We start from the raw sequence: 288,358 nt of genomic DNA on the forward strand, positions 1-288,358 counted from the left end.
GCGTTAGGCCTGGGCAGGGGTGGAGCCTGCAACCGCAGGGAGCTGGGGGTCCCCTGTCCAGGCCTGACACCTCTGCCGGAGGCCTCAGGCCTGGTCAAGGGGCCGATCCAGTGATTGGTGATTGGAGGGTGATGAGGGTCAACTCCTCTGGCTGAGGCATCAGGCCTGGGCAGGGGCCAGAGCCAGTGATCGGGGGGAGATGGGGGTCCCCTGTCCAAGCCTGACACCTCTGGCGGAGGCGTCAGGCCTGGGCAAGGGGCCGATCAGGCGATCGGAGGGTGATGGGGGTCTACGCCTCTGGCGGAGGCGTCAGGCTTGGGCAAGGGGCAGAGCGAGCAATCGGAGGGGTCTGGGGGTCCCCTGCCCAGGCCTGACGCCTGGGCCAGAGGCATCAGGCCTGGGCTGGGGGCAGAACCAGTGATGGGGGGAAATGAGGGTCCCCTGCCCAGGCCTGACGCCTCTGGCCCAGGCATCAGGCTGGGGAAGGGGCTGATCCTGCGATTGGAAGGTGATGGGGGTCAACGCCTGAGGGCTCCCAGTATGTGAGAGGGGGCAGGCTGGGCTGAGGGACACTCCCCCCCCCACACACACCCAGTGCACGAATTTCGTGCACCGGGCCCCTAGTATAAAATAAAAAGCACTTAGCAGAATACAGCTAATTAAGAAAAAAAACTTTTAAAGGAAAAGGAAACATCAGTAATAACAATTTTAGCACATTTCAGCAGAGATATCAGATTTTGTGTTTGTTAGAGTGAAGTGATATTATTTGTACATTAATCCTCCTAGGTTATTAGGCCTAAATACTAGGTAATCCTTTTAGCCATTTGTTGCAAAGAGGGTTGTGTTTTGTTGTTTGCTTATCTATGTGGTTTGTTTTATTAAGGAGTTCTGTTTGTAAAGTAGGTCAGAACATCGGATAGATAAAATGCGTAATTGGTGTCTTTTATACGAGTTTTACTAGAGGCCTGGTACACAAAATTCTGCATGGGTAGGGTCCCTAGGCCTGGCTGGTGATCAGGGCCAACTTGTGGGGCAGTTAGGGGGCCCCTGCTGGCACCCGCCTTGGCTGGCCTGGGCCCTGCGGGCTGGGGGCAGCTCCTGCATTGAGTGTCTGCCCCCTGGTGGTCAGTGCGCATCATAGTGACCGGTCATTCTGCCGGTCGTTCAGCTGTTTGGTCGATTTGCATATTAGGCTTCTATTATATAGGATTGGTGAGCCTGGGACTGAATCTTATCTCTAGAACCAGGCCTACTGCCTGACCCCTAATATATTGTCAGGCACTGAATGAGTTAACCTCAACCCCTGCATGCTGTGAAAATAATCACTTCCTTATTTTTTTTCCATAAGTTTGTATGCCAGCATAGGAGGTTTTATTTAAATGGCATAACATACAGTATATAATAATTAACAGTACATGATGAGAAAGAAGAAGTGAGGAAAAGAAGGAAGTAGGTAGATCATTGAGAAGAAACTACGAGAAATTAGGGTAATAAGAACAGCTGCTAGTCAGGAACTGGTTTAACCCAGAGCAGGGGCTGGCAACCTGTGGATCATTGGTCAAATCTGGCCCAATGCTTGTTTCTGTACCACCCATGAACCAACAGTGGTTTTTATATTTTTAAATGGTTGGGGGAAAAGTATTTTGTGACATGTGAAAATTATAATAAATTCAAATGTCAGCGTCCGTAAATAAAGTTTAATTGGAACACAACTGCCCCATTTGTTTGAGCATTGTCTGTGGGTGCTTCCAGACTGTCAGGCCAAACTGAGCAGTTGTGGCAGAGATCATATCACGTGGTATGATATTTGCTAGCTGGTCTTTTACAACAAAAGGTTGTCAACCCCTGGACTAGACTTCTGAGTTTAAGTTTTGATACTTCTTTCTTGTCCTTGCCTACAGCCCCCTATTCTGTGCACATCTTGGTGAGCCCCGATCTGATCTCAGAGGTGGCATCTGGTTAAAAGGGAGGGTCTTGGTTTATACCTAAGTCTGCAGTAGAAGAGGCCCAGAAAGAGCAGAGAACTTAATAGAAGGCAAACCTGGGTTTAGGTTCTGGCTCTGTTGTTTGTGTATCTTAACTTAACGAGCATTTGTGTTGCCGTTTATAACATAGGGGTAATACTTCCGAGATGTGTACTGTGTAGTCTAAAAAAGTTGAGTATGCATTCATGGATAATAAAGACCATTATAAACTTATGAACAAAAATAGATACAGAGGCAGAGCTGCCTCGAACAGACTGTCAAACTGCAGTGGGAAGGCCGGGGAGGGTAGGGGGGCAGAAGCGGGAGGTAAGAGATCAACTTGTATGCATGCATATAAGCATAACCAATGGACACAAGACACTGGGGGGTTGGAGAGACCAGGGGATTGTTAAGGGCGGGGTAAAAAAGGAGACATATGTAATACCCTTTGTAATACTTTAAGCAATAAAAAAAAAGTTGAGTATGTATAGTGCCTGATATATATACTATCTTTTTCTCTGTACTGCCTTTCCAATTCCCTAAGGAACAATGCTCTAAGCTTGTGGTTGTTCCCCTAAATTCATAGAGATGGTTTTGGGGACGAAGAACTTCTTCCATGGAGTAGTTACTTTCTTAGGGTCCTCTCTGATGGGGTGACTTCCTGGGCTTAAGTGGACTTCCTCTCTAGACTACATCAGGACACCTTCACCCTGGGGTCTGAGGAGGTCTGCTTTGCACAAGTAATACTGTGGCTAACCTAAAGGATCTGTGCTTACATGTGATTTTTCATAGTTTCATTGACGTTTATCAACTGTGCTTTCATTTCCATTTTGTGTTCTCTCTCTCTTTTATAAAAAGTACTAGAGGCCTGGTGCACAAAAATTTGTGCACTCAGGGGGAAAGGGGGGGTCCCTCAGCCTGGCCTGTGCCCTCTTGCAGTCTGGGACTCCTCGGGAGATAACGCCCTGCTGGCTTAGGCCTGCTCCCGGGTGGCAGAAGGCAGGCCCAATCCCTAGGTGCAGCCCCTGGTCGGGCTCAGAGCAGGGCCGATTGGGGAGTTGGGGCGCCGCCCCCTGTCATGCACAGAGCAGGGCGGATCGGGAAGTTGCGATGCCACCCTCAGTCACGCTCAGGGTAGGGCCAATTGGGGGGTTGGGGCAGCGCCCCCTGTCACACTCAAGGCAGGGTAGATGGGGAGGTTGTGGCGCCACCCCCTGTCAAGCACAGAGCAGGGCCCATCAGGGGGGTTGGGGCTCTGTACCCTGTCACGCATAGAGCAGGGTCGATCAGGGGGTTGGGGAGCTCCCCCCGTCATTCACAGAGTAGAGCCGATAGGGGAGTTGGGGCACCGCCCCCTGTCACACACAGAGCAGGGTGGATCAGGGGGTTGGGGCGCCGCCCTCTATCACCCACAGAGCAGGGCCGATAAGGAGGTTATGGCTCTACCCTGTCACACACAGAGCAGGGCCCGTGGGGGGGGGGGGGGTTGGGGCGCTGCACCCTGTCACACACAGAGCCGCAGGGCGATCAGGGGGTTGGGGAGCTCCCCCGTATCAGGCACAGAGCAGGGCTGATCAGGAGGTTGGGGCGCCTTCCCCTGTCACAAACAGAGCAGGGTGGATAGGGAGGTTGTGGCCCCGCGCCCTGTCACACACAGAGCCGCAGGGCGATCAGGGGGTTTGCGCGCTGCCCCCTGTCACGCTGATCCTGGTTCGGGGAGGCCTCGCAGCTCCACTGATCCCAGTGCTGGGAGGCATATTACCCTTTTACTATATAGGATAGAGGCCTGGTGCATGGGTGGGGCTGGCTGGTTTGCCCTGAAGGGTGTCCTGGATCAGGGTGGGGGTCCCCACTGGGGTGCCTGGTCAGCCTGGGTGAGAGGATGATGGCTGTTTGCAGCTGGTCACACACCCTTCAGGGTGGGGGTCCCCACTGGTGTGCCTGGCCAGTCTGAGTGAGGGGCTGAGGGCTGAAGCTCCCAACTGCTCCTTTTTTTCTTTTTTCTTTTTAAATTCTGGGCCAGCTTTAGCTCTGGCTCCAGCTCTGAGGCCTCTGCTGCTGAAAGCAGGTATCTGGTTTGTTTGGGTTCTATAATCGAAACAATGTATAACTCCAGCTCTGAGATCCCGGCTCACTGAAAGCAGGTTTCTGGGGCTTTGTTTAGCTTCTATATTTGTTACATGTTTCAAACTGCAGGCTCAGAGGCCGGCAAGGCAGGCAGGGAAGGTTGGAGTCCTCCGTCACTGAAGCAAGCAAGCCTCATGTTAGTTTCAAGCTGCCTGGCTGCCGGCCGCCATCTTGGCTGGCAGTTAATTTGCATATCGCCCTGATTAGCCAATGGGAAGGGTAGCGGTTGTACGCTAATTACCATGTTTCTCTTTTATTAGATAGGATATGTCCGGATTTACACTTGACATGATTCTCATTATCCTATAATATTTCTTCCCCTTTAGAGATTCCCAAAACAACTAGATCCTGGCCAATTTCTACATATTTTAATTTTTTTTTTTTTTTACCAAAATGCTCTTAAATTCTTTCATCATATGCTCTTAAACATATACTACAAGCTGTGCTTTCGAATGTTACTTATTTTTCTATACAAAATATAGATATTCATTAAAGTTCTCACACTTAAAATACTTACATGATTATTATTACATCTCAACTTTGCTTTTGGTCTGGATGGAAGCCCCAGTGATGACTCAGTTCATTCTATAAACCTGAAGTCTAATTTCCTAAAATAGACAATAGCTGAGCTATGTTTATGTCATAAATTAGTGAACCAATAGTATATAAAATTATAAATGTGGCTCCTGTTTTGTTTTATTTATTTATTTATTTATTTATTTATTTATTTATTTACTTACTTATTTATGAGAGAAAGAGAAAGGAGGAGGGGGAAGGGAGGGTGTGAGAGAGAGAGAGAGGAGAGAGAAATTGTTGTTCCCCTTAGTTATGCATTCACTGGTTGCTTCCTGTATGTGCCCTGATGGAGGATTGAACCCACAACATGGCATATTAGGATAAGGCTTTTATCCTGAGCTACCTGGTGAGGGCTCTGGTTCTTGTTGTGAGAAAGAAATTCATCCTATCTAATAAAAGAGAAACATGGTAATTAGCCATACATCCACTACCCTTCCCATTGGCTAATCAGGGCAATATGCAAATTAACTGCCAGCCAAGATGGCGGCCGGCAGCCAGGCTACTGACACGAACAGGAGGCTTGCTTGCTTCAGTGACGGAGGACTCCAACGTTCCCCGCCTGCTGCTGCTGGGCTCTGAGCTGCTAAGAAACATTGTTACAAATATAGAAGCTAAACAAAACCCCAGAAACCTGTTTTCAGCCGGGATCTCAGAGCTGGAGTTGCAACAAAGTTTCAAATACAGAAAGTAAACAAAGCCAGAAACCTGCTTTCAGCAGCCAGGTCTCACAGCTAAAGCCGGCTCTCAGCTCCAGTGACAGCCATAAATCCAAGAATAAAAAAAAAAAAAAAAAGGAAAAAAGGAGCGGTTGGGAGCTTCAGTCACCCGCCAGCCTGAAAACAGCCCTCAGCCCCTCACCCAGACTGGCCAGGCACCCCAGTGGGGACCCCCACCCTGAAGGGGTTGTGACCAGATGCAAACAGCCATCATCGCCTCATCCAGGCTGGCCAGGCACCCAAGCAGGACCCCCACCCTGATCCAGGACACCCTTCAGGGCAAACCAGCTGGCCCCCACCCGTGCACCAGGCCTCTATCCTATATAGTAAAAGGGTAATATGCCTCCCAGCACCGGGATCAGCGGAGCCGAGAGGCCTCCCAGCACCGGGATCATTGTGATGGGGCAGCGCGCAAACCCCCTGATCGCCCTGCGGCTCTGTGTGTGACAGGGGGCGGGGCCACAACCTCCCTATCCGCCCTGCTCTGTTCGTGACAGGGGAAGGCGCCCCAACCCCCTGATCGGCCCTGCTCTGTGCCTGATAGGGGGAGCTCCCCAACCCCCTGATCGGCCCTGCTCTGTGTGTGACAGGGTGGAGCCGCAACCTCCCCATCGGCCCTGCCCTGAGTGTGACAGAGGGGAGTGCCCCAACCCCCTGATTGGCCCTGCTCTGTGGGTGACAGGGTACGGAGCCCCAACCCCCCTGATGGGCCCTGCTCTGTGCATGACAGGGGCTGGCACCCCAACTCCCCAATCGGCCCTGCTCTGAGCCCAGCCAGGGGCTGCGGGGTAGGCACCTAGGGTTTGGGCCTGCCTTCTGCCACCCGGGAGTGGGCCTAAGCCAGTAGGTCGTTATCTCCCAAGGGGTCCCAGACTGTGAGAGGGCACAAGTGGGGCTGAGGGACCACCCCGCGCCCCCCCCCCCCGCCAGTGCACAAATTTTTGTGCACCAGGCCTCTAGTTTAAATATAATTGCCTTTGTATTTATCTGAAGCATGCACTGTATGCTTTTTATGCGTTTTTTTTCCTACTTGATCTCTCTAGAGGTAAATGTTAAGTTTTGTCTTATGGATGACTGATAAAACTTTTGGTCCTAAAGTGAAAAATATTTAAAAAAAAATTAATCTGGTGTGTTGTAACATGAGTTATGTCATCCATCCCTACCCCTGTTCCTGTGCACATCCTTCAACTAATTGTCCTTTCTCAGGGCCCTACATGTTCAGCTTCATTATAGGTTTCCATAGTCTGGAAAGCCTACTTCTCACGCCCTTGCTACTCCCATTGCTTCAATGGTTTATTTCGATTTTCAGTTTTACTAACTGCTTCAGGAGTGATGTTTGGAAACATGAACAAAAATCATCAATGATATTTTACTTGACTTATTTTGCATTGCTTAAAATGACTTGTAATTCTTAGATATACATTGGGGATAGAAGAGGAAGTGGTAGAAAGTGAGAGAGGAGTACATGGCTTTAGGAGAGAAGCTTATATGAACAGTTGAACATCATTTGCCAATTGTGAGGCCTTGGGCAAGGTACATAACCTCTCTGTGCCTTAATTTCCCCATCTGTAAAATAGTAATATTATTATTTTCATATTATGATTATTGTCAATTTCCTAGCATTCTTATAAGTTAATATATGTAAGATGTAATTTTAAAAGGTAATGTAAAAAAGCATTTCTAAAATGGAATAATTTTAGGAGAAATAGTGATTTTGTTTGACTTGTTTTACTAAAAATTATTTGTGCAAGTTGGTTATGTAGCCATGGCATCAACTGGGTTTCTGTGGTTACAAAAAAATAATTACTCTTCTACATCTTTGCAACAGAGAAGTGTCCTGGTCAGTGTGACTCGGCTGGAGCATTGTCTTATGAACCAAAGGGTTGCGAGTTCGATTCCAGGTCAGGGTACATACCCAGGTTGCAGGTTCAAACAGCCAATTGATGTTTCTCACATCAATGTATGTCTCTCTCTCTCTTTCCCTTCCTCTCTCTCTAAAAATCAATTTAAAAATGCTTTAAAAATGCTTAGAACAGGGCTTATCATAGATTAGCATTCAAGATAGTTTTTTTAAAAAATGTTGAAGAAAATGACAAATTAGGTTGGAATTAATCTTTACATCCGTTAACTAAATTGAACATCAAGAGTTTGTAAGGGAAAAAAAAAGAGTTTGTAAGGGGTTTTTCTGAATCACCCAAAGACTGTAGTTGAAATAAATTGTCAATGAGGTTGTATAGCTCTGTCTAGCATGTGGCCATGGACAGGGCATAGCATCTTTTGGTCTCTCAGTATCCTCATGAAAATAGGCTGGTATATCCAGAAACTTCAGTAGGAGAAATCAGAGGACAGAGTAGAGAACTATTATGACATGTGCTTGGTACTTATTAGAAAATTTCAAGCCCTGGCCAGGTGGCTCAGTCAGTTGGAGCATCATCCCTCTGTGGACTTGATTCCTGGTCAGGGCACATACCAAGGTTGCAGGTTCAATCCCCAGTTGTATGGGAGTCTCTCTCTCTCTCTTTCTCTCTCTCTCTCTCTCTCTCTCTCTCTCTCTCTCTCTCTCTCTCTCTCTTCCTCTTTCCCTTCTTCTCTCTCTAAAATAAATGGAACCATATCCTTGGGCAAGGAGTAAAAACACTTTCAAAAATAGCAGAAAAAAAGAAAATGTCAAAAAATCTAAGAAGTTTAGCTGGGCATGCAACACAGTGCCAAATCATCTAACTTTCCTCCACTGGCAACGAGAGAACACATTTCTAAAATGAAATGATTTTAGGAGGCATAGTGATTTGTTTGACTTGGTTTACTAAAAATTATTTATGCAAGTTGGTTATGTAGCCATGGCATCAGCTGGGTTTCTATGGTTACAAAAACAATTACTCTTCTATAATCTTTGCAACAGAGAAGTGTTTGATTATGTTCTTAAAGTTGTTTTGTAGTTCAAGGAATTTTATTTCAACCTAAAGAGCAAAACTGAATGTTTAACTCTTTTCCTGAACTGTTCCTAATTTAAAAGAATAAGAGGAGAAAGTTAGATTATGGAGATGTCAACTGCGTGCATTATGTTTTGCATTTAGAATTACACATTCAGGCAGGTCACTCTGCAGGGCCCACACACTGGCCCCAGCATCTGCTTATGTGTTCCAGGTCGCTCATTTTCCATTGCCTGTGACTATTACTTCCTCTATTACCCTGTCTTCTCCTCTCTCAGCAGACCGACAGAAAAAATAGAGTCCCTAACCTTTTATTTATTTTTTAAAATTTTCTCCTGATCTTATTTACATAGATAAAAGGGAAAAACACAAAGACCTCAATAAGAAAATTGCACAAGATGGAAAGAGAGAAGAAATATCAATGGTAAATAACTAATAGTAATGGTTTTGGTCAGAAGGTTCAGTCTCATTAGTTATCAACAAAATGTAGATTGAAATGACAGTAAGATGATCCTTCTTTTTTGCCTGTAAAATCAGCAAGACATTTTTTTAATGTATGTTTTTTTTTTTTCCCCAGCAAGGATTTTTAAAAGTAATAATACGCAGCATTGGTAAAAGTAATAACACTCATCTCCACAACAGGGTGAACTTACTCCTTCATGGGAAGACTGGAGGATCAACTTCAATTGATGTGAAAATTAGCGCCTTCAAAACATGCATGCTCTTTGACCCAGTAATTCCACTCAGAGTAAGTTCTATACAGGTAAAACAATAGGAGAATGAGTGCAAGTATTTTTTTAAATTAGTTTTAAAAAATCTTAAAAAATTAAAAAAGATGTTTTTATTGATTTTATAGAGAGAGACAGTGAGAAAGAGAAAGACATTGATCAGCTGCCTCCTGCACTCCCCCTACTGGGGATCAAGCCTGCAAACCAGACATGTACCCTGACTGGGAATCCAACCGGTGACCTCTTGGGTGCATGGGATGACACTCAACCAACTGAGCCACACTGGGCAACATTTATTTTAAATACTTGACTATGAGCTAAGCACAGATCTGATATCTTTGCATGTATTTTGTCATTTAATCCTCATCAGAACTCTATGAGGCAATACTATTACTCCCTGATTACAAAGGGGGAAACTGAGGTACAGAGAAGCTAAGTAACTTACTGGCTCAAGGGCACACAGGCAGGAAGTGGCTCCAACTTCAGAGCCAGGCCCTGAACCACTCTGCTCCACTGCCTAGTTCTGAAAAAGAGTTAAGGCAGCAGGCAGAGCAATATAAAACAAGATAATTTCAAGAATTCTGCAGAAGAAAAAAAAAGCAATGGTGGGACATAAAACAGGGCTAGGAATGATACAGGTGACACGGTGGGTCATTATCATCCCTGCTTCTCTGCCTGGTTGGATTCATGGTGGTTGCAAGTTTCAAGTATTCTCGCTCTCTTTCTTCCCTCCTCCATATCTCTCATTCACTTATCAGAGAATATTATGTTGCAATAGTCAGCATCTGGAAGGAAGCTTTCTTATTTGTTTCAGAGGCACTGAAATCACATCCAGAGAGCCTATTAGTCAAGGTTTTGTAAGGGCACGGTCATTTGCTTCTCTTTCCACACCATCAGCAACTGTCTTTTTAAAAATTTTTATCATGTACACAATGATGGGAGAGTTGAGTCCTGCTTTCTAAGTGAGAAAGCTTGTGTGTGTGTGTGTGTGTGTGTGTGTGTGTGTGTGTGTGTTGAACAACTCCTGGCCACTGAGAAAAAGTTGACCTATTGATCCCACAGCCTCCTGGTTACACAGAAATTGCTTTTTCCCCACTTCAATCTCTTCTTTCCTCTCGGTAGTTCTCCATCCTCGACTCTTCTTTATTCTCTTTCACTCTGACTTTGCCTTCACCTCCTTTTGTGACTCTTCATCATTGCTTTTCATATTGATTAAAGTGGCCGTTTTAAGAGCATATAATATTTAATTATGGAAGCCAACATAATGATCCAGTTCAGGGCTTTGGAGTTATGGTTCAATTTTTGGCTTCATCACTTAAGAGTTGCCTGACTTTGGGAAATCATTCCACTTTTTCTTTCACCATCTGTAAATTGGGGGTAATGGTTCCTACCTCAAAGAGTTGCTGTTAGGATGGGAGAGAATGCATGTGCCATACTCAGAAGATTGCTTGGCACGTGGTCTCAGTAACGATTAGCTCGTATTATTTGAAAATGTTTATTGTAGGGGATTGTTGATACTGTACTTAGGAAACTTCATGCAACTTTCCTTTATTGAAGAATCCAGAGAACTCCTGGGGCAAGAAATAATGGCACTTAGAGGCTTCCTGGGTGCAGGCACCATAGGGACTTTTTTCTTTTCTCCTTTTCTGATAGTGATCTTGTGATAAGCTGGGCACAGAAAGCTTGGACAAGGGCAAGCATCTTTTGCAAAGACTTTCCTCGGGTGGAAATTACCTTGTTGAGTGTGAGGTGAACCAGGCCAAGGGAGGGAGGAGGGAGATGGGAGAAAGCAGGAAGTGGGGAGAAAGCAGGCGCCTTGGGGCACGTCTGATAGGCGTGGGATGCACAGCGTTGGGCCGGGGAAGAACCCCGAGAGCCCAGGCTGGAAAGATGCGCGAGCCCGGAGCGCATCAGTTACTGCTTGCTTTTCTTTGGGGCAGACGCTGAGTCCAGGCAGTTTGCAGAGCCGGGGCGCCCACGCCACTGTCGGGGGCTTGGATGTCCGCCGGGTAAAAAGCCCTGGAGGCTCTCCCGCCCGAGGCGAACCGGCTGGGCGGGCGGGGCGCAGGCTCCCGCCCCGCGTCCAGCAGCCGCCGCGCCTCCGCCTGCGTCCCGCGCGCCCCCCGGTGCAGTGGGTGGCGGCTGCGGCCTCGCGCGCCCCTGCGGGACGCGCCTCGGGACGTCGGGTCCTTCCCTCCCCCCCCCCCCCCCCGCCCGCGACTCCGTCCGCCTCCCGCCTCCCGCTGGGCACTGGGGCCAGGCGCGCAGGGAGGGGGTGGGCCCGGACTGCATCATTCCGCACCGGCTGCGGCGCGGCCAGAGGGAGCAGGTGGAGTGAGCGGCGGGCAGAGACCGGAGCGCGGGGTCGCGGCGACTGCAGTGACGCTGCCCGGGAGACATGGCGGCCCAGCGCCTCTGAATAAGCAGAATCCCGAGCCCGTGGCCGCCGGGCCGCCGCCGGGGCCATGCCGCTCGGCCGCTGAGCGCACGCAGGGGCCGGCCGGCCAGGAGGACGCTCGCGGCAGCCGCGGCCGCCTCGCCCCTGTCCTCGCCGCTGCATTCTCCATGTTGCGCTGCACGGCAGTGTCTCGGGCGGTGTAGCTACTGCTGCTGCCAGAGGAGCACACAGGACCCTGCTCTGCTCGTTCATCCAGCCACACTTTTCTTTTCCATTTTTTTAGCCCCTTCCCTCCCCATTTCCTTCTCCCTTGCTCCGCCTGCCTGGCATCCATCTCCCCCGCCCTGTGACCCCCTCCCGACTCCGCGCACCGGGGCTATGGCCGCAGAAGAGGTGTTGCAGACGGTGGACCATTATAAGACTGAGATAGAGAGGCTGACCAAGGAGCTCACGGAGACGACCCACGAGAAGATCCAGGCTGCTGAGTACGGGCTGGTGGTCCTGGAGGAGAAGCTGACCCTCAAGCAGCAATATGACGAGCTGGAGGCTGAGTACGACAGCCTCAAGCAGGAGCTGGAGCAGCTGAAAGAGGTGAGTCGCCTGTCACCCCTTCCTTCCTCGCCCCCCCCCCCCATCCCCAACCTCATCCCCACTCATTTATAACGAAGTCGGAAAGGATGCTATTGAAAGGATTGTTTCTTCATCTTAGAGCCCTTTGTTGATAAGAGAAATTGAAAGGGTCCATTGTTTTCCCCACAAGAGAAAAATTGCCCAGGAAATGAATGCATAAGCTGGAATTTGGGGGGTAGTGGCTGCGGGGGTGGGAGATTCATGAGCCTTGGAGTCCCAGCACTCTGAGGTGACATTCCACTGGGTCGGAACGTATACACCCAACTTCACAAAACTGCTGCTACTGCAAACCCAGGTTTCAGCGACAATCCCATAATCCACAAAGGCGATGAGTAGGGTTTGTGTTCAGGACCCACAATTTCAGGAGGTAGAATCGAGGGTACCTCCGCCTTCTGCTGAAGGTAACCACTTCTTGATGAGAGAGGGAACTGTTAGGAGAAGTCCCTGCCAATCCCATGTGACAGTCTTCCTTCTCCTGGGCTTGACTTATTCCTGTCATCTGGCTGAGGGAGAAAAACAACTCTGCTGGACGGTCCCACTGCCCTGCTTTCCCCTGAGTGAGGCCGGCTGGGCCATGCACAGGTCTTATGAGGTCACCCTGACCAGGGACAGTTTAACTCCCGCACCAATGGTCTGAAGAATGGTATAGATCAGATACGTGGGTAGACCTGCGCTTCACAGGAGGCTCTTGTGTTTGAAATGACTGTATTTATAACGCGAGACTGTCACAAATGGACACTTGTCCTCTTTAGTCTTTTGGAATTTGGCTTCTTTTAGAGACTGGCTAATGGATTGGAAGAAAAGAACACATATGCTTTGATTTCCTATCAACAACACTCATAGGAATATACATAGTATTGAAGGAACTCAGCCTGTTTCATCCCATTTCTGAGACACTATGGGTAGCAAGTAGCTGGTAAATACATTTAAATGTACACATTGCTTGGCAAGTCTTTATTTTTAGGTGCACATTGAAATGTTAATTCTGATTTTGTATATAATATAAAAAATGCGTTTCTTACAACACACTCAGTTTTTTGGGGGGCGAGGCGGGGGCATCTTATTTTGTGTTGTTACAGTTTACAACATTTATGGCATAACTAATCAGCTTGCCTTCTATTTGAGTATATAATATGGTAAGCATTTATACTTTCAGGTACCTCTTATTTTTATTCTGATGCCTAAATGCCCCCCAAATTAATATATGGTAAAAATTCTACCTGGAAATCAGATTTTTGTGTACCAGGCTGTAAATTTCTTGTTCATGTTTCTCTGACCATGTACATGTCTGTTCTAAAAACAGCTGGACTTACTGGTATTTTCCAGTTTAGATTGGGTCTTGGGCTGATGTGTTTAAACCCAGTCAGACTAAACCTTATGAAGTCAGGAAACAGGATGATGATTGTAATTCTCAGAGATATTTTGATGTTGCCTACATCTATCATCATGGCTTTGCCAAGACAAGGAAGTGCAAACCAGGCAGTGTTAGGCCATCACGTCCTTGATAAAGGAGGAAGACTTATTTTAGTGAAATGGAGTAGAACGGTTACCTGACCTTCCCGCTCGATTTAAATAACCCTTCCAGGTTTTTTTTGTGTTTTTTTTTTCTGTGTCATTGTACTGACCATGTAGAGTAAACCTTAATGCAATTGTTTTTTGCCTTTACTAGACCATGAGCTCTTAGGCAAGGAATCTGACTTAATTTACTTTGCCTCCAAAGTCTTTAACACAAAGCCTCTCATAGTGAGTGTGCAATAAGAATTTTAAGAAAGAATAAATGTATACTGGAAGACGATATCTTTATCAAGCATTCACTAGTCAATAATGATTAGTGTCAGAGAAAGACCAAGAAAATTAGGAGGTATGGAAAGGGACTAGTGTTAAGAAACTACCTGTATTGCTTTCTCAGCAATAGTGGGGAAAATGACAAAACAGTGTCTTGTAAGAATAGTATAACACTGGTTTCTTAACAGAGAATAATGCAAACACCATTTTTTTTTTTATGTAAGAAATTTGAGGCATGTTTTATTCTTTATAACAGGAGGGTAATAGAATTTATCAGGAGGATTTTTACCAAATGATACTTGTTTACATATGTGTTTTGGGTTGCATTTAGCATAAATGTAATTCAATTTTAGGTTCCTAATGACTGGCTTATACAACTATATAAAATATATTTTAGGGTAGCCCAGCCAGTGTGGCCCAGTGGTTGAGTGTTGACAAATGAGCCAGGAGGTCACTGTTCAATTCCCAGTCAGGGCACATGCTGGGGTTGTGGGCTTGATCCCCAGTAGTGGGTGTGCAGAAGGCAGCCAATAAGTGATGCTCTCTCAACATGGATGTTTCTATCTCTCTCCCTCTCCCTTCCCCTCTGAAATCAATACAAATATATTAAAAATACATATTAGGGTAATAAAATAATTATACTTGATCATTTGATAGTGAGACCTGTTATTTTTATTCTTTTACTACAATATATACTTTGGTTGGGAGTATTATTTAGCTTTTTAAAAGATATATATGATTTTAAAGAGAGAGAAAGGGAGAGCGAGAGAGAGAAACATCAATGTGACAGAGAAATGGCGATTGGCTACCTGCCACATGCAACCAGGGATTGAGCCCGCAACCTGGGCATGTGCCCTGATTGGGAATTGAGTAAGCAACCCTTCGGTGCAGGGGATGATGCTCAACCAACTGAGCCACACTGGCCAGAGCAGGAGCATTTTTAAATGAGTTAAATCAGTCTCAAAAATATTTCCTGTTTAAAAGTATATTCAAAATAATTGTGCAAACTAAAATACTCCAATGATGATAGCACATAGAAGTCATTTTTGAAAAACATGCTTTCTGAGTGCCCTGATTTTTCAAGAGGAAGTTTTGTTCATTTTCATGTATATACAACAAATAATATATATCTAGAACACTAAGTATAAAATACATCTTTGGCTTCTTTATTTTTTAAAAAAAATATTTTTTTATTGATTTCAGAGAGAAAAAGAGAGAAGGAGAGAGAGATAGAAACATCAATGATGAGAGAGACTCATTGGTTGGTTAGCTCCTGCACACCCCCTACTGGGGATTGAGCTCTGACTGGGAATCCAACCTTGACCTACTGGTTCATCATAAGTTGACATTCAACCACTGAGCCACACCAGCCAGGCATCCTTGGCTTGTTTCTAGGCTCTTGCAACAAATATGATTCATTACAAAATAATTGGAATGAGAATGTCAATAGAAAAATACTGTACTAAGTCCAAGTTGGACATTAGTAGTTTGCATTGTAGCAATTTGGCTCAGTCTTTATAGGTCATTTTGTTTTTGAGTCAGCATCCAGCAGTGCTGCTGCCTTCCTTCCCAGGCCAGGTACTGCCCTGACAGTAATGCGAGTGAGCAGTGTTGCCTGGAGATGTACAAATTAAGATGATGAAGTTATTACTTTTTTTTTAGCCATGTCTTTTCTCTGTTCAGATTGCTTTTTGGCCTGGGCTGATAACACTCAGGCCTCTACCCTGTGCCTACACGACTGCTGTAATTGTGTTCCCAAAAGAACACACTTCAAAGAAAAGTACTAAGGATCTGAAATGGGATGACGTCTGACATCACCATGGTCTCCTTTTCATTACACTTGGGCAGCTGGACAAAGCAGCATGTTCACTAGAATACTTGACCGTGCTTTGAGTTCACAGATAATGCTTGCTTTTCAGTGACCTGAGGGGCACCCATGCCCAATTATGCCCTGGCTGGTCTTATGTCTGGGATGTGTGTAAATCAACACGGTCTGTCCCCAGGCCAAAACAGTATTTGAAGAAGTCATGATTCTAAGATAACTTGAAAAACAAAAATATAAATGTATTTAAAAAACCCCCATAGACTTCAAATTTAAGGATTTCTTTTAAACTTAAAAAATATAGTTGAAATTTTAAATGTAGTAAAGTTTAAAAAGATCCCCTAAGAGAGGAATGATTCAGCATTTCTGGTATCATTTTAGAAAACATATCCGCATGACAGGACAACTTCAGAAAAGTTTCGCAGCTAGGTTACAATAGACTATGGACTAAGAATCTTCAACTCATTTTCTTCGTCTGTTTCTCAACCCTGATACCAAGGATAGACACCACCCGCTGAAGAAGCATTGTCTGGGCACTGGACATGGTGTTTTTTTTTCAGGGCCGTAGTGAAATCATTCAATAAATACATATTTAACTTACTTTTAGAAATTGTCACATTAGGGACCCAATGAAAGCCACTTAATTACCTGCCTTCATCTTTAAAGAACTAATTTCCCCCCTGCTTAAGAAAGATTGTTAGCTTATTTTATGCCTGTAAGTTCTAATCATGAAATCATTTTGAGGGGGAGGGTATAAAAAAAACACCAGATTTTTTTCCAATCTATGAATAAACATAGAGAAAGTTAATACTTTATTTGACTTAAGCTATTATTTTTCCCTTATTGCTTTTAAAGAAGAAATATTTACATTTATTATTCAGTTTATTATCAAATTAATCAAACATCTAAAATATATCAGCATAAGCTCTGGGAAACTGAACACCTTCAAAAACAATCATAACCTCTTTCAATCACATTTCTTTATTTTTTTTTTTTGACCCAATTGCTTTACCTTGCATCATCCCCTCTTTTTATTTCAATTCAACATTTCAGCAGTGGCAAAGTTATTTCTCAGATATAATTTCACGAGATTTTATACTCTTCCATCACATCTTTTTTTAAATTTTTTTATATGTATTTTATTGAGTTTTTACAGAGAGGAAGGGAGAGAGATAGAGAGTTAGAAACATCGATGAGAGAGAAACATCGATCAGCTGCCTCCTGCACATCTCCTACTGGGGATGTGCCCGCAACCCATGCCCTTGACTGGAATCGAACCTGGGACCTTTCAGTCCGCAGGCCGACGCTCTATCCACTGAGCCAAACCGGTTTCGGCTCTTCCATCACATTTACCATGTTTGCACGAACATGAACAGCGGCCATGGCTGGAAGATTTTTTTTTCAGAATTTCATGCTTACAGATATTCTTCCCTGTTGTCCCTTTAAATGCACTTGTACTTTATGGGTATTGATATTGTGTTCCAGGTTGACAATATATTTACTTGTATGTTGAAAAATACAGTAAAGGACTTTCTCACACATAAGGTTATACCTATAAATATGGCTTTGAAGGAGAGGAGGACATGAAGAGATGCATAGTCTTACCATTAAATCATTCATTATGGTAAAGAAAGGCATGTGCAGTCAGGCGGCAGGAGATGAAAGAGGGAAAGCGGTAGTGGCTACATTTGGTCTTGGGACTGCGGAACCATTAAAAGGAAGTGTTTGGTGCCTTACATCTTATTTAATTGTCCAAGTAACTTGGGGGCTTCTTGCCCATTTTTACAGGTAAGAAACACGTTGCGTGCCTTACTTTTATTTCTTATACTACCCGTTTACGAGGCATTACTTGAATTATACTTGAAAGGTGAGGAAAATACGCTGGGCTTAGAGAGGCTAAGGATTCTTCTCAGGCTCCAGGAGGTGAAACCTAGTTTGGGAAGAGCCCACTTTCTTGTCACTGCAAAGAGTGAAACACCTCAGTCACAGTGCAGTTTATTTATTTTAAAAAATATCTTTATTGATTTCAGAGAGGAAGGGAGGTAGAAATATCAATGATGAGAGAGAAAATCATTGATCAGCTGCCTCCTGCACACGCCACACCGAGGATCGAGCCCACAGCCCGGGCACATGGGCATGTGCCCTGACCAGGAATCGAACTGTGACCTCCTGGTTCATAGGTCAGTGTTCAACCCTGAGCCATGCCGGCTGGGCAGTCCCAGTGCAGCTTAGAAGGTCATGGTGTTGGTCACAGAGGGTGGGTTGAAGCTGTGCCAGGGCAGAAGGGATAGTGAGGAGGGGATGAACCTGGGAGGTGTAGGGCAGAGCTCAGTGTTGGATGTGACTGGAAGTAGTGAGTTGAGAGTCTCAGGATGGATAGATAGTTCCATTCACGAAGGAAGGTCCCATGGCCCGGAGCATTTTTAGAGAATGGAGTTGATGGCCAAAGATACATGAGTCCTTTTAATTCATGTTTTCTTTGAGAGGAGGCATGGGTTGCAAGAGGAATTCAAATACTCAACTTTCAATAAAACAAATGAATAATCCGTGTACTTGGTTGCCCAAACCTAATTTCCAGAATATGGAATATATGAACACTTTAACTACATTTTCACTAACTAATTCAGATTGTATTCTGAATTAGGAGATGTGCAGACTAGTAGACAGTGGGCAGAGAAGCTGGGTTGGCACAGTGAGGACTTCCAGGGCAGCCTCAGTGGAAAACTAGCTCTCGCTGACCTCTCTGGAGGGAGGAGTGGGAGCAGCAGCACCTCCCTCACTGACTGGTACTTGAAATTCCATTAGTGCTTTTAAGTGTTTAAAAAAATTTTTTATAAGAGGTTAGTTGCACTTTAAAACTTACAGTTGTATAATTATGACAGTTTCTGGCTATCATCCCAGCTAGATAAAATCACATACAAATTAATAAATTCCCCTTCCTCTCCTCTCAAATCTGTCTGTATTGCTACTACTATGGTGGGTATTCTCTTATACTTGTTTTAAATATGTTTAAACATACGAATTCATATGCAGGGTTTTTTGTTTGTTTGTTTGTTCTTGTTTTTATAAAAGTGAAATTGTGCCATACATACTACTCTGCAACCTGGCATTTTCCATTTACGAGTATGCACTTTTAAAATGCAGTGTTTTGTAGGACAGGACTGTATTTTAAAAAAATGTATTTTTATTGATGTCAGAGAGGAAGGGAGAGGGAGAGGGAAAGAGAGATAGAAACCTCAGTGATGAAAGAGAATCATTGATTGGCTGCATCCTGCACACCCCACACTAGGGACCAAGCTCACAACCCGGGCAAGTGCCCTGACTGAGAATTGAACTGTGTGACCTCCTGGTTCATAGGTCAACCCTCAACCATGAGCCACACTGGCCGGGCAGGACTGTATTTTTAAGGCACTGATGTTTAAAATGTGAAGAAAATGGAATGGATTCGGGAAGAAAAGCAGAAAGCCTCAGGGGGTGTGGGTGGTAGTGGGGGTGCAGATGGGTGGTTCGTGTTCTCCCCTGAGAATAGCTTGGGTGGTAAGTGACAGAGAACACAAGTGTAGGTGTGTTTTAAAGAAATGGATGGAATTTGTTTGGTTACCCCATAGCAATCAATACCAAGGAAAAAGGAGGTTTTGTGGGCGAATTAGCAGAGAATCTGATTTATTGTCTTTTTGGCGAGAGGGAGGTATGTGTATCAGCATAATGGGTGGCTGGTGTCCACGGCCAGCAGGAGCCGGTCCCGCAATGTGGCCACTTCCTGTCCACACAGGGTCTTGGTGAGAAGCCAGGATGATTCAGGCAGTTGGGGCTCATTACGTCATCCCCTCTTTGCCTGATGATACTTGAGTTTTGAGATGGCTGGTTAGGACCTTCTACAGCAGTGGTCGGCAAACTGCGGCTCGCAAGCCACATGTGGCTCTTTGGCCCCTTGAGTGTGGCTCTTCCTAAGCCTTAGGAGTACCCTAATTAAGTTAATAACAATGTACCTACCTATATAGTTTAAGTTTAAATAATTTGGCTCTCAAAAGAAATTTTAATCATTGTACTGTTGATATTTGGCTCTGTTGACTAATGAGTTTGCTGACCACTGTTCTACAGCATCTCTGATTCAGCATGTGAATACAGGCCATGGGGAGAAGAGGGTACAAGACAGGAAAATGTTCCACAAAACTGTTCTTCCTTGTGGCAATTGATACCTTTTCTTCCTGGGATTTAATTACTTTGTCTATAAAATTAAGGGTTTGGAATAGATAATCTCTATGATTTTTATTAGCTCTAAACTTCTACGACACTGTGTTTTAAAGTAATGTAGTCTGCTTATTTACCTACTTGTGCTTTGCTTTTCAAATTTATTCTACTTTTTTCCAAAGTACAGGTTACTCTTGCTTAGTTGCAGTAATTTTCACCTAGCCTTCAGGGATAGGCATCAACTCTTCTCTGTATTTTCCCTCCTTTCCATTTCCACTCTGGTTATTCAGCTGCAGCCAGGAAAATCCACCTGTTTTCATACTTGTACTGTACCCTTCCACAGGTTTTAAAAGATATATATTTTTATTGATTTCAGAGATGAAGTGTGGGTTGTGGGGAGAGAGAGAGAGAGAGAGAGAGAGAGAAAGAAACATCAATGATGAGAGTCATTGATTGGCTGCCTCCTGCACGGCCCACACTGGGGATCGAGCCTGCAACCCAGGCGTGTGCCCTGACTGGGAATTGAACTGTGACCTCCTGGTTCATAGGTTGACGCTCAAACACTGAGCCACGTTGGCCGGGCCACAGTTTAAGAAAAGAAAAAATTTTATAGTTCTCTTTTCCTTTGAATACCTGGCCCAAACTCATTTTCCTTCTGGATTCACTTTACTTCTCTAATCAGGCCTATGCTATTATGAAACTGATACATTGAGTTACTTTTCATTGACATTTTTGTACATGGCTTCAGAGAGCAGAACAGGGCTCAGTGGGTTCCTGGGAGCTAGATTTTGGATCAAAATGAAGAACTAACAGGTATAGCTTCCTGAGAATGGAACCAGGCAGCTTTCATTAGGAAATTGTGAGTTCCTGGTCACAAAAAATTTTAAGGAGATTCTAGCCAACCACATGCTGGGAATACCATCCTGGTGGGTTTATGCTGGGATAGGGGTTTATATAGAACAATCTCTAATGTGTCCTTTCTAGTCTGAATATTTTTTGACCTTATACCAGGTATTCCAAGTAATTTCATATGTTTCTGGATGTTATTGGTTTTTAAAAAAAATATTTTTATTGATTTGAGAGAGAGAGAGAGAGAGAGAGAGAGAGAGAGAGAGGTTTAGAGACAGAGAGAGAGAGAAACATCAAGGATGAGCGAGAATCATTGATTGGCTGCCTCCTGCACACTCCACAGTGGGGATGGAGCCTGCAGCCTGGACATATGCCCTGACCAGGAATGGAACTGTGACCTCCTGGTAAATAGATCAACACTCAATTGCCGAGCCATGCCGGCTGGACTGTTTCTGGTTTGTTTTTTTAAAATATATTTTATTGATTTTTTACAGAGAGGAAGGGAGAGTGATAGAGAGTTAGAAACATCAATGAGAGAGAAACATCGATCAGCTGCCTCCTGCACACCCCCTACTGGGGATGTGCCCGCAACCAAGGCACATGCTCTTGACTGGAATTGAACCTGGGACCTTTCAGTCTGCAGTCCGATGCTGTATCCACTGAGCCAAACCAGTTAGGGGCATGTTTCTGTTTTTTATAGTCCCTTCCCCACCACCAACCATATCACAGTGTTTCTAACATGGTTACATTTTTGTTTAGCATTTCATAGTTCCAGTATTTAGGACTTTTGAACATGTAGAATGTTTTCAAAGTGTATTAGAGGTTTGTCATTATTTTGATTTATGTTTTGCTTGATTTTCAGAAGAAAACTGATGTATAATAGAGAAATTTGAGATGACCACATCTGTAAATTTTGGGAAGTTTCAGTGAAACTATACATTTTTAAGCCACATGGTTGCTTCATTGTCAGCTCTTGATATGCCAATTGGAGTTTTTATTTTTCCTTAAATTGCCCATTACTTCTTGTTCTGTTTCATTTATTCATTCAAACGTGTGTCTTTTGAGGCTACTGTGTTGGGTACTATGCCACTTGCTGGAGGTACAATGTTGAACAAGAGAGACAGGAGGGAGCTGCCTGCATGGAGTTCATGTGTGAGACGGGGAGATAGTCAGCAAGCACACACGCGCTCTTCAGATGTGAGAATTGCCGAGAGTGAAGAGATGGAGCCTAGCTGGAGAAAGCGTGATCAGAAAAGTCTCTCCCAGGAGGTGACATTTGAGCTCAGGCCTGAATGATGAGAAGGAGTCACTCCTGTGGAGATTGGGGGAAGTCACTTTTAGGAAGAAGGACAAGTGCAAAGATTTTAGAACTCTGTAGTAGTGAGGGAACTGCTGGGCCACCATGTCCTGTAAAAATAACCATTCGTATTTGAAGAATGACCATCTATAAAATAGTATGTTGACTCTGGAGTTTTTGAATGAAATTTTGTGTCTCCACACTGGAAGTGTTTGAGCGGAGCCTCCATACCCCCTTGAGGGCTTCTGTTAGAAGAGGTGGATCAGAAACAGTGACTTGAAATACAGACTACTTATCAGGATCACCTGGGTGATTTCTAAAAATACTGCTGCCTGGCTCAGCCAGTGTTGCTAAGTGGTTGAGCATCGACCCATGAACCAGAAGATCACAGTTTGATTCCCGGTCATGACACATGCCGGGTTGCGGGCTCGATCCCCAGTGTGGGACGTACAGGAGGCAGCTGATCAATGATTCTCTCTCATTGGTCTTCCTTCCTTCCTTCCTTCCTTCCTTCCTTCCTTCCTTCCTTCCTTCCTTCCTTCCTTCCTTCCTTCTTTCCTTTTCTTTTCCTTTAAATCTTTATTGTTGAGATTATTACAGATGTCCCTTTTTTCCCTCCCATTGCTTTCCTCTACCCAGTTTCCGCCCCACCCCAGGCCTTCGCCACCCTGTTGTCTGTGTCCATAGATAATGCATATATACACATAAGATTTTTAAAAATATTTTTTCTTTTTTTTGCATATAAGATCTTTGTTAATCTCTTCCCACCTCCCCCACCCTCCTTCTCTCTGAGAATCATCAGGCTGTTCCATTTCCATGCCTCTGATTCTATTTTATTCACCAGTTTATTCTGTTCATTAAATTTCTTATTCATTTATTTTGATTTTTAAATTCAATTGCTGATAATATCTATTTTTTGCCATTTTGTTGTTCATATTTTTGATCTTTTCATTTTTCTTTTTCTTCCTCTTAAAGAATACCCTTCAACATTTCATGTAATACTGGTTTGGTGTGATGAATTCCTTTAGCTTTTTCTTGTCTGTGAAGCTTTTTATCTGACCTTCAACTCTAAATGATAGTTTTGCTGGGTAGAGTAATCTTGGTTGTATGTCTTTGCTATTCATCACTTTGAATATTTCTTGCCACTTCCTTCTGGCCTGCATAGTTTCTTTGGAGAAATCAGCTGACAGTCATATGGGCATTCCCTTGTATGTATGTACTTAAGTGCCTTTCTCTTGCGGCTTTTAAGATTCTCTCTTTGTCTTTTGCCCTTGGAATTTTAATTATGATATGTCTTGGTGTGGTCCTCTTTGGGTTCCTCTTGTTTGGGACTCTCTGTGCTTCCTGGACTTGTAAGTCTATTCCTTTCACCAGCTAGGGGAAGTTTTCTGTCATTATTTCTTCAAATAGGTTTTCAATAGCTTGCTCTCTCTCTTCTTCTGGGACCCTCATAATGCGAATGTTGGTATGCTTGAAGTTGTCCCAGAGGCTCCTTACACCATCTTCATATTTTTTGATTCTTTTTTCTTTTTGCTCTTCTGATTGGGTGTTTTTTTGCTTCCTCATATTTCAAATTGTTGATTTGATTCTCAAAATCCTCTACTCTACTGTTGAATCCCTGTATATTATTCTTTATTTCAGTTTGTGTATGCTTAATTTCTGACTGGTCCTTTTCCATGTATTTGGCATTCTCATTAAAATCCTTGAAAGTCTCACTAAGTCTCTTGGAGGTTTCTAGAAGATTCTTGAGTAACCTTATAACTGTGGTTTTGAACTCTAGATCCAGTAGATTGCTTTCTTGTATTTCTTTCATTTGTGACATGTTTCTTTGTCTCTGCATTTTGACTGTTTTCCTGTTTGTTTCTATGTATTGGATAGAGCTGCTATGTCTCCTTGAGTTGGTAGAGTGGCCTTGTGTAATAGGTGTCCTATAGGGCCCAGTGGCTCAGCCTCCCCAGTTACCTGAGCTGGGAGCTCTAGGTGCACCCTTTTGTGGGCTGTGGGCACAGTCTTGTTGTAGTTGAGACTTGATTGCTGTTGGTGTCACTGGGAGGAATTGAACTCCAGGGTATTTGGCTGTGAGGACCAGCCGTGCCTACAGTGGGAGAGCTGCTATGCAGGAGACACCTCTATGGAGTAGGACTTGCTTTGGTGCTCACTGAGTCTGCCCCTTGAGTGTGTCACTTATGGATGTGTAGAGTTGTAATCTGGTATGGTCTGACACTGATTACTGGGTACACTGACTCTTGGGTTTCCAGGGAGGTACAAAGTCTGCCACTGCCTAGAGCCACCCAGCAGGAGCTACAGAGAGATCTTCAGATTTCTCCTCTTTGTATCGGGTTTGGAAGTGCCCAGACGAGGCCTAGCTGTGAAGCAAGGCAGGCTGGTGCCGGTTTGGGGTGGGGGTGGGGGGTGAGGTAGGGTGGGGGGTGGTGTCTTGGGCCTTTTTTTGATAGATTTGGGGCTCCCTGACCCTGCTGCGGCTTGTTTGAGATTTTCAAGGACAGGCCATTCATATGCAAAAGCTGCTGCAGGCAGCTTGGTTGAGGTGGTAAATTGGATAAGGCGCGGTCCTAGGAAATCACCAGGGTGGAGCAAACAGAAATGGCTTCCAGTCAGCCCTGGGAGGTCCCAGCATAGGACAATGATCCCTGTGAGCACCTCCGTCTGGGAGAAAGCTGCCCTCAAGTTCCTTCCCTGATGTCAGATAGATGTGTCCCCCAGGGCCTCACCCTGGTGTGGAGCTCAGAGGAAGCAGGACCTTGTAAGTTCCAATTCATGGTGCCAGACTTTTAAGAGGACCAGCTGGGTCTCCAGCAGCCTCTGTGTCACCGAGCCTCAATCCACACTGGTTTTACAGCCCATAGTTCTTATTGCCTCTAGGGACTTCTTTTCCCAGCTCTGGGACCCTGGGCTGGGCATGTAGTGTGTGGCTGGGACCCCTTGCTCCTCCCAGTGGCCTCTGCAGAGATGATCTCCCTCCCAATTAAAAAAGCGGCACACGTGGGTGCCGGAGCAGCCCATTCCGCACCTCTGCATCTCCTACCAGCCTCAGTGCGCTTTCTTCGTTATTTCTCTAGTTGTAGGACTTCGATTCAGACAGCTTTCTGGCGATTCTGAATGATGGTCGTTCTGTATTTTAGTTGTAATTTTGATGTGGTTGTGGGAGGTGGTGAGTACAGGCATTTACCTACGCTGCCATCTTGGTTTCTCCTCAATGTTTCTATCTTACCCTCTCCCTTCCTCTCTGAAATCCATAAAAATCTATTAAAAAAAAAAGACTGCTGCCTGGACCCTACTCTGGGATAGTTCCATCAGAGTCCTTGGAGGTGGAGCTGGGGCTTCAGGGTGTTAACCCCCCTCTCGTAGGTGCAGCAGGGCTGATAACCTCTCTCCTAGAAACGCCAGCTCCAGGAGCAGATAACTCTGTAGGGATAGAAGTGTTTGGTAAGAAGAGCTGAGAAGTTATGAGCTCATATGTAAACATTGCACAATCTTTTTACTACTCTATTTTCTGGAAATGAAGACTCTCTAATGGCTTTCAGAAAACTATCAAACATCATCAAAACCTGCATTAGACAGTTAAGAGGTATGTTAAATGAGACTTTAATATTCTGTCCTCAGGGTTGGTTGCTAAAATTTCTTTTTAAAGTTATTCGTCTCTGTTATTGCATCCATTTTGTTTTTCTGTTCTGTTTCCAGTTGTTTATGCCAATTTTATAAGTTTAGAAATGGAATATTAAAAAAGAATTGCTTTGATAGATTGATCTTAAACTTCTGGAGTTCTTTCTTTCTTTCTTTTTTTTTTAAATCCTCATCTGAGGATATTTTTTCTGTTGATTTTAGAGAGAGAGGAAGAGAGAGGGAAAGACAGAGAGAAACATTGATGTGAGAGAAACACATCGATTGGCTGCCTCCTGCACATGCCCTGACCAGGGCCTGGGCCAGGGAGGAGCCTGCAATCGAGGTACGTGCCCTTGACTGAAATTGAACCCAGGACCCTTTGGTCCACAGGCTGACGCTCTATCCACTGAGCCAAACTGGCTAGGACCTGGGTTAATTTCCATTGTTGTTTCGGTTATATATGCTTACCATTTTCAAACATTTTATGGAGAAAAAGCACTACTCTAAAATGTAATATGTATCGGGTGTTTTCATCTTTAAATTTAGAATCAAGAGTAAGAAACCTGTTTACATTTATGGGAAATACACAATAACAGTAGCAATTTCCTTAAGAATGTTTTGTTGCAGTTTGGCGTGGGTCTGTAATAGAAGGTTCAGAATGATGGGTCTTTGTTTTCCTCTTGCATACTGCAGACTAATGTGGAATCAAATGCCACTGCTGAAGAGCCCTTAGCCATCAATTTTTGGAACTGAAAGAGGTTTATATTATAATGTGGATGTGCCTTGTTGATAAGCCTCACTGGTTACCATTTTATAGATGGTTTTAGGAGATTTTTCCAAGTTGACCTTGGTGTGAGGTAACTAGAAGGAGACAAGATAAGTTTAATCTTGTACACGACTTTTTTTTGTTGAGCTGAAGATACTATCATCTTGCAGATTCTCTCTTTGGTACCCCCCCCCCCCCCCCGCCCTGCTAAATCACAATCTGGCTTGCTTTCCGCTAATGCTGGCATGTGCACAGAGCCGTTAGGCTCAAAACCACAAGAAAATATAATTAGGAAGGAAAAGCAACAGTTAGAGAAAAAAGTCAATAATATAATGTATTTGAAAACCAATTAGAAATACCTTTTGAATTTTGAAAACCAATTGTAAATACCTTTCGACTCTTTGATGTTGTTGTTTTTAAAAAATTAATAAGGTTTTTAATTAGTGTTAGCAATTCAGAATTAACTGTGGTTTAATGATCTACATACTAAGATTCCCTTTTTGTTATTTTTTTTTTTTTTTTTGGTATGTATATGTTTATTATTGTTATACTAGTGGCCCAGTGCATGAAATTCATTCACGGGGGAGGGGGATGTTCCTCAGCTTGGCCTGCACCCTCTCCAATCTGGGACCGCTGGCTCCTAACCACTCACCTGCCTGCCTGCCTGATCACCCCTAACCGCTCTGCCTGCCGGCCTGATGGCCCCCAACTGCCCCCCCCACTGGCCTGCTCGCCCCCAACTACCAGCCCCTGCCAGCCTGATTGCCCCCAATTGCCCCCCCCCCCGCCAGCCTGGTCACCCCCAACTGCCCCCTCCCCCTCCTGGCCTGATTGCCCCTAACCACCTCTGCCTCGGCCCCACCGCCATGGCTTTGTCAGGAAGGACATCTGAGGGTCTCCCAGAAGGTCTCCTGGTCTAATTAGCATATTATCTTTTTGTTAGTATAGATTTTCTTGTTGAATTGATACTTTTACCAGTATATACTGTCCTTCTTTGTCTTTTGTAACAGTATTTGGCTTAAAGTTTATTTTGTCTGATATTAGTATAGCTATCCCAGCTCTCTTTTCGTTACTATTTGAATGGACTATCTTTTACTATCTTTTCACTTTCAACTTGTTTTGTCTTTGGATCTTTTTTTTTTTTTAATTAAATCTTTATTGTTCAGATTATTACATTTGTTCCTTTTTTTTTTACCCCCATAACTCCCCTCCTCCCAGTTCCCGCCCCACCCTCCGCCCTCACTCCCCACCCACGATTTTTGTCCAGTCTCTTCCCACATCTCCCACACCCCTTTCCCCCCCAAGAATAGTCAGTCCATTCCCTTTCTATGTCCCTGATTCTATTATAATCAACAGTTCATTCTGTTCATCAGATTATTTATTCACTTGATTCTTAGATTCACTTGTTGATAGATGCATATTTGTTGTTCATAATTTGTATCTTTACCTTTTTCTTCTTCTTCCTCTTCTTAAAGGATACCTTTCAGCATTTCATATAATCCTGGTTTGGTGGTGATGAACTCCTTTAGCTTTTCCTTATCTGTGAAGCTCTTTATCTGACCTTCAATTCTGAATGATAGCTTTGCTGGATAAAGTAATCTTGGTTGTAGTTTCTTGGTATTCATCACTTTGAATATTTCTTGCCACTCCCTTCTGGCCTGCAAAGTTTCTGTTGAGAAATCAGCTGACAGTCGTATGGGTATTCCCTTGTAGGTAACTGAGTTACTTTCTCTTGCTGTTTTTAAGATTCTCTCTTTATCTTTTGCTCTTGGCATTTTAATTATGATGTGTCTTGGTGTGGTCCTCTTTGGATTCCTTTTGTTTGGGGTTCTCCACGCTTCTTGGACCTGTAAGTCCATTTCTTTCACCAGGTGGGGGAAGTTTTCTGTCATTATTTCTTGAAATAGGTTTTCAATATCTTGCTCTCTCGCATCTTCTGGCACCCCTATAATTCTGATGTTGGTACGCTTGAAGCTGTCCCAGAGGCTCCTTACACTATCCTCGCATTTTTGGATTCTTTTTTCATTTTGCTTTTCCGGTTGGATGTTTTTTGCTTCCTCGAAATTCAAATCATTGACTTGATTCTTGCGCTCCTCTGGTCTGCTGTCGGGCGTCTGTTTAATATTCGTTATTTCAGACCGTGTGTGCTTAATTTCTAGTTGGTTCCCCAATATAAGATCGAGGGTCTTATTAGTTTTCGTGTAGATCTCATTAAGTCTATCGGCAGCTTCTAAACAGTTCTTGAGAGACCTTAAAAGTGTGGTTCTGAACTCTATTTCTTCCATTGACAATTTTGTCCTGTTTCTTTGTCTCCACATTTTGTTATGCTTCTTTGGTGCACCCCCTAGTGGTCTTTGTTCGCAGTCTTATAGATAAATCTTGATTGTTGTAGCTAATTCCAGGGAGGGTTTGACCTCCAGGCCAAGTGGCTATGAGAATCAGCTGTGTCAGCAGTGAGAGAACTTCTGTCCTCTAGGGAGGTGCTAATCTAGCCTTTGCCTGAGGCTATCCGGCAAAGGCCTCTGTGCAGGGCTTGGGCAGGGCGGGTCACACAGGATCAACAGGGTGGGCCGGAGAGAGCAGTTATGGCGGCTCTCAGTCCTGTCCCCAGGGGCTCTGCCTCTCTGAGTCCCAGCACCCGCTGCAAGGCTCGGAGAGAAAGCTGCACTCGCTCTGACCGAAGCCAGACAGTCCGCTTCTCCCGTTTGAGCCTGGGTCCCTAAAGACTCGCCTGTATCTGGAGCTCAGAGTCTGCGACTCCCTCCTGATTGAAAACAACAACCGCGCCCTCCGCCGCCAGCCCGCTCCGTGCACTCCGCACCTCAGAATTTGACTTCAGCACTGCGCCTCCTCTGAGTGTCGGTATGTGTTTCTCTTTCCTCCTAGTTGTAGGACTTCCACTCAGCCAGTGTTCCTGTGGTTCTGGGTGATGTCCGTTCCGTGTTTTAGTTTCACTTTTGAAGTAGTTGTTCAAAGCAGCAAACTCCGGCGTTAACCTATGCCGCCATCTTGGTTCTCCTTCCCTTTTTGTTATTTTTAAATTTTATTTTAATTCTCACCCAAGGATATGGTTTTATTAATTTTAGAGACAGAGAGAGAGAGAGAAAGAGGGAGAGGAAGAGAGAGGGAATGAATGAAAGAAATGTTAGAAACATGGGTTGGTTGCCTCCTGTAGGCACTCTAACTGGGGATTGAACCCGTGACCTTTCAGTGTACAGGACGATGCTGCAACCAACTGAGCCACATTGGCCAAGGCCTATAATGGTTGACAAAGAATCATCACAGATAATATTCTAAAAAAAAAAAAAAAAGCCCACAATAACAACAACAAAAAAACCCAGTTGTAAAATATACAAGGAGCAGGGTACTATTGGCTCTACATCCATGTCATTACTTTGTATTGTCAGACTTTAGAATTTTTGCCTCACTGGTAGATGGGAAAGGGTATCTTATTGTAACTTTAGTTTGCATTTTTGTGACTATGAATGCGGTTAAGCATCTTCTTAAATGTTTATTGGCATTGAAATGTATCTCTTCATTGAAATGGTTTCTTATTTCTCTTACCCATTTTTCTACTGGGATTGTTTATATATCTGTGTTTTGTACACTAAGCCTTCCCAGCTGTATATGTCAGAACTTTCTTTTTCTAGTTGTGGTTGTCTTTTCACTCTCTCTGGGGTGACCTTTGATGGAGAGAACTTCATAATTTTAATTTAGTTGATTTATCACTCTTAATGTTTATAAGGTTTTTAAGAATTCATATTTCAGAAATCTTTTCTCACTATGTCATAAAAATATTCACCTATATTACTTTTAGAATATCTTATAGTTTTCTATTTAAATCTTTAATTCTCCCTGGAATTGATTTTTGTGTTTGATGTGAGATAGATATCTAATTTAATTTTGTTTATAATTTTTCACCATAATTTTCTCCCCATAATATTGGATAGCCAGTTATCTAAACATAACCAGTTGTTGAACACTCTCTTTCCTCCACTAATCTTCAGTGACTACTTTATCATAAGTCTAGTTTTTATATAGGCATGGGTCTATTTCTGGATTGTTCTGTTTCATTGGTTTGTTGTCCCATTCCTATGTAAACACCATATTGTCTTATTGTTACAGCTGTTCAATAAGTATGGTCTTGCTGATGGGATATTTCTGCTTAGTGTTTTCTTCTGTAGAAGAATTTTTGTAAATTCTTCTGTAGAACATTTACAAAAAAGCCTTAAGTGACTAAAGGTAGATCATTGTTTATTTCCAGGTCTTCAATAAGCATGGTTGTCCTAGAGTTGTGTACGTCTTAAACAAAGAAGGCAAGCTCCAACAAAGGAACTCAGTTGTCTAATTAGATGTTAACTAGAAGCCTGAATGGGATCTCTGACCTAATTCTCCAGAAGTCACTTTGGAGAAATATATCGAGGGCTTTTCATAAAGTATTAAAAAACATAAGCTCCAATTCCTCAATTTCCCTTTTGTGGCTTTTGAGCAAGCATATGCATATTTCTAACTTAGGCACCTGAAATATCTTATTACCTCTAGCTCTCTAAAAATTCTTCCCTTGGTTATTATTTTTTTTTTAATCACAGTAATTGAAAAAATAAATTTCTACACTAATTCCCAAGTCTATTTTGGTATAAATAACATCATACTCCTTCAAAATTTAAAACTTGTCTGGAACAGACTCAGTGAAATATTACCTAAGTAGGTATTAATTTTTTTGAATCATTTTACCTGATACATTTCATTTGTAATATTTTGAAAATTGTAATTGTTTCTCTCCTTACAAAAAAATTCATTGTTATTTATTCATGATCAGAGAGGGTGTTTTTTTTTTTATGCAAGAAGCTTTATTGTTTCATTTGGTCCGATGCATGGGAGGGGGCTTCAGGGTGGTTAAAAGAGTGACTAGTAGTTTCGGGAAGAGGCTCAGATAAAAGCCAGACACCAAGGGAAGCGGAGGGGCCCCTCAAGGCCTCTGTGCTCCACAGGCTCCTAGTCGTGCTTGACGGTGAGCCTTTGGAAGAGATACTCGCCCAGCCCAGCCTGAGGGCCAGCCAGCCTTCGGAGGTGAGTCAGGTGTCTCCCATCTTCTTGATGAGTCTCACCACCTCACCCCGGAAGTTGTTCTGCAGGAGTCACAGGATGAGGGTCTGCGCGGGTAGAATCCAGAGCCTGCAGCTCCAAAAGGGCCTGGTGCAGGCTCCTCTCCAAGGCCAGGGAGGCTTCCATGGCCCTGAGTTTTGCCCACTCATCCTGGGAGGCCTCAGCACGTCCTGGAAGAGATGTGCTGGTTTTGCAACTTTAGGAGATGCTCAGTGCCCTCGCGCTTCTTCTCCACCAACTCGCGGAAGAAGCAGCCCACGCCCTCGAGAGCCACATTGTCGGGGTGGAAATAGAAGCCCAGAGAGAGGTAGGTGCGGGAGGCCCGCAGGTGCAGGCTGGCCAGGCGGGTGACCGCAGCCTCCACCTTGGTGGAATAATTCTGACGAATTTGGGAGCTCATGGTTGTTCGGCAATAAGGAGTTAAGGTAGGAAAAAAACCGGTGTGTTGGCTGGTCCGGAGGTGGTTCTGAGGTGGTGACTGGATAAGATGCAGAAGAGTGGCCAGAGGCTGGAAGAAGGGGCATCCCTGGGTCTGTTCTGTTCAAACACTGTTGGAGCAAGAGACAGATCCGGGATGGCCCAGGGCACCGCCCATGCTCAGATAGTTTTACACCCAAGTTTTTTTTCTTATGCTGATAGTTTGTATTTTCAAGTCAACATATTTGAACTTTTTTCTTTTATAGCATTGACAATATGAAGAAGAAAAGTTCAGCAATAAGGACTCACGTTTAAAATATTTAAAAGTAAGACCCTTCCAGCCCCTTTCCCCCCCTTATGTTTTTCTTATCTTCTTGTATCTCCTCAATCTTCATGATCTCTACACTAGAATAACAAGGATTTAATGGATCATTAAAGAATAAGCTCAAAGTAGGAGAAAATTCCTGAGAATGTTTATTAAACATCAGTGTGGAGGAAACCTTCCAAAGCAAGATATAAATCTTAGCATCGAAGGGCAGTACTGCCACATTTGTTACACAGAAATGTAAAATATAAGGTGATAGATAACACAAACAAAAGTCAAATACAAGCAACAGATTGGAAAAATAATGCTACATAGATGCCTCACAAAGATTATTGTTTCTTTTTTTTTTGAGCTTATAGATAAGCTAGTTATTATTATTACTAGGGGCCCAGTGCACGAATCTTCAGGGTGTATGTGTGTGTGTGTGTGGGGGGGTCCCTCAGCTCGACCAGCACCCTCTCCAATCTGGGAGCCCTCAGGGGAGCCCTCTCTAATTTGGGAGTCTCTGTCTGTCTTTGCAATCATATGAGCGAATTGTCTGAGACCCCCCAACCCAGTTTAGTTTATTGCTCACAGAATAATAGAGGCATTTTTTTTCTTTGCTCCATTGGTGGAGATTTCCTGGAAGTTTTAGGATATCTTCCCTTTAATTTTTCCTAGACTCTCTGATTTTACTTATGTCTCTCACCTTTGCTTTCCCTCTATCCCCCACTGCAACAGTAACTTGCTCCAGGTTCACTTTGCTCTAGTGTCTAGGACAGCCGTGGGCAAACTACGGCCCGCGGGCCACATCCGGCCCGTTCGGCTGTTCTATCCAGCCCGCGGAGCCGAAAGAGCAGAGGGTTCTCTTGCTCTCCCCTCCGCTCCTTCACCAGCAGCAGTGTTAACATGTATTAGTTCACACAAACACTCCATCCATGCCTTTGTTCCGGCCCTCCGGTCCAGTTTAAGAACCCATTGTGGCCCTTGAGTCAAAAAGTTTGCCCACCCCTGGTGTAGGAGAACTATGATTCCCAGCATTCCTGGCGCTCCCCGCACTCTGGGCTTCCACTTCCGGTCCTGGGGCTGCCGCCAAAACTACTATTCCCAGAATTCCTGGCGCTCCCCACACTCTGGGTTTTCCTTGACCGAGGGAGCCACATCCTCCCAAGCCTCCGGCTCTCCCACTCTGCTCTGTGTATGCAAAGTACCTGCCATCTTTGTCAGGTTAATTTGCATACTCACTCCTCATTGGCTGGTGGGCATGGGTGGTGGGTGTGGCTTGAGCATAGCAGAAGGATGGTTAATTTGCATGTTTCTCTTTTATTATATAGGGTTTTTAAAATTGTCTAAAGTTTTACATATGTCTCCTTTTTCCCCAATTGATTCCCCCCCCTCCCCCAGCCATTCCCACCCTGGGACAAAGATTATTATTTCTAATGTACAGCTCCTATAAGTCAACTGAAAACAATAATACAGTAGGGAAAAAAAGACAAAGACTGTAACTAGACCAACTGAAGAGTATGTGCAGATGATCAATAAACATTTTTTTAAATGCTCAATCTTAGTAGTCAGTGAATGCAGAGTAATAATATTGACTAGTTTTCACTTTAAAAAATAATTTACAAAAATTTTAAATATTGATCATACACAGTGTTTGTGGAAATGTGAGCATTCTCATGCATGGTCTGTGGGAGTGTGACTTACTATGAGCTTTGAGCATGTGATCTGTATTAAGATATAAAATGCACACCGTGCTTGGGCCCAACAATCTCACACAAACCATAGATAATTGTATACTGGTGCCCAAATGCCACCTGTCAAAGAAAAGCATTGCTTAGCATTTAATATCTAATCTAGACCTATCTAAGCATAGATCACATATATCTGGAACATAAAAAGAATTAGATTATACTCATTCTTCTTTAACATTTCTTACAGACTTCTATATACTTAAATAATGCTTTTGTACATTTAAATAAAATAATATTTAAAAATCTAACTGTGATCCTACACATCTCCACTTCTCCCTTCTCTCTGAGCCCATTTCTTAGACCTGGTTTAAACTTTTGATTTAGCACTCTCAAAATGTGACTAAAAACATATGTTTCATTATTTTTTTTAACTCTTTTTGGTTTTGGAAATATGTCTGTGAGCATTTTTTAAAAATTGATTTCAGAGAGGAAGGGAAAGGTAGAGAGAGATAGAAACATCAATGATGAGAGAGAGTCATCGATCAGCTGCCTTCTGCATGCCCCACACTTGGGATTGAGCATGCAACTCGGGCATGTGCCCTGACCTGGGATCAAACTGTGCTCCTGGTTCATAGGTTGACACTCAACCACCGAGCCATGCTGGCCTGGCTTGTGAGCATTTTGACAAAAGGTGATGCTCATCGTTCTGGCGGATTCAGGAGTTTGCTCCTCCCAAAGTAAAGGGACCACCATTATCCCGTGTGCTCATTGTTGCCCCCGAGGCAGTCCTCCCATTGCTCTACTGACCATATTGCCAGAGGAAAATGCATGTTTACGCACAGGTTTACAAATATACTGTCCTCATAAAAAAAAAAAGCGCCTCCTTCCACCCAGCCAGTGTGGCTCAGCTATTGAGCATCGACCCAGGAACCAAGAGGTCATTGGTTCAATTCTGGGACAGGGCACATGCCCGGGTTGTGGGCTTGATCCCTAGTATGGGGCATGCAGGAGGGAGCTGATCAATGATTCTCTCTCATTATTGATATTTCTGTCTCTCTCCCTCTCCCTCTCCCTTCCTCTCTGAAATCAATAAAAATATTAAATAAATATATGTCAGATCATTATCTTCTACTCCTAAAATGAGTACAATATTATATGTCTAAAAGATAGAAAAAACCCCACTCTCACATATTTCAAATAAACACTCCCTCCTCCCACAGAGGGTAATAGTACTCTCAACCAAGAAGCCCTGAAAGCTGGACCCAGTGAGGCGGGGGGGATGTTAGAGAGGAGGAAGGAGAGGTGGACAGTGACCCGGTCCTTGAGCCCAGATAAGAAGTCTGGATTTTATTTTAAGCATAACGGGCAGCCACTGAAGTGATGTGATCTGATAAATGTTTTAAAAAGATCACTCTGGCAGTTCCTTACAGACTGTGGGAGGAGTGAGCCAACTTAGGATGCTGTTGGCAGTAGTTCCAGAATTAGATGATGGTGCCTTGGACTGGGGAGAATCTAATAGAAGTGACAAATGATCTGATGCAGGATATACTGTAGTATGTTGAAGGATTTGCATTTAATTAATTGAATTTGAGAGTAAATGAAAGGGAGAAATCACGATGGCTCCTAGCTATGAAGAATATAAAGAAATCTTATGCTAAGGAGGTAAGAAAAAGGAGGAATAAAATATAATATTTCACAGTTAAATTTAGGAGATTAAATATTCCTATTTATTTGAATTTAATTCTATGGATCCCAAATTTGATGTTTTGTTTAGAGGGAATTAAAAAATGTGTCTGCCAAAAGCATTTAATATTTGGAAAGGATTCATGACTTTGACAGAAAAACAAGCATCATCCTATAGTTATGCTCTATGATGTAATTTACTGGACTTAAGTTGGCTACATTTCATGATACACATTGAGGTTATAGCCATATTTCTTAGTTTCCTATTACAAAGCTAAAATGTAAAGTCATTTTTTGTCTTATAAAATCAAACAAACTAATCATATATACTCTTAACATTCTGGGAAGCCAACCCCATCCAGTTACTAAAATGGATGTCAGTTAAAAAAAATTTTTTAATTGAATTCATTGGGGTGACATCCTATATAATAAGACAGGAATATGCTAATTAGCCATTATGCTCTGAGGCGTAATGACCAAGCATGTTATGACCAGATCACGGATCAGCAGGAGGGTGAGCCAGCGAGGTACAAGTGGGCTGCGAAGAGCTAGAGGAGGGGGAAGGGCAGCAAGCTATGAGAGGGGAGAGCGGGGAGGGGGGAGCTACAGGAGGGCGGGGCAGCAGGCGGAGGGTGGCAGTGACCTACTGGCACATGGATTCGTGTGCAGGGCTACTAGTTGGTTAATAAAATTATATAGCTTTCAAGTGTACAATTCTATAATACATCACTGTATATTGTATTCTGTGTTCACCACCTCAAGTCAAGTCTTCCGTCACCATTTATCCCCTTTTACCCTCTTCTACCTGCCCCTACCCCCTTCCCCTTTGGTAATCACCATGCTGTTGTCTGTGCCTATGATTTATTATTTTATTTTATTTTATCTTTGGCTTAATCCCTTCACCTTTTCACCCAGTCCCCAAACTCTTCTCTCCTCTGGCAACCATCAGTCTGTTCTCTGTATCTATGAGTCTGTTTCTATGTGTTAGTTTATTTTGTTCATTAGATTCCACAAATAATCAAAGCATAGGGTCTGTGTCTTTCTCTGATTGGCTTATTTCATTTAGCATAATACTTTCTAGATCCATCCATGCTGTCACAAAAGGTAAGATTTCCTTCTTTTTTTTAAGGCTGAGTAGTATTCCATTGTTTAAATGTACCACAGCTTTTTATCTACTCATCTCCTGATGGGCAGTTGAGCTGCTCTCAAATCTTGGCTATTGTAACAATGCTGGAATGAACATAGGGGTGCATATATTCTTTTGAAATACTGCTTTTGGTTTCTTTGGATATGTCCCCAGAAATGGAATTGCTGGGTTGTAAGGCAGTTCCATTTTTAATTTTTAAAAAAATACATTTTATTGATTTTTTACAGAGAGGAAGGGAGGGGGATAGAGAGTTAGAAACATCGATGAGAGAGAAACATTGGTCAGCTGCCCCCTGCACACTCCCTACTGGGTATGTGCCCGCAACCAAGGCACATGTCCTTGACTGGAATTGAACCTGGGACCCTTGAGTCGGCAGGCTGACGCTCTATCCACTGAGCCAAACCAGTTAGGGCCCATTTTTAATTTTTTGAGGTAACTCCATACTGCTTTTCACAGTGGCTGCATCAATCTGCATTCCCACCAACAGTGCATGAGGGTTTCCTTTTATCTACATTCTCGCCAATACTTGCTGTTTGTTGATTTATTGATGATAACCATTATGACAGGTGTGAGGTGATATATTATTGTGGTTGTAATTTGCATTTCTCTGATGATTAATGAGGTTGAGCATCTTTTCACATGTCCATTGGCCATCTATATGTCCTCTTTGGTCTATTTAGGTCCTTTGCTCATTTTTAAATTAGATTGTTTATTTTCTTTGGTGTTAAGTTATATAAGTTCTTTATAAATTTTGGATATTAACCCCTTATTGGTGAATTTGTTCACCCATTCAGTGGGTTGTCTTTTCATTTTGATGGTTTCCTTTGCTGTGTAAAAACTTTTTAGTTTGATGTAGCCCCATTTGTTTATTTTTTCTTTTGTTTCCCTTGCCTGAGGAAATAGGTCAGAAAAAAATATTGCCATGAGAAATGTCCAAGATTATACTGCTTATATTTTCTTCTAGGATTTTTATGGTTTCAAGTCTGACATTTAATTCTTTAACCCATTTTGAGTTTATTCTTGTGTATGGTATAATAAGGTGGTCTAGTTTTTCTTTTTTTAACAAAACTATCCAATTTTCCCAACACCATTTATTTTATTTTATTTTTTTAAAAAATATATTTTATTGATTTTTTACAGAGAGGAAGGGAGAGGGATAGAGAGTTGGAAACATCCATGAGAGAGACACATCAACCAGCCGCCTCCTGCACACTCCCCACTGGGGATATGCCCGCAACCAAGGTACATGCCCTTGACTGGAATCGAACCTGGGACCTTTCAGTCCGCAGGCCGACGCTCTATCCACTGAGCCAAACCGGTTACGGCCCAACACCATTTATTGAATAGACTATCTTTACCCCGTTGTATATTTTTGTCTCCTTTGCCAAATATTACTTGACTACAGAGGTGTGAGTTTATTTTTGAGCTCCCTATTTCTGAGCTCTCAAATTGAACATCCTTATAATCATTTTTTTTTTTTTTTACTCTATATCTGATAAATTGCTTGCCTCCATTTCATTTAGGTCTTTTTCTGGAGATTTCTCCAGTTCTTTCATTTGGAGCACATTTCTTTGTCTCCCCATTTTGGCTGTCTTTTTATGCTTGTTTCTATGTATTAGGAAGATCTGCTATTGCCGGGGTTCTTGTCCCAGCATCAAGAAGGGTTCAGGAATCTGGAAAAGGCTGTGTGTAGATGACATAGAAATCCAGAGACTAATAAAGAGTCCAGATATAATTTTGAAAGTCATTGGGGGTCAGAGAACCTTCAGCTAAAGGAACTGAAGACTCCCTCCTTGTCTAGGACCCTTGCTTTTATTAACACAATTTGTCCTAAGGCAACGTGGAGATAATACACTTCAAAGGGTAAGGTTTCAAAGGGTACAGAGCATTGTCAGTTTGGGGAATAGCCTACGGCTGTTCAGGTGTTTGGCCAGTAGAAGGCAATAACATGTAGATTAAGATGCCCTTTAACTGTCTGGCAGCCACAATCAGTTTCCTATTCAGATTTGGGGAAATGCCTTTAGCCATTCCCAACAGGTGACTACGTGTGTCTCAACCCTGTTGAGTCCCCAAGTTTCATCAACCTTTTGATGGAACTCTTGAAATTATGACATGCTGGAATTGGTTTACAGCATGTTATGACTCCCAGTCTTGGTAAAGTGGCCTTAAATAGTAGGTGTCCTGTGGAATCCATTGGCACAGTTCTCTTGATCACCTGATCTGGGTGCTCCAGGAATGTCCCTTATGTGGGCCCTCCTGTTTTTATTGAGCCTTGATTGCTATTGGCCCATTTGTGTGTGGGGTCGACCCTCATGCTAGCTGACTGTGAGGATTGACCCCAACCACAGTGTACGAGCTACTGTGCAGGTGCTGACCACACGAAACAGAATTCTCCTCAGCAGAGTGTGGTGCCTACTAAGATCTCCCTTTGGAAGCTAATTGGATCCTGCTCCAATGTTGTCTGAAGATGGCCATTGGGTATGCTGGCTCTGGGGCCTCTTGGAAGGGCCTCTGGTGTAGGCAATGTCAGATGCTGCCTGTGACTGGCCCTAACAACTTGTTTGGAGTTACAAAGCGATCCGCAGTTTGTGGCTGCTTCTATGTGCTCAGGAAGGACCACCCTGCACACTATAGCTGGCTTTTACCAGCAACGGGCCTAGGGGCAGGTCAGCTAAAGTCCCAAGGCACCCCGAGATGCCCTTCCGCCTGCCTCCAGGTGCTGGCTGCCTGTTAGGCTCAGTCACTGAAAGAGCCTCTGGCAGTACTTGAGTTGCATAAGGTAGAGTCTCAGTGAGTCACCAGGTAGGGGCAAGTGGTGTTCACCAGATACAGGATCAGACTTGGTGCCAGTGCTGGGTCTGAGGTCACCCAGCAAATGTCCTAGGGTACACAAGGTTAGCTGCCACTCACTGGGTGCTCACACACTTTTGTGGTGGGGCAGGACCTCAGGGAATTGTTCAGGTGAGGCCAGCAGTGTTTATGAGGCCCAGACAGACCTATTTGGTTGTGTGAAGGGAGGGCTCTGCAAGGGAAAAATGGCCCCCATTCTAGAGCCACACAACTCAGTCTGTCCCAGAGCCTGCCAGGAACTTAGTCTCAGCAGGGTGGGGTCACCTGGACTGGGGAGGAAGGGTCTAGTGCAGCGGTTCTCAACCTGTGGGTCGCGACCCCTTTGGGGGTTGAACGACCCTTTCACAGGGGTTGCCTAAGACCATCGGAAAACATATATATAGCTACATATTGTTTTTGTGATTAATCACTATGCTTTAATTATGTTCCATTTGTAACAATGAAAATACATCCTGCATATCGGATATTTACATTACGATTCATAACAGTAGCAAAATTACAGTTATGAAGTAGCAACGAAAATAATTTTATGGTTGGGGGTCACCACAACATGAGGAACTGTATTAAAGGGTCGTGGCATTAGGAAGGTTGAGAACTACTGGTCTAGTGGATCTCTTGTCAGGCTTGGGGGAAGGTGGAAGTAATGGCCCTTATCCCAGAGCCGCACAACTCAGTCTATCCCAGATTCTGCCCAGACGTTGGCAGGTTGGAGCCACCAGGAGTCAGGGGAGTGGGACTAACATATCTCCTGTGAGGGAGAGGAGCCAGTCTGGTTTGAGGGAAAGTGGGAAGAATGGCCCCCACACCAAAGCCACACAACTCAGCCTACTGACACCCCCTGAATCTGCCCAGACCGCTACACCCCAGCCCAGGCAGCTGACTCCTTAACTGGGCTCTGCAGGGTGGGGTGACAGGGAATCCAGAGTGTGGGCTGTTGCTTTCCCCCATACTGATGCCGTAAGGAGGGGAGTGCTGCACCCAAGAAAGATGGTGTCTGCAGCATGGGAGAGTGACTCAGCACAGGGATCCTGGTGGCTGTCTCCCCAGCTCTCTCTCCAGAGCCACAAACCCCAGACTCTCCTCAGGTGACTCTCATCCCTCCACCGTAGCCCAGGATGAGTGGCGACAAACAAGATTTTGTGTGTTGGCCCTTTAAGAGGGTGCCTGTGTCTCTAGCTGACTCCTGTGTCTCCCTGATGGACTGAATCCCCTCCAGTTCTCACAGCCAGATGTTATATGGGCACCTCTTCCTGGCTCTGGTGCTCTGGGCTGGGGAGCCTGGCATGGGGTTGAGACCCCATGCTTCTCAGGGGGAAACCCCACAGCTGAGATACCCCCAAATCTCAGCCACTGCCCCTGGGAGCGAGGCCATTCCTTTTTGCCTCTGTGCCCTTCCTACCATTCTCCCTGTGGCTTCTGTAAACCCTTGGTTATAAGACTTCTTTTCAGCCAGCCTTCAGTTGGTTATTCAGATTGATTATTCTGTATTTTAGTTATAAGTTCAGTTTGGTCTTGGGAGAAGGTGAGTGTAGTTTCCACCTACTCTGCTGCCATCTTGGATCCAATGTCAGTAATTTTTAAACCAGAGTTAAAATAATTACTTGTAGGAAGCAGTGTGTGTATTGTAGAGTAGAAAGATGGAGACTGGGCATAAATATATCCTTCCGCTCTAATTAAAGTAAAAAATGTGACTGGCACAAAGAACAGCTTTCTTTCCCCTCTACCGTGGACCTTTGTTGACTCGCTCACAGTGCCAGAGCCTGCTACAGTCCCCAAGGGTCGGGAGCCAAGTGAAGAAGACCCCAGAAGAAGGTGATGTGATCTTGGTCTGCATTAATAGATACACTGTCCAGAATGTGATGGTAAATTTCACCCATCCACTCCTGGAATATTGTTCTAGGTATAATGATCCAGAAACCAGTGGTGTCAGATACTAGGATACAGAGCTCAACTTACTATGAAGAAGGACCTTCCTTACAGAAGACTAAGAGCAGAGTGAGAAATAGGCAGCTTTCTGAGGAGAGACCCGCCTGTTGGCTAATGGAAATGTTTAAGTAGAAGCCAAAAAGCTACTTGGTAGGGATGTTGAGGAGTGAGTCAGGCACTTAATGAATTTGGACAGGATGTCTACACTGCTTCAGCACTGTGACTCTGTCATTAAGTGTACCTGACTTGTTCATACCTCAGAATTAAAATAAAGTCCTGATAACACCGGGTACACCAGTCCTGTGGTTTGCTTTGCAATGGCTGCTTAGTCATTAAACTCTACAGGTAGAGAAAAATCCCAGAGAGATTGGCCACCTCCCATCTGGAAGAGACATTGCAAACTGGTATCCCGTGAGCAGAATCCAGCCCAGCGATTTAGAAACATTTGATGTAGGGAGCTGCTTAAAAAAAAAAAGTAGTCATAAAAAAATCTGGGTTTCAGGTCATTCTCGAAAAATTGGAAGATTTCACAAAGTGCTCGGCCTGCGTTACTGTCTGACATCAGAGGGCTGGAGCTGAGTGAGTCTTTCTCTTTCAGAAGGGGCACAAGTCTCCAATTTGCCACAGCCCCCGCCATTCCATCTCATCTGCATCATCTTACTGTCCACTTCCCTCATTTACATCATCTGTCACTGCCTTGTTGACATTTGAGTGTCGACTTCTGGTCTAGATGCTGACACAGCCCTGTTAGGCTCAGTTGTGTTTGCTGCCTACCACAGAGTGGTTATTGTGCCACAGAGTTAATACATCTCACTTTGACACCCCCAATAGCCTTGAAGTACTAGTAGATGTTTTTATTATTACTTCCATTATATAGATGAAAATATTGAGTCAAATAGATTAGCACCTGTCTAGTTAGTGATGGAACTAAAATTTGGGACAGGCAGTGTGACTTCAAAACTTACATTTTAAAGTAATAACAACAATAATACTCCTGTACTGGTAGGAGTAATGACTTGGACTTTCATAGTGCTGGCTGTGTGTCAAGTGTTTTACATATATTAATCCATTCTACCTTAAAGGAGCTGTGCTTTCTTAGGTCAGAAGGTTATTATGAATATTAAACATGACTGTGTGTATACTTATATGTATGTATATACAACTGCTATGGAATTTATAAATTAACTCTAAATTCCTTAGGTGGCATTACTGTACATTCACACATGAGAATGAAGAATTTAGTGATTTTGATTAATTTATATTCCTTAAAGTGGACAGGATGGTAGAGTTTGCTGCATGCAGGAAAGCCACATGTATATTAATTTCACAAAACAGCACGACATTAATAGCTTGGTCCTTCTTTAGTAAGTTTGTAGTTCAGTTTCCATTTTCTTTAGAACTTTTTACAAAATAGAATTCACACAGTGCTATTATTTAGCAAATGTATTACAACTTCGTAATTGGAAGGGCTAACGACCTGTTTGGTGCCTAGGTGACTGTTGAACGGTATTCGTTTACTTTTGCTGCTGAATTAGGTTTCAGTACACCATGGACTCACTCTGTTTCTGTAAAATTGTTTGTGATCGATCATTTCTGACAATTTCTAAGGCAGTGGTTTTATGGCCTCTGCTGCACTTTTTCCTTTTGTGTCCATCCTGATGAAAAATCAAAACAGGATGGCAAGCTGCTTTAGACCTTTTTCTCTCCCTTATACTACTAGTATGTAGTCACAGCTCAGTAAATACTTGGGTTATTTTTAAAGTAGCATATGGTAGGTTTTTTTAAAATCTTGTAGTGAAAAACTTGTTGGCATGTATCCATTTTCAGATTTTTCTAGAAGGTCTCATACCAAATGAGAAGCAGCGGAGCCATCTGTCCCTGTCCGGAGAAGGGCTCTCAGCAGCCCTCTTGGGGTTGCCCTGTCTCTGTAGTGGCTCTCCTTGCTGCGCAGTAATTAAGTCAGCCGGTGGGAGTCCCTGTGAGGAAGGGGCCTCTCCCTGCTGGATAAGTACCGCTGCCTTGTGTCACATGCCATGTTATTGTGGAGCGGATAATTTTTCTTCCTGCATGGGTCTTGATTTAACAGCAGGATCTTCTGGGCTTCTTCCAAGAAGCAGCACGTTTCCCTGAAAATAAATGGTGGATGAATTCTTTCTTGAGATTATGAAAAACTATTTTAAATGAAAGCGTTTCTTTTTATCGTGTTCAAAACAATGCTAAATGTTTGTAATTATACTCCCAATGAGTTACTTGGTTCACTGGCTGCCTTCTTACTTTGGCAATATATATATTACATTGTTAATCCCACCCCAGGATATTTTTTCCATTGATTTTTAGAGAGAGTAGAAGGGAGGGAGGGAGGGAGGAAGGAAGGTAAGGTAAGGAGGGAGGAAGGAAAGGAGGGAGAGAGGGAGGAAGGAAGAGAGAGACACACACACAGACACAATGATTGATCTGTTGCCTCCTACACTTGCCCTGACTGGAATTGAACTCATGACCCTTTGGTGCACAGGCTGATGCTCTCTAACTATTGAGAAACACCGGCCAGGGTTGTAATGTTTTTAAAATGCTTGAAAGTCAAGAATAAAACATCTTTATAAACATCTCAATGTGGTCTACTGAAAGAAAAGGCATAAATGAGACTGTTAGAATTAGACTTGAATATCCTTTATTCATCTTTTTTATTTAATCTTAATTTCATAAAGCTTTGTGTTCCCTACTTCAACCAAAGCTCCAAAGCTCCCTCTGCTCATCCATTCTCTTATCCTCCCACCCATTCTACTTCTCTGTAACCCTTCTCCATGGTAAACAAACTTTCTTATAACCTAATCTCTTCCCAGAATATTCTTTCCATCTCCTGGACTCGGTTTACTTGTCTTCCCTGCAGCTCTTTGTAGAAGATACTGCTCATTTTCTCACACATCCTTCGAATTCAACAATTCAGAGACAGTGGTATATCCTCCCTGCCACCCCCCCCCCCACATTGCAACCATTATTATTCTCTAAAATAATACTTACAGAGAATGATATTTATTATTCCATCATTTCTTTATCATTGCCTCTGCTTTTGCTAGGCATTCTTGCCTTTTTCCTATTTTGACTGAAGAATTCACTGAAAAAGACTAGAACTCAAGGAAAAGAGCTAAGATGGAGTGATACAAGTATGTTATGGCATGATGCTTTCATATTTTTATGAAAACATGTAACTTCAGGACTGGCCCATGTGGTTAAGTGGATAGAGCATTGGCCTGTGCACCAGAGAGTTGATTCCTGGTCAAGGGCACATACCTGGGTTTCAAGTCCCATCCCTGCTCCCTATTGGGCAAGTGCAGGAGGCAACCAATCGACATGTCTGTCACATTGCTGTTTCTCTCTCACACTCTCAACCTCTCTCTCTTATGTCTCTTTCTCTCTCTCCTCCCTCTTCCCTCCCTCTCTCCCTCCTCCCCTCCATGCTCTATAGAAAATTAATGGAAAAAAATCCTCCCTCCTTGGATGAGGATTAAAAAAACACACAAAACGTATTACTTCATTCATAATCACTCAATTTGACTAAGTGGCTTAGTACAAAGCAGGTCCAAAAATGATAATATAAAATTTGGATATTTAATTTAAGGGCAGAAATAATATTCCATTGATGAGATGCACAGCTTCACCATGAAATGTCTAGTAAATCAAGTAAAAATGGTCTCAGTTTTCCAAGAAGCATTCCACGACTTTCATTTCTGGCTGGAGCTTTGAAATTCTGTTATTGCTCCAAGGATTTATTAATAGGAACAAACATATTAGAAGTGTAAATTATGAGAATTGCTGGAATTTACTTGTGCTCACAGGTGTTATTGAACTGTACACAGTGGAAATGGAAATCTGTTTTTCCCCCCCAAAATCCTTATTTGTTGGATAGGTAAAACATGGCATGCCATGCCATTTAGAATTTTTAAATTATTAATGAGGTTGAAAAAATTTTTTCATGTTATTGAACCACTTAAAATTCCTCTTCTGACAAATTGTTTTTGCTGTGTGTGGCCTTATCAAACTGCATGTCAACACCTTCGTTGAAAGAAGTGCCATGGTTTGAGAATATCTTTCTTTTCTAAGCAGTTTATTTATGTGATTAAACATTTATAAGAACTAGATCTACAAACAAAACCCAAATTGTTGGGGTTTAGTTTTTTTTTTTTGATGAATAAAAATTTACATATAGTTCCTCATTCCTATAGGATTGCATACTTAAGTGTGTGTAGCTTTGACATTTGAAGAAATAGAACTAAAAAAAAAGAAGATGTAACTATAACAGCATGGTGTATGCCAGAGGAAATGTGTTAACTTAAATTCAGTGATTGGGAACTTAGAACTTTTCAGTGTAATTGAAATCTTCCTAAGCATGTACATGTGTCCTTGACTCAGAAAGGAAAACACACGAGAGACATTTATACTAGTTTCCTTCTAATTCTGAAAACATCTCTCAAGTTCAGAGTCTTCTCTACCCTTTGAGGGGATAGAAGTTCAGAACCACGGTTCTCTGGTTTGCTTCTTTCCCTTTAGCCAAACGGTTACCTTCTCTGAGCCCTTGGCTCTCCTTCTGTGAACAGAAGGCGCTCCATCTGCCCTTTCGGAAGTGGGGATTCATAATTCCAACAAGACACGGTTTGATTTTATACTTCTGTCTTATACAATACCAACTTAAAATTAAGAAAATGGAATTATTCAAAAATCTGATTATCTCATGTATAGCTTATTCAGAATTCATGTTTCTGATTTTTTTTGGTCCTGATATCTGCTTTTGACCCATTTGATGTGTTTTGGTAAGCTAAAAATGTATGAAAAGATACCTCAGAACAAAATCCTTTATTTCTAATGCTCAGTGAGAAATTTGATGTAGAGGTCCCTTCATTAGACAGATTTTTGAATAGCACCTACCACAGTATGCTGTACATACTGGATTTCTTGCCTTTTTTTATTCTCTATTCTTTGTAAGCTTCATGAGACAGTGATCCTTGTCTTGTTTTTGTCTCTCCCCAGGGCCTATCACCTGGTAGGTGATCAACACATGTTGGTTGAATGTAGGAGCTAAATCATAGTCTAGTTTTTTTTTAAATGTATAAATCTCATCAATATTTTCCATTTTGCTGAACAAAAGAGGAGATAGTAGATTCCTTTTAATAGGGAAGAAACATTATAATGAAAAGCACAGAAGTCTCCCCACCTACTTCTACGTGATGGTCAACTCTTCAAACTCCACTGGGCAGGACCTGTGCTGTTGCGGGCAGGAGGGCACAGCTGAGACTGTGGAGGCCACTGGAGTGTTAGTATGAATCATATGGACTTGCCATTTTTGTCAGTCAAAGATGATAGAATATTGCAACTCCACATGGGTCAGCCTAATATATTAAATGGAAAGGTGTGTGAGGGGTTACAATTGAATCTATTTTGAGAACCTATAGTATCTGAGAACAACTGATAGAAGAAAAGTCAAAGCAAAATGAATTCACTTAAAAATGAGGACCAGCACTTCATAGTAAATAGTCAGGAAGACAAGGGGATTGATTGGAATTCTTTATAGACATAAATAAACATGTGAAAATATGTTGATAAAAATAATAAATCAAAGTGATCATACCAATTTATATATCTACCAGTAGTGTATGAGAATTCTCTATCCTCACCATCATGGATATTGTCAGATTTTAAAGTTTTGCTCTTCTGTTGGGTGTATAATAGTGTTATCCTATCATAGTTAAAGTTTGCATATCCCTGATTACTAGTGAAATTAAACAACTTTTCATGTTCATTTGAATTTCCTATCTTATGAAATGCCTAAGTCTTTAGCCATTTAAAATATTAGGTTATTTGTCTTTTAAAAAATGGCATATATGAGTTCTTTATATATATTCTTAATTTTGGTCTATTATCAATTGTATGTGTTATAAATATCTTCTACGCAGTGGTTTGTCTCTTCTCTCTTTTTGTGATGTCCTTCAATAAAATTCCTGATTTTAATGTAACTAATGTAATTGAATGTATCAATTTTTTCCTTTGTTGCTCATGTATTCTGTGTCTTCTTTTAGTCTTTTCTTTTTTTTAATATTTACTTTTAATTTTTTAAAAAATCTTTAAATTCTTTATTAGTTAAGGAATTACAAATGTGTCCTCATTCCCCCCCCCCCATTAACCCCCCCCCCCCCCACTCATGCTCTCATCCCCCTGTTTTCCATGTCCATTGGTTTGGCTTATATGCATGCATACAAGTCCTTTGGTTGATCTCTTCCCCTTACCCCCACCCTCCCCTACTTTCCCTCTGGGGATTAATAGTCTGATTGCTGTTTCTCTGTCTTTGGATCTGTCCCTGTTCATCAGTCTATGTTGTTCTCTATATTCCACAAATGAGTGAGATCATGTGGTATTTATCTTTCTCTGACTGGCTTATTTCACTTAGCATAATGCTCTCCAGTCCCATCCAAGCTGTTGCAAAAGGCAGGAGTTCCTTCTTTTTTACTGCAGCGTAGTATTCCATTGTGTAGATGTACCACAGTTTTTAATCCACTCATCTGCTGATGGGCACTTAGGCTGTTTCTAGATCTTAGCTATGGTGAATTGTGCTGCTATGAACATAGGGGTGCATATATCCTTTCTGATTGGTGTTTCTGTCTTCTTGGGATATATTCCTAGAAGTGGGATTACTGGGTCAAATGGGAGTTCCATTTTTAGTTTTTTGAGGAAACTCCATACTGTTTCCACAGTGGCTGTACCAGTCTGCATTCCCACCAGCAGTGCACGAGATTCTTTTAGTCTTCCACAATTTTTTTTAAAAAATATATTTTATTGATTTTTTACAGAGAGGAAGGGAGAGAGATAGAGAGTTAGAAACATCGATGATGAGAGAAACATCGATCAGCTGCCTCTTGCACATCTCCTACTGGGGATGCGCCCGCAACCCAGGTACATGCCCTTGACCGGAATCGAACCTGGGACCTTTCAGTCCGCAGGCCGACGCTCTATCCACTGAGCCAAACCGGTTTCGGCCCACAATTTTTTTTAATCCTCACCTCAGCATATGTGTTTTTTTTAAAAATTGATTTTAGAAAAAGAAGAAGGGAGAGAGAAAGAGAGAAACATTGATGTGAAAGAGAAACATCCATCAGTTGTCTCCTGTATGTGCCCCAACTGGGGATTGAACCCAAGGCCTAGGAATGTGCCCTGACTGGGAATCAAAACCACAAACTTTTGGTGTCTGGGATGACACCCCAACCAACTGAGCCACTCAGCCAGGGCCATAGTTCTTTTATCTGTAAGTGTAAATAAATCTTTAAACCCATGGTAGTTGAATTGCATATATAGAGGTTGAGTTCATAAATTATTCCTTCTAAGGTGAGTATTAGCATATCACAATAGGACAATGCCTCTTTTTGCTAGCAAAATCTAATACAGTATTTTTCCTTTCCCATTCATGAAAATGACTTTGCTAAAGTAGAAATGAATGTATGCAAGTATACATCTATAGTAGATATGAATGCCAAAGGTTACGGTTTAAAGTAGCCAAACATACCTTCTTAGATACAAAAACATTTTGTCAAATAGCATCTGGCTTCATCTGGGCCAAACAAATAATCACCAGGAGATGTTAAACAGTAAAATTAACCTATTTATGGTAACAGCATTTAACAACCACTTTCAGCCCTGGCTGGCATGGTTCAGTGGTTAGAGTGCCAGCTTGTGCACTGGAGGGTTATGGGTTTGATTCCCCATCAAGGGCATGTACTATCTGTGTTGCAGGTCCTATCCCTGCCCAAGTTAAGGCACGTGTGGGAGGCAATCAGTCAATGTGTCTCTGTCACATCAATGTTTCTTTCTCTCTCTCTCTCTGTCTTTCTGTCTCTCTCTCTTTCCTCCCTCCCCCCTTTCCTTCCACCCTCTAAAAATCAATGGGAAAAAATATCCTCACTCCTAGGGTGAGGATAAATATAATAATAATGATTGCTTTCATTAATCAAGGCAGGTTAATTTATTATCTGCCTGCATAACAATGTCGAAAAATCTGTTATCTACTGAAACCTTTTAAATAGTGAAGGGGACCAAATTTTGCCACCTCAAAATAGGCCCTTTGGGATATTAATGTTAAGCTGGTTATTAAGAAACAAAAGAATCAGAAAGAACCTCTGACTCTCCCCTTTCCTGCCTAAGGAAATTCCGATGGAAATACTGTTTCAGGAAGGGAACCTTAGCATTTTGAATTAAGTATGGTAGACTGGACAGATCCATGCAAAAACGTGTTCTGGATTTCCACCTGTGTCTCACTGTTTCTGGGTTGCCTAGCAGGAATTTGTTTGCCATGTGTTCACCATTTCCTCTACCTGTGAATTGCCTACTTCCCCTTCAAAATCCCAGACCCCTGCCCCCTTCTCTTTTGTCCAAAGTGACATATAATTCTCAACTGCCCAATGCTTCTTTGGGTCTCATAGTCTATGGACTGCTGAGTGTACATCTGTAAAATACACTTTGGACATTTTCTCCTGTTAATCTGTCTCATATGAATTTGATGATTAGCCCAGCTAGAAGAACATAGGAGTGGGAGGCAAAAAAAAATTTTTTTTGCACCCCCCACAATAGCAAGTTAAGGTCTTGTTTCCTTCATAAAGACGGATTCAAATATTAATCCAAACTGCTCTGAATCACTTTCTCTCCCTCCCCTCCCCTACAGGAAAGGCCAAATAGTATTATCAGTCATCATAGAGCTCAGGGCTTTCTCTTGTATCCACATACTAGGCCACTGATTTCCTTTAACGGAGATGCCAATGGTATCAGTGTGGGTGGGACAAGTGCCATTTCCCTTATCTAGGAAAAGAGATGGATGTCTCTTGATGGTTGAGTAGTTTACATAGACATAGAGGGAGACCTAAGTTTTCTTGAAAGCAGTATTTTAAATCAGTACCACTGTGCATACATTTTCTCTGCATATTTTAGCACCTCGTGTTGGATTCCTACATGTTAGGTCTTTGCTGCTGCTAAGGGACTGAGTGAATAAGACAGGAATGAGGAAGCAAAGGAGCCTTAATGACAAGTGCATCCTTGCAGTGCCCACAGCCACACATCATTGAAATCATGAGAAAGGCCCTCTGGCATGGATATAACAAAAAGTGGTAGAGGAAAGGGGCCAAGTAGGAGGGATGAAAGATTTCATTTTTGCTATTAAACTCCTATGGTTATATTTCCAAATCCCATTCTTCTTTCTTTTGACTATAATTTATTGAGTGCCAATTAAATTACCAGGTACTGTGGTAAGCCCAGTACGGGAGATCCCAAACATCTTTAAGTAGCTGTTGGTCTTAAAAGAGGGAAGGAGGGCCTGGCCAGTGTGGCTCACTGGTTGAGCATCGATCCATGAACCAGGAGGTCATGGTTCATTCCCCATCAGGGCACATGCCCAGTTTGTGGACTCAGTCCCCAGTAGGGTGTGTGCAGGAGGCAGCCAATCAATTATTCTCTCCATCATTGATGTTTCTCTCTCTCCACCTTCCTCTCTCAGAAATCAATAAAAAAAGAAAGAGGGAAGAAGGATGGAGATACTAACATAATTTATTATTACAATACATGATAATTTATAGGATGCATTGGGAACAAGAGAGACAGTAAAAAGAACAGAGAAAGCAGTTTTTGAGCTGGCTCTTAGAGGACCAAGTTGATAGAGTTAGGGAGAGGGAGTTTTTTGTTTGTTTTAAGGCTGGAGTGAATATTATTTCTATAAATGCAGGTGTTAGGGAGAAAGGCTTACTGTAGAACAAAGTTCCAGAAGACAGCTGATTTCTATTTTCTGTGTGTGTATATATCATGACAGTTTGTTCATAGACACAAACACTCATCCTTGTTCACAAATTATTCATACAATATTTACCTTCACCCAGTCTGAGTCGTCAGCTTTGGGTGTAGAGAATAAGGAGCCAGCTTCTCTTACAGTGGGTGTTTGGGTGGAATGCTTTCAAAGAAATTCCTTTCTCTTGGTTCATTTTCCCCCCCCAGTTCAAGGATCTTGATTAGAGCTCTCAGCTTGTCTTATACCTTCCTGATCAATTGACACCCAGGAAATTTGATATTAAGGACATTATTTAATCTTTGAAAGGGGGTTTTAAGATAATAAATGCCCCTGAAGGTCAGTTTAGTTTTGCTGATGTGAAAATTACTATCGTAATCAGGGTCTTTAGGAAATAGAGAAATTTCTGGTCAAATGATGAACCGAAGACTCAGCAGTTATGCCAGGGACGTTTTATTCATCCCACTAGGCACTTTGTAGTGGTATTAGACCGGTATTGCATACTGATTGGCATTCTGTAAATCCACTTTGATCTTGATAGACAAATCAAAGTAGAAATCAATTGTGTTTTTAGTCAACTAAGTACCCAGCAAGTATTTACTAAGTAACTACTATATGTAAAGCACTATCCTAGGTGCTAGCCATACAAAGATGAGAGTAAAACAGGTACATGTCCTGCCCTCATACTCGTAATTAGAATTGAGTGGGAAAATTGGAATTAACCAATTTTCCATACTTATAATTACAAATGACATAACATACAAATATAAAATTTATCTCATAGCCCATTCATTCTTTCCTTTTACTCTTCCTAATTATACCATCTGCACAAGTTAACAGTCATTTGTCAGGCTTATTTAGCAACCCGTTCTGCAGTTTTCTTTTACGCATTTTTGTTAACAACTACTGTTAGTCACTCTTACATATTGGCCAGTAGCACCTCAGATCCCTGATGGCTTCCAGGTTTTCATCTTGGGAAAGCAGGTGGATGGAGAGGCCATGAACTGAAATAGAGAACATAAGAGGGAAGGTTTGAGATTAAGAAAAAAAAAATAATGGTTTGAACCCACGCGTTTAAGGGAACTACAAGACATTGGAGTGGCGGTACTGAGCAGGCTGGTGCAGATACACTTCTGAATCTCAGGATGGACTCGTGAAAAAGCAAGAAAATGAACGGTGAGGAACCATGAACATGTGTCTTGCCCTGGTTATGCAGTATATGGTTTCGAATTATTGCACATAAGTCGTTCGTGAATTCAGGGGGGTGGAATGAGATGAAGCGAGAGGAAGATGGAAAAGAGCTGTGGGTGGAGTCCTGGAAGCACAGCCCTTCAGGGCAGAGCAGGAGGAAGTGGAAAGTGAGAGAGGAGGTGGGAGCTGGGAGGAGGTGGGAGGAGGACCAGAATGGGGCTCAGGGAAGCTAGCACTTGGAGAACAAGAGACCAAGGAAGAGCAGCACTGGCCAGCAGCTGGATTGGTTGCTTCCTGGGAACAAGAGGGGGCGGGGGGGGGGGGGGTGTCTGAATTCTGAAATCCTCAGCGCTCCTCTCACTAAAGGGGCAGGTGGGCGGTGGGGTTTTATTGCCCTGGGCCACCTTTGGGTATTTGATTATCAGGCGGCTAAACTTCTTACTTTTTGATAGTTAAGATTTATCAAGAACAATTTCTTTGTTATTTAAGGATAAATGATTTGTGACCAAAGCCATTCAATTCATTTTCACCTCACTGCTCATTCAATTTCTTCTTTTTTTTACAATGTGTACTTCAAGGTTACTCCCTTTATATTGTCTCTATGGTGACAGTTTTTAAAAAAGCTTTTTCAAGATTTCTAGAAATATGAATAACTACACAATAATTTAGTGAACGTGGGCAGTAAGTGCATGGGTGTGACGGCAAAGTGCCTGCTGTGATTTGGAAAGAAGGAATAAAATAAACAAGGGGCCAGAGCAGAGAAGGAAAAATCTCAGAGACAGAATGGCTCCAGGTCAGCAAGCTTTGACAACAATCTTAAGAAGAAACATTAATATCTATATCAAAACTGCTGCAATCAGAGGTAGGGATGTTTAAAAAGGGAAGCAGAGAACAAAGAGAACCTGAGAAGCAGAAGCTGGCTGTGGGCACTGAGCAGGGGGGGCACCCTGCCTGGCTCTTTAGTGGTCAGTTCCCAGACAGGCTGTGCGGTGGCGGCAGACGTACTGGGTTTCCAGGGCCTGATGCAGTTACATTCGAATCCGGCAGAGCTCATGGTCATCTGTTTCCGTGCTCCCCCACCTGGCGCCTGGTGAGCTGGGTGCTGGAGAGCTTGCCTCTGAGTGGAGAATGTGATTCTCCTTCTGATGTCCTTCTCTGACCTCCTGGCAGTTATATAATTTCTATTATAAATAAATGTGTAGCCCAGCCGGCGTGGCTCAGTGTTGAGCGTCGACCTATGAACCCGGAGGCCGTGCTTTGATTCCCAGTCAGGGCACATGCCTGGGTTGCGGGCTCGATCACGGTGTGGGGCATGCAGGAGGCAGCTGATCAATGAATGCTTCTCTCTCATCATTGATGTTTCTATTTATTTCTCTCCTTCCTCTCTGAAATAAACAAAAATGTATTAAAAAAATAAATGTCTGTTCTGGCTTCATGCAGCAGTCTCCTTCCTGTGGTCTCCATTCATGTGTGAGGGCATCTGGGGGCCTGAATGAGCCTGGAATGGGATGAACTTTCCTGGTCCATGGCTCATACCTGAACCATGTCAAGTTCACCAGGTTATGCTCCCTGTTAAGGTCTCCAAGTAGGCAGGCAGGTGGCGCTTTCCTGGTGAACTCCTCCGTGTCACCATAAGGCCTTCTACTGGGAACTTTTACAGGTTACTGTTACTTTTCTAACAATGATAAAATTTAATGTAGTTAGATTTAGTTCTGTAACTGTAAAGATGCAAAACATATCATCTAATGTGCAGTGAATGACTGGTCATTTGTAAGCATGTCATGACTGTCCCATATTCGTATGCTTGTGCTCAACTCCATGGGCCAGGCCACTTCTCTGTAGCCTGATTGTCTGCATAAGGAGCCATGATGCTCCTACGCATGTGTTAAATGCAGATCATGGATAATATCGGAGTCATCGATAAAGCTTGGTCATCGATAAAGATTTTCTCTCTGGTGATGAATGATAGTATTTATACAGCTATATATTCATGTGTGTTATATATATCTTAATGCATGTAACTTTTTAGTAAGTTATATAGGTCACACAATTTAATAACAATTTACCTATTATATGTTTCTATATGTTTTATAGGATAAATGATTTTTTTCTGAAATCAAGAAATATATATCATTTCATGTTGCTAAATTCATATGCTTTGTCAAAGAAGCATTGTCAGTAAATACTCTGAAATGTAGAACAATAAAATTAGGACTTTAAATGTTTTAAGTGAACCAAGAAAAAACAAACAAACTAGTGTCCGAGTTTAATAGATGCAAAATGAGAGTAGATGCAAAGGCAAAACATTGACCCGGTCAGACTTGGAATAATTCTGGTCATGTGATCCTAAGAAGAACAAGTGACCAGTTTGGGTTCCCTGGTAGTCTAGTAGATCATTTTTGACTATCTGATGGTATATCTAGGAAATAAGATAAAAAGCACATATTTTCTTTCTTCTTGACCTTGAGAATTTAGCCGGTTTTGCTCTGTACAAACGGGAAGATCCTAGGAGAGGCATGAGGATGAGGATAGTATTAGAAGAACTGGGCTTGGGGGCTGAGCAGAGAGAATGATGATCTGAAAATACACCCAGGTGAGATGCTTCTATTTAGCTGTATGAATTCTTTGCTTGTTAACATCTCAACTCAAGTCCTGGCTTTTCCATGCTGTAGACAGGTCCTTTCCAGTGCTGTTGTGTTGTACAGCTTTGGTGAGTAGTGGTGGGAATGGCACACCTGGCGTTCTGCAGTGCAGGTCTGCACAGCCTGACTCGGGGGCGTTGGGTTGGTCCACGACAGTGCTAAGTGTATGTGTGATACTCTGATACCCACTAGAGTAGGGTAGAGCTACTCCAGTATCTTAAGGAATAGATAAGAACATGCAGACTGTTGTTTAGAGATAATAATCTAAGAAAAAAACTCTTTCCATAGGTAAAGAGGCAGACAAGACTCATGGTAAATTCACTGACTCTCCTATCTGAGCATTTCCATGTCACTTTCATGATGGCCCTGCCTTGTAATCTTAATATAAACTGTATCAAGATTCTCAGCAATTCTGGTAAGTCTGTACTTCAGCAAATACTCCAAAAAATATAGAATCCATTGGTTTATGTGTAGGCATTGAAACAGATGGTGGTGGCATTGTTGGAAAGATGGTAGCAGACACGGTTTGCTTAAAGATATAAGATTTCCTTGATGTTTTAAAAAGAATACTGAGATTTACATGACTGGAAATTTCTGTGCAGAGCAGGAGACAGTGTAGCACATTCCAAAACAGAGGAAACAAGTCTAGCTCCTCCAGAGCCCATGCTACGGAAGTGCAGCTGCCACTCTTGGGACCTGCACAGTGTCCACCAGTGGGCATCTTCTTCTTAGGTGGTCTTTGTACCCTGACAGCCCTTCTGACTGTTCTGGAGCTGCTGGCTGTATGCCTTCCTGCTCACCAGCTGCAGCTCACTAATTACTTGTTGATTTTGGAGAGGAAGGGAGAGGGCGAGAGATAGAAACATCAATGATGAGAGCGAATCATTGACTGCCTCCTGCATGCCCCACACTGGGGATCGATCCTGGGCATGTACCCTGACCTGGAATTGAACCATGACCTCCTGGTTCATAGGTTGACGCTCAACCACTGAGCCATGCAGGCTGGGCACATTTGTCACTCTTACTAATTTGGAGACATGCCGGGAGCCGGTCCATCCTTGCTGTTTCAAGGGACCTGGCATATATGGCATACTTTTCTTAATATGTTTGCTCACCTTCTTGGCGCTGTGTTTTAACCAAAGTCACCTCTCCGAGAAAGGTTGAATCCCCAGGTAGGGATTTTCCCCTGAAGTTAGGGAGGGAATAAAACCCCTCAACTAAGTGCCAGGCGGGTAATTAATCCCTTTAACTACGAACAATCATGCTTAAACTACATAATCTTTTCTCCCTGGAATGGAGATAAGCAACGCCCTAACCTTTGTAATAGAGATTGATAGGATTGAATCAACTGGTATAAATACAGTTGTAACAAGACAGAAAGACTCAGAACTCAGGAGACAGAATTCAGAAGACAGAACCTACACGGAGCCTAGAGACAGAAGAACTTCGCTGGCGAGAGCATGCCAGAGGATCCTGGACCGGGACTGGCCTCGGAGCCTAGAGACAGAGCCTAGTGGGAGAACATGGCAAGGGATCCTGGACTGAACCTGACTACAGAGATTGGCAGGAGAACCTGACTGGAACCTGGACACTGAACCTGACTGGAGAGCCTGGACAGAACCTGGCTGGAGAACCTAGCGAGGGAACATGGCTACAGAACCTCGCTGGAGATCCGAAGCAGAACCTCTCTGGAGATCCGGGCTGGAGATCCTGGCTAGGCTGCTGATCAACTGAACGCTGTCTCCGTGACATTCCTTCTTCGCCGACTCCGTCCACACCTTTGGGGACCCCTGGACCCGCTGGGGCTGGACCCCGGCAGAGACATGTACATGCCAACTCAAGCATAAGTTGCACAGTATTCATTGCAAGACTGGATGAATTGAAGGTCATGTTCTCAGGCATCCTTAGGCTTATAGCTATACATTATGATTCTTTCCTGTGGGGTGATGACTAACCAAACTCGATCAGACCTCCCTCGGGAGCTTGTGAGAGACAAGGAGAAAGGAACGTGAGCAGCAGAGGCAGCAGAAGGAAGAGGAGCAGATGCCGAGAGCAACTGCGTCAAAGCACTCTGAGTCAGAGGGTGACGAGTACCTAAGTCAGTGGTTCTCAACCTGTGGGTCGCGACCCCTTTGGGGGTCGAACGGCCCTTTCACAGAGGTTGCCTAAGACCATTGGAAAACACATATATAATTACATATTGTTTTTGTGATCAATCACTATGCTTTAATTATGTTCAATTTGTAACAATGAAATTGGGGGTCTGTATTAAAGGGTCGCGGCATTAGGAAGGTTGAGAACCACTGACCTAAGTAGACTGAGGTTGGTGGGCTTCCCTGCCTCTGCCTGCACATCTGTGTCTTCCTTTCCTGACTCCGGTTTGCCTGTTCCTCCTTCCCTATGGCTACGGTGGAAGACGGACACTCCACAATTTCTGAGATTACGTCTTCAGTTTAAGCAGCCAGCTGAGACTAGTGTTTTTACATCCAAGTGCAGCTGACAGGCAGAGAGAAATTGATTGACCCGCCTGGGATCAGGTGTTCACAGCTGGTCTGTTCTGCTATAACCAGGGAGACAGATTTGTGTGTATAAACATGGCTGCTGGGGCCCAGCCCTGAGGAAACAGAGATATGAGCTACATGAGAGTAAGTTCTGTTTGAGGAGTTACTTTTGGAGGCATATGTTACAACCTTTTATTTATTTTTTCTTTTGAAGAAATCAAACCTTCTTCCTATAGTAATAATATAGCCAAAGAAATGGAAAGCCACATCTGGTTAGATTTGATTGCTCACCTGACACCTGGATCTGAGGGCTGTGCAGGTTACATTCCTGAAGCTTCAGTAGTAAAACTGCTCTTACTACGTGAGTCAGCAAGGCCCACCTAACAGAAGAAGTGAAAAAGCCCATAAATCAGTCCAGGTTGACCAGATTCCCAGTGCTTGAAGTCAGAGGGCAGACTCAAGACTCACCTAACTCTGCAATTTGTTGATGGACTTGTCCAAGTTCATTGTGGACCTTATTTTAAACAAAGTCAATATTTATTTTTCCCATGTTGAATATTCTGGACCTCACATTTTAAAATTACTTCCTCCTTCTTTGGGCTTCAGTGACTCTCTGTTTTCTTTAGTCTCCTCCTAAATCTTTTCCTCCAAAGTTCCCCAAATGTGCTTTATCTCCCCACTCTGTGAATAGGGGCTCAGGCTCAGTCCTTAAGCTCTCTGCTCTTCTTTTTCGCTCATTTTTCTAAGTTGTTCAAGTGTGTTCGTGCTGAGAAGGTGTTTCTAGCTCTGATCTCTCACATAACCACTTCTTCTTTTCTAAAACATAGTTTTATTGATTTCAGAGAGGATGGGAGAGGGAGATAGAAACATCAATGATGAGAGAGAATACAACCCAGGCATGTGCCCTAACTGGGAATCAAACCATGACCTTTTGGCTCATGGGTCGATGCTCAACCACTGAGCCACACTGGCTAGGGCTTAAAAACCTCTTAAAACCTTCCTTTTTCAGCAGCCTCCACACACACCTGTTAAGTCAAGGTCAAGCTCCTTAGTCTGGCATTCAGCACTCACTGTCCCTTTGTGCGACTCCTGAACTCTGAGCAGCTGGTGTTTCCTTTACTAGTATCTGCCACATTCACATTCTGTGACTTTACGGTCTCATTAAAGTAGGTCTTCCTTAACTCCCTAACCTTCTTCCCCAAGCTTCTCCAGTGGATCTAGCTCATGTTATTCTTTCTTGACCCCAATCCCCCTGGTCTTATCATCATCTGTATGGCTGATAACCTAGTACTTGATTATGTACTATCTTGGATATACGAACTCTTTTCTGTCAAAGAAGATTTTCAGTTTCCTAAGAGTAGGAAAGCTTTTGGTTATCTGTACACAGTCTAGCATAGCCAGGTACTTTAAATTAGCTTAACCATTCACTAAATAATGCCTGTTCTGATGGATTGTGGATAAACCTCCTCCTGCTTTATCCTGTATACCATTAAAATGATCCCATTTTAGGTTCTCCGCTAATTCAAGCAGTTTACCCCATATCATTTCTGCAATTAGGCAGAAAGATGAGCATCTGTCAAATTAACCTTTTTGCTGTCCTTACTTGAAATGCAATTTTAAAAAATGAGCTGTGGTTTTCTTACAATTCAGTATCTTGAGAGACACTTATTATTATTTTCAATCAACATTTTTTAATGTTTCTTTAATCCGCAGTGCAGACAGGGCCCTAAAAGCAAGTGTGGACTTTGCCCACAGCTGTACCCATCAGCCACTTACAGTCTGAATGCATTATTTCAAAGGCGCACAGCAATCATTTACACTCTTGATTACCCAGGGGCATTTCAAACTGTTACTGAAACGCATCCATCCCTGGAGTAACCATCTGTGAATGGTAGCACCATAAGGTAGAATGATGAGCGGCTAAATCTAATTGATATGCAAAAAAGCAGAATTTCAGCTGTCCAGCTATGGAGATTAAAATTCAACCTTTAGTTGGCTGAGCATTTCAGCTGAATTTCTTATTGTAGTATCTAGTTCAAGAACTCATTGTTTTAGGATTTGCAGAGAGAAAAACAGCCCTTTTCCCCACTAAGAACATCTGAAAGTATATTCTTTAATACATGTTTACTGCAAAAAAATAAAAAATAAGTAAAACTCTACAGAGAAAGGAAAGTCCTTGTAAAATGCCAGGGGGGTGCCACTGTTGTTATAGAATACCCTAAGAGCAATCCATTTCTCTGTTTATACATTTGCTTGCATTCCAAGATCCCTGAGAGATAAAAAGAATATGCTTTATTCTACCATTTCAACTGCATTAAAATAAAAGAAACTATTGGGAGCAATATTTTTTAAGATATTAAGGCATATTTGCTTATATTAAATGGGTATTATAACAATGCCTTAACATCTTCGAAAATGTCCTCCACCTTTATTATGACATGTAACCCTGAGAGAGTACTTAACTTCGCTGTCTGGCTAGATGTACAAAGCCCTCACAGCGATGCCAGCCCAATTGGAATTATCTAGGACTCCCACAGACCAGCGTATACTTCAGAAAAGATGCTCCATGGTGATTTATGTGTCTGTGTGGACAAATAATCCCTTTAAAATGGCGTGAGGTCTTGAAATAGCCCTGCTGTTGCAGCCCATTGAGAGATAACTATTCTCCTGAGGTTTGCCCCAGTGGGTGGCAGTAAAATAGCAGCTCCTGTCAGTCTGTGACAGGAGAGGATTATCAGACAGTTGTAAGGGGACAACAGCACATGCAGGCCTTTCTGCAATCAAATTGCACTTAAAAATGATGGCTCCTCCAAGGGTATTTGTTTGCATTGTTAAGGTGCACTGTGGTCCAGGCAGCAGGCAAGCAGCATTCTTTCAATGGTGGGACAGCATATCTCTCTGTGTGTGAAGTGCCTGCTTTTGTTCCTGTGTTTGCCAGGGAGGACACCGTGCCATCTTCTCTGCTGGGTCCCAGCTCCGGGACGAATTGATAAAGGGATATAGTCGAGGGCAGTTTCAGCTGGGGCTCAGGTTCCCAGCTATCATATTGCTGAAATCGAAAGACATGCTTAAAGTAATTGAAGGGAAGCACAGCAGGGTTCTGTTGGCTCCAGATGACAGCATTTTGAGTTATTTGGCACCGGAGACCTAGATCATTTGCCCTAAAATTTCAATATGTTTTTGGTGTTCTGGGCTCCAAATACTTACTGTTCTCTTCTCAAGAGCTGTGAATTCCCTGTCAAGTTGCAAGTTTACATTTTAAAATAGTTCAGTGATGACATTCCTAATCTTGTCTTGATATTACCACAAGCAGGGAACCTATGTATTTCAGAACACGGGTGTTTAGATCAACCAGAGAGCTTCGTGTGACACAGTCTTAGAAGCAGTCAAAGCTGCTTTTATACTCTTAGTAAATTATTTGAAAATTACTTGTATTTGAATTCTCCTCTCCAAACAGGGAAAAATCTGCAAAATTGTTATATATATGTGTGTGTGTGTGTGTATGTATATGTATCTATATATATAAAAAGCCAGTGAATGGAATTCCATAACAACTAGAACGACCCGTCTCTATGGCTCCCACTGCAGCCTCCGAACCAGCCCGATCAAAGGGGGGGGCCAGCTGGCCGACCTCCTGTGGCCCCTCCCCCCAGCTGGCCCTGCCCCCAACTCCCCCACCCCAATAGGGGGCATGGCCAGCCGGTCAACCTCCTGCAGCCCCTTCCCCCACCCAGCCCACCCCAGATTGGCCCCCCCACCCCAATCAGGGGCAGGGCCGGCCGGCCAACCACCCATGGCTCCTTCCCCAGGCTGCTGGCCCCCAATAAGCCCCAGCGGGGTGGGCTGGCCAGCCAACCTCCAGCCATCTCCTCCTCCCGACAGGCCTGGGCCTATCCACTGATTGGGGCCAGGCTGGCTAGACCCCACCCGTGCACGAAATTCATGCAAGAGTAGGCCTTCGCAGCCCCAGCAGCTGTCTTGATCCCTCCCTCGCAGCCGCGGCAGTTGCCTCGATCTTGCGGCTGCAGCCCTGGCTTCATCTGGAAGGACGTCCGGTCTAATTAGCATAGTATGCTTTTATTATTATAGATGTATATATCTGTATGCACATTTACACACATATCATACATTACATACACAACTCGTATGTTGTGAGACATTTTGTTTAGTCTTATGTAGTGTGTGATGCTGTGTTTTATGTGTGTGAGATGCTGTGTTTACTAATGTGTGTGTGCTTATATCTTTATATCTTAAGATTACTACCCATTTAACAGTATTGACACTATAACACTGACCTAGACTAAATCTCAGGAAACCCTCAAATTTTAACTCTCCAAACAATTTCTTTAACATGATGGTAATATTTTATGCTGAGTAATTGCTATTGACTATTATGATAACTGTAATGTTGACATTTATAAATCAACTAATACTTTTGTAGTCAAGCAGATTCTCCGACTCGCAGACTATTTTCACAGTCAGCACTGATCTATTGTACCATGTTGCCTTCCAAGAAAGAGAGTAGTGGACTCTAGTTTAGACTTTTAAATTATTTATTCCTTAAACAGTTTATGCTGCGTGGTGTAATTCAGTTTTGAAGAGCATGGTTTCCAGAGTAAATTCTGGATCTGTTACTTGCTAAGCTGTATAAACTTAATATCCCTATGCCCCAGTCTATTCATTTGTAGATAATGGTATCTACCTCTTAGGATTTTATGTATTTGTCTATCCATCTGTACATTTTTATGTATGCGTTAACACATCATATTTTTCTGTCCTCTTTTTCTCTAGAGGACACCTATATGTATATACACATACAGAATGAGCTAGTATATATCAGAGGTTTTTAACTGGAAGTAATTTTACCTTCCCCTCTTTCTCTGGGGACTTGATGTCTGGAGACATTTTTGGTTGTTCACAATTAGGAGTTCCTACCTGCATATATTGTGTAGAGGCCCAGATGCTGCTAAATGTCCTACAGTGCAGAAGACAGCCCCCCAAAACAAAGAATGATCTGACCCAAATGGCAATAGTGTCAAGGTTGATTATCTCTGGATTAGTGTAAATCAACTGTCATCAATCTGAATACATTTGTGTAGGGGGGAGGGAGAGAGAGAGAGAGAGAGAGAGAGAGAGAGAGAGAGAGAGAGAGAGGAAGACGAGTGAGCATATACCTATACTAAATGAGTTAGTAAATATAAAACACTTTGAACTGTTGCGTGGAATATAATTACTGGTAGGTATACATTATAATAATTTTTTTCTGAACTACAGTTCTGGTTTGCACAGGCTTAAGATATAGTAATGTTGGATGTCAATTAGCACATGTTTTGAAAATATTAGAGATCGACTCAGCAGATGAAATGTTTTAGAAATCACTCTGTTATAATTATTTTGAGTCTAGAGTCTTATTTGCAGAGACAAGTACTTGATCCCGGCCTGTGTGCGTCAATTTGAATTTCATTTTTTATGCTTACGCCTTTTTACAGTGCCCTTTGTGTAGGGATGCAAACATTAGTGAAGGACCCAGCCCGCTCCTATGGATGCTAGGAGTTTACTTTCTCTAGAGAGCATGAAGTGTTGGTAGGACAGACATTTTGCTGATGTGCAAATGTGGCTGCTTGGTTATTATTTTTGAATAGTTTGTATTAACAGATTTTCAGACCTACCCCTAAACATGTTGGAGACCTAGGACAAGAGGACAAATGGAAACCTGTACGTTCTGTGTCTAAATTTTAAGAGTGATAAATCAAGGGTGCGCCCCATCTTTTCTGCTTTAAAAATATTCCCATAAATGTGCTTAAAATAAAAATAACCACTCTTATTGAGGCTATCTGGGTAAAAAGAGCTGTCTGACTTAAAAATTAGCTTTAATTCTTATAATCTGGTATGAAAATCTGAATCATCTTAAAATACAGTGCTGCCACTTAAAACACATTGCATTTGTGTTTCCTATTCATTCACTCATTCATGTAACAAATTAGGGTTTGTTATGTACAAGATACTGAGATAGGTAGATATCCTATTAATGGTGAAACCTACATATTTTAAAATGTATCTTTATTGTTGAAAATAGTACAGATGTCCCCCTTCCTCCCCATTGACCCCTTCCTCCGCACCCCCCTTCTGTTCTCTTCCCAGGCCTTCACTGCACTATTGTCTGTGGGTTATGCGTATATTCATATAAAATCTTTAATGTCTTGGGGGGGACTTCCCTCTGAGATTTGTCAGTCTGTTGCATGCTTCCATGTCTCTGGATCTATTTTGGGTGAAACATATTTTTTGTATTAAGTTTTAGATATCACACACATATATACATTTTGTATTAATTTTTCTTTTCCCCCTTATATAATTAAAAGTTAAAACTTTTAAGGTAGATGTGTTTTTAAAATATTTTTTTTATTGGTTTCAGAGAGAGGAAGGGAGAGGGAGAGAGAGTTAGAAACATCAGTGATGAGAGAGAATCATCAATAGGCTGCCGCCTGCACACCCCCTACTGGGGATCAAGCCCCTAACTCAGGCATATGCCCTGATGGGGAATTGAATCTTGATACATGGGTTGACACTCAACCAACTGAGTCACACCAGCCGGGCAAGGTAGATAGATATTTTAACTGTACCTAAGCTCCATCTACATTTCTTGATTTTTAATAAGACTGTGATAAAGCCTTATAAATAGCTAATATATTTAAAAACAACACAAAACATTTTTATAGGATGGGTTAACTCTATGACTCCATAAGCAGTATCTTTATTATCTGTCTGAAACCCTTAACGATAAAATAATACCCAATACTGTCCATAATCTGTTCAGATCCAGAAAGAAAAATGTTTTGAATGTCATTATGTCTTCAGACTCACCCAAATCCAGTCTTTTACCTGACCTCCTGAGCCCCCCACGTGCATGGCAAAAGATCTGAGCCTGAAGACACCCGCTGCCAAATCATCACCCATCGGAATGCTCAGTGGTAACCCTTCCAGGTTGGAAGATGGCGTGCTGTGTAACAAATGAAAGGGAGCTGACACTGGAAAGAGCATTAGTGAAATCAATATTATTCAACCAGAGACACAGGCTCCATTAACGCTCTGTCAATATGACCAATTATTTTCCTCAGCACTGACATCCTGATTGTATTTTTTTTCTTTGTCTTTGGGAGAGAATAGTTTTGCTTACCGTAACCGTTAAATTGTAGCCATTTGCCAGAGGAAGGCCTTCTTGGAAGTTTGGCATTGTCATCGTTGCTGGCTTCAATTGGTCTTGATTTGATATCTACGTGTCATCGTTGCTGGCTTCAGTTGGTCTTGATTTGATATCTACGTGTCATCGTTGCTGGCTTCAGTTGGTCTTGATTTGATATCTACGTGTCATCGTTGCTGGCTTCAATTGGTCTTGATTTGATATCTACACTGATTGTAACTTTGCTTAGTTTAATGGTTAAGATCAGTAAACCGAACTAAACATTCAGTAAGTTGATAAGAATTCTAGAAATTCCTGATGGCATTCACTGCCCAGGGAATAAGATGAAAGGAAAGCAGGTATGACTTTAAGAGTAGTCAGAGTTTGTAAATAAATATTTATTTGTATAATTATTTTGTTTATTTCTGTTCCCTCAACTAGGCTGTAAGTTCCCTCAGGGCAGGGGTGTATATATTTTGCTTTTCCATTGAATTCTCGTCACCCAGTACAGTATAGTGTCTGGTAAATAGAAGGCTTTGGGTAAATATTTTTTTTTATTAAGGTATTACATATGTGTCCTTATCCCACCATAACCGCCCTCCACCCCCGACCTCCCCAACTCATGCTCTCACCCCCCTGTTGTCTGTGTCCATTAGTTAGGCTTGGGTAAATATTTTTTAATGCATATGTAACTGCATGAATTTTTTGTTCAGTTTTCTGACATTGCGAAGCTGCCAGCCTCTATACCAGGGGTGGGCAAACTTTTTGACTCGAGGGCCACAATGGGTTCTTAAACTGGACCGGAGGGCCGGAACAAAAGCATGGATGGAGTGTTTGTGTGAACTAATATAAATTCAAAGTAAACATCATTACATAAAAGGGTACGGTCTTTTTTTTTTTTTTTAGTTTTATTCATTTCAAACGGGCCGGATCCGGCCCGCGGGCCGTAGTTTGCCCACGGCTGCTCTATACTCTAGAATCTGACAGGCTCAAGAAACTGCACATACCATTGCTGGTTCCAGAACCAAGCCATGCCTGCTATACTGCGCACCAGCAAATGGATGCCCCTTCGGCCCATGAAGCAAGGGAATGGACACTGCAATCTCTGGTAGCACTGTCTCAGAGAAGGAAAATATCTTCATGATCAATCAGGCTTGAGAGCAGAAACAGCTGTAACCTCAGCCTCATTTCTATTGTCTAAATCCCCACATGAGTGTGTCTGTGGTGGACCCTAAATCACATTCAAAAACCTAGCTGCAAAAGAGTCTGGAAAATACACTCTTACATGAAAATCTATTACCCACTGAGCCAAACCGGTTAAGGCCATGAAAATCTATTATGATGGAAAATTTGTGTTTTTCTTTTTTTTCATCATAGAAATCTCTACTACCTATTAGTAAACAAATTTGATGAATAATGGTTAGAATTACAATGCGTAACATTTACTGTTCAGTTACCATTTTGAAGCAAGATTATACCCATTTACAGATTTGGAAAATGAGGCTCAAAGAGGGCAAAGAGAATTTGTCTTCAGATAGCAGGAAGTCTCTGGAGCCCATATGCTCAACCACTACCCTACACATGTCTATTATCTTTTGGCACTGAAAAATTTTCAACTACATAACATTCTTCCAAACATTGCTAATGGAATATAAATTGTGGAGAAGGTGGAATAGACACAGTAGGTTGGTGCTTAAGATCCATTCCAACTTCTTTCTAATGAGCCTCCTTTCTAACAGAGGCTGGAATATTAAAAGTTGCATTTTCACGGCACACAAACTAATTACTAAAATTCTGTGGCACACCAAAAAATATTTTTTTTCCGGTGTGACTAAAATCATAAGTATAATTTTGATTCTTTCACACCTGACAGCTATTGTTATACTGACTGTTGTTATTGTTTAATTTGACAATCTAAGGCAGTGGTTCTCAACCTTGGCTGCACATTAGAATCACCTGGGAATCTTTTTAAAATCCTGATTTCTGGGCCTCATCCTCCAGAAATTCTGTTTCTTTGTTACTAATGTTGTGGCCCCACCCCATAACAAAGAAACAGAATTTCTGGAGGATGAGGCCCGGAAATCAGGATTTTAAGAAGATTCCCAGGTGATTCTAATGTGCAGCCAAGGTTGAGAACCACTGGTCTAAGGGAAAAAAGGTATCCCTGACTAAGTAGGTATTGCATGATTTAAAAATGCTTGTGGCACACCGGTTGACAATCACTGTTTTAGACAATCATCTGTGAACAGAATTCACTAAGGGTCATACCAGGCCAAGGCAGTTAAGAGCCAGTGTGTTTCCTTTATCTCTTTCTTCCCCTGCTGAAATGAACTTGGAGGCGGTATATTCAGATGGCGTGGCTGGAAGAGGTCTGCCCAATCTACTTTTGACTTTACCTGAGTGAGAAATAAACATTTGTTGAGTTAAACCGTTGAGATTTACAGATCTGTCCATTGTAGCAGCTTCTGTTTATTATTCTGATAATTTATGTAATTTATCTTGTTTACCAATGGTTGTGATTTATTGTCATACTCCCCCCCCCCCCCCCAGTTCTAACAGCCAGGCTATTTATGCACCAATTCTCATTAGTGCGCTTAACACTCAGTTCTTTCCACCACGTAAACTGAAGATAAATCAGAGTATATGGTTCAAAAGTGAAAGACAAAAGAAAGCTTGCTATCATAAAATCTATTTTTGTCTCTTTTCTCTTTTTTTATTGACATCAAATCAGTCAATATTTTAGACTGCAACATTTTCACTGAGTGGAGGAAAATAAATGGATTGGGAAAGTCCCTGTTGCTAAATGAAACTTTATGGTATTTGTTTTAGAGGCAATTAAGGTAATTAGAAAGAGCCAAATATAACCTGTCTCTGTCTGCTCCTTAGTTTTGAGGGTCAAAGGGGGAAGTTGCAGCGTGCATTCAGAAATCCCTTTCAGTAGCGCATTTGATGGTTAAAGAAAAAGATTGTTCTTCAAGGGCCTCAAAGGACAAAAGTGAATCCATTAGCACTCTAACTGTTGCAGGGGGAAAATATCAAGAGGCAAAATGGATTTTAGAAGGTCACAGAAGCTAATTGTCAGTATTTATGCTCTTCATCAAAATTATTTTTAATGAGCTCCCTGATAGCTGTGCATCCTGACAGTGAAGGTGAAATGGCAAGTCTGGGGTCTTAGGGCTGTAATCAGCTCACACTGCCTGGCTTTTGCTGAACCAGCAGGAGATCTCCCGTTGAGAAAGATCCACATGGGACCATGATAAGTCGGACAAAGCATCCTTGAGAGCTTGCATTTCACATTAGAGGTCAGAGGAACTGCAATAAAGATGAATTGGGCTCATGAGTATAAAATAGAATATTATGAGAGGAAAGACTAGAATTACTGGAAGACATTTGGAAAAGACCCCAGGATTGACTGCTCAGATGTGTAGAACAGTATTTGAGGAGAGGTTCTGTCAAAATTTATTTGTCCAGAGGATTTGGCCGGTAGCCTCAAGCTCATTTATCACTTGACTGATTTGCAGAGTTGCAAGGATTGAACTATTCAAAAACAAAACACAATAAAGCAATGCAGAATTGTGGAGAAGTGCATGGGGACCTGGTCAGGAATCCTGAAGGGGCTCTTTATAAAGGGAAATTTGTAGATCGTCTTTATTGAATTGTTTCTATGAAAAAGGTCTGTCTCAGTTAACAGACTGTTAATCAGACTTTGAATTTCCAAAGACTATTACAGAATTTATTAAACTGTGATAGTTCTCAATTGGAGGCTATCTTGCCCTCCAACCCTAATTTCTGGTTGTCACATCTAGGGGAATGCTACTGGCATCTAGTGGGTAGAGGCCAGGGATGTTTTTAAACACCCAAACATTTTACATTGCACAGGGTAGTATGTACACACACACACACACACACACACACACACACACACACACCATTCAACTAACAATGTCATGCCTGCCAAGTTGAGAAACCTTGAGTTAAAGTAAACCAGATAACTTACATTTAAATGAACAGAGGGATAAAATTGGGAAATGAAAGCTAAGCACATCTGTTAAGCCTGTACCCAGCACAGTGCCTAAGGTGGGATTAATGATGGCGTACTTACCTCAGAGAGATCACAGGATCAGCAACCCCTGCAGTCCTAGGTTGGAACCATTGGCTGAGGGCACATTTCTAGACCCTCTAAGCTGCAGTTACTAAAAACATGGGAATAATAATAATAGTACTTGCCTTGAAATTTTCTTTTACAATTAAATGAGAAAACATAAGTGCTTGTCACAGTGTCCGACAATCTTTAAATGCCCAATAAGTGGTAGCTAGTATAGACATAGAGATAAAATTGAAAAGATATACACTATAATGTTTGCATTGGTTATCCCTGTGTCATGGGTTTTAAGTTTCTATTTCTTAGATTGTATTTAAATTTTTTTCTACCATAACATACATTTTTTATTATAAGAAAATAATAAACTCGTTATAAATCAACTGAAAAGGAAACTTAGGCTCCATACCATACAGTCTAAATATTCTGTTCTTTTTCCAGAGTCAAGTCTAGGTTATCTGGATTATAAAACAATCAGATATTTTCAGCTACTACCTAATTCACGAGTGTGTGGAAAACTGTGTTCCTGGAATGAAATGAAAATGAGAAATAAAATGGTTGCCAATATTCTGAGATAGCAAAGGCAATGATGTGTTTATGATAGATGGGAGAATGGGTTATAAGATTTTGTTTTGCTGAAATTATTCACATATATTCAAGTTTTGCTTAGACTTTAATATTATTTCTCCTTCTGTAGGCACATAGCAAAAACAAGGAAGTAGCTAAGAGTCATTCTTATTTGATGTGGATTTTCCTAATGTCGAGTCCAATGTGATGAAGGGAAACTCAGGAAGAGGCATGTAGTGGTTAAGAGCACAGACTCTGCAGCCTGGTCTCCTTGCATCAAATCCCCAGTCCTTCCACTAATTAGCTTCTTGATCCTGGGAAAATAACTTAGCTTTGTTGTGACTTAGTTTACAAACCTTTAAAAAGGTGTGTGTGTGTGTGTGTGTGTGTGTGTGTATGTGTGTATGTGTGTATTCCCTTTAAATATATATATTCTCTTTAGACAATGCCTGGCTCATAATAGGGACTATGTAAGTGCTTACTATTATTTTGGAAAATTGGACATATTTTTAATGTTTTTAACCTATTGAAAAGAAGACAAAACACTAATGTTGATAAAACAAGGTAATAGACGTTCATCAACATGTAAACAGGATAAACCAGACTGCTGCCTCTATGTTAATTAATTCTGCATTAATTAGTGTAGTAACATTGGAATGTGTTCTATGGCTCATTCATGCTGTTGGTTACATGAAGAATCATATTATTTAGAAGTAGCTATGAATGCATGACCGAAGCTTTTCCAGGTTGTAGTTCTTGATCAAACACTTTCCTCACCTCTTTCACTCTTTCTCAGAGAGGGCCTCCACTTTGTGTTTGAATCATGAGATAAAGTCTGAGAAAGCACACTTTGTGGAGTTCTGGGTGGGAGCGTGGAGGATTCAAAGTTCCCTTTCTCCTGGTGCAGCCTCTTGTTCCTTGTTTTCTCTTTACATGGTAAGACATGGTCTCTGTGGGCCTTCCGCTCAGTTCAGGACCGAGGAGCAAGGCCAGGTGAGGGGCCATGGGCAAGGAATGGAAGCCAACTGCTCTGGGGTGGTTTTATTCTGGGCCTTGAGACTGAGATGAGGACAACAGTTACCTGGCATTTGGCTGATAGAAGTGAAAAAGTCCTAACAGTGGTTGATCACTGGTAATGTTGATGCTGAGAAATGTTTAGGCTCAATCTGCCTAATTTGAAAGGGAGCCAAGTTTGGAAGGGAGCCAAGCACTTGGTAAGGTCCTGCGTGCATCCAAAATGGGTTCCTAAGAAGAATTCTGACTGTGTGCCTAGCTGTTGTGAGGAGATGGAACAGACTTGTACCTGGATGTGAAGTGTGGACTGGAGCCTGTACTAGTATTTCCATCATAGAAGTGGCTCAGTGATGAATCCTGATACATTTAAGGATCTGGGCTTCGTCAGCACTCTAGGCTCTAATGAAGAATTGTATCAGGGACTGTCAATTTTCTCATGAAAAAATTTTTAATTTTTTTATTTTTGTGGTGAAAAAATATTTTTAAGAAAAATAATATATAAAATAATATTTACAGTAATACTTAGCAGGAACACAATACATTGAATTCTTGAATGTATTCAAAGTATTTGAAATTTTAGTCTCTGTATTTTTGGCTTTTGAATTCCAAACAGAGCAGCTTCTAGAAAAAAAAATTAAAAAGCAGGAGGAGAGCCTAAGAGAACTCTGGGACAATGCTAAACGAAACAACATCCGAATAATAGGGGTGCCAGAAGGAGAGGAAACTGAGCAAGGAATAGAAAACCTGTTTGAAAAAATAGTAACAGAAAATTTCCCTGATATAGGGAGGAAAAAACTCACACAAATCCAAGAAGCTCACAGAGTCCCAAACAAAATGAACCCGAAAAGACCGACACCAAGGCACATAATAATTAAATTGGCAAACACCAACGACAAAGCAAGAATCTTAAAAGCAGCCAGAGAGAGACAGAAAGTTACCTACAAAGGATCCCCCATCAGACTAGCGACCGATTTCTCAACAGAAACACATCAGGCAAGAAGGGAATGGAATGAAATATACAAAGTCATGCAAAGGAAGGGTCTGAATCCAAGAATACTATACCCAGCGAGGCTATCAATCAAAATTGAGGGTCAAATCAGGAGCTTCACAGACAAAAACGGTCTACGGGAGTTTATTACAACCAAGCCAGCAATGCAAGAAATGCTAAAGGGTCTGCTGTAAATAGAAAAAACAGGCAACAAAGAAGGAACACAGCGGTAAAGAACAAAAATGGCGACTAACAAGTTTCTATCAATAATAACTTTAAATGTAAATGGATTAAATTCCCCAGTCAAAAGGCATAGGGTAAATGAGTGGATAAGAAAACATGACCCATATATCTGCTGTCTACAGGAAACCCACCTCAGAAAAAAAGACGCACACAGAGTGATGGTGAAGGGATGGAAAAAGGTTTTTCAGGCCAATGGAAGTGAAAAAAAAGCCGGGGTAGCAATACTTATATCTGACAAATTAGATCTCAAAGTGAAGGACATAAAAAGAGATCAAGAAGGCCACTTCATAATACTAAAGGGAGCAGTCCATCAAGAAGAAATAACTCTGGTAAATATATATGCACCCAATATAGGAGCACCCAAATACATAAGAAATCTTCTGGAGGAGATCAAGGGAGAGATTGACAGCAATACAATCATAGTAGGGGACCTTAACACCCCATTATCTCCACTGGACAAATCCTCTAAACAGAAACTCAGCAAAGAAACATCAATCCTAAATGACTCACTAGATCAGATGGAATTAATTGACATCTTCAGAACATTTCACCCCAAAGCCACAGAATATACATTCTCCTCAGGTGCACATTTGTCATCTTCAAAGATAGGCCATATATTGGGTCACAGACAAAGTCTCTTAAATTCAAGAAAATTGAAATCATATCAAGCATCTTCTCAGACCACAAAGGCATAAAACTGGAAATCAACTACAACAAAAACAATCCAAAAAAATCAAACACATGGAGACTAAATAGCATGCTATTAAACAATGAATGGGTTACCAATGAGATCAAAGAAGAAATAAAAAACATCATGGCAACAAATGACAATGAAAACACAACAATCCAAAACCTATGGGACACAGCAAAAGCAGTCTTGAGAGGGAAGTTCATAGCTCTACAAGCCTACTGCAAGAAACAAGAAACAATGAGAATAAATGACCTAACTCTACAACTTGAAGAGTTAGAAAGAGAGCAACAAAAAAGGCCCACTGTAAGCAGAAGGAAGGAAATAACAAAGATCAGAGCGGAGATAAACGACATAGAGACCAAAAAAACAATACAAAAGATCAACAAAACCAAGAGTTGGTTCTTTGAAAGGATAAACAAGATTGATACACCTCTAGCCAGGCTCACCAAGAAACAAAGAGAGAGGTCCCAAATAAACAAAATCAGAAATGAAAGAGGAGAAATAACAACAGACCCCATAGAAATACAAAGGGTTGTTAGAAAATACTATGAACAACTCTACTCAAACACACTAGACAACCTGGAGGAAATGGACATATTCCTAGATAAATACAACCTTCCAAAACTTAACCAGGAAGAATCTAAAAATCTCAATAGGCCAATAACTATGGAGGAAATCGAAGCAGTAATCAAAAAGCTTCCAGCAAACAAAAGCCCGGGGCCAGATGGCTTCACAGGGGAGTTTTACCAAACATTCAAGGAAGACCTAAAACCTATCCTCCTCAGACTATGTCAAAAGATCCAAGAGGAAGGAACACTTCCCAGCTCATTCTATGAAGCCAACATCACCCTAATCCCAAAACCAGATAAAGACAATACAATGAAAGAGAATTATAGACCAATATCCCTCATGAACATAGATGCCAAAATCCTCAACAAAATCCTAGCAAATCGGATTCAGCAGTACATCAAAAAGATCATACACCATGACCAAGTAGGATTTATCCCAGGGATGCAAGGATGGTACAATATCCGCAAATCAATAAACGTGATACATCACATAAACAAATTGAAAGAAAAAAACCACATAGTCATATCAATTGATGCGGAAAAAGCATTTGACAAAATCCAACACCCCTTCTTGATAAAAACTCTCAGCAAGATAGGAATTGAGGGATCATACCTCAACATAATAAAAGCCATATATGACAAACCCACAGCCAACATCATAATCAATGGGCAAAAACTAAAACCATTCCCCCTAAAAACAGGAACAAGACAGGGATGCCCCCTCTCACCACTCCTGTTCAACATAGTACTGGAAGTACTAGCCATTGCGATCAGACACGAAGAAGAAATAAAAGGCATCCAGATTGGAAACAAAGAAGTAAAACTGTCCTTATTTGCAGATGACATGATACTGTACATACAGAACCCTAAAGACTCCATCAAAAAATTATTAGACTTAATAAATGAATTCGGCAATGTAGCAGGATACAAAATTAATGCTAAGAAATCCATGGCATTTCTTTACACCAATAGTGAACTTACAGAAAGTGAAACTACAGAAGCAATCCCATTTACCATTGCACCAAAAAAATTAAAATACCTAGGAATAAACTTAACTAAGGAGGTAAAAGACTTATATGCTGAAAACTACAGGACACTGAAAAAAGAGATAGAGGAAGACATAAACAGATGGAAGAATATACCGTGTTCATGGATTGGTAGAATCAACATCATCAGAATGTCCATACTACCCAAAGCAATTTATAGATTCAATGCAATCCCCATTAAATTACCAACGGCATATTTCACAAATCTAGAACGAACGTTCCAAAAATTCATCTGGAATAAAAAAAAGACCCCGAATAGCTGCAGCAATCCTGAGAAAGAACAAAGTAGGTGGGATCTCAATACCAGATATCAAACTGTATTACAAAGCCACTGTTCTTAAAACAGCTTGGTACTGGCACAAGAACAGACATATAGATCAATGGAATAGAATAGAGACCCCAGAAATCGACCCAAACCACTATGCCCAATTAATATTCGACAAAGGAGGCAAGAGCATACAATGGAGTCAAGACAGTCTATTCAATAAATGGTGTTGGGAAAATTGGACAGATACATGCGAAAGGATGAAACTAGATCACCAACTCACACCATACACAAAAATAAACTCAAAATGGATAAAAGACTTAAACGTAAGACGGGAAACCATAAAAATACTAGAGGAATCCACAGGCAGCGAAATCGCAAACATATGCCGAAGAAATTTCTTCTCTGATAATGCTCCTAGGGCAATGGAAACTAAGGAGAAAATAAACAAATGGGACTACATCAAAATAAAAAGCTTTTGCACAGCAAAGGAAACCATCAACAAAACAACAAGAAGACCCACTACATGGGAGAACATATTTGCCAATGATACCACCGATAAGGGTTTAATTTCCAACATTTACAGGGATCTCATGAAACTTAACAAAAGGAAGATAAACAATCCAATAAAAAAATGGGCAATGGACCTAGATAGACACTTTTCGAAAGAGGACATACAGAAGGCCGAAAGACATATGAAAACCTGCTCAAAGTCACTAATTATACGAGAGATGCAAATCAAAACGACAATGCGTTATCATCTCACACCTGTCAGAATGGCTATCATCAACAAATCAACAAACAACAAGTGTTGGAGAGGATGTGGAGAAAAAGGAACCCTTCTGCACTGCTGGTGGGAATGCAGACTGGTGCAGCCACTGTGGAGAACAGTATGGAGCTACCTCAGAAGACTAAAAATGGAACTCCCATTTGACCCAGTGATCCCACTACTAGGAATATATCCCAAGAAACCAGAAACGCCAATCAGAAAGGATATATGTGCCAGGGTCCAGCCCCAGCAGGTCCAGGGATCCCCAAAGGTGTGGACGGAGTCGGCGAAGAAGGAATGTCACGGAGACAGCGTTCAGTTGATCAGCAGCCTAGCCAGGATCTCCAGCCAAGTTCTGGTCTCGATCTCCAGAGAGGTTCTGCTTAGGCTCTCCAGAGAGGTTCTGTCCAGGTACTCCAGTCAGGTTCAGTCACCAGGTTCTAGTCAGGTTCTCTTGCCAATTTCTGTAGTCACGTTCAGATGCTGGGGCCCATCTTCTGTCTCTAGAGAACGTTCTGTGTAGGTTCTGTGCCTAGGCTCTGTCTCTCTTGGTCCTGTCTTCCAAGCCCTGTGTTCTAAGTTCTGTGTCTTTCTGTCTTCTGAATTCTGTCTCTTGCTGTCTTGTTCTGAGTTCTGAGTTCTGTGTGTTTCTGTCTTGTTACAACTGTATTTATACCAGTTGATTCAGTCCTATCAATCTCTATTACAAAGGTTAGGGCGTTTCTTATCTCCATTCCAGGGAGAAAAGATTATGTAGTTTAAGCATGATTGTTCATAGTTAAAGGGATTAATTACCCCCCTGGCACTTAGTTGAGGGGTTTTATTCCCTCCCTAACTTCAGGGGAAAATCCCTACCTGGGGATTCAACCTTTCTAGGAGAGGTGACCTTGGTTAAAACACAGCGCCAAGAAGGTGAGCAAACATATAAAGAACATTATGCCATATATGCCAGGTCCCTTGAAACAGCAAGGATGGACCGGCTCCCGGCATATATGCACCCCTATGTTCATAGCAGCACAATTCACCATAGCTAAGATTTGGAAACAGCCTAGGTGCCCATCAGCAGATGAGTGGATTAGAAAACTGTGGTACATATACACAATGGAATACTATGCTGCAGTAAAAAAAAAAAAGGAACTCTTGCCTTTTGCAACAGCATGGATGGAACTGGAGAGCATTATGCTAAGTGAAATAAGCCAGTCAGAGAAAGATAAATACCACATGATCTCACTCATTTGTGGATTATAGAGAACAACATAGACTGATGAAAAGGGACAGACCCAAAGACTGAGAAACAGCGATCAGGCTATCAATCCCCGGAAGGAAAGTAGGGGAGGGCGGGGGTAAGGGGAAGAGATCAACCAAAGGACTTGTATACATGTATGTAAGCCAAACCAATGGACATGGACAACAGGGGGATGGGAGCATGAGTTTGTGTGTAGGGGGGAGGTTGGGGGTTAATGGGGGGGATGAGTACACATTTGTAATACCTTAACTAATTAAAAAAAAAGAAATAAAAAAGAAAAAGAAAAATAATATATAAAATAATATTTACAGTAATACTTAGCAGGAACACAATACATTGAATTGTTGAACGTATTCAAAGTATTTGAAATTTTAGTCTCTGTATTTTTGGCTTTTGAATTCTGCCATAAGAGCCTTTGAGGCTCCTGAGAAGGAGAGCATGTAAGGAAGGAAAGGTGTAGCTGTGTCTTGGTCCTTTATACACTAGACTTCTCTAGAAGGTTCTCTTTGAAGAAAAGGTTTCTCTGCTACCCACAGTTTGAAAACTTCTCTGTCTACAAATGACGTCTTACCCTTGGATCACCTAGGTCACTGGACAGCTATCAATTGAAGTCTACCCATGTTGCTTTAGCTCCTTCCCAGAGAAACACCTTCATCAAATTGTGTTTCAAAGTTATGCTTTTAAGTTATATTTAAGGTTCATATAAGAACTGGGTTTTTTCCCCTATGAAATTGTAGAATAAGGATTCAAACCCATATTCCCCACAAAAAACCCCACATGAATTGTATCTCTGAGTTTAATCCTAAGAAAAACCTTATTTATATAGAGAATGAGTACATTTTCTCTTCTCTGACAATGCAAATTCCGTAATTATTTCCAGCTTTTCCTCAGACATCCTGAAATTCTGACCTATATTTTATGTACAATCACAGAAATGATATTGACTTTTAAAAAGGGTTGGAATATTTGTTTCCTCTTTGTTCTTTACCCATTTCCCCTATTTTTATTACTTTCTTTCCATTTTATTATATATATATATATATCTTTGCAAGCTGCCTCAAATGCTTTTTGGAATGAGGCAGGATATAAATTCAATAAATAAAATATGTCCACTTATAAACGAAAGCTTCTTGGGGCAGAGCCTAAACATTACTTATAGAAAAAGATCTGGTTCCCCACCTTCTGCAAGAATATTGTTTGCTCATGCCCTATATTGTGCTGTACTCTTTGAAGGTTACAGAATTTTAGTTAGCATATCAGCATATGAGAAGGCTCAGGCATCTACATGCTGTGTTTCTAGCAGGTGAAGCCTTAGTTTCAAAGTGTCACTTTACAGAATATAGTTATTACGCTCTTGGAGTGGTATATTTTGTGTGCCCAAAATTTGGCAAAGTGTCTTACTGGTTTGGACAGAGATAATTAGAGCATTGAATTTTAGAATTTGAAGTGACAAGATTATCTAAGAGGGAAGGAAGGGAAAAGTGGATGGGAGGGAAGGATAGAGGGAGGAGAGAGAGAGAGAGAGAGAGAGAGAGAGAGAGAGAGAGAGAGAGAGAGAGAGAGAGAGAGAGAGAAAGAGAGAGAAACTACTGCTAGAGTCATGCTCACCTAGTTTTAAGTTCTTCAAGTTTTGCCTCTTCTCTTACAAATGTGGTAGCTCAGAGATAGATCAAACACCCTAAGACAACAATCTTTTCCTCCAAATCTAGTTCTCATCAACTCTTTAGAAATTATTAGCCACTTACTTTACTTTGGTTTTCCTCTCTGAAAAATTACTTAAACTTATATATAGTTACCAGATATATTCATTAAACACTTCTCTAAGAAACATGTATGTATTGGAGTCTAATAAATATTGATTGGATAAATGAATGTGAACTCTTAGGAATCACTTATTCCACAAATGATCTGTTACCAAGATCTCTAGAAGCTATTTTTGTATTAAAACAAAACAAAATGAAAATCTAGTCTGCTTCTTCCTACAGAGTTTTAAAACAGCTTTTGCATAACGATCTTGAACATATTTTAAACTTGTTTATGGTAGAAATAAAAAGGCATCATCACATTTTTCTTTGGGGTAGTTCATTCCCCCTCTCCCCCTCGTGACTTCGTAGGCGTTCTTTGTCTATTATGAATATAATATACTTTGTCTGTCTTGAAAATAGTTTTTCCTTTTGTACTGTTTCTCTGTTGAGTTTATTTATGTAACTTTTGCCCTACAAAAATGTAAGATGCCTACATAGTCAAATATATTTATTTTCTCCTTTTTTACCACATCCCTAGGTTTTAGAGATACTCATAAATTTCTTCTAAAATTTGAAAATTATATTTTCCAATTAAAGCTTAAATCCACTAGAATTATCCTGTATTTATTTTCTTCCAGTCAGATAACCAATTGTGTCAGCATAATTAGACTATACAGCTCTATGAAATGAATTGCCATATCTGTCTATAGTCATATCTTTTCCCAGATTTCTTGTTCTGTTCCACAAATCTTTCTTCCTATAATTAGGACAGTATACCCAACACTGAAAGCATTGTTAAATTTCTGTTAACAGAAATTTAAAAATAGTAGAGACTCCCTTCATTATTCTTTTTTAAAAATATATTTTTTTATTGATTGCAGAGAAAAAGGGAGAGAGAGAGATAGAAACATCAATGATGAGAGAGAATCATTGATTGGCTGCCTATTGGGGATCAAGCCCGCAACCCGGGCCTCAAACCGTGACCACCTGGTTCATATGTCAAGGCTCAACCACTGAGCCATGACAGTTGGGCTCCCTTCATTATTCTTGTTTTTCACAATTTTCTTGGTTATGTCCAGATTTTTCTTTTTTAATATATGTAATTATAAATCATTTAGTTCCATATAAACATGTAGCTTTTTTCCCCTACCCTTTATCCCAATAAAATAAAGATTCTTACAGTTTTTTTTTAAAAAGGACAGAATGTAGCTCTGGCCAATGTGGCTTGGTTTTTTGGAACTTCCTCCTGTACACCAAAAGGTGGTGGGTTTGATTCCCAGCAGGGAACATACCGAGGTTTCGGGTTTGATCCTCAGTCAGGGCACTATAGGAGGCAACTGATTGATATTTCTCTCATGTCAATGTTTGTCTCTATCTCTCCCCACCTCCCTTTCTAAATAAATAAATAAATAAATAAATAAATAAATAAATAAATAAATAAGGAATCTATTCTAACGAAATAAAATCACCAGGACTCAAATGTATGTATACAAAGATAACATATTATTTGCATAATGGCAAGAACTAGAAAAATCTGAAGTCTATCAATAGAGAAATGTTTGGATAAAATCCACATCATGCATTCATACTATGGAATTTATACAGGTAATAAAAACAATGAGTTAGATCTTCATCTATTGATCTGGAGGACTTTCTGGAATATTTTCAGTGAAATAAATTATTGAGAAATATGCATAGTATAATGCAAATTTTATAAGACAAGCAAAAATGTGTCTACTTGTTTACAATCTTATAGGCAAGGGAAAACATTCAGAAGATTTCTAATGGGATATTAACTGTGGTTTCCTGGCTGGAGTATTGGGAATGGCTAAGGAGAAGTGGAAGGAGTTGAGTTAAAAAGAAAAAAAGGAAACAAGAATCAAAATACATTATTTTGAAAGGAAATGATTTTTAGAAGAGTATAAATATTTTTGTAAAATACTATTGTGAAAACTTATAATGACAGTTTGGAAACAGAATAAATGGTTAATTTAGTGAAATTACTAGTATTTGCAGCTGTTAAAAATAATCATATACATGTGTTTAGAATGTGCATTAAATTAAAAGAAAAGAAAAGTCAGATTGCAGAAGACTGCATCTGATGACCCTTGCTACTTCGTTCTAATACAGCGGTTCTCAACCTGTGGGTCGCGACCCCTTTGGCGGTCGAACGACCCTTTCACAGGGGTCGCCTAAGACCATCCTGCATATCAGATATTTACATTACGATTCATGATAGGAGCAACATTACAGTTATGAAGTAGCAACAAAAATAATTTTATGGTTGGGTCACAACATGAGGAACTGTATTTAAAGGGCCAGAAGGTTGAGAACCACTGTAATATGATTATGTAATGATTTTTTTTTTTAACTTTAGAGGGGGAAAAGCAGGAGTTATTTCTGGAAGTATGTGTTACTAATGCACTTACAGTCTGTATTGCCTGAATTATACTCTTCCTGATAGAGCATAATATCATGAGATTTAGTCATGTCTTTAATTATATAGTAGGCTGATTGAGGTTAGGGTTCACTTCTTAAAATACTGTTTTGCCCTCAGAATTCAGAATAATTCTGATCCATGATATCAAGAGATCACCGTTGAACACAACCCATATGAGAGAATGACTCAGCATTAAACAGGTCAGAGCACGAGCCTTTCAGAAGAGCAGGCCGTGGTCAAGGTATTCTCCACTTGGCTGCAGTGCTGGGGCCTACCTGGTGCCACGACACAGGCTTGACCACAGTTCTTGCTGGGATGTAAGCTGTAGTTTCTAGGAAAAGGACAGTAAGGTGAGATAGGGTAGGACTTTGGTGAAAGGGGACTGACTGATCAATCCACTAAGTCAGCAAATTAGTTCCTGATTTACAGAACAAAAGTTAGGATTGGATTGGATCGGATTTGGTTAACTTTGGTTTTATGCAAACTGGAGCCTCTACTCCAGGACATCCTGCCTGGTGGGTGGACCATGGAAGTGAGAATCTCATGACTTAGCAACATTAAAAGTCAGGCAGGAGGTTGCTTGTTGGTTCTGAGCAGTCTCTAAATGTGTACAGAAGCCTGGCGATTGTCTGGGTGGCTCTCATGCTAATGTAGGGAGTTACTGTGTTTCTGCTGCTGTCTGTGCTGGCCCACTGCAGGCTGGCACTGGGGTCACTCAGTTCAGTGCCTTCCAGCTGTGGTGAAGGAGGCTTTTATATTACATTTTCATTTAAGGGGTTCACACTTCATATTAGGGAAATAGCTGTTTCTTAGTCAATAGAGTACTTCACTTTTAACAGAGAGCAGCCACTTTTCCACATGTGATAGGGATAGGTTTTGGAGCATGTAAAATATTAACCAAAAATAACATGATACATCTCACAGTTTTTGGTTGTTTTTTTTCTTCAATATGATAGACTAACAGTGGTAAAGGTTCACTGCTATTTTTTTCTTTTTCATCTATAAAAATTTTTTATTTTTTAATTTTTTTTATTGTTGATAGTATTATAGATATCTCTCATTTTTCCACCCTTTACCCTTCTCCTCCCAGCCCCTACCCACCCCCACAGGTCTTCACTACCCTATTGCCCATGGCCATGGACTGTGCATATAAGTATACTAGGGGCCCGGTGCACGAAATTCGTGCACTGGGTGTGTGTGTGGGGGGGAGTGTCCCTCAGCCTAGCCTGCCCCCTCTCACATACTGGGAAGCCCTCAGGCGTTGACCCCCATCATCCTCCAATCGCAGGACCGGCCCCTTGCCCAGGCCTGACGCCTCTGGCCTAGGCGTCCGGCCCGGGCAGCGGGGACCTGCAGTGGCAGCGGGGGGTGCCGTGATCGCGCGGGCTCCGCCCCTGCCCCTGCAGGAAGCCTCCAGCTGAGGCATCCGGCCTGGGCAGCGGGGACCCACAGCTGCAGCGGCCCCGCGATCGTGGGCTTCGCTTTAGGCCCAGGCAAGGGACCCCTAGCTCCTGGGACTGCCAGCTTCGACCGTGCCCAGCTCCCATCGCTGGCTCCACCCCTACTTCCTGCTATCACTGGCCAGGGCGGAAAAGGCACCTGATTCTCCGATCATGGCTGGGGGGCAGGGCAAAGGCAGCCCCAGGGCCGCCTTTGCCCTGCCCCCCAGCTCTTAGCTCCCCCCTGGGTTTCCGATCACTGTCAGTGGCAGGGGGCTTCTTCCTGCTTTCCCTTTTGCCTCCCTGCATTGTGCCTACATATGCAAATTAACGGCCATCTTGTTGGCAGTTAACTGCCAATCTTAGTTGGCAGTTAATTTGCATATAGCCCTGATTAGCCAATGAAAAGGGTATCGTCGTATGCCAATTACCATTTTTCTCTTTTATTAGTATGGATAAGTTCTTTGGTTTATCTCTTCTTGCCCCCCAGCCCCACATTGAGGTATGTTGGTCTGTTCCATGCCTCCATGCTTCGGGTTTTATTTTGTTGGCCAGTTCATTTTGTTCATTAGATTCGACAAATAAGCGAGATCATGTGATATTTTTCTTTCCCAGATTGGCTTATTTCACTTAGCATAATATTTTCCAGGTCCATCCATGTTGTCCCAAAGGGTAAGAGATCCCTCTTTTTTATAGCTGCATAATATTCCATAGTGTAAATGTCCCATTATTTCACAGTTCTTTAAAAAGCCCATTGAAATGGAAATAAAATTTCAAGGGGACATTCTTTAAGAGGGGTTATTCCCCATAGTGAAGGGACCCTGCTGTGCATTTCTCTGTGTAAAGTGATCTGTTTGTGCCTCTGTAGGAAGCAGTAGGCCACACCTTAAGTGACGAAGCAATTCTGTGGAGAAACCCATTTACACCAGATTCCGGATGCCGTTCCCACCAGATACTATTCCAAGAATGTACTCATATTTTAAATAAATGATACAATCAATTTCTAGATGAAGTATGCCTTACAAAGTAGATACTTTGTATTATCGGTATATTTATTAATCCATATTAGCTAAGGTGGAACCTGACAGAGAAATATTGATCCTTTCTCAAAAATAGAAAAAGCACATTTTGAGGTCAATAGTTTCTCTTCTTCTTTGTGCTAGCCAGTGCTTAAAATCTAATGACAGGACCGTGCAGGGGAGAGAAAAGTTTTCCTCCACCCTCCAGGGTCTCTGGCTGGGTCTGAAAAGTAAGCTGACAAAGGCAGGTTAGCAGGACAAAAGCATACAGACTTATTTAATACAAGTTTTATGTGATATGGGAGCCTTCGTTAGGAAATGAAGACTTGAAGAAACTGTTAAACCTGAGCATTTTATGCTAATTTTGGTGAAGAGTGGACAGTTGTAGAGAAGTATGATAGGTTGAGGAGTAACACTGAGCAAGACCTGTTCTCTCAGATTCTTCTCCGCATCCCTTTGTCTTTGGAGATAAGGATGCTCCTTTCCTCCATGCAGGAAGGACACAGGGCTTGTCTCACCTGAGGGCGTTATGATGTGTTTCAAGAGCGGAGGTGGCGGAGGGGGAATGGTCAGAGGGACCCTCCCTTTTGCCATTTTCTCAGACTCCTTCAGCTTAAAATATCCCTCATGCCAAGGCACCCTATTCTGGGTAGTGTATCCTGAGCCCCATCAATAGGTTGAGTAGTACATGAATCTAAATTTCTACTTTCTTGGTTCACAATGTGCTAATTTTACTCAAACTCTGGAAATAAGCAAGATAGTGTCATAGCTATAATGCTGGTTTTGTAAAATTTAGTGCAGATTGTGTATTAGACTGCGGTAACTTAGGTCTGTTTTCCCCCTTCCTCACGGTGGATGTCTTCTGGAAGAGTCTCAGCTGCACTTGGCCTTGGTCTAAAGGGGGACTCAGAGCCTTAAAACAGGCACCAGAACACATTCTACTTAGCATTCTGAGTTGGGCCTTTTTTTGATGTTTCCTGTGGTCAGATTTTTTTATTTCTTTACTTTATCAGATTTCTAAATATACACTCCCCTGGGTCTCTTCCTTCTCTCTGGGGAGGATTTCCTAGGCAAGGCTAACCTCATCCTGCTGGAAACACATGGCTCCCTTGAGGAAACTAAAATAATAATTCACCACCCTGGACTCAGCAGGTTACATTTTCCTCTTACCATTGGCTCCCCTAGCCTGGCTTGCTAATTCAGAATGTTATGGCGTCTTCCAAAAGTCATCCTTTGTAAATATTTTATTAATAATAAAAGCTCACATTTATTGGATACATATTTGGTAACATATAGTATTTCTATTTCATTTCATTCTTACAATGTTATTAATTAAGGAGCATTAGCTTTCTCAGGTCTGCCACATCCATGGCTCCTCATCTGTGTGTATCCCAGTTTTTATTTTTATCCCAGTTTTTAATAGTTTGTTGCTGTTGTTACCTATTATGTTCTCATGTATGTATGTATCTACCTATCCATCTATATACATATATATTTTTTAATGCATTCTGTAGCTTTAGAGGAGTTTTAGGAGGGAGTAAAAATAAATGTTTTCAATCTGTGTTTACTCAGAAGATGGAATGTTACTTTTTACAGTGGAATCAGAAATGAATTTAGGAATATTTTTAGCATTTTGAGAGATACATTAAAAAAATTAAACAGTTGTTTAATTTGTCATATTGAATGTCATGCTGTAAAGTAATTCTGGCTATAAAGTGAAAGCAATTATTTTTAGATTTGATATTTTTTTCTAATTAACACTGGAAATCATTTAAAGTGACTATCGGGAGCCCTTCGTTTTATGCATGAAAATGCAATAAGACAGCTGGTTATCTTATGTACTGTATGAAAGAGTATATTTTAGCACATTTCCAGATTCAGCTAAGCTAATGATCCTATCGGAAAATATAATTTCTCACTCACTGGCTTTTGGAACATAATTAGATTTTCTTAGCAACTTTTGCTTTTAATTGGAATTTACTTTTTATGACGCTAACAGAGTAAAACACTGACCTATGTAATTTTAGTGTAATTATGTTTTTCTCTTTATGTCTGTATGTACCTCATCAATTCAGCAAGAGCAAAACTAGAAGTCCCTGCACAGCAGATTGCTGGGAGGAAGTAATTTGCTGATCTGTTCACACTGTAAGACCCTGGTGTCTGGCAGAACTGTGATGGTAATTGTTCTAAGATGCATTCTGTTTACAAAGGCTAGTGTTGCAGCTGTTTTTAATTAGCTGTTGCAAATGAAAAACTGCCAGTGTATGCTTGTTAGACCTACTTAAATTTATTACATTCCAAATAAAAGAGAATATAAAGCATATCAATGTAAAACAGGAAACTGCTCATTATCAATCAAGTTCAGGAAGGTGGTGGTGAATACCTGAATGTCTCCTTTGGATGTTTAAAAAGTATGTTTTTATTGCTTTTAGAGAGAGGAAGGAAGGAAGTGGGAGAGAGAAACACCGATGAGAGGGAGAAACATGGATCGGCTGTGTCCAGCATGCCTCCTACTGGGGATCGAGCTCAAAACCTGATCTGGAATCAAATCAGAGACCTCTTAGGACGACACTCAACCAACTGAGCCACACTGGCTAGGGCTCTCCTTTTAATTTTCATGGGAAGGAGGAAGACCAGATTTCTTACAGTGCAGATGATTGCATTCTGTGTTGTATTGTAGTTTTCTAATTTTTTTCTTGTATGTGAATTTCAGTCCTGAGCAGATGATTCGTTTGCAAGAAAAGGGTGCTTTGCAGTCCCCACTGGAATTGAAGGAGAGTTGGAAGTGTTGTCATAATTTATCATGAAGTTTGGTGAATATCATTCACAGAGCTTTATTTGTTCACTGGGTTAAAAATTGTGCTACTTTTCATATTTCTGTGTTTCTATAGGGTTTTAGGACAGTTTGCTATTCATTTTAAAGTGGCAAAATTGATGCTGTCAGTCAGGACTGTTAAAGAAAGCTGATATTACAGGGTACTGTAAAGTACTTAAATGGTCTGTGATAGTATCTAATGCAGTACTTTGCTAGGAGAAAAACGGATTTATTGATTTCATTGTGCACTGAATTCCTGCTACTATATGGCGCTAAAAAGACAGTAATTGACTATAACTAAAATCTTCTTTGAAAGATGGTTGTTTTTCATTCTAGGTGAAGATCTAATGAGAATTTGCTTAAAATAACAGCAAAGGAACGTTAGACTTCAAAACAGCAAAATGAGGATAATAGAAATTCTCTTGCAGTAGGACTCCTTTTGCCTGAAACCTTGGAACTAGATAGATAAATTAGATAGCGAAATTCTCTTTCAGCTTTAAAACTTTTCTATTTCTACTAATTGCATTCCTCCAGAACCAACTTTGTGGTTTTCAGTATGATTTGAATTCCAGAAGTTTATTTGTAAATCAGTGGTTAGGAACATGTTATTATGTATAAGTTCTGTAAAGATGGAAGTCTCTCTACCTTCTCATGTGCCTGAGCTAATCTGCCAGAAAATGTAGGAGCAGAATCACCCTCAGGAACCCCACTCCTTCCACAGCCTGCACTCTCTGACAGGGGAAGCAGGGACTCCGCTTTCCCTAGGACATGAGAAGTAATTTTACAAGTGAACAAGTTCAAGGTGCCCTGGCTGGGTAGCTCAGTTGGTTAGAGCATCATCCCGGTATGCCAAGGTTGTGGGTTCGATCCCTGGTCAGGGCACATACAAGAAGCAACCAATGAATGCATAAATAAGTGGAACAACAAATAGATCTTTCTCTTTCTCTTTCTTTTTTCTTTTGAATACATTTTTGTTGATTTCCAAGAGGAAGGGAGAAAGAGACAGAAATATCAATTATGAGAGAGAATCATTAATCAGCTGCCTCCTGCACACCAATCACAGAAATGTTTTTATTATTAATCACAAATCATAAGCAATTCCCATTCTTGATTTATAATGCTTATAAGAGCCACATCCACTGCTATGATTTTGATACCTCATTAGTCACTTGGCCTAAGTTGCAATGTGGTAACAAACAACCCCCAGGATTTTAGAGACTCACCACAACTAAGGTTTATCTCTCAAGCTATTCATCCACTGCAGGTAACTAAGACCCTGGTCAAGGACATTGTCATTCTGAGACATGAGCTGAAGGAGTGGCCCCTGTTGAAGGGAAAAAATCCTACAATGGAAACATACAATGAATCTTAAAGCTTCTGTTTGAAAGTGGCACATATTGTGCCACACACATTTTTCAAACCAAATCAGATGGCCACTGGGGATGTGCAGTCCTCTAGAAAGGGGCACCACAGGTCATGCAGCCAAGCCCGGCATCAGTGTGGCAGGAACATATAATCCCTGGTGAGGGGCAAGGAATGTTTTTAATAATGATACAGTCCACTATAGTTATAGAATCTTGACACTTGCTCTAATCAGATTCTCACCTGTTGTGTGATGAGGTCTGATGTTGGCTAACTTCTGTGACAGACATTCCTTTGTAATCACTGCACCATTTCATTTTCTTTTTGGGATTATAGGAAGTTAGCATTTCTCAACCCTTTTGTATCTGTTTGGGGACAGGAGACTATTTCTGGCCAGAGGATTATGGAGCGAAGGGATGTGTGCACTTCTAGACCTAGCTCCCAAACATCTGTCAAACTGTCCTCTTCTCTCCTCCCCTCCTTTTCCCTCCTCACCCTACCCCTCTCATCACTGTTGGGGTGAATACAGAGGAGCCTATCTCTCCAAATCACTGCTCAGAGATGTATCCAGAACTGCCTATCCAGAAACATTTACTTTGAACTATGGGTTCGAATGAATGAACCTTTGTTGGGTTAAAACACTGAGATTTTATAGTTCCTTGTTTCTGCCAATATAACCTGACCAATATTATCTTGCTTTCTGATTTATTTAATGATGCATATTTACTAGTGATGTGCATCTTGTGGTGGTAGCCAAATACAACATACACCTAAAAATTACCGGAAGACCATGCACATTTCTGCTGTAGAAATATAGATATGTGACCAAAGAACTGATTTTTAAATTTCATTTAATTTTAATTAAATTAAAATTAAATGGCCACATGTGGCTAATGGCTATGTCATTGGACCATGGAACCTTAACTAGTAAACAGTAGGAAGCTTTTTGGCTATGTGATGTATTATAAATCTTTCCACTTTCTCAGTAATCCACACATGCTGTTGTTGCCAGGGTCCCACTGGTTTTGAGTTAGTCTGCCTGTGCATAACGGCCCAAAAAAATGCATGCATTTTCAGTATAGAAGGAAAAATAGTTTACTATTGAATTAGACAATCCGGAGACAGAGAGCTAATGCTAAAGACTCAACTCTCCAATTGGGTGTAGGTTACAGATGATATAGGGCAGAATCACAAAATACCATGAGTCAGGGGGCTTGGGGTTGTGCTGGGAGCTGATTGGTTAGAGGTGAGGTAAGGGTAATAAATAATTTCTGCAGGTCTTGAAGACAGCTCTGAAGTTTGCTCCGGCGTCCCTCTGTCTGGTCTCATGGGAAAGTAGCCATGGGGAATTCCTACCTTAGGCTCAGGAGCCGAAACATAACTTAGGTTATGATGTTATCTGTAGCCTGTCAGAGGTCTGGACCCTGTGACCATTAGTCAGATCCAGGCCACTCTCTTCTGCCTTGGGGGTTGCTGATTATCCAGGGGGAAAGGCTGGGTCTCTGAAGGGTGGAGAGAGAGAAGGCGAAAGAGATATGATTTCTAGAGTTAGGATTTAAAGCTAAACTTAAAGTCATAAGGACCCTTGGTTTCACTGTCTAAATTAGACATTTTCTGGATGACTAAGAGCCTTTAGTCCTTTAAACATAGTGAAACATTGTCTTTTTGAGACATGAACAGCAGAAAGAAATCATATCTTTATATAGTGTTTCATTGGTGCTGGTTGTGATAGTAGAGTACTAGTCAGAGTTCTTTACTAGTATAAGTTGACTTGAGGGTTCATGTTAATAGCTTCTAAATATAGAGTGCAAAAGTACAAATGGGAGAATGGACATTTTTGCCAAAGAGTGTGATCTTTAATGATATAAAATAAATGTAAAATGAACAAAACTTCACACTCATTTCTGAATTTCTTCCTTGTGAAGTATGTGAGATGTATTAGAGTTGACGACTTTACAAATGCCGTGCCTTTCATTGAATTTCTATATTACATTTGTGGAGATGCTTGCAAGCCCAGGGATCATTTACAGATGTTAAAAAAGACGGTGTTTCGCTATGTTTAAAGGACTATTTCAAAGCAGGAATTGAATCATGGAATGGCAAGAACATTGGATTTGGAGGAGAATATCTACATTGTGTTGTCTCACCAACTGGCTATATGAATTTGGTCAGGGTTATTTAAACCCCCTGAGTCTCAGTTTCTTCTACAGTGAACTTACGAGCTTAGACTACTGACCAACCTCTAAAATTATATGGTTGAACATTCCTTTATTTCCATCAGGTTTTTTCTCTTTAACCATTTTCAATTCACATGTGGAATAGGAGATATTAGAACTGAGCCCACCTGTGTCAACATGACTTAACTCTTGGCTCCAGGAAATTCTTGCCCAGGAAGACCAGACAGTAACTTAATAAATAACTTCACTGTTTACTTTAGGAAATCCTTTCAAATCAATTTATTAAGACAAACAGCTTGCTCCTCTGGGCAAACAGCTCTGTTATTAGAACAATATGCTGCTCACCTGGGCAAACAGCTTGACGAGTACATGGAAGAGTGACATTATGCATTGAGGTCTTGAAAATGAATCTGCTGTAAATGCTATTTTCTTTTCTTTTTCCTGACTAGCATGACACGCTACATAGTTTGTGTAGGGGTGAGGTTCATCATAACAAGATTAGGGATGGTCTGTAACCATCAGGTTCATTATAACAAAGTGGATGAGGAAAACCAATTTCTATGTCGAACATGGTTTGCAACTCTATGTAAATGATCATTTGTCTATGATGTACATTCTAGGAAATCCAGTTTTCTAAAACATACTTAGTCTTAAGGTTATAGGTTAAAGCCTTTGCGGTTTGAAATCACATACCACAGAGGTTCCCTGACATTACTTACACAACATTTCAGAGTTACTTAGTAGTTTGACAAGAGACAGAGCATGTGCACATTTAAACTTAAAGCAGAATTTTGTGCCTGTTGCTTAAGTGTTCTTTGTTCAATGTGCTCTTAAAACCATCAAATAAAAGTACTTCTCGACTCGTCGTATTTTTGACCCTGCACCTTAAATAATCTGTATCAAAGTTATTTTTTCTTGAAGTTTCTCCCTAAGTACCTTCATCACCCATGAGATCTCTCTTTAATTTTAACTCAGGCTGAATGAAAGTATTTTCACGTTTATGTTTTTATTTCCTTATGAAGGCTGATAGGAAGAGCTTTGTCCTTAGGTTTACAGTTTTAATGTGCAAAGCAAACAACCTCACTTTCTGAGCCTCACCCCACTGTTGACCAGCTTGTTGTATTCGCTTTTCCTTCCTCCTCTTTTCTTTCCCCCTACTCTCTACCCTGCTCTGTTGATATTGGATATAATGGTGGATCAGAGGGGTGGTAAGGCATAAAACCAAAGAGAAGTATGAGATGGGTTGAGGGTTAAATACCATCTGGCAGGCCAACCACGTATAACTAGGCATCAGAATTTTACCAGCCACACTTACTCATCTCAGGAAAAGCCATCAGTCATTCAAAGCATATCATCTTCTTTTCCCTGAAATTTTACTTATATCTTAATATTGTCATCCAAAATTCCACTTCTCATTTCTCCCTTGAAGGTACTGATTGAGTAAGGGGTCCGGATAGGAAGAAAAACTCATATTAATGTTGGCTTGAAGAAAAAATAGGCTTATAGTTACCAAATTATTACAGTGAGTCCCAAAGGTGGAAGCCAAAAATTCTTAAGGTTTTCTTACTGACGAAGGAATTTAAGCACTTTACCAAGGATGTTACAGAGAGAGTTGAAACAGCTTCCTTGACAGCCAGTTAGTGTGTATAGCTTCAAAATTAATGACTATATTTCCCAAGAGATAGGATTAACCTTCATGGCAACTTGTTACAAACCAGTTAGGACACTTTTATGATGACAAGATACGGATCAGCCATAAGTCAGACAAAAAAGGGCCTTTAACCCAGTAGGAGTTAGGATTTATAGTCTGAGTATCTCCAAGTCCTAGGTATTGTAACAACCCCTCACCTATCTTACAGCTGTAACTCTCTAATATAGATCTCTGAGTAACCAGCATGCATCATATTTCTCCCCACCCAATCCTTTATAATGATAATTTGGGGAAAGGACCAAATATCCTTAAAGTTCTCACAGACTGTTTAATACATTTGGGGGTATGTGATTATATATTGATAAATGCTTCAAAAGTACGAGGAAAAATAATGAGGAGCCTGAAAGTCTTCCATCATAAGGTTTAGGGTCAAGGATGAATGTTTCATTACTTGGTAATAAAAAAAAAAAAGCAATTATGTACTTTGGCAGGACCGTCTGAACACCCTGATTTATAGCTGGGTGCTTCTGCTGTTTCCCCACTCCTGTCCTCCCCATGCTGGTGGTTGAGAGCCCCTCTGAGCCTACTGATTTCATTATTTCACACGTTCCCTTTATTCTTTGCCCTGCACCAAGATCTGCTTTTCTTAAAATGGTCCCCTTGCTTTCCTGGCTTCTGATGGTCTAACTGTCAACCTCCTTCCTCCTCCCTCTAAGGCAGCGGTTCTCAACCTGTGGGTCGCGACCCCTTTAGGGGTCGAACGACCCTTTCACAGGGGTCACCTAAGACCATCGGAGAACACATATATAATTACATATTGTTTTTGTGATTAATCACTATGCTTTAATTATGTTCAATTTGTAACAATGAAAATACACCCAGCATATCAGATATTTACATTATGATTCATAACAGTAGCAAAATTACAGTTATGAAGTAGCAACAAAAATAATTTTATGGCCGAAACCGGTTTGGCTCAGTGGATAGAGCGTTGGCCTGCGGACTGAAAGGTCCCAGGTTCGATTCCGGTCAAGGACATGTACCTGGGTTGCGGGAACATCCCCAGTGGTAGATGTGCTGGAGGCAGCTGATCGATGTTTCTCTCTCATCGATGTTTCTAACTCTCTATCTCTCTCCCTTTCTCTCTGTAAAAAATCAATAAAATATATTTAAAAAATAATGATAATTTTATGGTTGGGGGTCACCACAACATGAGGAACTGTATTAAAGGGTCGCGGCATTAGGAAGGTTGAGAACCACTGCTCTAAGGCTTTTGCTGTACCTGTCGCCCTCAGCTGGAAGATCCTCCCACTCCTTGGAGCCAGTTCACTATCAGTTGTTGGCTTTCTTTAAGACCAACATCATAAAAGAATCTTTAGGTTTGAGCCCTGGTTTCATCAATGACTGGACCCGTGATTCTAGACAAGGTTCTTAAACTTTAATTTTTCTTGGTTTTCTTTCCCTTTGACAACTCAGTCTGAGCTTTTGATGTTTGCATTTACTGTTTATTCCCACCTTTACTGATACTCCATTTTTTTCTGTTAAGACTATACGCTACGAACTCCATGGAAGGTCAGCACACAATAGGACTGAGTTGTAGAGAGAAACAAATGCAAGGCAGAGAGGAAGTTATTATGAATTAGAACACAATTCATTAAGAGTTCTTGTATGCCTAGGCCTAGCCAGTTTGGCTCAGTGGATAGAACATTAGACTGCAGACTGAAGGGTCCCAGGTTTGATTCCGGCCAAGGGCACATGCCTGGGTTGCAGGCTCGATCCCCAGTGGGGCGTGCAGGAGGCAGCCAATCAATGATTCTCTTATCATTGATGTTTCTATCTCTCTCTCTCTCCCTCTCCCTTCCTCTCTGAAATCAATAAAGAAGTATATATATATATATATATATATATTTTTTTTTTTTTTTTAAATAAAAGAGTTCTTGTAAATTTCTAGCAAGAAAGTTTTGAGGATAATAAAAACTTAAAATGTTACATAAAATACTACATCACTTAGCATTAGGATTCAATCACATTTTCAGAAAACTCAAATAGAGTTGGCCTTCACGTAAAAGAAGTCCAGAGGTAAGTAGTTCAGGGCTGGTTGTGCAGTTCCCTGATCGTTAGTGCTGGCGTACATGCCAACACTCTCCTCATGGTCACAAGATGCTCCCTAGTGCTTCAGTCATTACATCCAAGTCCTGAGGTGGAAGAAAATGGATGTCAAGAGCACGTATCTCTCAACCTAATCAGCCCCCTTTGAAAGAGCTTCCCTAGCTTCCATCTGTTTAGCTTCTGCTTATAATTCCTTGAACACCCCTAGAAGCCAAGGAGTTTAGGAAAGGGAGTCTTTAAACTGGGGACATGGCCATTGCAAATAACATCAACATTTCTTACTAGGGAAGAGGGAGGAGTAGATATTGTGTAGGCAACTCACAGTCCCTTCCACACAGCAAACTAGGGCAGAGCTCACCTGATGATGGCTCCCCTCTAGTTTAGCTAAACAAACTCATGTCTTTTCTATTTAAACTACTTTAGTGTCTCCTAACTTCCCATAAGCTTACAGCTAAAGTTTCATACTATCTTATTAATACTTCTTATTGGGTTCCTCATTTCTTATTCCTTGCTGAGGTTCTGCTCTACACAGTATGGAGTAGTTGATAGAATCAGGTTAGAATCCCAGCTGTGCCACTTACCAGCTGGTGACTCTGGCAGGTTACTGAAACTTGTAGGCCAAATAGGGACCAGTATTATTATTATAAATAATTTTTTTTGGCTGAGACAATTTTAAAAAATTCAAGTGACACATCACATGCTTCATGCAAAGACAAGAAGACCTACTCAAAACATAATAGTTCATTCACTTTCTTGACCAATAAGAACAGAAGTGCCCGCATACAGAACAAAGGAAATCATATGTTTAAGAAACATTTTTCTTTTCTTACTTGATTAATAATAAAAGTCACTTGAGCTATTCTCTTTACATCCTAGTCACAACTGAATTTTAAGAAAATCTAGGTCATTTTGATAACTCTATGTCAATACTGCTTTTTTTTTTGCTAATAATTGCAAGATCAGGAATACTCCTTCATTACTTTCTTCTTTAGGTTTGAGAAAAGCCCAGTGTATTTATTCTCTGGGAATAGAGTGTGAAATAATCTTTTTCCTAAATGAAAACCTCCTTTCTATGGTTCTTTCTTCTGAGGCTTCCCTTTTCTGACCCCTGCACTAGAATAATTTCCTCTGGGGGATCCCTCTTATCCAGGGGAATTGGAGTGAGGTTGTTCCACATGAGCTGACTTCAGTTCATTTTCTTAGGCTCAGTTGAATGAATGGCTTCATAAGTTGTCCTTTCAAGGGATAGACGTATTTTTATACAAAACTGGCATATAAGTAGCCACCTGATTTTTTCATACAATATAATGAGGCTTTGACATTCCATTGATTTGGTACCTAAATGCATCAGCACTCAATAAATGTTTATCGGATAGAAGGATAGCAGAATAAAAGAAAGGGAAGGAAGGAAAGTTAGCAAAAAGATCCTCCCCCCCTATCCCCCCGGGGATTGGTTTGAATTTTAATTGGGAAAATAAATTTAATATTTTTATACTTGGGGACCCAGAATATAACTTATGATGACTTAAGAAGTTAACTTTCTTTTAAAAAATATATTTTTATTGATTTCAGAGAGGAAAGGAGAGAGAGAACATGATAGAAACATCAACAATAAGAGAGAATCATTGACCAGCGGCCTCTTGCATGCCCCCTACTGGGGACTGAGTCCGCAACCTGGGTTTATGCCCTGCAACCCGGGCTTGTGCCCTGACTGGGAATTGACCTGGTTCATAGGTTGACACTCAACCACTGAGCCACACTGGCAGGGCAAGAAGTTAACTTCCTTTATTTGCATTTTAATGACAAAGACACTCATTGGACGAGGCCCAGAGAGAGTATTTTACCTATATTTTATATATGTTTTATCTTAAAAGAATCTATAAAAAAGCTTCTGGTTATAATACTCATAGCATGTATGCATTTGCATTTTGCTTCTCGACAGATCTTTTGAGATTGCTTGCTGAGCACACATTTTTCCCTATGCTGATTCTTAAATTCTTGGTAATTTCTTTGGTAGCTGTAATAATAAGAGACTAGCTTTTAATTCAGCGAAGGAGGCTGAAAGTGAACCATCAGAAATAAGATTGACCATATACAACAATTGGGGGACAGTGTTTGTTCCCAGATTTCGTATGAACATGCATTACCCTGCCAACAAAAAGAAAAACAAGAAACCAGAGAGGACTAGGGGAGGAAGCGCAGGTGGCCGCCAGCCTGTGCAGGTGGAATCCTTTTGGTTGAGCCAAGTTCATGAAGGGAGAAGAGCAGATCTTGGTTTGAGACCCAAACCAGGTAAGTACAAGTGAATAAGAACAAGTTTTCAGGATCTCAGGGCCAAGCAGACAGTGGTCTGTCTAGAAGCAAAGATCTCTCCAGAAGCCAAATGCAAAGATGTGGAGGTGCTGAACTTGCCTAAATTGTTGGGGTTGGGGGAGGGAAGGTGGTATAATGGGTAATTTGTTTTCCTTTTCTGCTTTTTGGTATTACCTATATTTTCTTTAATAAATATGTTACTAACATGGGGGGGGGGGAAACCCCTAGTTTCATGTACTATTATTACTGACTAAATTTTAAAATCAATATGGATTTGCTCTCTTTTTTTCAAAGTACTAACATATACATTTTGTTAGTATATGTTAGTAATGGCATCCAATTTGATGCAGATATTTCAAAGTTTGAGTAACTTAATGAATAAGGTTTAGTAGACGATGCAAGTTATCCCTCTTTTTATAAAATATATTTTATTGATTTTTTACAGAGAAGAAAGGAGAGGGATAGAGAGCCAGAAACATCGATGAGAGGGATTGATCAGCTGCCTCCTGCACGCCCCCTAGTGGGGATGTGCCCACAACCAAGGTACATGCCCTTGACCGGAATCGAACCTGGGACCCCTGAGTCCGAAGGCCGATGCTCCATCCACTGAGCCAAACCGGTTCGGCCAAGTTATCTCTTTTTTTCCATAGGGAACTGCTCCTCACTTCAATACCTTATCATTAAATACAGGCACACTTATGTCAATATGATTTATGGCATTCTTAGCCCTCCCTCGACATCAGTGGGAAAGGAAGGGCAGTTCATTAAATGGTGCTAGAGAAATTGATTATTCACATAAAAATAATGAAAATAGATCTGTACTTATTTCATACACAAAAATCATTTGAAGGTGACCTAAGGGATAGAAATATAAAAGGCACGACTTTTAACCATTTGGAAGAATAGCTTTATGACCTTGGAGGAGGGAAGGATCTTGAGAGAGATGCAAAAAGTGCTAGCCAGAAGCAAGGGACTGGCCACTGAGCTCCCTCGAAATCAAGGATGTTAAGTCATCCAAAGGCATCACTAAAAGCCAGAAACTTCGAGCAACTATTTGCCATACTTATAACTGGCAAATAATAAATAAACAGGGACTCATTCTTTAAAAAAAAATGAGACCTCACTTCATCAAAAGACACTGTAAAACGAGTGAAAGAATAAGCCGCAAATACTGGGGAAAGGTACTTGCCACATGTATAACAGACAAATTAATAATGGGGAAAAAGCAGTCTTTTTTTTGAGAAAAAGAGGAGAGGGAAAGCCTTGAATAGAAACTAGATGGAAGTGGAAATGTGAATGGCCAATAAAAATATGAAATGTTTAACTTTATTAGTAATCAGGGAAATGCAAATTAAAACCACCTTTACATTCTCCAAGGTGGCAAAAACTTTAAAAGTCAACAGTAAAGATATGGAGCAACAGGAACTCCTAGGCACTGCTGGTGGAGAGCTCTGCATCTGTGTGTAAATTACAACCCTGCCATTCACCTCCTGGCTCACACCCTAAAGCAGTGGTTATCAACCCTTCCTTACATTGAATCTCAAAACGAGCATGTCAGAGATACTTAGGCTGGCCCTTATCCCAGACCAATGGTTACCACATTGTGTGCCTAGGTGCCCAAGAGCACCACCACAAACCCATAGAGAACCGTGGGATATGTTACATGTTCGAGGGGAACACAGTGATTCTTGGCATTTGTTGACATTGTGTAAACTACCAGCTCAAGATAGTTCAGTGCATATTTCGATGTTAGACTTGCTACATTTTTTCTATTATGAAATATTTTGCTTAGCTAGATTTTCAGTGGTTCTAATAAAAAGCAGAGACCATGTGAAAATCATTGTGGAAGCATTAGCTATTGTTATTAATATTGTCAGTAATTAAAATTCTCATTTGAATATTTTAAACTATGGTCATATAATTTCAAACTAACATTAACTTACTCTGTTATTTTATTTGTCATACATTTTTATAAATTTTAAGAATTGTAGTGGTTATCTCTGGCATCATCCAAACCATGTTTCCAAAAATTCTAACGAGATTGATTAGCAAACTTATTTCATGGTATAAAAATTATATTGTATACAAATCATTTTGCAGTGCACTGAAACGGTCCTCGGTAACAGATACCTAATATTTTTAAATGAAAGTGATATATAATTAATTTCTTAGAGACCCTGAAATTAAAAAGTATGCCTGTAAGGAATCATCGGCTCAAACTTCCTTAATAGTCTTTCTTGTATGGTGCTCTCCCAGAGAAATGCCAAATAAGTAGATTATTCTATGCCAATTTTTTTTTCCTATGGGAAGTGGGGAAAATATCTCTCAGTATTATGTCATTGAATTAATCAGACCACTGTGGACCTTTTTATTTATCCATTTATTAGTTTTCATCAGATATTTTGAGCATCTATCCTAAAAACCAAAGGGTGTTCTTAGGCCCTAGAGATGTAATAATAAATCATAGATAGGTAGAAATACAGTATGTTATTCACAAGAATGATGCCTTGTAGCCACACGATATGGTGATTAAACCAGTTAAGGATTTATAATAGATTGTTAAAAAAAAAAAAAAACTATAGTCAGACTCATCAAGTTAAAATGCACATTTTTTTATTTTTATGATAAGTGAGAAATGGTTTAAAAATGCAAAATGAAAATAAAAAACTGGTAATCAAATATTCTGTATTTCCCAGATGGATTGAATTTATAATTGGGGAGGTGTTAGGTTAAAAGCCAGAAAAGATGGGGGAGGTTAAGAAATAAGTTGAAAATTCTCACTAAAAAGATAAAACTGAATTCTTTGCTAAAGTAATCCTTAGAGCCTATATCTTGAGAAAAGTGTGGGTTTTTTTTTTCCTTTTTAATGGCTTAAGAACATACATCAGAGCTCCCTTTTTGGAAACACATTTGGTGTTTCTGAAATGTGTAAGGAGCTGCTCAGCATAAAGAGATGAACAGCCTCCTGGGAAACCTTCCCCCAGTGGCCGCACAGCCTGCCAGTGTCAGGTCTGAGACTTCCAAAGGTCAGGAGAGAAGGGTGGGCACTGATAGTTAATAAGCATCTCCTGTGTCGCAGGCATTTTGCTGTGGATTTTATACCTCATACCTGATAGTCTTACCTTTTAAGGACCAATCTGTTCTTACCTTTAAGGCAGACGTTACTATTCTCATTTTACACTTGTTGTAACTGAGATGTAGAAATTCGAAAATCTTGCCAAAGATTTCAGAGGAGGCAGATTTAAACCCAAATGCATGCAATTCCAAAGCACGGCTTCTTCCTACTTTTATAAAAACCAATAATTATTGGGCACTTACTATATTTGTAGCAAGACTGTTCTAAGTGATACAATAGATTTTCTCTTTCAAGCCTCACAACAGTGCAATGAAATAAAAATTTAACATTATATATATATATATATATATATATATATATATATATACATATATATATATATATATATATATTTCTTTTCATTTCAGAGAGTGGCAGGGAGAGGGAGAGAGCTACACTGGCTGAGCAAAATAGAAATTATTCCCATTTTGCAGATAGAAAACGGGCACAGAATGTTAAGTAACTTGCTCAATGTCATACAATTAGTAAGTGGCAAAGTTAGTCCAACTCAGTAGCATATACTTTTTCCTTCTTTTGCCTGTTGTGAGTACAAGTGCCCTTTTCAGGGATCAGGCTTGATTCTAATTGTCAGGGAAACCTTTGACTTCTAATGTTTAAGCATATGAGTCATGGAAACGGATTTCTCCCAGTTGGGTACTTTTGGGTTGTCTTACCTCCAATGGTCCCTTTTTTTCTAATTGGATCATACCCTCCAGGACATTTCGCTGCTGGAATATAGCAGTTTGGGAAATGCTTCTTAGTCAGTTCTAACAAGTTTAGCTCAAACTCCATTCTTTTTTTTTTTTTTAAATATACAGCGGGGCCTTGACTTACGAGTTTAAATTCATTCTGAGACCAAGCTCGTTAACTCAAAAAATTGGCTGAGAGACAACTGGTATCTCAAAAAACTCGTTAGTTGGGACACTCGTAAGTCAAGGCCCCCCCCCCCCCCCCCGCTGTATTTTATTGATTTTTTACAGAGAGGAAAGGAGAGGGATAGAGAGTTAGAAGCATCGATGAGAGAGAAACATTGATCAGCTGCCTCCTGCACACTCCCCACTGGGTATGTGCCCGCAACCAAAGTACATGCCCTTGACCGGAATCGAACCTGGGACCCTTGAGTCCGCAGGCCGACGCTCTATCCACTGAGCCAAACCGGTTAGGGCTCAAACTCCATTCTTTATTAAAATTTTATTTTTATTGATTTCAGAGAGGAAGGGAGAGAGAGAGAAGAGAGAGAGAGAGAAACATCAATGATTAGAGAGAATCATTGATCGGCTGCCTCCTACATACCCCACATTGGGGATCAAACCTGCGACCAAGGCATGTGCCCTGACCGGGAATCAAACCGAGACCTCCTGGTTCATAGGTTGACACTCAGCCACTGAGCCACACCGGTCAGGCTCACACTCCATTCTTTTACATGGACTTTTCTTAAGACTTAATTTAAAACATTATTCAAATCATTTGGTGGGATCATAACTCATATTCTTTCTACTTTAAAAGTATTTGAAGTAGATTAAAGTGATATAATGGGAGTAAAAACAATTAAGAACTCAAAAGTATACAAAAAACAGGAGATAATTATACCAGAGACTTAAGGTATTGTAATTAACTGCTACAGGGCATATAATGCTAAATTTCCTGGTAGCTGAGGCAACAAAGAAATATAATTGGTCAAAAAATGTTTATTATATGTTCAAAGAAGGAAAAATCATGCATTGGGGAGGATGAATTTCAGTGACAGGCTATTTGCCAACCCTGTACTTCTACAAGTTAAATCATGTCCACATATTCCCTGAAGCACCCAGATCTTAAAGTGCTGTGGTAGAGACTTTACAGAACTGCCACTGATAGTCTATATAGAAGCACCATGGCTATCTGTAATTCTTGCTTAGCAACACTTAAATGTAGGCTTGGTCCTCTGGGGAAAGGTCAGGTTCTGGCTCCCTCCCTCCTTTGTCCAGGTGTCTGCTCAGAGCAGGTGTCTGTCTGCTCACAGACATCTTCTCTGACTGTCCTCACTAATGAGGCTCTCTCTCTGTGCACCTGTTCTACTCTCTCTCCCCTGGACTATCCAACACCGTAGCCACTAGCCATATGGGACAATTAAAATTAATTACATAAAATTAAAAAGTCAATTCTTTGGTCACACTAGTCACATATCAGGAGCTCAGGAGCCACTTGTGGGGCGTGGTTATTATACTGGATGACAGTTACATCATCCCAGAGAGTTTTGTTGGGCAGTGCTATTTTATACTCTTACCCTGGCTTTCATTTTCTTTTTAGAACTTTCCCAACATTATGCCACACACTGGCAGGTTTACTTATGTTCCACTAACATGTATGCTCCCAATAGAAGAGGTTTTCCCCCCTAGAACATTGCTGAATGCTCAGTGTCTAAAGCAGTATCTGTTACAGTTCTCTGTAAATACTGTTGAATGAATGAACAAATGAATGAATGAATGAATTTTAGTATTTCAAATAAAAAATATTTTGTCTAACGTCCATGGGTGACCCAATACACTGTTCTCCCACAAATTTTAATGAAAATTCTGTAACCAAGGACATGGACTTTAAAGATAATGTTATTATTAAATATGCTAGCCAAACTTTTATTTCTTTTATCTTTCATATGATGAAGGATAGTAAGTATGAAAGTTTTGCTTAACAGCTAACATATTGTCCTGAACATAAATGTTAAAAATATCAATTTTCTTTGGATTCTGAAGTCATGTGAGTGGAAGGAGAAAAAACAAGATACTTATTATAGAGCTAATTGGACTTTGCCACGTTATTTACAGCAACTGTGACACATGGCAGTGGAATATAGTAAAGCAGTATTGTGTACTTGTAGCTACACACATGAGGAGAAATCATAGTGCATTCTATAGAAATGTCAGTTTACCTCAGTTATTTTTAAATAAAACTTATCCATGAAATGATTGCAGTGTCTAAAAGGAATTTGCTATCTGGACAAAATATAGCTAGAAGCATGACTACCTTAGGGTTGCCTATAAATAGACATCGGAGCTAGTTTTGTGAATTCTGCCAAGGATGCAGCTTCAATAGCCTCAAAAAAGATTGTTTCTCTTGGGCTCAGCATTGTCAGGATATACTTGGACTGGTGACGGAGGAGGGAGGTACCCGACAGAGCCAGGGTGTCTGATAGTCAACCTTCACAATTAGGCAAATGATAGGTGGCAGTTGGCCGTCATGCCCAATTTCAGTTACTGACAACTAGGAATTAGGTAAAGTAGGGGCGTTTTCTCCTTCACCCTCTTTCCAAAATGCAGATATTTTCTGAGTAGTGTTATCAGTAAATTTGGAAATGCAGATTATTGGGCATTTATCTGTAGGCTGTACAGGATTGGTGTTATTTTTCTATTTTAAGTAAAAATGTCCTTGCATAACCTTTCATCCTTTCATTGGTTTTAAAATCAGGTCCAGTGAAGGACCAAATTCTTCATTTAAAAATGACTAATTTTGAAAACCCATATGTTCAGTTAAGGTTTCTAAACTGCAGTAAATATGAATTAAAGATTCATCAAAATTGTTATATTTGCAATTTTAGTTTTTGGTACTTTTTGGGGAAAATCTATTCTGTGAATATATATGAAATTTAAAGCTTTCCACTGGTGCAGGATCCAGATATGTTCATTGCTGTTAAGACCTTAGGGGTTGTTTTTAGCCACCAGGAGACCATTCCCTGTGTGCTGAGAATAATGTGAGAGCCATAGACTGTCTGAGTCTATTGATTTGACTCAGGCAAAGTAAAGAAAATGGCCCTGTGGAAGTTCTTTGTTACATAGAAGCAAGGAAGTAGTTGTGAAAAGGAAACTAGCTGAGGGTTTGACACACAGTTCATGCTCATTTTATTTTATTTGTTTAAAAATTTTTATTGATTTTAGTATCAAATTGTCCTGATACTTGACTATAGAATCAGGGTTCCTTTGCTGGGGAGAGTCTGCTGAAGACTTTCCCAGGTCACATGGGGAGATTGTTTCCAGAACTCTTTCCCCTGCCCTCAAAGGCTTTTTGATGTAGTGAATCCGGACTTGACCTCACAGAATCTGACCATTACCGATGGAAAAGTAACGTAAACATCATTTCCAAAAATAATTTTTCATCTATTCATGAGTCAGTGTGCTTTGTACCACATGTGGAAATTTGGCTTCTCAAATAATTTCTGTCCAGAGTCTGAAAGCCTAACACCAGCAGTAGCTCGCTCTGTACGGGTGAACATCGGTCCTGGAATATTTCTTCCTTAGTGGATGCTTAGTAACCATCCTTTAACTTTGATCCATGTCGATATTTTAAGGGAGATAGTTTATGGAGACATGGGTTTTCAGGTTAGTATTTTTTAAAATTTCTGTTTCTATGAGTTCAATTTGGAGAAGAGTGCCAGATTGTCTTTAGAATCACTAACTCAAGCTGTCTCCTCCTGACTTTTACGATGTCCTTATAATGGCTAACACATACCTTTTCTGCCTTCAGGTTTGTAACAAGTGTGAAACTGAGTTTCAAAGGTTCATTCCTGCCTTATTTCCCCATTGACTATACATAGCCCAGAAGCATCATCTTACGACATTTTAAATCTCAAAATGTAATAGCACACGTTACAGAATAAAGCCATAGTACTTCTAACTGAAAATAGTATCCCTTTGGAGTTTGCGCACATACATTTTTTATAACCCTATGTGCCAGTATTTTAGCAGCTCTATCTATTTCTTTAGGGCAGAGATTATACTTACTTATTCTCAAATAACTCTAGACACAGAAAAAAAGTTGTAAAAATACTACACTGAATTTCATTGTACCCTTTACACAGCTTCTCCAAACGTTAACATCTTACATAATCATAATCTAATTATGGAAACAAAATGGACATTGATATAATAATATTAACCAATAGGAGTAATTTATTTCAGTTTTTCCAGTTGTTTTATATTGTCTTTTTGTAGGTCCAGGACCCCAAAGTGCATTTAATTGTCATGTTTCCTTATTCTCATCTAGTCTGGAGGAGTCTTTTCCATTTTTCCTAACTTCAATACTTGGGAGAGTCCTGGCCAGATATTCTGTAGAATGTCTCCCAGTTTGGGTTTATTTTATTTCTTTACGCTAAGAATTGGCTTATGCATGTTTGGCAAGAGTATCACAGAAGTGATGCTGTGCTCTCTCAGTGGATTATATCAGAGGTACATGATGACAATATGTCTCATTGCTTGTAGTCTAATTATTGGGAAAAGATGCTTTAAGACTATGCAGATGTCCTATTTCTCATCATACTTTTTGCCTGTTAATTTTATATTCCACTGATAATTCTTTTTTAAAAAAATATATTTTATTGATTTTTTACAGAGAGGAAGAGAGAAGGATAGAGAGTTAGAAACATCCATGAGAGAGAAACATCGATCAGCTGCCTCCTGCACACCCCCTACTGGGGATGTGCCCGCAACCAAGGTACATGCCCTTGACCGGAATCGAACCTGGGACTCTTCAGTCCACAGGCCGACGCTCTAGCCACTGAGCCAAACTGGTCAGGGTTCCACTGATAATTCTTACCTGCAACAGTTATTACTTGGTGTTTGCCAGATGGTGTTTCCATCATTCCTTCAAATTTATTAATTAGAATTCTATAAGAGCTATTTCTTCCCTCATTTGTTCAGTTATTATATCAATGTGGACTCGTGGATATTTACTTTATTCTATGTATCATAATTCATTACTACATTTATTTTGTTGCCCTCATTATCCCATCTTTGGCCATGGGAGCCCCTTCAGGTAGGCTCTTGTGTCTCTTGACAGAGCCCCATCATTTAAAAAAGGTATTTTGTTACTTAATCTTTTGGTACCACAAGATGTACCAAGATCATTTTGCTCCAGCCCAAGAATTGGTCATTTCTCCAAATACCTCTAGTTCTTTTCATTGGAGATTGATATTTAGGAACAAAATTTGGGTGCAAGGGATGCTCATTGCTACTGATATGTCATTACTTCTATGCCCTCGCAGTTGAGAAAGCTAGGAAGTATGTATATGTATGTAAACACATATAAACCCCTCTCTTCCTCTGTCTGTCTGTCTATCTATCTATCTATCTATCTATCTATTTATCAATCTATCAATATTTATCTACCTATTAAAGACTATAAGTTCATCCTGACTTTTCTAATTGGAACCCAATACCACTAGTTTCCTTCTAGTCGTCCCCCCTTCCTTGTTTGCAACTTCTTTCTCCAACAGTGAGAGATCTGGCTTTCATTATCTGTATTATATTTAATTATTTGCTCAACTCTTGTTTACATCTAAAGAAGTTTCAGCCCTAGCTGGTTTGGCTCATTGGATAGAGCATTGACCTATGGACCAAAGGTTCCCTGGTTCAATTCTGGTCAAGGGCACATATCTTGGTTGCAGGCTCCTCCTTGGCCCAGGCCCTGGTTGGGGCTCATGCAGGAGACAACCAATTGATGTGTTTCTCTCACATAGATGTTTCTCTCTGTCTTTCCATTTCTATTCGACTCTCTCTAAAGGATCAATGGAAATGTATCCTCGGGTGAGGATTAACAACAACAAAAAGTTTCAGAATTGTGATTTCATAATTCTTGTGAGGGAAAAATATATGAACTAGACAGTAGTGTTCGGGTACAGTTCGTTTTGTGTTTAGCTTTGTAATATATAGTAAAGATACTGATTTCCAAAATTTATTCAGATTGGGTCTTTTCTTCTCCACCCCTTTTAGTGTAATTATGTTGTTCATTTGCAATACAGCTAGGATCATTGGTTGTCTGTGCTCCATTTGGGTTCCCCTGACACATGGAGGTTGATTTTAATTATCATTTATTGGGGAGGTATGTGAAACATTACTTTAGTTCTAAGAGTCAGAATCATATGAGAAGGCATACTCAGAAAAGTGCCACCCCCACCATTTGTATCACATTTCATTCCCCCATTCTTTCTACCCCCTTCTCACTCACCAATTTCATTAGTTTCTGATTTATTATTCTGTTTTTCTTTTTTGCAGAAATAAGTAGCTACCTATATGTCTTCTTATACATTGACTATATTTCAAGTCTTTTTGTGGTACCAGGCAATTTGAACGCTGTTTGATGATTTTTGTCATAAGGGCACTACTGCTCAAGATTGGTATATCCTTACTGCTAATATATTAGAAAGCTAATGAAATTATTGCTTTCTTCCTTGAAAAGCATGTTGGGGATGTTTTTCTAGAATGAAAATGAGAACATGAATTTGGATGAGCTCATTAGCACTGAACTATCTATTTCTTAGGATTTTTTTTTTTTAAAGGTAACTTAAAGCAAGCAGCAATGTTTAAGCAGCAATGTTTGTCAGGTTTTCTTTAGCCCATTATATATATATATTTATATTTATATATATTTTAGCAAGACATTTAAAAATTATTTTTCCTTATTAATTGAATTTGAATTAAGTATCAATGAAAGCTGCTAGACTGTTCTATAAAAAATGTAGTTTTGCTTCTGGAGGTCTTGCAGATCAGCTCTTCTTACAAGCAAAGCATTTCCCCAAGCCTGTTTACTAGCATTCTTATGGGGCATTTCACTGTGTACTGTTTTTCTTTTCAAATGCTCTGCAGGCCTTTGGGCAGTCCTTCTCCATCCACCGGAAAGTTGCTGAGGATGGAGAGACTCGGGAGGAAACGCTGCTGCAGGAGTCAGCCTCGAAGGAAGCTTACTACCTGGGGAAGATCTTGGAGATGCAGAACGAACTGAAGCAGAGCCGGGCCGTGCTCACTAACATACAGGCAGAGAACGAGAGGCTCACCACGGTGGTGCAGGACCTGAAGGAGGTAAACAAGCGCCCTGCGAGCAATCTGGGGCGAGAGAAATAGGATCAAGTTCTATCAGAGGAGCTGTATTAAGCAAGAGGCACCTAATTCCGATGCCGGCACTTTTCCTGCAATTTTAGTGAAATGGCAGCGTGTTCTGAGATGAGCTTCTCTCTTAATTGTTTGTTAAGAATTAAAACCTTTGTTTATTGAGTATTTGGGAAGTGGGCTTGCTGCTTCCGCAAAGGTGTTTAAAAAATATAGTACTTGGCCGGTGTGGCTCAGTGGTTGAGTGATGACCCATGAACCAGGAGGTCACTGTTTGATTCCCAGTCAGAACACTTGCCCAGGTTGCAGGTTCAATCCCCAGTGGGGTGTGTGAGGAGGCAGCCAATCAGTGATTCTCTCTCATCATTGATGTTTCTATCTCTCTCTCTCCTTTCCTCTCTGAAGTCAATAAAAATATATTTAAAAAATACATGTAGTGACCTTAACACTTCTCTCCCGTTTCCCTATTGTAATACGCTGTGGAGAAGAATGGTTGGCTGTGATGCTCTGTGTCGGCACTGATTCAAAATGACAGTAAGGTTAGCTCAAGACTCTTTGCACTGGGCAAAGAGACATTGGGGGAGTTTTCTTAGAGTCTGGCAATGCAGAACCATAGGCGATTTCTCTGGTTGTAGGCAAGGCAGCAAATTAGAGCTGGTATGAATTAGGCCTGGGAGCCTTCCTTCCTCAGTCTCTGGGCCTCCCCTGGATTCCCTGTTTCGCTCCAGCTTTCCCACAGCTGCATCACGCGCCAGACCGCTTTGGGCCAGGCAGTCAGTCTGCCAGTGATGTCGGGGACACAGTGAGCGAAAGGCAGCTTCATCCACCAAACCCTGTTAAGGACATTTTTGGAAACTTCATATTAAATCATTTACTCCAGTTTTTGATATGACAGCTGCAGAAGAGGTGCTGATGTCCTCGAATCACTACGCCAGTGCAGCAGAGGTTGGCCAGCAGGTGTTAAGTCCACTACCAAGGGGGCTTATTAGTTGAGCATTTTAGTAATAGAAAAAGGTAGGATGAAAAATGTTAATGTTGTGAAATATAATAGAAGTAATTCACTGATGTGTTTCTTAAAATCAGTGACATGTTACAAATAGCGTTTCATTATTTTGAGAGATGTTATCCAGAATTTATTGGAATTTAATCAGTAATTTTCATGTACACGTGTCCATATTATAATGAACTCAATGAATATCTACAGTAAGGTTTCTGCTTTGCCCTGTTCATTATCTTTGGACATACCCAAATGTAGTAGTATGATCTGTGGAGACAGAGAAAGGAGCCAACCAAGTAGAAGTTAGTATTCTTAGCACTTAAGTAATAAGAACGTGAGATAGTTTTCAGGAAGTGATGCCTTGCCTCACTTCCCTTAGCTGCAAACGATTGTTGAAAACCAAACTGCTCTCCAGTTCTTTATCTGATTCATCTCTCTGTGCTGGGCTTGGGGCATCACTTGCTTACCCTTTGTAGTGCCAGCCCTTCCTCCTCCTCCTAAGGAATTACCAGTCCCCCTTCCTATTCCACGCTTCCCTATGAGACGGGTCCACTGCAGAAGGTCATGTAGTGACATAAACTATCATTCTTGATTAAACAAGATATTGAACATCCACAGGGGGCGACCTCAGCAGCTTGAGCAGCAGGTTCACATGGCAAGTTAGCAGAGAGGGTGTGACATGAACAACATGAGGGCCAAGTGCAGGCGCATACAGGCGATTTGTGGAGAACTGTGACCAATGAGCCAAGCAGTCATGATGGCCAGTTGGATGGATCCTCAAAGGTGTACATCCCTACAGTCACAGAGCTGCAGCTGAGGAAGGGGCAGAGAATCCAGAGATGTTTTTCTGTTGAGACAAGACAGCAGTGATTGACAGAGCATCCTCACACTGTGCTTGAGTGTGGTTTCCAATGAGGAGATCTATAATAAGCAGCAGGAGTTGGTAATTATGAATGAGGATACAAGTGAGGAATAAAGTGAGGCATCAAAGGCAAAAAGAATTTGAGGAGTCCTTTATTCAGATCAGTTCTCAAATTTTAGTGACCACCTGAATCACCGAGACAATTCATCAGAGCGTGAGTCCTGGGCCCCACCCCCAGAGGGTCTGGGTTGGTAGGTCTCAGCAGGATTCAAGAATTTTTATTTTTAATAAGTTCACAGCACATGAATCTGTGGCTGTTGCTCTGGAGACCACACTTTGAGAACCACTAATTTAGATGTTTGGGCTAAGCAAAGGCTGGGAAAGGGAGTATCATAGGCTCACAATTCAGGGAGTTGCTGTAAGTACCATAATCTCCTGAATGAATCACTTGGTTATAGTCCTTGGATTTCTGTGCATTTTCAGTAGTTGATTTGCAATAAGAGAATAACTTGTCACATCCAAAATTTTTAATCTCAAATAGCTCAAGGCTATTTAGCTGATGAATGTATTCATTCAGGTTTGTGAGGTAACGAAAAGGGGAAAAAAGGCAAGCTGTTGGTTGGTTTCCCAGTCTTCTGAGTGTGCCAACAATATAATTTATTGATGTTTTCTTTGCAGGGCTAAAAGCTAGTGGTATCACTACACCCCAAGGCCTGCTGTTTTTCATCCATGCCTCATGTTTTAATGTAGCTAATAAGACTATTGGTATTTAGAACTAATTACATTTATAAAATGAGAAAAGGAATACTATTTTTTTGGTATATTGATCCAGACTTTTGATGACTGGTATTAAATTAAAATTCTAGATATGTTTTTATTGTGGGCTCAATTTTATTTATTTTTCGCATTCTGGGCATTGACTGATGTATAGTGATTGCAAGCGAGATCATGAAACGAAAAAAAAATCATGACCTGATGGACCATGAGAAATGGACAAGGGTAACCAATGCAAAATGTAGTAAATCGTCAGCTTGACAGATGCTGTGTGAATTTCATCATTTAGTTAATGGAGTCATTTTTACTTACTGAAAGGACTCATCTCTTACTTCAATAAGATTATTGGTACTGGCAAAAGTATATGTGTGTGTATATGTGGTGTGTGAATTATGAAAGTTTTATACATGTTTGCATGTGTATATGCACATGTCTGTGTGATTACAAGGTCAAATTTTCTTCTATATATGGTAGGTATAGGATAATATAGTGGAAAAAATGGAAAATTTTATGCATTAGAGTTAGAAAATCAATATTTGGTCTCAACTCTGCTAAAAGTTTTAGAATTTTATTCATGGCATTTGTAAAAAGATTATTTTAGTATGTAGTAAATACATAATAAACAAATTGTTGTCATTGGTAACTTTCTGCATATTTCATTAAAATATTGTTGAAGATATCACTTATTATATAGATCAATTTTCTTAAGTTAAAGAAATATTAGATGAATACATCTTTGAATTTGTTACCTTGAAAATTCTTTCTGTTGAGATATGAACCTAGATGTTTCATATAAATCTTCTCATCTTTAAACATTTTAATCAGTCTTATTGTATATATATCTTTAATGGAAAACTGCTTTAAGTAATTTTTTTAAGTATAGGGAGTATAAAAAGAATCGCCCAAGTCAAAGAACCAAATTAGGAGCCAAATTAGGAGTTAATCCTACAAGGGCCAGTGACAGAGGAGGAAAAAAATCTTTGGGATGCCTTGATGGGCATCATTTTGCTGAGAGCTTAATAAGAACAGATAGATTACTATAGTGCCTAAGCAGATAATTATTAAACACGTTGGAATTTCATTTTTTAAATCTCCAAACTATAGGCCTTAACATACTAGACTAGAAGATAGCCCAAATAGGCTTATTTGGACAATATTTATTGAACACTTACTTGGTACTAAGTTAAACTAAAATCCACATTGATGAAAACACAAAATAGGATAGTGAAACTTCTAACACTACTGAGTAGTCTCAATTGTTAATAAGATAAATCAGAATTTACTGCAATATTTACAGAGCATACAATGCACTTATGCCAGTATTCCTAACCAGAACTGGCATTTATGTAAAAAAAGAGATGTCCCAGAAGATGGACCCCTTTGGGTGGAAAGCAGAAGATTGGAGTGGCACACTGGATTATTGACCTTAGTAGAGATTAAGTCTATACTTTAAAGTGCAAATAGCTGAACGTTTTATTGACTGCCAGCAATGTGCCAGCACTGTTCTAAATTCTGATAACAACCCTATAGAGGTAGGTCCTATTATTATATCATCTCACTTTACGGATGGGGCATGTGAATCAGAGAGAGGTCAAGTAACTTGTCCAGAGCACATGGGTGATAAGTGACAATCCAGGATCTGAACTCAGAAAACCTAGCTGTGATCTAGACACCCCCAAGCCATGTCACTATAGTTGCCAAGAGCACAAGTTTCCCTTTTCTGAATCTTGCCTCAAGCTAATGAAATTTCTGGCACAATATCTGAAGCTTTAGCACAATAGCTATATTTCTAACTTGTTGGTAATATTTTACTGGGATATGGCCATTTAATATTTTAAAATATGCCAGTGGCTGAATTTCCAGAAATTTATTATTATTATGCCAACATTTTAGAACTATGTCTATTATATCATAAAGAATCCACATCTATAAACTTTTAGGGTACGAGTGTACCAATAGTGATTATTTGGTTAAGGTTAATAACTCTTTCCCGGTAGACCTGAAAGGTCATGTTGCCTTTTCGCAGACACTTCTGGTGCTACGGAGAAGATGAAGTGTGAGTCCTGCTAAGAAAGGTCTTTTAACTGCCATTTATCTTTGTATCTCCAGTATCCACCACAGTGCCTGGTCAGAAGCAGACATTAAAAATAATGTTTATTGAGTTGAATTGAACTGGAAAAAACAAACAAACAAAAACTACCACTAGATTTGAATTTCAGCTGTGCCACTTACCAGCTGTTGATATGGACAAGTTATTTTTGTTCTCTAAGCTTCACTTTCCTTACTTCTAATATGGAGATGATAATATTAATGTACAGGTCCTATGTCAAATGCCTTGGACAATGGAGATACCAAATTACTGTAATTCCCTGTCTTCCAACTCCCTCCCAAGGCTGCCCTCCCATTGCCTGGCAGCTCTAAGTATTAAACTGCTCCTTTTTCAGTGAAAAGTTGACCCCTGCAATTTTTACCAGCTGGCCATACTTCTAGCCTCTGGATCTATAGAGAACACACTTTAAAAAGTTCCTATTCCACTTGACAATTTTAGTTCATGCCCAACAGCTTCAAATATTTGGAAAGAACTATTTTGTCTTCTGTTTCAGGATAAACATATTTAGACCCATTAGCACGTCCTCATGTAACACAGTTGCAGGATGCCTCAGCATCCTGGTTATGACCATCTTAGACTGGCACCCAGTGTCTCTTAAAAATGGGTCTTTGCTTTTAAAAAGCATGATACTGTTGACTGTCTTTACTCTTGTTGGGAATCCTTGACAATTTAAAATGTTGGACTTAGGTTTTGAGTATTTTGTCTTTGTTTTTTATCTTTTTGGATTTTCAACCTTGCAGTCCTGCATTCATTCATTCAGCAGAGGTCTCCTCGGTGCTTACTTACTATAAGCCAGATGCCTGGGAAATTTCAGTGCCCAAAATTCAGTGTGTAGAAACTATTTCCCTCTACTCTGTAGTATCATAGAAATAGAAAGGGATCTGTTTTAGACAACAAATACCATAGACTGAATGTTGTGTTCTCCCCCAACATTCATATGTTGAAACCTAATTCCTAATGTGATGGTATTTGGAAGTGGGGCCTTGGGGAAGTGATTAGGTCATGAGAGGGAGGCCATCATGAATGGGGTGGGAGTGTCCTTATAAAGGACACTCAGAGAGCTCCCTTGCCCCTTCCACCATGTGAGGACACAGTGAGAAGACATCCATCTGTGAACCAGGAAGTGGGCCCTCATCTGACACAGAACCTGTTGGCACTTTGATCTTCAACTTCCCAGCCTCCAGGGCTGTGAGAAATAAATGCCTGTCGCTTAAGCAACCAGCCTGTGGTATTTTGTTATAGCAGTTCAAATAGACTAGGAAAACATGTAACATTTTGTACAGTAATATCACACACATCTTAGTCTCTCATTAAACCTGCAAATAGGTGGACCTGCTGTGACTGAGTAAATGAAAAACATCATTTAAACAGCAATTAGATGCCATGGACCTCAGCCACCAGCACATATTCACCTTGTTCCATGGAGAGCACTTCAGCCAGTCTTTAAACATCTATTTGCTTCTGTTGTATCAATGGTGGTGTGGTGAGAGTGTAGAATTATAAATCAGGGAATCTGAGTTTAGGTTCTAACTGGACCATTTACTGGTTTTGTGATTAAACTTATTATTTACTATATAAACGTTATAATAACACCTATCCTATTCCCTATGATTTTTATGAAGATAAATATTTTTCATGAAAGTGATTTATAAGGAATTGAGGACTATGTAAGTGTTATTTATTGTTTCAGAGTTTGGTAATCAGACTTATTCACACACAGCAAGGCAGAAACAATAAGTTAGAAAGATACATTGGAGTAGAGGGAGAGGCCCCAGCACCTTCTGACAGTAGCAAGACGTTGTGGCTGACATCCTGGCACCAAAAGAATAAATAGGCCCATAGGTTGGAAGAGGAGAGCTGTCTGGGTGATCTTATTACCAGTGTAAATAACCTTTTATACTGGCTAGTTCTTGAAAGGGTCACTGCATTATTACTCAGTACAATATCAAATGTGCTTACTGATGACCTGTGTCAGGGGGAAAAGATTAAACTCTGTAATTAACGCATCCAATAAATAACCAAGCTTTTCTTATAGTCTTCGTTGTTTCTGGCAGAGTAATTGGTTATTGGGATGAAATTGACATTTTCAACTGACAGATGTTTTTACCGTTCTCTAAAGGCGTGGTGTGGGTACAGCCAGAAAGCTCCGTCCCACTTTCTCTCCTGCTCCCCATACTTGTTGGGGATGGACCTCACACCCCTCTGAAATAATGCAAAGTACCAAACAGTAGAGAATTATCACTGTTTTTAATTGGTTTAAATAAATAATAATATCATAGCTCACGTTTATGATAGTTTATCACATGCGCTTTACATTCATTATCACTTTTAATTCTCTCGAAAAACTTACAAGGCATGTCCTGTTTCTCTCCCCTCTTTACAGGTGAGGCAAAGAGAGCCTAAACAGCGTGTCCAAAAGTAGTGAAGCTGGTGCCCTAAACCAGGCAATCTGACTCTTAACCACGTTAGTGCCTGCTTATTGGCTATTTGATTCCACTAGAGAAATATGTCTTTTGGTTGAAAGTTCTTTCCAACATGTGCTGAACCTACTATATTAGTAAATAAATATCCCTATGAACATCATCAGGAATTTGAAAGCAGGGTTTAAAAATATACAGACAAGTCACCTTTGAATAATTGTGATTTGATTGTGCTTTTGGGAAATATAAGTTACATAAATAGGTTTGTAGGATGAGTTTAATTAATTATAGACTCATAGATATTTTTTTTGGTGGATAGTTCTATGAATTTAACACATATATAGACTCGTGTAACCCCAGCCACAATCAAGATGCAGAATAGTTTCATCACCCCCAAGACCTCCCCTGTATTGTGCTATTCCTTTGTCCTCATACCCTCCCCATCCCAACCTCTGATAACCAATCATCTGTTCTCTATCACCACAGTTTTGTCTTTTCAAGAATGTTATGTAAATGAAATTGTACAATATGTAACCTCTTGAGATTCGGTCCTTTCTCTCAGCATTAATGCCTATGAGATTTCATCTAAGTGGTTGCATTATCAATAATTTGTTCCTTTCTATTGCCAAATAATATTTCACTGTATGGATATACTACAGTTTTGCTCTTTCTTAAAAAATAGATTTTTTATTGATTTCAGAGAGAGGAACAGAGAGGGAGAGAGAGATAGAAACATCAATGATGAGAGAGAATCATTGATTGGCTGCCTCCTGCAAGTCCCACAATGGTGATCGAGCCCACAACCCGGGCATGTACCCTGACCAGGAATCGAACCATGACCTCCCGGCTAATACATAGGTTGACGCTCAACCATTGAGCCACTCTGGCTGGGCTACAATTTTGTTCTTTTTTAAAAAATAATTCATTTGTTGAAGGACATTGGGTTATTTTTGGATTTTAACAATTACAAATAGAGCTGCTACATATGTTCATGTTTGTGAATATTTTTGTGTGAACAAAGTTTTTATTTTTCTAGGGCAAGTAACTAGAAGAGTGGGCATTCTGGGTTAGGTAGTAAGTATATATTTAACTTGTCCAGAGTGGCTATAGCATTTTGTAGTTCCACTAGCCAAGTTCTAGTTTCCCTTCATTCTTCCCAGCACTTGATATTATCTGTATTTTTTAATTTTATTTTAGCCATTCTAATAGGTGTGTAGTGGTATCACATCATGGGATTAGTTTGCATTTCCCTAATGGCTAATAATATCAAACATCTTTTCATGTGCTTATTTGTTTTTCATATAATCTTCTTGATAAAGTTTCTGTTCCAGACTTTGCCCATTTTTTAATTGTATTGTTTCTTTTTTTAGATATATTTTGAGAATTCTTTATATGTGCTGGATTCAAGACCTTTGTTTTTGGATATATGATTTGCAAATACTTTCTCTTAGCTTGCCTTTTGATTCTGTTTTTTAATTTAAATTTTATTTTTAATTACAGTTAGATTCGATATTATTTTCTATAGTTTCAAGTATACGACATAGTGGTTAGAGTCCAGGGGTGGGCAAACTTTTTGACTCGAGGGCCACAATGGGTTCTTAAACTGGACCGGAGGGCCGGAACAAAAGCATGGATGGAGTGTTTGTGTGAACTAATATAAATTCAAAGTAAACATCATTACAAAAAGGGTACGGTCTTTTTTTTCAATAGTTTTATTCATTTCAAACGGGCCGTAGTTTGCCCACGGCTGGGTTAGACAGTCATATACTTTACAGAGTGTTCCCCCGATACTTTCAGTACCCGCCTGGCACTATACATAGTTATTACAATATTATTGACTAATTAGTTCCTAATCCCTTAACATTTTCCATCCAGCTACCCAACCCTTCTCCCCTCTGGCATTCATCAATTTGTTCTCTGTATCTATGAGTTTCTTTCTATTTTGTTTGTTTATTTATTTTGTCCTTAGATCCCATATACAAGTGAAAGCATGGTATTTGTCTTCATTCTCTTAAAAGTGTCTTATGTGGAGCACAAAGTTTTTTTATTTCTATGAAGTCTACTATATAAAATTTTTATGTATTATGTTTTTTATTTATTATATTTTTTTAAATCAGCTTTAAGGAACTTCTCCACCCCAATTCATGAATATATTCTTCTATATTTTTATCTAAATGTTTTATCAAATTTAGATCTACGATCCATTTTGAGTTGACTTTTGTACAAGGTTTGAGGTTTCAGTAGAAGTTCATTTTTTTGGCATATGTGTTCAATTGTCCCATTGCCATTTGTTGAAAGACTATTCTTTCTCCATTGAATTATCTTTACACCTTTGTCAAAGTAATTGGCTACATTTGTTTGAGTTTATTTCTAGACTCCATTCTGCTGATCTATGTGTCTATCTCAACGTGGCTAATACCACATTGTCATGAAGTCAGAGAGGAAATAGGAAGCCAGGTCACTTAGGTAGGGCCTTTGAGACCATTGAAAGGATTTTGGCTTTCACTTTGAGTGAAGTGAAAGCTATTGGAAACTGTTGAGCAAAGGAGAGATGTGACTTTAATGAGCCAGGATAAGAGTAGGAGGTTAGTGCAGTCATCCACATATGAGAAAATGGTGGTTTGGCCAGCATGACAGGAGGAGGTGGTGAAAAGAGGTCACCAAAATTCTGAATATATTTTGAGAGAAAAACCAACATGACTCTCTCATGGGTTGGATATAGAGAATATGAGATAAGGAGGAGAAAAGATAACAGGAAGTCCAAGCATTTTAGCTTGAAAATTGAGATGGGGAAAGCTTCAGGCAAAACAGGTTTTAGGAGAGAAGATCAGAAGTTAAGTTTTAGGCATGTTAAGCTGTAAATTCCAATTAGCCTTCCACATGCAGATGTTGAATGGGTAGTAGAAGATGAGGGCTGAGAGTTTGAGAGAACAATCTGGGGAGAGAAATATAAATTTTGGAATTATCAGCAGATAGATACTAGTTAAGGCTTATCACTGAGATCACCAAGGCAGGATGTGAAAATAGAAAAGAGAAGGGCCCAAGCATTGAGCCCTAGGCTACTTCAGCAGTGAGATGTTGGGGACAAGAAGTGACACTAAAAATAATAGTGAACCTATATGACCCTATTAACCAATGTCACCCCCATAAAATTGTAGTATGATAAAATTAATAATAATAGTAGTTATTATTATTAATGAGGTAGAAAGAAAATAAACAGAGAGTGGCTCCCAGAAACCAAATGAAGAAAGTGATGTCTACAAAGGAAGTGATCAATATTGGAAATGCTGCTAATAATCAAATAAAATGAGGAAACCGAATTGACCCCTGGATTTAGCAAGATGGGGTCATTGGTCCCCTCATTAAGAGAAGTTTCTCTGGAGTGGTGGGAGCAAAAGCCTGATTAGAGTACGTTTCAGAGAGAATTAACGGAGAAGAGAATAGAGGCAACTTTTTCAGGAGCTGGTTTTGTTTACAGAGGACCAAAGAAAGGAGGAGGTAGCTACGGGGCAAAAATAGGCTCAAGGGAAAGGTTTTTTTGTTTTTTGTTTTTAAGATCAACGAAACAATTGTATGTGGGAATGCCGGTTGCTGATGGGTATGACCCAGTGGGGAAGGAAATTTTGATGATGTAAGAGGAAAAGGGGAGCATGCCTGGAGTACTTGATTTCCTTGCGTGAAGAAGAAAGGAATAGGATCTGGTGCAAAAAAGGAGGGATTGCCTTTGGAAAGGAGCAAGGTGTTGCCAACATCTACGGCAATGCCTGGAAAAGTAGATAGTATGTGGATGCAGATGTGGGCACCTTAGCAGGTGTGAATGAAGAGAAGCCTTTGAAAGTCCTCTTCAGGCTGCTTCAGTTTCCTCACTGAAGCAGGACGCAAGGTCAGCAGCTGAAAGGGGAGATGGGAGGAGGTGCTGGGGATTTGAGGAGAAAAAAGTGGTGAGATAGTCACCTGGAAGAGTGAGCCACTAAGATATTAGCATGGGAATGAAGCAGAAGGAGAAGGTCCCTCAAGAGGAGGAATTCTAGTAGTCGAGATCATGGATGGGAATATTGAGAATCCAGGAATTAAGACCAGAAGTTCTGGGGATGTTGGCAACCAGCCAGGTGCTGAAGTCTTGGAGAAACGGGGAGGAAGGAGTTGGTGTTTGGTAGGTGACAGTAACAATGCTGGTCGTGGACGGTGGACAGTGACTGTGCCTACCCTGCTGCCACGACCTTGTCACAGTGGATGCAACTGTTAATTTGTTTCCAAAAAATCTACATGTACCAGCTTGAAAAGAAATCTCATGATGACCTGAAATTTAAAGCAGAGGAGTTTGGGGGAAGGATAGGGGGAGAATGCTCTGAAAGCAGTCAGCCAGGCCAGCACCAGAGAGGGTTGCAGGGGAAACAGTGTGCCCAAGGGAGAGGCAGTTTCCATTAGAACAGAAGGATGTGCATTATACATATCTGAAAATCTCCTACTGCCCGCTGTAATCCCATATGCTCAGAGTCGGTGACTATCGATTACACTGCATGCATTGTTGTAAGAAGCACAGACACTTCATTCTCTTTTTGACAATTGTAAATATTTTTTCTGTGATTTGGAAAGTTGCATTATTATATTTCCCAGTGAAAAGCAATACAATAGCTTCTGAATAGCTCTCAAAATGAAGTCCCTTTGGCCTTTTTTGATGTTATTCTGTGGCGGTAATAAGGACCTGCATTTTCATAATCCCGAACATTTGGGGAAAACTTCAAAAATGAAAACACATGTAAATATTTTCATCATCCAGATGTTGGACATCATTTGCACTCAGCTTCAAAATAGTACCATTTTTGTTTGTACTCTTTTTCCTACATTAGACAATAATAAGGGGCATAAACTTCTGGACTGATATAACAGTTACATCAACTTCCTTTGTAATTGCCAGTCGTTAAACTAGTGCCAAATGAAGAATTAAATCGGAAACCACAGGGAAGGTCAAGCTAAAGTTAGAAACAGATCATTCATGTCTCAGGCGGACTGTAGAAATGGCATCTCTGGACCTGACACTGGTAAAATAAAAGTCTGTTTTTAAAGGAATCTTGCATAGTCTCTTTACTTTTTTTTTTTTAAAGGATAATTAAGCTTTTATCAGTTACCTTTTATCTTTTATCGTTTAAAAATTTAAAATAGTGAAAAGACAGCCTATTTTTTTAAATGTAGAATTGGTATGGTATATACTTAGTATATATATGTGGATTATATATAATATATATTTATTATATATATATATATATATATATATATATATATATATAACACATATTACCATATATATGAATTTCTTTTTTCTTCTTTTCCTCCCTTCCTTCATCTCTCTTCCTCCCAGGCCTCCCTCCCTTCCTTTTTTCATCCTGTGAATAGGGTCAAACACCAGTTTTCTACATCTTGGAATATAGGAATAAAGATCTGTGCACAATCCACTTCATACATATTGATTCTTGAACTAAAAATAGCTCGATTCAGTTTCAGGCTTTTCTCCCACCCAAGCTCAGGTTTTGCTCCCTGTGCAGACTGGGTGGAAGGAATAGTAATGCACAATCAGCATCTTAGCTGGAATGCTTAGTGGACAATTTTAATTTTTCTTTTCTTTTTTTTTACATCTTGACCTCTATTTCCAAAGAATATTCTGGTTGGCAGATCCAGCCTGATTAAGATTCTGTCCAGGCATTTAATTCTCCTAAGGGAATTTATGGCTTAATCTAACCATCAAGAATACCTCAATCTACTCAGAACCTAATTTCTTGAAGGTTATAGGAAATTTGTACTTGAACAAGGCAGAAAGAGCAAATTAATGAGTGAGTTTAGTGATATAATGAATTCTGGTATATATCTTGAATTATACTTTTTAATGCTGAATCAACAAAGATATTTTTTAAAGTAAATATTATAGACCAATGATGCTAGAGCAGCCGTGAGCAAACTACGGCCCGCGGGCCAGATCTGGCCCGTTTGAAATGAATAAAACTAAAAAAATAAAGACCGTACCCTTTTATGTAATGATGTTTACTTTGAATTTATATTAGTTCACACAAACACTCCATCCATGCTTTTGTTCCGGCCCTCCGGTCCAGTTTAAGAACCCATTGTGGCCCTCGAGTCAAAAAGTTTGCCCACCCCTCTGCTAGAGTGATAATAGACCCAAACTTTAACTTTCAATTTGACTTAAAGTACAATACCATGCATCCCAGAAGAAAGGCTATATACTGACTGCCTCCTTAACTGCTTTTGGAAACAGACTTTGTCCAACACATTCCACCAAGTCACAGGCTAAAAACAGCTGTTATTCTTGGGAATATAGGACCTGGGCATCTTCCTCATCATCACTTGTTCAATAATAAAAATACTTAGATTTAGAAATAATAGTCTGATAGAGTTTTGGTTTCACCAAAACAATTTTTCAAAAAGCAGAATTGTAACTGTCTCTTCTGAGCCTATCACAGTGGACAAAACCTCACCGCCTGCATTACATTAAAGAAATCTAGGATATCAAAATGTGTTTCCTGATGGGCTTTGGCACACAATATAGTCCCAGAGTTATTTTTGTTTTTAAATATATTTTTATTAATTTTTAAGATATATATTTGTTGAGGGAGAAAGAGATAGAAACATCAATGATGAGAGAGAATCATTGATTGGCTGCCTCCTGCACACCCCCTACTGGGGATCGAGCCCGCAACCTGGGCATGTGCCCTTGATCAGACTCGAACCTGGGACCCTTCAGTCTGCAGGCCGATGCTCTATCCAGGGCCAGAGTTGTTTTTAAACAACGAGGGAAGATTTGGCTCCCTGTATAAAGAAGGGGCCAGCAACCATTTTCTGGATGGTAAAATATTCATTATATTAGGATGAAGGATATAAAAGAACCTGTCAGGATAACAACACCCCTCTCACTCCCAAGCGTTAATGATAATGAAACTGGGCCTTGAGAGTAATAAAAATCTTGCATCATTATTTGAATCAATCTTTCATTGACATTGCTTACAATGAGATGTTCCAAACCTTATTTTCCCCCTTATCATCTCCTTAAGGAGTTGTTGGGGGTTTTTTTGGACATTTTTTTCCCTAATTGCTGCAAAATTAAATATATTGAGGAATGAGAATTTGCAGGGTAAGGCTGTATTAATTTTCTGTGGCTGCTGGAACAATGTACTTCAAGTTTTGTGGCTTCAAGCAACACAGATGGATTCTCTTATTGTTCTGGAGGCCAGACGTCAGCAGATTACTGGGCTGAGGTCAAGGTGTTGGCAAGGCCGGACTCCCTCTTCGAGACAGGCATGGAGCCTCTGGTTCCTCTTCCAATTTCCACCTTTGTCCAGCTTCTAGAATGGCATTCTTCACTTTCATGGGCTGCTGACCCTTCCTCCATCTTTGGAGCCAGCAGTGCGTCTTGTTTCAGTACCGCATTGCCTTTTTCTGTGTCAACTCTTCTGCCTCCCTCTTATAAGGACACTGTGATTACACTTAGGCTCTACCAGGGTAATCTCTCCATCTCAAATCCGTAATCGCATCTGCGAAGTCTGTTGCCATATAAGGTAATGTTCACAGGTTCCAGGACTAAGACCTGGATATCTTTGGGGGGGGGGGGGGGAGGGGTTATTCTCCCTACCACAGGAGTGATATCTCACCTTATTGGAAGTGCATGTTCTAGACCCGTGGTCGGCAAACTGCGGCTCTCGAGCCACATGCGGCTCTTTGGCCCCTTGAGTGTGGCTCTTCCTAAGCCTTAGGAGTACCCTAATTAAGTTAATAACAATGTACCTACCTATATAGTTTAAGTTTAAAAAATTTGGCTCTCAAAAGAAATTTCTATCATTGTACTGTTGATATTTGGCTCTGTTGACTAATGAATTTGCCTACCACTGTTCTAGACGAAGGAAGGAAGGAAGGAAGGAAGGAAGGAAGGAAGGAAGGAAGGAAGGAAGGGAGGGAGGGAGGGAGGGAGGGAGGGAGGGAGGGAGGGAGGGAGGGAGGGAGGGAGGGAGGGAGGGAGGGAGGAAGGGAGGAAGGAGTGGAGGGAAAGAGTAAAAGATAATAAATATGTAACTTTGGCTAGTAATCAATTCTTTATTAATATCTTAATTTATTTGGTACACTTGCCATTAGAACAGAGAGAGAAGATATGTTTAAAATGGATAGGATTCGAAAGAGTAGAGCTGGCGATGCCCATCTTGTTGCCATGTACTCACCCATTCATTTATTTTGCATCATCTTTTTTGCTGAGGCCAGTCAGCAGAGAAGGGCAATGAGTCACTCCAAGGTCAGACAGTGTTATTACCTAATCATATTGTGATGGGCAAATCCACCATTAAGCTTCCGATTGAGAGAAATACTATTGAGTTGGCAAATGCTTTTGATGTGTACGTGCTGATAGTCATATGTAACCACAATTTTTCAGACTTTGGCAAAGAGAAATGGGAATTCTCTGTATTTTAATTTGCTGTAAAATTTATCCCTCAGGGATGACCATTCTGTTAAGTACCTAGTCTGTGCAAATGCTGAGCCAAATGCTGTTGGAAATATGTGTAAGGTAGTGTCTGCCTTTAGTAGGCAGTTCAGAGGGATAAAATGAATATATGATTAACCTAGTACTGGACGGCACTTCTTTCCACCTGGGCTGTTCCTGTTAGGATAGCGGCCTGAATTAAAGCAGAAAATACCTGCTTGCCATCCTCTGCATACACGGACTGGCTAGTATCCTCTGGGAAACATCCAATGGACACCACTTGGCTCTCCAGCCTAAGAGAAGTATTATTAAAGACTGAATGCCAGCTTCTTCTTTGTGTGTGTGTGTGTGTGTGTTTTATTATTATTATTGATTTAAGAGAGGAAGGGAGAGGGGTAGAGAGAGAGAGAAATGTCAATGATGAGAGAGTATCATTGATCGGGTGCCTCCTGCACGCCCCACACTGGGGATTAGGCCTGCAACTGGAGCATGTGCCCTGACTGGGAATCGAACCTCCCAGGTTGATACTCAACCACTGAGCCACACCAGCTGGGAAACTTCCTCTTTGTTTATATAATACAGTGATGGCGAACCTATGACACGCGTGTCAGAGGTGACACGCGAACTCATTTTTTTGGGTTGATTTTTCTTTGTTAAATGGCATTTAAATATATAAAATAACTATCAAAAATATGTCTTTGTTTTACTATGGTTGCAAATTATCTAACAATTTCTATATGTGACACGGCACCAGAGTTAAGTTAGGGTTTTTCAAAATGCTGACACGCCAAGCTCAAAAGGTTTGCCATCACTGATATAATGGATATCTTAGATGGCCTTGAAATCAATCTATTAACAATCTGTGAGTTGTACTACTATCTGAAATGAATTAACTGCTTTTGGAAACAGACTTTCCTCAACATATTCCACCAAATCATAAGCTAAAAACAGCTGTTATTCTTGGGAATATAAGACCTGGGCATCTTAAGTTTTTTTTTAACTGGATTGCCAGGAAATTTTATTGATGCCTAGCAATATAGCATTTCATGTTGGATAAAGCAGATGTACAAAAGAAAAATTGTATTAGGTAAAATCCCTTACAAAATAATTACTTAACACTTTGCAAATAATTGAAGTTAGAAGATTTGGATTTTATTTTTAGAGCGAAGTGTATTTTGCAGTGTATTCTTCATATTTGCTATGGTTTAACAATGGTTATGCATATGTTAATTGAGTAAACTTTGCCAAGTGAATTATCTTCTCTGGATGTCAATATTGTTATATATTAAGTGGGAATAATAGCAACACCTACCTCCTAGGCTGTCGTAAGGATTAAATAAATTCTTACATGTGATACACTTGGAACAGCACCTGGCATATTGTTAACACTGAGTCAGTATTAACTGTTGTATAATTTCATTGCTACTTGCATATATTTTTAAAATGTATTTAGAATTGTTTCTTCATTTTAATTTAAATTCTTTATTGTTTAAAGTATTACATGAGTCTCCTTTTCCCCCATTGACCTCTCCCTGGCTGCTCCCACCCCCCAGCACATGCCCTAACCCCCCCTATGGTCTGTTTCCGTTGGTTATGCTCATATGCATGCATACAAGTCCTTTGGTTGATCTCTTACCCCCTCAAGAACATTATTTGAGCAGTAGAATTATTATATCACATGGTACAAGACTTTTTTTCCAAGGTCATACATATAGCCATGTTGCTTTTCTCAAGTATTAAAGCAATTTATGCTCCCATTAGTAATAGCAAGGAATTGCAATTTCACTGAGCCCTGGCAAGCATTAATCTTCGTAGCACTCCAGGCTGCTTATATAGTACGTGAATCATGGCGTTTCAGTATTAATTTATAAGGTCATGGCGGGGTAGGGATATGGTTTATCTTGTTCACTAGTATATGCTATAAAGAGCTTAGTATATAATAGACACTCAGAAAAAAAAGGACAAATGGATAAATGAGAAATTTGCCACTTTCATTAATTTGAGGAATACTTTTTCATTGATAATATTAGTAATTTATTCATCAATTTAGGACATATTTCATCATGTTTGCACATTCATTTATTAGGGTTAGTATTTCTGTTATTTGTGCATGCTACAGGAAATTACTGATTTTCCTAATCATTTGCCATGAGTATCTCATCCAGTTTGTATGCCTTTTGATTGTGTTTTACTTTCGACACAATCAAGTTTTGGCAATTGCTTTTAAATCTACTACTTTTTTCCTATGAGATTACTTTTAGTGGTTATAAGCATAGAATGTTTTTCCTTCCTTCCTTCTTCTAGTCATCCTTCTCAAAACTATAATAATTTAATGCTAACTTCTATCTGTTTTACTGTTTAATTTTTTACTTTTAATGTTTTAGTCTTTGTGAGATTCAGTTTGGTATGTAGAACAATGTGGGACTTTATATTTTAAAATCTTCCCCTAAATGCCTAAATGTCCCAGCACCATTTCAACATGGTCCCCCTCTTTTTTATAAAAATATTACATTTTCAGCATGACCAGTATTGCTCAGTGGTTGAGCATGGACCTATGAACCAGGAGGTCATGGTTCGATTTCTGATCAGGGCACATGCCCGGGTTGTGGGCTTGATCCCCTGTAGCGGGTGTGCAGGAGGCAGCCAATCAGTGATTCTTTCTCATCATTGATGTTTCTATCTCTCTCTCCCTCTCCCTTCCTCTCTGAAATAAATAAAAAAGAATAATTTTGAAAATGTTTAAAAAAGAATATTACAAATTCATTTATTATTTTTTAAATGTATTGAAAACAGTTTACACATTTTGTAATACCTTAACCAATAAAGAAATTAAAGATTAAAAAAAGAAGAAAGGAAAATAAAATAAAAACAGTTTAATCAGGGTAATTGCAATCTCAAAATCAGGAGAATCAAAGTAATTACAATCTCAAAAATAAAAACAAATAAAAAACCACACCCAGAATATTTTTTAGTGTTGGAGAATAAAAGAAATGAAAAGAAAGAATTGTTAGGAAGACCATTTTTAATTCAAATGAAGAAAATAGAGATATGTAGTGCATTATTACTCTTTTCTACAATATATAGCTTTTATGATTTGACGTAGTCTTTAAAGAAATGATTTATAAGGTTCTAGAATTAGCATAAGTCCAGAGTTTAAGGGTGTATATTTCTCATGACAATCTCAAAAATTTTACTTTGGATATCATAAAAACACAAGAATATAGTCAAATCCCCCCATCTCATTGGTCAGCAGTAGGTTTTGATTAGCTTCCTGCATCCTAAATATTCAGTAGTCTTCGCATTTCTTACCAGGTCTCAGAAGGTAATTACATACATTGTTTCTGAATAAATGGATAACTTTGGTCTGAGTAATTTTCTTCACAATTGCCCTTTAACTAAAATTGATTTCTTTCTTAATGACACTTATGTTCTTTTCCACAAGGGCACCTACATTATTCTGTGTTCACTGTCCCGTTGGTCCTATTTCTGTCTATTTTGTCTTCTATTCAGTTCTGTTACTCTATTTGCCTGTTAGTTCTGGTTTTCTTTTTGTAATTATTGCCACGTAGCAGTGTGTTTAAAGTTTACTAGTTCTATCTTCCTCGTATTTGTTCTTCTGCCTCAATTATTTTGCTGGCCCTTTCATTCCATTTCTAATTCACATCTAAGCGGCCTGATTCAGTTTTTATTTTTTAAAAATATATTTTATTGATTTTTTACAGAGAGGAAGGGAGAGGGATAGAGAGTTGGAAACATCCATGAGAGAGAACCATCGATCAGCTGCCTCCTGCACACCCCCTCCTGGGAATGTGCCCACAACCAAGGTACATGCCCTTGACCGGAATCGAACCTGGGCCTCTTCAGTCCGCAGGCCAACGCTCTAGCCACTGAGCCGAACTGGTCAGGGCTGATTCGGTTTTTAGATTACAGTATGCCTGTATTCTTGATCAATAGGACAGGTCAGAAGACAGGCTCAGGCTTCCTCTTGTTGTTGTTTGCTTCTTGTAGGAGTGGCTTTAGAAAATAATTAGTTCAGTTGCCTACAGGTAAGAAGAGTCCTTTTTTGTCAACAATTCCAAAATTAAAATCATTGCTTTCATATATATTCTTTAAGATGAATATGGAAACTAATGATATTCACAACCGACATGGCCAAGGTCAGCACTAAGTTTCTTTTGTATTTGAAGTAGAAAGCTAATAGTGCCCTACTCATAGAATTTTCCGGTCTAAGTTTTGTTCTGCTAATAGGTGTTCAGTATGACAGAGCTCTTCTTAAGGACCGTTTGACTCTGTGTTCCTCTTTGCCCTTCCCCCTCATGCAAATAAAATGACCCCTACATCAAATCAAATCATCAGAGCAGACTTTTCACCATTTTTAATAGAATGTCAGCCTTGCCACCTGCTTGCCTAGTACTCAGACCGTCTGCATCTCTCTTCAATCTGCAGCCCAGAATATTCTTCAGAGGCTGTCATCAGAGAGGGCTACCTTCAGTTTCCTACTTGTTATTCTATTCCTGTCAAAACCCAGCTGACAGATATTCAAGGGCCATAACCCAAGTGACATGCAATCTGCCAACTCCTCCATTTTTTCTTAAGTTTTATTCTTCTCTTGACAAAGGTATTAGAAAGCTGTACACTCTTATCAGCAGTGTGATGTGATGTTTAAAAGTAGGGACTGAGGAAGTCAGATGAGAGTTGGGTTTAAATTCAGATCCCACCACTTAGTCCCAGTAGAATCTCGTCTAAATCTCATAATTTTTCTAAACCTCGGTTTCTTCATCTGTACAGTGGGGATAAAAATAATAGTGAAGAAATGTGTTTACCTGAATATCTAATGGTATTTTTAAAAATCAGATTACTAGAATTATTTCCTTTTACACTTGTTTACTGGGAATCTGAGAGCTCTGTTTAAAGCTCAATTAGAGTGATTCCTGAACCTTTTGCCCACCTGAGCAGTCTGTTGTCTAAGATCAATTGATTTTCCTTCAGCAAACAGTGAATTGAATTATATATTTTCAGCCTGATCTGCTGTGGGCAAAATTTTTTTGGAACAGCCCTGGCTGGTGTGGCTCAGTTGGTTGGGCGTCATCCTGGCACCAAAAGGTTGCTGGTTTGATTCCTGTCAGGGCACAAGCCCAGGTTTTGGGCTTGATCTGCGGTGGGGGTGTGCAGGAGGCAACCGATCAATGTTTGCTCTCAAAACAACTTAGAGAAGCTCCCAGAAATAATTATGAGGATGAGGTTAATTCATTAGTGATATTGCAGTAGCTGGTAGAGGCAAGAGCCAGGAATATGTTTTAAGTCTGGGCTTAGAAAACAAAGTTATTTATCCTTGTCCGTGTGGGTGCTTTACCTGCAGTGCCCTTTCATAGCAGTGCCGATGCAGCTCATGACCAAGAATGGTTGAACACTGTCCCCAAACTTTGACCTTTTTTAATGTGTCTTTTTCTTCATCTTGTCTCCCTTTCTGCCTATTTTGTTCTTGATCTCTGTGTATGCATCTGAGCCTGAGAAGACGACAGTCATTAACTCCTTGGCTATTCTGCTATCTGTGTCTTTTATTTCCTCCTGCTTTTCCTATTTATTCTCCCATTTCCTTCTCCATCTCTGTCCCTGTTACTAGCAAGTTCCTCCCCACATCCTGGCCATTCACCCTCTTCAGCCTCCCACCACCCTTAACATTAGCAAAAACAACAAAAAATAAGAATAATTAAGATGGGTATAGTGCAGCGGTTCTCAACCTGTGGGGGTCGAACGACCCTTTCACAGGGGTCACCTAAGACCATCAGAAAACACATATATAATTACGTATTGTTTTTGTGATGAATCACTATGCTTTAATTATGTTCATTTTGTAACAATGAAATTGGGGGTCACCACAACATGAGGAACTGTATTAAAGGGTCGCGGCATTAGGAAGGTTGAGAACCACTGGTATAGTGGATTGAATAGTGGCGCCAAAATATATATCACACAGCTCAACACTTGCTACCCCTTGTTACCTCAGAGTGTGGCGTTATCTGGAATAAGGATCTTTGCAAATGTAATGAAGGTGAGGATCCTGAGATGACATCATCCTGGATAACAGCTGGCCTTAAATTCAATAGCAGGCGTCCTTATAAGAGACAGAAAAGAGGAAGACAGAGACCCAGGAAAGAAGGCCATGTGAAGATGGAGGCAGAGACGAGTTCTGCTGCCATGAGACACGGAGGCTTGGGGCCACCAGAAGCTGGAAAAGGGCAGGACGGGTTCTCCATAGCGCTTCAGAAGGGGTGTGGCCCTGACAGCAGACTTCTGGCCTCTGTAACTGTGAGACTTCACGTCAGACTTCTGGCCTCTGTAACTGTGAGAATAAACTCGTTGTTTATGCCACCGGTGTATGGTAATCTGTGGTGGCAGCCTTAGAAACTCAGTCCGTGGAAGACAATACAGCCCCACAGGAACATTTGTTTCACAATTGCTGAGCATTTTTAAATAATAAAAACATATTAGAAAAGAATATGAAGTCATTTTTCAATTATTAATCATAAAAGAAAGCTTGCTAAATTATATCTGACACATTATAGAACCAGCTTTTAACTGGCAATAAAGTACTCCTGAAGTTAATTCATATTTAAATTGTTTGAAACTCAATGCATTTTTTTGCTGCAGGAGTCATATAGTATATTATGGATGTTTTCAGATATGAATCCATAATAATTTTGTTAGTCATATATAGGCTATAAATATCTTACAAAGTACTCATAATTTGGAACAGTACTTGCATACCAGGATTCAATAAATGTTACATATTACCAACTCCCCAACTAAATTATAAACTTTGAGACAGAGGCAACGTCCTATGCTTCTTATAATCTCAGAACCTACAGTATTTCTTGTATATTATATGCAATGAGTATTTGTTGAACTAATAAAAGGAACGAATGGCTGTTTTCAGTCTCTCCATAAACAATCAAATATGTATAGAATTGACAAAGTTATAATGTTACAGTAAAAAATTCATTCACAAAACAAAAAGAATTTTAAAATGATGAAAGAACTGTAGATATAATCAAGAGGAGAAAAGGAAATCACTACCAATGTGAAATTCTCCACATTTTAGCCCTGGAAGGCAGAGACCTTGTCCTGTATTTCTTTGTAATTCCAGTGTCTTGCATAATGATTTCCATAGAATAGGCATGTGCAGCCTGGCCCACAGGAAGGGCTGAAGGAAACCCTCATGCAGATTGCTGGAGGTCTTTTTCTATGTAGCTCTCTCTCTCTATGTAATTTTACCCTGACACTTCCAGCCCCCTCGGCTCACCACAGATGAGCCTGTGGGCTCTCTGGCTTCCCCTCCTGTCACCTGCAGCCCATAAATTGCCTCCAGGTCAGCGGTTCTCAACCTGTGGATTGCGACCCCTTTGGCGGTCGAACGACCCTTTCACAGGGGTCGCCTAAGGCCATCCTGCATATCAGATATTTACATTACGATTCATAACAGTAGCAACATTACAGTTATGAAGTAGCAACGAAAACAATTTTATGGTTGGGTCACAACATGAGGAACTGTATTTAAAGGGCCAGAAGGTTGAGAACCACTGCTCCAGGTAGAGAGTTGGGTTGTTCATAGTGCTCACCTCATCTTTTTCCCGCCTAGACATAAATACCTACAGGGCTGTTGTTCAATGTCGGAGAACAGCTGTTTCATATATTTTGTCCCGTTTTCTAATTGTTTACCATGAAAGTTTAAGTCCTTTCTTTGTCACTTCATCTAGACTAAAAGCAGTTCCCATGCAAGTGTGTTGGTTAAAAGAAAAAAGAAAAAGGGTAACTGTAAACTAAGACTTTTCAGTTCACGCAGTTGGCTCTTTTATTGATTGAGAGTTGCAGTGCCATGACTCGGTGGTGATGAGGCTCTCCTGGCAAATTTCCAGTCTCGGCCAGCATTACTTCCAGAACAGACTCTTTCATCTTCCCTTCCTGCTTAAGTGAATTAGGACGGGAGGAAAAAAGGAGACATATGTAATACTTTCAATAATAAAGATTTTAGCCGAAACCGGTTTGGCTCAGTGGATAGAGCGTCGGCTTGCGGACTGAGAGGTCCCAGGTTCGATTCCGGTCAAAGGGCATGTACCTGGGTTGCGGGCACATCCCCAGTAGGAGATGTGCAGGAGGCAGCTGATCGATGTTTCTCTCTCATCGATGTTTCTAACTCTCTATCTCTCTCCCTTCCTCTCTGTAAAATATCAATAAAAATATATTTTTTAAAAAAACAATAAAGATTTTAAAAAAGAATGAACACTGGAATTCTAAAGTATAAAGAATGTTACCCGCACCAAAACATACACCTTGTACTAGCTTATTAGGAGGAGGGTAAGTGTGTCATCTCTATTTATTTATGCATCCATTCTTATAGCCATAGTCTATTAGAATCCTCCATTGCTTTTCACAAACTGGTTTAAAGTTTTAATGATGATACATACAGATTTCCTCATGTAAGCATAGAGACCATTTCTGTTCATGTTATTTCTATGCAGTCAGTCATTTCCCCTCCAAGGTCATAGCCCCATAGTTCTATCATACACATACAGTCTGTTTTACAATTTACTGATTGATTAGGTCTGTTGTAAGCAGGGGTGGTGGGGAGATGGGAATGAGAGTCATTTTATCACTAGAGGCCCAGCACGCGATTGAAATCGTGCGAGGAGGCACCCCTGACTCGCAGCGTCCCCGGGCCCCCCTGCCTGTGTCCACTCCAGGGCCGCCCAAGCGCTGGCTCGGGCAGGCCCCGCGTCTCTGTCTCCGCCTCTGCTCCAGGCCTCACCTGCGCTCACAACCTCCTCCTGTCCGGTCGTGACTCGTTATGGTGTCCTGGCCTAATTTGCATATTTCTCTCTCTCTCTCTCTCTCTCTCTCTCTCTCTCTCTCTCTCTCTCTCTCTATATATATATATATATATATATATATATATATATATATATATATATATTTCTTTGTTATGGAGTGGGGCCACAACATTAGTAGCAAAGAAACAAAATTTCCGGAGGATGAGGCCCAGAAATCAGGATTTTAAAAAGATTCCCAGGTGATTCTAATGTGCAGCCAAGGTTGAGAACCACTGCCCTAGACCAGGGGCCCTCAAACTACGGCCCGAGGGCCACATGCAAATACAAATATTGTATTTGTTCCCGTTTTGTTTTTTTTACTTCAAAATAAGATATGTGCAGTGTGCATAGGAATTTGTTCATAGTTTTTTTTTTTAAACTATAGTCCGGCCCTCCAACGGTCTGAGGGACAGTGAACTGGCCCCCTGTTTAAAAAGTTTGAGGACCCCTGCCCTAGAGGATTGTCTTGTCTAACAAAGGTATTTCTGAGAAACACTGAAATTCTATTTTTTGAAAATTTCAAATTTTACTAAAATGTGGTAACTGTCAACTTTGTAACAGATGATTTTCTTTTCAGTATGGTGACTCTCTATTGTAATGGCAATCAGTCGACATTCTAAAAATTCACTTTCTCCTTAATGATGACCCGATTCTCAGAAGCTTTTATGTGAGCTGCCATGACAGCAGTGGAAGCTCATCAGCCAAAAGATATTTTGGGACCCTCTGTGGCCCCAAATTCAAGATAATGACAGCGAGAGACACCTTAGAATGAGCAAGAAGGTAATGAGTAATACCTCAGTCATTTCTTGGAAGTTAGAGCCCTGCCCCAAGAGCCCTGGCCCTGAGATTTGAATTCTGTTATGTTCAGACAGGAGTCCCCGAGCGCCTTCGTGGTTCCTTGGTGTCAGCACAGAGTAGCTGATGACAGAGGCTGGCGATGTCAGATGTCTACATCATTCTGTCTCCCTGGTTGTTTAGTGTCTCTTCCTGGATAGATGTTCTCTGATAAGTGTTAAATTCACTTCAAAGATCTCCACACTACATGACCACTACCAAAAATTCATCCAGCCCTGGCTGGTGTGGCTCAATTGGTAATCAACTGGGAATCAAACTGGTGACCTTTTGGTGTATAGGACGACGCTGCCCAGGTTGTGGTTTGATCCCCAGTTGGTGTGCATATGGGAGGCAACTGATCGATGATTTTCTCTCACATCAATGCCCCTCTTCTCTCTCTCTCTCTCTCTCTCTCTCTCTCTCTCTCTCCCCTTTTCCCTTTCTCTGTCTCCAAAATCAATAACAATACAGGATATCTCAAGAAATGTATACACACTTTGAATTATTATTAATCCCAATGGGTTAAATCTGAAAAGAAAAAAAAGCATCACTTGAACTATCCAAAAAACGTATGTGGATACATTTCAGGGGACGCCCTGTATATGAAAAAAATAAGAATTCATCCATATACCTCTCTCCAGACTTCCTCTGAATCCCTGTATATTTACCTAAGGTATATAATTTACCTATAATTTATATAAACAAACTGTATAATATATTTATTGATCAGGTTTTTTGTAAGCAAGGCATGTAAGTTCAGGAGAGCAGAGATCTTCATAGTTCATTGAAGTTGTTTACTATACCCCCAGCTACTTGTAATAGTGTCTGGCACGTGATCACTCAATGAATAGTTGTTAAATGAATAAATATTAAATACAAAGCTTTGTCAGTATGTGTGAGAAACATAAGTTCTTAGAGAATTCCTATTAATTAGTTAACTATCTAATCTTATTTTTTCCCTTATTATAAGTGATATTTGGATGAACAGAAGTATAGAATTTTAATGTAGTTAAATGTATCAATCTTTTCACTTATGGGAAGCCATTTTTTTGTCTCTTATTTGAGAAATTCTCTGCTGCAAAGTCTTAAATATATCCTATATAATAAAAGGCTAATATGCAAATCAACCGAATGGCGGAATGACCGGTCACTATGACGCGCACTGACCACCATAGTGCAGATGCTCAATGCAGGAGCTGCCCCCTGGTAATCAGCGCGCTCCCACAGGGGGAGCACTGCTCAGCCAGAAGCCGAGCTCAGGGCTGGTGAGCACAGTGGTGGTGGCGGGAGCCTCTTTTGCTTCCATGGCAGCACTAAGGATATCTAACTGTATCCTTCAAGAGCTCCCAGACTGCAAGAGGGCCTGAATTTCGTGCACCGGGCCTCTGGTTCTTGTATAATTTCTTCTAACCTGTCTTTGCCCCACTGATCTCCAGTGACATCTCCGTTGTTTATTAAGTTTTAATGTCAACATGAGTCTGTTTCTAGGCTCTCTATTTTGTTCCATTGTTTGTCTATCTTATTTATTTATTTGTAATTTCTAGACAATTGATGTCATTGAATAGCTAATAGAGCAACCTACTATGAGCATCTATTTTCTGGATGAACTTAAGCTGTTGTAAGTTGATTTTTCTTATTTGGACCAGTGGTTCTCAAACTTAGTGTGCACAAGAAGAGCTTGTTAAAACACTGATTGCTGGAGTTTTTCTGATTTCTTATGTCTAGGGTGGGGCTTAAGAATTTTCATTTTTAAGAAGTTTTCATGTGCTGTTGATGCTGCTGGCTATCAATATGTTCGCGACTTCCAGTAGCCATTATTTATTCCTTTTCCCCTAGAATTAATATCATTAGATTTAAATACTGTATATTAATATTAAACATCACATTAGAAAGGCAGATTTATTTAAGGGATAATATTGGAAATAAGTTATGAATACATAATATTTTGGACTTAACGTAAGTGTTGCTGTGATTTAAAAAAATAATATAAATATGAATGCTGTCCTCCCAAATTTTAATAGTAAAAGTTGTTTATTTTTTTAATGTAAATTATTTTCTTAGACTATGAAAACTTAGAGCATGTTCTTCTTCAGACCTAAGTATTATATAGAAACTATAAGATGAATAGTTTAACAGGCTATGCTAACAGGCTATATAGTTTACTAGTCTAAACTTACAGTGTTTTAATTTCAAATTTTTCAGAAAGAAAAAAATTATAGAAAAATATTTCACCAAAGATAGGTAAATAGTTAATGCATCATTTTATTATTTCTCACAGTTTTATAAATGAAAATTTAAATTCTCTGGGTTTATAACACTTTGAACTTCCCTTCTGTTATCACCATAAATCTTATGACTGAGACACTGGTCAATAACTCATTCAGAATATATGCTAAAATTGTTCTCTTTGATTTTTAAAAAAATATATTTTATTGATTTTTTACAGAGAGGAAGGGAGAGGGATAGAAAGTTAGAAACATTAATGAGAGAGAAACATCGATCGGCTGCCTCCTGCACACCCCCTACTAGGGATGTGCCTGCAGCCAAGGTACATGCCCTTGACTGGAATTGAACCTGGGACCCTTTAGTCTGCAGGCCAACACTCTATTCACTGAGCCAAACCGGTTAGGGCTGTTCTCTTTGATTTTTTTAAAAAATACTGTTTAATTTTATGTTTGCTTAAAATTTACTTGTGTTAAGCCCCAGACATATGTTAATTTAACATTGTGATTAATCTAAAATATCATTACTTACATTTTCATATATAAATAGTAATAAGTAATATAATATGTCATGAATATCTGAATATAATTGATACTATATTTGTGTTATGGCTCATTCTTTTCAGAAAGCAGCTCTGGCTCACTGAAAAATTCATATTTCAAAAGTCCATTAATCTAATTGTTTCTGGAGAATGTGAGCTTTACTGAAAGTGTATACAAGTTGGATACAGGGGAAATTAAATAAGTGAAGTACCAACAAAGAATCAAAGAGATCTCACATCTACTTTAATTAAATGGTGGACAGGAACATATTGTATCTTACTATTTAATTCACTAAAATGTTAAATACTTTAAAGCAAAAAGGTGATTATCAGGAGTTTTAAAGCAAACTCTGAAGGAGTTTTTAAAATATTAAAACTCCAATAGAATATTCTTATGAAATATTCCTCCACCTTCCCACTGAGAGTCCATTTGGCTAATAGAGATTCTTAATATATCTATTTTATAATATTTCTTCGGCCTTGGCCCACGGGCTAACTGCAGACATTTCCCAATTAGTCATTTTGTTGCCTGCGATACTAATTGAAATTCAGGGCAGGGGAAACTACATCACTGGGCTTTGTCTATCTGTGAAAGGCCTACTTATTAGACTTCATTTGCTATAAAAGCTTCTTTTCTCTGCCGACTGAGAGGGACCCTGTGTGTGAAGTGTGGTCAGTGGGGTCTTCCAGAACAGCATAGACACCAGTTGCTCACCAGCCGGAAGCCTGCATGTCTCTCAACAGTGCAGCTCGGGCTGAGGAGCCCCAAGGGGCAGGTGCCAAAAGAAGACGCTCACTCGCGCTTTCTGAAGTTCTTTCCCAGGGCTGGGGGAAGGGAGCCCTCCTTTGAGCTCCTGTGTGGCACTCTGGGGCTCCAAGGAGGTAAAGCTTGTTCTCCTCCCCCAAACACTCCATTTTCTCCCTTCCTTTGAGCCAAATAAGACTGTACTCAGAGCTTAAGGCCATGGCCCCTTCCCTCTCTGTTTTCGGAGTACTCCCGGCCTCCTCCAGAGTTTGGAGGCCCAGAAAATGAGGAATTCATTTTGCAGAGAACTTTTCATTTTCTCCTTGTTTATTTTATTCTTTGCCTCTCAGTCTGTTTTCTTTGCCTTTCTGCCTCAGCATCTGAGTCAAGGAGTCTTAATGATACACAGTAGCTCAGACTTAGGGACCTGGGTGGCCTGAATCAAAACCTAGAGCTCTCTCTAGCCCGCCAGAGTGGCTCATTGTTGAGCGTAGACCTATGAACCAGGAGCCCTGGTTGCAGGCTCGATCCCCAGTGTGGAGGGTGTATGAGGCAGCAGATTGATGATTCTCTCTTATCATTGATGTTTCTCTCTCTCTCCCTCTCCCTTCCTCTCTGAAATCAATAAAAAATATATTTAAAAAAAACACACACCCAAAACTTAGAGCTCTCATTTTCTACTTCTGAGCCCTACCCTAATTCCCTTCATCTCTCTGGGCCTCAGTTTACTCACTATTATAGTACAATATACAATACGAATTCTTTTTATTTAACTACTCATTCCATATGTTTAATTACCATGTATTAATATATGGCTGCATCATAACATTCTCTTGACAGTTTCAGCCTCTTATGTCTGATAAGTCATATGTCTGTGGTTAAAACAAGTTTTATTAAAACATTAAGTAATCAAGGTTTCCCACTTCCAAGGCACTGTAATTGCTTGAAAAAAAAATCACTTTGAGTGCTTGTAAAATAAGTAATGACAGTAAAGCAGTTGTTTTTGTATAAAAGAAAGAGAAAACCACAGACTTATAATCTACTTACCTTCACCTGCCAAGAAGGAAAAATGTTATTGAATATGTTTATATATGCATACACATATATGTATATCTTTCAAATATAAACTGAATTTCTGCTGAGAGTAGTATTCAGATATTTCTCTTCATCTTGTCTTATGGTACTTTCTTTGGTTTTAGAAGTCTATCTGCGAAGATACAGTTTGTAGAAAAATGTTCTATTGCAAATGTTTCTTACTGCTAGAGAGTGTGTGAAGGAAGTGCCTCAGAATATTCTCATAGGAGGGCACAGAGTTTCTTTTTTCTTTCTTTCTTTCTAATTCTCACCCAAGGATATTTTTTCCATTGATTTTTAGAGAGAGTAGAAGGGAGAGGGAGAGACAGAGAAACACTGATGTGAAAAAGACACGTTGATTGGTTGCCTTCCTCAGGCTCCCAACCAGGACTGAAGCCTGCAACCAAGTTACATGCCCTTGACTGGAATCAAACCCAGGGCCCTTTAGTCCACAGGCCAACGCTCTATCCATTGAGCTAAACAAGCTAGGGCAGAAGTCACAGAGCTTCTGGTGCAGTTTGAATCCCTGACACTGCTTCACTTCAGGCTGATGTGTATACCCTGCCTCTGGTGACAGAGTAGTTCAGGCTTATCTGTGTTGACAAGATGGGAGGGAGGGAGGCGATGCCTTCTGTGTAGTGTCTTCCTGGACAGCTGTGGGAATTTATGATGATTGCACTCCACTTTCCTGGTCACAATTTCTGGTTTTGTTTGTTTTTACTGAAGTTGCAACGATTAGAGAGGTTCATATCATTGAAGGGACCCACAGAATACCAAAGGGTGTAGTCATATAAGGCTGAACAAAGGGAGAAAACTTCTCCCTTCTTCCCTTCTAGCTTCTTTGGCTTGTCTAATAATCAAATTGACAAAAGACAGGTTGACAGAGAGAAAACACATTTCATACACATGGGAGCCTCATAAAAATAGGAGACTCCCCAGAAGTCAGGTAATAGAGGCTTATGTAACATCCTGAGCTAAGGGGCTTCAAAGGGGAGGAAGGCAATTCACAGGATGGTGAGAAGAACAAATGCTTGGTAAACAGTGTTGCCATGACCTGCAGGTAGGTCTTTCTGATATAAAAATTATCTCTGATAATAGCTCTCCTGCTGGTCCAGTCCCCCTCCCTGAATTCTTCTAGACAGTTAAGCGGAGGTGAAGGACTCTTCCTGTAGACCTCGATTGTCTGCAGCTTGAAATAACCCACATGCCAGAGGGGCATATTCTGGGGAGGTGCATGCTGCTCCGTACATTATAAGTCACTAGTTAGATCGTTTCATCCTTGTCCTGGCCCAGGGTCCCTGGAGACGAGCCTAGAGCTACCTTTGACCACAAGTGAACTACAAGCTTACCCAGTAGTCTCTGTCCTTTGTTAATACTGTTTACCTTTGATAAACGGAGGCAGGTAGTGCAGTGGGAGAAAGAAAACAGGCGACAGAGAGAGGTCTCCGATTTCCAGGCGCAGCTCCAGGGCCCTTTCCTAACCTCATGATATATGCTTTCTGTTCAGGTTGTGAACCACTAAGATACACACAAGATACCAGTTTTCAGGGAAGCCAGGACTCAAGGTTACAAAGTACATGTGTACCCACTGCTCATATGGCTAAATTAGACAATATAATCTAAGAAGCCAAGAACCAATCATCAGCCTATACATTTCCTACAAATAATATAAACAAACTAGTCGAGTGTGTGTCATGGAGTTTCAGCCTTTAAAAAGTATATTATAGCCCTAGCTGGTTTGGCTCAATGGATAGAGCGTCGGCCTGCGGACTGAGGGGTCCCGGGTTCGATTCCGGCCAGGGGCACATGCCTGGGTTGCGGGCTCGATCCCCAGTGTGGGGGTGTGCAGGAGGCAGCCAATCAATGATTCTCTCTCATCATTGATGTTTCTCTCTCCCCCTCTCCTTTCCTCTCTGGAATATATTTTTTTAAAAAGTACATTATAAGTCACTAGTTAGATTGTTTCATCCTTGTCCTGGCCCAGGGTCAGTCACAGATGTCCAGGGGTCCCTGGAGACAAGCCTAGAGCTAACTTTGACCACAAGTGAACTGCAAGCTTACCCAGTAGTCCCTGTCCTTTGTTAATACTGTTTACCTCTCACTTGGACCTTATAGCTTCCAAATTTCACTATCTAGGTCTTCCCTTGTGTCTCATTTTATCACTCCTATCACATCAAAATTCCTTTCTTTAGGTGATTCCAAAGTTCAGTTTCCACTTATTTCAAGGCAAAAGGAAAAACTGATACCAGGAAGACCCTGGTCAGGAGAGTTCTTTTGGAAACTTTAATGAAGATGTAAGAAGTAGAAAATTGATCACCTTTAATAATTACTTAAAAGACACATCTTTGAATTTCTTAGACTTGTAATACAATTGTTGACATTGGAATGCCAGTTAATTTAAGACAGCTCACTACTTCAAAGTTTGTAACATATTGTAATAAGCACATATTAACCCTGTTCATTTTCATGTGGGAATAAGTTGGCATTATAAAGTTTAAAAATAAGATATAAAGGAACTCTGGAAGTATATAAAAGATGTTAAGAACAATGGGTAGTGGGGTGCGGAAAGTAGGCTGATGTGAGAAGAGATAGGAGTGAGATTTTACTCATTGTATATGTTTTTATAATTTCAAGAGAGGTATCTCTTCATCTTAAGTTGTTCTTGAGGTGCGTTAGAATCATATGTACACTAGTGACCCGGTACATGAAATTTGTGCACATTAAAAGGGAATTAATTAGAGGAAATATTTTAATACTGCTATTTGCCCTTTCTCTCTAATAGAAGTGTCAGAGATGAAAGAAAATTAGTAAAATGTATATGAAAATCTTCCTCCTGTCAGAGTCTGGAATGTGCCACAGGAACCAGAGTCAAGTCCCTGCCCACGCATGTGTGCCTCGAAATCATGTGAGACCCAGACCCGGCCAGCCCCACCTGGGGGGCGCAGCCTCAGGTCCCCTGGCCCGGGGCGGGGTGCGTGGCCTGAGTTTCCCCTGTCAAGCCCCACCAGGAAGGGGGCGCAGCCTCAGGTCCCTGCTGATTGCTCGTTAAGGCTCGTTACAGGAACTTGGCCTCCGCTGTGGGCATAGCCATCTTGTGTTATGGAATTCCTGCCTCTGCTATGGGCACAGCCATCCTGACCATTACAGCGTGACGGTCAATTTGTATATTCCCTCTTTATTAGATGGGCTGTTGAATGGCACTTTCAAAGAATCTTCAAATGGTTACTGATAAGGAACATTCTGAAAGATCTCCAACTCAGACCCACAAAAGCCTTCAACTGACTTTTTTAAAACTACTTATTAATAAAGATGCTTGATAGCTCATTACAATTTATAACATGCTTTTAGAAATACTTTCTCACTTATTTCTGACAACTCTGGAGTTGAAAAGCTGTTTTTCTGCTTTTAGAGGTAAGAAAACGGAAAGTCCCAGGAATTATTCTGGTGGAAGCCAGTGTTTGAATCCAGAACTATGTTTACTCTACCACCCACCTCTTTACAAAACAGTTGCCTTTTTGAAGCTATTATTTTTATATTATTCCATATAGTGAAGACTTTATTTGAGTAACTATATTCACTATTATTTTAAGCTTTCTCCTCTATTACTGTTTGGGCTAAGCTTTATTTATTGGATAATACAGATGTTTTATAGCAACCAAAATAAACAGCTAGGTCAGACTTGCCAGATATCCTATAAAAACTTCTACAATACACACTGTACACATGTACCTAAAGTATAAACAAAGTAGTGTCTCTAATAACCCTCAGTCTCTTGAGGGGTTAACTTGTACATTCCAAAGCAAGTTAGAAATGACATTAATCCCTTCTTTCTGTTCAGTCTTTTCATCCTGATGGTACTCATCTTGCATTTTGTGGTCTTCAATCCCCTCTCCTTTTTCATTGCCCTACATATTTTCTTTCAATGTTTACTTCCATTTTTAAATAGTCACTTAATGCATACCATTACTTCCATTTTTGTTCAGTTCTTTTCCTTTTACGATGTCTCCTCTCAATAAAAATCTATATATAGTGTGTTCCCAAGTGATAGGAACTAAAATTACTTATCATAATGAAGGATTTTTGAGACTGTTGATGCTATTTGTCTCTTGGGTTAGATCATTTTTTAAAGCAGGGTCACAGTAAAGTCTGTGAAGCTGAGGTGAAAGGAGGATTGGCTAGAGGTCAAATTATTTCTATAATATTTGTGAATATTACATGATTATTGCACAATGTAGATTTTAAATCTATTTACTGTGTTACCTAAATTTCCCTTTTCCATTTAATAAATTATTATAGTAATTGTGTAATCGGGACAGCATGTATGTTCATAGTTATAATGAGATACTATCAGAAAACTGTCATACCAGCACTCGTTATGGTGTTTTGCATCTTTAAAGTAATAAATGGGACGTTTAAAAAAGAAAAATCAGGCAAATCTAAGAAAGATTAAGCACGAAGCAACTAGGTTGGGAAATGATCTTGGTTTCCTGACTTTAAGGTCAATTATATAGAAAACAGAAAAATTCCAGCATTTTACTAGTACATATACAAAAGCTTAAATCAGTGTATTCGTGCTACCACACCAACTCACAAAGCCACATTTTTATTGATAAAAATAACTTGCAGCCCATTGAGTGAAATTTAAATGACTGTGCTTGTGAAACATAATATCGCGATTATTGGATCTGATGTGTGCTGGATCAATGCCAGCACAATGCAGTACTTCGCTGATAATAGTGTGAAACATGTTTCTTGCTGCAGTAAATCTGTCTATAGACTTCAGAAAACAAAGATATTTTGTCAGCAGTAACCAAACTGTAAAATCTTACAGTCTCAAAAGACCACATATTGTATGATTCCAATTATATGAAATGTCCAGCATAGGCAAGTAGAAAGTAGATTAGTGGTTGAGGGAATGAGGGCGTGGGGAGGAGGGACAATAGCTAAAAGGTACAAAAAATTTTTTTTCAAGATGATAAATATGTTCAGAAATTAATTATGCTGATGGTCACAACTCTGACTATATTAAAAACCATTGAAATGTACACTTAAACGGGTGAATTATAGGTATGTGAATTATATCTTAATAAAGTTGATACCAAAAACATCTCACACAAAAAGCTTTCCTATGAAACACATGTTCCACCCAACTAAGATGCAATGTAAATGTTTGTTAAACTCTTATTTTTAAAACTTAGAATAATATCTGGGTTTTATTTGTTGTTGTTGTTTTAGTAAAAGAAGGAAAAGCTACAGATCGGGGTATAAGAAAATCAGTCATGTATTATTTATTTTGTGCCATTTACAGCAAATGTGTACGTACAATAAAAGGGCAGATTTTATGTGGCTGTCAAGATTTTGCTAATGATAAATGTTTGCAATGAGGCATTGAAATGTGAACTGCTTGTGAAATGGACTGGTCCCTGACTTCTAATGGGGGCAGTCCCGTGGGAGAGACGCCTGTAATGCTTCAGATTCAGTCCAGGATAGTTAACCCTTCGTGGTGCCACGTTTTTCAGAGCAAGATTTGCATATACCTCACAGTAAGAGTTACAGAGTCTTGGTTTCATCATAGCTTTGTTACTCTTGTATAGTCACTCGCTCCACTCCTCTGCTTTAATTTTATGCCCTTATTTAAGTCTGATGGTCCATTCAGCCCTGGGCGGTGGGAAGGGATCTGGAGTTGGGCTGTAAGGAGCGCGGTGGTTTACCTCGCCATCTGTACAGATACTGTCGTTTTCTATTGTCTCAGAGTAACATTTTCCGATGCTTTGGTCTGCGGGTTGTTCAAAAGGCTCCTTTAAAAAGGCAGAGGTGCTGTGGTTAAATAACCTGAGCACACGCTGCTTACCATGTCTTCCTCTGACAGTCTCAGTGCATGCTAGCATATTAAGGGCTCTGAGAACAACAAAGGAATATGTAACTGTATTTAACCTAATATTTTCCAAATTTATGCTTTGCTTTTTTAATCCTCACCCGAGGATATATTTTACTGATTTTAGAGAGAGGGGGAAGGGAAGAGATAGAGATAGAGATAGAAATAGAGAGAGATAAAGAAACATCACGTATGTGCCCGGACCTAGGCATGTGCCCTGACCAGGAATTGAACCAGCAACCTTTCAGTTCATGGGATGACACCCAACCAACTGAGCCACCTGGCCAGAGCCCAAACTGATGTTTGAGTGACTCCTAGTTACCCTGCACAGAACTACGCAACTTCAGAACTCTGTGGAAAATGCTCTCCCGAAGTCATAATTCTCTCCTCCTCTATTACTTTTTCCCAGCCATCACAAATCTCTTTATTTTTCTTGCTGGGCATGTTTGTTTTCAGCCACACTTCACACTTGCCCTGTCTGTTTTTCTAGTGATTGCCCAGTTATCACGTCTGGATGGCATCTGCAAATGCTGAGTATATGGTGCTCTGGATATCTGTTCTCTTCATTGGTGGCTCTTGAGTCCTAAAGAACCGGAAGCCCACAGCACTGCCTGATGGAGCAGGAGGCGGTGCCTTCTTGTGATCGATCCCTCTGGGTCAAATATTCCAGCAGAGAAGTCCTGGGAGGGAGGGCAAGGAGAATTATTGTCGACTCCTCTCTTCCACAAGAGAAGTGTTAATTTTTGGCCAAATGAAGGAAAATAACTGTTAACGGTCTTGAACTGCCTGAATTCCCTGGCAGCGGCACCTTTCTGGGAAGGAAGTGAGAAAGCCGGTACCGCATTCCCTGTCCTTTCCTCTCTCCAGCATTCTCCACTTGGACCAGGGCAGCTGTCTTCCTTTATCCCAGTGGTTCTCAACCTTCCTAATGCCGCGACCCTTTAATACAGTTCCTCATGTTGTGGTGACCCCCAACCATAAAATTATTTTTGTTGCTACTTCATAACTAATTTTGCTACTGTTATGAATCGTAATGTAAATATCTGATATGCAGGATGTATTTTCATTGTTACAAATTGAACATAATTAAAGCATAGTGATTAATCACAAAAACAATATGTAATTATATATGTGTTTTCCGATGGTCTTAGGCGACCCCTGTGAAAGGGTTGTTCGACCCCCAAAGGGGTCGCGACCCACAGGTTGAGAACCTCTGCTTTATCCACTCAGATCCAGAAATTCCTGGTTTGACTATCCAAATTAATATTATCATTATTTATAGGGACATCACTTCCTTGGACACTTTCTCTTTTTCTTACAACTCTATTCAGGCACTTTGATCCTTATTTAGGTCATTGGGGTTTTTTACTGTACTCTTTTTATTTGTTTGCTTGTTTATTTGTTTATTATCACATCAACCAATGACCAAGTCCTGTTCAATCTAACTGATGTTCCTCCACATTCCTCATCATCTTTTGCTTTGGGCTGTTCCAGCGCCAACTTCACTTATTCTCTGTGGCTCTTTCTTCTTAGAGCTCCTCCCCTATCCCCCAACAGAGTCACTTGCCAAAACGTAGGTCTGATCACATGGCTGCTTCACTTAAAAGACTTCCCTGGTTCCCCAAATTGCTTTGTTTAACATAGAATTTCCTGCAAAATCTGTCTCAAGTTCTTTGTTCTAACCACACGAGACTGCGTATTTCCCAAGCCACAGCCAAGTTAAGACCTTTGAAGGTTCCAAGCACTGAAAATATTTTGGCCCCTCCCACTGTCTCACAGGTTAACAACACTAATCGGTAATTTAACATTTTATTGTAGGAAATCACACCACACTTAGGCATAAGCTGAAAGTAATGAGCACTTTTCTAGATTTTTCTGAATTTCCTCTTTCCTCTCTAGCACTGCTCCAGCTTCGCTGGTACCCCCAGGAAATGTTCCGTCTGACTGTTGGATTGTGTAGCACTGCCCTCCCCACAAATCTGACTCCGCTTTTGTGCAAAAGTTGACCTCTGGCTGGAAAGTCTATCCTCCTCTTCATCCATTTAGTTAACTGCTTGCCCTTCAAGGTTTGGCTCAAATGTAACTTCCTCTATAAAGCTTTCCCTGCCGCCCCCTCGAGTATTGATCACTCAGCCTTTTGGTGGGAACCTTTGCAGCAGCACTTGTTCGGTTACAATAAATTATGTGTGTCTCGAATCCCTGCTCAGATCCCCATGTATTATCATTAAGTCCTCACAATGACCATACCATATTAAGGATTGGGATCCCCATTTTTTACGGATGAGTAAACTGGAACGTCTGTCACTTATCTCACACAAGCTATTATTTAGGTCTCCTGTGACAATGAATATAGTTAATTTATAAAAGATGAAGAGCCATATAACTGGAAGGCATTGTTATTTTTGATACATTACTCTGGTGTGTGGAAGTAAGTGTTCACATTGATATTTTCTTCTTGACAATAGTGGAGGGAATTTATGATTCCCACATAAGGAAATCCTTTTACTGTTAATTAAAATAAAATGTTAAGAATGCTGCTATGCTCAGGTGCCATAAAAATAATGAGGATACTCTATCCCACACATTTCAGGTTAATCCCCTCGCCCCTGAGGAATAGCTGAGACTCAGGTCTCTGGAGGTGAAAGGCAAAGGCTAAAGCTGTCCCTGATTGTGCCATTTTCTCCCCTTTCTCTCATGCTTTATTTTTCTCACTTTCATTATTCTTCATGGAATTGTTTTAGTAGAGTTCAGCACCATCGTATCCCAGTAAGAAAAAAATTGTGGGGGATAAGTATCATGAGTGGTGCACAAAACAACAGTAGCGATCTTTTAAGTTTATTATGGAAGCAAAGAATATTGCCCATAGAATTTAATCTTTGGCAATGAAAATAAGGATTTCCAGCAGAATAAATAAGACTAGTTTTCTTTCTCTCTGGGTCTTACGTGTGTTTTATTGCTAGCAAGCCTTTCGATTTAACCAGTTTCCCAGCCAAGCTTTTCCTTAATTAGCATCAGGAGTTGAGTTTCATTAGCTATTTTATGAGTTATTGGTTAGAGATCCTCATTAGCTTTGCCGTGGTCTTAAACTTACCTTGACATTTACTATCTTACTATATAAAATTTTATGGTTAATTCTCACTATATGCAAACTAGGCCTCTGGTCATCACATTTTTTACAGTGTACACACATTTTACAGAATCTCTTGTATCTTAACATTTTCTTTACAAATTTTATATAAATTACTGGCATCCAATTTATCAGGCTTCCTCATGTTGTTATACACATAAATAAGGAAAACTATTTATATATCACTCAGTTATAGTAGATCTTTTGAGAAGTAGAAAAAATATCAAGGATTCATGTTTCTGCAAAATAAAATAATTTAATGAAATTTTATAATTTGGCTTTATCACCAAACTTTATCATTTTTTATTGTATACGTTTGAGCATGTATGCTCAAAGTATTGTCCCGGGAGCAGGGAATAAAGTAATGTTTCTGCCTCCAAGTCACTAGACTATGTAGTGAAGAAGAATTAAATGTCTAGTTATCTAGGCATATTTTAGTTCAAAGTGTGTTATTTTCCCTTTGTTCCACACTCTAAAACAATGCAAGACAAAACGCCACCATCCATGCAATAATATTCTTTTAAAATTTTGTGTTTAACCATTTGCTTACTGTTTTGTTTTTCATTCCATGGATATGAGGGCCTAAAATGTGCCAGAAATTAGAACACATTGATGAACAACACAGAGATGTTTATTATATTAAGATGAAAAGGAAATTTAGTCAATGTAAAAAGTGTAAACAGTAAGGAAAGAACCAATTTCAAGTAATGATTAGTGCTACACTATTCCCTCGACAATTATTATTATTATTTTTTAACATGGAAGGAGTTATGCAATTTATTGAGTGAGAAAATAGGCTGTAAAATATCTTTGCATCATAAGATTCATTTCTTTTTATTTTTTTATTTTATTGATTTTTTTTACAGAGAGGAAGGGAGAGGGATAGAGAGTTAGAAACATCGATGAGAGAGAAACATCGATTCAGCTGCCTCCTACACACTCCCTACTGGGGATGTGCCCACAACCAAGGTACATGCCCTTGACAGGAATCGAACCTGGGACCCTTCAGTCTGCAGGCCAACGCTCTATCCACTGAGCCAAACCGGTTAGGGCAAGATTCATTTCTTAAACATATGTACAGATATGTATAGACAAGATGTGTAAAGGGATACAGATTAAAGCATTAACAGTGATCTCTCTGGGTGATGGAATTAAGATGAGTTTGGGGTTTTTTGTTTTTTTAATTTATTTTTATTGTTGGAAGTATTACAGATGTCCTCCATTGACCCCCTCCCCCCTGCTCCAGCACCCTCCCCAAAACAATTATTTTTTGAGTACCTACTCAGTGCTAGATGCTGATCTATAAAATAGGGTGATGGTGAGTAAAGGGGGGAGCTGTTTTTTATTTGCTATTCAGGGAAGCCTCGCTGAGAAGGTGACATTTGAACTGAGGCCTAAGAGACAAGTAGAAACAGAAGAGTTTCCTAATCTGAGTCCTTGGAGACTATGGATAGAATTCAGGATGGGAAATGTGGATGGGAAAAATAATTACATATCTATTTTCACTAAACTCAGACGGAAACTTAGGGTTTTCTTCCATTTGAATGTAGGCAACAAACCTCAGTAGTATTAGCAGCACCTGTTACTTTGTGATCAATATTTTCATACCGCATCTCAGTTCTTGCAGGCATTTTGCAATACCGTCTTTGCTTTGAAATTATGGTACAGTCGTGTGCCACATAACAATGTTTTGGTCAATGATGGACTGCATATGTACAGTGGTTCTATAAGATTAAAATAGAGCTTAAAAATTACTGTCGCTGCCCTGGCCAGATGGCTCAGTTGGTTGGAGCGTCATCTGTACCCCAAAGGTTGGGGATTCAATTCCCAGTCAGGGCACATAACTAGGTTGCAGGTGCGCTCCTGATCCGTGCACTTAGGGGAGGCAACTGATTGATGTTTCTCACATCGATTTTGCTCCTTCTCTTTCTCTCCCCACTCCCTTTTTCTCTTTTCTCAAATAAATTTTAAAAAAACAACCCATATCCTTGGGTGAGGATTAAAAAAATTCCTATCGCCTGGTGACATCAGAGCTGTCCTAACATAGTAGGACAACACATTACTCACATGTTTGTGGGGATGCTGATATAAACAAGCCTACTGCACTGCCAATCATATAAAAGAATAACACATACTAGTACAATTATGTATAATACATAATCCTTGATAATGATAGTAAATGACTATTGTACTGGTTTATGTGTTTACTATACTTTCAATCATTATATTAGAGTGTGCTCTTCCTACTTATATAAAAGAAGTTTGCTCTAAGACAGTATGCCGTGTTATGCCGGCAGCAGCATAAAACACTTTGTAACTTCCTTTATAAAATACATCTTGTATTTACTGTGTCTCTTGATTGAATCGCGTTCTGTTGTGTTTTATTTACTCTTGTGTTGTTTTTGTGCAGTGCAGTAGCATGCTGTACAGGCTTGTAGCCGAGGAGCAATAGGCTATACCAGTGGTCGGCAAACCGCGGCTCGCGAGCCACATGCGGCTCTTTGGCCCCTTGAGTGTGGCTCTTCCACAAAATACCACGTGTGGGCGCACGTACAGTGCGAAGTTGACTTAAAACTTTAAGTAAAGTTTATTAAGTTAATTTTAGGGAACGTTGTGGAGGGAAAGAAGATGAGAAAGGTATGTTGAGATGGTTTGGACATACAGAGAGGATGAACGAAAGGAGATAGAAGAAACAAGTATACAAGACGAGTGTGGCTGGGAGAGTTGGAAGGGGTCGACCTCAGCGAACGTACCTCAATCAGATTGAGGACGTTTTTAGCAAAGGCCAGTTTAGGAGTACCCTAATTAAGTTAATAACAATGTACCTACCTGTATAGTTTAAGTTTAAAAAATTTGGCTCTCAAAAGAAATTTCAATCGTTGTACTGTTGATATTTGGCTCTGTTGACTAATGAGTTTGCTGACCACTGGGCTAGACCATACAGCAGGGGTGGGCAAACTTTTTGACTCGAGGGCCACAATGGGTTCTTAAACTGGACCGGAGGGCCGGAACAAAAGCATGGATGGAGTGTTTGTGTGAACTAATATAAATTCAAAGTAAACATCATTACATAAAAGGGTACGGTCTTTTTTTTTTTTTTAGTTTTATTCCTTTCAAACAGGCCGTAGTTTGCCCAAGGCTGCCATAGAGCGTAGGTGTGTAGTAGGCTGGACCACCTAGGTTTGTGTAAATGCACTCTGTGATGTTCACGCCACAAAGAAATCGCCTGAAGACAAATTTCTCAGCACCTATTGCCATTATTAAATGGCACATGAGTATTTTTAACTACCCAGACTTTACACTTCATACTACCTAGAATAAGAAGGGTTTGTAGTGATGGTTTATTGTATTGTTTCAGAACAATGAAATGATGGAGCTACAGAGAATACGGATGAAGGATGAAATTCGAGAATATAAGTTCCGAGAGGCCCGGCTCCTTCAGGACTATACTGAGCTGGAAGAAGAAAATATCACGTTGCAGAAACTTGTGTCCACATTAAAACAGAACCAGGTAAGATTTAAGAAGTTATTTGGTTACACTCCAGATGGACCATGTCTTCGGACATTAAGGTTAAGTCTTCTTTTTATTTCTTTGTTAGGAACCTGTCAAAATATGCCTTAATCTCCCTACAATATTTATGTGCTGAAATTCCCCAGCATTTCTATTTTAGCTAAGAAATTTCCCAATCCTTCTATTGTAGCTAAGATTTAGAAGGCAAACCTAGAAGTTGTATGATTTACAATAAAGTTTCATTGGGTAAGAAAAATTTCAGTTTTTTACTTTAGCTCGATGTTAACTTATTTCAGAAGTAAATCATATGTATTATAATAACTTAACCTGACAACTTATTAAAAACCTGATCTATAAGCTTGTTTTGTATTACAAACTTAAGGTCTCCCAGCAATCTTCTCTTCTCTTCTCTTCTCTTCTCTTCTCTTCTCTTCTCTTCTCTTCTCTTCTCTTCTCTTCTCTTCTCTTCTCTTCTCTCTCTCTCTGTCTCTCTCTCTCTATCTCTCTCTCTCTCTCTCTCTCTCTCTCTCTCTCACTTGCTGAAAATTACATTTGCATTATATAAGGAAATGGCTTAAGAAATATAAAGCAGTAAGAACAAAATTATAAGAAAAAGAAAATGCCTGATTTCTTTTTTTAGCTGTAACCTGACAAAACATATTGCATGTGTACGTTTAAATAAATTTTTTTGGTAGTGAGGCTTAGCTTAATTGTTTAATTTTCCGTTATTAGTTATAGCATTCTTGAACCTGTAATTTTAGAAGAATTTATTTATGAATACAATTTTATCAAGTAATTAAGTGAAGCTGGATTATATATTCAAGATCTTTTCCAGGTGCTTCTTCAGCCACAACCTCTACTCTGATCTAAATGCTATTGTAACTTCTCAGTTCAGGTCAACACACTAGGTACCAGGCGCTGTGCTAGGCTAGAAAGATATGAAATCCATAGGATAGCACTCTTGCCCTCAGTAGACGTAAAGGCCAGCACAGATGTATGCTTCTACTTCTACTCAAGTTGGTAGCTCGATCCCAAACTATTATTGCTTTTGATAGATACAGGGGTTAAGAGAAGAAAGGAAATATCCAGAAGGAAAAAAAAATCCAGGTATTGATACAATTGACATTTGATTTCTGATCATTGCCGTTTCCCTCATTTTTGGAATGTGGGGGAACAAGATGTCTTCTAAGGAGTGCGGGCATGACTTTAGACCATGAAAAAAGGGTTACCAGGATGTCACCATGTGATCTTACCTCATTCCCTCCCCTTTAAGCCTGAATCACTGTGTGTGCGCGCGGAGGGCTCTCAATACCATGGACATCCCAGCTCTTGATTTGATTGGGGTATTGAACTCACAGTGGAGAAAATTATACTTCAAAGAATTTTTTAGAAACTATGCTTCTCATGAACTTCTTAAAATAAGAAGGGTATTTTTTGTGCTCTGTGTTTTTTTTGTTTGTTTGGTGGTTTTGTTTGTTTGTTGTTGTTTTTTGGTCGCTCATGAAGTATGTAAAGGCCTTGAAGCAAATATACTTGAACTGCAAATATTTAAAGCGGTCATTATTTGTGATTCCTAAAAGTCCTCAGTGCTCTCTGCACAGGCAGGAGTGCGCCCAGAGCCTCGCTGCGGAGCCTCCCATCACTGCATGTGGCAGACTCATTTACTCAGGAGGTTAATTTAGGCCAGTATTACGTATTCTTAAAAGTCTGCCAAGGTATCCTGTGAGTCCTCATTAACCCAGATGCCGTTTCGGTGGGAGTGTGTACGAGCAGTCTGGCAGATTACCGTTTACAGTTTACCCGTGCCCTTCCACCGGTAATTGAAACGTGGGAATCAAATGCTTAACTCAGAAGTTTGAAGGAAAAAAAGCAAGTAGGAAAATGTATACATCTCTTTAATTTTATTTTCTAGATGCAATATGACAATTTCCAAATTAAGTGTCTAGTTCATTAATTTGAAATAATTTCCCTTACAAAGGGCCATTCTGGCTTATTCCCTGACAAAGGGGTACACTGTCATGTCACAGTCTCTTCCAATTAAGGAAATGCTGGTTTGGTTTTTGTCTCCTACTGTTGGCCTTTATTTATAGGAGTTAGCATCTATTATAAACTCCCTGTATAATTAACAAAATATTAAGTATAATAATTTATGCCACAGATTTTTTTTCCCCCAAACAGATGATGATGGTTGACTTTCAATTTCAAAATTGGTCTGTTTGTTGCTTTGAACTGAAGCTCTCTATACAAAATATACTCCCCAGCCTGGGTTGATATTTCTCTCAGCAGAAAGCTGTTAGCATTATACAAGACTTAGTTGAAAGAAATAGAAGATTCTTTCCTTCTGAAGTTCCATTTTCCTTATTGGTTATTTTCTTTAAAAATGTTGTTTAAATAGCACTTTTTATTTCCTTTATAGTTTCTATGTATTGGTTTGTTTATTTTCCATCTCCCTCCACTAAGATGTAGCACCTCACCTAGAATAGAGCCTGGCCCATGGAAGGCATTAAATAAATACCTGCTGAAGGAAATAATAAATTGTTCTTAAATTTCTGTTTCATTCACTCTTCCACTGAGAGAGGAAATTATAATTCACCAAACCAATTTTTATATGTGCTCCTAAATATGAAATATATGGAACATCATCAACAAGTTGGCTGCAAACTTGAGCCACATCCCTCTGTGTGCTGATTTGGTTCTGTGTCCAAAATGAAATCATGCTGAATGCATTTTCCACCTTTATGCTTTCTAGAACAAAGCGGAGCATAGGAAAAGCAGCAGTGATAAAGAGCGGTCAAGGCAACTGTCAAAAAAATCCACTGATGAAGCAAAGCTGTTTACTAGACCTCTTGCAAAAGAAACCGCCTCGACAAAACCTTAGTAATGTCTCAAAATGGGAGCGTTAGGGAAGAGTCTTCATAGGACTTTAGGATCTGGACTGGGTTTTGCCAGGTGGCAAACTGACTGGGATAGACCGAGTTTATGACCTAATAGCTGTGAGTTGGAAAGTACAACAGGGTGGCCATTTTGACGTGAGTCTTGAAGAAGCTGTGTTAGTTGGGTCTCATCTTCCAGGAGCGAGTAGTCCCTGTAAGCAGCTAAGTTTTTTATGCCTCGTCCTATTATTGGTAATGGGGGCGAGGGATAGGAAAATTTGCATGGTTGCAGTATTAAACAATTACTTAACATAGGGCAGGAAATTATGTTAGTTTTAATTTTTAGAGGTGTGATGGTGAAAGGAGGGGAAAATAATAAATTCCATTTCCCTAATATCTCACATATTGAATTAAAGCACTCAAATATGTGTTATCTAAGCATTGTAAACACTTGTTAAAATTAATAATTCAGCCGAAACCGGTTTGGCTCAGTGGATAAAGCGTCGACTTATGGACTGAAAGGTCCCAGGTTCGATTCTGGTCAAGGGCATGTATCTGGGTTGCGGGCACATCCCCAGTAGGAGATGTGCTGGAGGCAGCTGATCGATGTTTCTCTCTCATCGATGTTTCTGACTCTCTGTCTCTCTCCCTTCCTCTCTGTAAAAAATCAATAAAATATATTTTAAAAAAATTAATAATTCAATTATACATCTATTATGAAAAACATTTCTTCCAGGGATATATTACTATATCAGGCAATACTATCATAAGAGACCTAGGGAACTGTTATTCAATTCAGTTTGATTTCATTGAACAGTATTTCCAGGGTATCTATAATAATAAAAGTGTAATATGCTAATTAGACTGGACAGCCAAATGACCTTCCGGACGTCATTCCAGATATCCTTCTGGACGAAGCGACAGCGGTGGGGGCCGAGGCAGACGCGGCTAGGGGCAATCAGGCAAGCAGTTAGGGGCGATCAGGCAGGCAGGCAAGCAGTTAGGGGCGATCAGGCAGGCAGGCAGAATGGTTAGGTGCGATTAGGCAGGCAGGAAGAGGCAGTTAGGGGTGATCAGGCAGACAGGCAGGTGAGCAGTTAGGGGCGATCAGGCAGGCAGGCAAGCAGTTAGGGGCGATCAGGCAGGCAGGCAGAATGGTTAGGTGCGATTAGGCAGGCAGGAAGAGGCAGTTAGGGGTGATCAGGCAGACAGGCAGGTGAGCAGTTAGGGGCGATCAGGCAGGCAGGCAGAATGGTTAGGGGCGATCAGGCAGGCAGGCAGAATGGTTAGGGGCGATCAGGCAGGCAGAGGCAGTTAGGGGTGATCAGGCAGGCAGGCGAATGGTTAGGGGTGATCAGGTAGGCAGGCAGAGTAGTTAGGGGCAATCAGGCAGGCAGGCAGGCAAGCGGTTAGGAGCCAGCACTCCCAGATTGTGAGAGGGATGTCTTGACTGCCGCTTTAGGCCTGATTCCGGAGGATCGACCCTAAACCAGTAGTCAGACATCCCCTGAGGGGTCCCAGATTGCGAGAGGGTGCAGGCTGGGCTGAGGGACTGCCCCCCATGCACGAATTTCATGCACTGGGTCTCTAGTCCTATATAATAAAAGGCTAATGTGCAAATCGAACGGCAGAATGACTGGTCGCTATGATAAGCACTGACCACTAGGGAGCAGATGCTCAACATAGGAACTGCCCCCTGGTGGTCAGTGCACTCCCACAGAGGGAGCACCACTCAGCCAGAAGCTGGGCTCACAGCTGGCAAATGCAGCAGCATTGGCGGGAACCTCTCCTGCCTCCGTGGCAGCGCTAAGCCATCAGTTGGACATCCCCCAAGGGCTCCCGGACTGCGAGAGGGCACAGGCTGGGCTGAGGGACCCCCCCACCCCCTGCCCCGAGTGCATGAATTCCATGTACTGGGCCTCTAGTTTTTCTATAAAGCCATATACTTTTTTAGCAACAAAAGACATGGTCACTGGCTCCAAGAACATATAGTCCCAGTAAGGAATGCAGGTAATAAACTCATAGCCCTCCATGTAGTTGCATATTAAAGCTCATGTTAGTTTTGGCAATACAGGGCCACATTAAGATCTTTAGAGTTTTGGACTTTGAAAAGGTTACGGTACCTATTCCCAACCCCCATGTAGTAAAAACAAAAGAAGCTACTAAACTATGAAGTTGCTATAAGGAATCCCAACAAAATACTGATTTTTTTTCTCATGGTAACTACTTTGATGCTATTTTTAAAATATTGGACACTAATTCTTAAGTGCCTTCTCATCCTGTTTCTTGGTTGATACAGTTTGCTGGGGCTCTAATTATCTGAGGCCTCCTTGCAATGATGGCACATGAAGGAGTGAGCTGTTAGCCTGAATGGGTCAACAAAGACCGGAGTTAGGATTAGATTCCTGATTTGGGTCTTGAAGGATAAATAAGAGTTTTCCAGATGTTAGCCTTTGCCTAAGCAAAGAAAGACAAAAATATCTGGTTGAATATTAGGAGCTTGAACCAGTGAGTGGAGTGAGTGAAGCTGCCCAAATAGAAAGAGATCAGGTGTCATAGGAAGTCTACCATCAATTGAATACAAATCGCAGAATTAAAAAATCTACAAAATACACTAAATTTATGTCATCAAGCCCAGGAGTCAACAAACTTTTTTTTTAAGGGCCAGATAGTAAATATGTTAGGTTTTGCAGGAAATACAGTCTCTCTTGCAACCACTGCACTTTGTTTTTGTAGCATGAAAAGCAGCCATAGACAATATATAAACAAAAAAAGTGTGACTGTGTTTCACTAAAACTTTATTTACAAAATACGTGGTGGCCTGGATTTGGTCCAGAAGGCACAGTAATGTTTGAAAAACCCTGATCTAGGTTATCAGTTTAATAGGGATTAAAGAATAAAAAGGTCTGTAATGCAAACTAATGTCTGCAAATGTAAGCTGTTATACAATCTGGGGCAGTCAGAGGATCGGTTGAAATATTAACTAAGGTGTCCTGAATTGTCCAGGGAAAGAAAAGGAGAAGGTCAGGATGAAGAGAACTTCTTAGTATATAAGCAGCCCTGGAAGAAAGCACCATACAACATGCTGTTATTCCAAGCAATTTCCATGACTTAATTCTTACAAATAATATTATTATGGACCTGTGAAATTTCAGTGACCCTGTATAGCAGTAAGTGTTGGTTGTCCATCAGTATCCATTGTTCCCTTCTCCCAATGTTGTATCCAGCTTTTAACTGGGCACGAGTCTACCCAGAGTAAAAAGTATATTCTTCACCTCTCTTGCAACCAAGTGTCATATGACTAGTACTGACCAGTGGGATATGGGGAGAAGTGATATGGACAACCTTTGAGACAGGTCCTTAAGGGAGAAGGTATGCCCCTTACCTTGTCCCACTGCTTGGAACATAATCAAGATGACAAGCCACCTTGGACCATCTGGACCAAAATGAGAGGTAGTGCAATAAGATAGAAGGAACCTGGTTCCTGGATGACCTCATGGAGCAGAGATTTCTACTGATCCTTGATTGACTATTTCCATAAGGGAAACAAACCCCTATTTCAACTAATCGCTCTTATTTAGGTCTCTGTTACATCAGCCAAACCTACAGCCTAACTAAAACTATATTGAAAACTGTTATCCTAACTTTGCAAGACAAGCCATTGCATTGAGATTATGTGAAGAAGGATGGTGGGGGTGGGGGAGAATTAGAAATGTATGAAAGTGATAATGGTCTATGATCTCTATTTTTTAATTTTTAAAAGCCTTTTAAAAATAAAAGTTTAATACAAACAAAAGTAAATTTAAAACTAAACACATGGGTAATGTTAGTACCTCATATCATAATGACTTTATTATATTATTTTTTCTACTCAATTTTTTTTTATCCACAATAGCTTATTCAGCAAATACTTATTGCAGAGCAGAATTCTGTTAAAAACACTATAAGGAAACATTGAAGCATTAGAAAGGACACCTAGTGCATAAAAAGTCTTTCCCCTTTCTGAGGAGATTACAAGGTAGCTGTGCAGATAAAATACTTATTGAAAAGTGCCTGTGGTAAGTGCCGAGGAAAAGGCCCCAAGGAAGGCATGTTGGTTTAGAGTAGAAATCTTTTCCCTCTGCGCTTTCATGACCAGGAGGGTGTTCGAGCAGGCTCTTATTTGATATAATTCAAAAGAATATTACATTGATAACAATACTATATATATATTATTGCATGATAGGTATTCCAGATTCTATCCTTAAGCACATAAAATTTTTCTTTGCGTCCTCATCTTACCCTTAAACATTTTTATTGAGATTATGTTTTTATTGTGATCTTTTACCTAATTTATCTCTGGGTATAAAAATTACTTCATTATTAATAATTAAAGAAAACCAAGTAATAGTGATGATGAAACCTTTGTTGTGAATAGTCTCATAAACAATTACGAAAGAAAAAAATCCCCGTTTTATTAGGCCAGCAGTGCCCCTTTTGACCATTGGACCCCATAAAAGAAATCCTTAGACAAAACACATTTTCATATCCGCTAAGAACTGAATTTATATTGATATGTAATTTCTAAAGAAACCATCCTGTGTTACTGTAAGGGTATATTTACTGTGTTCTTTATAGATTTATTTTGTAGACGAATGTTTTGATTTTTTTTTTAATGATTAGGTCCACTAGAGTGTCTAATGGCAGTTTTGTAAGACGCAAATTTTAGTTTTATGAATCTTCTCTGTCCTATCTAATTCAGGTTGAATACGAAGGCTTAAAGCATGAGATTAAGCGATTTGAAGAGGAGACGGTGCTGCTGAACAGCCAGCTGGAAGATGCCATCCGGTTGAAAGAGATCGCTGAGCACCAACTGGAAGAAGCCCTGGAGACCTTGAAAAACGAAAGGGAGCAAAAGAACAACCTGCGGAAGGAGCTGTCCCAGTACATCACCCTCAATGACAACCACATCAGCATCTCCGTAGATGGGCTCAAGTTTGCGGAGGACGGGAGCGAGCCGAACAATGACGACAAAATGAACGGCCACATCCACGGGCCTCTGGTGAAACTGAACGGAGACTACCGGACTCCCACTTTGAGGAAAGGAGAGTCTCTGCACCCGGTGTCTGACTTATTCAGTGAGCTGAACATTTCAGAAATACAGAAATTGAAGCAGCAACTTATGCAGGTGAGAATTTTGTTTAGGGCCATTAGAATGAATTTCTTATAGATGGTATAGCATGTTGTGGGATTTCTTATTCTTACATTTTAGCTCCAGATTATATTTTTTAAATACTGCTTCTTTAATTAGCAACTTTGAAAGTGCAGTATTTTATAAAGACACAACAGAAGAAGTGTCGAGACATCTCATTTGCATTGCTTTAAGAAATTTTTTAGAACCACAGATCAGATCGCAGCCAGGAGGCAGCTCGATGTGCATCTGATAAAAGAATTCAAAGACTTTCTATACAAGTGAAATGACAGAAAATTATCCTTTCCATCTTAAGCAATTGTATATTGTCAGCATAAGAAACATTCTTATGAGTTTATTCTTGTGAGTTTATTTGAGCCAAACTGCCGACAGCTGCTGGGAAGCGAAATCTCAATGGATTGAGCTAATGCTCCAGAGAATGCCAGTTTTGCACTGTATTTTATACATTATAATAAAAAGAGGAGATTTAAGTAGGTTACATGAAATCCATTGCTGATAGTTTAGGGAAGTGGGAAAAAGCAAAGCGGGAAACTCTGGGATTAGATGAAAAATAAAATGATAGGCACATACATGTTTTACTTAGGTGGGTACACAGAATAGTTACCAGTCAACAATTAACTCAATAACAATGAGGGGATTTGTGGTCTCCGCAGAGTGGTGCCTGTGCTTTGAGGGGTCCAGAAAAAGGAAAATTACTTTGACGTTCCAAGGATATGTTATTGTAGATGCAAAAAGACACAATAGACAGGCTCAGTTAAGGTAAAGATTGACTTTTGTCAGGGCAGATGCTGGCCTAGGACATGATTACCTGCCAAAAACTGCTTTTAGTTAAAAAGTTTTCATTTCAGACCATCCTTTGTGGTTACTTTAGGCCTCTGAGTTTGTAAGGCCGCCTTACAGGCCTTCCCTGAGTTTATCAGGTTAGCATGTGGCCTCTTTTAATCTATAATATATAGCTTCAAGAATAGTGGTTGTAGCCCTAACTGGTTTGGCTTAGTGGATAGAGTGTCGGCCTGCAGACTGAAAGATCACAGGTTCGATTCCGGTCAAGGGCATGTACCTTGGTTGCGGGCACATCCCCAGTAGGAGGTGTGCAGGAAGCAGCTGATTGATGTTTCTCTCCCATCAATGTTTCTAACTCTTCATCCCTCTCTCTTCCTCTCTGTAAAAAATTCAATGAAATATATTTTTTTTAAAAAAAAGAATAGTGGTTGTAGACCTAGCCAGTTTTGCTCAGTGGATAGAGCGTCGACCTGCGGACTTAAGGGTTCCGGGTTTGATTCCGGTCAAGGTCACATGCCTAGGTTGTGGGCTCATTCTGACATGCAAGAGGCAGCCATCAATGATTCCCTCTCATCATTGATGTTTCTATCTCTCTCTTCCTCACCCTTCCTCTCTGAAATCAATAAAAATATATTAAAGAAAAAAGAATAGTGGTTATATTTCACAGCAATACTTTAAGCTTTGGGCTTTCTATGTGCTAACTAGCCAGGAAACCATATGATTAAAAATGCAGAACAGGTATAAATCTAAAACCAAGGAGTTCTGATCCCAACATAAGCTAGGCCTTAAATTTTAGCATATTCAAATCAGATGTCTTGTGTAGAGTCCCATGTCCAAGCTAATCTCATTGTAAAATGGCCTACTTTGAGTCTTGCCTATATGCTATACCTTAATCCAGTGCTGATGGAAATCTTATCTGGATAACATCACCACCATCACCTGGGGGCTTAGCACTACAAATTGTTGGGCTCCACACAAATCTACTGAACCAAGAATCTGGTTTAACATATAGCTGCTAATTAGAGGCTGTTAAGACTCCAGCAATCATTTATTTGTATAGTAAACAGAACTTATAATTTTCTACCTCTACAGAAATGATGAATAAAGAATGAAATTAGCAGAAATAAATAAGATGCTAGAGTACAAATAAAGTTAATTTATTATAAGGCTTACTTTTAATACTACATCGATTGAACATATCCTGCACTTCACTTGCTCAGTGCTTTGGGCTGCTAAAAGAGAATGTTTTCACAACGTTGCATTTGAATCAAGAAAAGCAGGCACTGCTGAAACCGGTTTGGCTCAGTGGATAGAGCATCAGCCTGCGGACTGAAAGGTCCCGGGTTCAATTCCGATCAAGGGCATGTACCTGGGTTGCGGGCACATCCCCAGTAGGAGATGTGCAGGAGGCAGCTGATTGATGTTTCTCTCTCATCGATATTTCTAACTCTCTCTCTCTCTCCCTTCCTCTCTGTAAAAAATCAATAAAATATATTTTAAAAAAAAGAAAAAAGAAAAGAAGGCATAGCCACTGGATGGAATAAAATGAATTTCATATAGACTTTTACCTGACTGCAAAGTCCACTTCTTTGCAGGTAATACTTTCCCATGTCTTGTTGCTAAATGTACACTAATACAAGTAGGTTGATATTGAAGGGGAGGGGGAATTTCTGCTCCTTTCCTTCTTAGTTTTTCTGACTGGCCTACCTAAGAATTAAACTGACAAGAGAGAGCCCTGGCCAGTGTTGCTCAGTTGGCTGAAGCATCATCCTGTTGACTGAAAGGTCACAGGTTCGATTCCTGGATCAGGACACACATCTAGGTTGCAGGTTCGGTCCCTGTTGGGGTGTGTAGGAGAGGCAGCCAATTGATGTTTCTCTCTCACATAGATGTTTTCTCTCTCTCTCCCTTCCTCTCTCTAAATTCAATATTCTCAGGTGAGGATTTTTTTAAAAAATTGACACGGGAGAGATTAATAGGAGAAAATAGCCAGGTTTATTACATGTGTACATATGGGGTTCCATAAGAACATGGGGCCCGAGGACAAATGGGGCAGTTCTGGGCTAAGGGAGGGGAGGCAGGGCACTGGGAGGTCAAAGGGAAGGTAGGCAATTCACAGGTAGGTGAGAACAGGGAGCATTTGGTAAACACATTCTAACTGGGCCACAGCAATGGAACACAGCGGGTGGGCTACCAAACAGGCTTTGCTCGGTTCCTCCCTGTCTGCCACACTTGGTTCATTTTAAGTTAAGGTGATAGCTCCCTTCCTGGGTTCCTTTAGGCAGATAGGAAGGAGGGAAAAGGCTCTTCTGGAGTCTTTTGTTTCTTAAAAACAACCAGCTTAAAATAATCAAAAAAAATTATATATATATATATATATATATATATATATATATATATATATATGCGCAAATGCTGCTCCCCCCCCCCACCCCAGTGGGGTCAGGTGTGGCACTGGGTGATCAAACAATAACAGTTCTGTGGTGAAACGTGAGTTTTCACACCAAGAGGAAACAATGAGGACCCTAAGAGGTCTTGCCTCAGTCAGGTGCAATTTTGCTGCTCAGGGAATTTAGTTCTGTCCGAATGTTGCCACCAAGTGAAATAACGATAAAATTTTTACTTAAAGGATTTTGAGATTGTGGCTGCCATTCGTATAGCAATCGCTGTACTATTAGACAGCTCTCAGTTTTGTGTATCTCAGTTTATAGCCTCAGCATACTTTGATGTGCGAGTTTTTCTTTTCATCGTTCCCTTTTCCCTTAGGATCTCTTCTGGCCAGGGTCCAGAGCACTGCATTTGTGCCTTCACATTGAACACCTGCACTTGGTTAATGTTGACAGTTTGTGAAGCTCTCAAGGGGCACAGGCAGGGTTATAACACCCTATGCCAGGAGTATGCAGCGTTTAAGATTTTCTTCCTAAGGATTAAAGAAACCCTTTGGAAACAGGATACCCAGGCCAAAGCCTTTTCTTATCTTATAAGATTCCATCTATGCGCGTAAATGATGTTTTCCCACCCACAAGTATTTACTTAATCTGGTTCTGAAATGGAAAGGAAAAAAAATCTGTGTTTCTGCCTTGGGCATCAGGAATGTTGGGTGAGTTGCTTCACGTCTGAGACACATGCATATAAAGAGAAAGGTGATAAATTAGCCCTATCCCTAGTCTCTATGATGCCTCTGTTGGAATTAGGGGGGGAAAGAACAACAACAGAAAACCAGACCCCTTCCTCAAGATGTCATACTGCCATCTGCTGGGAAAAGATAATATAAAAATCTAGGACAACTATTTAAATAGTGCCCCCCAGCATTGTGTGGTGTACAATGGTGCCCCCTGCAGAGAATTACATTGGAGCCCTGGCGAGCATCCCATCCAGGCCTCCTTTGTAGAGCTGCTTGTGAAGACTAAATGGATGGTAAATATGAAACCACGTATAAGTCACAATTTTTTATAAGATTGTACTGGAACCGTCCATCAGTTTTAGAGGTGTCAAGAAGATTGCCACTTCCACTTTATATAAACAGTCAATCTTGTTAGGTTAGGTGGCTCAGGAGGCGGCGAAAGAAATAAAGAGAGTTGATCAGAAAAGGAAGGAAGGAAGGAAGGAAAGTTTATTCTGTGTCCCCGGGAGACCCACGTATCCCCAAAGACAGGGCACGTGGATTCATGCCGACAGGGAGGGGGGCGCTTTTTTATACTGCGGTTGAGTGAGGGGCGGGGACATGAGCTGAGGTATTCAGCTGAGGAGGTTTCAGCTGCAGCGGGTCAGCCAGGTATTCAGGAAGGAGTCAGTATCTGTGTGGGGGTCGTGGAGAAGCCAGTATCTGTGTCTGTTAGAAATGCCAGGGGGAGTCCATTATCTCGTCACACGTCTGCATGTATCCGATCCTGGGCTCTCTCCGACCTAACAAATATATAAAGCATAGAAAGTATAGGAAAGGGCAAAGGATGGTAAGCCTATATCTATATATGGGGCTGTTTTTCCCCCCAGAGAAAATCAGAGTGAACATTTCACTGAACTGTATTTCTTCTTGGGTATGCAATAAATTACAGGAATATTTTAAATTTAGCCAGTCATGCTAACTTTCACATAACACAAATCCATATGAATTAAAAAATATATATAAGAAAAATACATATAAGAAAACATTTTTTAAAATAACTTTAAATTTTATCTTTCAATTACAGTTTACATTCAGTATTATTTTGTATTAGTTTCAGGTGGTTTGGCAATCACATACTTTACAACGTGGTCCCCCTGATATTTCCAGTGCCCCCCTGGCACCATACACAGTTATTACAACATTATTGACTATATTCCTGTGCTTTATTTTACATCCCCGTGATTATTTTGTAACTACCAATTTATACTTCTTAATCCCTTCACCTTTTTCTCCCAGTCCCCCAAGAAAACTTATTTTATTCATCTAAGAGTCCCTATAAACTTGACAATAGACCTTGATAGTGAACAACTCAATTAGCATCTTTCTTTATTCACTAAGAGACATTTTTCAGGGTATTATTGGATAAATTATTTTGGCTTTTTGGTGCTCTTTAGACTCAGTTATTTCCAATATATTACCATTGACATTTTCCAGTAGCAGTCAAGTGCCTTAATTAGTTTTATTAGAATGAAAAGAAGTAGATCCTGTCTGGGAAAACTAAATTACCTAATCTATTTAAAGGAGTCTCTGTGCTTCTGCTAAAATTTTTACCTTTGATAAATAGCCTCTGTTTAACTTCACAATACCAGATGTCAAGCTACCAGTATATTACAAAGCCATGATTCTCAAAACTGCCTGGTACTGGCACAAGAACAGACATATAGACCAATGAAATAGAACAGAGAACCCAGAAATCGACCCAAGCCATTATGCTCAATTAATATGTGACAAAGGAGGCAAGAGCATACAATGGAGTCAAGACAGTCTCTTCAATAAATGGTGTTGGGAAAATTGGACAGATACATGCAAAAAAATGAAACTAGACCACCAACTTACACCATACACAAAAATAAACTCAAAATGGATAAAGGACTTAAACATAAGACGGGAAACCATAAAAATATTAGAGGAATCCACAGGCAGCAAAATCTCAAACATATGCCGAAGCAATATCTTCACCAATACAGCTCCTAAGGCAGTGGTTCTCAACCTTGGCTGCACATTAGAATCACCTGGGAATCTTTTTAAAATCCTGATTTCTGGGCCTCATCCTCCGGAAATTCTGTTTCTTTGTTACTAATGTTGTGGCCCCAACCCATAACAAAGAAACAGAATTTCCGGAGGATGCAGCCCAGAAATCAGGATTTTAAAAAGATTCCCAGGTGATTCTAATGTGCAGCCAAGGTTGAGAACCACTGTCCTAGGGCAATGGAAACTAAAGAGGAAATAAACAAATGGGACTACATCAAAATAAAAAGCTTCTGCACAGCAAAAGAAACCATCAACAAAACAACAAGAAAGCCCACTGCATGGGAGAACATATTTGCTAGTGTTATCATCGATAAGGGTTTAATCTCCAACATTTACAGGGAACTCATACAACTTAACAAAAGGAAGATACACAACACAATCAAAAAATGGGCAACAGGCCTAAATACTTTTCGAAAGAGGACATAAGGAAGGCCAAGAGACATATAAAAACATGCTCAAAGTCACTAATCATCTGAGAGATGCAAATTTTAATCTTTTTAAGTGCTTAGCCTTTATGAATTTAAAGCACAATGTATCTATCATAAATAGTTTAAGCACTGCTCTCTGACTCTCTGAAATCCAGATACAATTAAGCTTCAATAGCTAAGAGAAAATATAATGCTGGAGTTTTTAGAAAATTAGCCATAACTTAGTAATTTCTTAATTTTAAATTTTAGTTTTTGGGTCAGACCAACCTTAATTATCTGGAAAGTGTGTGTGTGTGTGTGTGTGTGTGTGTGTGTGTGTGTGTGTGTAAAATTTGGATACCATTCCATTCTCAAGTGATTTCCCCAGAAATGTATTGAGTGTGGAAAATAGCACTGTATGTAGAGTGTAGGCACACAAGAGCAATGTTCTATTTGATGTTTTCTGGAGGTGCTATTATGAAGGAACTGAGAGACTTAATCCTTTTAGACTTAGAACATGTTTGTGTTAAATATGAATTGGCAGAATTCAGATGGAAACTCTCCTAAAGGCATTACCTCATTCATTATAACACTTTTGCCTCTCAAACAAGCTTTAGACACAATCAGTACATTTTGTTCTGGTCCAATTTTTATTTTACTTTACTTAATCTTATTTTATTTAAAGGCTTTTCCTACTATAGGGCTTTTTGGAGGTAGCTTTGTCTTTTGTAATCATGTATACTAATCAAAATATATTTAGACTTTCAGAGCAAATTCACTTAATTTCCAAGAGAAAGGAAACAAAACTCCTGAAATAATCCATTTTCATTGAGATTGTATATAATACCAGTAGTAAAATATTGAGAGATTTTTCTACCCCCTTTATAAAAAATTCAAATGATTTTTTTTCCTATCTAATACCATATTACAAAGTTTCCTGGGTTTTTCACTTAAAATTATTGCCCAATAGTCCAGATAAGTCAATTCATCTTTAGCTATTGAGATATAATCTTTTATATCTAAGGAAACCCAGCTAAGAGGATTTGTATTGAAATATATCCTGACTCTGAAATGAAAGAGTTGCTTTGCACACAGATTCAAATTTGTGAAAACGGATGTGTTTGCCATGTGGAATCATGTTGGTCATGGGAACTGGACCACAGTTACCAAATGTTAACAATCCATAATAATAAAAGCGTAATATGCTAATTAGACCAGACGTTCTTCTGGACAACCTCTGGACAAAGCCATGGCATCGGGGTCCGAAGCAGCTACCGCTGTGGCGGGGTCTGAGCCCCTTTGCACAAATTTCGTGCATCGGGCCTCTAGTAGCTAACATAATACCTTGAGCATTAAATTCGCTATCTAGCCCAGCCAGCATAGCTCAGTGGTTGAGCATTGGCCTATGAACCAGGAGGTCATGGTTCACTTCCTGGCCAGGACACATGCCCGGGTTGCGGACTTGATCCCCCAGTGTAGGTTGTGCAGGAGGCAGCTAATCTATGATTCTCTCTCATCATTGATGTTTCTCTCTCTCTCTCTCTCTCTCTCTCTCTCTCTCTTTCTCTCTGAAATCAATAAAAATACATATTAAAAAATCCACTATCCCCCCACCCTGCCCTGTGCATGACCCCAATAAAGCCAGTGAGCCCCTGCCAAAAAAAAAAAAAAAAATCCACTATCTAAATCATCAAAATGTCATTATTGTGACAGTTTGTCCTCCTCTTATAGATCACTGAACTGAAGCTTGCTCAGAGGCACATAGCTAAGTAAACAATGGTGCCGAGATTTGACTCGAGCTCTCTGATGCCGCAGCCTCAGTTTTGTTTTTACCTATAATACTATTTTGGGGGGGATATTTGGTTTCTGTAGCCATGATACATAACTTGTGGATTATGTTCCTGTCATAGATATGGGCAGGCACTATTTCATAAAATCACAGCTACTACTTAGGAGCCTCTAAATAATAATTTAATGTAACAAAACTATATTTTAAGTTCTAATATACATGGCCACACTGTACAGGCAGTCCTTGCTTTGCATAATATTGTAGAAACATAAATGTGATTAAGCAAGCTGAAACTATGCAAAATAAACTTAGTAATGAGGAAATTACAGCTGTTCGGTGATCTTTAAATTTTTTTTGTTAAACATTAAAACATTGGTTATAAATGTATAGAGAAATGAAAAAAAAATAGTAAGACTACTTAGTATACTGTAATCTAAAAATTAGAAATGAAGTTTTCTTTGTAAAAAACTTACCTCGGAAATAAAAATTTAACACCCTCCGCCCCTTCAAAAAAAAAACACAAACACACAGGGAAATTAACTTTATATTTTGCAGAATATCAAAGCTATTCAGGCTTTTAAATAAAAATATAAACGCCCCCCCGAAAAAAACTTATCAAGATCAATTTGAACTTGCCTTCTTCTCATACTGTAACTTGTAATACTGAGCAAAATCTTCTTATGCCTTGACAAATCGTCATTCTCCTACCTAAGTTTAGATCAGCTTCTAACATTTTATCCTTTGCATTTTCAATGCCTGAAAATATCTCTGAGAGTATCTTTAGTGTGCGGATGTCACTTCCTTTAGGAATTTTCATCCTTTTTATAACAACTACATTTTTCGTTTTTGATACATTCTCCTTTGACAAATTGCTTTGACGCATATCTAAAGTCCTTCAACATCATCAATGTCCACATTCCCACCTTCAACTATTTCTTCTATAACTCCATTTATGTTTGATTCAAATATCACCACCACGTTTTCAGTCTGTGTTTCTTTGCTGCCCTTCCCTCCCTCCTTCCCTCCCTCCCTTTCTTCTTTCCTTTGCCAATTCCCTCTTTGGATGATCTATTTCTGTAAAACATCACGTGGTTTTATTACTGTGAGACAAGAAGACAAAGCTACACACTTTGCTATCTATGCGTGAACTGAATCACAGATACACAGTAACCAATCACCGACAGACTTTGTATGAAGTCATGACCAATTACGTGATTGGTCACTGGTCATGATGTTACTATGTAGTGATTTTGTAAAGTGTCAGAGTTTGTACTTTACATTTGCTCACAGTTAATATATTGGTTACTGAAATTTGAACTGTGTTTTGGGGGAACCGATGTTTTAATTAGTTAAGACTAATGGTCAATGAATTTCATCCATATTAGAACCTTGCCAAGTGAGTACTCTCTGTACATGATAATTATATGAAGGCTATGAAGTACCACAAAGGATCATAAAAATACTATTCTACTGTATTATGAATAGATAGGTATCTTTTAAAGTAATATGCTGGTTAAAATAATAATTATTATAGTTTAATAATTGGTATTTATTATGTAATTTTAATAATACTTGCCTCCTAGGAATTTCGAAGAGTTTGGAGAGATATAATGTATGATCCAGGAAAGTTTGAAAGTTTGAATTGATAACTTTCTCTAGATGTTAAGACATTCAACATCAATCTGTTATCCTTAAAGCAGGTCTCATGATGGTTTACTTTAAAAAAAGAAGAAAAAGAAAAGAAAGCAAGTGCAGAATGATAGGAGACCACTTTTATAATGCTTTAAAACATAAATATTATTATATAATACTTTAATATGTAAATATTTGCTTATCACAAACCATGTTTACATTCTAAACATGTAAAAATTCTTAATTCATAATACTGATTACTGGTATGGAGGGACAGAAATGGTTCTTTTTAAAATACATATTTTTTTATTGATTTCAGAGAGGAAGGGAGAGGGAGAGAGAGAGATAGAAACATCAGTGTTGAGAGAGAATCATTGATCAGCTGCCTCCTGCACAACCCACACTGGGGATCAAGCCCACAACCCAGACATGTGCCCTGACCAGGAATCAAACTGTGACCTCCTGGTTCATAGGTCGACACTCAACCACTGAGCCATGCAGGTCAGGCAGAAATGGTTTTTAAAAACTTCAGATTATAATTTCTCATATACTTATGTTTAATGAGACACTATTTTATATTTAGACCTGAATGTTTTTCAACATACACTAATACCACCTATATACTGGTAATAATAAAATTGTCATATTATTCAGATTAATTACCAATTTTAAAAATTCTTATTTTGGAGTAAAGGAATTGAAATGATTTGGAAATTGTTCTTTTAATCCTAAAACTCTATATTCTTTGACTTTTATATTAAAAGCTCTCAAATTTAGAATATGTTTATTTGGGGGATTAAATGCTTATTTTAAAGGGAATGTCTAAGGTTCTCAACAATATTTGTAAGTTAGAGTCTGTTAATGTAAAAAAAACCATTGAAACCTGTAAAGAATTTTTGTGAGTTTATTTGAGCCAAACTGCCGACATATGCCGGGAAGCAGAACCTCAATGAATTGAGATAGTGCTCCGGAGAATGGCAGGGTTACATCCGTATTTATACATGAAATTCATTGGTGACAGATTTAAGGAGGTGGGATTAAGCGAAGCGGGGAGGGGGGAGGGTAGAAACCTCTGTGATAGGATAAAAAGTAAAATGATGGACACATACTTAGGTGGGTGCAGGATCAATCAACATGATAATGAAGTAATTTGTAGTATCTGCCCTGGTGCCCAGAACATTTGGTTATGCCCCAGGGGTTCCAGAAAAAGGGAAGTTACAAGTTACCCAGACACTTCAAAGGAATGTTATCTTAGAGGCAAAAAGGCAAATGGGCTCAGTAAGGATCAAAGTTGATCTTGTCAGTGAAGATACCGACCTAGGACATAACTGCCCACCATAATTGCTTTTAGTCAAAGTTTAATTTCAGACCATCCTTTGTGGTTATTTTAGGTCTCTGAGTCTGCTAGGCTGCCACGCAGGCCTTCCCTGAGTTTGTCAGGTCAGGGTGTGGACCCTTTCGTCCACAAGTCTTAGGGTTTAAACCTGACTTTGGATTAAGCTCTGGGAAGGAAAGGATGATTCATAGGCACCTTGAAACAGCCACTTATCCCACATGAACTAAGGAGCAGATACACTCTAAGGCAGTGGTTCTCAACCTTCCTAATGCCGCAACCCTTTAATACAGTTCCTCATGTTGTGGTGACCCCCAATTTCATGGTTACAAATTGAACATTATTAAAGCATAGTGATTAATTGCCCCGACCTGCGGGGCATGCAACGTGGGTACCGTGACGATTCCTGTAAGGGAATGAATAGATAGGAGACGCGAAGAAATGGAGGCAAGACAAAGTTCTGATCAAGCCTCAAATTTTATTTTTACAGCGGCAGAATATATACTGTTTTGGGGAGGGGGGGGGGGCGGGGGGAGAAGCCTATGGATATTAGCCTATCAGCAGGGTGGTAGCAGGTTCCGGAATGCAGCGGTTGTTGCTTCAGGGTATAGGATGGTTATCTTTAGCTGTAGGCCAAACCGCAGGACACACATGGTTTCTGGTAACTAGGAGTTTCCAGAAACTTATAGTTCTTAAGATGACTTTGTCTAAGCCAATGACTCCCAACAATTAATTACAAAAACAATATGTAATTATACATGTGTTTTCCCCTGTGAAAGGGTCGTTCGACCCCCAACCAGCTCGCGACCCACAGGTTGAGAACCACTGCCCTAAGGCTTTCAAAATAAAGACCATGCCAAGTACTATCTCTTGAAGTCATGTTATGTTTTCTGTGAAGTGTTAAAAGATAAAAATAAGATTGTTTGAATAACATTCAAGTTTTATGAGTGGATGTGTATAATGCATGAGAATTTGGATGGGTAAATATGCATAGCATAATTCTTTTAGAATGATGTACTTTCAGAGTGATTGACTTACCAAAACTGCTGAAATAAGAAAATACACTCCAATTTAATTTGAAATAATGGGACATTGGCTCTGTTGCACTTATTTTAAATGTATTTATGCCCCACAGTGAATGGATTCAGTTCATCAATGGCATTGCATTGAAGGCATTCAGAGACTTTCTTTTGTTATTGCAGGTAGAGCGGGAAAAGGCCATTCTTCTGGCCAATCTCCAGGAGTCACAGACACAGCTGGAACACACCAAGGGGGCGCTGACAGAGCAGCACGAACGGGTGCACCGACTCACGGAGCACGTTAATGCCATGAGGGGCCTACAGAACAGCAAGGAGCTCAAGACCGAGCTGGACGGGGAGAAGGGCCGGGTGTCAGAGGAAGAGGCACATGACTATGAGGTGGACATCAATGGCTTAGAGATCCTTGAGTGCAAGTACAGGGTGGCAGTGACTGAGGTGATCGATTTGAAAGCTGAAATTAAAGCCTTAAAGGAGAAATACAACAAATCTGTAGAAAACTATACTGAAGAAAAGACCAAGTATGAGAGTAAGATCCAAATGTATGATGAGCAGGTGTCAAGCCTTGAGAAGACCACCAAGGAGAGTGGGGAGAAGATGGCCCACATGGAGAAGGAATTGCAAAAGATGACCAGCATAGCCAACGAAAATCACAATACCCTTAATACAGCCCAGGATGAGTTGGTGACCTTTAGTGAGGAGCTAGCTCAGCTTTACCACCATGTATGTCTGTGTAATAATGAAACCCCCAACAGGGTCATGCTGGACTACTATAGGCAAAGCAGAGTTACTCGTAGTGGCAGCCTCAAAGGGCCCGATGATCCCAGGGGACTTTTGTCTCCACGGTTAGCCAGGAGGGGGGTGTCATCCCCAGTAGAATCAAGGACCTCCTCTGAACCAATTACAAAAGAAAACACTGAGGCCAGCAAAGAACCAAGCCCAACCAAGACCCCCACTATCTCTCCTGTAATTACTGCCCCACCGTCATCTCCGGTATTAGATACAAGTGACATCCGCAAAGAGCCAATGAATATCTACAACCTTAATGCCATTATCCGGGACCAAATCAAGCATCTGCAGAAAGCTGTGGACCGGTCCTTGCAACTGTCTCGTCAAAGAGCAGCGGCACGGGAGCTGGCCCCCATGATCGATAAAGACAAGGAAGCCTTAATGGAGGAGATCCTCAAGCTCAAGTCCCTGCTGAGCACCAAACGGGAGCAGATTGCCACACTGAGGGCCGTGTTGAAAGCCAACAAGCAGGTGATCTCATCCCACTGACCACGCATGCTAGCCAACGCCTTCCTAACGCATTTATTCCTTAATGTTTTTGAGTGTCCGCTATCATCAGGATGAGAGTTCAGATTCCTGGTCAGTAAGGAAATAAAAACTAAGTTCCAGTACCAGGTCAGAATGTAACAATTATTTTTAATTCAGTGAATGAATGAAATAGGAGAGTCGGTATGGTCCATTAGGTGGAGGTAGAAGTGAGGAAATTAAAGCAGGAACAAAGAAGAAGATCCATGCAGACATAGAAAGGCAGTTCAGGCAGTACTTAGCTGGAGTCCAGCAGTCATTGCATGTGAAAACAGGGGGTGGAGGGGTGGCAGAATAGACTGGCATGGCAGCTTACACCAGGGAGACACAGCCAGAAAGACACCTGGCAGGCAGCTGGAGCAAACAGGGGAGTTACCTAGAGAGAGAGAGGTAGAGAAACAGAGGTAGAGATGGAGGTAAAATGTGCACTTGCTCTGCTAGTGACCACACATCTGAAGTTTAGGTTCATTTGGGATGTTAACTCACTTGGGTCAGAGCTTAAGCAGTAGAGAATTTTTCCTAACCACAGATCTTGTCCTCTGGAATAAGTAAGGGTGCTACAACAAGACCCTACCTGACTAATTCCAAGATCTCCTTGATGACTGGACCTGTTTTCCTGCCTTGAGTTTTACCTGGGTGGCTATGCTATGAAATATAGACAGGAAAATATTTTTAACCTTTAGTTTCTCTGGAAAATGAGCATTGAGACATAGATTTGAGGAGGGTGCTAAAAGGGTGTTGATGAAGCAAAGCAACAAAGCATCAGATACCTTCTTACAAATGTAAGCAGGGCTAGTGTTAGAGCAGTGATGGCGAACCTATGACATGCGTGTCAGAGGTGACACGCAAATTCATTTTTTTGGTTGATTTTTCTTTGTTAAATGGTATTTAAATATATAAAAATATATCAAAAATATAAGTCTTTGTTTTACTATGGTTGCAAATATCAAAGATTTCTATATGTGACACGGCACCAGAGTTAAGTTAGAGTTTTTCAAAATGCTGACATGCCGAGCTCAAAAGGTTCACCATCACTGTGTTAGAGGTTAATTTCAGATTTGGAGTTCTTTCTTTTACCTTTGTCTGGGGAAACCACACTATTATTTTGTCATCTACAGTGCAGCTCTCTAGTATTTTTATCTTCAGTTCCCATAAACCCATTCATATAATTTGGAGGTCTATACCACAAACAATATTTTCCACACTATAAACATGTTTTATATAAATCTAAGGGCAAAATAGGTCCTTCTTTTGTGTCATCAGTTCAGAAAAATAGAAAAGATTAGGGTAAATGGAGAATTTGTGAGAGATCTGAGATTTGAGGTCAGAATTAGGGAATTTGTTACCATAAATTCTGCTACAATCCAAAGACCCAGTGATTTAGAGTGGTCATAAATAATCAATACCATATCAGATAAGACAGCCTTTTTCCAGGACATTATATCCTGGATATTCTCGATCAAACCATTCAGATAACTTCTCTAATTTCTTTCTGAAGGTTGAGTATTAATAACCTAGAGACCTAGATCTATAAGAAAGTCAAGACACATAACTGACACAGAGGTTAGATAATAAGGATGGTTGATCAGCCAAGAGAGACTAATTTGTGAGCAAGCACTCATTGATTACATATTTCATGGCAGGCACTAAGTAAGGAGGAAAAATAAGTGACTAGTAATCTAGTAGGAAGGAGTTCAATAATGCCTATAACTGTCTACAAGATAGTACATATCAAGCACTTAAGAATGGTATAAACAGTGCCATAGGAATTCAGAGCAGAACAAAGCATTTCTGGCTATGGTACCATTTGCATTATGTTACTGTCATAGCCTTTATGGACTCAGTAAATTAAATGAGAACGCATTTCTAGCCATGCATTTAGTTTACATTTTAATGATGTTGGGCCTATTGCTGTGATGCATATATGCCATAAATAGCTTCAAGTGTCTACAGGTGACATTCATTATATTTCTGCATGTGGAATGTAAATTATTAAGGCTAAGGTGAGAATTCTGTGATATAGGAAAAGGAATTTTCTATTTTAAAATAGTTTTCTGTACTCTCTATGAGTCTTTTAATATACTTTTGGATTTTTTTTTGTAAGCACAGTGTCTTCTGATGAACAAGCAAATGTTTATGAAGTACCATCTGTGTACTAAACTGTGCTAGATGCTAAAGATTCAAAGACTCATCCATGGTCCCTGCCCCGGCCCCCCCTCCTCCGCCCCTCCCCGCCCCCCCCCCCCCCAGAGGAGGACTCACAGACCAGTGGGGAAGTCAGAATAGAAACATAATTACAGTTTGATGTTATCCATGCTGTAATTGAGTTATGGGAACATTGCAGAGGAAGTAACTAATGTCTTTTAGAAGAGTTCGAGAAAACTTCATAGAAGGAATTATTCTTGTGTCTGTTCTTAAAGGATGAGGAGTTGTTTTCTAGAAGAGGAGGAAATAATTCCAGACAGAAAGAACAGTAGGCGGTAGAAGCACAGAATAGAAAGATATATTTAAAGAGTGATTTTGAAGGTCTCTGTGGCTAGAAACAAGATTTTTATTTAGAAAGTACACTTTGGGAGTGTTTGAAGGATATAGCAAATGCTGCTGATGCCAAAAATGTACTAATGGGTTATATATAAACACTTAGAATTACTTAATTCTGAAAAAGTGTTGTACAGTCTGTGGACAAATAAATCAACAATGCTGAATTCTTTGGGGGCATTTCTCACAAATAATAAATAACTTTGTACTTCTATTTCAGATCTTGTCTTTCTGTCGTTCCCCCCACTCACCCTTGCCACTCAACTCTCCTTAGTTAACTGACCACATGGTTCCATATGCTTACAAATTTGTTGCATCTGCATTTGCACAACTTAAATTTAACTATCTGTTCTAAATGAATATGTGTATAATTTATTTTTAAAAATTTAAAACGGCCATTTCCCCAGGTCAACTTCTGCATTCCAGACAATTTTCTGAATTTATAATATTTCTGAAGATTCCACTAAGTGATAGCACTACAGGGCATATTGAACTATTTTATGAGTAATTTCTCATTTAAATTTGAATTTAAATTCAATCAAAGGAACTACTTTATAATCAAAACATGAGCAAACTACCCCATCGCAACATTGCTTTAATTAAAAAAAGAATCCATTTACCTCCATAGAAGTTGTGCTTTGCTTAAGAAAACTGAAGTCCATTTCAAGCACAAAAAGAAATGTTAAAAACCAGGGTAGTCTTCCTGGGAAATCATATTAGTAATGGATTTTTTTTCATTAGTAAGGGACTTTTTCATTAGTATTGAATATTTTTACACAGCCTGAAAGCTGTAGTTAGCAGTTTGTAAAAATTGTATGTTTCCAGTTTGGCTTCTATATGCATACCATGTGCTATGCACCTAACAGACAGTCCCTAAATATACATTCATTTCATTAATTGCCGGGAGCCGATCCATGCTTGCTGTTTCAAGGGACCTGGCATATATGGCATACTGTTCTTAATATGTTTGCTCACCTTCTTGGCGCTGTGTTTTAACCAAGGTCACCTCTCCGAGAAAGGTTGAATCCCCAGGTAGGGATTTTCCCCTGAAGTTAGGGAGGGAATAAAACCCCTCAACTAAGTGCCAGGCGGGTAATTAATCACTTTAACTATGAACAATCATGCTTAAGCTACATAATCTTTACTCCCTGGAATGGAGATAAGAAACGCCCTAACCTTTGTAATAGAGATTGATAGGATTGAATCAACTGGTATAAATACAGATGTAACGAGACAGCAACACTCAGAACTTAGAACACAGAACCTACCAAGAACGTTCTCTAGAGACAGAAGAACTTCGCTGGAGAGAACATGGCAAAAGATCCAGGACAGAAACTGGCCTCAGAACCTAGAGACAGAACCTAGCGAGATAACATGGCAAAAGATCCTGGACTGAACCTGACTACAGAAATTGGCAAGAGAACCTGACTAGAACCTGGTGACCGAACCTGGCTGGAGATCTCAGACAGAACCTGGCTTGAGAACCTAGCAAGAGAACATGGACATAGAACCTGGCTGGAGATCCAAAGCAGCAGAACCTCTCTGGAGATCGAGACCAGAACTTGGCTGGAGATCCTGGCTAGGTTGCTGATCAACTGAACGCTGTCTCCGTGTCATTCCTTCTTCGCCGACTCCGTCCACGCCTTTGAGGACCCCTGGACCCGCTGGGGTTGGACCCCGGCATATGGCGCCCGAACAGGGACCCCTAGGTAAGCCCCACTCTCGGGACGGATCGGACTCCACTGTAGGAAGAGGGTGGATAGTCTTCGCCGACTCCGTCCACACCTTTGGGAATCCCTGGAACAGGATTCCCTTAGGTAAGCCCCCCCCCCCTTGAAAACCCCCACACTCGGGACGGATAGGACTCCACCAGGGTGCTACAGACCCCCCTATAGAGGATAAATAGGGTAAGAAGGTGGATAGTACAGAACTTAGATTGAGAAGATGTGCCATACTGAGTCCAAAGAAAGAAGACTCTGTATTGATTCTTAGATTGAGAAGATGTGCCATACTGAGTCCAAAGAAAGAAGACTCTGTATTGATCTTTAGATTAAGAAGATGTGCCATACTGAGTCTAAAGAAAAAAGACTCCGTATTGATCTTTTAACATATATGCTTGTTAGCAGAGGAATTAAGGTTACTCCCAGTCAGACAGAACATTTTATACAAGAAATACGTCCATGCTTTTCTGAGGAAGGAAAGGTGCCAGAAAGGTAAATGTAGAGGCATGGGAGAAGGTAGGCCCAAGGAGCCTTATCCTTAACCCCACTGCAGCCTTTCCACCCCGGGAAAGTGCAGGATTGGCAAGCTCTCCCTGGGGTGATAGATCAGGACTCAGGTAATAGCAGAAAGCGCCAATCCTACTCTTAAAATGGATACAAGAGAGCGTTTCAGGTTTTTCTTTTTAATGCTTGCTTTTAAAAAATAAAAAAGGGGGAATTTGCCGGGAGCCGGTCCATCCTTGCTGTTTCAAGGGACCTGGCATATATGGCATACGGTTCTTAATATGTTTGCTCACCTTCTTGGCGCTGTGTTTTAACCAAGGTCACCTCTCCGAGAACGGTTGAATCCCCAGGTAGGGATTTTCCCCTGAAGTTAGGGAGGGAATAAAATCCCTCAACTACGTGCCAGGCGGGTAATTAATCCCTTTAACTACGAACAATCATGCTTAAACTACATAATCTTTTCTCCCTGGAATGGAGATAAGAAACGCCCTAACCTTTGTAATAGAGATTGATAGGATTGAATCAACTGGTATAAATACAGTTGTAACAAGACAGAAACACTCAGAACTTAGAACAGAATCAAGAAGACAGAACCTACACGGAGCCTAGAGACAGAAGAACTTTGCTGGAGAGAGCATGCCGGAGGATCCTGGAGAGGGACTGGCCTCGGAGCCTAGAGACAGAGCCTAGCGGGAGAACATGGCAAGGGATCCTGAACTGAACCTGACTACAGAGATTGGCAGGAGAACCTGACTGGAACCTGGACACTGAACCTGACTGGAGAGCCTGGACAGAACCTGGCTGGAGAACCTAGCGAGGGAACATGGCTACAGAACCTCGCTGGAGATCCGAAGCAGAACCTCTCTGGAGATCCGGGCTAGAGATCCTGGCTAGGTTGCTGATCAACTGAACGCTGTCTCTGTGTCATTCCTTCTTCACCAACTCCGTCCACACCTTTGGGAAGCCCTGGACCTGCTGGGGTTGGACCCCGGCAATTAATAGATTCACTCAACATAATTTTAAGTTTTACTTCCTGCCATGTGTCAAGCTAGTTCTCAATTTGAAACACTACTTATTCTTAGAACTTCAGACATGCCCAAATTCAAATAAATATTTCAATTCATTCACCATTTTGGAATTTTTGCTTTTATGGGGATTGTGAAGACTTAAATTTGACTATTCAAATTTGATTATTTTTATTGTTATCTGATTATTAAAATTTGATTATTAATTTTGACTATAGTTCACTGTTTTGAAGAACTTGTATGCAAAGGCATCAGAAATCATTGGTTCTTTGTTATTTTTTTTCCTTAAACATAAAATATGGATTGATAGTTTATGTAGTCATCATAAATTGCAATGGACTACATCAAGCATAGCAAACTCAAAGGCTAACACAGGCCAAATAAGGTTTAAGTTTATGTGGGCCACAAAAAAACAAAAGCTTCAATTTTCATAGAAACATCAGTTTGTTTCAATAGAGATATGCTGACTACAAAGGGCTGAAATAAATGAGTAATCGTTAGCATAAAATAATAGAACATTTTAATAAAAATTAATATTTTTTTGAACATTAACTTACCAGACACTGAATAACTGCACAAATTAATAAGCATAATGCAAATAATCCTACTTTTCTTGTTCTCCAAAAGTGAAATATTTCCTGTTGTGCACAAGTCAGTCCAAGACTATGACATAGCAATCAGCTGCTAAAATATTCGCTGCTAGTATTAGTGGAGAGAAATGGTGCGCCTACACTTAAGGTGTGTAAGGGAAATGAATGAGACACGATTATAGTAATCAGTCAGCCAACTTTGCAGTTCTTTATTAACAATCATGTATAACAGCATATTGTAAAAATTAAGTTACGGAATTTTTATTAAAACGTTTCTTACATACTGTTATATTGGCTGGGCCGCAAAAATATTTGTTGTAGACTGCATGCAGCCTGCAGGCTGCAAGTTTGACATGCTTGGCCTACATCTTTTATTCTGCTTGTTTCAGGCCCACAGAACTCAGGTGACACAAGAAATTTGAGTTCTATTACATCTCAGTTGGAAGCAGTACTTTTCCCCTAACTTTTCCTTGATAAAATTCTTCTTGTGTAAAGTTTCATTTTGGCTTCTTCATGCATGAAAACCCTACACTCTCAACTATCTGCATTAAATATTTACTGAACTATCATTGCCTTTGCTCTTAATACTGACTCAGGTTCATGGCTGGCTTCTAGGGCAATTTCACCACATGGATTCACAACACGTTTTGACATTAAAGGAAAACTGCCTTACGTCCAAAATACATACCTGTTTATATAAAATACTAGAGGCCCAGTGCACAAAAATTTGTACACTCGGGGCAGGGGGTGCCCCTCAGCCCAGCCTGTGCCCTCTCACAGTCTGGGACCCCTCGGGGGATGACCACATACTGGTTTAGGCCTGCTCCCCAGGGGATTGGGCCTAAGCTGGCAATCAGACATCCCTCTGGCAGCCTGGCATCCCTCGGGGGATGTCCACTTGCCAGCAGGGAGCAGGTCTAAGCTGCAGTCAGACATCCTTAGCGCTGCTGAGGAGGCAGGAGGGGGTCCCACCACCACCACCGTACTGGCAGCCATCAGCCTGGCTTGTGGCTGAGCAGAGCTCCCCCATGTGGGAGCACACTGACCACCAGAGGGCAGCTCCTGCATTGAGCATCTGCCCCCTGGTGGTCAGTGTGTGTCATAGTGATCAGTCTTTCCCAGTCCTGCTGTTAGGGTCAGTTTCCATATTACCCGTTTACTATAGGATAGAGGCCTGGTGCATGGGTGGGGGCCGGCTGGTTTGCCCTGAAGGGTGTCCCGGATCAGGGTGGGGGTCCCGCTTGGGTGCCTGGCCAGCCTGGATGAGAGGCTGATGGCTTTTTTCAAGCTGGCCACACCCCCTTTAGGGTGGGGGTCCCCACTGGGGTGCCTGGACAGTCTGGGTGAGGGGCTGAGGGCTGTTTTCAGGCTGGCCGGTGACTGAAGCTCCCAGTCTCTCCTTTTTTTCTTTTTCTTTTTTATTCTGGGATTTTTTTACCTTCTATAATTGAAACTTTGTTGCCGTCACTGGAGCTGAGAGCCGGCTCCTGCTCGCTCCAGCTCTGAGGCTATGGCCTGCTGAAAGCAGGTACCTGGCGTTTGTTTAGCTTCTATAATTGAAACTTTGTTGCTTTCAGAGCTCAGAGCCGGGTCGCAGCAGGCGGGGAACATTGGCTTCCTCCATCACTGGAGCAAGCAAGCCTCTTGCTCGCTTCAGCTGCGGGGCTGCCGGCCACCATCTTGGTTGGGTTAATTTGCATATCGTGCTGATTAGCCAATGGAAGACGTAGCGAAGGTACAGTCAATTACCATGTTTGTCTATTACTAGATAGGATAACCAAGTCCATTTAACCTCCGTTTATGAAAGAAAGTAATATTCCCAGCATGAAGAAATCTCTGTGATAGATTTTCCTGATATGAAAGTTGTAAGCATTGTGATTTTTCCACTTTAGACAGCTGAGGTGGCACTAGCTAATCTCAAGAACAAATATGAAAATGAGAAAGCAATGGTGACTGAAACGATGACGAAACTTAGAAATGAACTGAAGGCTCTGAAAGAAGATGCAGCAACTTTCTCATCCCTGAGAGCAATGTTTGCAACAAGGTAATCGTTTTTTCTTCCAAGATTAGGTGTGGTACATGGGGGAAGACTTTGAAATTCACATGGGTATCTTCCTGCATCCTGAGTGTAAGTTGTGAACACAAGAGAGATTCCACTCTGACAAACCTGATATGAGCTCTCGTGCTGTTTTCCAGAGCCCTCTACTAGACACACTGGATCAAGCAATTCCTTTACACAGAAGTATTTTTAAATATTAATACAAGAGACATTTTTTCTATTTTTTTATATTTACAATAGAACTTATGTACCCAAAAGAATTAGAACACACAAAAGAAATCTCCAACAAGGGGAAAAGTCCTACTTGCTAAAGTAGCTAAATATTATCACCACTGAAATTCACTATCACCAAAGTGCTTATCATTAATAAATATTGTATGAGAAAGATACCATTATAGTGAAGATTAATATTCATCATACCAGCTAATTACTTAGACTTAAATACACTGATGAAAATATAACTTTTAAAGTGTAATTATATTACCAAATTTTGACATTGCCCAAGTAATTAGATACTTATTAATTACTACCCTCCCACCTCCCTTCATTATGTGGTGCAACTGTATTTTGTTTTTAAACTTGAAGTGATTATTAAGAATCTGTTGATTCAAGGCATTTGAAATCCTGAGATTCTCAATATGTGACCTTTTTTTTGCTGTCACAATTTATTGCCAAAATAAAAACAGTTATATATTTTATATGATGCAAACTTGATACAAAGTTCACAAAGCATCACTATGCCTTTATTTGCAGATTCATTAAATAATTTACATGTAGCTGATATAAGTATAAAACAAACTCCTGGGCTGAGCCTGGGAATCTATCCAGCTTTCTTGGGGTGTCAGGAGAGAAAGGCTCAAGCTCGTACTCTGTGATTGACTCTCAGAGATGGCAGTGAGGAGGCTGAGTGCCCGATGGACCCCAGGGGTGTGGGGAACTGAAGCATATGAGTTTGGGGAGAATAAATGCTCCTCTGGCCACTGTGAGAGGAGGCAGGATAGAGAATTCAGATGGTACACATACCCCTTACTGATGAAAGAAACCAATCAGGATGATGTGCAGAATCAAGAACACAAATTTCCTCTTTGAAAAAGAAATCAAACCTTTTTAAAAGGACATTAAAAGTCTGAATCTGGTTTATATAAGAATTAGTTCCCCCATATAGAGCATTTTCACAGAAATTTGTCTTATTTTGGGGGTAGTAATTGCCTTATTTACTCGATAGTATTTTTAAAAATATTGTTATCTAACCAATTAAAATAAATCCAGGATCCTGAAATTCACATTGTATTTTATTAAGCCCTGGATTTTCTTATGATATTGCTACATGTTTCTTGACATTCAAGGTTAAAGAAAATGGGGACCCACCCAGATCTCAAGTTCTTTCACTATAGGGTCTGTTTTTTTCTTTAAAATGCCATAAGGTTTGTGCTGATTGCAAAGTGTGTACAATACATTTTGGATTACTCCACAAAGTCATTAACTAGCTATTGGTACATAAAAAGTACTTGTTATTATTATCTTAGTGGGTAAATAAACTCAGAAAAAAACTCTAATTATGTGAATAACTAGAGGCCCAGTGCACAAATTCGTGCATGGGTGGGGTCCCTCAGCCTGGCCTGCAATCTGGGCCATCTTGTCCAGTCCCGATTGGGGCTATGGGGGCTGGCTGGTGGGGAGGGGCCGCAGGAGGGCTCCAGGGCATGTCCGACCCTCTCTCCCAGTCCCAATCAGCCAGACCCCAGCAGCAAGCTAACCTACTGGTCGGAGTGTCTGCCCCCTGGTGGTCAGTGCACATCATAGCGACTGGTCAAGCGGTTGACCGAACTCAACTGATAGGTCGAACACTTAGCATATTACGCTTTTATTATGTAGGATTCTTTCTCCCAACTGTATGTGTGCTCAGGTTTTACTTTTGATGGGGATAAAAGACCAATGAGCATACCTTCCTGCTGCAGCACAAATCCTAGGCTCATCTTGGCTTTCTTTGACACTTATTGCTTAATCATCTGGTTGAGAAATCATTGAAAAGACTCAGGTTTCTAATTCAAACAAATCTGCTTGCAGTGGCAGCTGCAATCTATATTCAATTAAAATAGAACCTATATTTGGCTCAGTGGATAGAGCGTTGGCCTGCGGACTCAAGGGTCCCAGGTTTGATTCCAGTCAAGGGCATGTACCTTGGTTGCGGGCACATCCCCAGTGGGAAGTGTGCAGGAGGCAGCTGATCATTGTTTCTCTCTCATCGATGTTTCTGGCTCTCTATCCCTCTCCCTTCCTCTCTGTAAAAAAATTAATACAATATATTTTTTAAAAAGTTATTAAAATAGAACCTATAAATATAGATAAAGAAGGAAATGTTTTCTTTACAAACATTATTATTCTTTTGCATGCTACAGGCATAGCCAGCCTATAACAAACTTGTCACACTCCTCCGAAGAACACATCATATAATAGAAAAAGCCACCTGTAACTCACCCGAGATGCTATGCACGCTGCCCGAGACTTTCCTGCTTAATCCTGTGCCACCATGCAGCAGCCCCCACAATAAGGGGTTTAAGACGTCACCTACTAAGAATGTCCCCAGCCCAGCCAGTGTGGCTCCTTGGCTGAGTGTTGACCTATGAACCAGGAAGTCACCGTTCGATGCCCCAGTTGTGGCTCAATCCCCAGTAGGGGGAGTGTAGGAGGCAACTGATCAATGATTTTCTCTCATCATTGATGTTTCTATCTCTCTCTCTCTCTCCCTTCCTCTCTGAAATCTATAAAAAATATTTTTTTTAAAAAAAAGAATGTCCTCATATGTACTCCATGATGAACCATCAATTATGGAATCTGTTCTACTGTTTCTAATTTTCTGCTCGAGTAGGTTACCTTGATTCTGCTCTAAGAAGACCAGTGTGTTCCAGTAAAATCCATTCCTTTTTCATTGAAATCCGACTTCAGTTTCGCCCAGGTTTTTCTCCTGACCATGTTTCTGTTTTGGTTCCAGATGTGATGAGTATGTCACACAGTTGGATGAGATGCAGAGACAGTTAGCAGCCGCAGAGGACGAGAAGAAGACTCTAAATACTTTGTTACGAATGGCTATCCAGCAAAAACTCGCCCTGACCCAGCGGCTGGAGGACTTAGAATTTGATCATGAGCAGTCGAGACGCAGCAAAGGCAAATTTGGAAAGAGCAAGATCGGCAGCCCTAAAGTAAGTGGGGAGGCCTCAGGCATCGTGCCCACCATAGACACTTACCTCCTGCATAGTCAGGGCCCACAGACACCCATCATTCGGGGCAGCAGTGGCACTCAGAGGAAAAGGTATGCATGCAGCAATCTTCATAGTGTGGTGCAGTGGCCAGATGTTAGTTAACTGCAAAAATTGATGTGTTCTTGTTGTGGAGGATGGAGGAAGGGAAGGAAGAGAAAAACTGGGAGTGGGTGTATAAATGGGCCTTGCTAATGTTGGTTTTTTTAAAAATCAAAAACGTTTGATAATTATATTTATTTACTTATTTCTGTCCCTCACACCCACCTCTTAAGTAACCATAAAATAACTTTTGTGTCTGTCAACATTTTTGCTGTTCCTTATACACACAAATATACCTCTCCCTTACCTCCAGCCTAAAAATTGGCAGATAAAAGATGGATATTAAAAAGGATGCTGTATTTTACATGGATGGTCATTTTAAAAATCATTGTACCTCTGGTAATGGTGCTTTTAGCAGCTTCTCTTTAATGGGACAAGGCTATGGATATGTTCTCTGAGGGAACTTTTGTTTGTGTTACCAAAACTGATGGCTGACCAAAGGCGATGTCTACATTTAGGTAAAGTGGGATGGAATGTGTAGAATCCTTTTCTTTAAAGCAGGTTTTTGTGCATTTTCATTTGGTATGTGAATATTGTTCCAAGAAATCACCTGTAAGGTCGTCAGTGGCTTTTCTGACCTTTTTCCCCCAGAGTCCTGGATGTTGAATTACTTACCCTCTATTTTTCAGTTAATAGTAAGACTTTTGTTTTAGGAGCTTTCAGTAAGAAATCAAATTATATCCATATTTTCTTACTTGTGGTTCAAACTAACTATAATAAATCTCTTTCGCAGTTTCCAATACAGTTTCTAAATGGGGTTGTATCCTGGTGTGGAAACGAAGCCATTAGCAAAAAAAAAATAAAATAAAAAAATCTTGATTTACATGTTAAAAAAAATTAAATGCCAATATAAGTAATGTTGTCACTGGTGAGGCTTTGAAAGGTAATTAAAGTAAAACTCTTTTGTTTCCTATATGTATTTTCTTGGATCTCCTGCAAGACAATTCTCACCTTCCCTTTGTGATCAGAGCCGTCCCAGGACTCCAGGGGCTCCCTACCTACAGCCTTTATTAAGAGTCCCCCCTGACCCCACCTCCACAGAGCCATTTCTTCTGAAGGGCCCCCCTTCCATGAGTGAATTCATCCAAGGGCACCGGCTCAGCAAGGAAAAAAGGTTAACGGTGGCTCCACCAGGTAAACATTTTTTCCTTGAGTGCATGTGACGCAAATGATGAGTTGAGTAGACAGCTCTCCCCTCCCTTCCAGCCACTCCCGCCCACCCATCCGCAGAGCCTCACTTTGATGACGGGGAAGTTCCTACCTCTCCACTGAGAGAACACCTTTACACGTAGCCTCCTGGGTCCTCCTTTCCTCGGCCAGACCACCCGTCCTTACGAGTCTCCAGGGACTTGCTTTTAGCCGCCGAGGATGGAAAATGAGAGTTGGAAGGAACAGGATAGGTAACCGGAAACTTGCCGCAGGCTGGTGCCAGGCAGGACACACGCCTGCATCCTGTTTGCCATTTGGTAGCTCCTAGCAATTCCATCTTGGTCAAAATTTGTCGTTTCGGTCTGATCATTTTTAACAAACAGCCGTCGGGGCTAATTTCCTTTTTGTAGTGACTCAGAATGTTTCCTCAATCATTACAGACAAATAAAAGTAAAATCCCCCGAGGTTTTGCTCCTCAGGAACATTCAAGTCTTACGGTCATGTTCTTGCCGTTTGCGAGCCCATATGCTCACAAGTTACTACAGCTTCACCACTTTGCATTTTTTCCTTTTCTTTGGCCTGTGAAGGGCCTCGATTGAAAATGTGACTTCTGGCAAATAAAGATAACAGAGGGGGCACACAAGGAAGCCCGTGGAACAAAACAAGCCCAAGGGCATCCATTATTTGGCTTTTCAGGGGATGAAAAGTTAAAACTAGTTAAGTTAGTTGTCAACAGAAGCACAGAGATTTCACGTGGGCATCTACATTTCTGGTCTCCCTGGAACGATTCTGAATATCTGGCAGCCCTGGGTCTGCTTCATGCATGTCAGCAACCTGTTAGGACTGTGGACTGGTTGCTGCTCTTAAACAGGGCCAGCTTTGCAGTGGCCACCGCCCCTCTCCTCCCTATCACTTGTACCCAGCCTGCTGCACGCGTTTCTGTTACCATCTGGTCCCTGCTGTAGCCTTTGAGTTTCCCACCTTTGCCACAGCTTTTTTCTTTCTTTCTTCAATTTACTTCTTAATTTAATTAATTTACTCCTACTTAATTTACTTCAATTTTACCTTAATTGCTTTTTGGAAACCTCAGCCTTTGGATCTCTAATACTTTCCTTATCTGATTCATGAAGCAGCCTACTGATTGGGATGAAAAGATGTGTGGAGATTTACAGCACATGTTCAACATTCCAAGAATGTTTGAGGAAACCGATAGTGACAATGAGTTGGAAGAGCCTGAAAGTCAAAATGTACATCCAAAAAAAAAAAAAAAAAAAAAGGCAACAACTCCGTGGGTGTTTCTGCATCCACAGCTCATTTCCTATTGTTTTAGACCCCACTGGGATGTACCTTGAAGTACCTGTGAATTACCAACGTGGTAAGGATCCATTAGGACACTTAACTTGAATAAAACCCCGCAGGTCTTTTTAGTGTTCCTCATAGATTGAATAGCACTGTCTACTAGAACTTAGAAAAGAAATTATATAATTAGTGAGTAAGCCTAGTATTTTAATTTGAAAGGTGTTATCTCAGTATGATTAAAAATTAATAATAAAGATGAACAATAACTTTTCATTTTGTACATGGCTATTTGATCATTGTATTCATGAATGTATGTTTTATGTTATTGTCATTACATTGTGGAAACCATTAACATTATACCATAAGCTTTTCCATGCTGCCTAGTCTTATTTTTAAAGGTTGTGTCATACATTTTATGTAGATGTTATCACATTAATCACTACTTCCTCTCTTGTTAACCGCTGAGATAGTTTTCCATTATTTATCATATTGTAGAATACCACTGAGAATATCCTCATGCATCCCACTCCTCATCGATTCAATTTTTTCTTGAGTGAGATCACTGGGTTAATAGTATGAACTTCTGTATGTGTTTGCTCCATTCTGATATTGCAGTCACAAAGGGTGTATCAATGTACTAAAATCCCCACAAAACATTTTTCTCATTTTCACACAGTCTGATTCTTTATACACACTTTACACATCTTGCAACTCTAAGGCTAGTAAACATACATGAATGAGAGTACCATTATGTTGTCTTAAACTGTTTAGTTTAGAATAACCAGAAAATGACTTTGTACTTAGAAATTATTGCTATATGCAAGATTAAAGATACAAATAATGTGAAATTCAGAATCACCCTTAGGCCAGAGAAGCACTTTCATAACAACAAATAGATTATCATCATGTTTGATAAACTTTATTTTTAATAATTTATTTGAAGTTAATGGTAAAAGTGGGGAGTAAGTAAAGTTGTTAATATATCCCAAGTAATTTTCAATTGTATATCATGAAATCAACCAGATTCGCCCCTAATAAATTCTTAGATCAATCCAGCAGCATTTTCTAAAAGGTTCCAGTTAAATGAATTACTGTAGAAACTGAGTAACTGTCTATACCAAATTGTAGCTTATAAAAATATTTGCATTATTGACTATATGTTATTTTTCATACACTGAACTAAATTGGGTAAGATGTAGTAAACATTATTTATGATGTTTTTACTATATAAAATATTTTAATTAGGCTGAGAAAAGAAAAATATGCCATATATAACCAATCCTAGGTTCTATGCAAGAAATATCTTAAACCCATGGGAAGTAATCAATTTTATGAGTATTTTTTATTTGTAAATTTATGTTATTGATTATTATAAAAGTTAACGGCTAGTAACAATATATAGTCATCATTTTTAAAGGACAATTCACTGTTAATTTATCAGAATGGTTTTTGGTAAACCTCGTCTTCTAAAATGTGTTTTCAATGTATCTTTTCAGGTAATTTAAATTAGTCTAATAAGCACATACATGGGTTGTTTTTCTATTGAGGATCATTGAAATAATTAAATCAATAAAATGAACTTAATTTAGTTTGGCTCCTTTGGATGAAGAATTGATAGAGCTATAAATCACAGTTAAAATTTTAAGGCACAGCCTAGCTGGCATGGCTCAGTAGTTGAGCATTGACCTATGAACCAGGAAGTCATGGTTCAATTCCCAGTCAGGGCACATGCCTGGGTTGAGGTCTTGATTCCCAATATGAGGCATGCAGGAGGCAGCTGGTCAATGATTCTCTCTCATCATTGTTGTTTCTCTCTCTCCCTCTCCCTTCCTTTCTGAAATCAATAAAAATATATTTAAAACTATTTTAAGGCACAGAATGTAAAATATTATTTACCATATATAAGAGATATTTCTATGAGATGGTCAGCAGCAAGCCCCATCTTCTTCAAGGCACAATTTCTCAATTTCTGGAGAATCAACTCTAGGATGGGGCATGGATCTTAAAAACTAGAAGAATGTTTTGTACTAATTGATTAGTACTTTGTACTAATGGATTTACAACCTTTTAGAGGAAAATTTTGGCCCTTGCCTTTAGCTTTGGCTCAGTCTCTGCTGCCTCGGCCTCTGAAATTCTGTTTCTGCGCATGGCTTGTTGGCTTTTTTATTCTTGACTTTATCCTTATCCTGATGTACAAACTCCAGGTCCCCCCACATCTCTAACAGCTTTGATGCACTGGAATCAAGAGGGACCCGCCCTGGCCCCCATGGCTCAGTGGTGAGACGGTTGGCTCCACCAAACGGTCTCAGGTTTGATTCCCAGTTAAGGGCACATATCTAAGTTGCAGGGACCATTCAGGAGACAACCAGTCGATCTGTCGCTCTCACATTGATGTTTGTCTCTCTCTCTCTCTCTCTCTCTCTCTCTCTCTCTCCCTCCCCTCCCCCTTCCTCTCTCCCTTCCACTCTCTCTAAAAAGCAATGAAAAAAATACCCTCGGGTGAGGATTAAAAAAAAAGGAACCCTCTCGTCACCAATGAGTTTGCAATCAGGCAGCGGATAGTATCTATATATATATAAAAGCCTTAGCGACCGTTACAACCGGTCGACTGAACGACCAGTTGCTGTGACGCTGACTGACCACCAGAAGGCAGATGCTCACCGCAGGAGCTGCCCCCTGGTGGTCAGTGCGCTCCCACAGCCAACCTCCCATGGCTGGCCAATCTCCCACAGTCCCTCCCCCCAGCCGGCTGGGTGGTCAGTGTGCTCCCACAGCCAACCTCCTGCAGCTGGCCAACCTCCCACGGTCCCTCCCCCTGGCTGGTGAGCCGCAACTGGCAGCCAGGCCAAGGGACCCCACCCGTGCACAAATTCGTGCACCAGGCCTCTAGTATCTTCATAAAATCATTGGCTATGAAATGCTGTAGCCAACATTTTATCTCAATGCCTTAACCACCTAGGCCTACATAATAATAATCACACATTTAATCAATAATTAAAAGCGGTCTACCAGAATATGTACAAGGTATCTCTGTAATTCATAGGCAAGTGATATTACTTCTGTAGTAAAGACCTAACTGCATTGTTTGTACAGGATGAACAAGGAATCTCAGACTTGCAAAAGCGAGTTTGGGCTCTCTTTGTGAGGGAATAGCCCAAGCAGTTCACTCTCACACTGTGTCTCCCACGCAGGAGCTTTTCTTCCTGAATGTTTCCTTCCTAGTATGGTTTCAATTCCCTCTGCCCTTTCCTACTTCTCTCTTTTCCTCCCTCTCTTTCTCTGACAACATCACCAGTAGGAAAGAATGGTATTGTTTTGAAATCTGAAAAAATATTTCTATGCTATTTTAGACTTTACTGATTTTAAAGCAGCTAACAGAAGGTCTTACCCTTGGGTACATAATCACACCTTTAGATGCGGAGTCAACAGTAGACACGAACATGTTCATTAGTGAAAGTTGCCTTTACAAATCACTGCATTCGAACAAGCAGACATTTATTTATGTGTTTGTTATATTGTAAAACCTATATTCTTAACCATGTGCCAAAGCTATGTTTGTTTCTTCATTAATCCATTTGCTCATTCACTCACTTGTTAAAATTTAACAAAATGTATGAGCACCTGCTATATGTCAGGCCCTTTCCTTGGCTCTTGAGATAATGATATTCAAGTAAAACTCTACCCCTTTTATTCAAGAAACTCAAAATCTGGTGTGGGAGTTAGATAGGTAAATAAGTAATGATGTTAATGGATGTTTTGGGGATAATAGAGGAGTTAGGGTGCTTGGGAGAATCCTCCTGGAAGAGCACTGGTCATGAAAGGTGACTAGAACTAGTAGGGGTGCAGGTGTGGATCAGGAGAAAAGCCTTATAAGAAAGCAGGCCAACTTGTGCGAAGGCCATGAGCGTGGGGCTAGAAACTGGGGCAGGACTTGGAGGTGATGGGAAATGAGACTGGAAAGGTGGGCAGGGGTCTGAAAACAGAGGCCAGTTTTGTGAAAGCAGACTTTATTCTGTGGGCAGAGTGTTAAGCATAAGACCAAATTTTTAAAAAATATACCTTTATTGATTTCAGAGAGAAAGGGAGAGGGAGAGAGAAACATCAATGATGAGAGAGAATCATTGATGGATTGCCTCCTGTATGCCCCACACTGGGGATCAAAACAGCAAACCAGGCACGTGCCCTGACCAGGAATCAAACCATGACTTCCTGGTTCATAGGTCAACCCTCAACCACTGAGCCACACTGGCTGGGCAAGACCAAATTTTTGTCAAGTAATATCACCCTGACAGCAAGGCGGGAATGGATTAGATGTGGGTAACACCAAAGGTAAAGAAGTATGTGCAGAGATTAATGAAACATGCAGATGACAGGCGGCGGAAACTCAGAATCAAAACTGTGAGGAGCGTGAATGTTTACATGAATCTGAAGTCAGAGAAGTCCAACTATGTGTGAAAGCCAGCGTGTCCCAGGCACTCACAGCCTCATCTAACTGCCTCTGCTTCGTCATCTTCCGGTGTTTGTGTGTGGAAGGAGCTCAGTCCATGCTCTTTGAACTTACTTTCTGAACTGACTACCTCCATGGGGTTTCCCCCCTACAGTATTATCCTATAGAGGCTTTTACATTGATGTGTGTCCCAGTTCCCCATATCATTATACTTTGTTTTCCCACAGGATTCAATTCTCGGAGAGGCAGGAGTGAACAGTATTCTGTTGAAATCTGTAGTTTTTAGGTTGGTATTTTCTTTTAATGTGGCTTCCACAGGGCTCTTCCCTGGGCATTTCCTGATGCTAGCGCAGCCGGGGGCAAACTACGGCCCGCGGGCTGGATCTGGCCCGTTTGAAATGAATAAAACTATTGAAAGAAAAGACCCTACCCTTTTATGTAATGATGTTTACTTTGCATTTATATTAGTTCACACAAACACTCCATCCATGCTTTTGTTCCGGCCCTCCGGTCCAGTTTAAGAACCCATTGTGACCCTCGAGTCAAAAAGTTTGCCCACCCCTGTGCTAGAGCATGTTGCCCTGAGTTTAGAATCTGCTAAAACAAAAATTAAAAATATTAATTCACAAAATTACCACCCACGTGTAGAGGAATACATTTTTCTATCTTGCCTCAGTGTAATATGCAATTAAAAATCACATCAGATTTCCAAGTTTTAAGAAATTAGAGATGCTGCAAGGGTATTTTCCTTACTTGCTCTGGGTTAGCCATGATCCATTTTACAGTAGAAAGAGACAACACCCTCAGATTTCCTTTCATGTATTTCAGTATTTCTTCAAGCATTAATTTCATTTTTACAGGAAATCTTTTAGTATAGAATGATCTTCCATTGCAATGTGCCATGTTAAGAATGTAAGAATGTCATCTGAGAGATGTCTCTTCGTTAGATTCTGAGCATCTCTGTAGTGACAGATTCCTAATTGAAAACTGAGAAATACAGGAATTTATCTAACTTCTTTTCAAAGAGCTCTACATTTGCTTTGTTTAGATAAATACTAAGTGTCCTCAAATATTGCTGAACATTTTGATTTTCATCCAGATAACTAATTTCATACAAAAAATATATTGAATTTTTAAGATTTTCTTATTTTCTATTGCAAAGGATTAAGCTGTATGTCTTACATATCAGTTTTATCATTGTGTAAGTAAATACACAAAGATTAGTTCTAGCCAGTTTGGCTCAGTGGACAGAATGTTGGCCTGTGGACTGAAGGGTCCCAGGTTTGATTCCGGTCATGGACACGTATCCCTAGGCCCTAGTCAGGGGTCCTGCAGGAGGCAACCAATCGATGTGTTTCTCTCACATTAATATTTCTCTCTTTCTTTCCCTCTCTCTTCCACTTTCTCTAAATAGCAATGGAAAAATATGGAAATCAATGGAAAAATGGTTGAGGATTAAAAAAATACTTAAAGCCGAAACCGGTTTGGCTCAGTGGATAGAGCGTCGGCCTGCGGACTGAGGGGTCCCAGGTTCGATTCCGGTCAAGGGCATGTACCTGGGTTGCGGGCACATCCCCAGTGGGAGATGTGCAGGAGGCAGCTGGTCGATGTTTCTCTCTCATCGATGTTTCTGGCTCTCTATCTCTCTCCCTTCCTCTCTGTAAAAAATCAATAAAATATATTAAAGAAAAAATACTTAAAGATTATGAAGACTTTTCTGTTTCCTTGCCTCATGTAGGCAGAATTAGTTGCTCCTCCTCTGTGCCCTGTGACAGACAGCAGTCACAGTTCATCTTAATCAGATTACTCCATGAATCTGTAAGCTCCTTTTGAGCAGGAATCCTGCCTCCTTGGTCTTTTAATCCCTACGATCTTGCCCTGTACCTCACACACAGGAGATCCTCAAGTTTTTGACTAACTGGTAATTGGTCCACATTTCCTACAGTGTATGGCTTTGTTGTGGTTTATCATTTATACATGTAGTTCTGTTGTAAAGAGTTATAAATAATGTATTTCAGAATTTTAAAAACATTTCTTACAATTTTGGTTTCCCCGCCCCCCAATTTTTTTCAATTACAGTTGACATTCAATATTATATTAATTTCAGGTGTACATCATACTGATTAGACGTTTATATGACTTATGTAGTGATCCCCCTGTAAGTGTAGTACCCACTTGGCACCATACCTAGTTATTACAATACTAGGGGCCCGGTGCACGAAATTCGTGCACTGGGTGTGTGTAGGGGGGGGAGTGTCCCTCAGCCCAGCCTGCCCCCTCTCACATACTGGGAGCCCTCAGGCGTTGACCCCCATTACCCTCCAATCGCAGGATCGGCCCCTTGCCCAGGCCTGACGCCTCCGCCAGAGGTGTCAGGCTTGGACAGGGGACCCCCATCTCCCCCTGATCACTGGCTCTGGCCCCTGCCCAGGCCTGAGGCCTCTGGCCCAGGAATCATGCCTGGGCAGGGGACCCCCATCTCCCTCTGATCGCTTGCTCCACCCCCCGCCCAAGCCTGACGCCTCTGACCCAGGCTTCAGGCCTGGGCAAGGGGACCATCATATCCCCCCAATCCCCGGCTCTGCCCCCCACCCAGGCCTGATGCCTTGGCCAGAGGAGTTGACCCTCATCACCCTCCGAGCAGGAGTTGACCCTCATCACCCTCCGATCACCAATCACCGGATCGGCCCCTTGACCAGGCCTGAGGCCTCTGGCAGAGGTGTCAGGCCTGGGCAGGGGACCCCCAGCTCCCCGTGGTTGCAGGCTCCACCCCTGCTCAGGCCTAACACCTCTGGCCTAGGCGTCCGGCCCAGGCAGCGGGGACCCGCAGCTGCAGCGGCCCCACAATCGTGGGCTTCGCTTTAGGCCCAGGCAAGGGACCCCTAGCTCCCGGGACTGCCAGCTTCGACCGTGCCCAGCTCCCATTGCTGGCTCCACCCCTACTTCCTGCTATCACTGGCCAGGGCAGCAAAGGCACCTGATTCTCTGATCATGGCTGGGGGGCAGGGCAAAGGCGGCCCCAGCTCTTAGCTCCCCCCTGGGTTTCTGATCACTGTCAGTGGCAGGGGGCTTCTTCCTGCTTTCCCTTTCACCTCCCTGCATTGTGCCTACATATGCAAATTAACCGCCATCTTGTTGGCAGTTAACTGCCAATCTTAGTTGGCAGTTAATTTGCATATAGCCCTGATTAGCCAATGAAAAGGGTATCGTCGTACGCCAATTACCATTTTTCTCTTTTATTAGATAGGATTATTGACTATATTCCCTATGCTATACTTCATACAGGTATGGGTTAATATAGGTGATGTAATAAAATCTACATAACAATTGCATTTTGCAATTTTTCAAGTCAGTTATTCATTTTTCTTATTATTTAGTCCAGGCAGCATGTATCATTTTGAAGTTTCTTTATTTGGTTGTTGTAATATATGCATGCCCCCAAATCAAGGCAATTATAAGAAAGTATCCATTTTAGAGGCAAAATGTATGAATAATGTTGAGTAAAAGGTTTCATATAAATATATAAACTTTCCTTCCTTTTTTATCTTATTCCTTTTTATATGTTTTTGTAGTTTTTAAGTAATATATTTCAGTAGATGATGGTTCAAAAATTCGAAAGGTACAAAGGGCATACAACGAGGAAGTAGCTCTCATGCCACAACTGCGTCCAGCCAACCTTGTGCATACTTTCAGAAACATTCCCTACATAAATAGATAGATATAAATCAATACATATATACTCACAGATATGTATTTTACGTATGTATTAATAACAATGACACAACCACAAACATTGTTATGCATGCTATTTTTTTTACTTAACATATCTTGGCTTTTTATTCATATCAGTGCTTATCCTTTTGTTTATCTTTAACCAGAAGTTATGGAAAATGAGAAAGATATACTTAAACCCTTTAAGAAAGCTTTAAGTATTTCCATGTGTAGAATAGAGATATTTCTTGCCAAATAATAAAATGACAGCTATAGGAATGTTTCACCTTGTAGATCAGCTATTCAATAGAAAGATAGTGTGCCCTAACCGGTTTGGCTCAGTGGATAGAGTGTCGGCCTGCCGACTGAAGAAAGATAGTGTGATAATTATATATGTAATTTTAAATACTCCAGTAGCTACTTGAGAAAAAAAATTAAAAGAAACAGATGAACCTAATTTTAACAATATCTTTTATTTAACACATTATATCCATAATATTACCGTTTAACATGCAATGGGGGAGGGGGGAGTGGCAATTATTAAGCTACGTTACATTCTGTTCTTCTTAGTCTTTGAAATTCAGTGTGTATTTTGCACTACAGCATACTCAGTTTGAACTAGCATGTTTCTAGTGCTCAATACCAGATTTGGCCAGTAGCTGCTGTATTGGGCAGTGCAATTCTAGACCTTAACTTACTAAAGGTTTTAACTAGCTGAAGATAGAGGCCTCCAGAAGGTGGCTAAGTCTGGGGGCGTTGAGACCTATGGGAAGGCCCAAGACATTCTAGGCAATAACTACCTTCCTTTCCTGACCTGGTTGGAAAAACACCTTCGGGCTCTCTGAAAAATATTGATAGACAGATGGCAAACCTGAAAGAGACGGGGACCTCTAGAGTTGGTTCCTAAAGCATAGTTCCTACTTCACCAAAAAGAGCAACTCTGCCCACAAATGACAAACTAGTCCAAACTATAAATTTAAAAGTTGCACAGCCTGGCTAATGTGGCTCAGTTGGTTGGAGCATTGTCAAGTGCACAGAAAGGTGGAGGGTTCAATTCCTGATCAGGGCATATAACCAGGTTGCAGATTCAATTCCTGGTCAGGGTGTGTACAGGAGGCAACTGATACGTTTCTCTCCCCTCCCCTCCCCTCCCCTCCCCTCCCCTCCCCTCCCCTCCCCTCCCCTCCCCTCCCCTCCCCTCCCCTCCCCTCTCCTCTCTTCTCCCTCTCTCTCTCTCTTTTCCCCTTCTTCTCTAAAAAACATAATAATAAAGAGGCTCCATTTATTTTTAAAAAATGGCACATGTTATCCCGCCACCTTCTACCTATGTATGTTCCCCATTCTCAAGTCAGAACAGCCTTTTTCTACCAAACTTCAGTTACTTACAGAACCTAACCCTTAGTTTCTTTGATAGCTTTTGTGCCAGGGAATCAGGTGCTACAACTGTCTGCCATCGGCATGGCCTTGCCTTATATCCCAAGGGCCCCCAGCCCCATGAAAATAAGAGTTTTATGCTGTACTCTGTCTGGCAGACAGCAGGGACCTCCTCCTCATTGTATTCCAGGGGGAAATGGCTGTCCACACCCTCTATGGCACCAGTGGTTCTCAACCTTCCTAATGCTGTGACCCTTTAATACAGTTCCTCATGTTGTGGTGACCCCCAACCATAAAATTATTTTCATTGCTACTTCATAACTGTAATTTTGCTACTGTTATGAATCGTAATGTAAATATCTGATATGCAGGATGTATTTTTATTGTTGCAAATTGAACATAATTAAAGCATAGTGATTAATCACAAAAACAATATGTAATTATATATGTGTTTTCCGATGGTCTTAGGCAACCCCTGTGAAAGGGTCGTTCATCCCCCAAAGGGGTCGCGACCCACAGGTTGAGAACCGCTGCTCTATGCTATGCTTACACTATTTAATCCAATCTACTGGCACTAGTCTATGTATCGTACTGTTTGCTCATGCAACTACATAACAACCTCTATTCTAAGAAGCCCTCTGATTATAAGCTTTTTCTGGATTGTTATATTCAAACTGCAGATTTGAAAGGGAATTTTTCTACCTAGAAAAAATACTAAGAAAAACCTAATAAGAAAAAGCCACAATAGGCACCCAGTGAAGCCAATCTCTAGGTTAATGGCTGTAAGGATCCCCTTTACATTTATAAGGATCTGTGGACAGCTTGAGTGAAGAAATACTGAAGGACCTTCTCCCAACTCTGAGACTCTCTGATTCCATGAATACAAATTTTCTCTCCATGATTGGGACTGGAGCTCATGTTTCTAAATAGAACTATACTAAAATATCTTAGCGTCATATAGAATACCTTCCATCAAGGAAAATCCCTGTAATCTAACATATTTTTGAACAGTTTAAAATATGTCTGTGTCATGAACTGACTGTACCAGGCAGGAAAGAGCAGTGTTCTGCGTGAACGCTGACTTCTTGCGGTGTGCTAACACTTTGGTGTCCTTCTCAAAACCGACGGGCTTCCGTTTCCAAACCTAGACCTAGTTTGTTACACTGGATACGGGGGCCGCTGATTTAATTCAGAAACGCTTCTCTGGTGCCCTCCAACACGGCTGCCAACCAGACTCTTCTGCGCGTTAATAAACAGCTTGGGAACCCACCCTTCTCCTCGCTGCGCTGCACCTGGTTCTGCAGCTCCCCTGGCTCCGAGGGCGCTGGGCAGGGCCTGGCGGAGGAGCTGACTTCTGGCTGTGAGCACCTTGCGAATGACAGGCAGGACCTCTGCTCCTGGAAAGCTTGCACTTGCTATGCTGCTAACAGTTCCTTTGTTTTAAACGATGAAGTGACAATGCAGTTCCCTAGCGCTGACACCTGCTTAAAGTGACCTGGTGATAAACGTGTACAGCTAACCCACCAGATAAGAGTCACAGTGCGCTGTGTGCACTGCAGTGCAGCATCCCACCACCCTCTCCTTTTCCTGCCGCACAGCTTTCTGTCCCTTCCCCCGCGCCCCCTCTCTTTAGTCGTCTGTGAACGGTGTATTTGTTACGCCTGAAAGGCATGCAAGGAGAAGCACAAGTCAAAATGGTTGACTTTACTCCTTTCCATTGTTCATCTAATTATTAATTTTGTTGTCCTTTAAGCCAAAAAGAAAATCATTGATGTATTACACATTCAAAGTTTTGGTGAGCCATACACGTGAAAGCCACGTTTGTTTTGGCCTTGCTCATCCTGGACTCCCAATACTCTCTTCTGCTGTGGTGCTTAGGTGACTTATGTCCTGCGGTGTGTCCCGCCCGCAGCTCAGATCCGCTTCCGAGGGACGGCTTCTTGAACCGCCTCTCCTGTCATTGCACGAGTCAGTGAATGTTCTTGAAAGGTAGACTAGATTAGACTATAATTATATTTTTAGAATATAATTATAATAATTACTTTAAAAAGCAAGGGCTTTTTTGCTCATAGTTGCAACTTGCAGTCATCAGTGTCTTTTATTGGCAGTAAAGATGTACAGTCAGTCAGATTTTTTTAAATAAAAACTTTATTAAAAAACCGACTTCGATGACTTCAAGTATTTTCACTAAAGATTTATATGAAAACATGCATTTATTTTGCAGGATAAGGATTTAGAACCGGACTGTCATTTTAACTTAACCGACTTTGCGTGGACATGAGATAGGTACATTTTTTAGTTGAAGGAGATACATTTAGCTCATGTGAAGAACTAGTTTTGCTGCTCTAATGCTGTTCATCGAGTCAATTTTTTGTTCTAAACTGAGCCTCGCCTCTCAGTTCTTTATTGCACTTAAGATTATGTCTTGCTAAAAAGTTGAAAACCAGTCTGTAATCAGTTTGGATCATAAGAAATGAAATTGGAAATTTAGAGTAGAAAGGGGCACCATTTGCTCTGGCCAAAGGTTCCCGGGTCCCTGGCACAGACTTCCTAAGGCGGATGTTGCTTAGTTCATCTTAAATACGTATTTCTGGCTTTCCCGGCAGACTTGGCTCCTCCTCCGTTGATAGGATCCTTAGAGAAAACAAGTATAGTATAGTCGCTTAGTCTGAGTAGGTAATTATAGAATAAGCCATTGTGTGATGACAGTAGAATCAGTTAAACATACATTTTTTTCTCTTTTTATGCACTACTTGACATCAAGCAAAAAGAGGTAAGTTGGCTGTAAAACTGGAGGTGAATCTTATTTTCTTTAATAAATATATTCCTGATAGCATTGCTTCAGTTAAATTTCTACAAATCAAATACTTTTACATTAGAAAGCTTGTCATTGTAAGTCCTTATTCTTTTCTTTGAAAAATGAATCAGCACCTTCTGTGAACTTGGATTTAAAAAAATATTTAATATTTAAACATATTGCTTTTCCTTTAGCCGGGCTATACTTATGGTTTAATTTGCTTATGAGGACATAGTACATTTTGAAACACTTGGTTTAGTTTTGGGGTTTCTGAATTGTTTCTCCCCCAAAAATGTGGGTTATGTGTTATAATGATTTTCTTCTTGTCTTAAAAAAAAAAAACAAAAGAAAAGAAAAAAAAGAAACAACTGACATTGGTGAAAGCCTATAATTTTCAGATCCATCATTTTATAGAAGGGATGCCCTGAACCTCTCAGAGTATTTTACAGCACTGATTTTTTTTTAAATGACAAAAAAAATGTTAAACAGGAAAATCAAACACATTTCCCTGAGTGGTGTCTCATATATTTTTCTTGTTTGGTGTATGTTTTTACAATTGATCTTTTGAGGGAGGTTTTGGTTGTAGTTTGTTTAACTTTATCTTTCTTTTCTTTTTGATGATGAATTATCTTGACATTTCAAAGGTATAAGCGGCTCTTTATCTGATCCATGCTGTTATTGACTGTGCTTGCTGGAGAACAGACCACCAAACCACCTCGAGTTAACTCTGTGCCAGTTAACTCTGCCATTGTTCTTGGAAAGGTCATTTCTGAAGAAAAGATAATTTTCTAATAGATGTTTAATTGGTGTAAGAATCTGGCAGCAAAATGTACTTTTACCTCTTGGTGCCACTGTATTTCATTACCCTCCCCCTCACCTCCATGGCCTTCCTACCATAGGCTGTTGCTTACACACATGCTCATGGTTTGATTGTAAGTTGTTCAGGAGCAAAACATTAATCTGCTACCGGGCATTTTTATATTTCTTTTTTGCAAGGTTTGAAATAAAAATGGATTATGAGTATTGCTTTGTCTTACCAGCTAGTCAGATGATATTCTTCAGGACAGAAAATGGAAAGCTAGATGAAAGTTTTTGTCTAATCCAAGCATGTCAAACTCAAAGGCTAACACGGGCCAAATAAGCAAGGTTTAAGTTTATGTGGGCCGCAAAAAAACAAAAGCTTCAATTTTCATAGAAATGTAGGTTTATTTTGATAGAGACATGCTGAATACAAAAGGCTGAAATAAATGAGTAATTGTTAACATAAAATAATAGAATATTTTAATAAAAATTAATATTTTTCTTGAACATTAACTTACCAGACATTGAATAACTGCACAAATTAATAAATGTAACGCAAATAAACCTATTTTTCTTGCTCTCTGAAAGCGAAATATTTCCTGTTGCGCACACCAAACAAGTCAGTCCAAGACTAATGACGTGGCAATCAGCTGCTAAAATATTCACTGCTAGTATTAGTGGAGAGAAATGATGCACCTGCGCATTAGGCACGTAAGGGAAATGAATGAGACATGATTATAGTAATCAGCCATTAGCAAACTTGTAGTTCGATATTAATAATTATGTGTAACAGGATATTGTAAAAATTAAGTTATGAAATTTTTATTAAAACGTTTCTTGCATACTGTTATATTGGCTGGGCTGCAAAAATATTTGCTGTGGGCTGCATGCGGCAGGCCGCGAGTTTGACATTCTTGGTCTAATTTATAATCACTATAAAGTCTGAAAATGCTCCCTCTTCTTAGCAAGTCATGCTTCGATTCTACATTGTTGAAGGCAGTTTTAATGTGTGTCCCAAAAGTGTGATAAACTATACACAGTTATCATTATGTAAAGGCAGAGCCAAATGTTTTTAAAGATTTTTTAGTAATACTTTTTTGCATTGTCTATACTGACATGTTTTTGTGTTTCAACAATTCTGTCTTTTCCAGAAATATTTAATGAATAATATTTATTCCAGAAATATTTAATGAATAATGATTATTTCTGACTACAAGGATATAAATGTGGGATTTGCCTTGTTAAACACTGATGTAAAGTTAAACCTAAGGTGTCTGGTGACATAAATTAGCAAATTGTACCCCTGAGTAGTTGGAAATAATGCTATTATCTGTGGGTACTTTCTGATAAATGCATGGATTAATAGGATATGTGATATGTCTGGCAAAAAGGGATGAGATAGCTAACTCTGTGTGTTTGATTATAAAGTGCTAAAAGTTGTTCACAGATCTCCATTTTTATTAGTCAATGCATCATTAAATTCATCATTTCCTTTTTTAAAAAATTTCAAATTTTTCTAACTACTGTTTATATTTATATAAATGTTTCTATCTCATGCTCTCCTAATTATTGTTTATTATATAATGTTTCTACCTTAAATTTTTCTTATTTTTTTTCCTAAATTTTTTACTTTCTATGTTTGTTTTTTCAATTTACATGTATAGGCATCCATAGGACTATGTAACTGTTGAAGTTGTTACTCCTAGGAGAAAGTATTTTGATGCTTCTTTCCATTAATTTTTCTGTTAATTCAGTAACATGCTATTAATCATTTTGTAGATTTAGTGAGGAATAATTTAGTATTGGGCACATTTTAAATGTGGCAATTAAACATTTATTTTTAAAATGTATACATCAAAGTCTTCATTAATTACCTGATATAACTAAATTAGCTTTAAAATCTTTATCAGGTAATATTTCCTCTTTTTTATTCCTTTTACTAGAAATATGTGGTTCTGATGACAGGAATATCTAAATTGTAAACTCCCATTTTCAAGTGGATCCATCAGACAATGGCATTAATAAAATACTAATAAAGAAGAAATGAGTCCGAAGATCTGTCAGGGGAAGTGTAGTCAGTATATTAGAAAATATTTTTGCATCACATGCAAATTCTCCAGGCACACTACTATGGGGAAACAAAGAATGGTAAGAATTATAAGGCAGGGCCCTCGCCGCCCTCACCCTGCAGCCTGACTGAGGAAATTATGTCTACTGCGCAGATAGCAGTGGCCACAAGCTGGACACGAGAAATGCTGGTGGAGATGAGATAAGTGCTGAAGAAGTTTAGAGGAAGCAGATACTTCCTTCTGGAGTGATCAGGCTGAAACTTGTCGGTTCTGAATAGTCAGAGAGAAGGGAGACCATTTCAGATGAATGCAATGTGAGGAGCAAAGGCTTATTGAAATGATTTCATCATATAGTCTATTTGGGGCCTTTTTAATGTTCATTCTTGTTGATGAGATTTACTTTGTTTCTTGATGCTGAAAACCTCAAGGTCATCTGACTCCTCCCTTTGGTCCCTCATGTCTAATCAATGACCAGTTCCTGTCGATGGACCCCGGGCTACATGCTTTCCCAAATGTTCTTTCACCTGATATCTGCAAGACTGGTATTTAATGTCCTTGCTTCACAGATAGAACAACTGAGACTCAGAACGGTTCCTCAGTGTCCCTCACTGGGTGGTGGAGCAAGGATCTAAACCCAGAGGTCTCTCATGGACCCCGAATCTCATGCTAAAATGGAGGGAAGTTGAGGAGCGGGGGGGGGGGGGGGGGCAGAAGAGAGAGGAAGGCAAAGATATATAGAAAATTACTGCAGAAGCATCATTGGCAAAGAGAAGGAAATTATTGTGACATACCCATTCCCCATTCCCATAGATTGTGTAAAAACCTCAAGAAATATGTTAGTAACTATGGGAAGCAACTTTGTGCTATTATCCACAAGTATCGAGAATCCCTACATTAGGGCGGCTTTTAAAAACCATTATGCAAGTTTTCTGTCCTTCAGTGCACAGTGCAGAGAAACTTGTACTTTCTACTAACCTAATTACTCAAATTTCACATCTTATCATCGATTTCATTTTCCCCAACACCCCCGATTTGACCACCTTTACATCTTTCTAAAGTGCTTTTTGCTAAGAAGAAAGTCTGCTGAAATTCAAGTGCAGATTTTCACTTAGAATTTGTGCTCTGGCCTTCTGTATATATCCTCTCATTTGAGTTTCCTTGAATTAAAACATTTATTTATTTCAACCCTTGGACTTCTTAGATCTTAGAAGAACTCAAGCGAAGTTCAGTTATTCGTTTATTAACACAAAAGAGTTGGCAGAGTAAGAGAGAGTAATAACTGCTTTCACTTTGGATCAAGTACAAAGGCTCTGCATTAGTTAGACTGAGGAGCTTAAACAATAGACATTTATATTTCTCCAAGCTCTGCAGGCTGGAGGTCCAAGATCAAGGTGTGGGCAGGTTTGGTCTCTCCTGAGGCCTCTCCTGTGCATGGCTGCCTTCTCACTGCCTTTTATCTGTGTGAATGCATCCCTGGGTCTCTCAGTGTGTGCTAAACTCCTAATCTCCCCTGCTTATAAGAGCATTCGTCAGATTGGATTAGTCACCCTACCTTAAGTATGTCTTTAGAGATCCTATCTCCAAATACGGTCATATTCTTAGGTACTGGGTTAGCGTTTCAACATATGAATGGGGAGGTGGGGGCACATAGTCAGTTTATATAACAGGCACGATGGGGCATTCTACTGAAATGGCATGGGGTGGACAGTCAGAAACCTGGGCTCAGGTTCTCACTCTGTTCCTCTTTCTGTGGGCCCTCAGAAAAATCACTTAACTCTTCTGATCCACACTGTTCTAATCTGTAAAATGGGCATTATGACAACCAAACTCAGTTGAGTATTCTGAACACTAAAAAGATTTTGTTCACTATAATAACCATACAGAAAGTGACTGTTAAGCCCAGATTTCAGGATCCCCAAAAGACCATCAAGGAGCCAAGTCCGATGCAAAAGCAAAAGAGCCTTTATTCGAGCTAGCTTGAGCTCCCTGTCCACCACACTCGCCGACGCAGTGGCAGGAGGCAGAGAGAGAGCGAGAGCTCTGTGAGGAGAGGGGTTTTATAGGGGGGTTGGAGTAAGGGGAGGAGAGAGGACTGTGGGCCCTGACGATTGGCCAGGCGCAAGTCGGGGTCTTGTTACACAGGATGTGGTTGTGTCTATGGCGCGCACTTCCCTTGATTATCATTGGTTAGTATAAAGAAATCCTAGGTGTGGCTAGCAGAGGCTTGGGCTTCCAGGAAGAAGCTCCTTGCTGAGCATATGGCTAATGGCTGCTGCCCAAAAATGGAGGATCCGGAGCAAGATGGAGGGCGTAGCCCTCGCCCTTTCAGTGACCATGCATAAATCCCTTAACCTCCCTAGGCCTCAGTTTCTTATTTATAAAATAAAAACAAAACCTATGCCCTAACCAGTTTGGCTCAGTGGATAGAGCGTTGGCCTTGGACTGAAGGGTCCCAGGTTTGATTCCGGTCAAGGGCATGTACCTTGGTTGTGGGCACATCCCCAGTGGGGGGCATGCAGGAGGCAGCTGATCAATGTTTCTCTCTCATCAATGTTTCTGGCTCTCTATCCCTCTCCCTTCCTCTCTGTAAAAAATCAATAAAATATATATATTTTTAAAAACTATTTCTTTGTAAGGATGAAAAAGCTATTGCATGCAAAGTGCTTAGCCTAGTGTTTGCATATATACAGCACTTAAGAACTCTTACATGCTACCATTATTTTTCATCCTTTCCCCTTCCTTCTACATTCTTTCTGCATGCTCTTTTATGTATTTGCTGAAATCTAAATTAGGGAATAGTTTGGAAGAACAAGGCTAGATTTGCAGAAATAAAAAAGGAGGATATCCTATGGATATAAAGAGGGTGTGATCATTAACTATGGAGTTATCTTAGAACAAGTCCCTGTCAACCCTTATTGTAATAGCTTTAATAATTAAACATTCTTGCTTTTCTACTAACCATTAATCATCTGTCCTACAGAAAGGTCCTTAATGAATACTTCAAATAGGTAAAATTTTTGTTCAAAGTGATATCTATTTGGAAATAATAGTGATGTTATATTCTATAACAGCAATTGTCCAGATGGGTAGATTTAATTATTAAGTCTATCTTTCTTTAACAGACCTGGAAACAGTACACCAAGTTATCAAAGATATTAACTGTCTCACCAAGAGGCATGTTTGCTCTTTGTATCATGACTTTTCACTTCTCCTGCCAATATTTGAGTATATATGAGTTGCCATTTTCAAAATGGCATGAAAGGAATGAAAGCATCTATCCCTCTCCTTCTCACTTTTTGTTGTTGAAGGAGACATGCTAAAAAAAAAAACATGCCTTATAAAAGACCGGGGAAGAGGTCCCAGGGAGAAATAGAATATGAAAATGAAAAGGTGAATTCTTAGGTGTGTCAGAAGAAGAAATGTAATTTCTTATAAAAGAAAGCAGTTTCTCTAACCTGTAGACCTACAACCTTGAGGCTGATCCTTGGCAGATTCCTAGAAAGCAATGAGTTTCATATGCTCAATATAAGGTAGGGATTACTAAAAACCAGCATGAGTTCAGCAAGAACGACTTATGCTAGACTTACCCTCATTCTCTTGCTTATAAAACCAGGAAAAGTGGTACCATAATATACCTGAATTTTGGCAAACAACTAACCAGGTATTTTCCAATATTTTTTAGACAGAGAAATTCTAGATGATACTATAATTGTTTGGATTCATAACTGGTTGAATGCACATGTTCAAAGGGTCCAAATTCATAGACTGATATTTATGAAGTATTATTTCTACTTAGCCTGGCCTTACTATTAGTTGCTAATCTATATATATAAAAGCCCAGTGACTATTATGGCAGAAGGACCAGTCAACCAGAACAACTGGTCACTATGATGCACACTGACCACCAGGGGGCAGACACTCAATGCAGGAGCTTCCCCCTGGTGGTCAGCGCACTCCCACAGCTGGAGCACCGCTCAGCCAGAAGCAGGGCTCATGGCTGGCGAGTACAGTGGTGGTGGCGGGAGCCTCTCTCGCCTCGTAGGCAGCGCTAAAGAGCGGTGAGCCAAGCAGTAAGGAGCGAGCAGGTGGGTGGTAAGGAGTGAGGGGTCCTGGATTGTGAGAGGGATGTGCAACTACCAGTTGGACATCCCCCGAGGGGTCCCAGATTGCGAGAGGGCGCAGGCCAGGCTGAGGGACATCCCCCCCACCCTGTGCACGAATTTCATGCATCGGTCCTCTAGTCTGAGAGATAAAGATCTCAAGGTCATGTTATCACATTTTTCTGATTTGAAAGAGAAATAAAAGGGAGAGGAAGTTAATATGCTAGATGACAGAATCAGATCTGAAAGATGGTTCAGATAGGAAAAGGCGAAACTTTTATTAGAAAGCTAAAATTACATAAAATATTCCATTGGAGTGCCAGACGCTGTAACTTCACGATGGAGGAAATATGGCTTGAGAGCACCATCTGTAAATAAAGCAGGCTTATGGGAAATAGCAGGGAAATGTGGCTGCCAAAAAAATGCCACACAGGCTTCTGCTCTTTTCATAGAAGCAGGATGTCTCAGACAAGGCGAGACTCTGCCACTCCACTCCGCCACTCACATCTTATCACACCTGATTTCCTTTCTGAACACCTCATTTTTAGAAGGTAGTGCACAAACTGGGACATGGTCAGGGAGCGAGGAGGAGAGTGAGGGAATTTGAAATCATGTCTTGCAAGAACGTGGCCTGCCTGGCTGGTGTGCCTCAGTGGTTGAGCATCGACCTATGAACCCGGAGTTCACAGTTCCATTCCTGTTCAGGGCACATGCCTGGGTTGCGGGCTCAATCCCTAGTAGGGAGTGTGCAGGAGGCAGCTAATCAATGATTCTCTCTCATCATTGATGTTTCTATCTCTCCCACCCTCTCCCTTCCTCTCTGAAATGAATATAAATATATTTTTTTTTTAAAAAAGAACTTGGCTTAAGGAAAACTCAGGGGACAGAGATAGTTTTCCTGGGAAAGTACATAGCACCCAGAGGAGTTTATGGTCATGAGGGAAGCAGATGTGATGTGGAAAATAAGATCTCCTGCAATGGTAGGCTTGCATTAGTTCTCAGTCAGGAAAGCCAGGGGTTGGGTGCAAGCCATTCTGGAGGAGGCCGTTTGCCACAAAGAGCTGCTGCTCTGCCTCTCGCCCAGCATCCGGCCACCACGGACGCCCTTCTGCAGCCCCACTACTCTCTATAGCTGGGTGTGGTCTCCACAGATCATCCTTCACCCACACTGTCCTCACCAACTCCCACCACTGCCCTCTGAGCCAGGGGTGGAGCCAAAACAGAGGTGTCCCCTGCCTCCTTCCACCGGAGGCCCTCCCTCCCAACCCCAACAGCCACCAGTGGGCATTGACTTTTAGAAGCTTGATTCGTTTTCTAAATTGCATTGAAAAGTTTTAAAATGGTAGAAGCCTGAAGAGAAAACATACGATGAGACTTTTCTCCCTCGCCAATGAAATTCATGGATTTCAGCCACCTCTCTAGAGAAACTAGATATCATCCCCATCCCTGCACCCTTTATCTTGCTTTGTGTTTTTGAGGTAATTGGTTGCCTCCAAATTACTATGTCTGGCGAAGTTTTTATGTTTCATTGATTCTATGACCCTGATATTGTCTAGAGGCAGCTGGTGTCTATTTGAGAGACAGCTAGAGTAGTGAATAGAAAATAGGCCTCAGCATCAGAAAAGTCTGAAGTCAAATCCTTGCTCTCCTGCTTTCCAGCTGTGTGACCTTGAGCAAGTTAATATATATGGTGATCTGTATTAATCAATGAATGTTGGTAGACCACCTGCTCTAATGCTAAGCTCTGCATTTGTTTCAATAGCAAAGATCATGAAAAATGTTAAAGAGAAAAACAGTCTCAGGATATATGAGATTTTGATATTGTCCCATATACCAAAAATACTTGCTTTCCTCATGGTAGGAATAGTGAAAATAAGAACTCCAGACTGTCTTATTCCAGACAGATAACTAGTATAAAGTTCCCAGGAGAAACTACTTCATGTTGATTCAGCTGGTAATTTCCTTCCTTTGTTCTCATTCTCTTTTCTACCTTCCTTTCTACTTGGCCTTTGTTTATGGAGGAATGTCTTACAAGGATGCTCTTCATGTGTAATTAAGACAGACCCACAGGTGCTTTACGCAATAACACCCTTTATTTATCTCTGCCCTTAAGGCACTAACAATCCCTTGCGTATGCTATGACCTTTCTCAGGCCTGTGACCTTATACTATAAATGCACAGTGTTATTTAATTCTGTTCTGAACACTTTAACTAAACACTTTAATCTTGTAAAATATTTAATTACTGTTAGCAGAGACCATAAACATGTAATCGTTGCTAAGAAGTTCCTGGCCAACTCACATTTTTCAGTGTACATCACAGATGTCACAACCTCCAGGGAGCGTTCCCTGGCCACTTAGATTTAGTTCATTGTTTCTGCTCTGAGAGCCCTAACTTCCCTATCATGGAAAGTAAGGCAGTGAGGTGTCTATAGGTTTAATTCAGCCCTTGGATCATACAGTCCTAGATTGAAATCTCAGCCCAGCTCTTAGTGGACTTTGGCAAGTTACTTAACCAAAATCCCTCTTTCCTCATCCGTAAATTGGAGATAATAAAACAGGGTTAAAGGAGGGCCTGCATTTCAGTGCCTGCACAGTGCCAGGTACATGGCCATCAATCAGTAAGTGTGAGCTGCTGTCATCATCATCATCACCGTCATCACCGTCATGACACTTTTATTGTAATTGCTTGTTGAATGTGCTTGTGTTTCTCAATTGACCAGGGACTGTATCTTCTCTGTTTTCCTTTTATCCCTGCCACCAAACATAGTTTCAGACACATAATAGAAGTTTAACTTGACTGTTGGATGGTTGAGGCGACTTTGGGTGGCCCAGATCACAGCAGTGACTGCTGTGGTTCTGCAATGCCTCCTCCTTAAGGTACATAATTTTCACCTTTTACACCCTCTGCAATGCGACGAGGCCTAGTTCCTTCAGGAATGAGTTTACCAGCTCCTAGACCGAGCTGGTGAGTTCAGGTAAAGCCCACAGCATCTCTGGGCTGGAAGGTATTTTCTCAATCTCCCAACCCATCCCTTTCATTTTACCAAGTACATGCTAATACACGGGCTGTTCAGTGGGGTTAGACATGAACATGATTGGAGGCTACTGACCTGAGAAGAATTTAGGAGAAAATTGAGTTGGAGCAATACAGCTATTAATTTCTTTTCTTTTTTTTTTCCATCTATCACCATCTTATTTATGGAATTTACTTTTTATTCCTTAAATACATATAAATAATAAATGCAAAAATGAGTAATAATTATCCAGAGAATATTACTTCTAAAGAAGGAAAAACTGATATTCACTAGAGATAGAAGGAATATCTACCTCATATTAAAGAGTTCATTAGGTAGTGCCTTGTAGTCCTGCTCACCGGTTTTCCAATTTTCAACACAAAACATATTTCAAATGAATAATATGTGACCGCATTGGCACAGATTCTAGGGCTTACCATTTCACAGAGGCCAAAACTTTTCTATAAAAGAGTTATATTTATACTTCCCCAGCAATGTAAGGCGTAAGGCCAGATCCCAGCATGTTTTTTTTCCAAGGATTCATGTTCATTTGCATCCATTGCATTACCCAAATGCACCATGGGAGGGCAGCACACACCTGGCTGTATCAGAATCCTTATCTAAATTAGTCCAAAATGTTCCTAAATTATCTCTTAGGAAATCCTTTAGAAAAGATAAAAGGAGGATAAAGGAATTCATCCTTTAAGACTCTGAGTTTCTACAAAAGGGAATCATTGAGCTAATCAAGCTGCAAAATGAGAAAACAGAGTTAAAAACAAAAAGAATCCCTCACAGCAGAGAAAACAGAAATATTTGTTACATTTGAAGGACTTTTACTGAGTGTGTAATCTGAATATCAGATACTAAACAAGAATCAGATCTCATTCCTATTAATAAGCAATAATTAATAAGTTACTCTCCAACAAAGACCACCTTGTTAAAGGGTCCCTTCAATAATGTTCTCCTGAATGAACTCTGCATCACAGACAGCTTTAGTGTGTTTTCAGTATCTTATACAAAAGCATCAGCAACTTTCATGAATTTTGATAGTCTGGAGTTCTATAGTCAGGTTTTCTTATAATATAGAATATACTGGCTTTAGAACAAGCGATACTTGGACACAGCTTTGGAATACAGATTTTTTAAATACATTCTCATTAATTCAAGGCTGTAAATTGAGAATTTATCTTAAATATTATCTATACAACATGGGGAAAGAGGCAGGCTAGCAAACACATAGTCTAAGCAGTTAGCAAGAGGAAATTTTGCAAATATTTAAGAATAATCGAACTTTTAAGTCTAACTTGAATTTTAACTTTTTTGCCAAATCTTTTTGCAAAAATATGATCTGTGTATTTTTAGCCAGCTTCCTTGGTAATTCTAGTGTGGTCGGCCTGGTACCAGTAAAGACTGTTCTTTGATTATTTGAGAACACTCAGTAGTCTTTTTTGGAGTAGATGATTAATGTAACTGATCAGCTAAAGCATGGACTTTTCTATTAGCTAGCACTTTGTTAACCTAGCATGAGTTATACATTATATACTTTTAAATGGCAAAAATAAAACAAAAGTGGATTTCCCATTCAGATTGGTTTTCTCCATCAGTCCAAGTTACTAACAATTTACACATTCTAAGATTTCTGCTAACCAATTATTTCTTGTGATAAATACAAGAAATCTATTTTCAGAAAACTGTAAAGATGACTTTCAGAAAACTGTAAAGATGATTTTCTTCCCTGATATCCTTCTATTAGTAATAGGAAGGATTACTTTTCTCAATGCTTTTCTCAGTGTACCTATGGGGTTGATACTATACCCAGCTGTCTTGACAATAAAGTCAGTTACCTGAAATTGTTCCATTTTGGAATAGCAGATCTAAGTGTGCAGCAAGTCACTACCATCACGGGCAAGTTCAGAACTTGAAGATTTTTCATTATATTAAAAGACCCTTTATTTTCATATATATCCAGGCACCAAATATGAATGGCCACATATGTCCTAATGTGCTTGAGGAATCTCATTACTAATTTCGTGTCACTAATTTTTAATACGGTATTTAAGAAAAAATTCTTGTCTTTTCTAATGGCATGAATGGGGGGGGGGTGTAAATAGCTTAATCCAGATGTTTCTGTGTGAATACACATTCCTCACTAAATCTCTCAGGCAACTGCTTTAGTTACTAACATGATGCTCTGTCGTCTCTTTGTATACATGTCTAATTTATCAGTTTCTTGTAGATTGTCAGCAGCCTGCTGCCTCCGTACCGCCACAGTGCTCACAACTAGCCGGGAGGCAAGACTGCCCGACGGTCAGGTAAATTCAGACGCCCTTTCTCTCCCCACCCAACTGCATGTCAGAGCCATACACCCCAAGCTCTCCTTCTCAACACCATAACCACCTATACATCATTTCACTTGCTACATTTTATTCCAATGGGTGATATGAACACACATTGGTTACCTGAAGTCCATGTGGACCTAATGGAAATCCAAGAGAGCTAGTGTTTGTTTTCCTGGCCCTAGCAGGACTAGCTCTTTGCATTACCCCAGTGTTTCATTATATTCCCAAACAGAAAGCCTGGAATTGTGAGGATGTTGGCCCTACTTTTTGTTTGTTTGTTTGTTTGTCCATTGTCCTTAGAAAATATTCCTCAGGCAAACAAACAGGAAGGATATAAAGCATATGTAATGTCTGTTCTTAGACAACGTTATGAACGTGTTTCCGTTTTCTGTCCATTCAGTGCCCTCATTAAAGCTGACATTGAAAGGTGGAGAAAAACTTGTAATTGGCATTTCCAAAAGGAATATTTGCAGTGACAGAGCCCTTCATGCGAGATTAACTGAAGAAATTGAAAGGCAGGTCCCCATGCTCCCTGGACACTCAGCTAGAGAGGGTGCTGGCAGTTTCTACTCCAGGGAAAGCGTTGCCTGTCCATCATGAATTCTCGTCCTGGGTGAACTTCCACAGCATGGAGCACCCTGTCAGGACCTCCTCCTCCTCCCGTAATATTTCATCTCCAGCTATTTGGCCTCTGACGGTGCCAAACTTTTATAGTCTGGCGTGGCTTTTCTACCTGCTTACTGTTCTTGCTTCTACCAGGCCGGGCTTCTTTTGAGTAGGGCAGGCTCAAGCGTGCTTCCACGTGTGTCTGAGGAGTAGGTGTCTGTAGCAGGCTGCGGTGGCTGGGGCTTAGCTGGAGAGTGGGGGGGGGGGGGGGGGGGAGGTGTCACAGGCGTTGCCCAGAAACAGTGGCCCCAAAGCCCCAGTGAGACTTGGTCCCTGAGGCAGTTGTGCAGCCTGATAAGTGGGACATTGAGTCAGCAGGAAAAGGGATATGATTAAAGAGGCCCCACGCCGGGGTCTCCTGATTGCTATCTCAGCCTGCCTCCCCCGCCACCTCCAGCAGGAAAGTTCTCCGTGAACGTACAAGTGCCATTAGTCTACCGTAGGCAGCTTTGACTAATTTCAATTACGTAAGGAAATGCAATTATCAATGTTCAAACCCATCTCAGTCGATTTTCTGCAGGGAGTGGTGAAGAACATGAGCTCTACACCTGCAGTTCATTCTCCGCCCAGCACCCTGGGCCTGGGACAGGGTGCCCGGGACGGGCAGGTGCTTAGTAACTACTGCTTCCAGGGAGGCGTGAAGGCGCTTTGAAGTCAGATTGCTTGGGTTTCAGTTCCATCTCTAACACATACCAGTTGTGCATTCTCGGAAAGTTACTTTGCTGGCCGAGTTCCATCTCTTATAAAGGAAGGATGAGGCCCTGACCGGTTTGGCTCAGTGGATAGAGCATCGGCCTGTGGACTGAAGGGTACCCGGTTCGATTCCGGTCAAGGGCATGTACCTTGGTTGCAGGCACATCCCCGGTAGGGCATGGGCAGGAGGCAGCTGATCGATGTTTCTCTCTCATCGATGTTTCTAACTCTCTATCCCTCTCCCTTCCTCTCTGTAAAAAAAACCCAATAAAATATATTTTAAAAAAAAAAAAAAAAAAGGAAGGATGAGGAGGAGGCACAGGCCTGGCCCCCAGTGTGCTCTTGATATCTGAAATTGCTGCCAACCGTGCCTCGTGCCTGCCCTTTCCTCAAGACACGGACCTGCCCTCTCTCTAGTTAGCGTGGGCAAAGAGTGGAGGCGGCTATTGGGGGATATTTTTAACTTTACTTTTATTTCATGTTGCCTTTTTTTTTTTGAGAACCAGTTTGGCTAAATGGATCCCTGCCCCAGTCCCATACCTTCTGAAATGACTGAATTTAGATTGCTTGCTACCTCCGCACAAATGATTTACTTAAAAAAAAAAAAGTTAATGAATTGCAAATGTTTCTGGTTTCTACCCACATGAATACAGCATGGTCCCAAGCTGGTTTCCACTGTCCCTCATTGTGGTCCACACAGAGAAATGATAAAATGCATTTAGACCTGAAAAGACTGTCCTTTTCTGAGTCGCTGGAATTACTACTGGCTTCCTTCCCACCTGTACCCACTGCCAAATGGATCAAATTAAATGTCCTTACTGCCCTTTTCACTTCTTTCTGACAGAAAACTTAACCCAGTCAACCTTCGAATTCTTCCGTACGCAAGTGTTAAATTCTTTATACTTATTAATCACTACAACCCCCATAAGGTAAACAGTTATTACACCCATTTGAAAATGAGGAAAATGTGGTTTGGGGAGATAAAATGACTTATCCAGGGTTGCCCATCCTTAAAGCAACTCAGCCCAATGACTCTCCTAACCACCACCATATACCAGGGCACTGCCTGGAGATGCATAACTCCCCCTTTAGCTATGCTGTGAGAAGCAAAGTCAGAGAGTGCTTAAACCACCATGTTAACTCTTTATCCCTGAATTGAAAAGGTTCATTTGTTCAATGAAAAACAAAACATGCTATGAATGTTGAGTGATTTCAGATCAGGTGTTCTACTTATGTTTCTCACTTTAAAAATTGTTTTATACTTCCTAAAGCTTATATATATGTTAGGATAAAATTTTAGGTATATGGTTTTGAATAAAAGAACATGTTCTCATATTCAAAAATATAGAACTTTCCATATATGTGTTTTACAGGCTGATTCCAGTGTAGAGTTAAATTACTAAAGTTGTTTATCCTATATAATAAAAAGCTAATATGTAAATCAACCAGTTGCTATGATGCGCACCAACCACCAGAGGGGGCAGATGCTCAATGCAGGAGCTGCCCCATGGTGGTCAGTGCGTTCCCACAGAGGGAGCACCACTCACCCAGAAGCTAGCTCATGGCTGGCAGTGGCAGGAGCCTCTCCCGCCTCCATGGCAGCACTAAGGGTGTCCAACTGCTGGCTTAGGCCCACTCCCCACATCAGTCAGACATTCCCTGAGGGCTCCCAGACTGCGAGAGGCCAAGCTGAGGGACACCCCTCCCCCCCCTCCCGAGTGCACAAATTTCGTGCACTGGGCCTCTAGTAGATAATAAAAACCATAATGTGAAAGGGTTACCCAATGTATTGCAGTGTTGGATGTAATATTTAAATACATAGAAATATTTGGTATTTCATATTGTTCTCCAAGAACTTGCTTACTTGGGAAAAGAAACCTTTCTGAAGATATATCCATTTTTGTACTTAGTAATAGTCCCTAGACCTACTGTTCACAACATGGTTTTACCTACATAAGTTAAACTTGTAAATGGTAAAGACTGAACAATGAGTGAGCTCCTAAAGATATGTAGCAGTCAGAATTGAAACTGAATTCTTTCCTATAGCTAATCATTAGAACCTGTCAAATACTTACATTTTAGAAATAATTTCTTATTCTGTAAGCCAAGACTATGCTTCTACTACATATATACAGTGTGATTGCATTCATGCAAATTTAGAATAGTAATACTATAATACAAGATATTTATAATATCATACCATGTAAGCAATCTGAAATAATGGAAAAAAAATTTTAATTTTTTCTAATTGTACAATTACAGTTGACATTAAATATTCTGTTCGTTTCAGGTATACAGCATAGTTAGACATTTCTATAATGTACGAAGTATTTCCCCCTATAAGTCTAGTACCCACCTGGCACCATACGTAGTTATTATAATGTTATTGTCTATATTCCCGGCGCTGCACTGTACATCCCTGTGACTATTTTGTAACTGCCAATTTGTACTTTTTAATCCCTTCACCTTGAAAACATGTTTTAAATGATCATGAATGACATAATGCCTAGGTTGGGCCAAGTGAGCGGGACCCCGTGGGTAAGCTGTTGTTACACACTTCAGCTGGCCAGGCAGAAATGCTTGTCTTCCTTTCTCTATTGAGCTACACAGGGCCTTCAACATGTATCCCTTGTGCCGCTTGCCATTAGCTGAGGAACATGTTTGGTGCCCTGAAAAGAAACTCATTCTGAACCATGCGGATTTAACAGAAAGAAACTCTGTTGGGTCTGTGGGAAAGTCTGTCTGCTGTGGCGTTTCCTGGGCCATCTGACTGTCTAGAGAGGGGAGAGAGAGTCTTGCCATGAAATATTCCCCCAGTCCTCTTGAAACCAGTTCTCCCCTGTTTACCTACCACGTTTTTAAAATAAATAGGAAAAATCATTTTTATCACTGCTGCTCCCAACTCTACAGAAGAGCATATCTCCTTTTCAACTAAATGTATGGCAGGTCAAAGACTTTGGGAAGTAAGAGTGACCTCAAGCAGATGGGTATTTGGTGTAATTTTGGTTTCGTATCAAAATTCTGATATTTTGAGGCATACCTGAAGGGTCATTTCAGCACCAAAGATTAAAATTGTTTTAATGATCAGTTTTGACTGACTTCAATAATATTAGCTCAAAAGCCATGTATAAATAAGTAAATAATCTATATATATAAAAGCCTAATATGCAAAGTGTCCCCTCGAGAGTTTGACCAACCGGGAGTTTGATCTCTCGCTATAACGTGCACTGACCACCAGGGGGCGGCGTGGAAAAGGAAGGCCCCAGCCGGCAGCTGGCAGCCATTAAGGACCCTACCCGTGCACGAATTTTGTGCACTGGGCCTCTAGTAATAATAATAACAATGAACCTTGAATAGTTTTCTCAAACATTACTCCTGTCAGAAATGAATTATATGGTACTGAATTCCATAATAGAAGGGAAGGGGAAGCAGAGTTATGGGAAAATGCTGATCTCTTTCAATAATACAAATATCCCCACAGTGGGATTTCTTTTCCCCTGTCAGATTTCAGAAGGTCTGAACCCAGATTCGATTTGTAGTTTTACCTTAGGAAATGCAGTAATTTTGCTTCCTTGTTCTTTAGGATTATTTCTCTTGGTACTGATGAGCCTGAGCATGTCTGAGTTTATTTAAACCAGAGGCTCTGGGAGGTCTTGTGGAAGTCGGCATTATATACTTAGCAAATAGAAAAGGCTTTATTTTAAACTCTCTACAGTCTTATTTAAACTGCCCAGCTAAAGCAGATAGGGGGAGCCCTTGGAGCAAATTAGCAATCCAGCGGCAGATTAATTATCCTGTTGCATCCGGATCTACCATAGAACTGACTTAGAATCCTCTAGTCTAAAGCCTTGGACCCCGGGTGCTTGTCAGAAATGCAGGTTCTCAGGTCCCACCTGTCGAAGCAGATTCTGCATTTTACCAAGCTCCCCCAGGGACCGGAGTACGCATAAAAGCCTGAGACAGACTGATCTTAAAAAACCTTGCACCTAACCCAGAGACCGAGGGGAACGAGACTGTGCGGAAATGGAGAAAGAAGGGAATTGCAAGGAAGCGTTCCCATGTTTCCCCAACACGTTTCCTTTTTCTGTTTCGTGAGCGGTTTCGAAAAGCGGCGGTTGTCGTGGCATGCTTTCGATGTGAACCATCTCCCCTGCAGAATTTCTGTTCATGTTTCTTTTTCCGTTTCGGTGCACATCCCGTGCCTGCCTCGCCTGGCCCCTGTCGCTGCCTTCCTTGCTGACACGCTTGTCTCTCGTTTTCAGTCCTGACATAGCTCTCCCCGAGGAGCCGCCACATTCCAGCTCGCAGTGCGCCCCGCTCCGCTGTCTCTCCAAGCCTCCCGACCCCTCCTCTGCACCGCCCGCGGACGAACATCTGGGGTGAACGTTTTGTAGCCACACCCAGGACACTGCCCAAGACCCAGCTGCTGTTTGCTTCTCGGTGGTTAGACGTTGTGGTGGGATTAATGCCCGTCACTTGGGAAGATGAAAGAAAGTTGAGAAGATTAACACAAAGCCCAGACTCCCGTGTGATACAACGTATTATGGCTTCTCTAAGTCACAGATGAACTTCTGCAATGAAATGGCCACAGTTCAATGAAATAACAAACAAACATACAAAGAACACAGGACACGTAGCTCAGACGACTGGCTTTATCTCGATAGCATAAGAGAGACCTAAGACCATGTAAAATACATATATTGTAAAATCATCCTTCCTCAAACGTCACATTCGGCTGTAGAAATTGATTCCAGCTTTTTTCACCATTGGTATTTATTTTGTGCTTTTATTTGCCACGTAGTTTATGTCTATAAAAATCATTTCTCTAAGAGGTGAACTTAATTCATTTATTTTTAAAGAAGTATCATTTGCTCCATTAAATATGAGTTGCAATAGAGATTGACATCTGGTATGGACCAGACTGTGGACATTTTTCTTGCACAAAAATGATAAATGAGGTGCATCGGAATGTTAACAGTAACTATTTTGCTGCTACACTGATATTGTTTATGCACTTACTTTCTAATCAGCTCATTAACTGCTGGATTTTTTTTTTTTTTTTAACTAGAAGTCTTCACTGGACATTAAGTAAATCTAAGAAAGAGACTATGTTATGATTCATTGACTTATTCAACTTTTGACGGCATCTTTAGTTTTTTAAAGTTGCAGATGAGTAGATGCACTGGTGCTGCTCCTTTGTGTGTGTATGTGTGTGTGATGACGTTAAGGAGGCTGAAAAACATGAGGGGGGAAATGGTGTGCTTATTTAATGACCAGAGTTCTTTTTTTACTTCTCCCAAATTCAGGGTCCTCCTATGAGTCGTTCCCACTGAAAGGTATCAAATACAAATGGGGAAAATATATACATAGATAGATGTAAGTTCGCCTTCAGTTAATGAATTTACCCAGAAAGTGTTCAAATAGTGATTAAAATTGTATGTGTTGTTGTTAGTTTTTTCATAATGAATCTTCCTTGCCAAAAAAAAAACAATAGATAATAAACTTTAGCTCATTGTCTACTTTTGACAAACACTCAGGTGCCTACAATCATATTATACATACTGAGATCATACATGTTCCTAGTTCATTTACAAATTCTGCTGGGTAACTTATGACTTGGTTTAAGGCAGTAGATTTTCGTGGCAAAATTTAGTTTGCACATAATCTGACACACAAGGAAAACAGCTAATTGGGCTGAAAGGTCTAACAACTCTTGGGCTCCTTAACTACAAGTGCTGCCCACACAATTGCTCCCAGCCCTGATTCCTTGTCTAGTCAGGTAGCCTTAACTTATTTACAATCATAACGGTTTGACCTGTTCCTGTAACAGTATCTGTAACTTCTCTTTAAAACAAACACAATCCTCACTGTTAACAGAGAAGATGGTTAACAATACAGGGCTCTAATAATGAAGATCTCGTCAGAGCCACTCAGCCTATTGAGCGGGAGTGGGTGGAACATTGATGGAATGAATGGTCCATCGAGGGTGGCGGCCAATCGGTAAGTCATAAAGCACAGCGCAGGAGCTTTCATCAGTCATGCACCTGTGAAGTTGTGGTCACTATTACCAAAGCAACCAAGAGGTTTGTAATTTCTTATATAGGAGTGCTATTTTCAACAGTGTCGTTTATTATGCAACTTGAAGTCGTTAGAAATCTTCACCATACATAGAGATTCAGGTTAAAGAAACAGAAAAAGAGACAAATCTTCATAAAGTCTCGATCGTGGCAGCCTAGCCTTCTGTTTTCCCCCCACCTGCAATGGCCTTGCTGTTCCTGAACACCTTCATTTTATTGGTGTTGTATCTGCCCTGTACCAGTGTTAGTGAGACAGTGTGGATTGTATCAGAGTTCAATTAAAGGTAGCTACTCCTCACCACTGCTTTCTCTTTTTTCCTTTTTGTTCTTTCTTTTTCAAGTATTATGTGTGTGGACCTGAGAAGTGGGATAGCTGCAAAGTTGACTTTCAATAAAAACTGTTTGTGCCTGAGGGAAAATAAGCCAATCTAAAAAGTACCTCAGAACATCTTTCTGTATTGCCTCATCAGTTTTGTTGCTGGTGCAGGGAATTCAGCAGTAAGCATTGACTCTGTATAACTATAGCGCAGTCATCCTACTGACAGTGCAGGATTGCATCTTTCTTGGTATTTATGCCCCAGTGAAAGGCCGGGTCACAGGCAACACTTTTTTTTTCTTCCAATAGAAATTTTATCAAGTCTATATTAATTTTTTCAGTTCCTTTTTATGAACAGAATGGGAAATATTTATTTTGAAACACCAATTCTATAAAAAGGTTCATTTTAGCAAAACTTTGCCAAGAAGGTATAGAAACTTGGAAATAAATTTCTAATTTTCGGGACAAAAGGAGGTCGTAGTCCCCAAGCAGTAAGAGAGAATTCCATGTATTTACACTGTGGCATCATTTAGCATAGTTTGAACTCAGCCTCATCTATATTTATTTAAAATGAATAAATATGTGTAGCGCTGATAAAAAAAATCAGTATACGTGTAAAGAATATCATGATTGAAATTGAAGTATTAGTGGAAAACACAAACAAACAAACAAAAAAAACCCTCAGTAAAACCACTTGAAGAGAGATGTGGGGGAAAAAGACTACAGAAATACAAAAATACCGGCTAATTATTTCAAACACAGTGGGCAAAGATTAAAAGTAACTAGCAAGTGTGGTTAGCAGAGTAACCAGGTAATTTTTAAAAAGTAAGCACAATTACCACACTGAAAAGGACAATATGCAGAAATGCTTTCTACTGAGGACTGTTTTTAGTTAAATGATAAAATAAAAAGGAGCTATATCTTGTCTTTGGCCTGCGGGCCCAGGAGCATACAGGACCCTCGGATTAATCTTTCTAATCATATCCCTTCCATCCAATTCTGTTTCAATAAGAGGAATTTGGATAACTTTGAGAAATCAAAGTTATTAAGTAGTTAAGAGAAGACCTATTCAGAAAGGTTAAACTTTAGCCTAAGGAAGACATAGACTATTAATCTGCAAGAAAATGTAACCAATGATAGATACCAGCTATCGACATTGTTATTAAGACTAGAATAAGAAAAACAGTCTTCAGTGTGAGGGATTTATATTAACTCTAGGAAAGAGATTCTTAACAGTGGTAAATTAATATCAAAATTGATAATTATGATGATTTGTTTTTACAAAATTAAATATTTATTGTCCAGTAAGGATTAACTTAAGTGGTAAGATATCTTATGATGTATTAAAATTCTAGGATTTTATAATCCTATTAATCTTTTATTTTAGATTTAAAAATAAAGTATTCTGGTTAGCCATAAAATATTTTATTCCTTGAAAGTAGGATAGCAATCCTAATTTTTCCAAAATATTTGGTAAAAAATAAAACAAGATTGTTGGTATTTTTTCTTGCAGCTATATTTCATATCTTTAAAGTTATCCAGAATATAGTAATTTTACTATAAAAAGCCTCAATTGTCAGTCTAAAAAAAACCAAATGTCCTCAGGAATACTTTGGAAATAGAAGGTTTGCATTCCCTTAAAGGGGTAAATGCCTCTCAAACATTATCTTTTCTTAAAAGAGTCTTCAATCTACAACATTTGCTTTTCCCAGGCTTTGGAAAATATCCATGTACAGATAGTCCTTCTGTCTCAAACAAGCATGAAATGTCGATCAAATAAACCATAAATGTGGACATTTCCTGATATTCTGCATTAAATAAAATCCTCTGCAGTCTCAAATGGTAATTACAAAATGTAAAAACGAAAAATGAAATCTATTTTCTACTGTGGTAAGAATGGCAAGTTTAATGTACAATTGTTCTGTTCCATCAGCCGAAAGACATAAACTGTCTCTCAGAAAGGCACATCAGGGGAAACATGGATTTCCAGGAAGCAGCTGTGCTGGTTCAACCAAGGTTGCCACAAATGCACTGATGTCGCAGATATAAAGCAGGACTGGGTTCAAAAGGAACTCCTAGAGAAAGTTCGCGATTTTAAATATTGCCCCATAACTTATCTGTTTATGAACCAGAGTGTTTTTAAAATAGTCCTTGTATTTAATATCACAAACTATGTTTCCACATAAAGGGAAGAACGTAATTCTTCAAAAAGCTGTTGAACTGGTGTAGTGATAGGTAGTATAGTGAGTGCTGATATTGACATAATTTCCACCTTAAAATCAATTTCTGTGGACATACAAGACTACTCTAGCTTCTGAATGAACTTTTCCATTGTCTGTAATAATGCCTCCAGATGAGTGGTGTCTGAAATAGAATTCAACTTATTTTAAATACCAGGTTAACTGCCATTGTTCCTGATGTATTTCATTTGTAACCTGATTCTATTATTTAACACCTGAAAGGTTTCCTCTAGACAGCTATAGTTTTTACTCAAAATATAACTGAAAAAAGATATTTAGTATTACAATATGTTCCTCAATCAAGGATTTTCCAGAAATAATCTACTTACGAAGAAGAGCAGCAATGAACTGCCTTTAGTGTAAGGGTATGAGTGCATAAAAGTATGCCGTGTAAAATGTTTGCATGAGATATTTCGCATCATGTAAGCTTTCCCATATTCATAATATGAACAGTATAGAAGTCTTATTTCTTGTGATTTCTCCATTAGGAGTGTAAGGAGATTGTTATCTATATCTGGTCTCCTTTCCATATTGAAGTGCATGGCTCTAATCAGTATATTTTTATTCCTTTCCTCTGGAGTTATTTAAATTTTGTCCTCTTTAAACTGAAACCTGGATAAACTGCTGAGCCAGGTTATTTCTGCGATTGGAGTTTACTTGCTGTGTAACATTGGTTGAGAGCACATTCTGATTTTAACTTTTTTTCTTTCAGAATTAGTCTCTGATCATTATGGTTGAAAACACTGAGAAGAAAATCTGTGTTCTAATGTGACTATTTTTCTTTTTTCAAAGTCTTTTTAAAACAAAGATCAGAGAACTATAGAGAGAAATTCCATCATTTTGTTGACAAATCATTAGTCGATAATAATGGAAATATAGAATGAATCATTTTGTTGTTTGGGTTCATAGTATGATTGTGCACCAAAACTTAGAGAAAGTAAATGACTTTAACATCATTGCCACGACATTTTTAAACTGGATGGTTTGACTGTTAGAGTCAATTAAACAATTCTTTGAAAACCTTTTATGACATTTTTATAATCTACTCAGTGTTTTTATTTGCATGATTATGTATATGGGATGAACCGTACATGATTCCGATACTGTGTTTCTTTCCAGCATTAACATTTGTGTAATGTGTGGCCAACCCTGATTTGTACACAGCATGATTACTGTTGTAATTATTCTGCTATTTCCACCTTTAATTGCAATTTTGTTATTATGCCTTTTGGGGATAAATGATGTGAAACATTTCCACAAAATGAGAATATCATATAAAAACATGACTGAAAGGCTGACCTAAGGAAGTATTTTTAATAATTATTGCTAATTATTTTTAAAAATTCAAATTTCAAAGGAAACTTGTTCTCAAAGTAAATATATGCATTTATTTTAAATTCAAAAAATTCCCTATTAATTTATCATTGCTGTCCTTTTTCATTTTTTTTTTTTTAAATTGTAGACAATCCTAAGTGAATGCCTCATGGGAGAATCCATATATGTGCTTGCATTTCTGTAATCTGATCATGCACTCAAATGGTTGGAAAAGATACTCCAGTGCTAAGAAAATAACTGAAGCCAATATATTAATTCTTATATCTTGGTTTATGTTACCAACTGAATATGGTGTGATGCATAACTCTTCCCAGTAAATAAACTGGTTATCTTTTGTTCATTTCATCTGTTACCTTTTTATCAGTTTGAGCAACTTCTCTTTGATTTGTACTTGCAAAAAAAGTTTATGAATTTCGACATGATTTATATATTTATTCAAAGTGAGCACTTATTTGAACTAAAAACTGAATGCTTTGCTTTGACATGTCTGCACATTCCTTATTAAGAAACGTGTATCACCTCTGCCCATTTTCTCCATCTATCATCTCTCCTCCTTGTAATCTTTGCTAAAAGGTTATTTCGGCAAGGGGCTACACTTAGGTGAATTAGATCAGGAATGTACCAGCATGAAAGAAATACCTGTTCTGAAAAGGGAAACATTCTAATGAAAGAAACATGATTTTAATGAAAGAAGAATGAAGATTGTATGCTTTATTTGGGGAGACAATTCTTCTTGGTTCTCTTTTACATGAAGGAACTGCGGAGTCCCAAAACTTTGAGAAGGTTCATTTACTAGCTCCTTCTTTGAAGAACAAATATGTGTTGTAGCAAATCAGCTGATGTTGGGAGTCCTGTTCTTTGACTTGATATTTTTTGTGTGTGGGTGGGTGGGTGGGGGGTCGGGGGAGCCAGGAGAGGTGGGGAACCAGACAGAATTGGATTTCTGTGAAGTTTTGATGAGTTGAAACCTCTAATGCAATCCTCATTATAATCCACCATGGGCACTGCAATAATCCCAGCTAAAGTTGACACTTGCCTGTTGTATAAAATACTAGAAATCATAGCATAAACTTTCCTAAAAATCTCTCCTTTTTTCTCTTCTGAAAAATACTGTTTTTCTTTGAGGTTGAATCTACTAGTATAAGTCTATGTGACACTTGATCTTCTCTTATGCAATAAAACTGATAGTGTGTTGCATTCAAAAGCTAAAACAGCTGGACCAGCCTCCAGGAGTGTCAAGAAAATCTCTTCTCATCCCTACATTTTTCAGGAGACTTGGGTAGCACTATATTGTTGTGAGGGCCATGTGGCAGGTTTCTGCAACCCCACTGCAGGTAAGAAAGAGGCCAAAATTGATGGGAACTTGTGGAAGGAATTTTCTTCGTTTTTGGTTGTACATGAATTGACTAGTACATTTGGAACTCAATAAAGTGGGTTCTTTGCCATCTAGCTTTTTTAATAACACATCTGGAATTGAGTTTATAGAACCTAAGGTCACCTACAATGATGTCAGCAGGTACTAAATACCAACTAATTGGAGGAAATGGTCGTTGAATTAAGTGAATGATTATTCCTATGATTCTCTCTTTGTCAAAATAAACTAGATCTCTAACATTGTATTTGAAATTATCCGAAAGAGTTCTTTCTTAAACATTTTATGAATCAACTATGACTTAAATATGTTAAGAAGAAACTGAGAATAATTTATCTACAACGTAACTGTCAAGGAAGATAAATCTCACTGGCAAAAATATTGCCAGTGTCAAAAGTAAACACAACTTATAATATAATTTAAATGTAGAAAGCAATGCAAAGATAAATCATAACTCTAGTGACATCCTGTAAATAGTAAAAATGTTGCAGCTGTCTACATAATTTGTGAGACTCATTGAAAATGAAGATATGGATCGCCTTGTTCAAAAATTATTAAAAATTTCAAGACAGTGGCAGTAAACTAAGCAGGGGGTCCTAAGCACGAGCCCTGTGTGACCAGACAGGCCCGCACGCCCATGAAGTCAGCCTTGCTCCAGACTGTGCTGAAATAATGATTCAGGCCCTCAACAATGAACTTAGCTATCCAGGATCTGGCTTTATTTTTAACCATGGATTTCCCGGTTTCTGTGCTTAGAAGAAAAAAATAATGTGTTTATATTCTTGGAAAAAAATTAATGCTATTACTTCAAAGACTTAATAAAGTTGAATCTTGCAATACTCCCACATTCCAATGCAGCTTTTCAACTCAAAATTTCTAAAACCTCATGTGTCAAGTTGTAGAGAGATTATAAAAATCATTAAAACTTCAAAATACGAGCAGTAAACATTTTAATTAGTGCATATTAAAGTAAACCTAATGTAAGAACCCTACTGATACCTTCATAAGTTGACTTCCTTTGACATTTTAAATTATTAATGTCCATCAAATGTCACAGGATGATTTACCTAATTTAAAAGAGCTATTAGTCCAAGATTAATGTCAGTCATATAAACTTCTTTCCCAAATAAATTAAAGGAGAAACAAGTTATTCGCCACATTGAAATCCATTGACACGGAAAATATCAGCTCTCGTTATAGGAAGCTACCCTATATGTAAAAAATGGGAAAAAATAAGAACATACTTTTTTCTTGTTTTCCATAAAGTAACTGTGGGAACCTATAGAAATAGTTACCTGTAAAAGAGCAAAGGGTTGATGGGAGGGAATGGGGGTGGGAGTGAAGAGGGGAGTCAGATTCCTCAGTAGGTGATTGATTATCTTTTTATACTTTCTATTTCAGTCATGGAAATTGCCGGGAGCCGGTCCATCCTTGCTGTTTCAAGGGACCTGGCATATTTGGCATACGGTTCTTAATATGTTTGCTCACCTTCTTGGCGCTGTGTTTTAACCAAAGTCACCTCTTCGAGAAAGGTTGAATCCCCAGGTAGGGATTTTCCCCTGAAGTTAGGGAGGGAATAAAACCCCTCAACTAAGTGCCAGGCGGGTAATTAATCCCTTTAACTACGAACAATCATGCTTAAACTACATAATCTTTTCTCCCTGGAATGGAGATAAGAAACGCCCTAACCTTTGTAATAGAGATTGATAGGATTGAATCAACTGGTATAAATACAGTTGTTACAAGACAGAAACACTCAGAACTCAGAACTAAGAACACAGAACTCAGAACACAGAACTCATGAGACAGAATTCAGAAGACAGAACGTACAGGGAGCCTGGAGACAGAAGAACTTCGCTGGAGAGAACATGGCAATAGATCCTGGACTGAACCTGACTACAGAAATTGGCAAGAGAACCTGACTAGAACATGGCGACCAAACCTGGCTGGAGAAGTCCCTGTGTCATTCCTTCTTCGCCGACTCCATCCACACCTTTGGGGACCCCTGGACCTGCTGGGGTTGGACCCCGGCATCTGGCGCCCGAACAGGGACCCCTAGGTAAGCGCCCCACACTCGGGACGGATCAGACTCCACCGTAGGAAGAGGGTGGATAGTCTTCGACTCCGTCCACACCTTTGGGAACCCCTGGAACAGGATTCCCTTAGGTAAGCCCCCCCATTGAAAACCTCCACACTCGGGACGGATAGGACTCCACCAGGGTGCTACAGACCCCCCTATAGAGGATAAGTAGGGTAAGAAGGTGGATAGTACAGAACTTAGATTGAGAAGATGTGCCATACTGAGTCCAAAGAAAGAAGACTCTGTATTGATTCTTAGATTGAGAAGATGTGCCATACTGAGTCCAAAGAAAGAAGACTCTGTATTGATCTTTAGATTAAGAAGATGTGCCATACTGAGTCTAAAGAAAAAAGACTCCGTATTGATCTTTTAACATATATGCTTATTAGCAGAGGAATTAAGGTTACTCCCAGTCAGACAGAACATTTTATACAAGAAATACGTCCATGCTTTTCTGAGGAAGGAAAGGTTCCAGAAAGGTAAATGTAGAGGCATGGGAGAAGGTAGGCCCAAGGAGCCTTATCCTTAACCCCACTGCAGCCTTTCCACCCTGGGAAAGTGCAGGATTGGCAAGCTCTCCCTGGGGTGATAGATCAGGACTCAGGTAATAGCAGAAAGCGCCAATCCTACTCTTAAAATGGATACAAGAGAGCGTTTCAGGTTTTTCTTTTTAATGCTTGCTTTTAAAAAATAAAAAAGGGGGAATTTGCCAGGAGCCGGTCCATCCTTGCTGTTTCAAGGGACCTGGCATATTTGGCATACGGTTCTTAATATGTTTGCTCACCTTCTTGGCGCTGTGTTTTAACCAAAGTCACCTCTTCGAGAAAGGTTGAATCCCCAGGTAGGGATTTTCCCCTGAAGTTAGGGAGGGAATAAAACCCCTCAACTAAGTGCCAGGCGGGTAATTAATCCCTTTAACTACGAACAATCATGCTTAAACTACATAATCTTTTCTCCCTGGAATGGAGATAAGAAACGCCCTAACCTTTGTAATAGAGATTGATAGGATTGAATCAACTGGTATAAATACAGTTGTTACAAGACAGAAACACTCAGAACTCAGAACTAAGAACACAGAACTCAGAACACAGAACTCATGAGACAGAATTCAGAAGACAGAACCTACAGGGAGCCTGGAGACAGAAGAACTTCGCTGGAGAGAACATGGCAATAGATCCTGGACTGAACCTGACTACAGAAATTGGCAAGAGAACCTGACTAGAACATGGCGACCAAACCTGGCTGGAGAAGTCCCTGTGTCATTCCTTCTTCGCCGACTCCATCCACACCTTTGGGGACCCCTGGACCTGCTGGGGTTGGACCCCGGCAGGAAATATAGTATCTATTAAAAAATCCTATATAATAAAGAGCTAATATGCAAATAGCCATCATACCCTCGCGCCCTTGTGCCCTCGAGCCCTTGCTCTGGGGCCAAGGGACCTGAGGCCATGCCCCCTGCCCTGGCACCAGGCTGGAGGACCTGAGGCGGCACCCCCTGCCCAGTGGGGCTTGATGGGGACCTGAGGCTGTGCCCCCCACCCTGTGGGGCTTGACGGGGGTGGGGCTGGCTGGGTCTGGGTCTCTCGAGATTTCAAGGTGCGTGCGGGTGAGCGGGGACTTGACTCTGGGTCCTGCGGCGTGCCCGACTCTGACAGGAGGAAGATTTTCATATACATTTTACTAATTTTCTTTCATCCCTGACACTTCTATTATAGAGAAAGGGCAAATAGCAATATTAAAATATTTCCTCTAATTAATTCCCTTTTAATGTGCACAAATTTCGTGCACCAGGCCACTAGTAAGAATATAAAGAAATATGGGCTCTCAAATATTTTATAGTGAAGTCAGAAATAAAAATTAGCATGAATTCTAAAGAAATAATTGTACTAAAGCAGGCTGTCAGCAGAAGTGTTTTTTATAAAGCATAGAATTTTGTGCAAATTTTAGCCCTGGCACTTACCATCTCTGAGATCCTGGAAAGGCACTTAACCTCTCCAACCCTCAACTGTCTCATTTTTAAAATGAGGTAAAAATGCCTAACTGACAAGGTTATTGCAAAGATTGAGTGAAATACTTACGTAAGATCTTTCAAACATATGTTTAAAGCTATTTTTAAAACAGTGTTTAGCCTTTGGTAGCCAATAGTATTTCCAATAACACAGTAGCTGCCACTATTAAAATACTACATGATGAAATTTATTCATTCACTTATACATGCATTAATTCACAAATATTTATTGAGAACCTATGTTATGCCAAGTATTGCTCTAGCAGATTAAGGTGTGTCAGAAAACAACACAAAGATGGTTTCATGCCTTTTTAAAGTTTATATCATATGTAGCAACGAGGGAAAATATAAAAAATAGTAAACATAATAAATATGTAAAAAACAAAGTATATTAGATAGTGAAACTTTTGTGGAAAAAGAAAAAAGTAGAAGAGGGAAAAGAGATTGTGCCGAGAGAAAGTGAAACATTGCATTATGGAATGAGGTGGTCAGGTTAGATCTTATTTGAAAGAAAAAGATAAAAATTATCCTGCTCACATCATGACTGCTTCATTTTTTAAAATTATTAAATTATATATCTTATTCAAATTTTTAGAAGTTATTATCCATTTAAAAATATCAAACAGCAATTCACATTAAGCAATAGCATTTTAAAAACTAGTCTTTCAAAATGTCCTGGTAATTTGAACTTACCATTTCAAAATATGCATATATTTTATTTCCTGTATATGTTGCTTTTAAAGTCCCAATATTTATTTTAGAAATAGATATGCTTTCTTGGAGGTTTAAGGCATGGGCATGCCCATTTATACTTCTCTAATAAAAATTTTAGCCAAATAATTTTATTCAATAATCTTATTTATAACGGTCAATTCTAATGAACTGGAATTGTATAAATAATTTTTAAAATAAATCATAATGTTATTTTTCAATACAGAGAGGGGAAAAAGTAGGTTTACAGTTGTTCGTATGGAAAATAATACACTAAATAATAATATAAGAATAAACTGTGTTTCATGTACTTGCAACTATAACCTACTTTTGCCCTACCCTGTACATAGAAGCTAAGCTATATTTTCTTCTAGTCTTTAATTCCAACTCTCCTCTTTCAATGATTCTTTCATCCAAATTTTCTAAACATTAGAGCTGTCTTTTAAAATATACGCTCACAAACTTTCTTCTTAATACAAAGGTAAGTTTTGCATTAACTTGCTGCTGAGTGTAATCATTTTTCTTAAGATGTGTATAGATTCAGACTTCAGGCTTGGCTATTTCAGTAGGACTGGCAGAAAGTAATATATATTTAAAATTGCTTTTTAAAATATTTTCATGAATAATCGCCCTAATCCTGGGTAACAATCTATTGGAAAATAAAGGCTATGCTACTAAATATATGTAATGTGAAAAGGACCTCATCAAATTACATGCCTAGGTAAGTATGTATGCTTAATATCAAACAAAGATGAAAACAAAATTGAACTGATGAAAACATTGCCTATTACAAGTCTAATTATCTCTGGTGAGAAGTTTTTTGATGTCACTTCTTTCTAGCAGATGCAAAAATAAAAGCTGGCTTGAATTCAGGTATAATTATAACAATGTGATTTTAATTACACACAGCAAATAAGTCAGAGATTGTCCCTTAAAGGTGTGCTTTACTTGGAAAATGGCCATTCTTTGGACTGGACCATGGTAGTCTACCATTGCCTGTAAGATCCTTTGATTTCCGAATGTCATGATTGGTGGAAAAAACAGGATTTTTCTGAAAAACTTCTTAGAAACACATTCTTATTGGATGTTGAATATTTTTAAAATCCATGTATGAATATATGGTGCACATTACTGTACAGTTTCTGTACATTTTAAAGAATGTATGTGTGACATTTAAGGATATTTTTTGTTTAGTATATTTCATTAGAACTCTTGTTGGTTTTTTAAAACTTTTTTTTTAGAACTTTGAAAGTGAGATCAAATCAGGGAAATGGAATAATTAAATGGGTTCCAATAATTTCAATAGGTAGGTATCAATCTGTTCTTACATTCTCATGGTAATAACTTTGCATATGACTATTAAACCTGCAGTGTTTTTCTACAAACTAATCACTACTAAAAACTCTTGTGGCAGTTTGTAGATGAACATTTATTGACCACATACTATATGTGTTAGGTCGGAGAGAGCCCAGGATCAGATACATGCAGACATGTGATGAGACAATGGACTTCCCTTGGAATTTCTCACAGATCAATGTGCCAGACACAGATACCAGCTTCTTTTCCCTTAATCCACATACCTCCACACAGATACTGCTGACTTCTTTCTGAATACCCCCGCCCATCCCCTGCGGCAGAGAATTCCTCAGCTCATGTCCCCGCCCCTCACCCAACCGCAGTATAAAAAAAGCGCCCCCCTCCCTGTTGGCGTGAATCCACGTGCCCTGTCCTGGGGGTACGTGGGTCTCCCGGGGACGCAGAAATAAACCTTTTCCTTTCCTTTTTCTGATTCACTGGACTCTCTATTTCTTGCGCCGCCTCCTGAGCCACCTAACCTAACAATATGCGTGAGTGGAATCTCAAAATTTCCTTTAAGATCAACCAATTGAGCAAAATTATACCAACTTCAAAACATGAAAAACTGGAAAAGATGTGGAAGTAATGGTGCTTTCAGCTCTATACTAAACAATATTGATGCTTCTAGAGCAGTACGTTATTTAGGACATATAAATACAATATAATATAGTTATAATATGTACCAGAATACATCTGATAAAAATCTGAAAATAAGCACAGAGAGCCTCTGACTGTGTCTATTAAACTGCCTAAGGTATTGAGCATATTATTTAACAACTGATTTTGTTCTTACATATCTTCTAGATCAGCAAAGACACAGATAATAATTGGCCGGGTCAGTGAAGATCACACCAGTGAGGCCACAGAGGCAGTGTCAGCCTTTTAGGTTCAAGATTCACAGCCCAGTTTTGCTCATCATACTTGTCCCCGGCAGAGCTTCTCTGTCCTTGGACGGGAGTCACATCTCTCCCTCACAGCCTGGGAGAGACCTGCTCAGCTCAGGATAAGAACAGTCATTTCACCCAGAATTAATCAGATTATTTTCCTGCAGATTGGTCACAGATGAGGTTCTGCCCACACCATTCATTTATTTCCCCAACTTTTTTTTCTTTTCCTAGTAATAAAAGTAATACATGTTTATTGTAGAACATTTAGAAGGTGTGGAAACATAAAAAGAAAATTATATTTACCTATAATCTTAACTTTCAATGAAAACTCCTGTTAACATTTTGGTGCCTTTCCTTGAATCATACTGAATATACAATTCTGAATCCTGTTTTTCTCTCTAAACATTTTAGGATGAATATTTTTCTAGGTTATTAAAAGTTATCAATGACATTATTTTTAAGGCTGGCAAAATATTCTTTAGCATGGATGAATTATACTTCTTAAAAAAGAAGACTCTTATTGATATGTAAATTGCTTCCACACCTTTACTATCACAAATAAAGATGCTATTAAAATTTTTATACAAAGCCTGAATGGTGTGACTCAGTGGTTGATTATCAACCCATGAACCAATAGGTCACAGGTTCTTTTCCCCATCAGGGCATATGCCTGGGTTTCGGGCTTGATCCCCAGGAGGCAGCAATTGATGTTTCTCTTTCATCCATGTTTCTATGTCTCTCTCCCTCTCCCTTCCTCTCACTCTAAAGTCAATAAAAATATATTATATAAAAAAAACACTTTATCAAAAATTTCATACAGAAATTGTCATCTAAATTTCTGACTATTTACTTAGGATCCATTCCTTCAGGAAGAATACTGTTCACAGTCATGAAGAGTTTTTCCTGTCAGGCATTTGTCTTCAGCTGGTTTCAATAAGTATTTTACTTTGTGAAAGCTACTATAAAAGATGCTGCAGAGCATACAAATAGGAATTAGACTGCCTTCAGGAGCTTATAGTCTGGAAAGAAAATCAGACAAAGCTATACATAAATACAGAATATGGTAGAAAGGGACACATTCCACAGTTTCAGGTTTGCATTTTGGAGACTCAAAAATAAGGAGTCTGTTTTCTTATAATCATTTGAGTATGTTAGCATGAAAATGTTTATTCCGTGATTTTAAAAATATTCTGATTGTCAATATTCTCATGAAAATGCTTATCACATATTTGTGTCTACTTTGGAAAAAAAAACTCTGAGGTATTACATAAATAATATCACTGACTTCAGTTTATACTTTGTCTCTTTTTCATGAATAATTTCAGGGCTGTTTTGAATATGCTTATTTTGTATTCTAATGATGCAGTTATGTGGACTCCTGCAAATGCCCATAGATGTGTGAATTTGTAATAAAGCAATGGTGTCACTGGAGAAAGAGGTGAATTTACAATTATAGATTGGCTACAGTCTTGTAGCTTCAGTGTGTCACCTGTTGACATTGTTATGGAATGTACAAAGGCATAATATGTCAGAGCTTAAATTATAGTTTTTGATAATAGTTTAATAATTTTTCAAAAATGAAACAAAACTTTTATATAAGATTCTTTTTTTTTTTAATATATTTTATTGATTTTTTTTTTTACAGACAGGAAGGGAGAGAGATAGAGAGTTAGAAACATCGATGAGAGAGAAACATCGATCAGCTGCCTCCTGCACATCTCCCACTGGGGATGTGCCCACAACCAAGGTACATGCCCTTGACCGGAATCGAACCTGGGACCTTTCAGTCCGCAGGCCGACGCTCTATCCACTGAGCCAAACCGGTTTCGGCAATATATAAGATTCTTATTTTCATCTATATTAAGGGTCAACAAACTTTCTCTGTTAAGGGCCAGTGTCAGATTTGTTGTCAATCTGGTCTCTATCTCAACTACTCAGTACTGATGTGGGAAAACAGCCATAAACTGCTGGCTGAGCTCAATAACATTTTATTTATGGACATAGAAATTTGTATCTTACATAATTTTCATGTATCACAAAATACTATTTTTTTGACCCCCCCCCCCCCCCAATTTAACATATTAAAAACCATCTATCAGGCCCTAGCCAGTTTGGCTCAATGGATAGAGTGTCGGCCTACTGCTGAAGAGTCCCTGGTTCGATTCTGGTCAAGGACACATGTCCAGGTAGTGAGCTCGATCCCCAGTGGGGGGCGTGCAGGAGGCAACCAATCAATGATTCTCTCTCATCATTGATGTTTCTAACTCTTTCTCCCTCTCCCTTCCTCTCTGAAATCAATAAAAATATTTTTTAAAATGAAATAAATAAATACATACCATCCATAAGTTCATTGGTCATACAAAAATAGCAAGGAATTGGCTGGATTTGGCCCACAAATCACAATTTGCTGACCCTTTCTAGATGATCTCATCGGAAAACAACAAAGGAATATGTGTAATTCCTAAACTAAAACAGTGCTAAGCAGTAATAATAAAACATTAAATACATAGCTTTTTTTAAAAAAAAAGAATATTTTATTGATTTTTTTTAGAGAGGAAGGGAGAAGGAGAGAGAGAGAAACATCAATGATAAGAGAGAATCATTGATTGGCTGCCTCCTGCATGCCCCCCACTGAGGATCAAGCCCACAACCCAGGCATGTGCCCTTGGCTGGAATCGAACCTGGGACCCTTCAGTCTGCAGGCTGATGCTCTATCCACTGAGCCAAACCAGCCAGGGCTAAATACATAGCTTTATAATTGCACAACAAATTTCCTAAAATTTGGATAAACTATTTTCCTTGTATCAGTACGCTTTTGGCTAAACATGAACAAAAATGTCTGGCTAACAGTGGCTTCACAATAAGGACAGTTTATTTTGCCACTTATCAAGGACTTAAGAGGTAGGGAGTTTCTGGGGGGTTTCAGTACTGTGTTGAACTCAGCAATAGCCTGGGCTCTTTCATCATTCTGTTCTGCTACCCTCAGTAGATCCATGACATCTCCCCTGCTGGTCACAAGATGGCTGCAGCAGCTCAGAATTTACATCTGCATCCTTACAGAACCACATGTGAAAGCAGGAGTAGGGAGAGGGTGAGTAGGCCATGGGCTCCTTGTATTTATTTATTTGGTTTTATTTTTTAATTAAGTTTATTAGGGTGACATTGGTTAATACAATTATATAGGTTTCAGGTGTATAATTCTATAATGCATCATCTGTATATTTTATTGTGTGTTCACCACTCCAAGTCTCCTTCCATCACCATTTATCCCCCCTTTACCTTCTTCTTCTACTTCCCCTACTCCCCCTTTCCTCTGGTAATCTGGTAATCACTATACTATTGTCTATGAGCAGCTTTTTGGTTTTGTTCTTTTATTTAATTCCTTCACCTTTCTCACCTAGCCCCCTCAAGCACCCTCCTGGAGCTCTGACAGTTGGCAGTCTGTTCTCTCTATGAGTCTATTTCCATTTTATTTGTTAATTTTGTTCATTAGATTCCACATATAAGTGAAATCATATGGTACTTGTCTTTCTCTGACTGGCTTGCTTCACTTAGCAAAATACTCTCTCATTCCATCCATGCTGTTGCAAGATAAGATTTCCTTCCCTTCTTTTTTATGGCCATGTAATATTCCATTGTGTAAATGTACCATGCCTCTTTTATCCACTCATCTACAGATGGTCACTGGGCTGCTTCCAAATCTTGGCTATTGTAAATAACACTGCAATGAACCTTGGGGTGCTTATGTTCTTCTGAGTCAGTGCTTCAGGTTTCTTTGGATGTATTCCCAGAAGTGGAATCGCTGAGTCATAAGGCAGTTCCATTTTTAATTCTTTTAGGTAACTCCATACTGCCTGTGACAGTGGATGCACCAGTCTGCATCCCCATCAACAGTGCAAGAGAGTTCCCTTTTCTCCACATCCTTGCCAACACTTGTTGTTTATTTATTTACTGATAGCCATTCTGACAGATGTGAGGTGATCTCATAGTGGTTGTAATTTGTATTTTTCTGATGATTAGTGAAGTTGAGCATTGTTTCATATGTCAATTTGCCATCTTTATGTCCTTTTGAGAGAAATGTCTATTCAGATCTTTTGCCCACTTCTTAATTGAATTGTTTAATTTATTTTGTTGTTGTTGAGTTTTATAAGTTCCTTCTATATTTTGAATATTGAGAACTTATTCGATGTATTATTGACAAATATGTTCTCCCATTCAGTTCCTGATAAAATATAACTGTATTCTCTTCTTCATTAGATCTTCATGAACTTATCTGCTGTATGTCAGCCCCCTAATGCTGCTGTATAAAGTCAGCATCATTTATGCCTTTTAGTGACCTTTTTTCTTTCATGATATTTATATGAAATCATATTTAGTGAAAGCATCAAAGTAAATAAGTAACATTTATAATTCAATTACTGAGGAACTAATACGATTTATTATTAAAATGAAAGAAATTTTTCACCTTTCTCCAGTGAGATTGAAATAAGAGTGAATCTGCTGTAAAGTGCTGACTTCTATTAAATTCTAGTGTGGGAAGTGATGCTCTACCAGTAGTTGAAACAACTTATTAGTTCATTATTTTTATTCTGAGTATTCTTTTTTGGTTTTATTTTATTAGGAACTAGATCAGTCTGAGACAGGTTATGTTGATGAAATTAAATAGAATGTTTAAAACATTTTAATTAGAATTAAAACACACCAGTATACATATACTTTCTGCTACATTGGAAAACATAACAATAAAATGTAAGGAGCATGAATCAGTCCACAGTCTTCTGTCACTGTGTTAATTCCTAGGGGAGGGGTCATTCCGGGCTGCCCGCTCCTGTGTGTACAGTAGATCTCCCATGGTCCAGGGCTCCAGGTTCCTTCACCCGCCCCTGTGCACTCCAGCTGGCACTTGGCGAAGACTAGTTTCCTGGCAAGGCTGCAGCAACCAGGTCTGAAGGTGGTACTCATCAGCCCTGCTCCTTGTCGCTTCCGCATCTTGGTTTGCTTATCTAAAACACCGAACTCGCTGGTTAGCTCCACGACATAAATACGATTATTATTCAGGGCTCGGTTCAGCAGTTGAGACACACGGGAGATCCTTGTCGTGTGGGTCTGTGAGAACAGGAAGCCTTGGGGCAGAGTCCAAAGAAGCTGTAATTATCTCCTCTCTCCCAAGCCTGGCGCGCAGGTGAGCGCAGCCACCTCGGGGCCCCAGGTGCGCGGCGGCAGGTGAGCGCCGCGCGGTGCTCTCGGCCAATGGGCGAGCGCGGGGCGGCGGCGGGGCGGAGCCTCCAGTGCGGACCGCGCTCCAGACCGCGCCCAGGGCGCTCCACTAGGCACCGCGCGTCCTTGGCAGCTTTCCCGGCCCGAGGAGGAGGCGGAGGCCGTGGCGCTGGCGGCTCCAGCGGCCTGAGCTCTGCGCGCTCCCCGTCCCTCCCCCAGGGCCTCCGGCGTTGGGCTCCGGAGAGAAGGGGGTGGAAGCAGCCCCAGCCCGGCCGCTGCAGTAGCGGCGCCAGGTGAGTGCGGGAGCCGCAGAGAGCGAGCGCCCCCCTGGGCGGCCCTCCTCGTCCGGGGCAGGAAGGGACGAGGAAGACTTGCCCAGGAGCCACCGGAGCCGCGGGGCGCCGCGCGGAGCAGCCCCGAGTCGACCCCCTCGAGTCGCGCCTAGCGTGGGCATGCAGGCGACACCCCCCCGCGCCGGGCTGCCCCTGCGGAGCGCGGCGAGCGCTCACTCGCGCCCGGACCAGGGCGGGAGAGAGTGCGGAGCGGGGAGCGAGCCCGGCCGGGTGAGCAGCAAGGGCAGCTACGACTTCAGGCGGGTGGCGATCCGGCGGAAGTCCAATGTTGCCTACCTGCTGCACGGGACCCCCAGACCCTGGAGTCGGCCCTCGCTGCACCCGGGATGGGCCGAGACGGCCGCCTTCAGGACCCCGTCACCCGCGGGCACCACAGGTGAGTGCCTCGGGAGGGAGGGATGGGCAGGGGGCGTGGGCTCAGGTGTGGGACGCGCCCGGTCGGTGCGCACGGTCTGCCGGCTGCCAGGGGAGCCAGCCCGGGAGGTTTTCCTGGGGCTGCGCTGGCCACCCCCCCCCCCCCCCCGCCCCCGTCTTCCCTATTTGTCCCTTTCCCCCCGAGGACCTTGCTTGGGCAGGAACCCGCCTAGGCTGCGCTTGCCTTGGAGGTCAGTTCTCAGAGAATTCCGGAAGTAGACGTACCACTCTTAAAAGTTTGGTTATCGTGCCCATTTTCTGAATACCAACGTTTACGTTTCTTCGCTAAATTCTTGCTTTCGGCACGTCCTCGTGAAGGACTAGTGGATGAGGAGGCAGATGGTCACCTTGGTCTGGCAGCCTCGCTGTTGAGTGGCCGAGAACCAGCTAACCTGAATACTCCGCGTTTTCCCTTTTGGAAAACAACCCCTCCACTCGCACCCTGAGCGTGAGTAGCTGCAAGCCTCTCATGAGGAAAAACGTTCCGACTATCAAGAAACTTAATTCTTACTGCTGTTTTCGTGCTGACAAATGGAGATATCAGCAATGCGGGATGTTGAGTTCTGACTTCTCATTGAACCGTAGTATTGGAAGAAATGAGCAAGATGATCTATGCAAGCCCACATCGACTTAGCCCTTCAAAGGCATTCCTTTCTCCCCAGGGGTACGTGAAACTATGTAGAACACACTAGAGATATTTTTCTTGATCTGCAGAACTTTTCTTTACAACCCCCCTCGACCTTATTTTGTGCTCTTATTGTGCCATAACCAGAGATGTCACGTATGTAGACCAAGTTATGAGGCAAAACCCTTATTTAAGCAGCAGGAATACAGGTACTTTACCTCACTTTCACTCATTTTGTTCTGGTTTAGCAAAGCTGTTGTGATGATTTGAATGTGATAAGCGTTGGAGGCTTAAAAATAGCCCTTGTCCTGAAGCTGTAGTAGTCATAGGGCAGAAAAAATATGATGATGGCTTACAATTATGATGAATTTATAGCCACAATAGCTAAGGGCAGAAATAGTGATAAGAGAAAAAAATGTAAACAAGTAACCGAATTACAGTGCTTCAGGTCTGGATTTCCTCGTCGGCAAAATGAAGACACTGGGGAAATAATCTCTGAAATCTCTTCCAGATTTAGGTGATTCATCTTCCTTTTAAAGTGAAACTGCATTGCTTTGTGTTGAAGTTATTTATTAATCCGTTTTTCAATTGTTTGAACTACCCAATGTCTTAATCATCAGCTGTCTTCAAACTTGAGGGTAATGGAATCCAAGCCTTTTACATCACTTTACTTAAAATCACCTACATAGTTTCAAATTCTGAGCAAAAGATAATATCTCCCTTCTCAAACTAGGAGTGAGTAGTGCTGTGGCAGCCTATAAACATTTCTACAAGGTACTGGGCTTATAAAAGAAAGAGTTCTTTTTTTTTTCTTTTCCTTTTCTATTTGTTGTTAATCCTTATCCAAGGATATTTTCCCATTGATTTTTAGAGAGAGTGAAAGGGAGTGAGACACAGAGAGAGAAACATTGATGTGAGATCTGGGGCTGATCGGAATCGAACCCAAGATCCTTCAGAGGGTCCAACACTGTCCACTGAGCCAAACTGACTAGGGCTCTATTCTATTTTTTATTCAGAGAAAATTCAAAGCACCTCCCGTCCCCTTTCTTTTTTTCTTTTTCTAAACATGAACTCCAAGTTTTTGCTGCTATTATTATTAGGGCTGAAAAGTAATTACTGTGTCTTCCTGGGTACAGTTGTTTCTCTTTACCATAATATAGTCTGTAGTATCTGTTGGAGAATTATCTGGTGTTTTGACAGGTAGTCTTAAACTATTGAATGACCACACCTTATTCAATTTGGTGGGGTAGAACAATTAGAAAGTGCTTCCTTGTTTTAATCAAATCTGCTACTCAATATTAAGTCTCATCCAACTATCTATCATTATATAAATAGAATCTTCTCATCAAAAAAGTAAACAAGGTTTAAATTCCTCAGAAGTGCCAATCTATAGTACCTAAAAAAGTATTTACATGTGAAAACCACAATGGTTAGACTCATTGCATACCCATAATCAAATTGTTATTACTTTCCCTTTCAAAGAAGGAACAAAAACCCGAGATGTCAAGAACTTAGCAGAGAATTCAGTTTAATGGTGTTGTGTTATATTCTGTGATTGTGAAACCCACTATTTTTAGAGTTCTCTGCTTTTTGGTCAAAAAAAAGAAAAAAGAAAGGAAAGAAAAAGAAGTCTACCAACTGCATTCTCCATATGTAGCTGAATGTGAATCTTCTCAAATGGGGAAAAGAGAGAGGTGAGGTAATTAAGACAGGCTTTGGGGACATATAGCACCCAAGTTCTAGTCCCACTTTCATTACTAGTTGTGTGAATTGGACCAAGACTCTTAACTCATTTCTTAGTTTCCTCATCTGGACAATGGAGAAAATAGTACTTTATAGGACTGTTGGGAGGATGAAGTACAATTATATAGGTAAATGTCTGGCACAAACCAAGCATGCCAGATAGTATCCTAACAAGGAATTGATTATCCATCTCTGTCCCAAAGAGTCTGGCACTATCCTTGGCACACAGGAGACACTCTATTATAATGTTCACAATAGCTACTATTTATTAAGTGCGTCTTGTGTATTAAAGAACTCTGCTATGTGATACACACATGAAGACATATGTGTATGAAATTTCACAGCAATCTTAATAGGTAGGTAGGACAGTATTATGCCCATCTTGCAGTAGAAGAAATTGAGGCACAGAAGTTTTACTAACTTGCTTAGAATCATAAACTGGTGCTTAGTTATCCAGGATTCAAATTCAAGTACACCTGGCATTATTGCACATAATTCCATTATGAAAATAAATTTAAAAGGGCATTTTGTATGTGTGTGTGTAGTGTCGGATTGAACTTTTCTTATTTTGTGTTTTATTTGGTTCAACTTTTCTGTTCCTTCCCCCTTTCCAGAGTATGAATATCTGAAACCTTTGGGGGTAGAGGAAAACCTTATCTACTGAATGTGTGTGCTTCCTGCTATTATTCAAGGTAGCGTGTTTCCTTAATTTTATGGGAATCCTGAAGGATGTGTATTGAAGATACCTTTCTGTAGAAAATACTTGTTTGTTTCTACTTCCAAAGACTACTTCTATTAACCAGGCATTTCCCTGACTTGAAGATGTTGTAAATCTGAATTTAGGCTTGCTCAGGGGAGATCAGTGTCATTATCTTCATTAATTAATCTAGGCTTGGTGTAGGTCTGCAGATTTACTCATTAGTTTGCTTTGCTGGAAGGCAGATTTTTCCTACTTCGCCCTTTTAACAAAGGTGTAGCTCTTTCAAGCATGGAACATTGAGGCTGTTTCTCATGTTCAGTCCTTTCCCATTCAGAAGCTCAAGATCAAGTGTCCCTGTCCCTTTCCCTTACAAGACCCTCAGGTTTCTGGAGGGAATGGTATTGCTCCCACGGCAGCGTGGGCCTACAAATTAGTTTGCTGCTAGGGTTTAGATTTGTTGTTCTTTTTCTTTTTTTCTCTTATCCTTGGGAACCTTCATTATCTTCTTATCTCAGCAGTACACTTAAAAGTATATCTTTTGTTATTTATTGAGCATCTGGGTGATGTGTGACAAAAGACTCTTCACATTATCATGATATGCAAGCTTTCCATAAGTAAGAGTTTCTTTTTAACGTCCTCACCATGGCTGGAATGCTCGGGTTTCCAACATGAAGTCCAGTATCATGAGTAGTACTAGAGGACTAATTTCACCTTTGTTGAGAGGGGGTTGCAATGGAAATCTGGGTAACAGGGAAAATAGTACTGTTTATTACGGTAAATGCTGGTTCTGAATCAGAACTATATGTGTTTTACTTACAATTCTTATTTTTATGACAACCCAGCAAGATAGGTGGTATTATTACCATTTACAGAAGAAAGAAATCAAGTTTCAGAAAATCTTACCTGTAATGTTGTACAACTAGCCCAAGTTTCAGAAGCAGGATTTGAACCAGGTCTCTCTGGCTTCCCTTCTCACATACTTGCAATACTAGTTTTTTAGATGTCCCAGAGCTTTGAAAAGCAAAGTGCTATGCAATGACAATGTACCCTATATATTTTCATATATGTTAAGGCTAATAATATTTGTGACATGAATGAATGTGTCTTGTATTTAAAACAGTGATCTACACAAGTAATTTGTTTAAAGATTTATAATAAAATGATGATGTATGTCAGTCTGTTAATGTTTGTTAGAAGCTGCTTAAAGATGGACTTTGAGATTGGAAAGTCCTTTAGAGGAACAGGAACCAGGAAGAGTATTTTTTTTTTTTACTTGAATTTCCTTCCAAGAGCAGTTTAAAGAGTAGAGTAGTCAGTTGTCTTTTAATGAATAGCCATTCATTAAGTATCTGCCCAAGGCCACTACCTCTGGACTTTCAAAATATTTGGTTCAATTCTGGTGTAGTTTGTACTGAAAAAAATTTTAACATGCCTTTGCTGGAAAGTTGATTGAAAAAAGACTTAAACAAGATGTGTTTCATTTTGTTGATGTGAGCATAGTGAGATTCACTAGGCCAGGACAGGAGCTGGTAATCTGTATTTTTAAAAAGTATATCAGATCCTTCTGATGATGTGCTTGGTTTCCAAATGCCATCCTACTGGTTGCATCAGAATTACTTGGAGTGCTCGTTAAAAATCCCCAGCCACACCCTAGTTAGGAGTCAGAATCTCCAGGAGTAGGGTGAGAGAAGCTGTATTTTCAACAGGTGCCCAGATTTTCCCGAATGCAACCAGTTTTGAACGACTGGGCATCCCCAAACATGGGTAAACTCCTTTGTTGGTCCTGAGGATAGGTTTTGCTGGTGCCAGGCAATGAATGATACAGATTGCCCCTCAACTAACACAACATCTGGGCCCTCTACTTTTTGGCAACCTTCTTGCCTATTTCTGGTTGATTCTTTTTTTTTTTTTTTTAATATATTTTATTGATTTTTTACAGAGAGGAAGGGAAAGAGATAGTCAGAAACATCGATGAGAGAGAAACATCGATCAGCCGCCTCCTGCACATCTCCTACTGGGGATGTGCCCGCAACCCAGGTACATGCCCTTGACCGGAATCGAACCTGGGACCTTTCAGTCCGCAGGCCGACGCTCTATCCACTGAGCCAAACCGGTTTCGGCTGGTTGATTCTTCATTGTATTTTTTACACGTCTTTTCTACTTTGTTCTTGTTTCTCAACCCCACCCTGTCCCTCTTGAAATAGGCTTTAATTTATGCTGATATACTTTTTATATCCAACAGGAGTGTCTGATGTGAGCTCGGTTGACCTCTTTTTCTTCCTCCTCCCTCTCTCTTCTTTTCAAACGAGTTTAAACTTTGATATTCTCTGGAGCTACCACCCAACAGCTTTCTTACTTAAACTACGTTATATACTAGTACTTCCTTTGCTGTCTCCGTTTCTTTATCTTCCTCCCCACTTATTTCTAGGCTACCTTCTGTTCCCAACTGGATCAGTACTCTGTTACCTAACAGCCTGTTTCTAGCCCTTATTGTTAATTTTTTTCAGTGGCATTTGCTTCTTTTTTAAGCCCTCTTTTGGGTCTGGATTACATGAGATCGCCTGATTTTCGCACTTCACTAAATCTCAAAGTTTCGTCCTCTGGCTAGCCCATTTTTCTTCTTTTTCTCCTGCAACCTCTTATTTCCTGCCACCTCTGTTCTTTAATGGTCTCATTCAGTCTCTGGGCTTCTCTAGGTCATCTGTACTGCTCTGCTATTTTCAAGGCCTGCTTAAGAAATGTCAATGTAGTAAGGGCACCAAATTGCAACTTCTGATGCAACCAAGCCTTTTCTCCTGACATTCCTTGGCGGTATTAACAACCTTGCCTTCCTTCTGCTTCAAAGATTATTTTAAATCTGCTCTGTTATCTACTTGCCATCCAATCTGCCTCCAGTACTATGGCTTCCCCTTTGCCATCCAATCTGCCTCTAGTACTATGGCTTCCCCTTCTTTTCCTGATGGCTCCTTTGTCATATTTCAGCCCCACTTTTCTCCCCAGCAGTACTGCTATCCACTTTACCCCCCCTCCCCCCGCCATTAATTTTCTTAAATCTGGGTATTGGTCACATCTTTCCCGTGGCCAGAAGCCTTCTATGGCTCCTCAACTGGCTGTTATTGATATCTGTAATGAGATACTCTGTGTTCAAGAATGATCACTTGGTGACTGACTGTTGGTTAAACTTTTACCAGTAACCCCTCAGTATAGAGATGGACCTTTAGGAGTTCATACAAATATTGAATCTTATTTGAACTACTAAAGCTGGACTAGTTATGCATTGCCCACACTTCAGGAGTCGTGTGTGTTTTCAGGACTACACTTGACATCGTTTGCAGAGCATTGTGAAGTAGTCATCTGTCCTTGGAGTGTGGTTGACAGTGGACATTAGCTCCAGTTGACAGTGTCCTTGGAGTCTGGGACCCCACAGTCAGTTTTGTGTTATTATCTCACTTATGCAGCAGTAGCCTGAAGATAAACCTAGCTGTTTGGCTCATTCACCACCTGCAGCTGCTATAGGACAGGGGAGCTGGCCCTGAGCAGGTCTGCATAGGGCTGGCCAGTATGGTTTCTTGACTTCATGCAGGAAATATTTCATAGCAGGAGGCCAGGTGACTTTGAGGGTATTTTTTTTTTTTAAATCTGGGACCCAAGGAAGGGCCTAGGATAGAAGAAGCAACAGGAGAGACCTAGGTGGTGCTCTGCTTGGCTCTCTAGAAATGCCGTAGGAAAGAAGTGAGCCAAGGTGGGCTGCTTTAGCTCACCGGGAAGTCAGAGAAAAGGGGGCCTTGGAGACAGGTTCAGGGGATTAGCCCAGCATGAGCTATCACTGCCCATTGTTCCCCTGGTTGCGAGTCTCATGGGGACCCTTAGAGTTAGGAGATGCCTGCCTGTGGGGGAAGATGAGGGGGAAGGAGAAGGAATAGGCATTCTTCTGGCTGGGGAAACACACACTGGGTCCTTTGTTTTGAGGCTTTTAGCTCTCTCTTGCTGGCGGGAATCTCAGGGGAGGTCTCGGGAGGTTTTCAGCAGAATATGCATTCCTTTTCTGGTGTGCCCTTTTAGGGTCGTGGTCTCTACTGATTGGTGAGCACCAGGGCAGGGGGGACTCGTCATTGCCAGTGGTCCTGGCGTAGCCCACCTGGTTTTGCTGCTTTTCTGGGCCTGGAGCTGAAATACAACTGAGGCCTAGATGTTATCTCTAGGGAGGTGACCTGTATCTGGCTGGAAATTGCTCAGCCAGTTTGTTCAGCTGTTTCAGTTTCCCTATTCTAGTTGGCCAAGGAATTTTCCTAACTTCTGACTGTCCTGCCTCACAGCCACTATTCTGGGGACTGCACCAAGGCAAATATCCAGCCTGCTGTGCAAGGCTGCGATGTTCCCTGGGCTTCTGGTAGGCAACGTTTTGTATTAGGCTACATGTTAATAGAAGCCTTAAAAAAGTGCAATGCCCTTAGGATAGGGTTATTTGTGTTTTTAAAAAAATATATGCTAATGAGAACATTTAAGAGGTGAAAAGTCAGTATATAGAACCAAATAAATTATAAGATATCCCAGCAGAAGAATACAAGAGGTTATTGCTTATAATTTCAAATATAATGCAATATAAGGTATAGGAACTTATCAAATTATAGCCAAATTTGGTTACAAATTATTACTAAAAATCCTCCATGGAACAATAAAGCTTTTAAACAAAGTGATTTTTACTTCCACTGTAGAGAGTTGACTAACATGTAACTCCCCCTCTCTCCCGCAATGAAAAACACAGGCTGCTTTAATGCTGTTATATTGGTGACTTAATATGATATTTGGTGTTGGGAATCCAAGATGAATAATACAAATGCCTTGACCTTAAGTATTTCCAGCCCACAAGGGGGAATGTGATATATAATAAACCGGTGTGGTTATATATGATGAACCAGGTAATATATAAGTCAGTGTTGGTGTAAGAGCAGTGATCAGAGTTGTTGTAGTTCAGAGGAGGGCACACTGTGCTCTGCTACATCCAATTTTTTGGGGAAGACTGCCCAGCCGACTTGGACCTTCAGGGTCATGGATAAGCCTGTATCTGTTGGCTTATGCATCTGATGGGAGCAGTATCCTGCTGACACAACCTGGAAATCTATACCAGGCTGGAAAAATAGCTCTCCCAAGTACCATTCAGACCCCTGAGCCAATGAATTCCACCAGGATCTGTGTTCTTTTCCAAATCCCTAGATCCTTCTTAGTTTGTCTCTATGAGCCCACAAAAGCTAGGGATCCTTCGACCCTTTAACAAGTATTCCAGTGTTTACTATGGGCCAGTCATTGTGTTAGGCCCTACAAAATCAAAGTGGGAAGAATACACTATGATGGCTTAGCGTGTGGTCCCTGGAGTCAGACTGGCTGGGTTTAAAGCCTTCTGCAGTAATTATCTGGGTGATTTGGGTTCTTTTTTTTTTTTTTTTTTTTACTTAGTTCCCTCATCTATAAAATGGGGATATAAATATTGCCCACATCGTGGAGTTGTTAGAAGAATAAAAAGTTAATATTCTTAAAGGGCTTAGAACAGTGCTTGGGAAGTCAGGTTGTTAGGATGAACACAGGCACTCTTCACAGTCTGGGTTTATTTTGGCATTGTATGTGTATCTCTAATCTAGCACTGTCTTCCTGGATTGTGATCGGTTGTTTACAAACAACCAAGGTGCAAGCTCTCCTAGGCACTTGTCTTCTCGTTGCTTTTCATAATGCTTTCTACTTCGCCCTCTCCCCCGCTTAGTCCCTGCCAAAGCTGCCTGCCACTGCTGGCCTCTCTGTCTTTCCTCCTGTGCTGTTTTGAGCCCCAGCCACTTCAGTATCAACCTCCCCTAAGCCTGACTTGCCTCACAGAACCACCACCCTCTTCTTCTGTTTCCTCTCCTATTGACTCAAGTGGCAACTGGTTATTTTCCATGATCCACAGAGCTCCCTGACTATTTGTCTTCTGCCCCTATAGGAAAAAATCCCCCTGCATTCACTCTTGCCAGCCACCTCTACTTCTTCACTGATATTCCTCTGTTTTTTTCTACTCCACCTGCCCCTCCAATCCCTAACTCAAGTCATCCATTCCTTCGGTCCTCAGGGTCCATTCAAGGGCTCAGTAAATACTGAGTAAACAGAAGAACCCCAACTAGCTTAGCACATCTTTGCTTCAATATAAGAATTTTCTGACAACACTGTTAGAAAATGAAGTTGTGTTCCTTTGGTGGTCCTGATGAGTTCCTTGTTAAAGAGAATACTCAAAGAGAGGCGAAATGAATTATTGGCTATATCGTACAAGAGAGAGAATGTCGGATGAAACCCTTTCTGATCAGTAATCTCAGCTTGCAAACAAAATATTCTAACATCAGTGGTTCTCAGCTTTCCTCTGTGTCTGCACCATTCACATGCTCCTCTCAGGAACATGCAGCAACTTTGTGCAGGGGCGTATTAAGAAAGGGGTGGGAATAGTATGCTTTGTTCTCTTTGAGAATTCATGGAATAGATATGCCTTTCGGTTTAACAGTTTTTTATTATTCCTGGCATTCTTTTTGATGCTGTGATGTTTTGACTGGAGAGATAATTGGGGTTGCTCCTCCCCTGAAAGGCCCCCAAATACTCTCTTAGATTGTCAGGAGTTCCATTATCTTCTAGCTTTACTAGAGGCCCGGTGCATGGATTCGTACACCAGTGGGGTCCCTCGGCCTGGCCTGTGGGGATCCGGCTGAAACCAGCTCCTGAATTCCCCTGAGGGGTCCCATATTGCAAGAGGGCAGTTCTCGGGTGACACCCCCTGGAATTGGGCTCCCTCCTCTCTGGTTCCGGGTGCATCAGCCAAGAACCGCTGCTGCCAAGTGACCGCAGCTCGGCAGCTCCTATGTTGAGCGTCTGCCCCCTGTTGGTCAGTGTGCATCATAGCTACTGGCCAGTCAGCCGGTTGCTTAGGCTTTTATATATATAGATCATTTTCCATCTGCTGTCTTCTTTCGCCTTTCATAGCCTTTTTCTTTGTTTATTGTTTGTCATTAGTAGGACTTGGCTATTAAGGACAAAACTCCTAATGGAGTTTGCCATCTCTAATGGGCATCTCTTAAAAAAAAAACACAATCTGAGAGGCAGAAACTAGGAATGATTAGAAGTTAGATTTTAGCTCCCAGCTCTTATAGAAGAAGATGAACCTGGGGTATATATGATACCTGAAATATCATTGTATTGTTTTCCATCTCTTAATGTATTTCATCAACTTTAAAATGTACACTTTTTCACACTTTAATATCTCTGAAATTGTAATGTTTCTTTTAATTGATGGTGTTCTAAAAATTGTGAGACATTGAAATGTAGGTTGACCTAAATTTTAAAATATAATTGCACAATATTTACTGCCTCTGAGTAATAGTAAAGCTTATGAAATACATTCCTGGATTAAAAAATTGAAAACATTAACTAACAACTTCCTCACCTCCTCCTATAAACCGAAAACATACTAACTCTATGTGGCTATCATTCCATTATCTCTGGTTACTGCTTCAGCCCTTTTAGTTATAATTACAATCATGAGAGTCATAATAATAATAGCTATTATTTGTTGAGCACCTTCTTTGTTGGTCAGATATTGTTCTAAGTGCTTTTTGTCCATAAACTCAATTATCACAAATAGGACCCATTATTCCCATTGTACAGAGTAGGAACCAGAAGCCCAGACAGAATTAAATAATTTGTCCAAGTTCACATGGCTAAAGGAGCCAAGATTTAAAGTAATGCTCTCAACCCCCATACTTTCTATCTCCCATAAAATTCTTATTATTATTTTAGGTTTTTAAAATTGATTTTTAGAGAGAGAGGAAGGGAGAGGGAGAGAAGAGAGAAATATTGATCTGCTGTCTCTTGCACACCCCCTACCAGGGATCAAGCCAGCAACCTGGGCATGTGCCCTGACTCGGAATTGAACTGGCAACCTTTTGGTGCACAGGTTGGCACCCAACCAACTGAGCCACACCAGTTTTTACATAAAGATACTAATTGTGAAGTTGCGGGCACATCCCCAGTAGGAGGTGTGCAGGAGGCAGCTGATCGATGTTTCTCTCTCATCGATGTTTCTAACTCTATCCTTCTCCCTTCCTCTCTGTAAAAAATCAATAAAATATATTTTTTAAAAAGATACTAATTGTGGATCTTTAGTAATGAAGAAACACTTTCCTCTTATATTTTTATCCAGAGTTTAAATACAAAAGCAACACTATAATCTACTGTAGCTAATGAGGAAGAGGGGAAAGCCATTTTCAAGGAGAAAGAAACATATTCTTAGAAAAGATTCTTGAAATGGAAACAAGAATAGCTTCTGGTCTTTGCTGTGCAACCAAATTTCTTGGGACTACCTAACTCAAGCCCTCTGCTGCCTTTTTCCTGAGAACTTATTTAACTACATTATATCATATTTCACTTAGCTGGGTGACAGTTGCCTAGTAAACGCTGATGTTATGTGAATAGTATTAATTTTTAAGAATCCTGTTCCTTTTAGATGTTCTGCAAAAACAGGTAAAACTGTATTTCTTTTTTACCACATTAAAAAAAAAGGACTATAATGGATGGCTGCATAATAGAATATGTCTATATATACACACATTAGTATATGTCTATATGTAATACTAAATAGTAATATTAGGATCCTACTTGTATATGTTGACAAATCACTTTAATGTTTCTAAGAGAATTAGTCATAGCTTTTTTTCCACACTCTTAACCTTTTTAGTGTAATAAAAAGGTGGGTTTGGCCTGCAAAGTTTCTGTTGAGAAATCAGCTGACAGTCATATGAGTGCTCCCCTGTAGGTAACTAACTGCTTTTCTCTTGCTGCTTTTAAGATTCTCTCTTTGTCTTTAATCCTTGGTATTTTAATTATGATATGTCTTGGTGTGGGCCTCATTGGTTTCCTCTTGTTTGGGACTCTCTGCGTTTCCTGGACTTGTAAGTCTATTTCTTTCACCAGGTAGGGGAAATTTTCTGTCATTACTAGAGGTCTGACACATGAAATTCATATGCGGGTACAGTCCCTAGGCCTGGCCTGCGATCAGAGCCATCTTCCCCAGCTGCCTGCAACTGGCCTCGCCCCCCACCGCCACCCACCCCCGGTTCCCCGTTCACATTGGGTGATTGGTGCCTGACGGCCGGGGGAAGGGACCGAGAGGTCAGCTGTTCCTGCCCACTCCCTGGCCCCGCCCCTGCCACAGGTGGCCATCAGGTGATTGGAGCCTGCCGGCCAGGGAAAGGGACTAAGAGGTGGTCAGTGCGCCTCATAGTGACTGGTCCAGTGGTCATTCTGCCGTTAGGGTCAATTTGCCTATTACCCTTTTATTATATAGGATTTCTTCAAATAGGTTTTCAATATCTTGCTGTCTCTCTTCTCCTTCTGGCTTCCACATAATGCGAATGTTGGTATGCTTGAAGTTATCCCAGAGGCTCCTTACACTATCTTCATATTTTTGGATTCTTTTTTATTTTTGCTCTTCTGGTTGGATTTTTTTGCTTCCTCATATCCCAAATAACTGATTTGATTCTCTGAATCCTCTACTCTACTGTTGAATCCCTGTAAATTCTTCTTCTTTTAAAAAATATGTTTTTATTGATTTTAGAGAAAACAGGAGCAGGAGAGAGAGTTAGAAAAATCAGTGATGAGAGAGAATCACTGATCGGCTGCCTCCTGCATGCCTCACACTGGGAATTGAGCCTGCAACCTGGACATGTGCTCTAACTGGGAATTGGACCATGACCTCCTGGTTCATAGGTCAATGCTCAACCACTAAGCTATGCTGGCTGGGCCCTTATAAATTATTCTTTATTTCAGTTAGTCTGTGCTTAATTTCTGACTGGTGGGGTTTTTTGTGTGTTTTTTTTTGTTTTGTTTTGTTTTTGTTTTTGTCTTTGACATTCTCAGTAAGATCCTTGAAGGTCTCACTAAGTCCCTTGAACTCCTCATTAAGATCTTTGAGTAATCTTATAACCATTGTTTTGAACTCTGTATCCAGGAGCTTGCTTGCTTCCATTTCTTTCATTTGTGACATATTTCTTTGTCTCTGCATTTTGGCTACTTCCCTGTGTTTGTTTCTATGTATTAGGTAGAGCTTTTATGTCTCCTGGAATTGGTAGAGTGACCTTATTTAATAAGTATCCTATAGGGCCCAGTGGCTCATCCACCCCAGTTACCTGAGCTGGGCACTCTAGGTCCACCCTGTGTGGGCTGTGTGCACAATCTTGTTGTAGTTGAGTTTTGTTTGACATTGCTGGGAGGAATTGGCCTCTAGGCCAATTGGCTGTGGGGACCAACTGAGTCTACAGTGGAAGAGCTGCTATGCAGGAGACACCCCTAAGGAGTAGGACTTGCTTCAGTGGGGCTTTGGTGCTCACTGAGTCTGCCCCTTGAATGTGTTGATTATGGATGTGTAGAGTTGTAATCTGATATGGTTTGAAGCTGTCCACCAGGTCACTGACTCTGGAGCCTACCAGGAGGTGCAAAGTCAAGCACTGCCTGGAGCCCCCCCGTCAGAATTTACAGAGAGTTTTGCAGAGGGCTGATATTTGTATTGGGCTAGGAAGTGCCCAGGCGAGGCCCAGCTGTGAGGCAAGGCAGGCTGGTGCTAGTGCTGGGTCTTGGGCCTCTTATTGATAAGTACGGGGTACGCTGACTCCAGCTGCTGCTTGTTTATGATGTTTAAGCAAAGTCTGAAGCCTGAGCCAGGACAGGCCATTCATATGGAAAAGCAGCTACAAACAGCTTGGGTGGGGCTGCATATTGTGTGGCACGGGGGTCTCAGGGAATCACCAGGGTGGAGCGAACAGTGTGAGCAACGCTGATGGAAACTCAGATATGGCTGCCAGTCAGCTCTGCGATGGGGGAGGTCCCAGTACAGGTTCACTGACCCCTGTGAGCCATCCCTATCTGGGAGAAAGCTACCCCCAAGTTCCTGCCCTGATGTCAGACAGAAACTTTGTAGGCCATAAGGGAGCGGCAAGAAATAGTCAAAGTGATGAATAGTAAGGACCTACAACGAAGATTACCTAGCAAAACTATCATTTAGAATTGAAGGTCATAGGCAAGAAAAAAATTAAAGGAGCTCATCACCACCAAACCAGTATTACATGAAATGTTGAAGGGTATTCTTTAAGAAGAGGAAGAAGAAAGAGGGGGAAGGGAGGGGGAAGAAGACTGGGAGGGGAAGAGGGAGGGAGAAAGGTAAGGGAGAGGACAAAAATATGAACAATAAAATGGCAATAAATACATATCTATCAACAGTTGAATCTAAAATCAAAATAAGTCCAATGAACAAAATAAACTGATGAATAAAATAGAATCAGAGGAAACATGAAACAGACTGATGAATCTCAGAGGGAAGTGGTGGGTGGGTGGAAGGAGATTAACCAAAGATTTTATAGCATACTAGAGGCCCGGTGCACAAAATTCGTGCATGGGTAGGGTCCCTAGGTCTGGCCAGCAATCAGGGCCGATCTGTGGGGTGATCGGCGGGGCAATCAGGGGGCCCCTGCTGGCACCCACCTTGGCGGGCCTGGTGCCACCCGCTTGCCAGCTCCGCCCCCTGTCGCCACCACCGACCAGCCCCACCCCCCACCTCTGGTCACCTCCCTCTGCGGGGCAATTGCGGGGGGGTGGGGGCCCGCTGGGACCCACCTTGGCTAGCCTGGGGCCTGCAGGCTGGGGGAAGCTCCTGTGTTTGGAATTGGTAGATTCCAGATTACCAGATTACCTGTGACCCCCTGGTGGTCAGTGTGCATCATAGCTACTGGTTGTTCCACCAGTGGTTTTGCCATTCAGTCTATTTGCATATTAGGTGTTTATTATATTGGATATGCATTACCTATGGATACAGACAATAAGGTGGTGAAGTCCTGGGGCAGGGCAGGAACCTGGTGGAGGGAGGCAATGGGGGGAAAAAAGAGGGGCATTTGTAATATTCTCAAAAGTAAAGTTTTTAAAAATAAAAAAATAAAATAAAAAGGTTTTATATCTCTTAACATTAAAAAAAAAAAATTGGATTTGAGTAGTCATATCCAGAGATGCTGTCTGCTAAGGAGCAAGAACTAGGGAACTGACTAGGATGCTAATTAGAGTCCCTGTATAGTCCTTTTATAGAAAGTGGTAAACTCAGGCCACTGGTTATGAAAACAGTGAAAAGAAGGGAAGGGAAGAATTCAGGAGGAAGCATGGAGGCAACTGCCAACGATGCAGTCTTTGTTCTGAAGTCAGTGTGGTGCCCAGTTTACGCTCATTTTCATTGAGAACTAATGCCCACATCCAATTTCGGGACTGAATGACCAACTTGTATGTTTTTGTTAACCTGGGAGATTTGCTTTAACCACATCGTGGGCAGTGGGAAGGTAGAAAAACAGGAATAGAAAATTAAAAGATACTCACATAACCCCCACTTTCAGTGGGTAGCTGTCATCATTTAATGTCATGAAAGCTCCCTGATGAGCTGGCAGGGGTGTGAAAGGTGCTTCTCTTACTTACAGTCCTGATGGTGACTCATTTGTGTAAACTTAAGGAAAACTAAATTGGTAATGGCATGCATCACTGATGCACTAACTGCCCTTCTTTCAGAATATTCATTCCACCGGATTTTTTTGTTAATTGCCCATTTCTAGCCTAGATTCCTGGATCCCCCTACAATTTATACTTTTTCATCTGGAAGAGGATTTTTATTTTGATTCCTTGCTTTGGGTCTCACAATTAGTTCCTACAAATGTTATAGTGACTCATTCAGAAAACAGGCTTTGTGACTCCTGCTGACCACAGTTCCTGCGACAAGGGTCTCTGAGTCCTCTTTCGCTATGACTTCCTCTGCCGGGGTCCAACCCCAGCAGGTCCAGGGGTCCCCAAAGGTGTGGACGGAGTCGGCGAAGAAGGAATGACATGGAGACAGCGTTCAGTTGATCAGCAACCTAGCCAGGATCTCTAGCCCGGATCTCCAGAGAGGTTCTGCTTCGGATCTCCAGCGAGGTTCTGTAGCCATGTTCCCTCACTAGGTTCTCCAGCCAGGTTCTGTCCAGGCTCTCCAGTCAGGTTCAGTGTCCAGGTTCCAGTCAGGTTCTCCTGCCAATCTCTGTAGTCAGGTTCAGTCCAGGATCCCTTGCCATGTTCTCCCGCTAGGCTCTGTCTCTAGGCTCCGAGGCCAGTCCCTCTCCAGGATCCTCCAGCATGCTCTCTCCAGTGAAGTTCTTCTGTCTCCAGGCTCTGTGTAGGTTCTGTCTTCTTGATTCTGTTCTAAGTTCTGAGTGTTTCTGTCTTGTTACAACTGTATTTATACCAGTTGATTCAATCCTATCAATCTCTATTACAAAGGTTAGGGCGTTTCTTATCTCCATTCCAGGGAGAAAAGATTATGTAGTTTAAGCATGATTGTTCGTAGTTAAAGGGATTAATTACCCGCCTGGCACTTAGTTGAGGGGTTTTATTCCCTCCCTAACTTCAGGGGAAAATCCCTACCTGGGGAAACAACCTTTCTCAGAGACCTTGGTTAAAACACATAGTGCCAAGAAGGTGAGCAAACATATTAAGAACAGTATGCCATATATGCCAGGTCCCTTGAAACAGCAAGCATGGACCGGCTCCCGGCATTCCTCCAGCTATTGCCAGTCATGAGCCTCCTCGTCCTTCATGGGCCTGGGTGGTGGCACCATGCACTTCGGAGCTGGAGGTGCCTACTGTGTGCCCAGCAGCCTCGGGGGCTTGGGCGGCCATGGTGTATTGGTGTCCTCCACTTGCTTCATGTCCTCATCTGTCTGGGAGCTAGGGAGGTGGATATGTGGGCACCCTGGCTGGCTCCGATAGGCTTCTGGTGGGCAATGAGAAGGTAGCCAGGCAGAACCTCAACCACCGCCTGGCCTCCTACCTGGAGAAAGTGCGAGCTCTGGAGGCAGCCAACCGCGACCTGGAGATGAAGATCCGTAACTGGTACCAGAAGCAGGGTCCCAGGCCCACCACTACTACCAGACCATTGAGGTGCCATGGCACAAGATTCTTGGTGCCACCATTGAGAACTCCAAGATTATCCTGTGGGTCAGCAATGCCCTTCTGGCTGAGGATGACTTCCGAAAGAAGTTTTGAGACAGAGCAGGCCCTGCCTGTGCCTGAACGTGGAGGCTGACGTCAATGGCCTGGGCAAGCCTGGACAAGCTGACCCTTTCCAGAGCTGATCTGGAGATGCAGATTGAAGGCCTGAAGGAAGAACTGGCCTACCTGAAGCAGAACCATGAGGAGGAGGTCAGTGCTTTGAGGGGCCAGGTGGGCGGCCAGGTCTGTGTGGAGGTAGATTCCACTACCTAACCAGGATCCTGAATGACATGAGAAGCAGTATGAGGTTGTCCAAACTCCTCAGTCTGGCTGGTGAACCAGACTTCACCATCCTTCCAGCCAGACTGAGGAGCTGAGCCGGGAGGTCGCTGGCCACACGGAACAACTGCAGATTAGCAAAACAGAGGTCACTGATCTGCACCTCACCCTCCTTGGTCTGAAGATCAAGCTGCAGTCTCAGCTCAGCATAAAACAGCCCTGGAAGAAACACTGGCAGAACCGGGGGCTCGCTTTGGAGCCCAGTTGGCACTGATCAGCAGTATCAAGTCCAGCTGTGTGACATTAGTGCTGACACTGAGTGGCAGAACTTGGAGTACCAGAATCTCATGGCACCAAGATGGGGCTGCAGCAGGAGATCACCACCAAGGCAGCCTGCTCCAGGGCCAGGATGCCTACTACAGCAACCTGAGCCCAGCAGCCTTCCGGGCTTCCTCCTTCCAGCAGGGGAATGGATGCTCCTGGGTAGGGGCATGAGAGGGGAGGGGCCTTTTCCTCTGGCTCTTCCTCTGACCTGTCAGTGTTATTTTATGGCACAAGGGGGCGGGCGGGGAAGGCTTTGCTATGGACTTTTGGAAATGTTTAATAGTTTATATCTGCTTACTTTTGCTCAAAAATCATTTCTGCATTGGCTGGGTAGTTCAGTTGGTTAGAGTGTCATCCCGATGAGTCAAGATTGTGGGTTTGATCCCTAGTGAGGGCACATACAAGAATCAACTGATGAATGTATAAGTAAGTGGAACAACAAATCACTGTTTCTCTCTCCCTCACTCTAAACTGATAAATAAAATTTTTTAAAAAGAAAAGAATTTTTCTTTATTATATTTTTTCTAATATTTTCTCTTGGCTCACGTGTTAAGTGACACCACTTTTTATTGTAGACCTGGAAGGCTTGACTAATACAAAATTTCAGGCACCTGAAACCTTACTTTCAGTGTTCAAAAAGTATTGAGTTCATCCGCTTCACGTCTTTACTTCAACGCATCTTCTCACTGAGGTCCGTTCCTGGCCACCTTATTTAAATTGGAAGCCCCGCTCCTTTACTGCTTACTTGTGTTTTATTTTTCACTATAACACTTACCACTATCTTACTCTTAAAAAATTTTTTTTTTAAAATTGGTTTCAGAAAGGATGGGAGAGGGAGGGAGGGAGAGAGAGAGAGAGAGAGAAACATCAATGATTAGAGATAATCATTGGTCAGCTGCCTCCTGCATACCCCCGACTGGAGATTGAGCCCACAATCGGGGCATGTGCCCTTGAACAGAATTGAACCTGGGACCCTTCAGTTCACAGGCCAACATTGAGCCAAACCAGCTAGGGCACTAACTCTGTATTTTTTAATCTTATTTTCTGTCCCCCAACCCCAATCACTCCCAAGTACACCAAACCCCATGAGAGCCAGGGCTTTGCCTGCTGCACTCTCTTGTGCAAAGGAAGGGTACAATCAAGATTCCCAGTGTGGAGACTGCCGGGCTTAGGCCACAGGACTCTAGGCCTGAGAACTTGGTCTGGACAGCTGGTCTCGGGGACAGGGAGGAAGGTGATTGTGGTGGGTGGTGAAAGTGAGCATTGCACAGGCCTTAGAAGAAGAGTGGCAGGCCTGGCCCTTTGCACTGGTGGCTACAGCAACTGGGTCACCGTGGGCTGCTATCTTGACAGGAACAGGTGGAGGCAGAGCGTGGGATCAAACTTATTTAAGAATAGAGAAATGAGTTGGCATGAGGCCTTCAGTTCACCAAGTTCACCAAGTTGAGAGCTGTGTATACAGAGACCCTTCATCACCTCTTGTAGTGATTTGTTGAATCACTTTAACACGCAGATGAACCTTTATGTTAGTGTCATGAGAGCAGGACTATACCTGTCTTATTCCCCACTATTTCTTCAACACCCAGAAGAGTTCCTGGCTCATATTAGGTATTTGTGAAACTCCGAGTGAGTGAATGAAATCCTATGTTGAATGCTACATTTTCAACGTGCATATTTTATGCCAGTCCGGTAAGTAATTTAAATACACTTAACAAAACCAGTGGTTCTCAGCCTGGGCATGACTCTTAAGGAATATTTGGCAATGTCTGGAGCTACTGGTATCTAGAGAGGAGGAGAGGTTTGGTGCTGCTAAACATCCTACAATGCACAGAACAGCCTCCACAACAAAGAATTATCCAGCCCAAAATGTTAATAGTGCCAACCTGAGAAAGCCTATACTAACCAATCTTGTTGATGGTCATCTTAACCATCATAATTAGTGTCAATAGTTAAAGAAAATCCTTTGTTTACCAATCACTTTCATTGGTAGAGAACTTTAAGACCCTTTATCTTTTTTTTTTTTTTTTAATGTTTCTATTTTAGAGAGAAGAAGGAAGAGGGAGAGAAAGATAGACACATCAGTGATGAGAGAGAATCATCAATTGGTTGCTTCCTGCATGCCCCCTACTGGGGATTGAGCCCTCAACTCGGGTATGTGCTGTGATTGGGAATTGAACTGTGACCTCCTGGTTCAATAGGTCGACACTCAACCACTGAGGCACACTGCCAGGGCATAAATATTTTTTATGACAAGGATGTACTTGTAAATGTTCATTACTGAAATGGGTGATGTCATATTTTTTTCTATTTATCATGTCAGGTTGTTAGACAATTCCTGTTAATATCTAAAAGCTACACACTCTTGTAACTCCTTCCCTCCAGAGCCCCTCTAATTTCTTTCCTAATCTTTGGCTGTTTATCTGCTGTGAGCAATGGAAAAATTAAAAGGAAGCTTAAGGAATTTGCTAAGTGAAGGCTAACATGAGTAAAGTACAGAGTTTTCAACATTATTTTAAGAGTAGATAACTTTTTTCTTTTTCAACTTGGTCTGATGTCCTAATGGTTACTACTGTTACCCCAATGTTATTAGATGTTATGTGTTTCCAAGCCATATCTATAAAGCAAGTGAGAATTTAATGTCTTCCAAGATGAGAAGAAACGCCCCAAGGACCACTACTGCATAGTCCTACCTGCATCACTGGAGAGCAATAACACCCTGAAAAAAGTCATTTTCACAATGGAAAGGAACATGTATGTGATATGTAGATGATACAGTGAAATGATGTGCAACAGTAGAATTATGTGTCTAGAAAAGATATCTCACTTTTGTTGAAAATGAAGAGGCCTGGTGAAATGCAAAACATCCAAAAGAGTAAAAAGTTATTTCACTTTTTCTGAAAATAAAGACACTAGTCACGTACAAAATGTCCAAAAGGCTAACAGGGAATTTATACAACATATTAATATAAGTTCATTTTGCCATGGATGAATTTAGAGCGTATTATGCTAAGTGAAATAAGTCAGTCAAAAAAAAGAAAAATACCATATAATTTCATATGTGGAATCTAAAGAACAATATAAATGAACAAAACAGAAATAGACTCAAAGATACAGAGAAGAGACTGATGGTTGCCAGGGAGGTGGGGTGTTGTGAGACTGGCTGATAAAGGTTAAGGCACTGAGAAATGTAGATTTGTAGTTACAGAATAGTCAGGGTGATATAAAGTACAGCATAGGGGCCTGGTGGGCTGGCATGGCTCAGTCTGATGAGCGTAATCCGGTGCACCAGAGGTCAGGGTTCAATTCCCCATCAGGTCACATGCCCGTGTTGTGGGCTTGATCCCCAGGAGGGGACATGCAGGGGGCAGCCAATTGATTTTCCTCACTGTCCCTTCCTCTCTCTCTAAAATCAATAAAAACATATTTAAAAATAATAATAAAGTACAGCATAGAGAATATAGTCAACAATATTGTAATAGCTATGTATGTTGCACGGTGAGTACTGGAACTATCAGAGGGAATGTTTTGTAAAGTAGGTGATTGTCTGACCAGTATGCTACACACCTGAAACTAATACAAAATAATACTGAATGTAGACTGTTATTGAAAAATTAAAAAAAATAATTTTAAGTTCTCTTTACACGGTTTTTGGAGCAAATGCAAACATCTGAGATTGTGAAAATTGCTGGTTCTACTCAAATGAGTACACAGGCATCTGTCTAGAAGTTTTGGTACATTAGTTTTATTATCTATCTTCAAAAGGGCTCAGGTCAATTCCAATTACCAGTTAAAATACACACAAACGCCGTGTGTGTGCATGTGTGTGTGTGTGTGTGTGTGTGTAAATAACATTTGTCGCTAGCATTACTGAGTACTGAATATGTAAATGTACCAAGCTTTACATGCATTACTTAATCCTTCAGAACCTTACCACATACTTCCATTATCCTGATTTTATAAAGAAACCGCCTTAGGGAAGTCAGGAGACTCGACTCGCCCCAAGCTGTAAAGTCGTAGAGGCAGGATTTTAACCCAGGCCTGACTGATTCTGAGCCGGGTCTCTTAACCACGTTTACCACACTTTCAAGAAGTGAAGCTGCTCTCCTCAGAACAAAAATTTTCTGTCATTCACCATTATATTTGTTTTTTAAAAATCTTATTTGCTACTCCATGACTTATATGCAGTACACAGACAAAATTCTGTCAAAGCACCATGTGGTGCCTTGTCACAGTGTGTAGATTTTTGAATTAGCATAAATTTGAACCCTGTTCACAAGTTAATCATATTCTACATGTCAGTTATCTTCAACAGTTTCAAGTTGTTCCCATTTTCCTAGCATAAGGCACTGAGAAGGCGAGTAAGTTAATTACACCCATAAAGAACCCAGAGTGGGCCCAGATGCATAAAAATACTAATTCACATAAATGAAATGACCTTCCTGAAGACTACAGTGTGATTAAAGCTTTCTTCTTCATAAAGGCCAGACCGTTTCACAGTAGCTAAGAAATGAATTTAGCCTAATAATTAAAATTATTTTCATGTATGTGAATTTACCAGGAAGAGGGGAAACTATTTTAAATATTCCAGCTATAAAGTATTCAAACTATTACTGCTCACCTGAGCCTCACTTTTTAGTTATAGGGTAACTAACTTTTTTGTGGCTAAGCAAGATCTAATGCAAACTAACACAGTCAGAGTAAATTACCAAGGTTTAAGGTTCTCTTCCGTTTTAAAAGTGTAGACAGAAAGTTTTAGAATGTAGTATTAATGAAAAGAGTTGGAGTGTGTGAGGAAACTTAGAAAAGAAAGGGAAAGGCTCAAGTTATGTAGTTCAGGTTAAACATATCAGATAGCTAATCCCTTTGCTTTACTGAAGGTTTTCTCCCCTTGCACCCTACCCATGATAGAGATTTTTTTAAATGTAACTTTGTCTTAAAAAAAATTAAAAGTGATGTGAATAGCTAGTTATAATGAAAGGATACCTGTTACATAAAACAGATACATTTTTAGTTATAGTTAAAAGTACTTTTCAATTGAATCGTTTCTCAAAAGTACCAAGGAAACTTATTTAAAGGAATCCTATTTTTAAAAAAATAGAATCTGAGTCATGAAAAATTAAAGGATGTAAATGTATTAGCTGTAGGATGTTCAGCAGTGCCCTAACCTCTCCTCCCTAAATACCAGTAGTTCCAGGCATTGCCAAAGATTTCTTGAAAGTCAACATAGAGTGCTCCTTGCCTGTGTGAGAAATCATGTCTAAACTCTACTCTCATTCCTTTATTCTTTGGGTGTGTGCACCTGGCTTCCTGGTTATGGAAGTAGCCTGTTAGTCTAGGTAGATTATTTTAAAATTTATTTCTAAGGACAGAGAGGAGAGTGAATGTACTTGAAACTGTTGCTTTTTGGTAAGATAAAGGTGTAAATCACCCAGACATATCTCCAACTATTGTCTCTGCCTACTGCCAGTAGCATAAATGAAACCTCTGGATCAGTTCTTTGGATCCTAAAGGAATTTTCTAATTTATGAGCAGCTGGCTAGTAGCCATCTGGTTTATGGTATGTTTTATGGTGAATTCCTCTGTCCTTCCTAGTTAAGCAAAGTCCATTGAACTGGCAATGCTGGGATCTGGTCACAGTGGCTCATTGCATTCCCTTCCTCAGCTATCCCTCAAACAAAAGCTGTATTTTCAGAGCTCTATCCTTTTTTGTAAGTTGTCCCATTTCTCAAAGTGTTTGCTTGTTGTTATGACTAAGGAAAACCTTATTCTAGGAGAACATAGTACTGGTAGTCATAAAAAAGCTGGGATGAAAGTTAACGATACAACCTTCAAGTTCAATTTTTTATATTATGCTAACAGTGTTGGAAAAGGAACAGGGCTTATTTGAAAGGGCTTAACACCAAACTAAAGTAATAAACTGTAGTTTAAAACAAAGTTGACAGGCTGACTTAAAAACCCACACAAAACAGCTTTATTGAGATATAGTTCAGATACTATACAATTTCCCCATTTAAACAGGCAGGCTGGTTTCTGAGATGGAAAAACATTGGATTGTTTCTATATAGTTCGATAGAACTTCAAGTTAGGCAAATATTTTTGACAGAGGTATTTTCTCTCTTCAAAAGTGCTTAATTGTATCAAGGTAAGACCTGAGGTGAGGATCAAACAGAATGGTTAGCATTCCTTCTGAATTCAGCAGAAAGTTTTGGGCAACTTTTACGGTACTCTGTCCTAAATTTATAACGGTTTAAATGCTTTCTACCAAATTGTGTGACATATATTTGAAATGGTGATTGATAATGTAAATAGATTTGGTTGACTTACTGGAATATCACAAAAGCTTATTAGCAAATTGAGATAGAAGGGTCATTGATGGGTAGGTTCCCATGCAAATCTAACATTTGAAGACTTTTGTGTGTGTTTGTAAATTGGCCTTGAAAAAATATGCGGCCAATGAAGTGTGAAGATGGCTCAAAGGTCCTTTGAAAGATAGGAAGGCTCGCACTTGCCATAATGAGACGTGCAATATTCATAATATGGCTCTTTGAAAGTAAGTTAATACTGAAAAGGCCTATATCAAGATTTTCTCTCTCTCTTTTTTTTTCATTTTCTTTTGCTATTTCTGTGGTGTAAAATAGGGATTTAGGAAATGTGACTTTGGCTTACATAATTCTTACCCTCTGACCATTGCTTAGGAATGATTAGGTTGCAAACTGGATTTGCCTCGAGTACAGTGGCTTCTTATATGGGTAGGACTGCAGGAAACAACTCATGGTAGAATTATTGAATAAAATCTGTTGTTTCTGGACTCATAGATACAGAGAACAAACTGATGGCTGCTGGAAGGGTACTAGGGGTCTGGGTGAAAAAGGTGAAGGGATTAAGAACTACAGATTGGCAGTTACAAAATCGTCACAGGGATGTGAAGTGCAGCATAGGGAATAAGTCAATAATATTGTAATAGCCATGTATGGTGCCAGACTTATGGGGGATCACTTTGTAAGTTATCTAAATGTCTAACCACTATTCTCTACACCTGAAACTAATATAATATTGAATGTCAACTATAATTGAAAAAAAATCTGCTGTTTCTGTGGGTGCTGAAATAGGCAGTCAGAAAATGTATTCTTTACATTTCCTCAGTAGGTCTTAATGCATTGGTTTTTTGGGACTGAACTTACACATCCCATGTAAGCAATCATTTTTGAGAATGAGGCATACATTGATACTATGAGTTGTGAATAAGAAACATATTATTTCCAAGAGTCTCACATTTCTTGGTTAAAAACAGATTCAAAATAGCTCTGGTAAGGACCTCCTGCCTGTGTAACTTCCAGTTTTTCTAGAGAAGCCTAAAGACTGGAATTCATTGTAAAATTTCTCAGTGGTTACAACTGATGAAAAAAATGTTAAGATGTTTTGTGGATCAAGCAAACCATGTCTATGGGCAGTGTGTCCACATGCACTCTCTGGCCTAGGTGGTGTGAGGCCTGCTCCTGCCCTCAGGAGAGACATCAATGCTTGTGACACAAGCTGGGAAGTGTTGTTCCCAGCATGTACAGGGTTGCTAAAGACCTGCAGTGGGGGCAACAAGGAAGAGTCCACAGGGGAAGAGGCCCTGACTGGGGCCCTGAAGGCGGGCTTTAGAGTTGGGTCAAATGAAGCCCGAGGGACAAATAACAAGACCCCAAAAGCATTTGATGGTATCACTTGAGAAGGGGGGATGTTAGGCAAGAAAGAGGGCTGTTAGGGCAGGAGGAGGGGAAGGGTGAGGGAGGGAATTTATCTCACCCACTGAACAAAGAAGTCAGCAGTCTTGGGACTTGCCAAGATAAAATCACCAGATGTTCTCATAAACTCTGGGAAAAGCCCAACAATGTCAAAGGGTGACCTTGAAACCTATAGTGGGGAAAAGCATAAAATCTTTGAACCCCCACCAGGTGGGACACCCAGATAAACTGAGTTGTCCACTTGTGCTTTATGCCAAGTGTATTATTAATAAATTTGTTTGTTTTGCTTTCTTTATTGTTGAAAGTATTACATATGTCTCCCCCATTAACCCCCTTCTAGCCAGACCCTACCCTCTACCCCAGGCCTTTGCCACCCTATTGTCTGTGTCATGGGTTATGTGTATATGCATACAAGTTCTTTAGTTGATCTCTTAACACCACTCAACTACCCTAGCCTTTCCTCTGAGATTTGACAATCTGTTCCATGCTCCTATGTCTCTGGATCTATTTTGTTCATTAGATTCCACATATGAGTGAGATCATGTGATACTTGTCTTTCTCTGGCTTATTTCACTTAGCATAATACTCTTTAGGTCCCTCTATGCTGTCTCAAAGGGTAAGAGATCCTTTTTTTTTTTTTTTTTTTTACTGCTGCATAGTATTCCATGTTATAAATGTACCACAGCTTTTTTATCCACTCATCTGCTGATGGGCACTTGAGCTGTTTCCAGACCTTAGCTACTGTAAATCGCACTGCTATGAACATAGGGGTGCATGCATTCTTTCTGATTGGTGTTTTGGGTTTCTTAGGATATATTCCTAGAAGTGGGATAACTGGGTCAGATGGCAGTCGCTTGCTTTGTTTCAACACTGCTTTCTATCAGTCATCTGAATTCTTTCTCGATAGCTGACAAGAGTCAAGGAGGGAAGAGCCACCTCCCTTTGACTTGGCTGGCTCTCCAGTAACACATATGTATCTATACACACTTACACTTTGTTTATGTATCTAAATCATGAGTCTTTCATACCGATATATCCAGTTCTAATCTGATACCACAGCATTCCAATTTTTGCCCTTGCCATATTTGCAACTTCCTTTCCTGAAAGTGAGAAACCTGACTTCTATTATCCTTAATATTCAGGGGTAGGCAAAAGTAGGTTTACAGTTGTTCATATGGAAAATGCAGGTTATGATTATTACAATAGTTTTATTAACTCTGTGCAGACTTCGTGTACTCACAACTGTAAACCTACTTTTTAAAAAAATCTTCACCCGAGGATATGTTTTTTTATTGATTTTTAGAAAGAGAGGTAGGGAGAGAGAGAGAGCAACATCAATGTAATCTGTTGCCTCCCGTATGCACCCCAACCAGGGGATCGAATCCACAACCTAGGTATGTCTCCTGCCCAGGAATCAAACCCTTAGCCTTTTGGTGCATGGTATGATGCAACCTGGCCAGGACTGTAAACCTACTTTTGCCCACCCCCACCCCTGTATTTATTTCGTCAATCCTTCTGTACGTAACTAATCTCCCATTGTTGCTGCCGCCTCTCCCTCTGTGCAGGTGTCCTCACACCACTTGGGTTCTGATACCTACTGTGCTGGGCTGACCCCACATGCAGACACCCTCCTGACTCAGGCTGAGTTTGGTTCTAGTTTTGAGTGTGGCAAGTATGAAAGGACTGGTTTACTTCATTTATACTTTGGGTAAAGTTTTGTGAAGGGATAACTGATAGCTTTCCTGTCCTCTCTCAATTTAAATTGCTTTTTTTGTTGTTAGACTCCCCCACACCACCCCGCATCTAACCAGGTATCTTTTACAATAGCAACGAATATATTTTACATGTGGATATTTTGATTCTCATATCAATACTTAAATATATCTATTATTGGACAGTTTGTGGTATGTTCCATAAATGTTATATATGATGATGTATTTTAGGCATACATAGTAAAGCCATATGTTTGTATAGCAGCATAAAATGCAAAGAGATAAGAAGTGGCTTTAAAATTCCACCTAAAATCTACCTATAATTCTCATTTCCATTGCAATGTAAATTAGAATATTGCACAATTTTGTGACTTTTCTGATTTTAAAATTATATAAAGACATTACCATGGGTGTTTTAATTTCCTTTGGTATTCGTGTTATTCCTTAGAAAGAGGTCTGTTCTTGTTTTCTTTCACACGGGTATGAGGAGGAAGTTACTGATTGAGGTCATGCTGCTGTAATGATAGCGACCACAGGATTTCTTACCTTCCTGAGCTACATCCTTTGGACATTTTTCTTCTCAAACAAGCCAGTTCATTGGAGAATGGAGTTTCCTGGATGTTCCTTTTTTATGTGCACTTATGTATTTTGGAGGAAGCTGTGTAAAAGTCGGCAGTCTGAACCGCTTTTGATCTCTAAAGTTCTAATTGATTGAAAAGCATGCTGACTTTAAAGTTCATTTAAATTCGTTCTTCTTTATATTGTCTATTCTTAAGTCTGTCTTGACATAACATTTCTGGGAAGCCATCCTATTCCACTATTTTTTTTTTTCTTAGTGATTTGGGGAATAGTTTTATAGGAAAAGCATTTGATATCGCTGCCTGTGGTACATGGAACTTCTTGTGGAATTCAGTCTTCATACATACCAGACACTATTCCCATCCCTTTCTGTTTTTAATCTTGAGATCACTGTTGCACCTGTGGTTGGGCAGATAACATTGAATCCAAAAGCAAGTAAATGCCTTCAGTTGTCTAAGGATGGAATTTTGGTGAATCAAAAGTGGGAAACTGCTGAAGAAGTTATCAATACATGTGCAGGTGTATCAGTTTGTGAGGTATAGTCACACTGCAAAGTAATACAACTGGCTGGATTGGTTATGTTTACTATTCTTTGGAGGTTGAGATCCTGAAGCAAAAAGTAGAGAGCTCCAGTGATCACATGGTGGGTGCATAATTTCATTTGTGCATTCTCCTTGCTTTGCATTCCAGTCCATGTTGTCCTATGGAAACATGTGACTCTTAATAGCCAAAAGCAATGTAACATTTTATGGTAAAGAATGCACCAAATAGCCCTAACCGGTTTGTCTCAGTGGATAAAGCGTCAGCCTGCGGACTCAGGGGTCCCAGGTTCGATTCAGGTCAAGGGCATGTACCTTGGTTGTGGGCACCTCCCCAGTGGGGAGTGTGCAGGAGGCAGCTGATCGATGTTTCTCTCTCATCGATGTTTCCAACTCTCTATTCCTCTCCCTTCCTCTCTGTAAAAAATCAATAAAATATATTTAAAAAAAAAAGAATGCACCAAATAAACAATTTTATTTAACTTCTTATGGAAAATTTCAAACTTAATGCAATATAGAGGAGAATATGACCTCTAGCTCTATCACTCAGCTTTGAGAATTATCAACATATGGCCAAATAAATTTGTTATAAAGATTTTTTTTAAATATAATTTTATTTATTTCAGAGGGGAAGGGAGAGAGATATAGAAACATCAATGATGAGAGAGAATCACCAATTGGCTGCTTCCAGGACACTTCACACTGAGATTGAGCCCCCATCCTGGGCTTGTGCCTGACTGGGAATCAAACCGTGACCTCCTGGTTCATAGATCAATGCACAACCACGCCAGCCCAGCATAAAGATTTTTTAAAAGCCCTTTGCATATTTTTAATGAAATGGACTTATTTATAACCTTTAGCATGTTTTGTTCTCAGAACTAAAATAATTTACATTTAAAGCAATTATTCATATGTATATACCTTGAATGTCTATAATATGGCAAATAAGAAATTTCCCTTGGATTCCAGTTCATCTTTGACTATCAACTCTTTACTCCCCTTCTTTGTTTTGTGAAATCATTCGGATTACTTTCTGGAAAAAAAACTTTCCCATAGGTCTAATCAACAGTAAGTAAAACAAATAAGATCCTCATAGCATTGATGATTGTTAGCTACCTGAATGATTAAAAGAGTTCAAGGAGATATTATGCATGGCAAGATCTATCCCCATCCTGATTTTGTGATGTTCTTTCCCATTACTTCCCTGTCCATTTAGGACATCCACAGAGAACTAACGCCCTCTAGCCCTTTCTTATTGTGGTAAAATACGCATAACATAAATTTTATCATCTCAACCATATTTAACAAAAATATGTTTGTATTGAATTTTTTTTTCCTTTGAGAGAGAGAGGAAGGGAGAGGGAGAGTGAGAAATGTATCAATTGGCTGCCTCCTACAAGCGCCCTACCAGGGATTGAGCCTGCACCACAGGCATGTGCCCTGACTGGGAATCGAACTGGCGACCCCTTGGTGCCTGGGATTATGCCTAACCAACTGAGCCACACTGGCCAGGGCCATCTTAACCAGTTTTAAATGTGCAGTTCAGTGGTATTAAGTACAATCACATTATTGTGCAATCATCAGAACCATTCATCCCCAAAACTCTTTTAATCTTGCAAAATGGAAATGCTATAACCATTGAACACTCTGTGATGAATCTTTTTGCAAGGTGCTTGGAGGGCTATTCAGATCTCTGGGCTTTACAAGGTTCTGCTAAGGTCTGTACCGAGCACTTTGTGCATGGGAAGGTTGTAGTTACTCTTGAGGGAGGCAGCTTTACGCCAAGTGCCATACAGATCATTTGAGTTCCCGAAAGCACTTTCAGTATAAGTGCAGAAACAAGTGCTTACCGGGAGAAGTTTAAAATGTTCAGTTTGTTTACATTAAGCAGAATAATTCCAGGGATGTTTCGGAAGGCTTTGATGATGCCGTTGTCCTCATTATAGATGAGGCAAGGTCCCTGTGCTGGATTCGATGACGGTTTCTCATTTTGCCCTTGCCAGCTTTCATTTGCTGAGAGGCATAGATCTTTTTGGTGTCATTCTAGGCCTTAAGTTTCTTTTTAAAAAAAAATATATTTTTTATTGATTTCAGAGAGGAAGGGAGAGGGAGAGAGATAGAAACATCAATGATGAGAAAGAATTACTGATTGGCTGCCTCCTTAACGTCCCTCACTGGGGATCCAGCCCCTAACACAGGCATGTACCCTTGACTGGAATTGAACCTGGGACCCTTCAGTTCACAGGCCGACGCTCTATCCACTGAGGCAAACCGGCTAGGGCGTAGGCCTTAAGTTTTTTAAGAAGCAAAACAGCCTCCTTGGTTTTCTTATAGCCTTTAACTTTACCTTAACCACCAAAGGAGATTCAGGAACTTCCTCAATACAATGACCTTTAGACATGACGAGGGTTAATAAAGCTGGGGCAGCCAGGGCTGAGCAGATGGCATATCATTTCTGTGTTGTGTTTACTGTGTAGTGCCAGTGACACTACGTTTTGGTTGGTGCATACGTGTGGCTCCCACAGCACATATTGCCAAAAGCACTCATTTAGAACAATGAGTCCACTGCCTTGAACTCCAGCCATAGCTCTGCTACTACTTCATGACTCAGCACTGGTTTCATGACTGATAATTCACTAACAGCATGGGGCTGTCAATTGTTTTTGATGATTGCTAATTTACTAACAGCCTAGGGCCGTGTATTGTTTTTATGGAAGTTGGGGTGAACAAAGTTCATAATATCTAGTCATATGAGAGCCTTGAACATAGCAGGCAAAGTGACATTTTTGCCAGATTATTTCCCCTTGTCAGAGTACATTGATATCTGGACGACAACATGCCATGATGGGGAAAGGCAATGGCCACGCTCCTCTCAACTTGGTGGCTCTCACAGGAAAAATATTTTAATTTTTTGAGGAACCACCATCCTGTTTTCTACAGTGGCTGTACCATTTCACATTCCCACTAAAAGTACACGAGAATTCCAATTTCTCCAGATCCTCACTAACACTTGTTTTCTGTTGTTTTTGTTAATCCTCACCTGAGGATATTTTTCCACTGATTTTTTTTTTTTTTTTTTTTTTTTAGGGAATGTGGAAGAGAGAGGGAAAGACAGAGAAACATCGATGTGGGAGAAACACATCGATTGATTGCCTCCTGCATGAGCCCTGACCAGAGCCGGTCCGGGGAGAAGCCTGCACCCAAGGTACATGCCCTTGACGGGAATCAAACACAGGAAGGACCCTTTGGTCTGCAGGCTGATGCTCTATCCATTGAGCCAAACCAGCTAGGACCATTTTCTGTTTTTGATGGTAGCCATTTTAATCCAGTGGATATCCAGTTTTCCCAGCACCATTTGTTGAAAAGATGGTTCTTTTCCCACTGAGTCATCTTGGCACCCTTGTCAAACATCATTTGGTCATATTCGGGTTAATTTTTAAGCTCTGTATTCTCTTCCATTGGTCTACATGGTTGTCTTTATGCCAGTACCACATTGGTTTGATCACTATAGCTTTGCAGTAAGTTTTGAAATTAGTAACTGTGAGTTGGCCAGTTTTATTCTTTTTTAAGATAAAAGGCATCTGAATTGGAAAGGAAGTAGTAAAATTATCCGTTTGCAGACAATATGATCTTCTCTGTAGAAAACCCTAAAGATTCCTCACACAAAAAAGCTGTTAGAACTGATTAATGAATTCAGCAAAGTAGGATACAAAGTCCACACACACAATTCAACTGCATTCTATACACAGTGAACACAAAAAAGGAAATTATGAAAACAGTTCCATTTACAGTAATATTAAAAAGAATAAAATACTTAGGAATTAGCTTAGCCAAGAAGGCAAAAGGCTTGTACAATGAAAACTACAAAACATTGCTGAAAGAAATCTTAAAATCTTTATTAATAATGGAAACATGTCTCATGTTCTTGGATTGGAAGACATAAATGTTAAAATGTCAATGCATTCCAAAGCAATCTTCATACAGATTCAGTGCAGTCCCTCTCAAAATTCCAGTGACATTTTTGCACAAATAGAAAAACCCATGGAATCACAAGGGGCCTCAAATAGCCCAAAAATTTTGAAAAAGAACAAAACTGGCCAACTCACACTTCCAGAATCCAATGATGTGTATTTGGGTCCACTTGATGATGTCCCACAGGTCTTTAGGCTCTGTTTGCTTTTCTTCAGTTTTTTCCTTTCTGTTCCTCAGACTTGATAATTTCTATTGTTTTGTCTTCAGGTTTGGTGATTATTTCTTCTGCTTGCTCAAATCTGCCTTTGAATCCCTCTAGTGAAATTTTCATTTTCGTTATTGTACTCTTCAACTTTAGAATTTCTTTTTCATATCTTTTTAAGTTTTCTACCTCTTTATTAATATTCTCATTTTGGTCACACATTTTCTTGACTTTCTCCTCATATTTCTTTAGTTTTTGAACATCTTTATGAGATTTGTTTTAAAGTCTTATATATCTGCCATTAGGTCTTTTCCAGAGACAAAATCTGTTTATTTACTTATTCTTTGTTTGAATGGGTTATACATTGCTGTTTATTTGTTTGCCTTGTGATTTTATTATTGAACATTAGACATTTGAATCTAATAATGTGTTAACTCAGGAGATTAGATTCTCCATTTTCTCAGAATTTCCCATATTTTGTTATTGTTTTTATTGTGTGTGTGTGTGGGTTTTTTGTTTGTTTGTTGTGTGTGTGTGTGTGTGTGTGTGTGTGTGCTGTTATTGTTTTTTTTCCTTATTTTCATAGTCTAGTCTTATGCTGAGGTCAGACTGAAGTGTATACTTATGGTCTTCTCAGGTCTTTTCTGAGTCTTTCTGTGGGAATGTGCCTGGTCAGTTCCTAATTCTCCTGTATGTGTTATTGTTCCTAGTCTTTAATGTCTGCCTCCTGAAAGTGGCAAAAGTGAAAAATGAAGTGGGAAAACAGGGCTTGTACTCTTTAAATATTCTATAAATCACTTCAGCTGGTGGGGGAGGGTAATATGGAAAGTTATAACAATAAAGGCTGCCCACCCCTTTGTCCTTCTGTGATCAGAAGCAGTAATCTGCAATGAAAGCATAGATCTCCATTATTTGGAGGATAGAATCCTTTTTGTCTGCCCTGGTTCCCATAAATTGTGTGCAGCTGCTCCAGGGACATGTGCACAGCTGCCTACCAAGTGGCCGGGGGTGGGGAGTGGGTTACTGCTACTGTGCAAAGAGCTGAAATTGACCTATAATAAGTACAGTTTACCATCCTTGTCTTCCTCTGGAAGTTGCAAGCCTTCAGCAGACTCTAAAGTTTCAAAATAGTTATATTCAGACAGATTTTGCTAGTGAAATTGTTGCCTAGGAGAGGAAACAGATACCTGGTACTTTCTACTCTGCAATCTTTCCAGAATCCTTTCCATAGAGAACCTGTTGAAGAGCACAGCATCTCCCACTGTGGTACAGACTGGGTACTGTGGTACAAGTACTCAATTCTATTTGACTTGGTTTAAATTTTGTTTTTCTTCTTCCCTCCCTGATGACCTCATTAGAGTCTGGTCTTTTAGATCATAATGCTTTTTTTGCAATTGGCTCTTAGGTTTGGGTGGTCACAGATGACTTCATGAAATGAATGCCCCTAAAATGATATTTTAGCTTAATTTTGAAGGAGTTATAAAATTTAGAAGGGCAAAGGTGGGGTGGGAGTTGGGAAGGATATAATCTAGATCTTTGAAACTTACAGAACTATATTCAATTATGATAAAATAGATGGTTTCTATGATAAACCCTCTGTTAAATCTTTTAAAGTATTGTTTACAATTTAGCAATAACCCTGAAGTAGATATTGTTATCCCATTTTCTGTATAATACTAGTCTCCTGAGACTTCCCTGTTTTTTTTTGTTTTGTTTTTGTTTGTTTTTTCCTTAAAAGGTTTTTTTTTGTTTTGTTTGTTTTTTAAATTTCTTTATTGATTAAGGTATTACAAATGTGTCCTCATCCCCCCATTAACCCTCAACCTCTCCTCCACCCCCCACTCATGCTCTCATCCCCCTGTTGTCCGTGTCCACTGGTTTGGCTTATATGGATGCATAGAAGTCCTTTGGTTGATCTCTTCTCCTTACCCCCACCCTCCCCTACTTTCCCTCTGGGGATTGATAGTCTGATCACTGTTTCTCTTTGGAACTGTCCCTGTTCATCAGTCTATATTGTTTTCTATATTTCACAAATGAGTGAGATCATGTGGTATTTATCTTTCTCTGACTGGCTTATTTCACTTAGCATAATGCTCTCCAGTTCCATCCATGCTGTTGCAAATGGCAAGAATTCCTTCTTTTTTAGCGCAGCATAGTATTCCATTGTATAGATGTACCACAGTTTTCTAATCCATTCATCTACTGATGGACACTTAGGCTGTTTCCAAATCTTAGCTATGGTGAATTGTGCTGCTATGAACATAGGGGTGCATATATCCTTTCTGATTGGTGTTTCTGTCTTCTTGGGATATATTCCTAGAAGTGGGATTACTGGGTCAAATGGGAGTTCCATTTTTAGTTTTTTGAGGACGCTCCATACTGTTCTCCACAGTGGCTGCACCAGTCTACATTCCCACCAGCAGTGCAGAAGGGTTTCTTTTACTCCACATCCTCTCCAACACTTGTTTTTTGTTGATTTGTTGATGATAGCCATTCTGACAGGTGTGAGATGATACCGCATTGTTGTTTTGATTTGCATCTCTTGTATAATTAGTGACTTTGAGCATGTTTTCATATGTCTTTTGGCCTTCTGTATGTCCTCTTTCGAAAAGTGTCTATTTAGGTCCGTTGCCCACTTTTGATTGGATTGTTTATCTTCCTTTTGTTAAGTTGCATAAGTTCCCTGTAAATTTTGGAGATTAAACCCTTATCGGTGATATCATTGGCAAATATGTTCCCCCATGCAGTGGGCTTCCTTGTTGTTTTGTTGATGGTTTCCTTTGCTGTGCAAAAGCTTTTTATTGACTTCCCTGGTTTTTATACTAAAATCGCATTTTGTTTAGCATTGGTCCTGGGTAAGTGTCTTAGTGTGGTTAATAAATAATACGTTCATTCTACAGAGAAGCAAAATGGTGTTTACACTTATTAATAAACTTGCCCAATTTGCTTGTAGAGAGCCTGATTTGAATTCTTATATTTCAGATTATAACAAATAATATTTTCCAAAAGTTGTCTTGGGTAGAATAGTCAGGATGGTTTTGCAATACTAGTGGGGAGTAATTAGCCCTAGTCCGAGAAATGCCTTGGTCTTGTACAAAAAATCATAAAAGCAAGACCTGTAAGGCACAAGCTGTTCCAAGTAATTTCTAGTTGCATTTCTTGGAACAAAACTCAAGAATATTTATAGGAATACAAAAATATCCAACATCCAGCAAAGTGAATTTTAAAATGTTTGGCATCTAGTCAATGATTGCAAGGAAACAGGAAAACACAACCCTAATGAGAAGAATTATCACTTGACACCAAGCCAAAAGTAATGCAGATGTTAGAATTAACAGAGAAGGTCATTAAAACAAGTTATAACTCTATTACATGTTTAAAAAGAGTAAAGTGTAGACATGGGCGATATAAAAAAAAAATGACCCAGATAGAACTAAAGTTGGAACCTACAGTGGGGCCTTGACTTACGAGTGTCCCGACTAACGAGTTTTTTGAGATACCAGCTGTCTCTCGGACGATTTTTTGCATTGAGTTGATAGAGCAATTTGAGTTAACGAGCTCCTTAACGAGCTCAGTCTTGGAACGAATTAAACTCGTAAGTCAAGGCCCCACTGTATAATATCTGAGATGAAAAATATACCAGATGGGATTAATGCCACATTAGACATTGCAGAAGATTACTGAACTTTTAGGCATAATAGAAATGATCAAAAATATATCCCCTGTACAGGGGAGAAGAATGGAGAGTTGGGGAGGAAAAGAGGATAAGTGAGCTGTGGACAACATTAAACAGCCTGATACAATATACTTGTAATCTCTGAAGGATAAAAGGCAGGGGTGGGGGATGGCAAAGAAATGGAAGAAATAGCCAAAATATCCCCAAATTTGATGAAAACATTAAATCCATAGACCTAAGAAGCTCAGTAAACGGAAAGCACAAGAAACACTAAGAAAGTTACACAGAAGCACATCATAATCAGATTGTTCAAAAGAACATTTTTAAAACAGCCATCAGGGAGATAAGGGGTTGAGGGGGTTGGTTGGGGACAGGGAGAGGATTAATTACATATGGAGGAATAAAGATAAGGATCTTTGATAGCTGATTTAGCCTCTGAAACAATGCAGCGAGAAAACAAAGGAGCAACATCTTTACAGTACTCAAAGAAACTATAAACCTAGAATTTTATACTCATAGACAATATCTTTCAAAAATAAAAGTAAAATGGGGAGGTGGTTGGGAGATGGGCAGAAAATGGGAAGAGAATTAAGTACAGACTTCCAGCTATAAAATATGTCACAGGTATGTAATGTACAGCATAGGGAATAGAGTCAGTAATCCTATGTAATAAAAGGCTAAAAAGCAAATTGTCCCTACGGGCAGGAGTTTGACCGACCAGGAGTTAGACATGCGCTGACCACCAGGGGGCGGTGTGGAACATGGCAGGCATTGGCGATATGGTGCTGGCAGCAGGCAGCAGTGGAGGTGCTGCTGACCCTGATGAGCCTCGACAAGAGCAGGATCCCAGTGAGATGGTGGAGCAGGTAGGCGGGTGGTGCCAGGCCAAGGCAGGTGCAAAGGGAAGCCCCAGCTGGTGGCAGCGGCAGGCAGCCAGGGGAAGGGAAGCCCCAGCCAGCAGATGCTAGGGACCTACCCATGCATGAATTTTGTGCACTGGGCCTCTAGTATTATAACTATGTATTGTGACAAACTAATGTTGTATATCAACTATAATTAAAAACAAAAACATAATTATAGGTAAAATAAGAACATTTTATATATTGATTTTAAATCTTATTGTTGTAAGTATTACGTATATCCCCCTTGTCCCCCATTGACTTCCTTTAGCCCATCCTTGCCCCTGCCCCAGGCTTTTACCACCCTATTGTCTGTGTCCATTGGTTATGCATTTATATATGCATACAAGTTCTTTGGTTGATCTCTTCCCACCCACTCACCCTCCCCCCACCTTCCTTCTAAGGCTGGACAGTCTGTTCCATGCATCTATGTCTCTGGATCTATTTTGTTCTTCAGTTTATTTTGTTCATTAAATTCCACATGAGTGAGATCATGTGCTACTTATCTTTCTCTGACTGGCTTATTTCACTTAGCATAATACTCTCCAGGTAAATAAGGACATTTTAGATGTCAGACATACAAAAGCCCATATAACTCATTACCAAGTGGATGGGCTTTCAGGTGCTCTGTTTGATTAAGCACAGATAATTTAATAGACAGACCTTAGCTGGGCCAGTCAGAATATGCTTCTAGGAATGTGCATGTTGGACTGCGAAAATCATATTAATATGTGAAATTGGGGCCTGTGTGTGTAAAGGAAAGACTATTCCATGATGTGAGTGCTGCCTGAGCGTTGCTGGAGCTGCCAGCTAGATCCAGATGAAAAATAAAGCCCCTCAGAGATTGCCTGAGGGACCCCTCCCCTAGGCCCTACAGCAGGGGTAGAGGACCTTTTTTCTGCCAAGGGCCATTTGGATATTTCTAACATAATTCAAGGGCCGTACAAAATAACCAACTCAAAAATTAGCTTGCTGCCCTAACTGGTTTGGCTCAGCGGATAGAGTGTCGGCCTGTGGACTCAAGGGTCTCAGGTTCTATTCCATTCGGGGGCATGTACCTGGGTTGCAGGCACGTCCCCAGTGTGGGGGGCGTGCAAGAGGCAGCTGAATCGATGTTTCTCTCTCATTGATGTTTCTAACTCTGTATCCCTCTCCCTTCCTCTCTGTAGGAAGTCAATAAAATATATTTTAAAAAAATTAGCTTGCTGTATTTGGTCAAACATTAAATTAACACACCCCTCATGCCTTGGCAGGACAGACAAAATGATTTTGCAGGCCTTACACCAAAGCGACCTGGTTTGTGATGGTTCCTGGAACAGGCCGTTGCTCTGCCCCAGGCAAGCATGATAAGCATTTCCCCCTTATCTTCACAGGGTCACACCCTGAAACCCCTGTCCATCTTGCCTAGTCTCTTGTAACCCCTTAGCACAGCGGTTCTCAACCTGTGAGTCGCGACCCCTTTGGGGGTCGAACGACCCTTTCACAGGGGTCGCCTAAATACATCCTGCATATCAGATATTTACATTACAATTCATAACAGTAGCAAATTACAGTTATGAAGTAGCAACGAAAATAATTTTATGGTTGGGGGTCACCACAACATGAGGAACTGTATTAAAGGGTTGCGGCATTAGGAAGGTTGAGAACCACTGCAGCAGCACAGTGGGGAGGGTATCCATGGTGTCTCACCGCCACCCAGCACAGGCTCCTCTTATGTAAGTTTCCTTAATATATTCTTAAATGTAATAAAGCTGTCAGCCTCTTTTGGCCCCTCGGCTGGGAAGTTTTCCCAACAGCGTGGTAGGCCAGGGAGGCTGAATAACAGAGGTTACCGGAAAAAGCATAGTCCTTGACATGAGACATGGAGGCCAGAAGCAGGCACTCCCTTGATTTCTTGTGGCCTTCCCATTCCCAGTTCTTTCCTGAGTCTGAGTTGCAGGCCTGCGTTTGGGTTCTGTGAGAAACCAGTCTGTCTTTAGCATAAACTTACCTCTTATGCTAGCTCTATTACGGACGGGTTCTTGGATACTTGTTACACACACATAAAAAAACCAAAAAGATCAGTTCCAAATTTTCTTCCTTGTTTATTTTAATGTAAATAATAATGCCGAGGTCACATTAAACATAAGAACAGAAATAATAGTCATAAGGATTTAGCATTTCTAGGCCCATCATGTTGTCTTGGTGAACATGAAGGCCTTGAATTTATGTTGCCTCATGGAGGAAAAAGATGCTATAACTTTTTAAAAAATATATATTTTTACTGATTTCAGAGAAAAAGGGAGGGAGAGAGAGAGAGAGAGAGAGAGAGAGATCAATGATGAGAGAGAATCATTGATCAGCTGCCTCTTGCATGCCCGATACTGGGGATCGAGCCCACAACCCAGGCATGTGCCCTGACCGGGAATCCAACTGTGACCTCCTGGTGTACAGGTTGACATTGAACCACTGAGACACGCCGGCTGGGCAAGACACTATAACTTTTAAAGTTAGTTCCCGTTGTCACCATCTAATGTGCCCAGGCAGCCAGAAATTGTTGAAGAAATGAGGAAAACCGTACTTCTCAATGTTGGAGTTGAAGTCCGGGGAAAATTAGGGTTTAACATATGTACTATTTGCTTTTCAAGTGTTCTCCACAGGAAACTCATATGTTCTGGTTGTTAGTGGACATGTTAAACAAAATTTTTAATTTTCACGACCGAAAGTCTTCTAAAAGAAAGAGCTGATTGGGTCATTGCTGGCAAGAAAAAGAAGACCAGGCCCTGGGGCATGAAGTTGGAACCGCCATCTGCAGTGCCAGGGGGAAATGCAAAGTCTCCGCAGCCCGGTATTGGTGATCCAACACCTCTTCATACGTCAAGTCGTGGGGAGAAGGATGGAAGTTGTTTTGAAGGAATGTACATCGGCTCTCGGTGAAGGGATGGGAAAAGGTCGAGAAGGGCTAATTCTGGGATAGGCTCCGCAGAGTCCGTGAGGAAGAGGTGTTTGCTCTTTGGGATTGGTTGTGGGCAACATTTTGGAAAGTTCAGCGTAAACAAGAAGCAGAGGCTGCTGTGCTGTCTTAGATAGGAGTGGAAACAGCCACCTGGAAGTTAATTCGGGGTTCCAGCATACACTCAGGAATGCGAGCAGTCTTGATAGCTGGCCCCTACTTACCAACAGACTAAATGTCCTGTCTCTTTTGTTCACTCTCCAGCCCACTGTCATTTAATTTAGAACATCTCAAAATGTTTCTTTTTGTCAGATTGAATCTCTGATTTTGCCCTTCCATCAATCACTAGTCTTTTTTAAGCTGTTAAAAAATATTTTTTTAAATCACGAAGGTTTTATAAACAGAACCGAGGCCATAGGTCCAGCTTCTGAGTCCATACCAAATGATTGTTTTAAACAAGTTACGATTTCTATTCATCTACTAGTATATATGTAATCTAGAAGTTTTGTTTTACTTTTTTTTCATTTAATTCATCAGGATCATAAGTATGCTTTTGACCAAGTATTTTGCTGGTAAATAACGTAAGTTGACCAGACTCCAATTTAGAATCTTAGAAAATTCTTTTAATAGCTGCCCTTTTAAAATCCTCACTGCCCTTGTTTCTAACAAAGCATCTTGTGATCCTTTGTATTTTTCTTCCTTTCTGGGTGAAGTGACAGAGCATTAAAGTCTCCTATGAAGGTTTTGGTGATCTAAATACTGTTTGGGGAGCTTTGACCTACTTAGGATGGTTTTGTGCTGGAATCCCCAGGGTAACTGCTCCAGAATTGCTCCGTGTGAATGCATTGAAACTTCCCACTTGTCAGAACTTTTATTACAGCAACACAATGAAGCAGCATGCAGCCAAAAAGAAGTGAGGAAGGTTGCATTGTACTTGACTTCCTTGAATTAAGTTTTATTCATCTCCTTGTTTTCTACAGATACTTTACCGTAATCTTGAGCACAAGGATTTCCCAGCAACAGTTGCTTGCCATCTGTGTTCATTCTCTACATATTCTCCAGGCTGGGAAGCACCGTTATCCATTTTGTTTAACAGGACATTATACTTACAGAGAAAGTTTTACTTTATTCTTAGAGCTTTTTTAGGCATAGGGCTCTGCACTACCAGGATCATTGTATTTAAATATAACATTATACATTTTTAAATCTTCGCATTTATTAATAATCCATTTTTGTGGTTGACAGCAGAAGGTCTGTGTCAGTTTCTCGATCTCTTCAGGGTTGGATCATTTGCAGTGGACTTCTTCTCTAACCATTACAGTTTTTTTTTTTAAATGCAAGGAGATATCCACCTATCCTATCTAATAAAAGAGAAACATGGTAATTGGCGTACGACCGCTACCCTTCCCATTGCCTAATCAGGGCAATATGCAAATTAACTGCCAACAAAGATGGCGGTTAATTTGCATTTGTAGGCGCAATGCTGGGAGGTGAAAGGGGAAGAAGCCGCCTGCCACACGGTGATCGGAAACCAAAGTGGCAGCTAAGAGCCGGGTGGCAAGGCAAAAGTGGCCCTGGGGCTCAAACGGAAGGAGGCGATGGTGGGGCCCCGCCCCCTGTGCTGCCAGGCCATCGGTGCAGTGATCAGGTGGAACATGGGGATGACAGGGCCCCCCCGCCCCGTGTGCAGCCCGCTCCATGTAAGGCCAGGCCATCGGCGCAGAGCTCAGGGGGAAAGCGGCGAAGGCAGGGTCCCTGCCCCGTGTGCAGCCCGCTCCGTGTAAGGCCAGGCCATCGGCACAGAGATCAGGCGGAACAAGGGGATGACAGGGGCCCCCCCCCCCCCCCGCCCCGTGTACAGGCCGCTCTGTGTTCAGCCCTTCCTGAGTGCAGCCCCAGCCATCTGTGGGGCTCAGAGGGAACATGGCGATGGCGTTGGCCCCGCCCCTGTGCACCCAGGCCATGGGCCTTGGGCCCGGGAGGCTCCACCAGAAAAGCGGGACTGTGCATTGGGAATGGGCACAAGGCAGACCTCCTGGTCCTTTCCCCTCAGCTGGCAGGCTCCTATCAATCTTCAGTTTCTACTGAAAGGAATGTGGCACCTCCACCGTGCAGCCTCCCAGGACTCGCAGGCTCTGGAGTGGAGACTTCAACAAGGACTTCAGTACCTGCTCAGGGGAATAACCACCACCTCCCTACTCCACAGCTGCTTCTGTGTCTGCAAGAAGTGCGCATGCTCCTCCCTGTGACATGGGCAGGGCGAGAGCCTGAGTTGAGGGGTTCCACCATAGCATAGCAGCTGGACCAGTGCAGAGAGGGAGAGTGGGGAAGGAGCAAGGGGGAAGCCCTGGTTCCCTGCTCCTCCTCCCACAGGCATGGCCCTTGCTGCTGTTATGATATAAGGAGTTGTGTTTTTCTAACTCTGTCTGGGTAAAGGAAACAAGTGTCTGTGGATTTCTGATCTTATTCTCAGAGCTGCCAGTTAATCCCTCTGGATGCATCATATCCAAACTCCATAGGATCCGAGGGGCAGGATCAACCTTCGTTCCATAGTTGAGGAAATTGACCAATAAACACAGGTGTCTCATGCCTCAGTGTTAACTACCACAGAAATCTCCAGGTAATGACTCAGATTCTATATCTAAGGGTATATTCTGTTTTCATGTTTAATTCAGCCCCAAGAATCAAATAATACAATAAAGAATAAAATGAGTTCAGGGGGCTCAGCATTGTATTCCCAGGGCCTTTCGTCTCACACAAACCGCAGAGCTCAGTTATCCTGAGATGAAAGGAAGGAAAAGAGAAACATGAAAGGTTTCCCAGCTCAGTCACAGAGACATCTCATAACCACATATTAAGGACACAGCGTTAACTTAGGAGTGGAAAGGACACAAATGGAATAGAATATGGAGCCACTTGGAGTGAGCGGGCCAGCAGGGGGACAGTTGGGGGCAAGCAGGCCAGCAGGGGGTGGGGGCAGTTAGGGGCAAGCAGGCCGGCAGGGGGGGTAGTTGGGGTGAGCACACTGGTACAGGGGAAAGTTGGGGCTGATCAGGCTGGCGGGGGGATGGGGGCGGCATTTGGGGGCGAGTAGGCTGGTGGCGGGGGGAAGTTGGGGGCAAGCAGGCTGGCAGGCAGAGTGGTTAGGGGCAATCAGGCAGGCAGGCAGGTGAGTGGTTAGGAGCCCGCAGTCTCAGATTGTGAGAGGGATGTTCGACTGCCAGTTTAGGCCCGATCCCTGTAAACCAGCAGTAGGACATCCTTCCAGGGGTCCCAGATTGGAGAGGGTGCAGGCCGGGCTGAGGGACACTCCCCCCAGCCCCCGAGTGCACAAATTTTTGTGCACCGGGCCACTAGTAAATTAGAAAAAGAATCACTTAACATAAGAAAAAAAGCAGGGCATGTTCTGTGTGGTCATTATCAAGATGAATTTGCGGATATGGGATGTTAAAACTAGACGTTGTGATGAATATAGGGGTGTTTTAATGTACTTTTGGCCTCTAGGAGGCAGCATAATCTAGTTCAAATTTCTGGATTTTGAATAAGGAAACTTGGTCCTTTCTCATTTTAAGAACTTGGCCTGCATGAAAATATTTGTCCTCTGAATCATAAAGTTACACTGGGAATGAATAAACTAACAGCTGTTAGTCACAGAATCCTGCAGAAGGAGATATTGTGATTATGTTATTTTCTTTGTATTTAAAAAGAAAGAGTAATTATTGTAATTGCCATAGCAGTAGCCTAATGATTGCAAAAGTAAAAGGAATTAGTAATTTTAATGGGTGGGTATTTGTCCATTTGCAGACCACAATTCTCCGGGCAAATGCTCTACAAGTATTACTGTCATGAAAGTGAGTTTGGGTCTCTTATTTCTAGCTGGTGGCTTTGCTAAAGTACTGTGTTACGTTTGTTTAAATGTAATTCAAATAAAATCATTTAGCAATGTTGTAGTTCTCCTATACTAGTAGCTATATCAAAAACTAGCCCTAGCTGGTATGCTCAGTGGTTAGAGTGTCAGCCCTCGTCCTGGAGGGTCTTGGGTTTGATTCCCAGTAAAGGGCATGTACCTGGGCTGCAGGTTTGATCCAGGTCTGGGGCACATGTGGGAGGCAACCAATCCACGTGTCTCTCACATTGATGTTTTTTCTCTCTCTCTTTCCCCCTCCCTCCCTCCCTCCCTTTCTCTAAAGAAATCAAAGGAAAAAATATCCTCGGTGAGGATTAACAAACAAAACTATTTAAAATTAGTTGAAATCCAGGCAATACATTATGTCAGTTTTTTCACTGTAATTGCATAATTTTGGATGTGACCAAAATGTACGCATGATGTGACTATTGCTGGATTCAGGAGAATAGGAACTGTGACTGAGCTTTAAGGGGACAGTGGGTAAGCAGTCATCCTGTAGCCTATTTTTCTTCCCTTTCCTGTTCTTGTGGCACCTGAATAATTGGTATTTAGTGACTTGGAGAGAGTATGATAGTAAAAGAAAAATGCCCCTTGGTTCTTCTGGAATGGCCACTTTTAGGAGAATGTATTCTGCTCAGCACTCAAAGGTCAGTTTAGAAGGCAACGGAACTGGTGGGAGGATTTATTTATAACCTTATTTATAAGATTGATATTATTGTTATTGTCATTAATTTAATGTTGGACCATTTCAACCAAAACCTCTTAAAGTTCAGATCCTGCTCTTTAATCCTTGGATGACTTAATCCAGAACTTGTTTAACTAAAGTAATCAAAGTTAATCTGAAAGAGCTGATGGACATTAAGAAAACTTAAAGCTGCTATATATTCGAAAGAAGTCCATGAGTTCCTTTTGCACAAAGGGATGCAGTCCTTTAAAATGGAAGTCCCTGTGAACAAATAATCTAGCATTTCTTGTTTGAATCATCTGAGCTGTGATTCTTCTCCTCCTCTTCTCTTCCTCCTCCTCCTCCTCCTCCCCACTCCTCCTTCTCTCCCTCCCCCTCCTCCTTTTCCCCTTCCTCCTCCTCCTTTTCCCTCCTCCTCCCTCCTCCTCCTCCCCTCCCTCCCCCCTCCCCCCACTCCTCCTCCTCCTTAGTAAATGTTCATTTAAATGTTTGTTGTTTTTGCATTAACAGGATAATATTGGGGCCAAAATGGAAATGAGGGAACATGAGCTGGTATAACCAGTTCTGAGCTCTATAATGGGCAGGTGTGTACTTGATGAAGGAAGTAAATTATTTGGAAACCTTTAGATTTTAAAAAGCAAAATAGGCCTCTATTCTCTACTTTTCATGTATTCTATATTATATCATTAGAAACTTACTTAGCTGTAAATATATAATTTCAACCAAGAAAAACAGTGTTGTTTTTAAAAGTATTGTGTCTTGCCGTAACCGGTTTGGCTCAGTGGATAGAGCTTCGGCCTGCAGACTGAAGGGTCCCAGGTTCGATTCTGGTCAAGGGCATGTACCTTGGTTGCGGGCACATCTCTAGTGGGAGGTGTGCAGGGGGCAGCTGATCGATGTTTCTCTCTCATCGATGTTTCTAACTCTCTATCTCTCTCCCTTCCTCTCTGTAAAAAATCAATAAAATATATATTAAAAAAAAATAAAAGTATTGTATCTCAATTTTGCTTTATCATTTTTAAACTAAGAATCAGAGGTAATGAAGGAGAATCACTGTGAGACATTTTATATTTTAGCCAGAGTGTCTAGGATCATTTTTGCCCATTAACTTAATTCAGGACTACTACACCCAAAATAATAAAGCCTAAAGATATAAATGATCTTCTTAGGGAATTGTGGGAACTAGATTACTTTTCTTGTCATTTACAACTGTCCTCATTTTGGAACTAGTCTACCCAATGCATGCCACAAGTATACATCACAAATACACCGCAGAGTCTGTACAGTGAGGAGGGAAATTTCTAATATCTAATTGCTAGGGTCTTTTTGTAAGAAAAGACAGCCTGTGCTTGGTTTGTCAAATTAATATGGAATAATATGTATTGTTGCAGCATTTTGTGAGCATCAAGGATGTCCTCAGTGGACCCGGATTTAAAAGTTGTGTTTTGCGGTATGTTTATGTGTGAGTGCATACATATGTAGGCTGTGCTATTTCATTAAAATTTATCATGGGGCCCTGCCTGTGTGGTCAGTGGTTGCGCATCAACCAATGAACCAGAAGATCATGGTTTGATTCCTGGTCAGGGCACATGCCCTGGTTGTGGGCTCGATCCCCCAGTGCGGGACGTGCAGGAGGCAGCTGATCAATGATTCTCTCTCATCATTGAGGTTTCTCTCTCTCTCTCTCTCCCCCTCTCCCTTCCTCTCTGAAATCAATGAAGAAAAAAAAATAAAAAATATATTATATATATTTAAAAATGATCATGGTTACAAAGGTGAAGGGATTAAGAAGTACAGATTGGCAGATACAAAATAGTCATAGGGATGTAAAGTACAGCAAGGGGAATATAGTCAATAATATTGTAATAGCTATATATGGTGTCAGGTAGGTCCTAGACTTACTGGGGATCACTTCATAAGTTATATAAATGTCCACCCACTGTGCTATACATCTAAAACGAATATAATATTTAATTCGTCAATTGTAATCAAACAACAAACAAAGCATCCTATATAATAAAAGCTCAGCAACCGAATGGCGGAATGACCAGAACGACCAGTCGACCAGTCACTATGACATGCACTGACCACCGGGGGCAGATGCTCAAAGCAGGAGCTGCTCCCTGGTGGTCAGTGCACTCCCACAGTGGGAGCGCCACTCAGCTGACCAGGATGAGCAGCGCTCCCACAGCTATGCTCCCGATCCCTACAGGCCACGCCCCCCACCAGTGCATGAATCCCGTGCACTGGGCCTCTAGTAAAAAATGGTCAGCTTATTAGGTACTATTAAAACATTTTACATTGTTATTTGTGCCAAGAACAGTATGTAGCATATTACTAATCAAATGCAAATTTCAGTAGAGACCAGAGACCTGGTGCTGAAAGGGAGCTTGGAAAATATCTAGTATTTCGATCTTTTAGCTCTGCTCCAATGACCAAATCTATAATAATAAAAGTGTAATATGCTAATTAGACCTGATGTCCTTCCGGATGACCTGCTGGATGAAGACTCAGCGGCGGGGGCCGAGGCAGAGGCGGCCGCCGAGGTGGCAGGGGCTGAGCTGCTTGCGCGAATTTCGTGCATCGGGCCTCTAGTAGTGTATATAAGAATCTTAAGCCTTCCTTCGGAGAGGCAGAGCTTTGGATATGAATCACATCTCCTTTACTTGCTGCAAGTAAATAAAGCTACCTTGGGACAGCCATGCCTTGTTTTTGAATGAGAGCACTGCAAAGTGCGAAACCTTTGAGTTCTGTAAGAAGGTGACCACAAAAATAAAATCAGAACTGTCACGAAGATTCTTTGGAATCTGAGTTGGCATCCACTGTTGTTCAGTATGAACTTTGGCTTCCGTTTTATTATGCCTCGAGATATTAACTAATCCTACAAAGCCAATATTTAAAACTGTGTTTTGTTTTATTTCATGTTTTCAACAGTTCTATTTTGTGTATTTTGTAATATATTAGTACTGAAGCACATATATGGAATTTTGAAATGTTCATATCCTGGGGTGCAGAGTCAAAACGTTTTAATGGTTTGTATGATGAAAAAATTGGAGGTAACTAGTTTAGAGAAGGATGTTGAAGAACTAAGGCAAAGAGGGGTTGGTCTTTTGAGTGAGGCAGGATAGTAAGAAGCCAGGAAAATTCCTTTGCAAGTGGAATGGGAAAACAGAGCTGAACAAACTAAACTGGCTGAGCATTTTACAGCCAGGTATAGAAGGTCCCTGGAGATAACATCTAGGCTCCAGTTGTATTTCAGCTCCAGGCCCAGAAAAGCAGCAAAACCAGGTGGGCTACAATGACTAATAACCCTCTGGAGCTGGCCAATCAGTGGAGACCACGACCCTGAAAGGACTCACCTGGAAAATCTGATTTGGGAGCATGCCCATGCCTTTTCCTTCCCTCCCTTTTTCCTAAACTCTAAGCATCCCCATGAGACTTGAAACTGAGCCCATAATTCATCCTCCGCTAACCCCCTGACCCTGTCTCCAAAGCCCCCTTTTCTCTGACTTCCCAGTGAGCCAAAGCAGCCCTGCCTAGGCTCATTTCTTTCCTATAATATTTCTTGGAAGCCACAGCAGCCTCACATAGGTTCTCTCCTCTTGCTTCTTCTGTCCTAAGACCTTGCTTTGTTTCACTGTCCGTAGCTTTAATAAACATACTCTCAAAATCACCTGGAGCATTGGCCCATGAACTAAGAGGTCACTGGTTTGATTCCCAGTCAGGGCACTTGCCTGGGTTGTGGACTCAGTCCCCAGAAGCGGGTATACAAGAGGCAGCCAATGGATGTTTCTCTCTCATTGATGTTTCTATCTTTCTCTCCCTTCTCCCTTCCTCTCTCTAAAAAGAGAAAAATTAAAAAATCATCTGGACTCGTATTGTGAAATCTTTCCTGCACAAAGTCAAGAACTCCGCAGTGCTGCCAGCCCTAGTCAGGCCTGCTTCGGGCAGTCCTCTTTCTGTTAACGTGAAGCCCTATTTAGATTCTACCAGGTGTTGTAATCCGTGGCTTACGTTTTAGTGTATGTTATGTGACATAACATTAACGGTAATCCTGCCAAATAGATGTTGCCATTTTATAAATGGAGATCACAGTTACTGTACTTCGGATTCTGCATTTCAGCTGAGCTCTCTTCAAAACCCACAGTCTTTCTACATATTGTTTTTCTTGAATAGCAGGGCACTGGGAAACCTAAGATAAAGACTACATGCAACTCATTTTCTCCAGAATATTACTAATGAATTTTTTATGAGGCTGTATTGATAGTAACCCTCCCTGAGACATCTAATCCAGAGCTAAGGTGTGTTATTGTTTCTGTGTGTAGGGGTCCGTCACTTATACACCGTGTTCAAAGTTCATATTGATTCTTCTAAGGTTGTGTTAGATAGTGGAATATTCAGTTAGGAAAAACTATTTTTTCTTCTGGGAAATGATCATATTTTGAATCGGGAGAATGTGAGGAGAAAACATAACTATTCAAGCAACTAAAACCCGTGTCAATACAAATTTACTGATTATTGTTGTCATTTTCAGATAAAGGGTTTCATGGCTCCTTATGACTTCTGTGTCTTTAGGCTTGTAAGAAAGTTTTTAAATGATTTCTTCAGTCTTAATAGCTAACAAGATGAAGAAAAGGCCCACAAGGCTTACATGCCACAATGCTGATGAGTTTAGTAATCATACTTCCGTTTTATTCATCTGTTTCTCTGATTATTTTGACGTCTTTTTGCCAGGTGGTATATTTGTCTGCCGTGAACTTATAGAACTCACAGAGTGGAATTTGAACGAACATATTTGCACAAAGTACTGGGAGATGCTATAAAAAAACAGAAACCTTCCTGGGGGAATTTCAAGAATGTTGTGAATTTTAAAAATAGAAGTAACTCTGTCTCTTGTTCTGGTTTCTGCTCTTTGCCCTATGATATTATCTTTCCTTTTGGCTTTTTTTATTTTTTTAAGATTTTTTATTTTTTTTATTTTTAGAGATGGAGGAAGAGAGAGGGAGAGACACACAGAGAGAAACATTGATATTAGTGACATTCGATCTGCTGCCCCCTACACGCCTCCTACCTGAGCTGGCAACTCTGGCCTATGCCCCGAAGGGGAATCGAACAAGCAATCCCCACCCCCACCCCACCCTGCAGAGGAGGACCCCAGCCAACTGAGCCGCTTCGGCCAGGTCCTTCCTTTTGGCTTTTTAGAGGTCTTCACTGTGACCTTCTTCGTCTTGAATTTGGTTTGTTTTCTGCTGAGTATCAGGTGGTTAATGACAAGTACTAGTAAACACTACATATGTGTCATAGGAAAGTTGGCAAAAAAATTACTTTTCCGTTCTTGATGTGGCCGCCTTAAATGTCTTCGTAGCTTATTGCCTTTTCTGGCGAGTGTCAAGGACAAAACTTTTAAGCACTCAGTAATCACTCGCTATTATTACGTTAGTTTCTCCTGCATTTGACTCTCTCCCTTTTCTGGTTGAAGGCTATTAACTTTCACTTCATATATTCTCTCCAGGGTTTGCTACCTTTTACATCAATGCTGATGAAACCCTACCATGCACTAGCATTTGCTTTCTGTCAGTTTATTTCACCTATGAGGAAGCCACTATATACTTTTATTTAAAACAAAACTTAATTTTTATCCAAGTAGGTTTTCAAATATTGCTAAAAACAGACCAAAGACTGGAGCCAAATCGTCAGTGAAAAATGCTTGGGACTCTACTTCACTTCCTAAGGGGCACCACCTCTCCCCCCAATTGTTTAAAGAAAGTAGAACCAGAATGATAATAAGAGAGAGAGAGAGTACAACTACCATAAGTCAGGCACAGTGCCTAGCTGTTTAGTACACATTATAGAATGTCTTATCCCCGTTTTACATTGGAGTCTTGTGGCACCTGCCAGGTGACTGAGAAAGAACGTGGTTGGCTCAGGGAAAGGCCAGGCCTCTTCTGTCTTTTGAACATAACGAGTCAACATTACTTTAGTCATGTGAATTCTGTTGCCACTAGGTGGCAAGACAGAGGCAAGAATTCTAGACAGATTTAAGGAGACCTTTGAAGCATCGGTCACCAACCGGTGGTCCGCTGACCATTGGTGGTCCATGAAGTCCGAAAGGTTGGCAACCACTGATCTATAAGATTAGGAAGACTGGTCAGCCCATACCTGCAGTGTTTAGAGGGGTAACGAGAGGCCAGTCAGGGTGCTACAAGGAAAGAATTGGGGCCCTAGAGTTTATTTCTTTGTTACCTCTTTTAATTCTACCCCTGGTGATGAAATTTCTGGTAATGGAGTTTATTACTTAGCATGTGTCATCTTAGAGGCACGAGTCATAAAATCTTAGCAGTCACAAACTTTGCAAAGCTCTGCCTTCAGGGAGACTTTATAGATGCACAATTAGAGGCCCAGAGAAATTGGCTTTTGCAAGACCTCATAGCAAGTCACTGGCTGGACTTACTCTTGAATTCCATTTCTTTGCCAATTAAGGTATTGCTCTGAGTGCGGTCTATTTATGGGACAAATTAGAATCTGGAGGATGGTCCAAATTCTACTGGCTGGTTATTCATAATCCTGAATGTAGGTCCTATTCACCCGCAACCAAACACTGCTAGTCAACAATCAGCAATGATCAAACTTGCCAGTCCTGTAACTATAAGAAAATGACCTTTATTAGGTCATCACTTAACAGGCAAAACTATAACAGCATAGCGGCTTTAGCACTGTGACACTTACAGGCTTGTGAGGATTAAAGGAGAAAGCCTGCATGTGTGGCTGGCCTATTATCTAGTACAATACCTGGAATTAATGAAATGTTTTCCCCTCTGCATCTGCCCCCTCCCTAGTAAATCTTTTCATATGTTTGTCTCTTGTCTTGCAAATGTATTGGTTTTCTGGGGATACTGATGACCAGTTGGAACCAGCGTCCTGAAGTGGGAGAGAACACTTTCTTCTCAAGAGCCCACCCTTTTAAACTGTCTTCTTTTTCTTTGTCATAGCAATGGGCTTCTAAAAAGTAGTGTTACCATGGGAACTGAATATGTAAATACTTTTTCAGTTATTTTGAGGAGAGTAGTCAGTAACTATGCTTTCAAATAGTGACTTTCAAACATTTTAACTATAACCCAGTACAGTATGGCGGGTACACATGCATGCGTGTGTGTGTGTGTGTGTGTGTGTGTGTGTGTTTGTGTCTGAAATAGATCTTCTCCCGTGTGCTTATACACGTGGCTATTTACTATTGGACCCACTAAATGGATAGGATCATAGTTTGAAAAAATCTTCTTCCTTAGAGAAATAAATAAGAAAGCATTCTTTTAAGCTTTATTTTCTCTCTTAACTGAAGACTTTCTCGGTTGGCAATATCCAGGGCCGCATTTAAAATAAGAAGGTTATATAGCTCTTGAGAGATGTAGCATTGGGTCCTAGGCCTTGGTGCTTCAAATAGTATTTGGGGGCACTGACACTTTTGTCAGCTCACCCCACACTTACTTGTGTCATCACGATGATTAAAGCAAGGAAGTGAGAACAGAAAGAAAATGCAACGTAAGTACTGTGACTCACAGCTGACATTTCTGCTAAAACTTTTACTCACCCTGTATGTCTTTTGTGGGTGAATTCTAACCTTATTTCTTGCAGTTCTTGGATCAGTGGGCTTGTGTTAAGTCACATCGCCTAACAAATCCACTTGAGACAACCTTAGTAATTCAGGTGTGAACTGTTGAAGGAAACACCTGCTGCCCTAGCTGCTGATGGAGTAGGGCAGCAATACTGATGGGTGCCTTCTTGTGCATAACGGTGTGTGTGATCTTATTTGGGCCTCAGAGAAAAGATGAAATTGTTGTCTTTATTCGAAACACCCACTACCACCAAAAAACAAACAAGCAAACGAAACCCAAGGATTCAAGAGCCTTGCTATCCTACTATGTAGCTAGTAGATGAGAATAAAGCTTCAACACAGTTCTGCCTTACTACTAAAAACAATTTCCAAAATCCTTTGTAATATGTAATTAAAAGTGTCAGTGTCAAGAGTACCTTTGTTGTGGATTAATACTAAGTAGGAATTCTTTGGGAGAGAAATTAGTTTGAAGAGTATAGCACAAGAAATGCATCATTGTTTAAAGGCAAGTAACTCTTTCATCTTGATGTTGTCCTTCAAATATTTATGAAGTCCTCAGTGAAGGAACATTGATACAGTCCCCACAAATATGTTTTTCTTTTCCTCTGTGCAGCAAACCTGGAAGCCTGTGCTAAATGCCCACCGTCTTTGCTGTTTTTGTTCTGAAGAAACCTGTGAAGTAAGGGGGCAGGTGGTGTCATTGTCGGCAACACTGAGGTCAAAAGGCTGTGTGAGAGTTTAAAGGAGAACTCAGGTCTTCAGCCTGCCCACTGCTATGCAGAAGCATTAACTTCGTGTGGGCAGAGTAACTGAATGTTTTAAGTCAAGGCCACATGTCACAAATGGCAAAGGGAGAGAACCACACATTGCATTTGCTTCTTGGGCTTAGAATGCAGCCACACCAAGACGGTTTTGTCAGTGTTCTATAAAGGGACCCCATAAGGGAAAAATTAAGTTAAGTTCTGCACTTACTGGGTATTTCACAAAGCCAGTAAGTAGTCAACTCAACAGGTAGAAATATTTTTTTTTAAATATATTTTATTGATTTTTCACAGAGAGGAAGGGAGAGAGATAGAGAGTTAGAAACATCAATGAGAGAGAAACATCGATCAGCTGCCTCCTGCACATCTCCCACTGGGAATGTGCCCGCAACCCAGGTAGATGCCCTTGACCGGAATCGAACCTGGGACCTTT

General features: G+C 40.6%; 2 protein-coding genes and 1 pseudogene across 11 annotated transcripts in view; all 3 read left to right on the forward strand.

Moving 5' to 3' along the window:
- Positions 1–11,275: 11,275 nt before the first annotated feature.
- Positions 11,276–220,938, forward strand: BICD1 (BICD cargo adaptor 1). Of its 5 annotated transcripts, XM_059682515.1 has the most exons (10): positions 11,276–12,030; positions 106,142–106,354; positions 148,665–148,817; positions 156,432–156,857; positions 169,225–170,319; positions 178,644–178,795; positions 181,803–182,010; positions 183,138–183,303; positions 209,169–209,244; positions 214,893–220,938. In XM_059682515.1, the coding sequence occupies exons 1-10, from the start codon at positions 11,818–11,820 to the stop codon at positions 215,011–215,013; spliced, it is 2,823 nt and encodes a 940-aa protein (XP_059538498.1). In that variant the 5' UTR covers positions 11,276–11,817; the 3' UTR covers positions 215,014–220,938. The 5 variants fall into 5 exon arrangements, with proteins under 5 accessions (XP_059538498.1, XP_059538499.1, XP_059538502.1 ...); XM_059682516.1 differs by lacking the exon at positions 183,138–183,303 and having other exon boundaries at positions 11,278–12,030; positions 209,159–209,244; XM_059682517.1 differs by lacking the exon at positions 183,138–183,303 and having other exon boundaries at positions 11,279–12,030; positions 214,893–215,028.
- A 13,173-nt stretch (positions 220,939–234,111) lies between these two features.
- Positions 234,112–288,358, forward strand: part of FGD4 (FYVE, RhoGEF and PH domain containing 4) — a 231,223-nt gene continuing 176,976 nt past the window's right edge. For all 6 annotated transcript variants that reach the window (XM_059682520.1, XM_059682521.1, XM_059682524.1 and 3 more), the window contains exon 1: positions 234,112–234,958. In XM_059682520.1, coding sequence (XP_059538503.1) covers positions 234,682–234,958 — 277 coding nt within the window. In that variant the 5' untranslated portion in view covers positions 234,112–234,681. The remainder of the gene's footprint in view (positions 234,959–288,358) is intronic.
- On the forward strand, positions 250,271–253,028 carry LOC132225642 (keratin, type I cytoskeletal 19-like; annotated as a pseudogene).

This window comes from Myotis daubentonii, chromosome 2, assembly GCF_963259705.1.
Source record: "Myotis daubentonii chromosome 2, mMyoDau2.1, whole genome shotgun sequence".
In the NCBI taxonomy this organism is placed as follows: domain Eukaryota; kingdom Metazoa; phylum Chordata; class Mammalia; order Chiroptera; family Vespertilionidae; genus Myotis; species Myotis daubentonii.

What these genes read in the sequence shown, in the direction of transcription:
- BICD1 (XM_059682515.1), top strand. Translation starts at nt 11,818, where the DNA reads ATGGCCGCAGAAGAGGTGTTGCAGACGGTGGACCATTATAAGACTGAG. An exon ending in AGCTGGAGCAGCTGAAAGAG is followed by an intron (nt 12,031 to 106,141) that starts GTGAGTCGCCTG and finishes AATGCTCTGCAG; the next exon opens with GCCTTTGGGCAGTCCTTCTC. An exon ending in CAAGACTGCCCGACGGTCAG is followed by an intron (nt 209,245 to 214,892) that starts GTAAATTCAGAC and finishes TCTCGTTTTCAG; the next exon opens with TCCTGACATAGCTCTCCCCG.